Source organism: Dryobates pubescens, chromosome Z, assembly GCF_014839835.1.
Source record: "Dryobates pubescens isolate bDryPub1 chromosome Z, bDryPub1.pri, whole genome shotgun sequence".
NCBI lineage: Eukaryota > Metazoa > Chordata > Aves > Piciformes > Picidae > Dryobates > Dryobates pubescens.
This window is the reverse complement of record NC_071657.1, coordinates 134,981,154-135,269,511: the sequence shown is the minus strand read 5'-3', so window position 1 is coordinate 135,269,511 and position 288,358 is coordinate 134,981,154. Positions and strand designations below refer to the sequence as shown.

The window sequence follows — 288,358 nt, the reverse complement described above, 5'->3', positions numbered from 1 at the left end:
ATGTGTGCCACTTCTAGCCCATTTCCAACATGCCAGAACTCACTCCAAGTGGTTTTGCTTAGCAGTGAAGGGAAACAACTAAAGAGAAACCTCAAAGGATAATTAAGAAATAGCATAGGCTTTCTCTTAAGTTTTCCTTGACATATTTTCTTGACAAGTCTTTAATTAAGTTTTACTTTGAGTTTCTGAACCTGGAACAGTGGATTTTTTTTCCTTTGTAATATAAACTTTGCCCTGCAGATTGAGGGGGAAAAAAAAAAAAAGAAGAAAGAAAATCAGTCAGAGAGCTATAATCAGGAGATCATAGAAAGAAAAAAAAAAAAAAAGAGTTTTATACTGGCTAAAAAAAATCTTATTACCTTTTTAGGAGTTTCACATGTATGTATATATGAAATACCAAATTAATAGGGCCTTATTCCATTCATATTTGATGTTAGAAGAGTCATAAGTGAGCATATGAACCTCATGATCTTCAGACTAGCAGCATGTGGCAAAAGGACTAGGCCCAGCTTCAGTCTACTTTAATGTAAACTGTAGGTTTCACAGGTTGGAAAAGAGCCTCAGGATCACCAAATCCAACCCAGAATCCTGCTCTACAAGGTTCACCCCTAAACCATAGCCCCAAGCACCACATCCGAACCACTTTTAAACACAGCCAGGCTTGGGGACTCCACCACCTCCCTGGGCAGCACATTCCAATGCCTGACCACTCTTGCCCTGAAAAAAGGTTTCCTAATGTCCAGTTTAAACCAGCTGCAGCTTGGGCTGTTCCCTCTTGTTCTATCACTAATTACCTGGGAGAAGAGACCAGCACCAACCTCTCCACAATGTGCTTTCAGGTAGTTGTAGAGAGCCAGGAAGTCTCCCTTCAGCCTCCTCTGTTTCAAACCAACCATCCCCAGCTCCTTCAGTTGCTCTTCATCAGATTTATTCTCCAGGCCCTTCCCCAGCTTCCTTGCCCTCCTCTGCCCTGGCTCCATCACCTCCACATCTCTCTTGTATTGAGGTGCCCCAAACTGGACACAATACTCCAGGTGTGGCCTCCCCAGAGCTGAGTACAAGGGGGCAATCCCCTCCCTGCACCTGCTGGACACAACATTTCTAATCCCAGCCAGGATGCCATTGGCTTTCTTGGCCCCCTAGGCACACTGCTGGCTCATATTCAGCTGTTTGTGCAATAGAACTTCCAGGTCAGGTCCCCTTCTGCCAGACAGCTTTCCAGCCACACTTCCCCAAGCCTGTAGTGTTGCTTGGGGTTGTTTTAAGCCAAGGGCAGGACCTGGCATTCAGCCTTGATGAAGCTCATCCTATAAACACTGGCTCATGGATCCAATGCATTCAAGTCTGTAGAGCCTCCCTCCTACCTTTGTGCGGATCAACACTGCCACCTAACTTGGTGTCATCTTCAAACTCTGTGACTTCATCAAGGTCATCAATAAAGATGTTAAAGAGACGTGGTTCCAAGACTGAGCCCTGAGGAACACCACTTGTGACTGGCCACCAGCCCAGGAGATTTGACATATTCCTGAATAAGATGAATAAAATTCCACATCAAGTAGAACACCTTTTTTTCACTGAAATATATTGTCTTTCAATTCATTTATACCTCTCTGATACAAGCACTATCATCTGCAGTCTTTCAGCTGTAGAATAGTAAGGTCCACAGTGTTGCTCATTATAGACTTGTGTGCACGAGATGCAGTAGAAACAAGTAATCAGAGGGACACACTTCCTTGTATATTAAGCAGGCAAATCATTCTCATTTATGCTGGATGTGTGTCACATCCATGTTAAAGAAACTTTAGATGTGTGTCACACATGATAAAGAAACTTTAGATAATTGTGAAATGCATCACAGGATCAAAGGTTGGAAGGGACCTCCGAAGATCATTGAGTCCAACCCCCCCACCTGCCAGAGCAGGGCCATAGAATCCAGCACAGGTCACACAGGAACACATCCAGATGGGGCTGGAAAGTCTCCAGAGAAGGAGATTCCACAACCTGTCTGGGGAGCCTGTTCCTCTGTGACCCTCACAGTAAAGTTCCTCCTCATGTTGAGGTGGAACCTCCTGTGCTGTAGTTTATATCCATTGCCCCTTGTCCTACCACGGGGTGCAACTGAGCAGAGCTTGTCCCCTCCTGATCCCCAGCCCTCAGATATTTATAAACAGTTATTAAATCCCCTCTCAGTCTTCTCTCCTCCAGACTAAAAAGCCCCAGGGCTCTCAGCCTCTCCTCATAGGGCATGTGCACCTTGTTAAGCATTTCTACAGACTTTAATGTTTCTGAGTCACAGTAATATTCAGAACATGTTACTTCTTTGTTCTCACAAAGCAGGTCTGAGCTGCCAACAATTGCAGAGGATTCAGCCTAGGTATGAGAACCAGAGCCCAAAAGGTTTCATTGTCCAAAAGAATAATCTATCTTATGTTCCTCTGCTGAAAATGTAAATAAGGGACTATTTCACAGTACATGGCTAAGAAGCTCAAACTGAGCTTCTAGTTTCTGTGTTGCAGGTACTACAGATGGCTTTGCCATGTCATTTCCAGAACATCTAATATCCCAGTAGCATCCTGTTACTGAAACAAAGAAACAGGAACAGATATTGAGCATGCCACCAAAATTCAAAGCCAAACAACTAAACAGTTACATCCAGGGGTGCAGAAATGTGTGAGTCAACACTAAATTTATGGTTGGACTCAATGACCTTAAAGGTCTTTTCCAACCTCAGTGATTCTATGAAATTCCAAAGAATCTTTTTCTTTTCATTTCTGTAGCTGAGACTTACACCACATGCCCTATCAACTACAGTAAGAATAGAATAGAATAGCATCAATCAGGTTGGAAAAGACCTTGGAGATAAGTCCAACCTATCACCCAACACCATCCAAGCAACTAAACCATGGCACCAAGTGCCTCATCCAGTCTCCTTCTAAACACCTCCAGTGATGGTGACTCCACCACCTCCCTGGGCAGCACATTCCAGTGGCCAATCTCTCTTTCTATGAAGAACTTCTTCCTAACATCCAGCCTAAACCTCCCTTGGTGCAGCTTGAGACTGTGTCCTCTTGTTTTGGTGCTGGTTGCCTGAGAGAAAAGACCAACCCCCTCCTGGCTACAACCTCCCTTCAGGTAGTTGTAGACAACAATGAGGTCTCCCCTGAGACTCCTCCTCTCCAGGCTAAGCAACCCCAGCTCCCTCAGCCTCTCCTCACAGGGCTATGCTCCAGACCTCTCCCCAGCTTTGTTGCCCTTCTCTGTGAAGTTCAATGCTTGTTCTGGTGCTACCTCTGCTTAACAGTTAAACTGATCCTTCTCTTCATTCACTCTTCCTGTCTAGAACAACTTCCTTACATCACTGTCAAAACTTGCTCTGATCTAAACAGTAGAGTAAGCTTGGCATAAGCCACATTTTGAGTCAGGGAAGCATCTTGTTTTGATCAGTACAAGACAGTGACCACTTCTTACTTTTCCTCAGTTTGTATTTTGCCTTCAGAGTATTTTACTTTTTAAGGACACTTTAGAATCCACAGTTTCTAGACTTTGTTTGAAAGCACTTGCTTTCTAATTACAAGCTGCAGACACATTAGACTGAAGGAAAAATAGTCCTCTCTCTGTCAGTATGACTAAAGCCCTGAGCAGCATGTCTTTTTTTACAAGGTAATTTCCACTCCATATAACAAATGCCAGCAACATCTCTCACCACATTATATCAATATGTTTAACAAATGCCAAGCAAACATCAGGATGTGATAAATCAGCACTTTTTAATACATATTTCTTCACTGTAGCCTATCCTTACCTCTTGATAAAACATGAGGGCACAATACACTCTGCTGCATGCTCTTTGGCTTGATGAGGGCACCACGTGGAGCTGGGAAGCCACTAACACAGCTCCAAACAGGAGGAAATAGGAGGAAGAATTATTTCACTGTGAGGGTGACAGAACACTGGAACAGGGTGGCCAGAGTGTGTGTGGAGTCTCTCTCTCTGGAGATATTCAGGACCTGCCTGGATGAGTTCCTGTGTGGTCTGCTCTAGGTGCTCCTGCTCTGGCAATGGGAGTGGACTGGATGATCTCTCAAGGTCCCTTACAACCCCTAACATTCTGTGATTCCAAATGCCTCCTTGCCCACCTTCAGAATGCTACTGATCAGGTCCAGCTGGCTAAGTGGATCACAGGAATGCAAAAACCAGTTGTGTTTGGAGCAGGAGAAATGCTGCACTAGAGGAGGGAATAAATATGTTTGGCTACAGAGCTTGCCATTTTGGAGGCCTGAAGTCTATGACAGAAAATATTCCCTCATATGAATTCTTTCCTCTCTCTGAATTCTTCATTAGAACCTGACTAACTAAGCTCAGCTGTAGTGACAAGCAATCATTCCTATCTGTACATTTGGGAAGTCCTGGTGGGAAACAGAGCTATAAAGGTCATCATCTATCACAGAATCACAGGATCAATCAGGTTGGAAGTGACCTCCAAGATCATCAAGTCCAGCTGATAACCCAACCCTAACTAATCAGCAAGACCATGGCACTAAGTGCCTCATCCAGGCTTTTCTTAAGCACCTTCAGGGATGTCGAACCCACCACCTCCCTGGGCAGCACATTCCAATGGCCAATCATTCTTTCCGTGAATAACTTCTTCCCATACTGAGAAGAATTTCTTCCCATACTGAGGGAAAAAAAAACCCCTTCCTTCTAAGATCAAGTCTAAACCTCCCCCTGAGCAGCTTGAGACTGTGTCCTCTTGTTCTGGTGCTGGTTGCCTGGGATAAGAAACCAACCCCCACCTGGCTACAACCTCCCTTCAGGGAGTTGTAGACAGCAATAAGGTCTGCCCTAAGCCTCCTCTTCTCCAGGCTAAGCAACCCCAGCTCCTTCAGCCTCTCTTCATAGGGCTGTGCTCCAAATCCCTCACCAGCCTTTTTGTCCTTCTCTGGACACGTTCAAGCGTCTCAACGTCTTTCTTAAATTGAGGGGCCCAGAACTGGACACAGGACTCAAGGTGTGGCCTAACCAGTGCTGAGTACAGGGGCAGAATGACTCCCCTGCTCCTGCTGGCCACACTATCTAGGAAGTCTTTCCTCAGATTGAATTTAGCATCATTTTGAGATTTCTTTACAGTGCTTTGCTAGTGCTGTATCAAATTTACCTTCTTCTAGTTCAGGTGTATTTACAAATATTTCCAACGATTCCCTTGCTATAGTGGCTGTCTCTGGAAGATGTGAAGTAGAATCATAGAATTGTTAGGGTTGGAAGGGACCTCAAGGATCATCCAGTTCCAACCCCCCTGCCATGGGCAGGGACACCTCACACTACAGCAGGTTGCTCAGAGCCACATCCAGCCTGGCCTTCAAAACCTCCAGGGATGAGGCTTCCACCACCTTCCTGGGCAACCTGTGCCAGTGTCTCACCATCCTCATGATGAAGAACTTCTTCCTAACATCCAATCTGAATCTACCCATTTCTAGTTTAGCTCCATTCCCCCTAATCCTATCACTCCCTGACACCCTTAAAAACTCCCTCACCAAGTAAAGAAATGCTAAGCCATCTCTGAGTCACAGGAAGGTAAAAGAAACTATAAATACTGCAATTATAATGGACTTTTTATTACATGCTGTCTTGTAGAAAATACTGTGAGATTCTATTGAAGAGAAGCAATGGAAGTCTCAAAACTGATGGAGCCTGTGTAAAAAGGAGCAACACAGCCATGCATTTGAAACTTGCCTGCTGTACATTAGTCCTCTCTTCTTTTTGGCTGCTTTGGAAGTGCAAATTCTGGAAGAAGATTGATGTGCCTGAGAAGAGAACTTCATTTCTCTGCTGCTCAGAGCAGTTTATGCAAGTAATGTGGAAGTAATCTTGCAGGTACCTAATTTTACCCCAGAAACATTGCCATTTTGCCTGTTGTTGCAAATCAATTTTCCAGCAGCATGTGTTGATTGGTAAGGGGAGGCTCAGGAAAGATGAGTTGGAATTGAAGGAAAACAACAGAGCTCATTGTGCTCATATACTTGATAAATAGTAGGGTGTAAGACCCTAGACTTGGGGTTTTGTTTTTATTTTAATTAAGTACTTCACAATATACTTAGAAAAAGTCTGATTCTAGCTCTGCTTTTGGCTCAGACCCAGTCTGGGCTGAAGCAAAATGTCTGTTTTTCACTGACTCACTTCCCATCGTTCGCAAGTTCTGATCATTCAAGTTGAAAGATCACAGGATCACAGCAGGTTAGGGGTTGGAAGAGACCCAAAGAGATCATTGAGTCAACCCCCCTGCCAGAGCAGGACCACACAATCTAGCTCAGGTCACAGAGGAATGCATCCAGACAGGCCTTGAAAGGCTCCAGAGGAGGAGACTCCACAACCTCTCTGGGCAGCCTGTTCCAGCGCTCTGCGACCCTTCCAGTAAAGAAGTTCCCTCTTGTGTTGAGGTGGAACCTCCTGTGCTGCAGCTTACATCCATTGCTCCTTGTCCTATCACAGGCAGCAAGTGAGCAGAGCCTGTCCCTGCCTTCCTGAACCCCAGCCCTCAGATATTTATGAACTTTTATTAAATCCCCTCTGAGTCTTCTCTTTCCCAGACTAAGGACCCCCAGGTCCCTCAGCCTCTCCTCACAAGGCAGTGCTCCAGTCCCTTAATCATCCTCAGGAAAAGACCTCAAGAAAAACAAGCAAGCAAATAGCCAAACAGTTTCTTATTGTTGTAATCACTACATTCCAACCCAAAGATATAGTAGCTAAAATAATCACAATATCACAGTGTCACCAAGGTTAGAATAGAATAGAATAGAATAAACCAGGTTGGAAGAGACCTTCAAGATCATCGCGTCCAACCCCTCAACCAATCCAACACCGCCCAAACAACTAACCCACGGCACCAAGCACCCCATCAAGTCTTCTCCTGAAAACCTCCAGTGATGGCGACTCCACCATCTCCCCAGGCAGCCCATTCCAATGGGCAATCACTCTTTCTGTATAGAACTTTTTCCTAACATCCAACCTGAACCTCCCCTGGCACAGCCTGAGACTGTGTCCTCTTGTTCTGGTACTGCTTGCCTGGGAGAAGAGACCAACATCCGTCTGTCTACAACCCCCCTGTGTTGGACAGCACCCCTGTGTTGGAAGATACCTCAAAGATCATCAAGTCCAACCTGTCACCACAGACCTCATGACTAAACCATGGCACCGAGTGCCACATCCAATCCCCTCTTGAACACCTCCAGGAGCCCACTACTACTACTACTATTATCTTTACATTTCTGTTGATGGTGTGATTGAAATGTGGATTGCATTGCATGCATACATGGGCTGCCTTTGGCTATGAGCATTTTTCTGTAGAGGAAGCTAGAGCAGAGAGAGACATGTGAGCCAGATCCCCAGCTATGTGCCTCCTGTGTCAGTGCAGGCTTGCACCTGACTTGCTCTGAGTCAGGCAGTGCTCATTCATTCACATCAGTTTGCAAAAGATCCTGGAGATAACACTCCAAAATAAACACCAGGCATGTCAGCAGACATCAAAAAATAACACCCAAACAAACACAAGGCTTCTTTGGAGCTCAATCAAGTTTCATTGTATGCATGTGTGCATGTTAGGACAGCCTGTAGTCACTAATTGTCTGTATTTACTATTCAGTTTGATTTTGTTTCCATTTCTAAACAAGTCTGGGTCTCATTGGACTAGGCACGGGATGAACATGATTGATGAGAAAGTCTGTGGCCCTAAAAGCTTTTAGTCTGGAGGATAAGACATAAATACAAGACAAAACAATCAAATCAACTGGATAAACTTCAGAGAAAGCATGCTGAGAAGAAATAAATCCTTAGTTTAAAGTGTTCTGCATCACAGACACAAATGTTCCTTATGTTTCTGACTGATCAGGGGTCTGGAACACCTCTGCTGCAAGAACAGGCTGAGGGAGCTGGGGTTGTTCAGCCTGGAGAAGAGGGGGCTCTGGAGAGACCTAATAGCAGCATTCCAGTACCTAAAGGGGATCTACAAGAAGGCTGAAGAGGGACTGTTTCCAAAGGTCTGCAGTGATAGGACAGGGGGCAATGGTGTGAGAGCAGAGGAGATTTAGATTGGAGGTTAGGAACAAGTTCTTTACCATGAGGGTGGTGGAACATTGGAACAGTTTGCCCAGGGAGGTAGCTGAGGCCCCTGGAGATATTCAAGGTCAGGCTGGAGAAGGCTGTGAGCAATCTGATCTAGTGGAGGATACCCCTGCTCACTGCAGGGGGGTTGAACTTGATGACTTTTGGAGGTCCCTTCCAACCCAAACCATTCTATGAGAGGTACCATTTGCCCTATTACTGCTTTATTCAGTAAAATCTTATGTTCAAAAACAGCAAACCCAAGCCTGTTGTCTGTCTGTGGGGCGTTGGTGGAATGAGTACGAGTGAATACAACTCTTTGGAGTTTTCAGCCTTCCAAATACACCCAAAGGAAGTTAAATACAGTAAACATAGAATCATAGAATCATCCAGGCCAGCAGGGAACTCCCAGTCCAACCTCCCTGCAGTCAGCAGGGACATCCCCAACTGGATCAGGCTGCCCAGGGCATCGTCAAGCCTCACCTTGAATATCTCCAGGGATGGGGCCTCAACCACCTCCCTGGGCAACCTGTTCCAGTGTTCTACTACCCTCATACTAAAGAACTTCTTCCTAACATCCAATCTAAATCTGCTCTTCTCTACTTTGGAGCCATTGTTCCTTGTCCTGTCTCTGCAGGCCTTTGGAAACAATCCCTCTGCAGCCTTCTTGTAGATCCCTTTCAGGTACTGGAAGGCTGCTATCAGGTCTCCCCAGAGCCTCGTCTTCTTCAGGCTGAACACCCCCAGCTCTCTCAGACTATAACTTGAAGCAGAGGTGATCCAAACCCTTTATCATTTTTGTGGCCCTCCTCTGGACCCTCTCCATCAGGTCCAAGTCCTTCCTATATTGAGGGCTTCAGAGCTGTACACAGTACTCCAGGTGAGGTCTCACCAGAGCAAAGTAGCAGAATCACCTCTCTGGATCTGCTGGTCATTCATCTTTTGATGCAGCCCAGGATGTGATTTGCCTTCTGTGCTGCAAGCTCACACTGCCTGCTCATGTCCAGCTTCTCATCCATCAGCACCCCCAAGACCTTTTCATCAGGGCTGCTTTCTATCCCCTCCTCCCCCAGTCTGTACTGATAGTGAGGATTGTTCTTGCCCAGGTGCAGAACCCTGCACTTGCTCTTCTTGAACCTCATGAGATTGCTCACTGTCATATACTGTCAGTAGAACTGGTGGTTGCAGTAACAGGCAACTCAAAGAAACCATCTCAGTCCTTCACCCTTTCTGTGTGTAATCTCACCAAGGTCAAGAGCTGTACAGGACTGGATTCAACCACAAGATGCTTCCAATTGCAGTCATTTCAGGAAATGAATGTAAAGCAACTCAAGCAGAGAGTAAAGAGAGGTCTCTCTTTTGCTTCACTTTTCAGAGGCAGGAAAAATCCTCCTATTAAAAGGTGCCATCCAGCAAAGGTAAATCTAAGTAATTTTGCTTGGAATAGCTAAATGCATGTTACATTCACAACCCTTTTATCAATCCTTTAATGAATTGCCACATTTCATTGGTAGAAGCCAGAGACTTATGTCCATTGTAATTCTCATTTGCCATAATTCTGTTGACTTACAGAATTTTGTCCACAATTTCAAAGGGTACCAAGCTAATAGAAAAATTAAAGGCTTCATTTCTGCATTTACTCACCCTAGAAATACAAAAGTCAGCTTTTGATGTGGTCACTGATGAGGTGTTATTAAGCACCCTTTCATATCGAATATGCTGAAAACTATTGTTCTAATTCCTTGAGGTTTCATTTCTGGGCATTGTTCACTTTGGTTCAAGGTGTAGACAAAGCATATTCCATATTTGTCAAAATTCATTTGTGCCTTGAAATGTATCCATCTGTGTGGCCAGCAGGAGCAGGGAGGTCATTCTGCCCTGGACTTGGCACTGGTTAGGCCACACCTTGAGTCCTGTGTCCAGTTCTGGGCCCCTCAGTTTAGGAAAGATGTTGAGCTGCTGGAAGGTGTCCAGAGAAGGGCAACAAAGCTGGGGAGGGGTCTGGAGCACAGCCCTGTGAGGAGAGGCTGAGGGAGCTGGGGTTGCTTAGCCTGGAGAAGAGGAGGCTCAGGGGAGACCTTACTGCTGTCTACAATTACCTGAAAGGAGGTTGTAGCCAGGAGGGGGTTGGTCTCTTCTCCCAGGCAACCAGCACCAGAACAAGAGGACACAGTCTCAAGCTGCACCAGGGGAGGCTTAGGCTGGATGTTAGGAAGAAATTCTTCACAGAAAGAGAGATTGGCCATTGGAATGTGCTGCCCAGGGGAGGTGGTGGAGTCACCATTGCTGGAGGTGTGTAGGAAGAGACTTGATGGGGTGCTTGGTTGCATGGTTTAGTTGATTAGATGGTGTTGAATGATAGGTTGGACTTGATGATCTCAAAGGTCTTTTCCAACCTGGTTCATTCCATCCCATCCCATCCCGTCCCATCCCATCCCATCCCATCCCATCCCATCCCATCCCATCCCATCCCATCCCATCCCATTCTATTCTATTCTATTCTATTCTATTCTATTCTATTCTATTCTATTCTATTCTATTCTATTCTATTATATTCTATTCCATTCCATTCCATTCCATGCCATTCCATGCCATTCCATGCCATTCCATCTACCATCATTTCACTTCCTGCTTTTTAAGTAAGGATAAAGTTTGGTAGTCTAGATCATTTTCTATCTGAGATAAATCTTACATTTCAGGTCTATGTCCTGTCAAGTTTTACATCCTACACAGAATGAGATATTGGATCTTTATATGCAGTTTGGTTTGCTTTGTAAGCAACATCTGAAGGGTCATTCCTCATTGATTTTTGCTTCTGCCACATAGCTTAGTGATTATTTTTTTTCCTGCTGAAAATTGTCTGTCAGCTGTTCAGTTTGACCAGGTGACTTGTCAAAAACATAACTAAGGAGCAAGCCCTTCATCCTGTGTTGTGGATTTGAGAACCTCTAAAGCAGAGGCAGTGTCACATGCATCCGGGGCAAGTGGTGTTCACTAGGTGAGGCTGTGTCTATGAACAGCTGCCCTGTGACTCAGGTTGCTGCAGCTGAACATCTCCCTTTCCCTCAAGCAGGTCATGTAGAGGTGGTTCAAGATCCCCCATCACACCTTGTGACCCATAACACAGAATCATAGATTCACAGAATCATAGAATGCTCTGGGTTGGAAGGGACCTCAAGGATCACCTCGTTCCAACCTCCCTGCCATGGGCAGGGACCCCTCACACTAGATCAGGTTGCTCAGACCCACATCCAGCCTGACCTTAAAAACCTCCAGGGATGGTGGTTTTGCCATTTCCCTGGCAAATCCTGTTTGCAGGATCACAGGATCAACTAGATCAGGCTGCCCAGGGCCTCATTGAACCTTACCTTGAATATATCCAGGGATGTGGCCTCAATCACCTCCCTGGGCAACCTGTTCCAGTGTTCCACCACCCTCATACTAAAGAACTTCCTAACATCCAGTCTAAATCTGCCTTTCTCATTGCCCCTTGTCCTGTCACTGCAGGCCTCTGTAAACAGTTTCCATTCTTCTTGTAGCCCCCTTCAGGTACTGGCAGGCTGCTATTAGGTCTGCCTGGAGTCTCTTCTTCTCCAGGCTGAACATCCCCAGCTCCCTCAGCCTGTCCTCATAGTGGAGGTGCTCCAACCCCCTGATCATTTTGGTGGCCCTTCTCTGGACCCTCTCTACCAGGTCCATGTCCTTCCTATACTGAGGGCTCCAGACCTGTACACAGTACTGCAGGTGAGGTCTCACCAGAGCAAAATGGCAGAATCACCTCTCTGGATCTGCTGGCAGTGCATCTTTGGATGCAGCCCAGGATGTGATTTGTCTACTGTGCTTCAAGCTCACACTGCCTGCTCATGTCCAGCTTCTCATCCTATCAGCACCCCCAAGTTGTTTTCCACAGGGCTGCTTTCTATCACCTCCTCCCCCAGTCTGTATTTAGGGTGAGCATTGTTCCACCCCAGGTGTTACAGTGCATTGCACTATATTTAGGTATACTAATTTATCTCCATCTCAGAGGTCTGGGCTGCTTTCATGGTCCTTTCACAGGTGACAGGACAGATATAATCCCCTGCAGTAATTAATTGAAAAGCTATCATAAACTTTCTGGCTGCACTTTGAAGTGTCTTCACTTTTCCTTTCTCTTCTCTGCTATGATCAATATTCTTCTATTTGCCAGTCAGGCCATATCCTACTTGGCTGTTGATTTAGAAGCTTCCTGAAATAGAATTTTTCACCTTCACTTTTCTATTTAACACATTCCAAGCTTGACTTCTCAGGTAGCACAAAAGCTGTGTTGCTGTTGCTATCATCACAAGGAAAAAAAAAAATCAAATTTCTGGCTATTGGAAAAAATAAATCATTTTCAAAGGGTGGAAGGAGACTGCAGCATTTGGACTGGACTTTCTTGCTTTCTTTTGCTTGCTTGGGGTTCTGCATTTTTAGGGCTGTTTTGGAAGCCCCACAACTGAGTAAGACTCCTGCTGTTGAGACAAAGTCATTTTGAAAGATTAATTATAGAACAGAATCATAGTAGCAACCAGGTTAGAAAAGACCTCAGAGATCATCAAGTCCAACCTATTACCTAATACCTAACACCTCATGACTAAACCATGACACCCGATGCCACATCCAATCCCTTCTTGAACACCTCCAGGGAAGGTAACTCCACCACCTCCCTGGGCAGCACATCCCAATGGCCAATCTCTCTTTCTATGAAGAACTTTCTCCTCACATCAAGACTAAACTTCCCCTGGCACAGCTTGAGACTGTGTCCTCTTGTTCTAGTGCTGGTTGCCTGGGAGAAGAGACCAACCCCCACCTGGCTGCAGCCTCCATTCAGGGAGTTGTAGAGAGCAAGAAGGTCTCCCCAGAGCCTCCTCTTCTCCAGGCTAAGCAACCCCAGCTCCCTCAGCCTCTCCTCACAGGGCTGTGCTCCAGACCCCTCCCCAGCTTTGTTGCCCTTCTCTGGACACCTTCCAGCATCTCAACATCTTTCCTAAACTGAGGGGCCCAGAACTGGACACAGGAGTCAAGGTGTGGCCTAACCAGTGCTGAGTGCAGGACACAATGACCTCCCTGCTCCTGCTGGCCACACTATTCCTGATGGCAGGCCAGGATGCCATTGACTTTATTGGCTACCTGGGCACACTGCTGGCTCATGTTCAGGTGCTGTCAGCCAATACCCCCAGGTCCCTTTCTGCCTATAGAATCATAGAATCACAGAATCATAGAGTCATAGAAAGGTCTGGGTTGAAAGGGACCTCCAAAGGTCATTCAATCCAACCCCCTCTGCAGTAAGCAGGGGCATCCTCACCTAGATCAGGTTGCCCAGATATGTGAGGACTACACTCCCCCACAACAATACATAAGAGCACTGATTTGCTGCATCATTCCTGATGAAATATTTAGTAGAGTTGATAATGCTTGGTAACTGTGGTAGCTCAGTTTTCTGTGTCAGGCATAAGAATTAATATTTGATCAGCTATAAGCTGGAAAGAGACTGAAACATTGCTGCCAGTTACAGCTATTAACTTCCCTTCACAATATGGGATTGTTGTTTCTGGCTTTAGTGAACACTGCAGTGAAAGGGACATTATTTACTGTGTGCAGTGGTCCCATATATATTTTTAAAGAGGATTATGATTACTAGCAGGAAGAGAGAGTCCATTAAGTTTATATACAACAATTTAATGTCAAATACAATTCCACAATCCTTTGCCTTGAAAGAACATGTGAAACGTTTCAAACAACCTATATGAACTCCTTTTACTTACAGCTTGGTGTTGTTCAAAGTAGGATGTGACTTAAAGGCATAAATGGCTTCTTGTGGTGGGTTGAGATTTCCCCCCAACACTGCCTTTGCCAGCCCAGCTCAGCTGGAAGCAAATGGAAGCTGTATTTCCAGGCAAAACTAAAACCTACAATGGAATGCCATGAATATGGACAAAATATACAGGATTGACAATATTTACAGGGATTTACAATTAACAAACAACACCAGAACCAACCTGGTCAGAGACCAGGCAAGCTGTTCCTCCAGAGGTGGGCACAAGCCAACCTCATGAGGTTCAACAAGACCAAATGCAGGGTCTTGCATCTGGGTGGAGGCAATCCCAGGCACAAATCCAGGCTGGGCAGTGACTGGCTGGAAAGCAGCCCTGAGGAGAGAGACTTGGGGGTGCTGGTGGAGGAGAAGCTCAACAGGAGCTCTCAGTGTGCACTTGCAGCCTGGAAAGCCAATCAGATCCTGGGCTGCATCAAGAGAAGTGTGGCCAGCAGGTCAAGGGAGGTGATTCTCCCCCTCTGCTCAGCTCTGGTGAGACCCAGAATCACAGAATTGTCAGGGTTGGAAGGGACATCAAGGATCAGCTAGTTCCAACCCCCCTGCCATGGGCAGGGACACCTCACAGGTTGCTCAGAGCCCCATCCAGCCTGGCCTTCAAAACCTCCAGGGATGAGGCTTCCACCACCTCCCTGGGCAACCTGTGCCAGTGTCTCACCACCCTCATGGGGAACAACTTCTTCCTAACATCCAGCCTGAATCTACCCATTTCTAGTTTTGTTCCATTCCCCCCAGTCCTATCACTCCCTGACACCCTAAAAAGTCCCTCCCCAGCTTTCTTGTAGGCTCCCTTCAGATACTGGAAGGCTACAATAAGGTCTCTGCTCACTCCATCCTTCCTCTCTGCATGCTGTCATTTCTGCATCATATCTCAGATGGTCTCAGTGAGTTTCATACAGTGATTACCTGAACTAGTTGGTGATTGTAGACATCATTTTATTCTGTGATCTTTCACTTCAGCCTGCAACCTGCCCTAGAAAGGAGTCTGTGTTCAGTGAGCCACATGTGTAGTGCACATGGCAGTCCCTGAAAACACCTTCAAGTACAACTGAATCTGTGAGGAATTTTCAATCTCCTCCTCAGTCATGAAATACTTTTCAGGTTAAGGTAGTCATTGCTGGATTTTGTTTTAAATGATGCTTGTGACAGCCCTCACTTTCTAGAAGTCCCCAGGATTCTGCAGTTTTGAGCAGTTTATTAGAAAGGTAGCTGATTATTTAAAACTGATGAGCCATTAGCCAGTGAAAGTCAGGTGCCTTTGAAAACTTAAATCCATCTGTATTATTTGCTTTTAATAGCTTTGCATCTTGAGAAGTCAGGAGAGAAATAATAAGCATTCTCTGGCAGGCACTGTGTGAAGCAACCACTCTTTTGGCAGAGAGAAGCTTAGGCATGCATAATTTATTTACTTCCTATCTGTCACATGTGCCTTCCCCCCCCTCTACTCCCCCCTTTAATCCCACAACAACTACAGAGATCACTATGCTGCAGATAGCTGGATAGATCCTTTTAAAGGCTATTCCTGCTTGGTTTATTAACAAGCAGTCTACAAACCCTACAGGGTTTGGTTTTTATAGAGATAGGATGGGATAGGATAGGATAGGATAGGATAGGATAGGATAGGATAGGATAGGATAGGATAGGATAGGATAGGATAGGATAGGGTAGAGTAGAGTAGAGTAGAGTAGAGTAGAGTAGAGTAGAATAGAATAGAATAGAATAGAATGGAATGGAATGGAATGGAATGGAATGGAATGGAATGGAATGGAATGGAATAGAATAAACCAGGTTGGAAGAGACCTTCAAGATCACCGTGTCCAACTCATCACCCAACACCATCTAATCAACTAAACCATGCAACCAGGCATCCCATTAAGTCTCCTCCTAAACATTTCCAGTGATGGTGACTCCACCACCTCCCTAGGCAGCACATTCCAATGGTCAATCACTCTCTCTATGAAGAATTTCTTCCTAACATCCAGTCTAAACCTCCCCTGGCACAGCTTGAGACTGTGTCCTCTTGTTCTGGTGCTGGTTGCCTGGGAGGAGAGGCCAGTCCCCTCCTGTCTACCACCTCCCATCAGGTAGTTGTGGAGATGCACCTGATATTTGATTGTTGCAAAAGCACTGCTTTTGAATTAATTCTTTATTGACTCATTCATTTCACAGAATCACAGAAATGTTCATGTTGGATAAGACCCTCAGGATCACCAAGTCCAACCCAGCACCCTACTCTACAAGGCTCACCCCTAAACCATATCCCCAAGCACCACATCCAAACCACCTTTAATCACATCCAGGCTTGGGGACTCAACCATCTCCCTGGGCAGCACATTCCAATGCCTGACCACTCTTGCCCTGGAAAAATGTTTCCTAATGTCCAGTCTAAACCTCCCCAGTGGCAGCTTGAGGCCATTCCCTCTTGTTCTATCACTAATGACCTGTGAGAAGAGACCAGCACCAACCTCTCCACAATGTCCTTTCAGGTAGTTGTAGAGAGCCAGGTCTCCCCTCAGCCTCCTCTGTTCCAAAGTAACCATCCCCAGCTCCTTGAGTTGCTCTTCATCAGATTTATTCTCTAGGTCCTTCCCAGCTTCCTTGCCCTCCTCTGCACTGGCTCCAGCACATCCACATCTCTTCTGTATTGAGATGTCCCAAACTGGACACAATACTTAAGGTGTGGCTTCACCAGAGCTGAGCACAAGGGGACAATCCCCTCCCTGCTCATGCTTGACACAGCATTTCTAATCCCAGCCAGGATGTCATTGGCTTTCTTGGCCACCTGGGCAAACTGCTGGGTCCTTTTGTTTTGTGTATCCATAAAACATATATTGTGCTTGCCTATATTTTAACCATGTTTAGCTAAACATTACCACAAATACTATGTTGCATTTTATTCCAATATTTATTTATTTATGTGTAGTTTTCACACAAGCATGTTTCAAGACATGTCTTGTTTTCACCACCTGCCTGTCATAATAGAATAGAGTTGGAAAAGACCTTCAAGATCATCCAGTCCAACCTATCACCCAACACCATCTAATCAACTAAACCATGGCACCAAGCACCCCATCCAGTCTCTTCTTAAACACCTCCAGCAATGGTGACTCCACCACCTCCCTGGGCAGCACATTCCAATGGCCAATAACTCTTTCTATGAAGAACTTCTTCTTAACATACAGCCTAAACTTCCCCTGGCACAGCTTGAGACTGTGTCCTCTTGTTCTGGTGCTGGTTGCCTGGGAGAAGAGACCAACCCCCTCCTGGCTACAACCTCCCTTCAGGTAATTGTAGAGAGCAATAAGGTCTTCTTTGAGCCTAAAAAACCAACCCTGACCCTAACAGCTTTCAGGAGCATTTTCCATCACTATAAAACTAAGCAGCTCCTTTTAGACAGCTAAAATAATACAGGAGCTCAAAACAGAGGTTTTATGCCTGTAAAGGAGTGCTGAGAGAGCTCAGCGACAGCTATGGACCCCGAAGGCAAACACCACTGATGGGATGCTTTGCAGGTGAATTTGGTTGCAGCCTGGACACTGCCATCTGATTTGTTCTTTTGTAAACTCTTGAGAGACACAGGCAATTTTGAAGTGCAAGTCCCTTGACTTCAGGACAAGGTCAGCTCTTCCTGAGGTGCCCCAGTTTCTCCCCATCTGTTACAAGGGAGATATGGATGACTAGAGGAGATGTGCTGTGTGCATTCAGCAAGACCTTGGTGTCTATATTCATTTAACTATTAACTGAGGAGAGGAGGAGGCTCAGGGGTGACCTTATTGCTCTCTACAACTACCTGAAGGGAGGTTGTAGACAGGAAGAGGTTGGTCTCTTCTCCCAGGCAGCCAGCACCAGAACAAGAGGACACAGTCGCAGGCTGCACCAGGGGAGATTTAGGCTGGATGTTAGGAAGAAGTTCCATACAGAGAGAGTGATTGCCCATTGGAATGGGCTGCCTGGGGAGATGGTGGAGTCACCATCATTGGAGGTGTTCAGGAGGAGACTTGATGGGGTGCTTGGTGCCATGGTTTAATTGATTAGGTGGCTTGGATTGGTTGATAGGTTGGATGTGATGATCTTGAAGGTCTCTTCCAACCTGGTCTGGTCTGGTCTGGTCTGGTCTGGTCTGGTCTATTCTATTCTATTCTATTCTATTCTATTCTATTCTATTCCAATAACTTATTTTTTAGTTGCTGCATGGGTCACTTCACCACCCCTAAAAGTGATGTTCATTAGCAGGTGTTTTAAACTCATTCTGATCCCTCAAAGCCCTCAGAATCACCTTAGGATTGCCGTGCAACAATTCTACTACAGCATTTTTAATAGCCCACAGGGATCAGTGTGTTAATTGGAGGCACTTGCAGCCCAGAAAGCCAATCCCATCCTGGGCTGCATCAAGAGAAGCATAGCAGCAGGGTGAGGGAGGTGATTCTCCTCCTCTGCTCCACTCTCCTGAGATCCCACCTGGAGTTCTGTGTCCAGTTCTGGCGCCCCTAGTACAGGAAGGATCTGGAGGTGCTGAAATGTGTCCAGAGAAGGGCCATGAGGATGAGCAGAGGGCTGGAGCTGCTCTGCTATGAGGACAGACTGAGAGAGTTGGGGCTGTTCAGTCTGGAGAAGAGAAGGCTGCAAGGACATCTTATTGTGGCCTTCCAGTATCTGAAGGGGGCTACAAGAAAGCTGGGGAAGGACTTTTTAGGGTGTTGGGTAGTGAGAGGACTAGGGGGAATGGATCCAATCTAGAGGAAGGAAGATTTAGATTGGATGTTAGGAAGAAGTTCTTCCCCATGAGGGTGGTGAGACCCTGGCACAGGTTGCCCAGGGAGGTGGTGGAAGCCTCATCCCTGGAGGTTTTTAAGGCCAGGCTGGATGTGGCTGTGAGCAACCTGCTGTAGTGTGAGGTGTCCCTGCCCATGGCAGGGATGGTGGAACTGGATGATCCTTGAGGTCCCTTCCAATCCTAACAATTCTATGATTCCATGATTCTTCAGACATTTGCCTTGAACACCATCATTCTATGCTACACTAACTTGTGAGTGAGAAAAAACTGCATAGAGCAATTCTGCTTCAACTCCAGTTTCCTTAATCTCTCTTCCAGAATCCTAACTTCAGTTTCCTGTACAAGATGGCTTTAGGGCACCTTCTATCACCAAAAAAGAATTAAGAAAGGCAGGATTTGCATAAGCTGTTTTGTATGGTTGCCATGCCAAAAAACAAGGCCAAGAATGACATTCACTCTGTATAAATATAAAACACAAAATACTTAAACCAATTGAGAACAAAAAGCATGCAGCTGAAGATATGAAACTGGCATCTTTGAAGGGAAAAAGGGCTGTAATTTCATCTTTAAAAATTCATAGGGGGAATGTTTGTTTTCAAGGAATTGAATAAAGGTAACTGTACAGAGACTGAACAGAGATATGATCAGGATCTTTTCCTGGTTATTTTAGCTGTCTCAGCAGGATACCTTAGACTTTTCACTTCTTTGTCTGTTAGAAAAACGACTTTTCTGTGGCTCACCTTACTCCAGTTCTCACAGACTTTACCAGTATATAAGTTCATACAAATGGTTTGCTTGGTCTGTGTATCAGATTTCGCAGCATGACAGAATTGTCAGGGTTGGAAGGGACCTCAAGGATCATCCAGGTCCAACCTCCCTGACATGGACAGGGATGCCTCACACTACATCAGGTTGCTCACAGCCACATCCAGCCTGGCCTTAAAAACCTCCAGGGATGAGGCTTCCACCACCTCCCTGGGCAACCTGTGCCAGTGTCTCACCACCCTCATGTTGAAGAAGTTCTTCCTAACATCCAATCTGAATCTACCCACTTCTAGTTTTGTTCCATTCCCCCCAGTCCTATCACTCCCTGACACCCTAAAAAGTCCATCCCCAGCTTTCTTGTAGCCCCCTTCAGATCCTGGAAGCCCACAATAAGGTCTCCTCAGATTCTCTTCTCCAAGCTGCACAACCCCAACTCTCTCAGCCTGTCCTCATTTGCTGCAGTTCTTCCAGGACAGGGGTGCTTATATACCAAGACAACATTTGGTTCTAATTGAGGAGTGCCTTTGCCTGACGAGGACACAGGAAATCATAACCCCAAACAGTTTTACCCAGAGGATTTTAATTACCTTGCACTCTTATCTGCATGCTAACACTTGTCAATATTCATATGTAAATGCCATTTTAATTTCATCTTACATAACGGCAAAGTGTGTCTGAGTATTTTGAATGAGAACAGAACAAACATTGTCATCATTCATCCATGAAATGTTTATTCCTTTGTTATGTCTCTGTGACTCATGCTGGATTGTACATTACCCCTCAGTGAGCTCTGTGGGGGCCCTTTGGCAGTTTGTAGAAAGAAGCAATTTAAAGACACATGCAAAAAAAAGAGAGAGGTTTGAAATGTCTGCAGTTCTGATTTTCTTAAAGTTTCTACTGTCTTAAAGTCTCAAACTGGATGCTGGTTGCAAGCCATGAGGTGGAGCGGCCTGGCAAGGAATATGCCAGAATATTCTCTTAATTATAGGATCATAGAACTGTTAAGGGTTGGAAGGGACCTCAAGGATCATCTAGTTCCAACCCTCCTGCCATGGGCAGGGACACCTCACACTAGATCAGTCAGAATCATAGAATCAGTAAGGTTGGAAAAGACCTCAGAGATCATCAAGTCCAACCTATCACCCAAGACCTCATGACTGACTAAACCATGGCACCAAGCACCACGTCCAATCCCTTTTTGAACACCTCCAGGGACGGTGACTCCACCACCTCCCTGGGCAGCACATTCCAATGGCCAATTACGCTTTCTGGGAAGAACTTTCTCCTCACCTCCAGCCTAAACTTCCCCTGGCACAGCTTGAGACTGTGTCCTCTTGTTCTGGTGCTGGTTGCCTGGGAGACCAACCCACCCGGCTACAACCTCCCTTCATGTAGTTGTAGACAGCAATAAGGTCTCCCCTGAGCCTCCTCTTCTCCAGGCCAAGCAACCCCAGCTCCCTCAGCCTCTCACAGTATCACAGTATAACTAAGGTTGGAAGAGACCCCAAGGATCATCAAGTCCAACCTGTCCCAACAGACCTCACGACTAGACCATGGCACCAAGTGCCACGTCCAATCTCCCCTTGAACACCTGCAGGGACGTCGACTCCACCACCTCTCCTCACAGGGCTGTGCTCCAAACCCCTCTCCAGCTTTGTTGCCCTTATGAAGCAGTTCTGAGAGCAAAACTATGTTCAGGGAGCAAACTATGCTGGTGTCTACAGGACAATGGGAGGTGCAGGCACAGCTGGCTGAACTGAAAGGCATCATTATGCTTCCAAATAAGCAGCTACTGCATTTCACTTTGCCATTTTCCCCCTCAGTGCCATTTTTTCAAGAGTTTTAAATTCTTACTCTTTTGTGTTTTGGGGCAGAAGTATGAACCAAGGTAAGAGGAATTAGGCTTTTGTAACCTACTCACATATGGAAACCAACAAGCCCTGGCCAGGTTGATGCTCTCCTGGCGTGCAGCAGTACTCCACAGTGTCCACTTTCCAAAGGAGTGGGGAACAGCAGCAGGCAGCATGGCATGCTAGAGGCAGGTCAAAACAGGTAGCTCAGTGATTTCAGAATTTGGTTTAGCTTAACCTGTCTAAATTCCTCCTCATAATCCTGGGCTTGTTGAATCCTTTAATTATTGAGTCTACATTGAGAAGAGTCCGGTGCCAACATTTGTTACAGTAGCTGCAGTTTTGTCTGCCTTTATTGCTCTTTCCTTGCAGGAAATGCCCTGAATGCACTGCAATGTTCCTGTGCCACTCACTTGCCACAGAAGATGTCTACTTCATGTCTTCTCTGAAACATTTACACAGATAGGTGGCCTAACATGAGGATTAGAGGTACAAAAGATAGTGGTGATTAATTAGAATACATCGTTGCTGCATGAAGTTACCCGTTCAGAAAGGTTTGCCTGCCAAAAGAATTAAATACTTGTACTGTGATGCATTTCTAAATGAATATAATTTTCAATATCTTAATGTGTCTACAGCTCTTGACAAGCTGCAGCTGGACTTGCACGTCTAGCCCAGAAAAATACACCACTTTAGAACTAGCTCAGCGTTATGGTAGAAATCTCACTCCGTTGTCACATTCCTTGAGGTCAAGGTTGCAAGGGGTTGACCTTTTTTATTCCTAAATACTCTGAGTACCTTAAAAAACAGAAAGAAGGAAGAGAAGAGAAGGGAATAGAAGGGAAGAGAAGAGAAGGGAAGGGAAGAGAAGAGAAGGGAAGAGAGAAGAGAAGAGAAGAGAAGAGAAGAGAAGAGAAGAGAAGAGAAGAGAAGAGAAGAGAAGAGAAGAGAAGAGAAGAGAAGAGAAGAGAAGAGAAGAGAAGAGAAGAGAAGAGAAGAGAAGAGAAGAGAAGAGAAGAGAAGAGAAGAGAAGAGAAGAGAAGAGAAGAGAATTAACCAGGTTGGAAAAGACCTTTGAGATCATTGAGTTCAACCTGTCACCCAACACCATCTAAGCAACTAAACCATGGCACCAAGCACCCAGTCCACTCTCATCTTAAACACCTCCAGGGATGGTGACTCCACCACCTCCCTGGGCAGCACATTCCAATGGCCAATCTCTCTTTCTATGAAGAACTTCTTCCTAACATCCAGCCTAAACCTTCTTTCTATGAATCTCTGTCATCACACTTCCACTTAGAAAACATTAAATCCATCCAAGCACTGAAACAATTGAATGCAGGAGATGAGCTAGTCCTCTCAATGCAAACTTAAAAGATAATCTTATTTGGTGATCTGGTGAAGAAGAACACAGAACATTCAGGGATAAAAAAATTCCTTATTTAATTCCTTATTATGCTGATAGTCCATCAACAACCCCAGGCTGGGATCAGAGTGGCTGGAGAGTGTCCAGGCAGAAAGAGACCTGGGGGTGCTGGTTGATAGTGGGCTGAACATGAGCCCAGGCAGCCAAAAGCCAGTGGCATCCTGGCCTGGATCAGGAACAGTGTGGCCAGCAGGAGCAGGGAGGTCATTGTGCCCTGTGCTCAGCACTGGTTAGGCCACAGCTTGAGTCCTGTGTCCAGTTCTGGGCTCCTCAGTTTAGGAAAGATGTTGAGTTGCTAGAAGGTGTCCAGAGAAGGGCAACAAATCTGGGGAGGGGTCTGGAGTACAAACCCTATGAGAAGAGGCTGAGGGAGCTGGGGTTGCTTAGCCTGGAGAGGACGAGACTCAGAGGAGACCTTCTTGCTGTCTACAACTACCTGAAGGGAGGTTGTAGCCAGGTGGGAGTTGGTCTCTTCTCCCAGGCAGCCAGCACCAGAACAAGAGGACACAGTCTCCAGCTGCACCAGGGGAGGTTTAGGCTGGATGTTAGGAAGAAATTCTTCATGGAAAGAGAGACTGGCCATTGGACTGTGCTGCCCAGGGAGGTGGTGGAATCCCTGTCCCTGGAGGTGTTTAAGATGAGACTGGATGGGGTGCTTGGTGCCATGGTTTAGTTGATTAGATAGTGTTGGGTGTGCTCCTGTGCAATCTGTGCTAGATTCTATGCTCCTGCTCTGGCAGGGGGGTTGGCCTCGAAGATCTCCAGAGGTCCCTTCCAACTCCTAACATCCTGTGAACCAGTGATCTGTGAGCAGTCATGGTTTAAACAAGTTTTCAGTTGCACAGCTGATGTCATCTGGGGAATTGCTATAATTACAGCAGAAAAGGTGTGGGGTGTTTCGTTGCTACAGTATAGCTCTCATGTCTGTTCCACACATCACTGCATTTAATTGTATTATGCAGGCATAGATGATAAATTTAAGACTATACCTAGAGAGCTGCCCCAGTTAGGCAGCCTCAATGAAGCAGTTTCCCTCACAGTTTCAGTGGCTGTCCTACTATGGAATTGGTACCCTGAACAGCATATATGCACTGGAGGAGGAAACAGAAGAAACCCTCTGAAGTTCTCTGGAGGCAGATCACAGTATCACAGTATAACTAAGGTTGGAAGAGACCCCAAGGATCATCAAGTCCAACCTGTCCCAACAGACCTCACGACTAGACCATGGCACCAACTGCCACGTCCAATCTCCCCTTGAACACCTCCAGGGACGGCGACTCCACCACCTCCCTGGGCAGCACATTCCAATGACAAATGACTCGCTCAGTGAAGAACTTTTTCCTCACCTCGAGTCTAAACCTCCCCTGGCACAGCTTGATACTGTGTCCCCTTGTTCTGGTGCTGGTTGCCTGGGAGAAGAGACCAACCCCTTCCTGGCTACAACCACCTTTCAGGTAGTTGTAGAGGGCAATGAGGTCACCCCTGAGCCTTCTCTTCTCCAGGCTAAACAATCCCAGCTAAACAGGCTAAATGTCTTGCTATGCTTGGACACATGTGGCACTTTCAGGCTATGCCTTTGCAACACAGTTTGAGGGAACCACTGGAGGTAGCAGGACCTTTTAGGCAGTTGGGATCTCATTTGCCAGGAGAGAAGCACAGTGGGAGGCATATGGTAACTACATCTACCTTGTAGCTGCACAAGCAAGAAGTTGGATCACTACCTGGCTCACAGACCCCCCAAAACCTGAAACTGAATCAAGTGACACCTTCCACCTGGCAGATAATTCAGTAGTCCATGAGGTATCTCTGGTATGAATGCTCCAGGGCACTGTGCAGCTGGGTGTGTCAAGGGTGATGCTCCCCAACTAAGCAACAACAAGAGCAAGCTTCTCATTACTGAGCTGCTATCCTAATTCCCTGATCTTTCAGTCATCATCTGCACAATAAAAAAACCCCAAAACTCAAATTATCCTTTCTTGTCATTCCAAGCTCTTTAGCCACTATTGATTGGCTAGCTAAATTACTGGGGAAATAAAACCTATCATATACTAAAAATCTCCTGAGGAGCAGGATTAATATTCCACCCACACTGCACTCAGCTGCTGTATGGGTGCACTGCCAGCAGTGCCTCAGCCAGCCAGATTCAACCAGAGACCAGCCACACTTAGAGCAAACCTCTATGCTGTTTTCTTTCAAGGCTAGCCTGAAATACCTCAGCTGATGTTGCAGTCATGTAAAACCAGGTCTGTCTAGCACTGTGGCAGTTTTAGGTGAGGAAAATGTTCCAAGGATTGAGTAGGGAAGTGATAGAATATAAATAAGGGGAGGTTTAGGCTGGATGTTAGGAAGAAGTTCTTCCCAGAAAGAGAGATTGGCCATTGGGATGTACTGCCCAGGGAGGTGGTGGAGTCACCATCCCTGGAGGTGTTCAAAAAAGGATTGGATGTGGCACTTGGAGCCGTGGTTCAGGTGTCAGGAGGTGTTAGGTATTAGGTGATAGTTTGGACTTAATGATCTCTGAGGTCTTTTCCAACCTGGTTGTACAAAATATACAATATTTACATGTATGCACAATTTATGAACAACACAAGAACCCTTTCTAGCCCCTGAAATTCTGTGATACCTGTAGGTTGCCACTATTTGACACTGAAAGCAACAGTTGAAGGCAACATGAATGCCAGGTGGCATTCATGAGGCAACATGAATGCCAGCCAGGTAGGGGCTGGTCTCTTCTCCCAGGCAAGCAGCACCAGAACAAGAGGACACAGTCTCAAGCTCCACCAGGGGAGGTTTAGGCTGGATGTTAGGAAGAAGTTCTTCATAGAGAGATTGGCCATTGGACTGTGCTGCCCAGGGAGGTGGTGGAATCCCTGTCCCTGGAGGTGTTCAAAAAAGGCTTGGATGTAGTACTTGGAGCTGTGGTTTAGTTGTCAGGAGGTGTTAGGTACGAGGTGAAAGAGAGATTGGCTATTGGAATGTGCTGCCCAGGGAGGTGGTGGAGTCACCATCACTGGAGGTGTTTAGAAAGAGACTGGATGGGGTGCTTGGTGCCATGGTTTAGTTGATTAGATGGTGTTGGGTGATATGTTGAACTCAATGATCTCAAAGGTCTTTTCCAACCTGGTTGAATCTGTGGATATGCACAAAATATGCAATATTTACATGTATGCACACTTTATAACCAACACAAGAACACCCACACACACTCCCCCCTTTCTTTTGTAATACAAATTCACACCTTCTAAGGTCTTTTCAACTACCTCTTTTAAGAAGAGATTATCAGTTAGCGAGCATGAAATCCAGTTGTGTCACAAGGTTTATTCTTAATGCTTAGCTAACATAAACTATTTGTGTCAGGTTTCTTTGTACAGCCTGAGCAGCTCAGGCATAACTACAGGGAAAAAAAAGAAATCCCTTTTGGAGACTAATTTATAATCTGCTCTGGTGTGTTCATATGCATCTGTCAAAGGGTATTTGTCACCTGACTACCAGGTTTCTACTGTAGACTGAAAGTCAGGTTTTCAGCTCTGTCTTGAAGGTTCCAGGCCTGTTTATTTCTCAGCATTTTGTTAGTAACTGTCTAAATTATGAATTAAACCCCCAAACAAACCCCAAACATCAAGGCAGGAATAAATGCTGGCCTAATATTTAAAGGGAAGGTGATAAAACACCGAGTGATTTGGGCAGCAGCAATAGGCTTTCTAGCTAAGCAATCGCGTAGCGGCTTGGGAAATGGAATTTCATCCCTTCAGAAATGAGGGAACATGCTGGGGATGTTCATGCCATGGTAAGGTTTTGTAAAGGAAAGGTGGAAGGGCAGGAAGAGGAGCAGTTATGGATATGTTGCCCTTGGAAGCATGGGAAATTTAGACTGAATGACTACAGGGACTCTCCCTTCTCATCTCCAGCAGGTTTCTTTAACGATTTTCCATCACACTTCTTCCTTTCATAGCTGGAGTACTGCCTCCAGCTCTGGAGCCCTCAATACAGGAAGGAGAAGGACCTGATGGAGCAGGTTCAGAGGAGGGCCACAAAAATGATCAGGGGTTTGAAGCTCCTCTGCTATGAGGATAGGCTGAGGGAGCTGGGGGTGTTCAGCCTGGAGTAGAGAAGGCTCCAGGGAGAGCTAGCAGCAGATTTCCAGTATCTGAAGGGGGCTACAGGAAGGATGGAGAGAGAGAATAAAGGGTGCCAAGAGGATTCTGGGTTCTTCTGAGTGATGCCCAGTGACAGTGCAGGGGGCAATGGGTGGAAATTTGGGCATAGGAAGTTCTATGCAAACATGAGGAAAAAAATTTTTCCCTGTGAGAGTGACAGAACTTTGGAAGAGACTGCCCAGGGGGGTTGTGGAGTTTCCCTCTGGAGAGATTCAAAACCCACCTGGATGCATTCCTGTGTGATCTGCTCTAGGTGATCCTGCTCTGGCAGGGGGGGTGGACTGGATGAGCTTTTGAGGTCCCTTCCAGCCCCTAACATTCTGTGATTCTGTGGTTCTGTGATACCTGTAGGTTTCTACTAGTTGACACTGAAAGCACAGTTGAAGGCAAGCATGAATGTTTCTATCCCCAAACTCAACTATTAAGTGAATCCTCTTGAGTCAGCATGGATTCTTTCTTCTCTTCATTACCATTGTCAGAGCACATAAATGAAATCTGATGGAATCTTATATTCACAAGGGAATTAAGTTTTACTCTCAGATTTAAACTCTGAGTGTTCATATAAGTTAGGATCTGGGGGGGGGGAATGTTCTTTCATCCCCTGGCTATAGGATTTTCTTGAGAATCTGTGTCTTTCCTGTTAAAACATTCATAGGCAAGCCTCATTTTTCTTCTGTAAGTGGAAATAGCAGAAGCAATAATGAATAATAATCTGATCAGAGTCTGCCATGAAGCTTGGACTTCATGAGGCTTTCATAGAGATTAGGAATTCTGACTCTTTCCTTTGATCTCTAGCCTTGCCCTTGGCAGTTGAAACATTGCCAAATGGACCTTGACAACACTTCATGTCCACTCTGTGCTCATATGCTGAGGCTTCTGTGAAACTGTGCCATGATTAAATCTGGCTCAATCCATAGGAGATTTGCTTAGTCTGTGGGGTAGGATAAGACATTTCTGGCCTCTAGTCCATTGGCACATTCCAATGGCAAATTACTCTTTCTGGGAAGAAATTTCTCCTTACCTCGAGCCTAAACCTCTCCTGGCACAGCTTGAGACTGTGTCCTCTTGTTCTGGTGATGCTTGCCTGGGAGAAGAGACCAACCTCTACCTGGCTACAACCTCCCTTCAGGTAGTTGTTGAGAGCAATAAGGTTTCCCCTGAGCCTCCTCTTCTCCAGGCTAAACAACCCCAGCTCCCTCAGCCTCTCCTCACAGGGCTGTGCTCCAGACCTCTCACCAGCCTCCTCATTGCCCTTCTCTGGACAGAAGCATCTTGATAAGGAAATGGATTAACATCTGTAAAATCAAAGATAAGGAACTCTGAAAAGAAGCTAGATTTCTGACAATCCAAAGGTCATTGTGGGTGGTTAATTATGGGCATTGGACTTTGTACATCATGCTTTTTTCCATTGGAAGCTTGTGGAGTGAATTGCGACCATAATCAAGAGAGATGGCTTTCGTGTGCCTCGGCACGCAGCAGGGATGATTAAAAAGACACAGATTTAACCCACAGAGATTCTGTGGTTCGGATAGAGCAATGATTTTAATTGGTGCTGTTTGTTTGGTTGTTTTCCATATCTGGGTTATGGCTTTGTTTAGCGATTACACAACTATTGAACACTTTCCCACATTCATCTTGAAGCGAAAGAAAGGTCACCTCTCTCTTTTCTCTTAGAATCACAGAATTGTCAGGGTTGGAAGGGACCTCAAGGATCAGCCAGTTCCAACCCCCCTGCCATGGGCAGGGACACCTCACACTACAGCAGGTTGCCCACAGCCACATCCAGCCTGGCTGCAAAAAACCTCCAGGGATGAGGCTTCCACCACCTCCCTGGGCAACTTTTTCCAGTGTCTAACCACAGTCATGGTGAAAAACTTCTTCCTGACATCCAATCTTGCCCCTGGAATTCAGCTAGAGAAAGCAAAGGTGAGACATGTCTTCATAAAATGTGTGAAATGAGATGACTGTAACATTTCAGTGTGGAGAATAAGCCCTCTAATCTTCCTGCCACAGGCACAGGTATCCTAACCATTCTTACCTCTAGCCACAGAGAGACTCAACTGCATACTGACATTTCAGCCCAGGCAGTTTGAAAAGACAGAGGTCAATAATCCAGAGTGTGAAGGACTATTCTATGATGACTATTTTTATGATGACTTGATGGGATAAGCACCATTTCTGGAAAAGCAGGATTTCACAGTCAGAAATCCCCACACAGAATCACACAATATCAGGGGCTGGAAGGGCCAATCCAAACCCCCTGCCAGTGCAGTATCACCTAGAGCAGATCACACAGGCACACATCCAGGTGGGTTTTGAATATCTCCAGAGAGGGAGACTCCACAATCCCCCTGGACAGCCTGTTCCAGTGTCCTGTCACCATCACAGTGAAAGAATATTTCTTCCTCATGTTTCCATGGAGCTGCCTATGCCTCCACTTCCACTCATTGCCCTTTTTCCTGTCATTGGGCATCACTGAGCAGATCCTGACTGCATCCTCTTGGTACTCACCTTTTACATCTGTATAAACACGAATGAGGTCAGCTCTCTCTCTCTCCCTCTCTCCAAGCTAAAGAGTCCTCAGCTCCCTCAGTCTCTCCTCATAAGGAGAGACTTGGTGAGTTCCTGGGTCATAAGCACTGAACCATACAAATTTCAGTCCCACATCCAGGTGGGTTTTGAGTCTCTCTAGAGAGGGAGACTCCACAACTCCCCTGGGCAGCCTGTTCCAGTGCTCTGTCACCCTCACAGGGAAATACTTTTTCCTCAGGTTTGAATGGAATTTCCTGTGCTTATGTTTCTAGAAATTAGAGTAGAGGTAAAAATACTCAGGATTCATCCTCAAAAACCCCAAACCAACCAAACAAATCCCCCTCCACTCCAAGAAAAACAAGAACCAAAAGACAAACCCAAACCTACAGAAAAGAAATAAAAACAAACAAAAACCCAAACCCAAACCAACCCCACCCCAAAAAACCAAACAAATAACCCAACCCAAACGTCTGGTTCCTGCATTGTTTTGCAGCTTTCTATCATTCTGGGATCTCTGTTCAGGCTCCTCATTGAAACCCCACAAACCCAGCTACCAGCAGCCCCTACCATCCCCAGTCTGGGTTGGATCACCTGTTATATTTGGGGTCAGAGTGGCTGGAGAGCGGCCAGGCAGAGAGGGACCTGGGGGTACTGGTCAATGGTAGGCTGAACATGAGCCTGCAGTGTGCCCAGGCAGCCAAGAGGGCCAATGGCATCCTGGCCTGCATCAGGAACAGTGTGGCCAGCAGGAGCAGGGAGGTCATTCTCCCCCTGTACGCTGAACTGGTTAGGCTGCACTTCGAGTCCTGTGTCCAGTTCTGGGCCCCTCAGTTTAGGAAGGAGGTTGACTTGCTGGAACGAGTCCAGAGAAGAGCAACAAAGTTGGTGAGGGGTTTGGAACATAAGCCCTACGAGGAGAGGCTGAGGGAGCTGGGGTTGCTTGGCCTGGAGAAGAGAACTCAGGGGTGACCTTCTGCTCTCTATAACTACCTGAAGGGAGGCTGTAGCCAGGTGGGGGTTGGTCTCTTCTCCCAGGCACGCAGCAGCAGAACAAGAGGACACAGTCTCAGGCTGCGCCAGGGGAGATTTAGACTGGATGTTAGGAAGAAGTTCTACACAGAGAGTGTGATTGGCCATTGGAATGTGCTGCCCAGGGAGGTGGTGGAGTCACCATCACTGGAGGTGTTCAGGAGACTTGATAGGGTCCTTTGTTGCATGGTTTAGTTGATCAGGTGGGTTGGATGAGTTGATAGGTTGGATGCAATGATCTCGAAGGTCTCTTCCAACCTGGTTTATTCTATTCTATTTGCTGTAGGTTAGGAGAGCCATTTCACCTGGGACCAGCATACCTCTTTGAGTGGCAATAAATTTGCTGAAAGATGATGAACCTGAAGCTATTTTAAATGAAACTTTTCCAGTAAGACAGCATTAAAAAAAATAATGAAACCACCTTCTTCTCTTCAGAAAACCTTTAAGCAGCTGGAGCAGTAAAAATGTATTTATTGATACAGATCAAGTTCCTGGGTTTCTCCTTATGTCTTGGTGTAGAAAGCAAGAATGCAAACCTGAAAGATAGCTGTTTCTCCCCCCCCCCCCCAATGTTACTCACTGTAATTTTCATGGCAGTGACAGAAGTTCATTTTAAAACTGGGTCTTGTGTTTCTGCCAATGCACAGCATGCTTGACCTGCAATGCCCTTGCTATTCCAGTCCTAAGCCTCCCCTGAGCAAACCCTGACAGCCATGCAAACCAAGGCAGTGTGGATCTGCAGCCAGTTAGCAGGCAAGTAATGGGCAAGAAATTAATTTCCACTTGTGACCTGAAGCAATTTTCCAGATAAGACAGCTTAGAGATGCAGCCTCTGTGTTCCCCAACCTTTACCACCGTTGCCTGGTGTTCAGCTGGTGGTATTGGCTGTCATTTTGAAGTGAGTACTCCCAAAATGTAATCTGCTGACAAACCCAAATGTGAGATATTTTCTCCACCTGCATAAATAGTCAAAATAGGGCCATAAAGTTTAATTATCTGGTTAACCCTTCGTTTCAGGGGGAAAGTCAGGTGTTTGATGCTATGCAAGTCTGTTGCAGTAACAAAGAAAAAAACCCAACATTTATTTTAGTTTTGGCTGGCTCTAGAACAGACTTTAGAAGCCACCCCAAGCCACACCAAAGAATGGTCCATGTCCAAGTGGAGGGCAGCGATGACTGGAGTCCCTCAGGGATCAGTACTGGGACCAGTCTTGTTTAACATCTTTGTTGGCGACATGGACAGTGGCTTTGAGTGCACCCTCAGCAGGTTTGCTGCTGACACCAAGCTGTGGGACGCAGCAGACATGCTGGAGGGAAGGGATCCATCCAGAGGAACCTTTACAGGCTGGAGAGGTGAGCCCATGACAACCTCATGAGGTTCAACAAGACCCAGTGCAAGGTCCTGCATGCAGGTCAGGGCAATCCCAAGCACTGATATAGGCTGGGCAGTGGCTGGCTTGAGACCAGCCCTGAAGAAAAGGACTTCATAGTTCTTCCTAGAAAGAGAGATTGGCCATTGGAATGTGCTGCCCAGGGAGGTGGTGGAGTCACCATCACTGGAGGTGTTTAAGAGGAGTCTGGATGGGGGACTTGGTGCCATGGTTTGGTTGATTAGATGGTGTTGAGTGATGGGTTGGACTTGATGATCTTGAAGGTCTTTTCCAACCTGGTTTATTCTATTCTATTCTATTCTATTCTATTCTATTCTATTCTATTCTATTCTATTCTATTCTATTCTATTCCGTTCCATTCCGTTCCGTTCCGTTCCATCTTTCCATTAGGTGTAGTGGAAGACCTAAGCAGTACTTAGGGAGATTTGAGATGCCATAAAAGAGAACAAAAAATTCCCCTTCTACTCCCACTCAGTGGTGCTAACATTGAAGCCTGAAGGCTCTTAAGATCAGTTGGTTCCTCCCTGTTTAATTTTAAAGTTCTCCATAAACTTTTACCATTGTGTTTCAGTGCATGCCCAGGGCTTCCCCAGCCCCAGGTGATATTTATCTCTTGTCTAAGCCTGATTAAGACCCAGAAACGAAGTGTTTCTCTGCCAGGGCTCCTCCAGGGTCTGACACAGGCTGACAGGACCTCCCCTTTCCAATTTCAGCTGAGAAAGGAGATAGTAGCCACAGAGATTCAAGCATTCAACCAGGAAACAGGCAGTCTGGATTGAGTTCTCTACTTCACCTTGGGGGATTCAAGCATAGATCACCTGCATCCCAGGACAGTCATGTAGGAACGAAGTTGTAGGTTACTTGAGGGAACAGAAGCAGAGCAGTTACATGGAGGGCTGCATATTCTGCCTGTATTTTACCACTGCAGGTTGAAAGCAAAAGCCAGGTGGATTTATGGGTTCTTAGTGGGGCTTCCACCTGAACAGTTCTGGGCCCCTCAGTTTAGGAAGGATGTTGAGTTGATAGAAGGTGTCCAGAGAAGGGCAACAAAGCTGGGGACGGGTTTGGAACATAAGCCCTATGAGAAGAGGCTGAGGGATCTGGGGTTGCTTAGCCTGGAGAAGGGGAGACTCAGGGGAGACCTTCTTGGTCTCTACAACTACCTGAAGGGAGGTTGTAAACAGGCAGAGGTTGGTCTCTTCTCCCAGGCAGCCAGCATCAGAACAAGAGGACACAGTCTCAGGCTGTGCCAGGGGAGGTTTAGGCTGGAGGTTAGGAAGAAATTCTACAGAGAGAGAGAGATTGGCCATTGGAATATGCTGCCCAGGGAGGTGGTGGAGTCACCATCACTGGAGGTGTTCAGGAGGAGACTTGATGGGGTGCTTGGTTGCATGGTTTAGTTGATTAGGTGGTGTTGGATAATAGGTTGGGCACAATGATCTCGAAGGTCTCTTCCAGCCTGGTCTATTCTATTCTATTCTATTCTGTTCTGTTCTGTTCTGTTCTCCTTTCTGGATTCTCTATTGAAACAACTGATTCCCCTCTTTCTTTTTGTCAGAAGCATAACTGCCTCACTTAAATCTTACCTACCACCAGGAAAAGCATGTCTAAAACATAATTAAAGATATATATATATATATATATATTATATATATATATATATATATATATATATATTTATGCCTTACACATAATTCTTCATTAAATGCAGAGATTCAGGAAATGGAAAGAACCTGGCTCAATGCCAAAGCATTCAAAGTAAGTAATTAGAAAAAAACCCTAAAATATTATTTCATATCTAAGCTAAACATTTGTGATGTGAAGACCTTTACATTACTCCTTAAATTAGACAATCTCCTCATTAGGCTTGCTTTCTGGGTGCCATCATTACTGGAAATTATTTGTAAGAGAAATCTGGATCCTGCAGATCCAGCCAGTTACACACAAATAGCTGGTTAGAGTGAAAATGAGATGCCAGTTTCAAATTGAATGATGATAGCTTTTTAGCTCCACATCCACTCAATCCCAGTTATATTATGCAGTTTAGTTCTGAGAAACACAGAATCACTGAATAACTGTCAGGGTTGGAAGGGACCTCAGGGATCATCCAGTTTCAATCCCCCTGCCATGGGCCAGGACACCTCACACTAGAGAAGGTTGCTCACAGCCACATCCAGCCTGGCCTTCAAAACCTCCAGGGATGAGCCTTCCACCACCTCCCTGGGCAACCTGTGCCAGTGTCTCACCACCCTCATAGGGAAGAACTTCTTCCTGACATCCAATCTGAATCTACCCACTTCTAGTTTTGCCCCATTCCCCCTAGTCCTGTCACTCCCTGACAGCCTAAAAAGTCCCTCCCCAGCTTTCTTGTACCCCCTTCAGATACTGGAAGGCCACAATAAGATCTCCTTGAAGCCTTCTCTTCTCCAGGCTTCTGGAGCCTTCTCCAGACAGAACAACCCCAACTCTCTCAGTCTCTCCTCATAGCAGAGGAACTGCAGCTCTCTGCTCATCCTCATGGCCCTTCTCTGGACACATTCCAGCACCTCCAGATCCTTCCTGTAATAGGGGCTCCAGAACTGGACACAGTACTCCAGGTGGGATCTCACCAGAGCAGAGTAGAGGGGGAGAATCTCCTCCCTGGCCCTGCTGGCTATGCTTCTCTTGATGCAGCCCAGGATGGGATTGGCTTTCTGGGCTGCGAGTGCACACTGATGTCTCATGTTGAGCTTCTCATCCACCAGCACCCCCAAGTCCTTTTCTTCATATATCTCATATTAAGATTACTCTCTTCATTGTTTGCAGAGCAGAGATTTCAGAGCAGCAAAGGGAGAGTCTGAAGTAGTGCTTGTTTTAAATATACTATCACCACTTCTGTAGCATTTTGGCTGCTTCATGGTGTCATATAGTTAGAAAAGTCATCAAAGAAGGAAAAAAGGATCTAATTGTAAAAAAATCCAGTAGGTGTGATAGTTCTATATGGTTTAGCACCAAAAGGCTGAACTGGGGAATTGTGGCTGGAAAGCTATCTGGCAGAAAGGGACCTGGGAATTCTAATGGAACAGCAACTGATTATGAGTCAGCAGTGTGCCCAGGGGGCCAAGAAAGCCAATGTCATCCTGGCTGGGATTAGAAATGCTGTGTCCAGCAGGAGCAGGGAGGGGGAAGGCACATGTGTCACATCTCAATTGGTCATTTTCTACTGGCATGAGTGTAATTAAGGCATACAATAGGTCAAAAAAAACCAACGATATTTTAACACATCCAACTAAATTCTGCCTAGTTTCTCTCCAGTTACAAGGTGTTTACATTACCCTCAAAGACAAAACATAGCTTTCTCTAACTCAAGCTATGGCAAATCTTCCCTATAGTCTTCTAAAGCTATCTGAAAACAACCTCTTCCCACACCCTTGTACTCAGCTCTGGTGAGGCCACACCTGGAGTGTTGTGTTCAGTTTTGGGCACCTCAATCCAAGAGAGATGTGGAGGTGCTGGAGCCAGTGCAGAGGAGGGCAAGGAAGCTGGGGACGGGCCTGGAGAATAAATCTGATGGAGAGCAACTGAAGGAGCTGGGGATGGTTAGTTTGGAAAAGAGGAAGCTGAGGGGAGACCTCATTGCTCTCTACAGCTACCGGAAAGAAGGTGCTGGTCTCTTCTCACAGGTAATTAGAATACATAGAATACATAGAATAAACCAGGTTGGAAGAGACCTTCAAGATCACCGCGTCCAACCCATCAACCAATCAAACACCACCCAAACAACTAACGCACAGCACCAAGAGGGAATGGCCTCAAGCTGCCACTAAGTAGGTTTAGACTAGAGAGTAGGAAACATTTCTTTCAGGGCAAGAGTGGTCAGGCATTGGAATGTGCTGCCCAGGGAGGTGATGGGGTCCCCAAGCCTGGCTGTGTTTGAAGGTGGTTTGGCTGTGGTGCTTGGGGCTGTGGTTTAGGGGTGAGCCTTGTAGAGTAGGGTTCTGGGTTGGACTTGGTGATCCTGAGGGTGTTTTCCAACCTGAATGTTTCTGGGATTCTATGAATTAATTTCAATAGTACAATGTTACAATGGACTACACCGTGTGCATACTCATATACATACAAATATCAGCTATCTGAACACAGAACAAGTGCCTATTCCATGCAGAGAAATCAAGCAAAATACACTTGAATTTACTTGCCTCCTCCCCAGGGATTATAGAATCATAGAATTGTTAGGGTTGGAAGGGACCTCAAGGATCATTTCTAACCACCCTGCCATGGGCAGGGACACCTCACACTAGATCACTTTTCCCAGAGCCACATCCAGCCTGGCCTTAAAAACCTCCAGGGATGAGGCTTCCACCACTTCCCTGATGTTCAAGGTCAGGTTATATGAGGCCTTGAGCAGCTGAGTCTAGTTGAGAGGTGTCCCTGCCCATGGTGGGGAGGTTGGAGTACGTGATCTCTGAGGCCCCTTCCAACCTAAGCCATTCTATGATGATTCTGTGGTACATGACAGTTTCCTTTTTTCCTTCATGCACTTCTTGATTCTGTATCTTTATATCCTTAAGTAAAGCCTGCACAGTTAATTTCACATAGACAACATTTTGGTTAACCCCCAAACCCCTAATGAATCTTTACTTTTGGCTTACCTTGTGTACCTTTGGGTAATGCTTTCACTGATACATATTTAAAATGAATGAACAATAACCAAAGGCATTTGAGGAGTCTACTGCTAGGCAGAATGATATTGTTAGATCATCTATTATTTAGCCTTGTAGTAATTTACAAGGAGAAAACCTGAACATTCCCTGACATGCATTCTGAATTTGTTTCTCATAGCTTAGGAATGTTAAGCTGCAGGGGATCCTGGCCAAACAACATGATGATTTGTATTTATACACACAAAATGCAAGCTGGTAGATTTGAAGACCATAATCATAACAGCTGCACTCTAAGAGCAAGCCATGCCAACTGTTTGGAGGGACTTAAAATCTGGACTTATAGTCAAGTGTGGGTTAATAAAGACAAAGATTAAGAATTAGAAAAGAACAAGGCACCCAAAGTCATGATTTCTGTTCATTGCTTCTACTTCTTTAGATACACAAGTATCTGAAGGAGGCCTACAAGAAAGCTGGGGAGGGACTTTTTAGGGTGTCAGGGAGTGATAGGACTGGGGGGGATGGAGCAAAACTACAAATGGGTAGATTCAGATTGGATCTTAGGAAGAAGTTGTTCCCCATGAGGGTGGTGAGAGACTGGCACAGGTTGCCCAGGGAGGTGGTGGAAGCCTCATCCCTGGAGGTTTTTGCAGCCAGGCTGGATGTGGCTGTGAGCAACCTGCTGTAGTGTGAGGTGTCCCTGCCCATGTCAGAGGGGTTGGAACTGGATGATCCTTGAGGTCCCTTCCAACCCGAACAGTCCTATGATTCTTACTCTGTCCTCATAGGAGAGGAGCTGCAGCCTTCTGATCATCCTCGTGGCCCTTCTCTGGACACACTCCAGCACATCCATGATGGCCTTGGGCTAGGGCTTAGTATTTTAGCTGAATTCTTGCTTTTCTTATGTGTTTGTGCAATGGATTCTTTGGCATCTACCTAGGAGTAGAGCAGAGTCTGGGGAAGCTTTCCCCTGTGTGAGCTGTAGATTTTCAGAACACTTAGATTTCTATGAACATAACAGTTTAGAGGTTTCTGTTTCTCTTTCTTATTTGAGATCTCTGACTGGATTCCAAATATGCCAACACCAGCACTTGGGCATTTCTTGAGGATTGGAACCCCTATTCTCTCATTGTTTGGAGTGAGAAGAAACACTTCTAATTAAAAACTAAAACATTAACTAGATAGGTATATAGTTAAATATATCTTCCATTATCTGTTTTCAAAGCAGAGTTTATCCATAAATGCTGCCAGAAGTCAAATTGAAGTTTTCAGAGAGGTGTTATGTCTGATTAGAAATGTGTGCTGGAGAACAAGCTGATGTATTTAACTTTATGGATAACCTGGAGAGTGCACCTACTGAGAATCACTTCTCACAGTGCGAGAGCTGCAAATTGTATTTGAAATTAATATTGCTGACTAAAATTGGCACTTCTGAGCCTCCTGTTGACTAACCCCAGTGTGCCTAAGCGGTAACCTCCCTTCAGCTGAGGATTTCATATCAGCACAAGCACTGCCAGTTCTGCACTCACTCTTCGCTGTTTTGACAGGAATAACCTCAAACACTCATCCCAGACATAGCTACCAGGGTATGGAGGTGCTGTGGGTATTTTCCCTGCCATTTTTGCAACTGCTGTGCTGAAATAGTAGGCAGGGTAGGAGCTGAATATTTCTGCTTCCCTGTCAGTCGGTGTCTCTTACAGTCCTTCTGATCACCTGCTGTTCTACTACTGCCTTGTCATCGCTGGCCATCTGGACCTCCCAGTGCCAGCCCTACTGTTTTATCTTGTGACATCATTCTGATACATTTCTGCTTTTGCCCAGATGTTTAGGATAGGATAGGATAGGATAGGATAGGATAGGATAGGATAGGATAGGGTAGGATAGGATAGGATAGACTAGGAGTAGAATAGAATAGAATAGAATAGAACAGAACAGAACAGAATAGAATAGAATAGAATAGAATAGAATAGAATAGAGTAGAATAGAATAGAACAGAACAGAATTAGCCAGGTTGGAAGAGACCTTTGAGATCATTGAGTCCAACCTATCACCCAACACCATCTAATCAATTAAACTATGGCACCAAGAACCCCATCCAGTCTCTTCCTAAACACCTCCAGTGATGATGACACTACCACCTCCCTGGGCAGCAAATCACAATGGCCAATCTCTCTATGATGAATTTCTTCCTAACATCCAGCCTAAACCTCCCTTGGTGCAGCTTGAGACTGTGTCCTCTTGTTCTGGTGCTGGTTGCCTGGCAGAAGAGACCAACCCCCACCCGGCTACAACCTCCCTTCAGGGAGTTGTAGACAGCAAGGTCTCCCCTGAGCCTCCTCTTCTCCAGGCTAAGCAACCCCAGCTCCCTCAGCCTCTCCTCACAGGGCTGTGCTCCAGACCCCTCCCCAGCTTTGTTGCCCTTCTCTGGACACCTTCCAGCAACTCAACATCTTTCCTAAACTGAGGAGCCCAGAACTGGACACAGGACTCAAGGTGTGGCCTAGCCAGTGCTGAGTCCAGGGCACAATGACCTCCCTGCTCCTGCTGGCCACACTGTTCCTGATCCAGTCCAGGATGCCATTGGCCTTCTTGGCCCCCTGGGCACATTGCTGGCTCATGTTCAGCCTACTCTCAACCAGCACCCCTAGGTTATGTTGCAAGACACAGCAGCAGCAAGGCAGAGAGCCCAGCACAGTACTTTTCGTTCTGTGGATATAAACACATTTATAACCCAGACACAGCTGAATACTCAAAATCAGAACATAAAAATGAGAAGGCCTCCCCCACAACCCCCCAGAAAAAAAGAAAGAAAAAACAAAAAGGAAAATAAAGGGGGGAGGGCTGTGTTAATAAGCTTTTAATATTTTTTTTGGTTGCTTTTATTTTTTTCTTTTTTAAAAGTCTGAACAACTTCTGCCTCCAGCTTCGTAATGGTGATATTTTGACTGGGAAAAGGAACAGTTTTACATGTTCTATCTGTATTGGTAAATAGTATCATAGTAGCAGTCAGGGTTGGAAGGGACCACAAGGATCATCTAGTTCCAACCCCCCTGCCACAGGCAGGGACACCCCACACTAGATCAGCCTGGCCAGAGCCTCATCCAGCCTGGGCTTAAACACCTCCAGGGATGGCGCCTCAACCACCTCCCTGGACAACCCGTTCCAGGGCTTCACCACTCTCATCGTGAAGAACTTCTTCCTCACTTCCAGCCTGAATCTCCCCACCTCCAGCTTCATTCCATTCCCCCTAGTCCTATCACTACCTGATATCCTGAGAAGTCCCTCCCCAGCCTTCTTGTAGCCCCCTTCAGATACTGGATGGCCACAATTAGGTCACCTTGGAGCCTTCTCTTCTCCAGACTGAACAGCCCCAACTCCTTCAGTCTGTCCTCACAGGAGATGAGCTCCAGCCCTCTGCTCATCCTCGTGGCCCTTCTCTGGACATGCTCCAGCACCTCCATATCCCTCTTGTAATAGGGGCTCCAGAACTGGACACAGTACTCCAGGTGGGAGTAATAAATAAATCTAAATTATGTTCTGGGAAAGAAAAACATGCCTCATTCTCACACATGCTGGAAGTGATGATGATACCATACTGGGAGGCTTGGCTGAGACACCTGAAGGCTGTGCAGCCATTCAGCGACACTTGGACAGAGTGGGGACTGGGTAGAGAGGAACCTAATGAGGTTCAACAAGGAGAAGTGCAGAGTCCTGCCTCTGGGAAGGAATAATGAACTGCACCAGAAGAAGATCAGGAGGTGATGTGCTGGAGAGCAGCCCTGTGGAGAAGGAGCTGGGAGTCCTGGTGGCCAACAAGTTCTGCATGGGACAGCAATGTGCCCTGGGGGCCAAGAAGGCCAAAGGGATCCTGGGGTCCATTGAGAGGAGTGTGTCCAGCAGAGCCAGGGAGGTTCTCCTCCCCCTCTACTCTGCCCTAGTGAGACCTGACATGGAATATTGCATCCAGTTTTCCACTCCCCAGTTCAAGATGGACAGGGATCTACCAGAGAGAGTCCAACAGAGGGCTACCAGGATGATGAAGGGACTGTAGCACTGCCTGGTGAGGAGAGGCTGAGAGCCCTGGGGCTTTTTAGTCTGGAGAGGAGAAGACTGAGAGGGGATCTGATCAATGTCTATAAATATCTGAAGGCTGTGGGTCAGGAAGGAAGGGACAGGGACAGCCTCTGCTCACTTGTGCCCTGGGATAGGACAAGGGGCAGTGGATGGAAAATACAGCACAGGAAGTTCCACCTTGACACGAGAAGGAATTTCTTCACTGTAAGGGTCCCAGAGCACTGGAACAGGCTGCCCAGAGAGGTTGTGGAGTCTCCTTTTCTGGAGACTTCCCAGCCCCATCTGGATGTGTTCCTGTGTGACCTGTGCTAGATTCTATGCTCCTATTCTGGCAGGGGGGTTGGACTTGATGATCTTTGGAGGTCCCTTCCAAGCCCCCACATCCTGTGACTCTGTGATGTGATTAAGGCAAAGTATTGGGCACTAAAAGATCTGTGGTAAAAGCTGACATCTGCTGAAGTCAAAGAAAGCTTTACTACTGGTTTCTAGAGCTCAGGTTTTCACTGCAAAATATATCTGCTCTGCCAGAGCCTCCTGTTACAGACACATTTACATATTTGCTTAACTCTAAATGCATGAGAATTCTTCTTGGGCCTCCTGAATCTCCTTTTTCCTTATCTCTGTGATAAGTGTGAAAAACATTTGTCAAGGACATGGAGATGACTTGAAGCAAAATTAAATCTGCAGTCTGCATACAGAAAGCAGTCTGAAGCTTTATCATTGCAGTGTCTGCAAGGGATCTGTTTTGATGTCTAACAATGCTGGTCCTTCCATGTTAGAGACACAATGTCCAAGGCTAGTTTTTATAATGTGTGTTACTGTCAAGCTTGTATGACATCAGTGAAAATTAATCAGTCCAGATTTAACACATCTAACTGCCAGGTTATACACATTGGCCACAACAACCCCAGGCAGTGCTACAGGATGGGGTCAGAGTGGCTGAGAGCAGCCAGGCAGAAAGGGATCTGGGGGTACTGGGTGATAGTAGGTTGAACATGAGCCAGCAGTTTGCCCAGGTGGCACAGAAGGCCAATGGCATCCTGGTCTGTATCAGGAACAGTGTGGCCAGCAGGAGCAGGGAGGTCATTGTGCCCTGTACTCAGCACTGGTTAAGCCACACCTTGAGTCCTGTGTCCAGTTCTGGGCCCCTCAGTTTAAGAAGGACATTGAGACTCTTGAATGTGTCCAGAGAAGGGCAACGAGGCTGGGGAGAGGTCTGGAGCACAGCCCTGTGAAGAGAGGCTGAGGGAGCTGGGGTTGCTTAGCCTGGAGAAGAGGAGACTCTGGGGAGACCTTCTTGCTGTCTACAAATATCTGAAGGGTGGTTGTAGCCAGGAGGGGGTTGGTCTCTTCTGCCAGGCAACCAGCACCAGAACAAGAGGACACAGTTGCAAACTGCACCAGGGGAGGTTTAGGCTAGAGGTGAGGAGAAAGTTCTTCCCAGAAAGAGAGATTGGCCATTGGGATGTGCTGCCCAGGGAGGTGGTGGAGTCACCATCCCTGGAGGTGTTTAGGAAGAGACTGGATGGGGTGCTTGGTGCCATGGTTTAGTTAATGAGATGGCATTGGATGATAGGTTGGACTCAGTGATCTCAAAGGTCTCTTCCAACCTGGTTAATTCTATTCTGTTGTACAGGTGCAAGTTCTCAGCCCAATGCCAGGATTACAGTATCACAGCATCACCAAGCTTGGAAGAGACCTCAAAGATCATCAAGTCCAACCTGTCACCACAGAGCTCATGACTAGACCATGGCACCAAGTGCCATGTCCAAGCCCCTCTTGAACACATTTGGAGCCCCTTACAGTTCAGTCTCAAAAACACCACACAGGAAAGTGAAGTGGCCAAAGTTAGGAGACTGAGTGGCTAAGGTTTACATCTTATTTAACTTTGTCTGAATGCACTTTCTTCTTCTTGGGAGACAGAACTCCGAAATCCTTTCCTAAAGGTAGTTACCTCTGTCCTCCTTTCATAAATGGAGCAGAGATTGTTTCTCCCTCCCAAAATCCATCTGTAGATGGTGGTAATTCAGTGGTTAGAGCACTCACACCCACTTGCCTGAGGGCTGTCTTACAATCTACCAATCCTCCATCTGCGTCTGAGGCCCTGCGCACCACTCTTGAAGCTTCCAAGAGACTGTGTGAGAGGGCAAACTTCTCCTCTGCCTTTGGAATAGCGATGCTCTCAAAGAAAATAATGCCAGATTCAGTGGAGCACAAAGGGACAAGAAGTAGAAGCTCAAATTTCTCATCCAGTGACTGGGAAGTTCAGAAATGAGCTGGTTCCTAAATGGGCTGTTAAACCTGCTTATGTAACCACTGCTGCACCTGAAGGTGTTCAAACATCTTCACCTGAAAATGAAACTGATTGTCCTTTTTACTCTTCTCTTCCTCTACATGAATTCTGTTACTCTTGGCCTGCATGTCCCCCATGAAGACAGACTGAGAGCCCTGGGGCTATTTAGTCTTGAGAAGACTGAGCAGGGATCTGATCAATGTCTATCAATATCTGAGAGTGGGTGTCAAGTGGAGGGGGCCAAGCTCTTTTGGGTGGTGCACAGCAATAAGCCAAGGAACAATGAATGCGAACTTGAACACAGAAGGTTTCACCTCAGCGTGAGGAGAAACTTCTTTACACTGAGGGTGACAGAGCACTGGAACAGGCTGCCCAGAGAGGTTGTGGAGTTTCCTTCTCTGGAGACTTTCAAACCCCAGCTGGATGGATTCCTGTGTGTGGACTACCCTGGGTGATCCGGCTTTGGCAGGCGGGTTGGACTTGATGGTCCCTGAAGTCCCTTCCAACCTCTAATGTACTGTGATACCTATGACTTCAGTCTGAGGTTACTCCTTCTCTTCTCCTTCAGATCATAGAATCATAGAATCAACAAGGTCAGAAGAGACCTCAAAGATCATCAAGTCCAACCTGTCACCACAGACCTCACGACTACTAAACCATGGCACCAAGTGCCACATCCAATCTCCTCTTGAACACCTCCAGGGACAGTGACTCCACCACCTCCCTGGGCAACCCATTCCAATGACTAACAACTCTCTCTGTGAAGAACTTTGTCCTCACCTCAAGCCTAATGCAGGTCTGTCACAGTTAAAAGCAGATGTAAGATGGAAAAAGGAGAAATAATCCCCTGGCACAAAACATAGCCCTGACTCCCCTACTTTTCTCTGTCCCATTCTGCAGATCTCCAATCCCTGGTCCTGTCTACACCATACACACTTTGCAAGCACCCACAAGTCCTCCACGTGCCGAATGAGCATGCAGTTGCACCCACAGAATTGCTGGAGGTGGAACCCCACATGGTGAGCAAGCTCTGAGAACAGTGGCTGGGCTGAGCCCCTCAATGGGCAGCACCCAGCTGCTGAATGCTGATCAGGCTTGCCCGCAAGCAACGTTCTGACCTTTGGTTAGACACAGGGATCAACCTCATGAGATACAGTTAAAACAAAGTGGGGGAAATCTAGTGATTTTCCAGACCCCTGGCTTTTGTTTTCTGTGGCTTCTATGCTTGCCTGCTATTAATTGACCTTTTTCATTAGCTGATTGTCAGCTTTTTTTTTTTCCCATATCAACTTCAGTTAAGTACAGATTCTTTTATTTGCTTAAAAGTTGGCATTATGTTGTTATTTGTTAACCTGAGGGCACTCAGCTCATCCTGTAAGCTTGGTTATTGCCCAATCTGCTCAAAGAAAGAAGACTTTTCTTGTACTTGCAAGTGTTATCATTGTCAAATATTAAAGGATATGCTGAAGCATTGTGAAGCAGTGTGTCTCATGACACATCTCTTGAGTGAAGCACATTGAACTGGGTCAGTCTTAGTAGCTTTTACAAACAGACTGCATTTCCTACTCCTTTATAACCATAACTACTTGAATGACAATTAAGCCTCATCAAGCTACTACAAGCAGAGCTATGAAGAGGTTACACAATGCCATCTACAAAAGAGTAGAAAATGTACTGAGAAAACAAGATTTATGGTGTCATTTATTCTTTGGAGAACATGAATAAAATTGGCTAGGCAAGCTGTAAGCTCTCTCTTTCTCTTTGCAATCAAAGCTGATATTTATTGTAAACATCTCAATCAATTGGAAAGAAGTTGGTGGAGGAATTTAGGAGAGTAGGATAGGGGAGGACAAGGTGATTGTGGCTGTTTGGATGATTTTGTTTTTAGTTTTACTTCTCAGGATTTTTCTCCCTTAGACAGCATATTTTCTGGATTTTGACTTGTTTCAGTTCCATTTAAAGTTGATAGCTTTGCTGAAATCAAAAGCAGAACTCTCTCCTAAACAAGTATTGCTCTCTACAACTACCTGAAGGGAGGCTGTAGCCAGGTGGGGGTTGGTCTCTTCTCCCAGGCAACCAGCACCACAACAAGAGTTCACAGTCTCAAAGTGCACCAGGGGAAATTTAGGCTGGAGGTGAGGAGAAAGTTCTTCACAGAGAGACTTGTTAGCCATTTTAATGTGCTGCCCAGGGAGGTAGTGGAGTCACCATTCCTGGAGGTGTTCAAAAAGGGTTTGGATGTGGCACTTGGTGCCATGGTTTAGTTAGTCATGAGGTCTCGGGCGACAGGTTGGACTTGATGACCTTTGAGGTCTTTTCCAACCTTATTGATTCTATGATTCTATGAAGCTCCCTGCCTTGGGCAGGGATGCCTCTCAGCTAGACATGGTTGCTCAAGGCCTCATCCAAACTGGCCTTGAACACTTCCAGGGAGCAGACTTCCACAAAATCCCTGGGCAGTCTCACCACCCTTGTACTGAAGAACTTCTTCCTAAGATCCAGTCTAAACATACTCTGCCTCAGCTTAAAACCATTCCTCTCGGTCCTATTGCTAGACACTGCTATGAAAAGTCCCTCCTCAGCTTTCCTGTAGGAATCCTTCAGGTATTGGAAGGCAGCTCTAAGGTCCCCCCAGAGCCTTCTCTTCCCAAAGCTGAACAACCCCAGCACCCTCAGCCTGTCCTTATAGCGTGTGGGATATCAGGAAGTAAATGAAACTTGCCAGCTTAATGGCAGATTCTGAGACTAAAATCTTGCTTAATGTCAACAAATCTTTCCATCAGTCATTTCAAAATGTCAAGATCCAAGGGCCTTACCACACCACAGGATGGACGAGCCATATGCTCATGTTCAACAAAATGTAGCAGAGGAGAGATATAGAGCAAATTCACAGTACCACAGTACATTAGAGGTTGGAAGGGAAACTCCAGAGATCATCAAGTCCAACCTCCCTGCCAAAGCAAGATCACTCAGGGTAGTCCACACAGGAATGCATCCATGTGGGTTTTGAAAGTCTGCAGAGAAGGAGACTCCACAACCTCTCTGGGCAGCCTGTTCCAGGGCTCTGTCACCCTCACTGTAAAGAAGTTTCTCCTCATGTTGAGCTGAAACCTTCTCTGTTGAGATTTGTATCCATTGTTTCTTATTGCTGTGTACCACCAATAAGAGCTTGGCCCCCTCCACTTGACACCCACTTCTCAGATATTTACAGACATTGATCAGATTCCCCCTCAGCCTTCTCTTCTCAAGACTAAACAGCCCCAGGTCTCTCAGTCTCTCTTCACAGGGGAGATGCTCAAGTCCCCTAAGCATCCTCGTGGCTCTCTGTTAGATTCTCTCCATTTCAAATTAAGTTCAAAGTAATTTCTAGCAAAGCTTCAAATTATCAATGATGACTGTAATGGCAAAGAATCCAATAATACTGTGGCAAATCTGCCACATGAACAGAAATCATGGGGGAATTCTATACCACTGCATTAGTGACAGCAGAATCATAGAATCTATAAGGTTGGAAAAGACCTCAAAAATCATCAAGTCCAACCTGTCATCCAACACCTCATGACTCCTAAAACATGGCTTCAAGTCCCATGTCCTATCCCTTTTTGAACACCTCCAGGGATGGTGACTCTACCACCTCCCTGGGCAGCACTTTCCAATGGCTAACAACTCTCTCAGTGAAGAACTTTCTCCTCACCTCCAGCTTAAACTTCCCCTGGCGCAGCTTGAGACTGTGTCCTCTTGTTCTGGTGCTGGATGCCTGGGAGAAGAGACCAACCCCCACCTGGCTACAACCTCCCTTCAGGTAGTTGTAGAGAGCAAGAAGGTCTCCCCTGAGCCTCCTCTTCTCCAGGCTAAACAACCCCAGCTCCCTCAGCCCCTCATCATAGGGCTTGTGCTCAAGGCCGCTCACCAGCTGTGTCCTGACTGGAAGCCAGTGGAAACACAGAGATGCTTCTCTGTTAAGCATTTAGCTCAGGCTGAATGTGGATTATCTATTTCAGTGGGGCTGACCTTCTCATCTTAAGGTTTGGATTTATGTTGTGTGGGTTTTTTTCCCCCCTGTAGCTGCTGATGCAAGAAAAACGTTGGGAGCTGCTGTTAGTCAGCTGCCCTTAAGGCTAGCTCATAATTATGGAAGACAATTACAAGAGATGTTAAACTATTATGTGATGTTATTTGAACAGGTTAAAACTCATTAGAAACCACATAAAAACTTTCTTTCATTAATGCCATGAAACACTCCAATATGTCTTTTTGGGTGCTTTTTGTTTTTGGTCATAGGCAAATTTCACTGCAAGCACATCCTCTCCTGTCCTGCAATCATGGCCAAGGGGATTAAGAGTAAATTTAAAATCCTTAGATTGAGGCTATAATTCCTTCCACTGCCATTAAGATATAGGTTAGGGAACAACCTCTTAGAAAGGATGGCCTAAATCTCTCTTTTCGTTTCTTCACTCCCTGTTCAGACCTGCTTGCTCTGCTGCTGCTGCCACGTTGCTTGCTCTGCTCTGCCAGCTGCACAGGCTCTTGCATAATGTGTGCTTGTGGCCTGAGCCTCTGTGTGTGATCTGAGAGGAATCATTTACACTTTCTGAACAATAGCTCACAGTCATCAAGGAGCACAGGGAGAGTTGTTATTATGTTTATTTACCAACTCTCTGTAAGGCTGCTCTTTGTGGATGACTATTGAGTGCTTAGCTGGGTTGACCTTCCTCTGCAACTCAATAAACTGGTCCTGTTGATTTAGTGGCTGACTGCTGACTTTTCTCATGTTTAGAAAGTTGTTTCATACAGGTTTGACAGATGTTTCCTTCCAGTTTTCATGAAGGAAACGTCTGAGCATTCTAGACTTTCCTGGTTTCAGCTGGGAAAGAGTTTTCCTTCTAGTAGCGGGTACAGTGTAGTGCTTTGGATTTAGTGTGACGATCACGTTGAGAACACACTGATGATTCACTTCTTCCTAAGTAATGTTTACACTAAAAGGACTTTTCTCTTTCCCTTGCTGCCATTAGAATAGAACAGGACAGATCAGAACAGAATTGAATTGAATTGAACTGAATTGAATTGAATTGACCAGGTTGGAAAAGACCGTCAAGATCATCAAGTCCAACCTATCACCCAACACCATCTAATCAACTAAACCATGGCACCAAGTGACTCATCCAGGCTCTTCCTAAACACTTCCAGTGATGGTGACTCCACCACCTCCCTGGGCAGCACATTCTAGTGTCCAGTCTCTCTTTCTATGACGAACATCTTCCTATCATCCAGCCTAAACCTCCCCTGGCACAGCTTGAGACTGTGTCCTCTTGTTCTGTTGGTGGTTGCCTGGGAGAAGAGACCAACTCTCACCTGGATACAACCTCCCTTCAGGCAGTTGTAGACAGCAACTGCCAGTGAGGAAGTGCACAAGAAACTGGAAGGGAGTGCAGCCAGGACAGCTGGTGCAAAGTAGCCATTAGGACACCATACTGGGTAGAGTTGCTGGGATTGTTGGATCATGGACTGGCTGGGCAGTGGACTGCAGGTGATGAGCAATTGCATCATGCATCACTTGTGTTCTTGGGTTCTGTTTCTCTCTCTTTTTTATCTCCCTCTTCAGTATTATCATTATTTATTATCATTATCAGGTCCTGCACTTGGGCCAGAACAATCCTCACTATCAGTACAAACTGGGGGATGAGGTGATAGAAAGCAGCCCTGAGGAAATGGCTTGGGGGTGCTGATGGATGAGAAGCTGGACATGAGCAGGCAGTGTGAGCTTGCAGTACAGAAGGCAAATCATATCCTGGGCTGCATCAAAAGATGTGTGGCCAGCAGATCCAGAGAGGTGATTCTACTACTGTACTCTGCTCTGGTGAGACCTCACCTGCAGTACTGTACACAGGTCTGGAGCCCTCAATATAGGAAGGACATGGACCTGATGGAGAGGGTCCAGAGGAGGGCCACAGAAATGATCAGGGGATTGCAGCACCTCTGCTATGAGGACAGGCTGAGGGAGCTGGGGATGTTCAGCCTGGAGAAGAGAAGGCTCTGGGGAGACCTAATAGCAGCCTGCCAGTACCTGAAGGGGGCTACAAGAAGTATAGAGAGAGACTGTTTACAAAAGCCTGCAGTGACAGGACAAGGAACAATGGTTCCAAACTAGAGAAGAGCAGATTTAGATTGGATGTTAGTAAGAAGTTATTTAGTATGAGGGTGGTGGAACACTGGAACAGGTTTCCCAGGGAGGTGGCTGTGGCCCTTCCCTGGAGACATTCAAGGTGAGGCTCAACGAGGCCCTGGGCAGCCTGATCTAGTTGAGGATGTCCCTGCTGACTGCAGAGGGGCTTGGACTGGATGACCTTTGGAGGTCCCTTCCATCCTGGACCATTCTGTGACTATCATCATTATTAATTCTATGAAACAGCAAACCTAAGTGTCAAAAGACAAACCCCAAGATTTTTAGGTGTGAAAATTAAGAATCAATGTCTCCATTTCTTAAGTAGTAGTATTTAAAAACCATTAATAAAAAGCAACAATAGAAAACCTCTCATGACATGAATTGCAGTAAAGAACTTGAAACTACAGAGCTAGAAAATAGAATACTAACATACCTTTGATTTGGGAGGTATTTGTCCTGACTTGCTACTCAAGTAAAGGAGGCAAAAACTATGCCAGCTTGTAGCACTCCACATTGGGCTTGAGATTATAGCAATAAGCAGATTCCAACAGGAAAACTGCAATAGGATAAAAGGTCCTATTTCTCATACTTTGCTTGCTTTACCTTGGATCAGGTAAGTAGAGATAAAAAAAAAAGATGATGTGGTGGTGATTTCTGCCCCTGAAGTGGTAGAACTGAGCTGCAGATTTCCATCTGCTTTATGAAACAGGAGTAGAAGAGGAAAGTTGAAAAGTTAACTGTTGGTGTGAAGGTCCTTCTGAGACAATGTACTTCTCTGGCTGTGGAGAAAAAACATCTATGTAGAGTAGAGTAGAGTAGAGTAGAGTAGAGTAGAGTAGAGTAGAATAGAATAGAATAGAATAGACCAGATTGGAGGAGACCTTTGAGATCATCGTATCCAACCTATCAACCCCCCAGTTTAGGAAGGAGGTTGACTTGCTGGAACGAGTCCAGAGAAGGGCAACGAAGTTGGTGAGGGGTTTGGAGCACAAGCCCTATGAGGAGAGGCTGAGGGAGGTGGGGTTGCTTAGCCTGGAGAGAAGGAGACTCAGGGGTGACCTTATCACTCTCTACAAGTACCTGAAGGGAGGTTGTAGACAGACGGATGATGGTCTCTTCTCCCAGGCAGCCAGCACCAGAACAAGAGGACACAGTCTCAGGCTGTGCCAGGGGAGGTTTAGGTTGGATGTGAGGAAGAAGTTCTATACAGAGAGAGTGATTGCCCATTGGAATGGGCTGCCTGGGGAGGTGTTCAGGAGGAGACTTGATGGGGTGCTTGGTGCCATGGGTTAGTTGTTTAGGTGGGTTGGATTGGTTGAGGGGTTGGACATGATGATCTTGAAGGTCTCTTCCAACCTGTTCTGTTCTGTTCTGTTCTGTTCTGTTCTGTTCTATTCTATTCTATTCTATTCTATTCTATTCTATTCTATTCTATTCTATTCTATCATCCAGCACCACCTAATCAACTAAATCATGCATCCAAGCACCCCATCAGGTCTCCTCCTAAACACCTCCAATGATGGTGACTCCACCACCTCCCCGGGCAGCCCATTCCAATGGGCAATCACTCTTTCTGTGTAGAATTTTTTCCTAACCTCCAGCCTAAACCTCCCCTGGCTCCAGCTAAACTGAAAGATGGGGTCAAAACTTTTCTGGTTTGAACTGAACTTGTCCACTATAAATGGAATCATCCTAACAGCATTAGCTGATATATAAAAAGGATCACCTAGAGCAGTCTGCACAGGAATGGAACCAGGTGGGTTTTGTAAGTCTCCAGAGAAGGAGACTCCACAACCTCTCTGGGCAGCCTGTTCCAGAGTACTGTGACCCACAATTGTAAAGCAGTTTCTCCATAGATTGAGGTGGAACCTCCTGTGTACTATTCCTGTTGAGAAACACCACTAAGCATGGTGGCATTAGAACTAGGCAGTGAAAAAAATGGCCCTTCTCTGCTTGAAGAAGACTTCTTTGGCTTTTACAGCTATACAGGACACCATGAAATGTGTGCAATGCAAATAAGCCAGTAGCAGCATTATTTGAGAGAGAGAGAGAGAGATACTCATTTTGCACCTAAAATCAATATGCCTTGGAGGGGGAGAAAATTGAAAAGGTGCTAAATAAATATGGAGAAATATTCCAGTGGCCTTTCCCCCCTTCAGGTTTGCAGAGCAATGCCAACATTCTAAATGTGTTTGCTCTTAGATTTTTCATCTGGTTTTATTACTTCTGCAAAACATAATAAGGCTGTGTAGGAAAGCAAATGAAATCACTGCCTAGAGGTTTTGAGCTAGTGAAGAGAAGCTGTGCTCTTTAGCAGCAACATGACACAGCATACCAGTGACTCTGCTGTTTGCTTGTGAAATATTGAACTGCCTCTGTCACTTTTAGTTCAGTTTCTCTAAACCATAACTACTTTCTGACACATGGACCAGACCCTTAGCTGGTGTGAATTTATGGAGTCACAGAATCAACCAGGTTGGAAAAGACCTCAGAGATCATCGAGTCTAACCTATGACCTAATACCTAACACCTCCTGGCAACTAAACCATGGCTCCAAGTGCCACATCCAAGCCTTTTTTGGACACCTCCAGGGATGGTGACTCCACCACCTCCCTGGGCAGCACATTCCAGTGGCCAATTACTCACCATCCCTGGAGGTGTTCAAGAGGGGACTGGATGTGGCACTTGGTGCCATGGTTTAGCCATGGGGTGTCTATGATGACAGGTTGGACTTGATGATCTTTGAGGTCTCTTCCAACCTTGGTGACTTGGTGATTCTGTGAAGATGGTTGTGGAGTCTCCTTCTCTGGAGACTTTCAGGACCCATCTGGATGTGTTCCTGTGTGACCTGTGGTAGATTTTACAGTCCTGCTCTGGTAAGGGGGGTGGATTTGATAATCTCTGAGGTCCCTTCCAACCCCTAACATCCTGTGATCCTGTGATCATTTAAGGAGTCTCAGATTCTACTGATTTGTAAAGGGGCCCAGGGGAGGTGGGGGTGTGTGGAAATTGTGTCCTTTTCAGGCTATTGAAAGGCTTTATCTTCTTGATTTGGAGTAAAGCATTGTTTCTCTGTCTTTGGAAACTCTTTATTTAAGTCAATATTAAACAAATAGGGGAAAACTGAAAGACAAATATGTATCGTTTCTAAGGAAGAACACAGTATGGGAATGTAGTTGGGAAGCTTTGTTTCACAGAACATGAACTACACAGATCATTCTAATCATCTTATTGTCATAAGGAATAAACTCCATAAGCTCTGTGATCAAAGCATTGTGCAGGACTGGGCTGCTCAAGAGTGTTCTTTAGAGAGAGAAAGGTCACCTTTCATTCTGAAATATCATTAGATCACGGGGATCATATGATAATGTCACCACATCTGTTAAAGCAAAAAGGATATTATTTGGTGTACTCTTTTTGGATTTCCAAATATTTCTTTTCTTAAAGAATAAAGAACAGGAGCTAGACTACTGACTACCCAGGAATTCACTCTAACAACCAGATATTAGGAGGCTCAGGGGAGACCTTATTGCTCTCTACAACTACCTGAAGGGAGGTTGTAGACAGGCAGGGGCTGGTCTCTTCTCCCAGGCAACCAGCACCAAAACAAGAGGACACAGTCTCAAGCTGAGCCAGAGGAGGTTTAGGCTGGATGTCAGGAAGAAGTTCTTCCCAGGAAGAGAGATTGACCTTTGGAATGTGCTGCCCAGGGAGGTGGTGGAGTCACCATCCCTGGAGGTGTTTAGGAAGAGACTGGATGGGGTGCTTGGTGCCATGGTTTAGTTGTTTAGATGGTGTTGGATGACAGGTTGGACTCAATGATCTCAAAGGTCTCTTCCAACATGTTAATTCTATTCTATCCAAACCAACCAGCTGACATTCACACATGTGCTTTTCTAGGACTGGTTAGTCATGTAGAGAGGCATGTTTCATTTGTGCCTCCCTACCTTGTGCAAACATTTTCTGGGAGCTTCAGTCACTATGCAGTCTCAAAGTGCCTCTTTCTTAGTACAGGGAATCAAGCTGGTACCTGAAGCTCCACGAGAGTTCAAGTCTAAACTGAGCAGTGTCAGATATATTGAGAGCCACCTGGACTCTCTTAAGCCCAAACTTTTGTCACAACAAACATCATGACTATTTGATTGATTTAATACTGACAGTGAATCTATCCCCTTGTACTAATTAGTGTTATAATACTTAGAGAGCTGACTACAGAGGTAAGAAACATCATGTTTCAGTCTCATTCTTCTTACAGAAAAGAGCATGAAGTCATGAGACATTGCCAGTAAGAGAACTCAGTGTCCTTTTACTGAAGCTTAACCATTGTGCATCCAGGAACATAATGATCACAGAAGCACACAGAATCACAGAATCTCCAAGGTTGGAAGAGACCTCAAAGATCATCAAGTCCCACCTGTCACCACAGACCTCATGACTAAGCCATGGCACCAAGTGCCACATCCAAAGCCCTCTGGAACACCTCCAGGGATGGTGACTCCACCACCTCCCTGGGCAGCACATTCCAATGGCCAATCTCTCTTGCTGGGAAAGATTTCTCCCTAACATCCAGCCTAAATCTCCCCTGGCACAGCTTGAGATTGTGTCCTCTTGTTCTGGTGTTGCTTGTCTGGGAGAAGAGACCAACCCCCACCTGGCTACAGTCTCCCTTCAGGTAGTTGTAGACAGCAAGAAGGTCTCCCCTGAGCATCCTCTTCTCCAACTCTCTCAGTTTAGAGCCTAAACTTCCCCTGGTGCAGCTTGAGACTGTGTCCTCTTGTTCTGGTGCTGGTTGCCTGGGAGAAGAGCCCAACCTCCTCCTGGCTACAACCACCCTTCATGATGTGGGAGATACTAAGAAAGCAAAACAGTGCCTTATTTTCACGTAGCAGTTGGGGCACTCTCTATACAGAGAGGCAGGAAGAAAATGGTGTAGATACATGTTTTATACACTGGGCAAGTATTGACCCAAAACCTCAAAACAAACAGCCAAACAAAACAAATACCAAAGATAAACCAAACAACCAACCAGAAAACAAACCCCAAAGCAAACAAAAAACCCTCAACCAAATACCAGCACCACCACCCCCCCCAAAAAGAACCCCAAACACATAAAACCAAACAAAACAACCCCAAAACACTAAACATATAACTTTTTTGGGGGGTAGGATTATTTTTCAGACCTTTCAGGGCCTTGGAGCAGTTTCCTGCACAGCTGCATGCGTACTGGTGCCAGTTACCAGACAGGGATGGGGAACAAAGCTAAGAAGATGAAGAGAATGGGACCAGCAGACTGCTTTTAGGCCACATGAAAGCTACCTGAAAGCAGAGTCTGTTTTCTTCTCCACACTGATTTGTATAGGGAATTTATGCAGGTATGATTCCTGATTCCTGATTATGCAGGTATGATTCCTGCCTGAACTTTCACACCAACAATCCTTTTAGGAAGACCTCCTAGGTTTGGTGATACAACTTCTAAATTAGCTGAGCTGGATCCACTCATAACCTTACTGAGCTTTAATTCAGCTACTGTAAGCTCTTTCCCCTGCCATTCCTTTGAAGCACACCATCTCTGGACATCAGTTTCTCTGCCACTGGAGTGCCTCATGGCTATCACTTTCAGACTTAATGAATATGCTTTAAAATGTAGATATTGTATAAGGTAGGTGTGTGTGTTTTGGCTCTGGGGAGCCCTTATAGTGGCTTTCCAGTAACTGAAGAGAGCCTACAAGAAGGCTAGGAAGGGACTTCTTACAAGCCCTATGAGGAGAGGCTGAGGGAGTTGGGGTTGTTTAGCCTGGAGAAGAGGAGGCTCAAGGGAGACCTTATTGCTGTCCACAACTACCTGAAGGGAGGTTGTAGCCAGGTAGGGGTTGGTCTCTTCTCCCAGGCAATCAGTGACAGAACAAGAGGACACAGTCTCAAGCTGTGCCAGGGGAGGTTTAGGCTGGATCTTAGGAAGAAATTCTTCACAGAAAGAAATATTGGCCGTTGAAATGTGCTGCCCAGGAAGGTGGTGGAGTCACCATCACTGGAAGTATTTAAAAAGAGACTGGATGAGGCACTTAGTGCTAGGGTTTAGTTGCTTAGATGGTGTTGGAGGATGGGTTGGACTTGATGATCTCAAAGGGCGTTTCCGAACTGGTTGACTCTGTATTCTGTATTCTGTATGGGCTTGCAGTGATAGGATGAGAGGAAATTGATTGAATCTTGAGGAGGGCAGATTTAGACTGGATATTAGGAAGCAATTCTTTCCAGTGAGGATGGTGAGACACCGGAACAGGTTTCCCATGGAGATTGTGAATGCCTCCTCCCTGGAAGTGTTCAAGGCCAGGTTGGATGAGGCTTTGAGTGACCAGGTCTAGTGGAAGGTGTCCCTGCTCAAGGCAGAGGGGCTGGAACTCAACAAGCTTTCAGGTCCCTTCCAATCTAACCCATTCTGTGTTTCTGTATGGCATTCTGTGGAACCTGTTATTTTCTCTCAGTTCTGTCTTATTCCTAAGGTCCCTGTGTCCTCTAGTGTCTATCTATCAGAACTGCACCAACTGGCAAACGTAATTGCTTTCATTTTTTTACCTCAGAACATTATTTATTTTTTGAATAACATTCCATCCTTTTTCTTTACTGTTCAACATCTTCACCAGTGATGCTGATGAGGGGACACAGTGTCTTCTCAGCAAGTTTGCTGATGATACCAAACTGGGAGGCTTGCCTGAGGCACCTGAAAGCCATTCAGCGAGACTTGGACAGACTGAGAGCTGGGCACAGAGGAACCTAATGAGGTTCAACAAGGGCAAGTGCAGAGTCTTGCATCTGGGAAGGAAGAATAAACCTCACCAGTAGATCAGGAGGTGATCTGCTGGAGAGCAGCCCTGTGGAGAAGGAGCTGAGAGTCCTGGTGGACAAAAGTCATCCATGGATCAGAAATGTGCCCTGGTGGCCAAGAAGGCCTATGGTATCCTAGGGCACATTAAAAGCACTTATCAGAAGTGTTTAGTAAATGTCTTTTTCTCAACTGAACCTGATAAAGGGTTCCTTTTGGTTTGAAGTGCAGTGCACTGTGCAGTAATATTGAACAACACCCTGAACAACTTGTTCCAGAGACTCAGGAAACTAATGTTCAGCTTATCAGGAAATTTTATTAACCAGCTAGTAAATGGCATAGCACTTCACATTTTGCAGCATACCACCACACCCATAGCCAGGAATAATAAACAGACATAGCAAAGCCCAGCTATTAATAAGCTACTGATTACAGTATGTAGAGGCTGAATCAAATTTGGTGGAAGCAGTTGTGTTGACCGTCACTGGAACAGATCAGATAATTCTTACAACTCAAGAGTTGATGATTGATTTGGCCAAATGTTGTTCTTTCTGATGTTTCTAAGCAGCTGACTAGTTAGCTTGATCAAAAAGATCTGAGAAAGGGGAAAAAAAAGACTGAGTTAAACACAACAAAGATAGTGCTGGTACTCATTCATGACTGGGACAACCTGACTGCTAACCTCATTCCTCTGAACGACAACAAGGAGGAAGGATACAGAGGAGAATGATCAGGATATGTGCCTGAAGATACAAGCTGAATTCTCTGCTCTGGCACTGGCTTGCTGTGTGACCTCCAGCAAATCTCTTGGGCCCACCTCCACAGAAGCTCACATTATGGCACATAATTCAGCTAAGAGTTTCTGTGCCCTATGAATCCAAATATGGTTGGACTTGATGATCTTAAAGGTGTTTTCCAGTCTAAATGATTCCATGGATCTATGGCTCTGTGGTTTTTGGTTTTATCTTCTTTAATCAGGATAACAACTCTTTCCAATCTGACAGGAAGGTGCCAGGGATAGCATGCAGAATACAGAATTAACCACGTTGGAATAGACCTTTGAGAGCATCAAATCCAACTTATCACCCAACACCATCTAATCAACTAAACCATGGCACCAAGTGCCTCATTCAGTCTCTGTTTAAACACCTCCAGTGATGGTGACTCCAACACCTCCCTGGGCAGCCCATTCCAATGGCAAATCTCTCTTTCTGCCTGCCTGATAGTTCTCAAATGTTAGGCTGTCCATGGAGTAAACAATCAATTCTTGCTGCCCTAACCCATATTATTATATAGGCTAGGGTTGGAGTGGCTGGAGAGCAGCCAGGCAGAAAGGGACCTAGGGGTACTGGTTGACAGCCCTGTGAGGAGAGGCTGAGGGAGCTGAGGTTGCTTAACCTGGAGAAGAGGAGGCTCAGAGGAGACCTTCTTGCTGTCTACAACTCCCTGAAGGGAGGTTGTAGCCAGGTGGGGGTTGGTCTCTTCTCTCAGGCAACCAGCACCAGAACAAGAGGACACAGTCTCATGCTGCACCAGGGGAGGTTTTAGGCTGGTTTTTAGGAAGAAATTCTTCCCAGCAAGAGAGATTGGCCATTGGAATGTGCTGCCCAGGGAGGTGGTGGAGTCACCATCCCTGGAGGTGTTTAAAAAGAGTCTGGATGAGGCACTTGGTGCCATGGTTTAGTTGATGAGATGGTGTTAGGTAATAGGTTGGACTTGATGATCTCAAAGGTCTTTTCCAACCTGGTTAATGCTATTCTATGCTATGCTATGCTATGCTATGCTATGCTATGCTATGCTATGCTATGCTATGCTATGCTATTCTATGCTACTCCATTCCATTCCATTCCATTCCATTCCATTCCATTCCATTCCATTCCATTCCATTCCATTCCATTCCATCCATGTTGGATGATAGGTTGGACCCGATGGTCTTGAAGGTCTCTTCCAACCTGGTTTATTCTATTCTATTCTATTCTATTCTATTCTATTCTATTCTATTCTACTCTACTCTACTCTACTCTACTCTACTCTACTCTACTCTACCCTGCTCTACTCTGCTCTACTCTGCTTTATTCTATTCTGCTGTGGGTAAACACTGCTTGACCTTACTTCTAATTAAACTTGGTGGAAAGCTTTACCAAATTACGGCTTCCATGCCAGAGCCAAATGGGACTAAGCCCACTTTTCCTCCCCCCAGCAAAATACAAATATGTGGTGGATTTTTTTTTCTTGCTTAAAAGCAGCCTTACCTGTGTAACAGGCAGGCTGAGAGTAATTGCTGTCAAGATCACAACGTTGTTTTCAAACCATACCTTTAAATGTTCTTCGCATCCCTAAGCAAGGGCAGATGAACAGATTTCAAGAGTAAAAATCATTTCAGCTCCTGGTTTCAGCTTGCATCTCTGTGAGGAAATGCTTTAAAATATATCTGTGGAATTGTTTTGCAGGTTCTGATGGGTTCTGGTATTTACTTGCCAGAAAGTAAATGCATCTGTAATGTGCACCGCAGGGAGCTGCCCTTTTTTATGTTATTTGAACTAAACAGATGGTTCTGAAGTAAATCTGGTATTTTCTGTGTGGAAATGTTCCAGAGCTAGTGACTTCATCAAAAGGGAATTTGCTCCTCTGTGAGTATAAGTGAGATATTACCTTACAAGTAATCGCTGGGGTGCATTAAGAGGAGCGCGTCCAGCAGATCCGGGGAGGTTCTCCTCCCACTGTACTCTGCCCTAGTGAGACCTTACCTGGAATATTGCATCCAGTTTGGGGCTCCCCCATTCAGGAGGGAGAGGGATCTATGGGAGAGGGCTACAAGGATGATGAAAGGACTAGAGCATTGCCTGGTGTGGAAAGGCTGAGAGACCTGAGGCTGTTTAGTCTGGAGAGGAGAAAACTGAGAAGGGATTTAATAACAGTCTGAGGGAGCTGGGGTTGCTTAGGCTGGAGAAGAGGAGGCTCAGGGGAGACCTTCTTGCTCTCTACAACTACCTGAAGGGAGGTTGTAGTCAGGTGAGAGTTGGTCTCTTGTCCCAGGCAACCAGCAACAGAACAAGAGGACACAGTCTCAAGCTGTGCCAGGGGATGTTTAGGCTGGCAGTGAGGAGGAAGTTCTACACAGAAAGAAAGATTGGCCATTGGAATGTGCTGCCCAGGGAGGTGGTGGAGTCACCATTGCTGGAGGTGTTTAGGAAGAGACTGGATGGGGTGCTTGGTGCCATGGTTTAGTTGCTTAGATGGTGTTGTGTGATGGGTTGGACTCGATGATCTCAAAGGTATTTTCCAACCTGGTTAATTCTATTCTATTCTATTCTATTCTATTCTATTCTATTCTATTCTATTCTATTCTATTCTATTCTATTCTATTCTATTCCATTCCATTCCATTCCATTCCATTCCATTCCATTCCATTCCATTCCATTCCAAATATCTGAGGGCTGGGTGTCAAGAGGGAGAGGACAGGCTCTTCTCAGTTGCACCCCACGGTAGGACAAGGGGCAATGGATATAAACTACAGCACAGTAGGTTTCACCTCAATGTGAGGAGAAACTTCTTCACTGTGAGGGTCCCAGAGCACTGGCACAGGCTGCCCAGAGAGGTTGTGGTGTCTCCTTCTCTCGAGACTTTCCAGACCCATCTGGATGTGTTCCTGTGTGACCTGTGCTAGACTCCATGGTCCTGGTCTGGCAGGGAGGTTGGACTCGATGATCTCCAGAGGTCCCTTCCAACCCCTAACATGCTGTGCATATATTCAGGTTTTCACTGCTATTCAGGCATTATGCACCCTGCAATGGGTGCTCATATTTTCCAGATTACAATCTATGCTTATTGTATTGCCTCTTAAAATAAACTGCAAATCATTGCATAGCTTAAAACATATATAAATAAATATATATACATACATAATAAAGCATATAAATAAATGCTCTTGTAACAGTGGCAAGGGTTTGTAGATACAGGGAACAATTACAGACTGGTGAGAGAAGGAAGATAACACCAGATGCCATTTGAAAACCTTCCTACCCACTACAACTGTTCTGCATTGCCAAGAAAAAAACTCTTTGACTAGTGAATTTTTGTTCTCATTGGATAGCTCTATTACCTCTGGAGGGTTTATAGAGAGAGAAGGATAGGTATCACTTTGTTCCAGGTCAGGTGATGATATCCAATAATCTTATGCAAACTGGTTCCTTGATACTAAGACATGATGAATGCAAATGCTAACATGAAGTGGTCTCAGGAAACACATCACAGAATCACCATATCATAGTGCATTAGAGGTTGGAAGGGACCTCCAGAGATCATCCAGTCCAAGCCCCCTGCCAGAGCAGGATCACCCAGGGTAGTCTGCACAGGAATACATCCAGGTGGGTTTCTGAATGTGTCCAGAAAAGGAGACTCCACAACCTCTGTGGGCAGCCTGCTCCAGGGCCCTGTCACCCTCACTGTAAAGAAGTTTCTCCTCGTGTTGAGGTGAAACCTTCTGTGTTCTAGTGCACCACTGAAAAGAGATTGGCCCCCCTCAGATACTTATTGATCTCCTCTCAGTCTTCTATTCCCAGGGGAGATTCTCAAGTCCCCTAATTATCCTCATGGCTCTCTGTTGGACTCTCTGTAGCAGGTCTCTGTATCTCTTGAACTGGGGAGCCCAAAACTGGACACAGGATTGCAAGTGTGGTCTCACCAGGGCAGAGTTGAGGGGGAGAAGAACATTCCCTAGATCTGCTGGACACACTTTTCTTGATGCACCCCAGGATACTCTTGACTTTCATGGGCACACCTCTTATTTCAGTGCCTCTCTTATCCTGTGAATATTGGACATGCTCTGGAAACACATAATACAAACAAGTGGAGACACTGCTGGCATTCTGTAAGTGATGAATAGCAATTACAACTGGAAAATGTACCATATACGCTTTTTTCCTACACTGTCACTTTCCATTGTCATCATTGGTTTGCTACAGCATGGATTTCTGTATGGCATGGTGCTTGCTACTTCTTAAACCACTACTAAGTATCCTGCTGATATTGATCAGGCATGACTCCTGTCTGCTTGAAGTATCCTTAATTTAGAGCTGCCTACAAGACTGAGACCTAAGGAGTGAAAAACTAAGGCTTTAGAGTGACCAAGACAAAACAGTGAATATTATTAATACTCAGGCATTTGGCAGCCAATTTGCAGTGGAAGACATAGTCTGGATATTTTGTTCCAAATTACATTCAGTAGAAAAACTTCCAGACCTCAAGGTAGGTATTTTTTATTCCTTACCATAGTGTATGTTAAATCCCTTGGGACATCACAAAACCATTTCTTCAGCTGGGATCTTGTGCAGGAGCATGGGATCTGAGTACTGTTTTCCTTGTTTTTATTGCCTTCCCACTGTGTGACATTGTATCTTCCACAGCATTCCATCTAGAATACAGATGCTGCAATTGGTAAGTCCAACACCTGTCACACAGTGGAATTTTTACCCCAACAAGTGCTAGCTACTAGTTAGTTGATTACATTAGCTAAACAGGTTCTCTCTATATTCATAGAATCACAGAATCAACCAGGTTGGAAGAGACCTTAGAGATCATCCAGTCCAACCTATTACCTAATACCTAACACCTCATGACAACTAAACCATGGCTTCAAGTGCTGCATTCAATCCTTTTTTGGACACCTCCAGGGATGGTGACTCCACCACCTCCCTGGGCAGCACATTCCAATGGCCAATCTCTCTCTCTGGGAAGCATTTCTTCCTAACATCCAGCCTAAACCTCCCCTGACACAGCTTGAGATGTGGTGCTTGGTGCCATGGTTTAGTTGTTTAGATGGTGTTAGATGACAGGTTGGACTTGATGATCTCGAAGGTCTTTTCCAACCTGGTTAATTCAATTCAATTCAATTCAATTCTATTCTATTCTATTCTATTCTATTCTATTCTATTCTATTCTATTCTATTCTATTCTATTCTATTCTATTCTATTCTATTCCTGAGAGAGCCTCAGTGCAATAGCTGTTCAAATGCTCTCACACTAGGAACTTGGATTTGAGTTCAAAACATCTCTGCTTGTAAATGGTTCAGGTCAGTCTTAAGACCTAAGCAGACCAAGTGTTTTCTGATGTCTGGCAATGCCAAAGACATTAGGAAAACTATCATTTATTAAAGCTGCTGTAAACTTCACTGACCAGGACTGTCTGCCCTTGCACACATTGAGAAGTCCCTCAAAAGCCTAATTTCATCCATAATAAGCCACATAACAGCAAGGAACATGGCCACTCCCATCAGATATTAGCAGTGGACCTTGAAAAATTAACCTTTCACTAAAGGAGTTAGATTTTTAAGGCAAGTTCTGTTTGATGCAGTACTCTTGGTGGGGATATTTTGTGAGGTTTCTTCCTTACATTGTGCTGTACAGCATTCAGAATGTTCCACACAGGCTCCTGCTCAGCCAGACTCTCATTCCCATAGTCAGAAATAACTTCATCAATTCTGCTGTACCATTCGCTGTGGACCTGTCCATAAAGATTGATAGCAGCTGATACACGCAGGTTGAGAGAGTGTGGGTGGATAGTACAATCCTTGATCTTTTATTGACATGCAGGTTTCTTCAAAGGTTACTTGTGAGCAGCAGCATTCTAGCCAATATGCCAAACATGACCTGAGAGGTATCACAGCCATCACACTAATGGGAAAGTTGAAAGTAGAAGGGGAAGATAAAGAAGTGATCCCAATCACATACATAGCACAGGCAGGCAAGGTAATTAGTCCAAATGAAGCCAGAAGAGCCAGGGAACATAATCTGGATGAACCTGTTATGTCCTGAAGGACTACATCCTACCTCTCATACCTACTTTAATAAGCACAGAAACAAAACTGATTCTACAGTTAAGGTGACCCTGACTTGCATAAGCACCATATTTAGAATAGAATAGAACAGAATTAACCAGGCCCCTCAGTTTAGGAAGGAGGTTGACTTGCTGCAATGTGTCCAGAGAAGGGCAACAAACTTGGTGAGGGGCTTGGAACACAAGCCCTGTGAGGAGAGGCTGAGGGAGCTGGGGTTGCTTAGCCTGGAGAAGAGCAGACTCAGGGGGCACCTCATTGCTGTCTACAACTACCTGAAGGGAGGTTGTAGACAGGCAGAGGTTGGTCTCTTCTCCCAGGCAACCAGCACCAGAACAAGAGGACACAGTCTCAAGCTGCACCAGGGGAGGTTTAGGCTGGAGGTGAGGAAGAAGTTCTACACAGAGAGATTGGCCATTGGAATGTGCTGCCCGGGGAGGTGGTGCCTCATAGGGCTTGTGTTCCAAGCCCCTCACCAACTTTGTTGCCCTTCTCTGGACTCGCTCCAGCAAGTCAACCTCCTTCCTAAACTGAGGGGCCCAGAACTGGACACAGGACTCAAGGTGTGGCCAAACCAGTGCTGAGTGCAGGACACAATGACCTCCCTGCTCCTGCTGGCCACACTGTTCCTGATGCAGGCCAGGATGCCGTTGGCCCTCTTGGCTGCCTGAGTAGACACAGATTAGCATCTAATGCTTTCTCCTACCTCTCCTGTCCAGGAAAGAAAGACTTTTTAGGTTGTCCCTCAAAAGGAATAAAGTTGCCCCTTGATTCCATTCCTGAACAGGAAGAGTATATTTTCTTGCAGATGACAACTCCCTCTTACAACTAATGATCATGCTGAAACCCTCTAATTAGGTTTCCTACTGCACTGCCTGGGATAACTGTAGAATACTCAAATTCAACCAAAAGGTGATGCAGCATGCAGTAAGAACTGAGTGTTAGAAATGTTTGGTTAATTGCACAAAACTGGTTGGACATCTTCAACAGTCTCAACAAAAGATTAATTGACATACCTCTCCTTTCTTCACAAATATCAGCACTGATATTGCCATCTGGGTAACAAACACCAGGAGGTGAAAAGTCATATACTGGGGGGGAAAAAAACATTCCCAAATTATGTATAAGCATGGAAGGAGTGATCAAGCCAGCAAAAAATAGTTCCAGAAGCCCATGCATTCCTGACTACTCTTTAGAGTCATAGTGTCATAGTATCAGTCAGGGTTGGAAGGGACCACAAGGATCATCTAGTTCCAACCCCCCTGCCATGGGCAGGGACACCCCACACTAGATCAGCCTGGCCAGAGCCTCATCCAGCCTGGGCTTACACACCTGTGTGTGTGGCCAGCAGGAGCAGGGAGGTCATTGTGCCCCTGTACTCTGCCCTGGTTTGGTCACACCTTGAGTCCTGTGTCCAGTTCTGGGACCCTCAGTTTAAGAAGGACATTGAAACACTTGAACATGTCCAGAGAAGGGCAACAAGGCTGGGGAGAGGCCTTGAGCACAGCCCTGTGAGGAGAGGCTGAGGGAGCTGGGGTTGCTTAGCCTGGAGAACAGAAGGATCAGGGGTGACCTCATTGCCCTCTACAACTACCTGAAAGGTGGTTGTAGACAGGAAGGGGTTGGTCTCTTCTCCTAGGCAACCAGCACCAGAACAAGGGGACACAGTCTCAAGCTGTGCCAGGGGAGGTTTAGACTCGAAGTGAGGAAAAAGTTCTTCACTGAGCGAGTCATTCGTCATTGGAATGTGCTGCCCAGGGAGGTGGTGGAGTCACCGTCCCTGGAGGTGTTCAAGGGGAGATTGGACGTGGCACTTGGTACCATGGTCTAGTCGTGAGGTCTGTTGGGACAGGTTGGACTTGATGATCCTTGGGGTCTCTTCCAACCTTAGTTATACTGTGATATTGTGACACCTCCAGGGACGGGGCCTCAACCACCTCCCTGGATAACACATTCCAGGGCTTCACCACTCTCATGGGGAAGAACTTCCTCCTCACCTCCAGCCTGAATCTCCCCACCTCCAGCTTCATTCCATTCCCCCTAGTCCTATCACTCCCTGATATCCTGAGAAGTCCCTCCCCAGCCTTCTTGTAGCCCCCTTCAGATACTGGATGGCCACAATTAGGTCACCTTGGAGCCTTCTCTTCTCCAGACTGAACAGCCGTTCCAACAAAAGTAAGAAGTATTTTTTCCCTGGAAACCTTCAGAAAGGTTGGAAAAGACCTCAGAGATCAATCAGGTCCAACCTATTGCCTAATACCTAACACCTCATGACAACTAAACTATGGCTCCAAGTGCCACATCCAATCCTTTTTTGAACACCTCCAGGGATGGGGACTCCATCACCTCCCTGGGCAGCACATTCCAATGGCCAATCTCTCTTTCTGTGTAGAACTTCCTCCTCACTGCCAGCCTAAACCTCCCCTGGCACAGCTTGAGACTGTGTCCTCTTGTTCTGGTGCTGATTGCCTGGGAGAAGAGACCAACACCCTCCTGGCCACAACCTCCCTTCAGGTAGTTGTAGAGAGCAAGAAGATCTCCCCTGAGCCTCTTCTTCTCCAGGCTACACAACCCCAGCTCCCTCAGCCTCTCCTCGTAGGGCTGTGCTCCAGACCCCTTCCCAGCCTTGTTGCCCTTCTCTGTCCTTCTTAAACTGAGGAGCCCAGAACTGGACACATAGATTTTGATACTCTAGCTATACCTGTGCCTTCAATCTGTAGTAATTTGAGGCAGGGTTTTCTTTATTTTTTCAGCACATACTAAGAGAGAGTCACTCAGCATAATTTCAACACTAAATTAATTTTAAAGCCTGTAAGTCAATAAATGTGGCAGTTCAAATCTTTGCTGCATCAAACTGCAACCAGGTTGTCACTCAAAACATTCATGCAGTGATAATGAAGGATCCTCAGCTCCGTTCAGGTGTCACTGGAGCCAAGACTTGATGTGAAAATATCTTTCTAGCAGCAGATTTGTGAAGCACTCTGCGTGGAAATCACAACATCAAGACAGGATCACAGTCATCACGCACACAAAACTCTCATTTTGCAGCAAGGATGGAGTCAGATTCACACTTACTATAACCAGCAGACATTTGATTTCCCTAATGCTTCCAAGGCATCCCATGGCTGATACAAAAGTAATAACAGATCCAGTTCCAAGTAACATCCATGAAAGAGATGCCACAAGCCGGTTCTTGCCTGAAGAAACTGCAACACAGTGCATTCATGCTGTCACTTCTTTTTGTATTTACTTCTCAGAATTCCACTTAAATAACCTTATTCCACAAAACCCCCAACAATTACATCTATGCAATGCCATTACTGAAAGGATGGAAACAGTAGAATGATACAAAGGTATTATTATTAATGATGCTGTCTACAGTCACAGAAAGAAAAACAACTATGTATTTTCATAAGTTCAGAGAATGGTAACAACATACAAGAAAGTAATTGAACCCCTCACAATGAAATCAGAGAACAGTTCCAAGCTTGCAGATCTTTTCTGTTTGCCAAAAATTAGTAGCACATTTACAAATCTTGCATGGACATGGATTCAGTTCTCATCAAATCCAGGCTCACTTCCAACGCTATCCTCCCTCTTTGTCACTGACAACTTTCCCCTTTCCACCTTAACCAATTTTGCTTAGATATGGAAAGTAGCAGAGGCTTTGATTACTTCCAGAGGCTTTGATTACTTCCATCTCATATACTTCCTCCTTGAATTACTGTCTTGGACAGCTCCTATCCCATCAGCTGGGAACTGATACCCCTTGCCATAGCCAAGGCAGACAACTGTTTAAGATCACAGCTGTTGTGATATGACCTCAAACTTAACTTCTCTTTGAAACAATTTGATAGACAGTCTGGAAAAAAAGAGTATCTCTATGGACAGGCCCAAGCTCCAACTTGTGTTCATTCCTAAATGATCTACAGTCTTGTCAAATGCAGGCCAAATGCAGGCTGGTAAAATATGTAAGTGATCAATACAGCTGATTTATATCTCATCTAGAAGTCACAGATGGAGAGAAATAAATTGCACAAACTATAACTACAAATGGTAGATGTATTGATATCTTTCCCCCTGTTTTGATAATCATATTTTCCAAGCTGAACATAACCCTCTGTGAGGGTGACAGAGCCCTGGAACAGGCTGCCCAGAGAGGCTGTGGAGTCTCCTTCTCTGGAAACATTCAAAATCCTCCTGGATGCATTCATGTGTGACCTGCTCTAGGTGATCCTGCTCTGGCAGGGGGGTTGGACTTCGTGATCTTTCAACCCCTTCCAACCTCTCACATTCTGTTCTGTGTTATAAGGGAAAATATACACAACAGAAACGAAACAAAACATGATTAGATGGTGTGGGATGATAGGTTGTGCTCGATGATCTCAACGGTCTTTTCCAACCTGGCTAATCCTCTTCCAGTCTAAAACAAAACTATACTTTTCGATCCAATACTGCCACCTTGTGGAAGAAAAAAATACGACGCCCTGTTTGTTGATTTATCCCTGCAATCGGGTGAAACAAAAGACAATTTCTATTTATACTCACGTAACAGACTGAATAAATTGTTTCTGTCGAGTAAAAGCCACAGGCCAAATGTCAAAGTCATAAGACCCAGAGCCTGGGGCGGGGGGAAATAAACAGAAGGATTATTGGTCTGAGAAGAGAAGAGAAGAGAAGAGAAGAGAAGAGAAGAGAAGAGAAGAGAAGAGAAGAGAAGAGAAGAGAAGAGAAGAGAAGAGAAGAGAAGAGAAGAGAAGAGAAGAGAAGAGAAGAGAAGAGAAGAGAAGAGAAGAGAGAAAAGGAAAGAAGAGGAGAGGTTCGGAGAGGTTCAGAGAGGTTCGGTTCGGAGAGGTTCGGTTCGGAGAGGTTCGGAGAGGTTCGGAGAGGAGAGGACAGGAGAAGAGAGGAAAGGAGAGGTTCGGAGAGGAGAGGAGAGGTTCGGAGAGGAGAGGTTCGGAGAGGAGAGGTTCGGAGAGGTTCGGAGAGGAGAGGACAGGAGAAGAGAGGAAAGGAGAGGTTCGGAGAGGTTCGGAGAGGTTCAGAGAGGAGAGGAGAGGAGAGGAGAAGAGGAGGAGAAGAGAAGAGAAGAGGAGAGGAGGAGAAGAGAAGAGAAGAGAAGAGAAGAGAAGAGAAGAGAAGAGAAGAGAAGAGAAGAGAAGAGAAGAGAAGAGAAGAGAAGAGAAGAGAAGAGAAGAGAAGAGAAGAGAAGAGAAGAGAAGAGAAGAGAAGAGAAGAGAAGAGAAGAGAGAAGAGAGCTAAATAACAAACTCAGAACTTTTACCAGGAAAATTCCATTGAAGACATTTAAGTAGTACTTCTGCACTAGTATTTTATCTCTTATTTTCATTCTGTTTTCAGTTTTGCACCATAGCTGAAAAGCATAAAAGCATATATTAAGTTCAGTATAAAAGAGATATTGCCTGTAATTTAAAATGGACTTCAGTCATTCAGATAATGCTTTACAAATTTGAACAGTCACTTTATACACTAAACAAAACCCCAATATCATTAGAAGCGTCAGGAAGGATCTCCCCTATTACAGGAAGGATCTGGAGGTGTTGGAGTGTGTCCAGAGAAGGGCCATGAGGATGATTAGAGGGCTGGAGCTGCTCTGCTATGAGGACAGATTGAGTGAGTCGAGGTTGTTCAGTCTGCAGAAGAGAAGGCTCCAAGGAGATCTTCTTGTGGCCTTCCAGTATCTGAAGAGGGCTACAAGAAAGCTGGGGGGGGGGGGCTTTTTAGGGTGTCAGGAAGTGATAGGACAAGGGTCTGCCACCACAGACCTCATGACTAAACCATGGCACCAAGTGCCACATCCAGTCTCCTCTTGAACATATTTCTGAATGCTATGTATAGCCTCATAGAATGATTTGTGTTGGAAGGGAGCCATCAAAGGTCATCTAGTCCAACCCCCTTACAGTGAGCAGCCTGCAGAAGAGGAGGCTCAGGGGAGATCTTATTGCTCTCTACAACTACCTGAAGGGAGGTTGTAGACAGGCGGAGGTTGGTCTGTTCTCCCAGGTGACCAGCACCAGAACAAGAGGACACAGTCTCAAGCTGTGCCAGGGGAGGTTTAGACTGGATGTTAGGAAGAAATTCTTCATAGAGAGAGTGATTGCCCACTGGAATGGGCTGCCTGGGGAGGTGGTGGAGATGCCATCATTGGAGGTGTTTAGGAGGAGACTTGATGGGATGCTTGGTGCCATGGTTTAGTTGATGGTGTTGGATGATAGGTTGGACGTGATGATCTTGAAGGTCTTTTCCAACCAGGTTAATTCTACTCTACTCTATTCTATTCTAATTCTATTCTATTCTATTCTGAGGATAGTTTGGGTTTGAAGTGAGTCTCCCAGTCACCCTTACTTACTTTCTTCCTCTGCTTGTTTTGTGGAAGGCAACACAACGTGACAAGTTGAATCACTTTCAAATGAAGCTAAATAAAAAAATTCATTTCATCTGTCATCAGCAGCAAGTGGGTGTTTGGTCAATGGAAGGGCACAGAGACCTTGCCCCTGAAACACATGTCATGTGTCCATTAGCATCTGTGGTAGTTTTAGGCTATGCCTTTAAATTTTTTCCTAGATCTTGAGCAGAAAAGTAGCAAAATGTAAATAAATCACTACTGGGTGTAGAAAGGAAAACAAAGATAATTCTAAGCGATGCCATTGGAGAGATAAGGAACTTAAACTGGTTGTACCAAAACAGCCTCTCTTCTCTTCTTGCTTCTTGGCTCTGGGAGAGATACTAGCTGGCTTCTGCTTGACCTTGGCTGTATTGTTTTGGTATTAACTTCTCTGCTTCTGTCTCTTCTCCCTTTTGTACAGGGTGGGTAAGGGAGGGCAGAGAGGGAGAAGCTAGTAGCTTCCTTGTGCTGTTTATTAACTGTAAATACCTGTAAACGTTGTCAATCCTATATACTTTGTATATATTCATTGCATTCCATTGTAGATTATAGTTCTGCTTGTAAATACAGCTTTCATTTGCTTCCAACTGAGCTGGTCTGGCAAATTTAATGTCAGGAGGGAAATTCCAACCCACCTCAGAATCTGAGTATCTCAACCTTCTGCCCTTGCAAATGCTGAGGGGACTGCAGTGAAATTGCATGGGCATTGACATCTTGAGCTTGGTTTAATATATTTCAGTGCAAAAGACCCCTAGCAGTCTCTGATGGAGGGTTTCTTTATTATATGTTATCACTAATATCACCACTGTCGTGTACAGTACCTTCTGAGCCTATCAAGATTTTTATGCACAGTGAAACTCATTAATTTGTTCCCCCTCCTCGTGTTCACTTTAACCCAATTTGCCTGTTCTGGCATTTTGCTCTGCCTGGCTTTGTGGTGCAATCTGAGAGGAGTGCAAGAGCAGCAGGGTTAGAAGATGGTTCCTGCAACAGCAGCCAACTGCGGCTGTCCTCAGCTTCTCATGTGTAAAGCAGCAGGCACACAAACACGCACAGACACTAACCAGCATAGGCATACTCTTCCTAAAGTATTTTCTAATGCAGAAGGATTTGTTTGAAAGGCATTGTTCTTGTTGCCTGTCAGAATCACTACAGATTGATTACAATAAGAAGTTATGCCTTCTGTTATTTGTAAAACAGGGGGGGTGGGGGGGTGGAAGGACGAAGCTTCTGCGGTCAAAAAAAAATATCTTGTGTTAACAAGATATTTTACATACAAAACATATGTTACATATGCATCAAATTTGTTGATTAGAAGAAAAGATTGAGCAGACACAAGCTTTGCTTGCCCTGTCAGGATCCCCACTGCCTGGATTACAAAACTTCTGTTACTGAATCACAGAGGGAGGGAAGCTACGAGCTTCGTCACACCAGCTCTGCAGTGGATTTGGGTCGATAATGCACCACCTAAACTGATGGGTTCTAATTAGATAAATGGCTTTGCCTTTCCCTGAAGAAAATCCACTGCTATGAGGAGTAATTAAACAGAATTTTCAAACCCAGAATGCATTAAAACGCTGGTGCAGTGTGTTGCTCTTGGAAAAATCCCTGAGCAGTTACGTCTTCAACTTGGAAACAGGCATCTGCAATAATATTGTTGCTGCTGCAACTGTGTGGTTTCAATGCTTTCTTTTGAGCCAGTTCAATAATATCTCAGTTTCTCTTACATCTGAAATATTATTTTAGTGAAATGATGTACATTTTATAATACATTATTTCCCAAGAAAGTCCTTACCAGCTCTCAGTGTTTCCATCCTACCTTAAAGAGCACAGCCTCATAAAAATACATTTCTTCCTGGAGCCCAGCTTAACCACAACCTTACAACAGGGCAGTTTTGTTCTGTTGATCAGCCCTGGCTTCCTGGTTACAGGCAACAGGCCTACAGAAATGTCTTTTTTTATTGGCAAAGTTGTTTGCCAAATGCATGACACGGTGGCTGTGGTCTTCAGTCGCCACGATCACAGTGAAACTCACATTACACAACATGTCTCAAGTGCCCATTCAAATCAGCATTTCAGGACTTGGCCACACTGAAAAACTCAGGGTTACATGACTGGAAAGAGCAAAACATTGCAAGGTGGGTGTCAAATGGATGAGCTTCCCTTGGCTGAAGATTTAAATGTCTTATCCATAACACCAGTGAGAAAATATAAATAGTTGTCCTTGAGTCCAGTATTTCGCAGCAAGCATCTCTAAGGTACTCTGTTTATTTGAAAGACAGTGGGGGAAAAAAACCCTATTGTTCTTGGAAGATCCTTTTCCATTGCTTACAAAAGTGCTCAATTTCTGTGTAAAAACTGTATTTTACTTTTGCTCCTTTTCTTTTCTCTTCTCTTTTTCTTTTCTTTTTTCTTTTTTCTCTTTTCTTTTCTTTTCTTTTCTTTTCTTTTCTTTTCCTTTTTTTTCTTTTATTTTTCTTTTCTTTTCTCTCTTTTCTTTTCTTTTCTTTTCTTTTCTTTTCTTTTCTTTTCTTTTCTTTTCTTTTCTTTTCTTTTCTTTTCTTTTCTTTTCTTTCCTTTTCCTTTTTTCTTTTCTTTCCTTTTCTTTTCTTTTCTTTTCTTTTCTTTTCTTTTCTTTTCTTTTCTTTTCTTTTCTTTTCTTTTCTTTTCTTTTCTTTTCTTTTCTTTTCTTTTCTTTTTTCTTTTTTCTTTTCTTCCCTTCCCTTCCCTTCCCTTCCCTTCCCTTCCCTTCCCTTCCCTTCCCTTCCCTTCCCTTCCCTTCCCTTCCCTTCCCTTCCCTTCCCTTCCCTTCCCTTCCCTTCCCTTCCCTTCCCTTTCCTTCCCTTCCCTTCCCTTCCCTTCCCTTCCCTTTCTTTTCTTTTCTCTCTTCACTATCTTATACATGCCTTTGCACCTGAATATTCCTAATCAGACTTTAGGAACAGATACATTCCCCATAAATCATAGAATCAATAAGGTTGGAAAAGACCTCAAAGATCATCAAGTCCAACCTGTCACCCAACACCTCATGACTACAACGCAGCCACCTTCCGAAGGGCGCCACCACTCGCCACGACGACGCGAATCTCGCGAAGTTTGGATCCTCCCTCTTGCCGTCCGAGCCAGCGCTTCTCGTTGCCATGGTGATGCTCTCCGTTTAACAGCGTGGTGGAGCCGCGGTCCCCATCCCCGCGGAGAGTCTGTCCAGGGGCCGTTGAGGGCTGCGGGTTTCCAGGGCGGAGGGACAGTCGGTCTCCGGAAGGAGTCAGGAAGGAGGGGGCTCGGGTAGGAGTTCTCCTGAAGGAGAAGTGAGTAGCTATTCAGAGTAGATCGTAGAGATCGCCGGGTTTGAGCGCCTCCAGGGGCGGACTACACGTCCCAGCGCGCAGAGCGGTAGCTCCGCGGTCGTTCCGGGAAGCGACAGCGGGCGGCCGGCCTACCCAGCGCGCTGCCTTCTGGGGGGTGTAGTTTCTCATCGCGAGGCGTTGCTTCTAGCTTTCAGGGCTGAGATGCGCTCAGCGTGTCCTTCCTCCTGCTCCAGGAGCGGGTGAGGGGCGAGAAGCTGCTAACTGGGTTCGGAGTGCTTGCCCCTATTCCCTGTGTAGGGCTTAGCGGTGACGAAAGGGGTGGGGAAGGTGAGGGACCCCTGCCACTACTGCCTGAATCATTCTACAAGTCTTGTACTTCTGTGGGTTACGCCGTTTCTCGCTGCTTTCTCTGTATCAGTGCCAGTGTTTTCTGGAGTATTATCAATATTCTGTGTGGGTTTTGTTTGGGTTTTTTTGTCGGGTTTTTACATGCATTTATTGTTTGACGCGTTTGTTTGTTTGTTTCTGTTTGGTATTAGGGGTGGGGACAAGAAAAACCTTGCGAGGCTTTGGTTGTAGCACAGATACTGTCCACAAGGTTTGCAGAACAAGCAGAGGGTTTTGATACTCAAATTGTGTAACACTTGCAAAATATAGGGGGTCAAACTGAGATTCTCTTACCACTAATTTTGCTTATTTTTTTGCTTGCTGGTATGGAATAAGATGTTCAGAACAAGCTTCTGGTTTTCACATTTTAAGCCAACTGTTCAATAAATGCATCTGAATAAACTTAGATGAAATGACCACATGCAGTGCTGAAAGTTAATGTTTTCATTGTGTAGCTTTGAAACAGATTAGACACTGTGGAAGAAAGCAGAATGTCAGAAGACATTGCAGAAATTGAAAAGGAAATAGAAACTGAACTAAGCAGAATCAGTGTTTCTTCCTGTGAAGCAGATGATCCAGACACAGAGGTAGCAGACGAAGCTCTGAGTGACAGTGAAGCAGTAAGTATTCAGTGGGCTAAAAATGCATCTATTTCAGCTTTAAAGTAGTACAGGCATTGGGAATCTTACCTGATGAATGAACTTTTCCCTGACATACCTACCCTGAGGATTTCTTCTGAAAAGTAGTCTCAGTAGTATTGCTTCATAGAAAATGCAACATCCAGTGGTGACAATATAGAGAGATTAATGTCAGTATACTGCTTTAGTAAGAAAATCAAGGCTGTAGGTAATTATTTGGTATAGAATCCTCTGAAGATAGAACATTTTAATAAAGCTAATGAGGTAGATGAAATCTGAATGACTAAACCAATGATTCTTCCTTTTAATCTATTTAAATCTTACAGAAGACTGTCTTGTGTTTGAAGACTTCATAATCTTAATTTTATATAAACTGGTGTTTCAAGTCCTCTTTTTCTTTTTGGATGACTTCTTACTTTGGGGATAGATTTACCTCTGAAATCCGAAGTTATTTGGGTTCTTTTCACTTCACAGTATCACAGTATCACTGAGGTTGGAAGAGACGTCAAAGATCATCGAGTCCAACCAGTCACCACCGACCTCATGACTAGACCATGGCACCAAGTGCCATGTCCAACCTCTCTTGAAAGACTTCTTTCAGTCCTTCAGGCTTGTAGCAAAGGGATTGATCTATAGAATATTAGAGTAGATATTATTGATCATATGTGACTGCAAATCATGTTTGATAGGAAATAAAGACAAGCAAAGACATCAGTGATAAATGTGACTGTAAATCATGTTTGATAGGAAATAAGCAAAGTAAGTTTGCAGATGACACCAAGCTGGGAAGAGTGCAGGAACTGGGAACAGTTTTGTTCACAGCTGCTACTAAGTCTCCATCAGTGCTTTTTAAGTGAAGCCAAAACGAGTCTTTATTCTTGCATGTCTGCGTCCAGGTCTGGAGCATACTGCAGCCAGTTCTGGAGCCCCTATTACAAGAGGGATATGGACATGGTGGAATGTGTCCAGAGAAGGGCCACAAGGATGAGCAGAGGGCTGGAGCACCTCTCCTATGTGGATAGACTGAGGGAGTTGGGGCTGTTCAGTCTGGAGAAGAGAAGGCTCCGAGGTGACCTAATTGTGGCCTTCCAGTATCTGAAGGGGGCCTACAAGAAGGCTGGGGAGGGACTTCTCAGGATATCAGGTAGTGTTAGGACTAGGGGGAATGGAATGAAGCTGGAGGTGGGGAGATTCAGACTGGATGTGAGGAGGAAGTTCTTCACCGTGAGAGTGGTGAAGCCCTGGAATGGGTTGTCCAGGGAGGTGGTTGAGGCCCCATCCCTGGAGGTGTTTAAGACCAGGCTGATGAGGCTCTGGCCAGGCTGATCTAGTGTGGGGTGTCCCTGCCCATGGCAGGGGGGTTGGAACTAGATGATCTTTGTGGTCCCTTCCAACCCTGACTGATTCTATGATTCTATGTCAGGTATTGACCTCTGGTCATAGCTGTGAGATGAAAATGTAGAATTTATGTCAAATGTTGTGTTTTTTCTAGATTTCAGAAGACTTGCCAGAGTCAGTTCTCTCCTATTTAAACTTTATAAAGAGCAGAAGTCAAGATGCTGAAAGGCTTATATTTCAAGACTTAGAAGATGAAGAAACAGCAAGTAAGCAAGGATCACAGTTGAAATGTTTGTGTGCCTTACGTTGTCAAGTGGAAATTAGACTAGAACTAGAAATCCTCAGTAAAACAATGCAAACTTTTAAGCAGGGCAAGCAGCAAAATGAATTCATGCTGAAAATCTCTAGGAATAAAAGTGGATGAGGCCCTTAGTGCCATGGTTTAGTTGATGAGATGGTGTTGGGTGATAGGCTGGACTCGATGATCTCAAAGGTCTTTTCCAACCTGGTTACTTCTGTGTTCTGTATATACAATGCTGTCCTCTATGATTAACATCTGATTATGAATTGGATTTTCTCAAAATTCACCTGGTGGCTAAACCACAGGTCCAGACAAGTTGCAGGATCATTCTCTGAAACAGGACCTAGGCCAGACTTTTCATGAGAGTCTAAAATCAAGTCACTAGCCAGGGTTAAAAGTTCAAGGCAGAACTGAATGCCATAGGATGTATTTAAAGTCTGTCTTTAGAGATGTCCAAGCTAGCATTAAATGCAGTTGCTTTGTAGTTGGGAATGATATTGTTGTGCCAGCTGGGTGACTGAAGCAAGCTTATAATTTATATACCAGGGACCTGCCATTAGAATAGAATAGAATAGAATAGAATAGAATAGAATAGAATAGAATAGAATAGACCAGGTTGGAAGAGACCTTCGAGATCATCCCTGTTCCAGTCTAGTTTTTCACATCATTTGGGGGTTCATACTCATTTAGTGTAGCTGGCTTTGTGAACAAAGGTTTAATATTTTCTGTACACCTTGATGTTTGAGGAAGATGTCCTTTCTCACTATTTTTGTAGTGCTTTGTCAGCTTTTGGCTTATCTAAATAGAATCATAGAATCATGGAATCAATCAGGGTTGGAAGGGACCACAAGGATCATCTAGTTCCAACGCCCCTGCCATGGGCAGGGATACCTCACACTACAGCAGGCTGGCCAGAGCCTCATCCAGCCTGGTCTTAAACACCTCCAGGGATGGGGCTTCAACCACCTCCCTGGACAACCCATTCCTGGACTTCACCACATACAAGTTCTACAGTATCTTTCTACACAGAAGATGTTCTGCTGTGTTCTGTGCTGTGGAGTTCTCTTTCATATTTGCTGTCACTGAATTCTCACAATGTCATTGTGTACCACTTATGCATATTTGCTGCTTTTGATATAGAAACTGTTTCCCACATACAGGATGGGCTGGGTTGGAAGGGACTTCCAGAAGTCATCTAGCCCAACGCCCTCTGCAGTCAGCAGGGGCATCCCCAACAAGATCAGGTTGCCCAGAGCTCTGTGGAACCTCACCTTGAATATCTCCAGGGGTGGGGCTACAACCACCTCCTTGGGCAACCTCTTCCAGTACTCCACTACCCTCATGATAAAGAACTTGTTCCTAACATCCTATCTAAGTCTACTCTTCTCTGAACTTGAGTAAAACTGGGTGGGGGAAGTGTTAAGAGTTTTAAAGGGAAAATAAAACAACAAACCTTCATTTTTATTTAAGAAAATAAAGTAGCTGAGCAGCATAAAGCAGAACTGAGTTCTGTGATTCTGTGATTAGCAAGGGATTTTTCTCTATATATACTCAACTATATATTTGTTTCTCCCTTAGGTAATGTTTGTGGAGTAGCTTCTTGCTATGCTTCAGATTACTTGTCAGAATTGGCTTCTGAAGATAATGAAGATCCAGAGCAATTTAAAGAAAGGGTATGACCATAAGCCAGCAATGTGCTCTTGTGGCCAGGAAGGCAATGCCATTCTGGGGTGGATTGGAAGGGCTGTGACCAGTAGGTTGAGAGAGGTTCTCCCCCCCACCTCTACTCTGCACTGATGAGGGGGAATCTGGAATATTGTGTCCAGTTCTGGGCCCCTCAGTTCAAGAAAGACAGTGAGCTGCTTGAGAGAGTCCAGCACAGAGCTATGAGGATGATGAAGGGAGTGGACCATATTCCATTTGAGGAGAGACTGAGAGATCTGAGGGCTCTTTAGCTTGGAGAAGAGGATGCTGAGAGGTGACCTCATCAATGTTTATAAATATGTAAAGTGTGAGTGCCAAGAGGCTGGAGCCAGGCTCTGCTGGGTGGTGCCCAATGACAGCACAAGGGGCAGTGGGTGGAAGTTGAGGCATAGGAAGTTTCATGTAAATATCAGGGAAAATTTTTCACTGTGAGGGTGACAGAGCACTGGAACAGGCTGCCCAGGGGGGTTGTGGAGTCTCCCTCTCTGGAGATATTAAATATCTGCCTGGATGTGTTCCTGTGTAATCTGCTCTAGGTGCTCCTGCTCTGGCAGGGGGGTTGGACTGGATGATCTTTTGAGGTCCCTTCCAGCCCCTGAAATTCTGTCATTCTGATTCTTTACTTAAACAATATTCACAGTGAATAAAATTCTATTAAGTAATGTAGATCACTTCCAGTTGCTTTGTTGGCATCCTAAGGAGACCTATTTGTTTCCATTTGTTTCTCCCAGACTATCCAGAAGGCACTGAGATAAGTTTGCATATGCTGTTCTTTGAAACTGGCTTAGCAGCTGTAGTGTCTCTAAGTTTTAACATTTGGAATAAATTCTCTGTTTCAGTAGTTGAGATGCTGAGCACAAAAGTCCCAATCAAAGAATCCATTGTTGTTGAATTATTGGCAAAATATTATCTCAGTAGAATGGTGACATGTTTAAACTTCTCTGTCTTATCCTTTTAATGATGATCAGGAGGATGTGCTACTATTACTCTTACTCCTAATATATTCTATTATTGTATAGAAAATGTGAATATCATAATGTCTGTAACTTTCAAATCCGTAGGATTTGACTGAATAATTTAGAATCACAGACTCATAGAATCAACCAGGTTGGAAAAGACCTCAGAGATCATCAAATCCAAACTATTGCCTAATACCTAACACCGTATAACAACTAAACCATGGCTCCAAGTGCCACATCCAAGCCTTTTTTGAACACCTCCAGGGACAGGGACTCCACCACCTCCCTGGGCAGCACATTCCAATGGCAAATTACTCTTTCTGGGAAGAACTTTCTCCTCACCTCAAGCCTAAACTTCCCCTGGCACATCTTGAGACTGAGTCCTCTTGTTTTGATGCTGGTTGCCTGGGAGAAGAGACGAACTCCCACCTGGCTACAACATCCTTTCAGGTAGTTGTAGGTGCCAATAATGTCTGCCCTGAGCCTCTTCTTCTCCAGGCTAAGCAACCCCAGCTCCCTCAACCTCTCCTCACAGTGCTGTGCTCCAGACTCCTCCCCAGCCTTGTTGCCTTTCTCTGGATAAGTTCAAGAGTCTCAATGTCCTTCTTAAATTGAGGAGCACAGAACTGGACACAGGACTCAAGGTGTGGCCTGACCAGTGCTGTGTACAGGGTACAATGACTTCCCTGCTCCTGCTGGCCACACTATTCTTGATGCAGGCCAGGATGCCATTGGCCTTCTTGGCCTCCTGGGCACACAGCTGGCTCATGTTCAGCCAGCTGTCAACCAATACCCCCAGGTCCCTTTCTGCCTGGCTGCTCTCCAGCCACTCTGTCCCCAGCCTGTAGTATTGCATGGGGTTGTTGTGGCCAAAGTGCTGCACCTGGCACTTGGACTTGTTGAATGCCATCCTGTTCAACACTGCCCATCTGTCCAGCCTGTCAAGGTCCCTCTGGAGAGCTCTCCTACCCTCTAAGAGATCATCACCTGCCCCCAGCTTAGTGTCATCTGCAGACCTACTGATGGTGGACTCAATCCCCTCGTCCAGATCATCAATAAAGATATTGAATAGTACTGGGTCCAACACGGGGGGCTGAAGTTGTTAGGAAAATACAAACCTGTATTTAATTCAATAACATTGTTGCCTGGCTTTTATTAGTGAGCACTTTTGCAAAACATGGTTGGGTTTTGGGGTTTGCTTTTTTTTTTTGCTCTCAGAAGACATTGTTTAGAAGAGCACAATTACTTTGTGACTTCAGCTGCATTACAGATATTAATATATGCTCCAAGCATGTGATGAAGAGATGCTAAATGAGCAGGAATTCTTGCCAATAGAGAACAATGAAAGCAATATAGCAATCTTCATGCCCATTGCATTATGTTCAAACAGACTCAAGAGCTTACTGTGTAACTTGTCCTTCCCCTATGTGCATAACAGCATTAATGTACATAGTGCTTCGTTCTGCAGAATGTAGAACAACTCCCAAGTGCAACCCAGGCATTTTTTCCAAGGCAAAATGTAAAAGATATTAAATCCATAGACATTTTATGTGTTTGGGGAAATACTTCAGGATTCATTACACTAGAAAACATCCCTTTGACTGGTATGTTTGCATGATTCCATGTCTAAAGCTTCCAGTCAGTAGTAAGTTTTATGCTGATGTTGTATGATGAAAAAGTGATCTTTGTTCTGGAAGATTTTTTATGATGTTCTGCTTTAAAATGTTGTTTCCTGTTTTGTGATGCCAATATTAGGTACTGTTGGAAATTGAAAGCGAGGGCCTGCAGATTGCTACAGCACCTAGTTGTAATGGCAATGATAACGAGGTCACTGATAACCATTTTCTTACAGGTAAGTAAATACATTAGTCACTGGGTTGAGCTGATCTTTAACATCATAACCCTGCATCAGGGGAGGTTTAGGCTGGAGGTTAGGAGGAAGTTCTTCACAGAAAGGGAGATTGGCCTTTGGAATGGGCTGCCCAGGGAGGTGGTGGAGTCAGCATCGCTGGAGGTGTTTAGGAAGAGACTGGATGGGGTGCTTGGTGCCATGGTTTATTTGGTTAGATGGTGTTGGGTGATAGGTTGGACTCAATGATCTCGAAGGTCTTTTCCAACCTGGTTAATTCTATTCTATTCTATTCTATTCTATTCTACTCTACTCTACTCTACTCTACTCTACTCTACACTATTCTATTTAGTGCCATGGTTTAGCTGATGAGATGCTGTTGGGTGATAGGTTGGGCTCAAGGATCTCAAAGGTCTTTTCCAACCTGGTTAATTCTGTATTCTGTATTTTCTAATTTTCTGTTTTCATGAGCATCATGACAGTCTTTGTAAAGAGTTAGATGTTACAGTATGGAGTAGATTTTGACACTTCATGAAATAGACTTGAGTAAATACCTGTGCTTTTATCTCACTTCAGGCTCACAAAATTATCCTTGTATTTGATGTCGTGATAGAAATTTGTTTCAAAAGATACTACTCAAAAAGTGATTTAAATTGTCATGAGCACAAATGGAAGTCAGGTTGGTGGTACCAGGCAGGTTATGCTTTAAGCCTTTTTCAGTTGTGTAGGCTGGAAACATTTCCCTTTGCCATGGCCTTTCAGTGTTTTGAGATGGAGTATATCATTTATAAACCCCCTGCTGATAGCCACAGAAGAAAATTAATCCTGAAGCTGAAGTGTAAACCTGAAATGTTCATTGGTAGGACAAGCAGGATTGCAGCAGTCAGCAAATGTGCATCAAGATAATATGACATCTCTGATAGAAAGACTCACATTATAGTTCTCATTTTTTGGTGAATGTACTAGCACAGAATCCTTTTCTTGTCATTATTTTCACACTGTTTAATGTCTCCCAGTGCTCACAAGGAAATTAAAAGGTATGCTTGGTTGATTATAACTTTGTAGCTGGTGTTGGAATGAGCATAAGCCTTACCCATCGAGAAGTGGAGGAGAAGTCTAGACAAGAATTTGAGCAGTGGAAGAAAAGACAAAAGGAGCTGGAAGATGAGAAAAAGGAAAAGTGGAAAGCTGAGAGGGAAGCACAGGCAAGACAAAATGAAGAGGAGCATGCAAGAAGGGTGCAGCGTCAGGAGGAATTGGAGGCTGAAAGAATAAAGTTAGAGCTGCTTCGTAAGGTAATCAATGATATTGAAGCCAATCTCTTCCCATCTACACTATAAAAATTCAAGATCTAATGTGAAAAGAAGAGTACTATCCCAGACTGTCCTAAACTCTGTCTGCTTGTGATACCACATTGACTTGTAGCACATATTTAAGTACTGTCTATTGGTGTCTGTGCATTGACTGTTTTGACCAACAGTTCATGAATTTTCTATGCAAACATTAAATTATTCCTTTGGCTTTGCTGTTATGAAGTTTATTGTGATACCAGCTAAGGTTAGAGGGTAGGAGGGCACTGCAGAGGACCTTGACAGGCTGGACAGATGGGCAGACTCCAACAGGATGGCATTTAACAAGTCCAGGTGCTGGGTTCTGCACTTTGGCCACAGCAACTCCATGCAGTGCTACAGGCTGGGGTCAGAGTGGCTGGAGAGTGGCTAGGCAGAAAAAGAGCCTGGAGGTACTGGTTGACAGCAGGTGAACATGAACCAGCAGTGTGCCCAGGTGGCCAAGAAAGCCAATGGCATCCTGGCCTGCATCAGAAATAGTGTGGCCAGCAGGAGAAGGGAAGTCATTCTGTCCCTGGACTCAGTACTGGTCAGGCCACACCTTGAGTACTGTGTCCAGTTCCAGGCTCCTCAGTTCAAGAAAGGCATTGAGACACTTGAACATGTCCATAGAAGGGCAGCAAGGCTGGGGAGAGCACAAGCCCTGTGAGGAGAGTCTGAGGGAGCTGGAATTGTTTAGCCTGGAGAAGAGAAGGCTCAAGGGACACCTTTTTGCCTTCTACAACTACCTGAAGGGTGGTTGTACCCAGGTGGGGTTTTTTCTCTTCTCCCAGGCAACCAGCACCAGAACAAAAGGACACAGTCTCAAGCTGAACAATCCCAGCTTTCTCAGCCTGTCCTTGTAGCAGAGGTGTTCAAGCCCCCCATTAGCTGCACCAGGGGAAGTTTAGGAGATCTAGGAGAAAGTTCTTCACTGAGAGAGTCATTTGCCATTGGAATGTGCTGCCCAGGCTGGTGGTGGAGTCACCATCCCTGGAGGTGTTCAAGAGGGGATTGGACGTGGCACTTGGTGCCATGGTTTAATCATGAGGTCTGTGGTGACAGGTTGGACTTGATGATCTTTGAGGTCTCTTCCAACCTTGGTGATACTGTGATGCTGTGATCTTTAATAGTAGTAGTACAGAATTTGGAGAGGAAGGTAGCAGATGTTTGGGTCATTACTGAGATTCTGACCCTCTAAAGGTGTGGATTTTTCAGTATATGACCAAATCTGATGGATGTGTGCAGATGGTTATTTTGTTCCACACACAGTTGAGTCTCTCCTTTTAATTCAGATGTTCACAAAAGTGAACAGTTGGTAAGTCAAAGAGATGGAAAAGACTTGAGAGGAGGTGTTTTGTTATGTTCTAGGCTTTGTACAGTATTCACTTAAGTTAACTTGTTGTGCAGAAACACCAAGCATCAATAGAAGAGGAGTTACAGAAGGAGAAGAAAGCGTGGAGAGACAAAATGATGCAACATGAGGTAAGGTTGTACAGTGATCTTTTTGAGAACAGTTAATACAGCAGATTCTGTATGTTGATCATAAAATCACAGAATCATAGAATTGTTAGGGTTGGAAGGGACCCCAAGTATCATCTATCGTCTAGTTCCAACCCCTCTGCTATGGGCAGGGACCCCTCACACTACATCAGGTTGCTCACAGCCACATCCAGCCTGGCTTTAAAAACCTCCAGGGATGAGGCTTCCACCACTTCCCTGGGCAACTTGTGCCAGTCTCTCACCACCCTCATGAGGAAGAACTTCTTCCTAACATCCAATCTGAATCTACCCATTTCTAGTTTTTTCCATTTCCCCCAGTCCTATCACTCCCTGACACCCTAAAAAGTCCCTCCCCAAGTTTCTTGTAGCTCCCTTCAGATACTGGAAGGCCACAATTAGGTCTCCTTGGAGCCTTCTCTTCTGCAGACTAAACAACCACAACTCCCTCAGTCTGTCCTCATAGGAGAAGTGCTCCAGCTCTCTGGTCATCCTCATGGCCCTTCTCTGGACACCCTCCAGTAATGATAAGTATGTGACAACACCCATCCTATTTTAAAAGTAATTGAAGTCTATCCCAATTGTTCTGGCCTAGGAAGTGATCATGAAGCTGCAGCTGCAAATGGAAGAGGGAAAAAAGGCCTTGGAAGAGAAGAAAGCAAAAGAAAGACAACACCTGGCAGAACAACAAAGGACAGCAGCTGTGAAGATCCAAGCTACGTTTAGATCATTTTTGGTTCATAAAAAGTATGCTCCCATCTTAAAGGAATGGAAAGATGAAATAAAAAAGAAGCAGAAAATGCTGGAAGAGATAGAGAAAGAAATGAAAGAAAAAGAAGAAAAATTGAGGAGGCGAATGGAAGAAAATTGGCAACAGAAAGCAGAGTTAAAACAGAAACAAGAAGAATTTGAAAGACAGGAACATTTGGACCAGGTGAGGAGAGGTGAGGAATATGAGAAAAAGAAAGAAAGCCTGAGACCTGAACGAGAAAAACAGCTGCAAATAAGAGAAGAACAGAGGAAACTAGGAGAGAAAAGTGGGGAAGCTGTGGTGAGCAAAAGGGAAGAAAATAACCAAGAAAACACAAAAGAGGATGAGCTGATAGAAAGCCCAAAAGCAATAGAGCAGAAGAAGGAGCTAAACATGCAAGCAGAGGAACAAAGAGAGAAACAGGCTGAAATGATGGATGAAACAAATAGTTGGAGGCTTCCAGCAGGAAGAAATTTGACACCAACACCAAAAGAACCCGACTCTGAGAAGAAGGAACACGCTTCTCAAGTCAATGCCGAGAACATATACACGAATTCAGTAACACATGTAGAAGAAAATTACTTACAAACTAAGGACTTTAATAAAGCTCCAAATAGTCCTGCTTCAAAGGATGAAGCTGTTAATTTTGGAGCCAGTGACTTGGCAGTAAGTAAAGCAAACAATATGTGCAGCAGCCCCCCAAATACCCAGCCAGATGCTAGTTGTAGCGAAGTCACAGATCAATTTTCTCAGTCTGAAACAAGGAAGAGTGCTGTGTTTCTAGTGGAAGATGCTAATGAAGAAGTCAGAGAGACCTGGGACGTAACTCAAGATGTAGTGGAGTGTTCCAGTAGACTAATTCTTCCTGATATTGAAAAGAAGAGAATAAACTGGATGAACACATGTAAATCTTGGTCTAAAATACAGGAAGAAAACCAAAGCAAGCAAGTAACTAGAAAGAAGCAACCAAGGAAAAGGTCAGGACACAAGATGCCCCCATTAAGTACACAAAAGATAATTCATAGTGGCCCTTGGAGTACTCTGCAGCAGGTAACTATGCACTGAATCATGAAAACATTCAGGTTGGAAAAGATCCTCAGGATCACAAAGTCCAGCCAAGACCCCTGCTCTACAAAGTTCACCCCTAAACCATATCCCCAAGCACCACATCCAAACCACCTTGAAACACAGCCAAGCTTGGGGACTCAACCACCTCCCTGGGCAGCACATTCCAATGCCTGACCACTCTTGATGTGAATTTTTTTTTTTCCTAATGGCCAGTCTAAACCTACCCTGTTGTAGTTTGAGGCCATTCCCTCTTGTTTTATCACCCAGGAGAAGTGACCAGCACCAGCCTCGCCACAATGTCCTTTCAGGTAGTCGTAGACAGCAATGAGGTCTCCCCTCAGCTTTCTCTTTTCCAAACTAACCATCCCCAGCTCCTTCTGTTGCTCTTCACAAGATTTATTCTCCAGGCCCTTCACCAGCCTTGCACTCACACCAGCAGAAGATTTAGGATGTAATGTGAAGCCATACCATCACTTTTTCTTTTGAATTTGTTATGTCAGGAGAATGCTCTGTTGAAAGAGCTGGAGATTGTCACTGACAACACATGCTTACTGTGTGTGTTCTATGGAACTCAGTAAGAATTTCTCTGCACCAGTGCAGAGTAAGGGCAGTAAGAATGACTTCTGAATTCCTGGCAGCACTGTGGAGCAGGCTGGTGGGTTTATTAGTCTTCAGATGATTAGTAGTATCTTAAGCCTGTAAAAAGCAAGAGCTCCTAACTTCTATTTTCTGCTGAATTAACATGGTTTTGCCTTGGTTATCAGGATCCTCTTCTCAGTCCCTGCTCATCTAGTCACTTAGTTTTGAGAAGACCAGTCTCTTCCAGAACCAAGACATTGCTCATCAGCTTATAGATGGTGTTTTGCCATGAAGAACATCACTTGGCTTATGATAGTGTGATGGGAAGCAACTCAGATTATTGCTTCTTTTGCTTATTGTTAATCTTCCACCCTTTCAAATTCAGTGTCATTAGCACAGCAGCAGTTTTATTTCTTTTAGAGTGATTTTTAGAATCAAACAGATTTTTTTCACAATAAACTTCTCCCACATAACAGATGAAACTCACCATTGCCATCTGTTTCTAGAGGAAAGGATTAGGATCAGTTACTTGCATTTTCTCAAGCGTTAATAGTAGCTTTGCTCTCTTTGCTTTCCAAGAAGACCACAGTGTGCCATTATACAACAAATGTTCAAGACACAAGCAATGAATTTTATTTATCCACCAATGCCTTTAGGTGACAACACTCACACTTGAAGATTTGCCAGCTTGCAGTCTCTCAACATTGTCTCAGTGTTCAAGTCTTCAAGTTTTGACTCTGAGGCGCTGTGGACTTGTAGCACTGGAAGGACTGAGCAACTGCAAAGACCTGAAGTATATCAATGTGGAGGTATCAGGCATATATGATTTTCCTATTATAGCCTGGGGGTAGGGGGGAAATGCCAGTATTGCTGCTTAAGTGCTTATGCAGTTGTGTCCAACTGCATCAACAACTTTTAGTGTCTTGGGAGCAAAGGAATATCCAAAGGAAACCTGCATACGTCTCTGCCCACAGCTGCAGGCAGCACCTCAGTGTAGTCACTGTGTTAATTCATGAATAGGAATTAGACTCCTTGGCTTAAATGCTTTGTTAGAAAGATAGGGAATTTAATTTCTTATCTTTGAGTGCCTGCAGGTGGAAAACAGAAGAAAACAACAGTGGCAGCAAATAGTGAAATGAAAATCTGAGGAAGCATGATTAAAATGACCTGGGAAGGGGATGTTAAAAGGGCAGGATCACTTGGGCAGGAAATATGAGCTGGAGATAGTGCTTCTGAATGTTAATGTTTCTGAACAAAATATCTCTAAAATGTAGATTTTCATTGTTAGTAAATAGGATTCCAGCAAAGTCATAATTAGTGTCTGGTAAATATGATTTCTATGCATTTTTTTTCCAGTTCAGTCTCCCAGGATCTGGGAAGGTAGGAAAGCATATATGGAAAAGACTACTCTGTCCTTAACTTCTCCTTACACTTCTCATTTGAACTCCTGGATATTTTCAGAGCCAAAATGGGGTTCAAGATATATTTTTTGGTCTATCCCAGGTGAATAAAAGGCAGCTTCTATGACTCATCAATTTTCCTACTGGAAAGCAATAGAGATACCCTTACTCCTAGCTGGAAGTTTAGGAGTAGAACAAGCAATTGTTTCAATTACCATAATTTCACACTTAATTCTGCTATTCAATATTCTTATTGCAGGAAAACCACATTCAGATAATTAACTGTGACCATCTAGAAAATCTCTGTGTTCTGATTCTGAATAAAAACCACCTTACATCAGTTTATGGCTTAGATGACTGCATCAAGCTCCAAAATCTTGAACTTTCCTACAACAGAATCACTCACATTGGTAAGCAAATTAATGAAAAATTTATCCAATTTGTATACCAGTATTTGAGCTGTTTATATTCAGAACTCTACCTTCATTGGATTCAGGGCCAGCCAGCTGCTAACCTCAGGAATAGAATAGAATAGAATAGAATAGAATAGAATAGAATAGAATAGAATAGAATAGAATAAACCAGGTTGGAAGAGACCTTTGAGATCCTCCAGTCCAACCTATCACCCAACACCATCTGATCAACTAAACCATGGCACCAAGCACCCCATCCAGTCTCTTCCTAAACACCTCCGTTGATGGTGATTCCACCACCTCCCCAGGCAGCACATTCCAATAGTAAATTACTCTTTCTGGGAAGAATTTCTTCCTAACATCCAGCCTAAACCTCCCCTGGCACAGCTTGTGACTGTGTCCCCTTGTTCTGGCGCTGGTCACCTGGGAGAAGAGACCAACCCCCACCTGGCTACAACCTCCTTTCAGGTAATTGTAGACACCAATAAGGTCTCCCCTGAGCCTCCTCTTCTCCAGGCTAAGCAACCCCAGCTCCCTCAGCCTCTCCTCATAGGGCTGTGCTCCAGACCCCTCCCCAGCTTTGTTGCCCTTCTCTGGACACCTTCCAGCAACTCAACATCTTTCCTAAACTGAGGGGCCCAGAACTGGACACAGGACTCAAGGTATGGCTTAACCAGTGCTGAGTACAGGATCAGAATGACCTCCCTGCTCCTGCTGGCCACACTGTTCCTGATGCAGGCCAGGATGCCATTGGCCTTCTTGGCCACCAGGGCACACTGCTGGCTCATGTTCAGCCTACTATCAACCAGCATCCCCAGGTCCCTTTCTGCCTGGCTGCTCTCCAGCCACTCTGACCCAAGCCTGTAGCACTACATGGGGTTATTGTCTGGAAATTACATAGAATATGAAAGTAGCCTGAGTTCAGTTTATCCAAAGAAACAATTGCAGTTGCCTTGCAACTGCAGAGAATTTCAGTATGTTCCTGACTGACACGGTAAGTCATATAAGAATTGTATTACCTCTCTGAGGCTTTGAACCCTGCTAAACACTGGACTAAATTTTTTACTTTCTGCTAAAATGCTGCTCATTTTGGCTCCAAACTACTGTTCTGTATTTGCCTCCCTCTCTGGCTCATTGCTCCAAAGCTGGAAAAAAGTCTGTGGTAAAATCATGGAAATCATTTAGGCACAGCAAGTGGGCCAGCCTCTCTTACATTTATTTATGTTTGTTAGGGCCAACAACTGGCAGACAAGGGTACCTTTAGCATGCAGTTAACTACTAAGGATTTACATGCACCAAGATCACTCAACAGATGGATCAGTATAGAAAATCGTTCTGCCAGGTGATAGCTGTTTGCTGTTGGCCAGCCAGGGCTTTTTCATATCCTCTACTTGTACTGCCAGACTGTAAAGTCCTTAAGGGGTTATATTGTAACTCAGCTTCTGTCAAGCCAAAAATATTGTATTGAAAGCTTTGTGTTATGTAGATTTGATGAGGATCCAGAGGCTTTTCTGCTGACAGAAGGTTAGGGTAGTGTAGTGCAGTGAAAATAATCACGAGCTTTGCTGTGTCTAAGTGGAGAAATCAATTTTTTGTAGAGTGATGCATGGAAGGAAGGCCATTAATAGTCTCTCAAAAGTAACTAACAGCTGAGAAAAGGTAGTAGTAAATTGCTGGATCATTACTTGAAAGGGAGCTCTCAAGGCTTGAAAGCAGCAAATTTCCTTTAAGAAGGCAGCAGAGCAGATGGTAGAACAAAACTAGATTTAAAAGCCCCCCTTATACTCCAGGGACTTAGGTTTTAGTATATGACAAACTGTGAAAGGCCACCAAAATGCAGGTGATTGGAACTTCAGCATTAGCATAGATGAATCTTCAGGAATTTGTTCATTGAAATAAAATCTTATGGCCAAGAAAAAAAAAACATGTGGCTGTGAGGAAGTAATTAGTTTTGTATAAATTGAACCTGTCCAGAGAAGGGCAACAAGGCTGGGGAGAGGCCTCGAGCACGAGCCCTACGAGGAGAGGCTGAGGGAGCTGGGGTTGCTTAGCCTGGAGAAGAGGAGGCTCAGGGGAGACCTTATTGCTCTCTACAACTCCCTGAAGGGAGGTTGTAGCCAGGAGGGAGTTGATCTCTTCTCCCAGGCAACCAGCACCAGAACAAGAGGACACAGTCTCAAGCTGCACCAGGGGAAGTTTAGGCTCGAGGTAAGGAGGAAGTTCTTCACTGAGAGTCATACGCCATTGGAATGTGCTGTCCAGGAGGTGGAGGAGTCACTATCCCTGGAGGTGTTCAAGAGGGGACTGGATGTGGCACTTGGTGCCATGGTTTAGTTATGAGGTCTGTGGAGACAGGTTGGACTTGATGATCTTTGAGGTCTCTTCCAACCTTGGTGATTCTGTGAAACATGGAACCTGAGAAAGTGATTTTCTGTTTGTGTTCTTAGCCTGTGCTAGATGTGAAGGTGTTACTTGGAAAGATTGTAGAGCTGGGAATGGAAAAGACATAAGGAGACTTTGATTTGGATTTCATTTGTCTAGTGATTTAGACTCTTAAATTTCTTTATAGTATGTGGAGATACTTTTATTTTCCTGATGGACAGCAGGAAGATAAATATAGAACAATTACTAAGCTGATAGGTGGAATGAATTCACATAAGGCATTTATATATTGAAAGCATTTCCACTGTTAAAAACCAGCTTGAAATATATGAACATGGGTACTGGGATTCCATGAGAAATCAAAAGGGAATTTTTTTGCTCTTCTGAAGATTTGGAATATTAGTATTTGTAAACAAGTGCTTATAATGCCCGAGAATAAAGGTGCTGGAATGTTGATGCTGACTGTAAAACCATAGCAGTGCCCTAATGAGAAACAGTAAAATAAATTGCTTAAAGAAGGCCACATGAATAGCATGAATGTGGCCAGTAATGGTGGTGAAGTTAGAATAGAATAGAATAGAGTAGAGTAGAGTAGAATAGAATAAAATAGAATAGAATAGAATCAACAAGGTTGGAAAGACCTCAAAGATCATCAAGTCCAACCTGTCACTCAACACCTCATGACTACTAGACCATGGCACCAAGTGCCACATTCAGTCCCCTCTTGAACACCTCCAGGGATGGTGACTCCACCACCAATTACTCTTTCTGGGATGAACTTTCTCCTCACCTCCAGCCTAAACTTCCCCTGGTGGAGCTTGAGACTGTGTCCTCTCACTCTGGTGCTGGTTGCCTGGGAGAAGAGACCAAGCCCCTCCTGGCTACAACCTCCTTTCAGGTAGTTGTAGACAGCAAGAAGGTCTGCCCTGAGCCTCCTCTTCTCCAGGCTAAAAAATCCCAGCTCCCTCATCCTCTTTCAGTAACTTAATGTAGGAACTTTCAAGCATATTATGATTTTTTGATGAAGTTTTTTTTCTTCTTTCATTGAAATACAACATCAGTAGGGGAAAAGCTGGAATAGCCAGAAACCCCTTAAAAATAGCACTAAAAATATGAGCAATATGTCTTAATGATGCTTTCCCCCTTAAGAATGCACGCTCGCTCACAAAGTAAGTAATTGGATCAGTAATACCCTGGAGTTCAGTCTGTATGTTTGTATTTGGAGGATGAATGCTTTGGTTCAATCTTTTTGTCTGACACAGAATGCATCATTTTGACTTGAATTGTAGAAGATTCCTCTGTAGGGTGTCTGTTGCTGTTGTGTGTTGGCTAAAATCCTGGCAGTGCTGAGAATAGCAGTGCATGGCTGTGGCTAGTGGAAAATGTTTCTTTGAACCTGCTCATGTGAAGAAAGCACATACAAGGGTTTGGTTTTTTTAATCAGATACATTGCCATTTTGGAGGGGTTTTTTTCCAGTCTGTTGTTTTCATGTTCACTGTCAGCTTTCACACCTCTCTTATCGTTCCTCTTTGTCACACAGAGAAGGTACTGCAGAGCTTATGAGGAAAGGCTGAGAGCCCTGAGGCTCTTTAGTGTGGAGAGAAGACTACTGAGAGGAGATCTAATAAATGTGTATAAATATCTGAGGGCTGGGTGTCAGGAAGGAAAGCACAGCCTCTGCTCACTTGTGCCCTGGGAAAGGACAAGGGGCAATGGATGGAAACTCCTGCACAGGAAGTTCCACCTCAACATGAGTAAGAACTTTCTTACTGCAATGGTCACAGAGCACTGCAACAGACTGCTCAGAGAAGTTGTGGAGTCTCCTTTGGAGACTTTCCAGCCCCATCTGGATGTGTTCCTGTGTGACCTGTGCTAGATTCTATGGTCCTGCTCTGGCAGAGGGGTTGGACTAGAAGATCTCCAGAGGTCCCTTCCAACCCCTAACATCCTGTGATAGATAAGACACCTAACAGCTGGTAGACAACAGCCCCCAAGTGCACTTTGCGAATTGCTAAGAGCTACTTCCATAAAGATTCTCCACAAGCCTAGTTTTCAACAGGAGGCATTTTCCCATCTACTGCTGTAGCTGTTGCTGGTGACACTGTATGTGAAACACACAATACCTGGAAATGGGCAGAAGACTTTCATACTTATTTTTAATTCTGCATGTGTGCAGCAGCAGCAGCATTGAAATACCAGTTGTTTGTATTACATTATTCCCTCACTGTCTGTGTTTCTGTTGGACTGCATTTGATAGTTCCAGAATAGATTGTGATCCCATCATATGGAGTTTGGCATCTCTGTTCTGAATGACATTCACTCTCATTAAACAAGGCAGATGGGAAGGAGATGTAACAAAGGTGCTTTATGCAGCATGCAGGGCAGGACATTTCTAGATCCTGTATTATCACAGGATGTTAGGGGTTGGAAGGGACCTCTGGAGATCTTCTCATCCAATCCCCCTGCCAGAGCAGGGGCATAGAATCCAGCACAGGTCACACAGGAACACATCCAGACAGGTCTGGAAAGGCTCCAGAGAAGGAGACTCCACAACCTCTCTGGGCAGCCTGTTCCAGTGCTCTGTCACCCTTACAGTAAAGTTATTCCTTATGTTGAGATGGAACTTCCTGTGCTGCAGTTTCCATCCATTGCTCCTTGTCCTATCCCAGGGCACAAGTAAGAGGAGGCTGTCCCTTCCTTCCTGACACCCATCCCTCAGATATTAGATCCCTTCTCAGCCTTCTCCTCAGCAGACTAAACAGCCGCAGGTCTCTCAGCCTTTCCTCATAAGGCAGTGCTCAAGTCCTTAAATCATCCTTGCAGCCCTCTGTTGGACGCTCTCAAATATAGACCTCTAACTCCCTACTCCTTGCCTTTTCACACTCTGTGTACAGTCAGTCCTCTGTCCCTCTCCACAGTAAGGCAGTGCTTTTAAAATTTCCAGTACTGCTATGCTGATCACTTGAAAGTGGAGATTTCAGGCTCATGGGAAGGGAGGTGCTGGAAGCTGTTAATTGGCACGAATTTGTCTTGAGACCACTAGATGGTGCTGGTTCCTTTTTGATCTCTACCTAAGCCTGAAAGAAAATTGAGCCCTAACTCTTCCGACAGTCGGGATAGTATGGCATGGACGTGGTTGCAATTCTTTCAGAGTAATTAAATGTTCGTATCTTTATTTCCCAAAGCACAGTTTGGAAGTTACAGTATGGAACGTTTGGGACATTTGGGTTAGATGTAGGAGAGCTTTGTAAGATCAGGTGATTGTGTTATGCACTAGGTGCTTTCCATTTTTAAATTGCTATGGTGTGAAGGCTTACATTTGATTGGAGTCTTTAAAATGTACTGCTATTGGCATTTAAATTTTTTGGTTGTGTGGTTTGGGGTTGGTGGTGTTTGGGGTTTTGGTTTTTTTTTTTTTTTGCTTCTCTTTTCTCCTTATCATTCATTTTCTTTTTAAAATTCCTTTTCTGTATTCTCAGTAATCTCTGGTGCAAGCTGGCCTTTGATCTCACAGTATCACACAGTATCACAGTATCACCAAGGTGGGAAGAGACCTCAAAGATCATCAAGCCAAACCTGTCATCACAGACCTCGTGACTAGACCATGGCACCAAGTGCCACGTCCAATCCCCTCTTGAGCACCTCCAGGGATGGTGACTCCACCACCTCCCTGGGCAGCACATTCCAATGGCAAATTACTCCTTCTGGGAAGAATTTTTTCCTAAGATCCAGCCTAAACCTCCCCTGGCACAGCTTGAGACTGTATCCTCTTGTTCTGGTGCTGGTTGCCTGGGAGAAGAGACCAACTCCCCCCTGGCTACAACCTCCCTTCAGGTAGTTGGAGACAGCAAGAAGGTCTCCCCTGAGCCTTCTCTTCTCCAGGCTAAACAATCCCAGCTCCCTCAGCCTCTCCTTGTAGGGCTTGTGCTCAAGGCCTCTCCCCAGCCTCCTTGCCCTTCTCTGGACACGTTCAAGCATCTAGATGTCCTTAAATTGAGGGGCCCAGAACTGGACACAGTACTCAAGGTGTGGCCTAAGAAGTACACAACCCAGTTCATTCTCAGAGAACAACCATAAAGACTTTAACCTCTGTAAAGCTCACACAACTTCCTTTTGGGAACTTGGCAAGTTCTGCATGAAATAAGGAAAAGTATTACCTCAAATAACCCTACAAAGAATACATAAAAGAAAAGTAAATTATGGACATGGTTTAGTGTTGACTGGTAGTGCTGGGTTGAGGGTTGGACTAGATGATCTTTGAGGTCTTTTCCAGCCAGATAGATTCTGTGATTCAGCAGTGCCTTGTTTCAGCTATATTTCAGAAAGGGAGTCTGTCCCATCAAAAGTGTTTCAGTGCAAGTATACAGAAAACCTGTTTGGACTCCTCAGTGCTATTGCAGAGCATCTAACACGTGTAAGACTATGGAAAGGCAGTGTGAGTTTTGGTGTCCTAGGAGCGTGGTTGGGAAAAACTCTGTGAAAGACAAACATTGACAAGAAGCTTTCCCTTTGCATCTTATTGGGGTGGACATTATGCACATTCTTGCTCTGCAGCTGGCAGGAATAAGTTTGTTGAGTGTCTAATGGCTGTACAAGTGCAGTTTTAAACACTTAAAGGCATTAAATTCTCTTTCTACATTTCTTCATTAAAAATATTTTATTACACAATTCCTTAACCAAGGTGCACTTAAATAATAGAGGGGGTGCTGGCCTAAGTTTTTAGCACAATTTGTCCTCATTTTGCTAATATCTTGAAAAGAAGCCTTTTAAAAGTGAAATAATGAAAATTACATTTTCCACCTAAATACTCTTTCCGTTCTGAGGGGTCATTTGCAGAAGGCTGTTAACATTTCACAGAGCCCACAGGTTTTGAGTAGGGGTTGTATAAATGCTTTAAGCATAGTAAGTATAATTTATCACTGAAAGAAGGTTCTGTTCCCACAGCTCTAAGAGGGTTATGAATGGTTAAACAGAATCAGAGATCTGTGAACTGTACAGACTGTGTATTTTGTAGGGTCAAAATACAGCAGTTACTGATAAGCCTTACACAGAACTAATGCTAATTGTTATAAAAATTATTGGTAATAAAACATCTCATGTTGAAAGTTCAGCATTTTCACAGTACTTGAGAACCAACAGGTTTTTATTCCATTATGGCATAATTCAGCTGAAATCTTTAATTTTCAGGTGGCCTGGAGGCATTGAAGAATCTTCAGCAATTAATTTTGGACCACAATCAGTTAATCAGCACAAAAGGTCTTTGTGAGGCACCTACTCTCATTCACCTGGACTGCTCCTTCAATCTTCTCACCCAAGTTGAAGGCATTGAGAACTGTGGCCTGCTGCAGATCCTGAAGCTGCAAGGCAATAATCTGCAGGAGGTAAAAGCTGGGGGCTATTGTGCAGGCATCTTTGTTCACGTTCCCTACCTATTCTTGTCAGCACGCTGATCATCTGCTCTTTGATTGCTGTGGGATGTGTCATGCTCTTAGGTAGCCTAACCTTATTCTTCTCTTGTTAGAGGGAGGTTTCCCAATGATACAAACAGCTAGCAGGGAAGTATTTTCTTGCTCCTAAAGTCCTTGAGAAATTGGCCCCTCAGGAATATATTTCCCTCTTTTGTTTATCTACTCTTCTAGTTGTATTATATGACGCTGATTCTTTGTTTCAGATCTAGCAAAATATTATCATTGCAGATGAGTAATATTTCAGGCTGATTTGATGTGTGCTGAGCCTCCAAAAGCTAGTGTTTGGGCTGCAGCATTTAAAACAGAAAAGTAGGAAAGGTAGTTTGCTAACAACGTGTTGTCATGTCATGAGTCTTTCATGAATCCAAGAGTGGGAAACCATTCTCCATAAGCAGCAAATAACTTCATGACTAAAATAGTAAGATTGTGACTCTTGGGGCCTTGACTTCTTTCTTTCTTTCTTTCTTTTAAATCTTTTATCCAATTTATATTGAATAATCAAATTAGGTAGAAAAAATTAGGTTAAAAAAATACCACCTGATGTGCAGAGATTTTGTGTGACAGCTGTTACCTACAGAATAAGGAAATGCCACGTTTCTCCAAAATGGGTTTTGTTTGTATTTAGTAATAATTAATGAAAAGTGTCTGGTGAGCATTCCATTGTTGTTTCTCTGATTTATGTTCATTTTAAACAACCATCTCTTTTCTGTTCAGCTTCCAAGACTGGAAAATCACGTTCTCCTAAGAGAACTGTATTTGGATGACAACAGCATTTCTGCTGTCAGAATGCTTTCTTTGTATTGGCTGCCTCTGCTGCAGATTCTTTTGCTATCTCAAAATAGGTAAGCAGGAGACATTCTTCCATTTAGAAAACTGATACAGAAGAATTTCATAACACAGCATTTGCCTGCAGAGTAGAGTTCTCAGTGTGGTTAAAGCATCACTGTCTTTTCTTGACATTTTTTGGGAGCAAGTGGTTGGCAAGCAATGTCGTTGGCTACCTTTAGCTGAGAAAATTCGAAACAGCATTAACTAGGCAGAGTAATTTTTTTTCTATTAGCTGTTATGTGAACATAATTTTTTAAGCATTGTGGCATTATTAAAACCATGGTCCTTTTTTTGGGGTGGGTGGTGTTTTTTTTGGTTTTGTTTGTGTCTATAGCAATTGTTGCTAGAGTACGTCTGTCAAACTTCATATTTCGCAGCTAGCTTATTCAAAACAGACTCTGAGGGCTATGTTAAGTGCAACTGCTAGAGTTAAAAAGGAGAAATAAGGCTATTCTTTTTCATTTTTTTTATATGTATATATGTCAATTTCCTCCAAACAAAGCATGTTTCTTTGAGTTTATCATCCTTATGGCTCAGTTTGAAAAGGCTCGAGACACTCCAGCGCTCTGTAATTTAGCTTTCTGTTCATTTTCTGAGCTAGTCTGTACAGCTGTGAGGTTAGAATGACCAGACATTCAGGAGTTAATTTTTTTATTTCCTCACCCTCTTTTTCCTCAGTTTAAATTCTGCTTTAAAAAAAGAAGAAGAAGAAAAAAGCACAATTATTATAGTTTTACAATGAGAGAGGAGCAAAATTAATTTTAAACGGGTCTAAATTATTTTTCTACGCTGTCACCTTTTGAATGAGATTCACCTTAGCTGAACAAATAGAATATGCTCTCTTACCCTCAATATACACACTTCAAACCAATCACTCTGTTCCCCTGTTAGAGTATGCTATTTTTCTAACCATTTTCCTTGAGATTTATCCTACCCTACAAGTGCTTGCTCGTCTTCATTGACTGCTAGAGTCAAAATGACAGGCTCACATTTGCACAGACAAATCCCATCCTATGTGACATTTCATTCGTTGTGGCTGGGAACCTGGGGGAGGAAAAGATCTGTAATACTTCGTCCTGCTCTTGCAAGGAATGTCCTTCATGGAAAATTAATATTATTTGAGTGTCTGCAACCTGTATTTTTACATAACTTCTCATATTGTTTTCATATAATCTCTAATGAAGTTATATGGATGTAAACTCTTGGATGTAAATATAACAGCTCCATGTACAGAATCTAATCTTCAAGGTACTGGGCTTCTGGGGCTTTTCCTTTTTGGTTCTTTTATTAATTCTTCTGGAATTTGGAGAGAGTGCTTCCTGCCTGTGATTAACAGGAGCCTTTGAGGTCTCTTCCAACCTTATTGATTCTATGATTCTATGATTCTATGATTCTATTTGTTGAGTGTTAGATTCCGAATCACACAGGTTGATTTAATTCACATTCTTCACTTTGTTTTCTTTTTTTTTGTCTCTTGTCCTGTTCAGCTTTTGCTGGAACGTGCAATAATGTGGCTCTATCTTCTTACAGTTTTCTTCCTTTTCCTCCAGTTTGTTGTTTTGGTGTTTTTTTCCTGCAGCTATGCTGTGTGCAGTAAAATGATTGCAAAACTCCTTGAAGACCTCACGTGCTTGCTAGGGATAGAGCAAGCTGAGGACCACTGCACCAGGTGTAGCTTGAATGCAGCCTCTGCATCTATGTTGTGCTGGGCTGGCTGTGTAGATGTACCTGATGTCACTTGCCTGTCCTGTGATCTTACAGTTCTTAATGTCCATTGCAGTGCTTATTCCACTTTTCCAGTGGCCAAGCTGAGATGCAGTGTTTGGTCCGAACTGCACTGGGGGAAATTTAGGCTCATGGTGAGGATAAAGTTCTTCCCAGAGAGAGTTGTTAGCCATTGGAATGTGCTGCCCAGGGAGGTGGTGGAGTCACTGTCCCTGGAGGTGTTCAAAAAGGGATTGGACGTGGCACTTGGTGCCATAGTTTAGTAGTCATGAGTTCTTGGGTGACAGGTTGGACTTGATGATCTCTGAGGTCTTTTCCAACCTTATTGATTCTGTGATTCTGTGACTGGGAGAAAGCACTTCTCTTTCCATCATCAAACTGGATGCGCTGAAAATAATCACACCCCTCCTCTCCAGACAGTTCCCTTTCTCCCCTTGATAATACCTATAGCTTATCTCAAATATTTGTGACAAACAGGACAAGATAGCCTGAGATGCATATTAAAAGGCTCAGAATTCCTGGCATTTCAGTAGCCTGCCCTGTTACACTCACTTATAAGCAGCTCCATATGTGTGTGCTATACAGCGTAAGTAACTCGGTGCTCTGTGGAAACAGTGAATGTAATGGAGTAAGCTGTTGAAAGAAAAGCTGTTTCTTTACTTTTATCCCACAGCTAGTGCAATTTTCTACTTTCTTTTTTTTCCCCCCTTCAAGTGTGCACTGAGTGCCATTTCCTTTTTACTGATTGCAGGAAGCCCATATAATGCTAATGCTGTGAATCTCTATTCATTTCTGAAAGTTAGGTGCTGCAAAAACAACAAAATGAAAAGAAGCAAAAAAAAATTCTCACACTAATTTGCAGGTTTTATTATTATTATTATTCCTGAGATGTTTTGTCTGCATCATAAACCAGAAATTGCCAAAGATTAGACTCCCAAAATTGATTGGTTTAAACCTGAGGTCTAGCAGCAAGGAATTATAACGTAGCAGGTCGTGGTTAACGCCTTCAAGTATAAAAATGGCAGCGATTTCACCGCTGGTTTTATCAAGTGTTTTATTGTGGCTTTCACATGCATGTACCTGGTCAATGTGCTGTTGACCAAAGCCAGTGATGAATATCTTCTTGACTTGCTTGCTGCAGATTTAAGACTACATAAAAAAGGATCTGTGCTCTGTTTTATAGCAGCTGGAGAAAACAACTCTTCCGCTACGTTCAAAAAGGCACATTTGAGCTTTTGTTTGATGTCGTGGGTGAAGATTTCAGTGTAGGAGGGGTAAAAAAACACCTTGCTCCTGGGACTAAAATTAATACATGGTTAATACATGTTAAGAATTCATGTGGAAGTTACATTTACATGGCATCCCACCTAATTATGTAGCTTACTTGTTAATGTCTTCTTCAGTTAAACATTCAATTTATCTGATGTTCAGTAGCCAATACTTTCTTCTGTCTTTTCTTTCCTTTTACCCCCTTTTCTTTTTGTTTACAACTTCAAATTACATAAACCTACTAAATACATAAATCTACTCCTCTTAAAACTTTCTTTTAATACAGCAATAATATGACAAAGTTCTTTTTTTACTATTTCTTTCCCTTTTTTTTTCTTTCTTTTTATCTCCTTTTTTTGTTTGCAACTTCAAAGTACATAAACCTACTAAATACATAAATCTACTCCTCTTAGAATTTCTCCTTTATTACAGCAATAATATGACCAAGTTCTTCTTTTACTATTTCTTGGTTTTCCTTAAGAAAATCTTAGTGCAATAAATAAAAATCCATCTTTTCTCCTTTTTTCTTTTCCTTTCCTTTTTTTTCTGGTCCTTTTCCTTTCTCTTTTCTTTTTTTCCTTTCTCTTTTCTTTTCCTTTTTCTTTCATTTTTCTCTTTTCCTTTCTTTTTTCTTTTTCTTTTCCTTTTTCTTTTCCTTTTCCTTTCTCTTTTCTTTTTCTCCCCTCCTTTTCTCCCCTCCTTTTCTCCCCTCCTTTTCTCCCCTCCTTTTCTCCCCTCCTTTTCTCCCCTCCTTTTCTCCCCTCCTTTTCTCCCCTCCTTTTCTCCCCTCCTTTTCTCCCCTCCTTTTCTCCCCTCCTTTTCTCCCCTCCTTTTCTCCCCTCCTTTTCTCCCCTCCTTTTCTCCCCTCCTTTTCTCCCCTCCTTTTCTCCCCTCCTTTTCTCCCCTCCTTTTCTCCCCTCCTTTTCTCCCCTCCTTTTCTCCCCTCCTTTTCTCCCCTCCTTTTCTCCCCTCCTTTTCTCCCCTCCTTTTCTCCCCTCCTTTTCTCCCCTCCTTTTCTCCCCTCCTTTTCTCCCCTCCTTTTCTCCCCTCCTTTTCTCCCCTCCTTTTCTCCCCTCCTTTTCTCCCCTCCTTTTCTCCCCTCCTTTTCTCCCCTCCTTTTCTCCCCTCCTTTTCTCCCCTCCTTTTCTCCCCTCCTTTTCTCCCCTCCTTTTCTCCCCTCCTTTTCTCCCCTCCTTTTCTCCCCTCCTTTTCTCCCCTCCTTTTCTCCCCTCCTTTTCTCCCCTCCTTTTCTCCCCTCCTTTTCTCCCCTCCTTTTCTCCCCTTCCCAGAAAATGCTTTGACCACAATCAAATTCTTTCTGAACATGTTGCTTCCATGGTTTTACAACTAGATACATACTTTTCCTAAAAGGCTTATTAGCATGTATTTTTCTCCCTACTTTAATACATGTGGTATCCCTGTTTTTAACCTGGCTTCTCAGATGTAAAGGTCCAGCTCACTGTCATTTCAAGCCATCATATTGTGACAGTTTGCTTTTCTGGAGTTGTCATCATAAATCCATCACTGAATGTTGAACTAAGCCAGTCATGAGAAGCTATACTCACACATCATGGTTTCCCCCATCCCATCTTTACCAGTCTAGATCTTTTTTTGATTGCTTTCAGTAGTTCTTTGCTGGTGATAAGTTTATCTTTTAAGTATGTGGCACCATAATGCCTCCTAGGGTATTCATGAGATCAGTGGCTGACAGAGTTCCTTCACTGTATTTGGTTACTGCTTATAAATATAGTCAATATTGCAAACAAAAACATTGTTAGCTAGAAAGAATTAAGAAGAAATATGTGCCTTATTGAAAGATCTACATTAAGATGAAGTTTCATTCTTTTGCCTTCCTTCCTGCTAGCCTTTTGTTAATGTTAATTTTTCAGGGGGAAAGCAAATGTGCAGCAGGATTTGGACCATCCTGAGCAGGAACTGCTATTTGTGTTCTGCAAAGCGATCTTTATTTTCTCTGATGCCTACCTGCAATTCTTTTACTGCTTTAAATCTTGTTTTCTGACATAATTTCTGTGGCTATTTGTGTCCTGTCCTGCTCCAGCCTTAAATGGGAGCAGAAAGAGGAAGCTATAGCTTGCTTTTTTGTGAATGTCTCTTACTTTTGTGTCTTGTTTGTAATTTATATCTCTCTTATGCCCAGGGCTAATGTGACAAGGTCAAGTAGTATTAAGTTTTCAGTAATGTCCTTTGTCTTTCTGGTTTGAATTTTCGTAGGAAAAAAATTAACAAAGAATGTCAGTAAAAGGAAAGCTATAGAATGACAGGGAAACATTTTAACTCTCATAATGCCAACAGCAGGCAGGCACACTCCAGGAGACAATTTGTAACTCACCCCAGCATATACTGATAAAGATCCAGAGAGCTCACTCACTATACATTAAAAAATTCTGCATTGCCTTTCACCCCTGTGCAAAGTGTGAGGTTTCTTTTCCTGAATGTTTCTGGATATGTGATTCTATAATCTCAGTCCTGGATTTTGGTTTTCACAGCCATACTCTTAGCTACAAATATCTACAGAAGAGAATACAGAATACAGAATTAACCAAGTTGGAAAAGACCTTCGAGATCATCGAGTCCAACCTATCACCCAACACCATCTCATCAATTCAACCATGGCACCAAGTGCCTCATCCCGTCTCTTCTTAAACACTCCCAGTGATGGTGACTCCACCACCTCCGTGGGCAGCACATTCCCATGGCCAATCTCTCTTTCTGGGAAGAATTTCTTCCTAACATCCAGCCTAAACCTCCCCTGATGATATTTGTGAAAATAATCATTGGATCACAGAATGTAAGGAGTTGGAAGGTACCTCCACAGATCAGCCAGTCCAACCACGCTGCCACGGCAGGATCACTTGGAGTAAGTCACACAGGTACACATCTAGGCAGGCTTTGGAATGTCTCCAGAGGAGGAGACTCCACAAGCTCTCTGGGCAGCCTGTTCCAGTGCTCCAGGTTCATCACTCTCACTGAACCACAATAGGTTCACCTTTGCCCAACCCTTCAGCCTGTCCAGATCTTGCTGCATGGCCACACAGCCTTCTGGTGTATCAACCAATCCCCCCAGTTTGGTATCATCAGCTAATTTGCTGAGGGAGTGCTCTATCCCTTCATCCAGGATGTTGATGAAGATGTTGAATGAGACTGCACCTGGTACTGACTGCTAGGGAACACCGATAGTTACAGATCTGCAATTGGACTCTGCACCTTTGATCACATCAGAATCACAGAATTATTGAGGCTGGAATAGACCTCTGAGATCATCAAGTCCAGCTTATGGACTTGACCACCACATTGACCAGACCATGGCACTAAGTGCCACATCCAATCTTTCCTTAAACACCTCCAGGAACAGTGACTTCACCACCAGTCCATTCCAGTCTCTAATTCCCCTTCTCATGATTCTAACATCCAACCTAAACCTCGCCTGGCACAGCTTCAGACCATGCCCTCTGAGCTTGTCACAAGTTGCCTGGGAGAAGAGCCTGACATCTACCTGACTACAACTTCCCTTCAGGTGCTTGTGGAGTGTGATAAGGTCCCCCCTTTGAGCCTCCTCTTCTCCAGGCTGAACACCCCCAGCTCCCTCAGCCTTTCCTCATCAGACTTTCCCTCCAGTCCCATCCCCACTCTTTATTCTAGTTTTTTTTGTACCTTGATTGTATTTCTTCTCCCCTCTTTCATATTTACTATAAACCAAAATGAACTTCTTAATCTGAACGACAATAATTTGGAACTAGCATGGCACCTAACTAAACTCTTCAAGACTCACTATTAGTTGCACCAATGCAAGTTTGTGAGTAAAGAAACTTGAATAAGACTGGACAGACTGTCTAAAATCCTTTGTACAGATGAATATCAGCTCAGTTTCCTTACATTTACTCATTGCTACTGCTTGCTACCTTATTGCATGCAATTCCATAAGTGTTTATATATTAAGGGAGGTTGTAGACAGGCAGAGGTTGGTCTCTTCTCCCAGGCAACCAGCATCAGAACAAGAGGACACAGTCTCAGGTTGCACCAGGGGAGGTTTAGGGTGGAGGTTAGGAGGAAGTTCTACACAGAGAGAGTGATTGCCCATTGGAATGGGCTGTCTGGGGAGGTGGTGGAGTCACCATCACTGGAGGTGTTCAGGAGGAGACTTGATAGGGTGCTTGGTTGCATGGTTTAGTTGATTAGATGGTGTTGGATGATAGGTTGGACATGATGATCTTGAGGGTCTCTTCCAACCTGGTCAGGTCTATTCTATTCTATTCTATTCTATTCTATTCTATTCTATTCTATTCTATTCTATTCTATTCATTCTATTCTATTCCATTCCATTCTATATAACAGGCAGCTTTTTGACATAGTCTTGCAGAAGCAGACAGAGGAAGTACTAAAATGTATCACAGGATAGTGCAGCCTTGACCTGTTGAGAAATACAAACATAATCATAGAATCATAGAATCAACAAGGTTGGAAAAGACCTCAGAGATCACCAAGTCCAACCTAATACCTATCACCTCATGACTACTAAACCATGGCTTCAAGTGCCATGTCCAGTCCTTTTTTTACCACCTCCAAGGATGGGGACTCCACAACCTCCCTGGGCAGCACATTCCAATGGCCAATTACTCTTTCTGTGAAGAACTTCCTCCTCACCTCGAGCCTAATGTAAGAATGTGTGCCCAGGTGGACAAGAAGGCCAATTGCATCCTGGCATGCATCACGAATAGTGTGGCCAGCAAGAGAAGGGAAGTCATTGTGCCCCTGTGCTCAGCACTGGTTAGACCACACCTTGAGTACTGTGTCCAGTTCTGGGCCCCTCAGTTTAAGAAGGACATTGAGACATTTGAATGTGTCCAGAGAAGGACAACAAGGCTGGGGAGAGGCCTTGAGCATAAGCCCTGTGAGGAGAGGCTGAGGGAGCTGGGGTTGTTTAGCCTGGAGAAGAGGAGGCTCAGGGGAGACCTTCTTGCTCTCTACAACTACCTGAAGGGAGGTTGTAGCCAGATGGGGGTTGGTCTCTTCTCCCAGGCAACCAGTACCAGAACAAGAGGATACAGTCACAAGATGCACCAGGGGAATTTTAGGCTTGAGCTGAGGAGAAAGTTCTTCCTGGAGAGAGTTGTTCACCATTGGAATGTGCTGCGCAGAGAGGTGGTGGAGTCACCGTCCCTGGATGTGTTTCAGAGGGGATTGGACGTGGCACTTGGTGCCATGGTTTAGTAGTCATGAAGTGTTGGGTCACAGGTTGGACTTGACGATCTTTGAGGTCTCTTCCAACCTGGTTGATTCTATGATCTATGTGTTGAGTGGAGATGAGAAACAAACTGACAAGAAGCTTAAGCAGTGAGAAACGAAGAAAGAGGAAAAGCAAATTTTATTCCTCCTCCAGAATCAAGGCCTTCTGTTAGTTTCACTTGAGTTATGGTGCCTAATGAAAAGCCAGCTGAGTTGTGTAAATTTTACAAGGCTTCAAATCCTCAGAACTAAATGCCAGAAACAGAATGAAACATTTACCAGATGAAACAAAACATGGAGAAAATATTAAACACTGAGCTACTGAGAAGACTAAGAAATGCTTCTAAGTTACCATTTTGGTAATCAGTTCTAGCTCCTTGGATAGCTAAATGGGAATTTTCTTATGTAAACAAGTAAATTGTCGTGGCTAGAAAAGATTCTGGTGCCTTTCTGGGTTATGAACTACTGGTTTATTTCATTGCAAAAAGAATCCAACCCTCTCTTCTGTTTTGTTCCTAGATTGACTGAGCTGGTGCCTTTAAATTCTTTGATGTCTTTGGAAAAGCTGGATATTGAAAATAACTGCTTGGCAGGTGGGTGGTGTTAAAAGCAGAAAACCCCAATCCAAGCATTTTATTGAAATGATAAAATTCTTTGATTTCCCCCCCCCTTCCTCCCCCATTTAAGACCCATTTATACAGAAACCAGAAGTATTTTCCAAACATGGATGTAGTACTTAATGATTTTGGTACATTTTTACCTTCACACATCATTTAATGAGGACTAATACAGCTCTGCATTCAAATGTTCTTTCTTCCTACACTACAGACCTTAAAGGTGTCATTACATGGCTAAGAGGCTGTCATAAACTGAAGGAGTTGTCACTCAGAGGAAATCCTCTTCTCCAGGAAAGGAGTTGGAGGTGAGAAAATAAACTGATTTGCTAAATCAAAATAGGTGTGTGTGCATCTTCCACATCAGTCGGAATGGAATGGAATGGAGTGGAGTGGAATGGAATGGAATGGAATGGAGTGGAATGGAATGGAATGGAATAGAGTAGAATAGAGTAGAGTAGAGTAGAGTAGAGTAGAGTAGAGTAGAGTAGAATAGAATAGAATAGACCAGGCCAGAGTGGAAGAGACCTTCAAGATCATTGTATCCAACCCATCACCCAACACCATCTAATCAACTGAACCATGGCACCAAGCACCCCATCATCAGCCAAAACCTTGGTGTACATACATTAGCTAAATGGTACAAGTGAGGTAAATATCAACACTTCCACACATTGTAAGAGAATTATCTGACAATAACAAATGAAATTCAATTCTCTATCCTCACAGGTACTCAGTGATAGAACAAGAGGGAATGGCCTCACGCTGCCACTGGGGAGGTTTAAACTGGACATTAGGAAGAATTTTTTCAGGGCAAGAGTGGTCAGGCACTGGAATGTGCTGCCCAGGGAGGTGGTTGAATCACCAAGCATGGATGTGTTTAAAGGTAGTTTGGCTGTGGTGCTTGGGGATATAGTTTAGGGGTGAACCACGTAGAGTAGGGTTCTTGGTTGGACTTGGTGATCCTGAAGGTCTTTTCTAACCTGAATGTTTCAGTGATTCTGTGTTTAGATAATTCATGTTCACGTTTGCTGCATTAGATTGCCTACTACAACATCAGCAAAGTTTGGGTTCCCTGTGTTTTGGACTATGTGCTGTCTGAAGAGAAAAAAAAAACCATTTTAAAAGATAGCTGTACTGAATACATCCTTGGTTGCCTTGTTTGTTTTTTAAGAAGCAGACCTATCTGCACTCCCATCTTTTCTGCACATCATTTTGTGAATAGAATTCGATGACTGTGAAAATAGTTTGAATGTCCCATTTGCATTGTTTGAATTCCCACTCTTTTACTTAAGCTAACTGTTCTTTCACTTGTAACCTTGAGGAGGGGGAAAGCTTTCTGGATTCCAGTGTAACTGTAAGAGGTGACACTTTAGATTGCTTGACCCAATAGAGCTTTCCTGATTAAACAAGAGATTCATTTGTCTAAAGGATTTAAGGTATGGGGTACTATAAAATATGGATTTGCTGAATACAGCGTTGACCATAACTTCAGGCAATATGTTCCAGTGAACTTTACATAACCCCCTGATACCAACAGAGGAATTAGTTGTGAAATTTCCCAATTGGTTTTGTACTTTCATGTCCAGCCAGCGATAACACCAACAAAAGTGAAGTAGTAAGAAATTGCTTTTTAAAAATTAAACCCTGGGATCAGGCTGAGCACTCCTAGGGGAATGTGTTTCAATGCTGTACTGATTAATAGAGCCTCTTAAGTGACAGAATATTCACCAGGAAGTTTTCACTAAGTGAAATATTGACTCAGCCCTTCATCAGGAGAAAGCCAGCTGGAAAAACTAGTGTTGAGATCCCATAGCTCTGAGACACCATACTTCCAGCATCAATCAGCTTTGATATGGCACTTTTGAAAGGTCCCAACATCAGCTTTGGCCATTTCTCCCCGTGTGTTTAGGGACTTGTCTGTCTAAACCAATTCTTTTGTTCCAAATGTCTCTCAGACAGGATTATTCTCACATCCATGGGCAGGAGAGGAGGAAAGCTTTACATTTAAAAAGCCCTAATATGCTGTCTTATTGAACTGCATTTTGGACTATTCTAATTCAGTCCTAGAGACTCTCTCTGATTTGAAAATTGCTATATATTATCTGAGCTGCCTAATAGTCCTTTATTTCCCTGGGAATAGTTAAGGGAGCTCTAAAACAGGGCATTTTTTTAATTATAAGGGAATGCTGAGCCTACAAGTATTTTTTTCAAAGAGTTCTTAAGTATTAATTAAAACTATTACATATTATCTGAGCTGCCTAATGGTCCTTTACTTCACTGGGAATAGTTAAGGGAGTTCTGAAAGATGGTATTCTTTAATTATAAGGGAATGCTGAGCCTACAAGTACTTTTTCAAAGCGTTCTTAAGTGTTACTTAAACCTAAATTGTAATCAAATACAGAGTTTTGGTGTATTGATTGAAATAAATTTGCAGTCTTGAAACTTCCAACAAATTTGGTCTGGGATAAGAAACAGATGAAACAAAGTGGATGAGAAGCTCAACATGAGCCAGCAGTGTGCACTTGCAGCCCAGAAAGCCAATCCCATCCTGGGCTGCATCAAGAGAAGCAGAGCCAGCAGGGCAAGGGAGGTGATTCTCCCCCTCTACTCCACTCTGGTGTGACCCCACCTGGACTACTGCAACCAGTTCTGGAGCCCTTATTACAGGAAGGATCTGGAGGTGCTGGAATGTGTCCAGAGAAGGGCCACAAGGATCATCAGAGGGCTGGAGCTCCCCTCCTATGAAGACAGACTGAGAGAGTTGGGGCTGTTCAGTCTGGAGAAGAGAAGGCTCTGAGGAGACCTTATTGTGGGCTTCCAGGATCTGAAGGGGGCTACAAGAAAGCTGGGGAGGGACTTTTTAGGGTGTCAGGGAGTGATAGGAATGGGGAGAAAGGACCAAAACTAGAAATGGGTAGATTCAGATTGGATGTTAGGAAGAAGTTCTTCCCCATGAGGGTGGTGAGACACTGGCACTGGTAGTGGAAAACTCATCCCTGGAGGTTTATAAGGCCAGGCTGGATGTGGCTGTGAGCACACTGATGTAGTGTGAGGTGTCCCTGCCCATGGCAGGAGGGTTGGAACTGGATGATCCTTGAGGTCCCTTCCAACCCTAACAGCTCTACAATTCTAAGGTCACAGCACTAGATTATGTTTCACAATAGCCTAAAAGAGAAGGCACTGATGATACTGATTTATTTTTTTTAATTGGCAGACACATTTCTCATACAAATTTTTTTCTTACATCAGTGGCCCCAGCTGTCATAACAATGAAATGTCATCTCTGTGGTCATCTCTTTCACTGACCCAAATTCAATATTTCAGAAGTGGATTCCATTTTTTTTTCTCCTGTCAGTCATGTCAAATACCATATTGGTTTATCACTGAATCACAGAATCACAGAATTTCAGGGGCTATAAGGGACCTCAAAAGGTCATCCAGTCCAGCCCCCCTGCCAGAGCAGATTACATAGGAACACATCCAGGCGAGTTTTGAGTATCTCCAGAGAGGGAGACTCCACAACCCCCCTGGGCAGCCTGTTCCAGTGCTCTGTCACCCTCACAGGGAAAAAAATTTCTCCTCATATTCACGTGAAACTTCTATGCTTCAACATCCACCCACTGCCCCTTGTATTGTCAATGGGCACTACCCAGCAGAGCCTGGCTCCAGCCTCTCGGGAGGATGTGGTATATGGAAAGGGTAAAGGGAGGGAGACTGACAATGTTTAATATTCTGTGCAGCTTTTAAACAAAAGCAGTGTGATGTATTTTGCTCTCTACAACTACCTGAAGGGAGGTTGTAGACAGGCAGAGGTTGGTCTCTTCTCCCAGGCAACCAGCACCAGAACAAGAGGACACAGTCTCAGACTGCACCAGGGGAGGTTTATGCTGGATGTTAGGAAGAAATTCTTCCCAGAGAGAGAGATTGGCCATTGGAATGGGCTGCCCAGGGAGGTGGTGGAGTCACCATCATTGGAGGTGTTCAGGAGGAGACTTGATGTGGTGCTTGGTGCCATGGTTTGGTTGTTCAGGTGGGTTGGATTGGTTGATGGGTTGGATGTGATAATCTTGAAGGTCTCTTCCAACCTGGTTTATTCTAGTCTAGTCTAGTCTAGTCTATTAATCTTATCATTTATTTTTGCTCTGATGCAGTACAGGTGCCTATGCACAAGTGTGACAGATTTTCCTGTTGTCATTTAAGTAGGTAAAATCTTGGCACTGACTTCCCTGGTGTCAGTATTTCAGCAGGAGTCTTGATGCCACCAAAGCATTAAGAGATCTTGCTAAGTTCTGTAAGAACTGGTGGGTGTCAAGAGGGAGGGGACAGGCTCTTCTCAGTTGCACCCTGTGATAGGACAAGGGGCAATGGATAGAAACTACAGCACAGGAGGTTCCACCTCAACATGAGGAGGAACTTCTTCACTGTGAGGGTCACAGAGCACTGGAAGAGGCTGCCCAGAGAGGTTGTGGAGTCTCCTTCTCTGGAGACTTTCCAGACCCATCTGGATGCATTCTTGTGCGACCTGCACTAGATTCTATGGTCCTGCTCTGGCAGGGGGGCTTGAACTCAATGATCTCCAGAGGTCCCTTTGAACCTTAACATTCTGTGATCCTGTGAATAAAGTTTTAGTTATTATATTAACAGAAGTTGTAAGGCCAAATATCTGTAATTTGTCATCAATAAAATGAGTGTTTTAGCTTTTGGTTTTTTCCTCTTTTTTTTTCCCCCCTAAAACTAATTATAACCTTTTATTTTCCAAGGAGCTCTCTGTGTGAAGTCCTTCCTAATTTACAGTTTCTTGATGGTGAAATCTTAAACTCTCATACATTACCCACAACTGAAACAACTGAAGGATCAGAATCAAGAGCATTTCAGGAACTTTGTCGAGTTCAGATTGAAGAAACTGTTCAATTGAAGGAACAGGCTGCTGAACTGGGGTAGGTACTTAGGAGAATTGGATGGGTCTTATGTTCTGGATGCATTTGTGAGAGCCTGGAACACTGTCCTACAGCCTGAGAGAGCTGGGGTTGTTCAGCATGGAGAAGAGAAGACCCCAGGGAGAACTAATAGCAGCCTTCCAGTACCTGAAGGAGGCCTACAAGAAGGCTGCAGAGGGATTGTTTAGAACGGCCTGCGGTGATGGAATGAGAGGGAAAGGTTTGAAATAAGAGAAGATTTAGATTAGATGTTAGGAACAAGTTCTTTAGCATGAGGGTGGTAGAACACTGGAACAGCTTGCCCAGGGGTGTAGTTGAAGTCCCATCCCTGGAGATCTTCAAGGTCAGGCTGGACAAGGCTCTGAGCAACCTGATCTAGTGGAGGATTGGAATGGAATGGAATGGAATGGAATGGAATGGAATGGAATGGAATGGAATGGAATGGAATAGAATAGAATAGAATAGAATAGAATAGAATAGAATAGAATAGAATAGAATGGAATAGAATGGAATAGAATGGAATAGAATAGAATAGAATAGAATAGAATAGAATAGAATAGAATGGAATAGAATAGAATAGAATAGAATAGAATAGAATTGAATTAACCAGGTTGGAAAAGGCCTTCAAGTTCATCAAGCCCAACCTATCACCCAACACCATCTAATCAACTAAACCATGGCACCAAGCACCCTATCCAGTCTCTTTCTAAACACTTCCAGTGATGGTGACTCCACCACCTCCCTGGGCAGCACATTCCAGTGGGCAATCACTATTAATGGGAAGAACTTCTTCCTAACATCCAGCCTAAACTTCCCTGGCACAGCTTGAGACTGTGTCCTCTTGTTCTGGTGCTGGTTGCCTGGGAGAAGAGACCAACCCCCACCTGGCTACAACCTCCCTTCATGTAGTTGTAGAGAGCAATAAGGTCTCCCCTGAGGTTCCTCTTCTGCAGGCTGCTCACTGTAAGGGGGTTGGACTAGATGACCTTTGATGGCTCCCTTCCAACACAAATCATTCTATGAGGCTGTACATAGCATTCAGAAATATGTTCAAGAGGGGACTGGATGTGGCACTTGGTGCCATGGTTTAGTCATGGGGTCTGTGGTGACAGGTTGGACTTGATGATCTTTGAGGTCTCTTCCAACCTTGGTGATTCTGTGATTCTGTTAGTGCAGGTCTTGGTGTGCTGTGAATTTTACTGAGCTTTTTGCCTGAAAATGTAGTATGTTCAGAAATAAATTAGAATAGATTTCTTCCATGCAAAAGAGTATTTCAGGCAGATATTAAAACACGTGGGCCTTGACTTTTTGTTTCAGTCTGAGACAACAGGTGGTTGAAAACCTTTAGTTAGTGGTAGTAGAATGAATTCATAGACACACAATGTATTGCACTGCTCTGCAGGAATAGTAGCTGAAACCCTGAAAGTTGTATAATCATAAACATGATTTCCAGCTTTAGCTTAATCATACCCAGTTTATCTGTTAGTGCAATATGCTCTATTTTGGCCTGCATTTGTTTTCCATGTATGCATAATTTATGTTCTAAGGGATTTCAAAAGATTTTGACCTCTTTTCCAGCAGTGGATTAGATGGTTTTATTCACAGGTCTTGGATTTTATCATGCTTATTGCTTTCAGCATTGTTACCATGGTTGGTTGTCCAATGAATTCAGCTTAGACATTGCAAGTTGTAATTTATCATATCATTTGTTCTTGCTGTCTTTACATCACAATATCCAAGTCCCTCGAACTTCTCATGCTAATACTCACACTTGCTAATATTACATGTTTTCTTTCTCCATTCCTTTTCATTTCCTAGGAGGTTCCAAATATCTTTGTAATCCTTGTAGAGGAGAAGAGGAGGCTCAGGGGAGATCTTGTTGCTCTCTAAAGCTACCTAAAAGGAGGTTGTAGCCAGGTGGGGTTTGGTCTCTTCTCCCATGCAATCAATAGCAGAATGAGAGGAGACAGTCTCAAGTTGAGCCAGAGGAGTTTTAGGCTGGAGATGAGGAAGAAATTCTTTACAGAAAGAGAGACTGGCCACTAGAATGTGCTGCCCAGGGAGGTGGTGGAGTCACCATCCCTGGAAGTGTTTAAAATAATACTGGATGAGGCACTTGGTGCCATGGTTTAGTTGATTAGAAGGTATTGGGTAATAGGTTGGACTTGATGATCTTTTCCAACCTGGTTGATTGTGTTGTTCTGTAATAACCAACTTGTCTTGATCCCAGCCAGTACTGAATATTATCCCAGAGCAGGTGAAGCATGTGACATTTGACAATACTTTAGTCTGAACTTCTCCTTGAGTACTTTGCTGGTTCATGAAAAGCATCCACTTTTGTTTTTACAATCTATCTGGCTTTCATTTACATGTAAGCCTGTTTATCCATGGTGTCTTGTTACTACATAACACATTGCATCGGTGTATTACTTGCTGTTGCAAAGCCAGCAGGAGCCTTGTGAATTCAACAGACAATTGCAAAGTTCTTTACCTTTGCAGGAGTGACCCTTTGCAACAATACAGACTGGGATTAGTTGGCTGAGAAATTTCTATGCAGGAAAGGACCATTGGATCTGGATAGATAAAGTAACTGAAAGTGAGCCAGAAGTTTGCCCTGGTACCAGAGAAAGTTAAGAACATCATGGTCTGTATCTACAGCATCATAGCCAGTAGATTCAGAGTTATTATTTCACCATATTGCTGTCTACAGCTACCTGAAGGGAGGTTGTAGCCAGGTGGGGCTTGGTCTCTTCTTCCCAGGCAATCAGAACCAGAACAAGAGGACACAGTCTCAAGCTGTGCCAGGGGAGGTTTAGGCTGGATGTTAGGAAGAAGTTCTTCACAGAAAGGGTGATTTGCCATTGGATGATCTCAAAGGTCTTTTCCAGCCTGGTCTATTCCTATTTCTATTTCTATTTCTATTCCTATTCTATTTCTATTCCTATTCTATTCTATTCTATTCTATTCTATTCTATTCTATTCTATTCTATTCTACTCTACTCTACTCTACTCTACTCTACTCTACTCTACTCTACTCTTTCTACTCTATTCTATTCTATTCTATTCAAAGTGTGGTGCATGTCCCATAAGGTGATTGGGGCTTTAAGCATATGCTCAAGAAGACACAGCCAGACTGTTTGCAATGGTGCATGAGAGGAGGTTGAGCAGCAAGGGCCTAAGCTGAAGCAGGAAATGTTCAGACTAGTGTGGTGACTTGATTCCAGCCAGTAGGTAAGCACCCACCATCTGCTTGCTCACTGCTTCCCACATGAGCAGGATAAGAGAAAGAATCAGAAAAGCAGAAGCAAGAAAAACCTGTGGAACAATTTCATGACAGTTTAATGAGTGAAGAGGGGGAAAAGAAAACAAAAACACAATAAAGAAAGCAACCAAATGATGCAAAGCAATCACTCACCACCTCCCACCAGGAGACTGATTCCCAAGCATTCTCTGAGCAATGGTTACCTTAGAAAGACTTATACAGGTGTTATATGACATGGAAGATAGTTTTGGTCACTTCTCATCAACTGTATCCTTTCCCAGCTTCCTGCCCAATCCCAACCTCTTTGCTGAGTGGGACAGAGAAGGCCTTTGACTCTGTCCAAGCACTGTTCTGCAAAACATCAGTGTTTTATCAATCCAGTTTCAGTCTCCAGTATAAAACACAGCACCATATGGGCAGCTATAAGAGAATTAATTCCATCCCAGATAGACCCAATACAGAACTGCCTAGATTAGAAAAGACCTTTAAGAATATCAAGTCCAGTTATTAACCTAACACTGACAAGTCCTTAACTAAACTGTATCCCTGAACACTAAATCTACATGACTTTTAAATACCTCCAGAAATGGGGGATCCACCACTGCCTTGTGCAAGCCATTCCAATGCCTGATAACCTATTCAGTGAAGAAATTCTTCCTAATATCCAGTCTAAACTTCCATTGATGCAGCTTGAGGCTATTTCATCTTGCCTTATCACTTGTAACTTGTTTGAGCCTTCCTAAAACCTCGAGCCTTCCTAAAACCTCCTTTCAGGTAGTTGTATAGAGTGATAAGGTCTCCCCTGAACAGCTAGGCATAAGGGAAAACCTTTCACTATTAGGACAGTGATGAGTTGCAACAAGTTGCCCAGAGAGGTTGTGCAGCCTCTGTGCTTGGAGGTTTTCAAGACCTGTCCATATAAAGCTCTGAATGAAGGAAACTCTCCAGTACAAGGGTAGTGGGACTCTGGAAGAGGCTGCCCAAGAAGGTTGTGGATACCTCCTCCCTGGAGGTGTTCAGGACCAGGCTGGATGAGGCCTTGATCAGCCAAGTCTGGTTGAGAGGTGTCCCTGCCCATTGTGGGCAGGTTGGAGTATATCAGCTCTAAGGTGCCTTCCAACCTAAGCCATTCTAGGATCTCAGAGTTAACTGCTTCAAAGCAGGAGGTTTGATTAGAGACCTTCTAATGTTCCTTCAGCTGATAATTTTTCAATATTTCTGTGTCAGTTTTGTTTGAAAAATCTTGCAGATGTTTGAGAAGAACAAGAATGGGAAGAGGAAATATGCAAACTGTGTCTACGTACCAACAGGGAGGGTTGTGGTGTTTTGAAGGTTTTGAGAGTTCATTCAGAATCTTTATAGTTAGAATCATAGAATTGTTAGGGTTGGAAGGGACCTCAAGGATCAGCTAGTTCCAATCCCCCTGCCATAGGCAGGGACTCCTCACACTAGATCAGGTTGACCAAAGCCACATCCAGCCTGGCCTCCAAAACCCCCAGGGATGAGGATTCTACCACCTCCCTGGGCAACCTGTGCCAGAGTCTCACCACCCTCATGGGGAAGAACTTCTTCCTAACATCCAATCTGAATCTACCCATTTCTATTTTTTTTTCCATTCCCCCCAGTCCTATCACTCCCTGACACCCTCAAAAGTCCCTCCCCAGCTGTCTTGTAGTCCACTTCAGCTACTGGAAGGCCACATGTCAGAGGACACAGTCTCAGGCTGCACCAAGGGAGGTTTAGGCTGGATGTCAAGAGGAAGTTCTATACAGAGAGAGTGATTGCCCATTGGAATGGGCTGCCCAGGGAGGTGGTGGAGTCACCATCGTTGGAGGTGTTCAGGAGGAGACTTGATGGGGTGCTTGGTGCCATGGGTTAGTTGTTTAGGTGGGTTGGATTGGTTGATGGGTTGGACGCGATGATCTTGAAGGTCTCTTCCAACCTGGTCTATTCTATTCTATTCTATTCTATTCTATTCCATTCCATTCCATTCCATTCCATTCCATTCCATTCCATTCCATTCCATTCCATTCCGTCTCCTTGGAGCCTTTGACATAGCTGTATCAAATTTAGTTTTAAAATTAACTTCTGGTGTGTTAAAGCTATGTTTAATTTGACTGAAAAAATACTATTTATGGATGATTTGACAACTGTTGAAAACTACGCTTCTTAAAAGGAACTCCAAACAACTTCTTTGTCTATAAGCCTTAACAGCATGGCTATTGCATCTACATACTGCAATACTTTAAGTGAATTAATGTGACATGGCTGAAGAGCAGGCCAGCAACAGAGTAAACTTCTGTTTCACATTTTGCTAAGTTATGAGCCCCTGTAGGTGCGACCTCAAGTATGTAAGCTGCCAAAAGTAATCACTGCTTGCTTCCCTAATCCATGTTTCATGGACCACTGCTGCCCAGTTAAATTGTCTGTGCTGTTTCAGCATGAAACATCACTGTTCTTGCCATGCTTAAGAGTGAAATGTAATTTAAAATGAGATTAATCCCATGAATGCTTTCTGTCATATAATCTCTGGATGTAATCTTTAGATTCAACAAGGGTGCATGTAGAGTCCTGCACCTGGGAAGGAACAACTTCATGCACAAGTACAGGTGGGGGAACTGACCTGCTGGAGAGCAGTGAAGGGGAAAGGGACCTGGGGGTCCTGGTGGAGTGAAGGATGACCATGAGCTAGCAATGTGCTCTTGTGGCCAATGCCATTCTGGGGTAGATTAGAAGGGCTGTGACCAGTAGGTCAAGAGAGGTTCTCCTCCCCCTCTACTCTGCTCTGGTGAGGCTGCATCTGGAATATTGTGTCCAGTTCTGGGTCCCTCAGTTCAAGAAGAACCTCAGGGAACTGCTTGAGAGAGTCCAGCGCAGAGCCACGAGGATGATGAAGGGAGTGGAACATCTTCCTTATGAGGAGAGACTGAGGGAGCTGAGGGCTCTTTAGCTTGGAGAGGAGACTGAGAGATGACCTCATTCATGTTTGTAAATATACATAGAATACATAGAATAAATAGAATACATAGAATAAACCAGGTTGAAAGAGACCTTCAAGATCACTGCGTCCAACCCATCAACCAAACCAACACCACCCAAACAACTAACCCACGGCACCAAGCACCCCATCAAGTCTCCTCCTGAAAACCTCCAGTGATGGCGACTCCACCACCTCCCCAGGCAGCCCATTCCAATGGGCAATCACTCTTTCAATATGTAAATGGTGAGTGTGGAGAGGATGGATTCTTCTTGGTGGTGCCCAATGACAGCACAATGGGCAATGGTGGAAGTTGAGGCATAGGAAGTTTCATGTAAACATGAGGAAAAATATTTTTCCTCAAAAATTTGACAGAGCACTGGAACAGGCTGCCCAGGGAGGTTGTGGAGCCTCCCTCTCTGGAGATATTCAAAACTTGCCTGGATGTGTTCCTGTGTAATCTGTTGTAGGTGATCCTGCTCTGGCAGGGGGGGTTGGACTGGGTGATCTTTTAGCCCCTGGGTGATCCTTAACATGTGATTAACATTGCTTCAGTCTAGCACCTTCCCTTATATTGATAAAAACATCTTTACTTAAAAGTGTCTGTTTTCCCAAGTTCTCTCTAGGCATTGTGGTTTTGGGGTTTGTTTCTTTGCTGTAGTTCTAATCTAAATTTTTAAATTACTGTTATTTTTATATTAGCTTTCATAGTTTCCAGATAAAACTGGATTATTAAGGCTATTGCAGGATTTATAACAAAAATGCCTCAAATCCTCTAAATTTTTCAACCTTGTATGCCTCTAACCACACAGAAAAGTCACAGTGAAACGCATGCTGTGCTGTTTCGAACAGACAGAAGCGTTTTAAGGAAGATGGTGCCACATCCAGCTGGCAGCCAGTCACTAGTGGTGTGCCCCAGGGATCAGTGCTGGGCCCCATGCTCTTTAACATCTTTATTGATGATCTGGATGAGGACATCGAGTCCATCATCAGCAAATTTGCTGATGACACCAAGCTGAGGGCAGGAGTTGATCTGCTGGAGGGTAGAGAGGCTCTGCAGAGGGACCTCTACAGGCTGGACAGATGGGCAGAGTCCAAGGGCAGGAGATTGAACACATCCAAGTGCCGGGTTCTGCACATTGGCCACAGCAAACCCATGCAGTGCTACAGGCTGGGGTCAGAGTGGCTGGAGAGCGGCCAGGCAGAGAGGGACCTGGGGGTGCTGGTCGATGGTAGGCTGAACATGAGCCTGCAGTCTGCCCAGGCAGCCAGGAGGGCAAATGGCATCCTGGCCTGCATCAGGAACAGTGTGGCCAGCAGGAGCAGGGAGGTCATTCTGCCCCTGTACACTGCACTGGTTAGGCCACACCTTGAGTCCTGTGTCCAGTTCTGGGCCCCTCAGTTTAGAACAGATGTTGACTTGCTGGAAGGTGTCCAGAGAACGGCAACAAAGATGGTGAGGGGTTTGGAACACAAGCCCTATGAGGAGAGGCTGAGGGAGCTGGGATTGTTTAGCCTGGAGGAGACTCAGGGGTGACCTTATTGCTCTCTACAACTACCTGAAGGGGGATTGTAGACAGGCAGAGGTTGGTCTCTTTTCCCAGGCAACCAGCACCAGAACATGAGGACACAGTCTCAGGCTACGCCAGGGGAGGTTTAGGCTGGATGTTAGGAAAAAGTTCTACACAGAGAGAGTGATTGCCCATTGGAATGGGCTGCCCGAGGAGGTGGTGGAGTCACCATCACTGGATGTGTTCAGGAGGAGACTTGATGGGGTGCTTGGCTGCATGGTTTAGTTGATTAGGTGGTGTTGGATGATAGGTTGGACACGATGATCTTGAGGGTCTCTTCCAACCTGGTTTATTCTAATTTATTCTAAAACTCAGAGGCAAGCAAGCAATCTAATGTATATCAGCATATTTAAATACTGCTTTAAAAAAAAGAAGGAAAGAAAAATATAATTAAGATTTATAAATGCTGGAGCTGTTTTTCAATCAGAGTGATTGCTGTTCACTGTAGGAATATGGAAGTGTCTAAGGATCATTGGAAGTGGAAGGTAAAGTGGGAGGGAAAGCTCGGCCTTCTCTCTCAACCCACCACAATCAGAAAATAGTAGAGGGAATAGTTTTGAAGAGCATTTTTGCAGTCTTAAACACATGTAAAATTGGCTTGGGGTTTGGGTTTTTTTATTTGCCTTTTCTTTTTCAGGCTTGCCTCTTCTGTTGGTTCTGCAGAGGGACAATGCTGGTATTTGAATCAGTTGATGAGACTGAGTGTTAAACATCGCTACGAGCACGAGCACGGGGAACGGAGCATTACTGACAGAGATGGCCCAGAAGCACTGCAAAATCATTTAAAGCAAACATCCACTGGCTGCCTACAGGAAAATAACCTCTTTATCATGGGTGTGACAGAAAATAAACAAGTCTCGTTGGATCCTTCTGAAAGATGGATTACCGCTGGCCGTATTCAGGCCACATCCATTAACTCCTCCATACCTGTGCACCAAAAGGAAAATAAAGAAGACCAGAGAGTCAAGCAGAAGAGCACTGAATCGTGTATTAATTACAGTGGGGAGAGCAAAGGCAACAATAACTTGTCAGCCCAGCTCACGGTGCAACAGTCAGTGGTAGCAGCAAGGAATACAGGAAGGGATCTTCAGGATTTTGAGAGTGATACAGAAAGGGATCTTCAGGATTTTGAGAGTGATGCAGAAAGGTAAGAGAGATGTCAGATTGCTTTCAGGAAGGTTGTATGGACAGGCAGCAGCAGTGAGGGTTTCTTTCAGAAGTTGTAGTAAGAAGGCAATCTTTTTAAGCTCATTTAAGACAATAAATTGGTATTTTAAGGTGATGGACGCTAGATTTCCATGTTAACAATGCTCCTTTGCAATGTTCTGTCAGTTGATGTATTAGAATATATGTGTACTTAAAATCACTTTAAAATACTGCATAGGAAGAGCATTTTAAAACTCTCTCTTTTTTTTTTTGCAATGTATTTATGACACCAGTTTGGTGATAGTTAGAATGATAGGGCATATAAATGCTGGATGGTTCATAGGAGTTTTGTGGTAGTTTAAACTGCAAATTAACCTAAGGGGGTTTTGCTGTACTATTGACTAGACATTCAAGATTCATCTGTGTGGAGTTTATAGACAGTATCATTTAGAAGCCCAGAGAGAAAAATTGCTTAACTCTACCATCCTACTCCCTTGACCTCAGGCCAGTCTCCTGCTGTTGTGATGACTGAAGAGCTAGCAGCCTGCCCTGCCCTTGGTACTCCTCCAACATGCCTCAACCTGCTCCTTAAAAGTTGAGGCAGAGGTGAGGGGCCAGTTCAACTTGTTCTGTGCCCCCAAATACTCTCCTTCATGAAACAGACTGGTTTATTACCTCTTTGGAATGCACGTGCTTCTAGCTTATATGGTTCTGGATACACAATCAGGGAAAACTGATCGTGTATCAGAAGCTGATGTTTTTGCCTTAAAGGGATAAAAATGCAGTTATGATTCCATAAGAATTCAGTTTTTAAAATGCACATCTTGAGATCACTATGAAGAGCAAGCAGAGAAGATGTGCCTCTTCATACTGTTTAGGTAAATGGCAGTAGTACTTAGTAGGTACTTAAGACATTAATAATTTGTCATAAAATTTATTATTCAGGAAGAACACAGAATTCATCACTGCCTCTCAAGAAGTTGAAAGTAACAGTACAGTAGTCTATTATGGAAGGGGAATGCTTCAGAAAAATTATTTTGAAAGGGCTCATTTAGAGTTTTTTGGTTAATGTTTTAACTGTCAGTCGTTGGGCAGTTCTTTTCAACACAGAACACAAACTCAGTTACTGCTTTTTATAAACTCAAAGCTTAAAAATAAACCATGTTTAGGGGGTGATATACTTGATAAATGCATTTTAGGGTTAAAAAGGAAATCTGGTCTAATCTCTGGAGCTCCCTTCAGGTACTGGAAAGCCTCTATTAGGCCCTACCCAGAGCCTTTTCTTCTCCAGGCTGAACAACGCAAGCTCCCTCTGCCTGTCCTTATGGCAGGGGTGTTCCAGCCCCCTGATCATTTTTGTGGCCCTCCATCGGGTCCATGCCCTTCCCATGTTGAAGACTCCAGAGCTGGAGCCATGTGGTTGTAATTTTTCAGCTAGGATAATCATAGAATCATAGAATCAACCAGGTTGGAAGAGACTTCCAAGATCATCCATTCCAACCTATCACCCAGCCCAATCCAATCAACTAGACCATAGCACTGAGTGCCTCATCCAGGCTTTTCTTGAAGATCTCCAGGGACGGCAGCTCCACCACTTCCTTGGACAGCACATCCCAATGGCAAATCACTCTCTCTGGGAAGAACTGTGAAGAACTTCTTCCTAATATCCAGCCTGAACCTCCCCTGGCACAGCTTGAGACTGTGTCCCCTCATTCTGTTGTTGGTTGCCTGGGAAAAGAGACCAGCCCCCACCTGGCTACAACCTTCCTTCAGGTTGTTGTAGACAGCAATGAGGTCTCCCCCATGCCTCCACTTCTCCAGGCTAAGCAACCCCAGCTCACTCAACTTCTCCTCATAGGGCTTGTGTTGCAGGCCCCTCACCAGTCTTGTCACCCTTACATCCAGCCATACAGGTGAGCCTATGTCACTGATAAAAGTATTTATTTCTCTACAAGGCTGCCTATGGCAGCATCCATGACCCAGTCCCTTTGGCGGCAGTACCAGGCCAAGAGGAAAACTGACTCCGGCAAAACAGAGAATCCTTGGTTTATGGAAGCTCTGAGACGGAAGCATGAAGCTGCCACACTAATCCAGGTTGGTCTCAAGAAAAGAAATCGATCTTACTACTCTTCTGTACTTGTCATCTGCTCTCTCTTTTTAAACTATGTTATTAATAATGTACTTATTAAACATTTTAGCTAATCAGCACAATCTTTCTGTTTCTAAAAGAGAGCTTTTGTTCTGAAAAGTTATGTAGACTCATAAAGCATTTTCCCTTTATCTTTTTGGGTGCTTTTTTCCACCAAGAACTTCTGTGAATTAGTTTTGCTTGATTTACTTCTGATATTATATTCAAGATCTCTTTTGCCCATGTTCTTACTGGAGTGTGTTTGTGCTGTTGAACTCTCAGACTGGTACATCATGTTTGGTATTTATGCACCTCACTGCTCTTCCCATCTTATTCTATCCTACCTATCATAGAATCATAGAATTGTTAGGGTTGGAAGGGACATCAAGGATCAGCTAGTTCCAACCCCCCTGCCATGGGCAGGGACACTTCACACTACATCAGGTTGCCCAGAGCAACCAGCCTGGCCTTAAACCCTCCATCTCTTTCCCTCTCTCTTCATCTCCCAAACCCAGGATTGCCTCATCCATACTGCTATTGGGATAGACCATGGCCTAGACCATCCTCTGGTAGATACAGAGCTAAGAGTTAAACAGAACGGATTACCCTGTGCAAGAATGTATAGATGGTTTAGGTTGGAAGGGACCTTAAAAGATCATCTAGTTCCAACCCCACTGCCACAGGCAGGGACACTTTCCACTAGACTACGTCACTCAAGGCCTCATCCAGCCTGGCCTTGAACACTTCCAGAGAGGGGGGCATGCACAACCTCCATGAGCAACCTGTTCCAGTGTCTCGCCACCCTCACTGTAAAGAATTTCTTCCCAATCTCCAGCCTAAATCTACCCTCCATAATCATCAATCCATTCCCTATCATCCTATCACTACAAGCCCTTGTAAAAAGTCCCTTCCAGGCTTTCTTGTAGGCCACCTTCAGGTACTGGTAGGCTGCTCTAAGGTCTTGCCAGAGCCTTCTCTTCTCCACAATGAACAGCCCCAACTCTCTCAGCCTGTCCCCATAGAGGAGGTTCTGCAGCCCTCTGATCATATTTGCAGCCCTTCTCTGGTCCCACTACAGCAGCCAAATTTATCATGTCCCATTTATGCTGAGAGTGCCAGAACTGGACACAGTCCATGCCTTGGAGCTGTTTAGTTTGCTAACCATATGCAGTATTTACCTGCCAGGTTGCCAGGGTTCATGAGATAGTCTGTATTTTTCAGCAAATGGACCCTATATTGATCTCAAATTTCACTTTAACTTGAGGACATTCAGTCTTGTAAGTCTTCTCTAAAAAAGCTGACAGTGCCCAAGTGATTTAGGAGCCAAAGTTCCATTTGCAGACTGAAATTCTAAGTAATTCATTGCTATCTCACTCAGCAAATGGGCAGTAGCAAACTGTTTAGTCAATGTGCATATTAAGATGTAGGACAAGTACAGAATCATATTACAGCAGTCAATTATCTGGGAAGTTCACAGGGTGTTAGGGGCTGGAAGGGACCTCTGGAGATCTTCATGTCCAATCCCTCTGCCAGAGCAGGATCAGATTTTTCCAGAGTATATTGTGTAGCTAGTATGTTAAAAATTGTTCCCCATAAACTTATTTGATCCATTTTTGACTTCTATTCTATACTGAAGTGATGAGTTTCACCAAAGTGTGTAGTGATTCAAGTATGCTTCCTTTCATTTGTTTCACACCTGATCATTTCCAAAGTTAGCATGAAAATAATCTTTCATTATTTATCTTCTCTGCTTTTTTTTGGATGTTTGGGGTTTTTTTTAGATCCCTCTTGTATTTACTCTTTTGGAAAGAAAAGTTTTGCCCATTTAATCTCTTTTCACATTACTCTCTACTACTTTTCATCTGCTCCTCCCTCTCTGAACTTTTACCTCACCCTGTTCAACCTTTTTGAAGAAGTGGCTAGAGCTGAATTTCTTAGGCAGAGATACCATTAATGAGTACAATGAGGCAGTTTTAACCTCATATCTTAAGGGCTACTAACATAATTTCACTTTTTGATCATGACTGGGCACTGACCTGGTCCTTTCATAGTCCTGTGTTAACAGCTGCCTTACACTTCTCCTTCTGCATACACCATTAGGATGGCTTTTCTCCCTTGCATAAAAACTATCATTGTTGAATGGAATATATTTGTCACTGGATCACAGACTAGCATCAGGATGTTTTGTCTGGATGCTTGTGAACATCTGTAGGAAAATAACAACAATAGAATAGAATAGAATAGAATAGAATAGAATAGAATAGAATAGAATAGAATAGAATAGAATACAATACAATACAATACAATACAATACAATACAATACAATACAATACAATAAACTGGGTTGGAAGAGACCTTCAAGGTCATTGTGTCCAACCTGTCAACCAATCCAGCACCGCCTAAACAACTAACCCATGGCACCAAGCACCCCATCAAGTCTTCTCCTGAACACCTCCAATGACAGTGACTCCACCACCTCCCCAGGCAGCCCATTCCAATGGGCAACCACTCTCTCTGTATAGAACTTCGTCCAAACCTCCAGCCTAAACCTTCCCTGGCGCAGCCTGAGACTATGTCCTCTTGTTCTGGTACTGGCTGCCTGGGAGAAGAGACCAACATCCGTCTGTCTACAACCTCCCTTCAGGTAGTTGTAGAGAGTAGTAAGGTCACCCCTGAGTCTCCTTCTCTCCAGGCTAAGCAACCCCAGCTCCCTAAGTCTTTCCTCATAGGGCATGTGTTCCAAACCCCTCACCAACTTCGTTGCCCTTCTCTGGACTCATTCCAGCAAGTCAACATCCTTCCTAAACTGAGGGGCTCAGAACTATGAAATAATGAAGAAACAATGAAATAATGAAGAAATATTTAATAGATTATTTTTAGATTTTAATAGATATTTTAATATGTTAATAATTAAATAATCAAAGGATGTATATAATAATGAATAATAACTTATATACTAATAAATACTTTATTTAGAATACTAAATAATAATAATTTATATATAATAATAAAGAATAATTAAATAATTCAACATTTTACTATTTTAATAGATTATTTTATATTGCAATAATCAGGATTTGTGTGTCTAAACCCAGCAACACTTTCCATCACCTTTGAATTTAGCTAATCATTGCCTAAAAATTAATAAGCTAAACATCAAGCTAGAGTATGAGATTTGCCCTTCCTGTCTTAGTGCTTTCATTGCAATGCCATTAAATGTCAACAGCACTACATCTTTCAGAGCACTAGAAGTTTCTCCTGTGGTGTTTTAAATGCTTAAGGCATCTTGAACTCCAATAATGTCAAACCCTGATCTGGAGAAAAATTGCTCTCCCAAATTCAGTGCTCTTAATTCCAGCTATTTCATTTTGTCCTCTTCCTAGATCTGACTCTACAGCTTGGCATGCGTTCCTAACACCTGTTCCACTCTTCCTAGCACTGTAACTCCTAATGTGTTCCTTTTTTTTTTCCTAGATATGCTTATGCCTACTGGCAATATTTTACTAAAATAAAGATCTTAGTTAAGAAAGAGGAACTGACCTGGGTCAATTGCATGGGATGGCTCCAGGAATTGCTACTTGTAAAATCGAAGACATTTAGTACAAGTGTATTTTTACTCTCAGTAATTTGAAAGTTGACACTCAGATTTTTCTTATGGAGCCTTTCCTTTCAGTTTATAATAGTCCCTGAAGGAATTGTCAAGTAATTAATTAGTTGACCCAGGCTTGCAGTTGAGGGAGTTGCAGGATTCCTTTCTGCTTACTTGCGGAGAGCCTCTCGAGTACTCTAAGCTTTAGACATATGCTGGCATTTAATTTGTCTTGTAGTTTTAAATGTCACATAAAGTTCAAAAAACAGATCATTGAGCTATTAAACCAAGGCCCAAGATGTTTTATCTTCCTAATGGGATAACAGAGGGAATCTGGATTTGGGGGTTGATCTATGGCTTTGTTTAACATGCTTTAAATTTTTTTGTTTAGGCATTTTGGAAGGGTTGCCTTTTGCGAAAGAAACTGGCCAGGGCTCTCGCAGCTGTTAAAAGTGATGAAGTGGAGGATGACTATGAAGAAATAGAGGTGGATGAGTTTACCTTTTCTGAAGTAGGTACAGTAATTAGCACTGAAACTTATTTTGTGTAAGAAATAACTGTGGTTCTTCTTAAGCAGTCGTTCAGGTGTCAGCAAGAAAAGAAATTGGAAGGACTGCCACGGCTAGGCTGAACGTGTTGGATGTCCAGAAATAAGGAAGTGTTTGGTGCATATACATAGCTCATTTAAATGTGTAGGTCATGGATTAATTACTTACTTCTCCTTCATATAGTCTGGGAGTAACTGTGCTATTATTGTTGCACCCACTGTAGAACCCCCATGTAATAGAATCATGGAATCAGCCAGGTTGAAAAATACCTCAGAGATCCAACCTATTACCTAACACCTCATGACAACTAAGCCATGGATTCAAGTGCCACATTCAATCCTTTTTTGAACACCTCCAGGGATGGTGACTCCACCACCTCCCTGGGCATCCCATTCCAATGGCCATGTATGCTTCCTTTAATTTGTTTCAGACCTGGTTAGGCCACACCTGGAGTACTGTGTCCAGTTCTGGGCCCCTTAATTTAAGAAGGACATTGAAACGCTTGAATGTGTCCAGAGAAGGACAATGAGGGTGGGGGGAGGTCTGGAGCACAGCCCTATGAGGAGAGGCTGAGGGAGCTGGGGTTGACTTAGCCTGGAGAAGAGGAGGCTCAGGGGAGACCTTATTGCTGTCTACAACGACCTGAAGGGAGGTTGTAGCCAGATGGGGGTTGGTCTGTTCTCCCAGGCAACCAGTGACAGAACAAGAGGACACAGTCTCAAGCTCTGCCAGGGGAAGTTTAGGCTGGAGGTGAGGAGAAAGTTCTTCCCAGAAAGAGTAATTAGCCATTGGAATGTGCTACCTGGGGAGGTGGTGGAGTCCCCATCCCTGGACGTGTTCAGAAAGGGATTGGATGTGGCACTTGAAGCCATGGTTTAGTTAGTCATGAGGTGTTGGGTGATAGGTTGGACTTGATGATCTCTGAGGCCTTTTCCAACCATATTGATTCTGATTCTATGTTGTTAGTTGGAGCAGCACAGTTTCAGTTGATCAGTCTCTGGTCATCTGTGTATTGGCCTTCTTCTGCCATCCCTTTAGAAAATGGCTGGGCTCTGTATGAAATTATTACCAGTGTCCTGATGACTTGGAACACTTCAATTTAATTTTTTTCTTCTCCCTTTCAACAGCTATTTGAAGATCTATTTTCAGTATTACTGACTTATTGTAAGAGCAGGAAAAATATTTGAGGCAGGAGTCCCAGGCATCATTCGGTAGACAGGAAATGTGTGTGTGTAAACATAAGAGATCTGTCTCAAATTTTAGGGAATTTTTTTTTCTTTAATTTGAAATATATATACCAAAAAAAAAAAAAAGAAAAAGAGAACAGTCTCATTAGTTGATGTTCTCTGATCCCTGGCTTCTTTCAAAAATAATAAAAAGCAGAAAGTTGAAGGATTTGTTTCTTCACGCAGGAAGGAAGTATCTGTTCATATATTAAAGAAGGAAAATACCCTGGTTTGAATTATTCAGCAGTAGGCCAGAGTCTTGTATACTGTGATTCAGTTGAGCCACTCTCCTTCCACTCTGTCCGACCCAAATAATCCTGTGCAAACTGCATGGGCCACTCTGTTCCAGCTGTCTGCCAGAAAGGCAATTGATTTTGGGCAGGTGCTGCTAAGGCCAGAGAGAAAAGGGAAGGAGAGGGAAGACAAGGGTAATAAAAACCCCAAGCCAGCTCATTTCAGAGAAGTTTGCACTGCATCAGCTTCTGGAGTTGCCCCACATTATTTCTTCTCCACTCCCCACCCCCCTAAAATCTTTATTGAGTTTATTAGGAAAGAAAAAAAACATGGCTTTAGGAAGCAGTTCTCAAGGTGTTTAGCTTCAGATCCTGACAAGAGGACCATGAGGTGTCATTTTAATTTGCACAGCAGACTCAACAGCTGAACAAAGGATTGATGTTAACAAGTTATTCAACCTCTTTGCTTCTTTTCATCAAAAAAAGATATAAGAACATCTGTTTGCTACAGATCAGTGTCTGTGATAAATTTACAGTGCATACAACCCACTAAAAAGAGACATTAGAATAGAATAGAATAGAATAGAATAGAATAGAATAGAATAGAATAGAATAGAATAGAATAGAATAGACCAGACCAGGTTGGAAAAGACCTCAGAGATCATCAAGTCCAACCTGTCACCCAGCACCATCTAATCAACTAAACCATGGCACCAAGTGCCTCATCCAGGCTCTTCCTAAGCACCTCCAGTGATGGTGACTCTACCACCTTCCTGGGCAGCACGTTCCAATGGCCAATCTCTCTTTCTATGAAGAACTTCTTCCTAACATCCAGCCTAAACTTCCCCTGGTGCAGCTTGAGACTGTGTCCTCTTGTTCTGGTGCTGGTTGCCTGGGAGAAGAGACCAACCCCCACCTGGCTACAACCTCCTTTCAGGTAGCTGTAGAGAGCAAGAAGGTCTCCCCTGAGCCTCCTCTTCTCCAGGCTAAGCAACCCCAGCTCCCTCAGCCTCTCCTCACAGGGCTGTGCTCCAAACCCCTCCCCAACTTTGTTGCCCTTCTCTGGGCACCTTCCAGCAGCTCAACATCTTTCCTATACTGAGGGACCCTGAACTGGACACAGGACTCAAGGTGTGGCCTAAGCAGTGCTGAGTCCAGGGGCAGAATGACTTCCCTGCTCCTGCTGGCCACACTGTTCCTGAGACAGGCCAGGATGCTTCAGATCCTGACAGGAGGACCATGAGATACCATTTTAATTTGCACAGCAGACTCAAAGGCTGAGTAGAGGACTGATGTTGACAAGTTATTCAACCTCACTGCATCTTTTCATCCAAAAAAATATATATATAAGAACATCTGTTTGCTACAAATCAATGTCTGTGATAAATTTACAGTGTATACAATCCATGAAAAATAGGCATTGTTCAGTAAGTGAGCATTTTGGTGCTGAAGGTTGGTGACTGTAACTAGAATGATACCTTGAAGTAGTTCTCATATTTTTCCCTTTTTTTTTTTCCCTTCTTCCATTTTGCCAAGCAAACATCATCTCTGTGCAGTTTAATGGTGAGAAATAAGTGGTTTAATAGCTTCTGCCTAGTTCAGGCTAGCCATCCTCAGTATGTGGTTGCCTGGATCGGTGTTTCTTTTGCCCTTTCACACAGAATCACAGAATTACTGAGGCTGGAATAGACCTCTGAGATCATCAAGTCCAACCTATGACCTAACATCACCAGATCAACCAGACCATGGCACTAAGTGCCACATCCAATCTTGCCTTAAACACCTCCAGGGATGGTGACTCCACCACCTCCCTGGGCAGCCCATTCCAGTTGCTAATTCCCCTTTCCCTGAGGAAGTGCTTGCTAACATCCAACCTAAACCTCCCCTGGCACAGCTTCAGGCCATGCCCTCTCTGCCAAAGGCTGCCTGGCAGGAGAGCCTGATCCCCATCTTACTACAGCTTCCCTTCAGGTAGTTGCAGAGTGTGATAAGGTTCCCCCTGATTCTCCTCCAGGCTAAACAACCCCAGATCCCTCAGCCTCTCCCCATAAGATTTTCCCTCCTTCATTCTCTGAGCTGGGCAACACCAAATGACATGGACTTTTCACTTCTACAAAGACAAGCAACAGAAGACTTGTGACAGTCCAGAGCTCTGTTTCCTTGTTTCTAGAAACCCTTAGTGCTTTATAGCAGATTTCTGAAGCAGAGCCAGATAGTGACACATAGTGACACATGTGACAGCATGTGTGGGTATTTGTTGGGCCTCAAACAAGTGTGTAGGGGGGAGTACATACTGCTAGGCTAAGAGATCCCATTTGCTAGGGTGTGAAGGCAGAGAACAGTATCTGGACACCACTTTGTACTGCAGATTTCACTGCTGGATAGTGTGAGGGAAAGGAGAGAGAAGGGCAGAATATCCTTTCCTTGTTGCAAACCAATACTAAATCCTTGTCCAAAGGTTTTTGGAATGGTCCAGTACTTTATGGTGTAGTAATAGGGTTTTTTTTCATACCAGTATTATGATGTTTAGTCTGTGCCCAGTTGTATTCAGCATCTTTATTAATGACCTGGATGAGGGAACCAAGTCAACCATTAGTAAATTTGCAGATGACACCAAGTTGGGAGGCAGTGTGAATCTCCTGGAGGGTAGGAGGATGCTGCAGAGGGACCTGGCCAGGCTGGGTCAATGGGCTGAGGCCAGCAGTATGAGATTCCACAAGGCCAAGTGCAGGGTCCTGCACTTTGGCCACAACCCCATGCAGTGCTACAGCCTGGGGGATGAGTGTCTGGAGAGCAGCCTGGCAGAGAGGGACCTGGCAGTGCTGGGGGACAACAGCTGAACATGAGCCAGCAGTGTGCCCAGGGGGCACGGAAGGCCAGTGGCATCTTGGCTTGGATCAGGAATAGTGTGGCCAGCAGGGCTAGGGATGGAATTCTGCCCTGTGCTGGGCACTGGTGAGGCCTCACCTGGAGCACTGTGTGCAGCTCTGGACCCCTCACTGCAAGAGAGATCTTGAGGTGCTGGAGCAGGTCCAGAGGAGAGCAATGAGACTGGGGAAGGGACTGGAGGGAAAGTCTGATGAGGAAAGGGTGAGGGAACTGGGGTTGTATAGCCTGGAGAAGAGAAGACTCAGGGAGGACCTTATCACACTCTACAAGTACCTGAAGCAAAGTTGTAGTCGGGTGGGGGTCAGGCTCTTGTGCCAGGCAACTTGTGACAAGACAGAAGGGCATGGTATGGAGGGCAGGGGAGGTTTAGGTTGGATATTAGGAATCACTTCCTCACAGAAGGGCTGATTAGGCACTGGAATGTGCTGCCCAGGGAGGTGGTGGAGTCACCATCACTGGGGATCTTTAAGAAAAGATTGGATGTGTCACTTGGTGGCATGGTTTAGTTCATGTGGTGGTGTTAGGTCACAGGCTGGTCATAGGATGATCTTAGAGGTCTTTTCCAGCCTCCACAGTTCTGTGATTCTGTGATTTTATACAGTATTACCTAGCATTGTGCAGAATCACTGGTGTGCAAGGATCTACTGAAACCATTTGCAAATATGCAGTGAGATGTTAGGCACCAGCCTTCCTTACATTGCAGTTTAATATCTTAATTACAAACTCATGTACCCAGTACTCTGTGGAAGGTGAGACTGTGAAACAGCATAGGGAAAACCCCAGGCTCTGCCAAAAATCTGCTGGTAACTTCCTTCAGGCACATTGAGCCCTGGTGTATTTTTAGCACAAGTTTGAAAGCATGTCACATGACAAAATTAATTATGTGTGATTGACCTGGAGGAAGGGCCTTTGCCTTGCTCAGTGATTGGTAATCTTTTCACCTGAACAATTACTGATAGCTTCTTGTATTCCTATCAGCTCCTGTACGCTGCCAAAGACATTCAGAGGCAACTGATGGCAGTAGTGTTTTGTGTCTGTTGTATGTGCAATGTCAAACAGGCTACCCCAGATGAGATGAAAGATCTGGACAACAGATGTCTCAGAAAGTATGAGCCTGGTATTTTGTGATATTTTCCTGTCTTTCATGTGGACTTTGGAGAATTCCAGCCTATATGCTCCGGAGAGCTGATCTTAAGGCAACCTTTCATCAAGAGTCCATCCACGCAGCAAATGCTCTCTGCAAGGCAGAGCTCACTTTACCTCTGGTGGGCAAAGTCTGACAGCAGATTTGCATCACACAGCTCTTCCTTTATGTACCATCTAACCATGAGAGGCTGGGGAGGGGTCTGGAGCACAGCCCTGTGAGGAGAGGCTTAGGGAGCTGGGGTTGCTTAGCCTGGAGAAGAGGAGGAGGATCAGGGGAGGCTTAGGGGAAAGTCTCAAGCTGCGCCAGGGGAGGTTTAGGCTTGAGGTGAGGAGAGAGTTCTTCACTGAGAGAGTCATTTGCCATTGGAATGTGCTGCCCAGGGAGGTGGTGGAGTCACCATCCCTGGAGGTGTTCAAGAGGGGATTGGACATGACACTTGGTGCCATGGTCAAATCATGAGGTCTGTGGTGACAGGTTGGACTTAATTGTTCCAACCTTAGTGATACTGTGATACTGTGAGACCTTATTGTAGTCTACAGCTACCTGAAGGGAGGTTGTAGCCAGGTGGGGGTTGGTCTCTTCTCCCAGGCAACCAGCACCAGAACAAGAGGACACAGTCTCAAGCTGTGCCAGGGGAAGTTTAGGCTGGATGTGAGGAAGAAGTTCTTCCTGGAGAGACTGGCCATTGGAATGTGCTGCCCAGGGAGGTGGTGGAGTCACCATCCCTGGAGGTGTTTAGGAAGAGCCTGGATGAGGCACTTGGTGCCATGGTTTAGTTGCTTAGATGGTGTTGGGTGATAGGTTGGACTTGATGATCTCTGAGGTCTTTTCCAACCTGGTTAATTCAATTCAATTCCATTCAGTCAGCATCGTTGGAATAAAACATGAGTCAACTATAAAAGGGTTGAACTTGCTGGTGTGTCAGAAAACTAATCCAGTTGAAGAGGATCAGTTTAAAGACAACTCTTTCCTCCTAATCATGGCCATTGAATAAATTGTTTTCCTACACTGAGTAAGCCTATGGACAGAGGTTGCTTTTTGAATTGAGTTTAAATGAGAGCTAATCTGCTCATACTTTTTAGGAAAAGAAAACAACTTTGTAGGTTGCCACCAAGCTAAAAGGAAATCCAAATCCATCATTGCTTCTTTCATCAAAGGGGATAAATCTGTTGCCATGAGACATAGCATTGTTCTGCTTCTGAGCTCAATTATATAAAACTTTAAAATCCCTTTGAAATTACTGACCAGGAGCTTCCTTCATAGTTTGTTTTTACATAGCCACATTCAGATACATAGACAAGCCTTTTCTTTTTTCCCCTTGTCATCCATGGCAGCTATGTAGCCATTTTTTTGTTTGATTGTTGTTTTGGGAGGGTTGGGGAAAGTAAGGTGAAGAATAACCAGTACGGTTAGGGACTGCCCTGCTGGAAAGCAGCTCCATGGAGAAAGACCTCAGAGTCCTAGTGGACAGCAAACTCTGCATGTGACAGCAGTGTCCTTATGGCCAAGAAAGCAAATGGTATCCTGGGGTGCATCAGGAAAAGTGTGTCCAGCAGGTCTATGAAGGTTGTTCTCCCCCTCTATTCTGCCCTGGTGAGACCACACCTGGAATACTGCATCCAGTTTGGGGCTCCCCAGTTGAAGAGAGGCAGAGACCTGCTGGAGAAAGTCCAATGGATGAGGATGATTAGGGGACTTGAGCATATCCCCTATGTAGAGAGACAGATCCCTGAGGCTGTTTAGTCTTGAGAAGAGAAGACTGGGAGGGGATCTGATCAACATCTATCAATATCTGAGGGGTGGGTGTCAAGTGGAGGAGGACAAACTCTTTTTGGTGGTGTGCAGCAATGGATACAAACTTGAACATAAGAAGTTTCACCTCAACATGAGGAGAAACTTCTTCACAGTCAGGGTGATGGAGTCCTGGAACAGGCTGCCCAGAGAGGTTGTGGAGTTTCCTTCTCTGGAATCTTTCAAAACCCACCTGGATGCATTCCGGTGTGGACTACCCTGGCAGGTAGTCCCTCTGGCAGGGGGATTGGACTCAATGATCTCTAGAGGTCTCTCCAAACCTCTAATGTGCTGTGATACTGTGATAAAAACTACCTCATATACTCAAACTCTTCAAAGGTAAACTGCAATTAGAATGACAATTTATTTACATCTCCCATCTTTAGTATTCTTATCACGTTCAAGCTAGACACATAGAGTGTGTTTTATTTTCTTTGCAGATAATCCTTCATGTTGTGCTTCGTCTCAGGTTGTGAGCTTGTGACTTTGACCTTGTGACAGTGATTGGTGCCCTCAGAGTAGTGCCAGGAAGTGTGTGGCCTATGGCTTAGGACATCCCCACAACATTTGTTGTATCTTGATACTGCTACACATGGCTGGCTAATTAGGGAAATAGTTGAGTTGCTGGAATGTGTCCAGAGAAGGGCAACAAAACTGGGGAGGGGTTTGGAGCACAGCCCTGTGAGGAGAGGCTGAGGGAGATGGGGTTGCTTAGCCTGGAGAAGAGGAGGCTCAGGGGAGACCTTCTTGCTCTCTACAACTGCCTGAAGGGAGGTTGTAGCCAGATGGGGGTTGGTCTCTTCTCCCAGGCAACCAGCATCAGAACAAGAGGACACAGTCTCAAGCTGTGCCAGGGGAAGTTTAGGCTGGAGGTGAGGAGAAAGTTCTTCACTGAGAGAGCTGTTAGCCATTGGAATGTGCTGCCCAGGGAGATGGGGAATTCCCCATCCCTGGAGGTGTTACAAAATGGATTGGATGCAGCACTCGAAGCTATGGTTTAGTTGTCATAAGGCATTAGGTGATAGGTTGGACTCGATGATCTCTGAGGTCTTTTCCAACCTTGTAGATTCTGTGATTCTGTGATGCACACACACACACACATACATATATATTTAACATATGTACCCATGTGATTTCTCTAAACCCATATGGCTGAAATGATGGAAACAATTTCACAAGAGAAGAGCACACAGGGCCCTAGAAAGGACCCTAGAAGTTTTTGTTCACAAGAAATGTACACGTACAGAATTGGCTCTTCCAAAAGTCTGACTCTTATTGTAGCTCCTGTCAGTCATTCATGACCTGCGTGACCCAAACTTTTCTAGAACTGCATTTTTTGTCTTCAGCCTGACAGTGTTCAAAGGAAGCTCTGGGTCCTACACCTTTTTTTGAGTACAGGAATAAAAAATACAGATGGGTAAACGGTAACCTCAGCTTCAGAGGTTAGACAGGGTTCAAGTAAGCGTCAGAAATGCATGCTTCAAAAAATCTTTGCTCATGTACACTCCCACCCACCTCAATAAATATCAGGCTCCTGACACCTTCAGGCTACCCCTCAAAATGGATCCAAGACCCAGATGCAGCTTTCCCCATTAAGAAGATAAGAATCTTCAGATCTTCCCCCTTCTGCCTCTGCCACACTATGCACATTTTTAGCTGGTATGACCCTAAAACCTTTTTCCAAACCAACAAACACAGTATTCGAGAGGCAATGAATTGAAACCAACAATAAACAAAGCCAACCAAAGGACCCCTCATCCCCATCCTTCAAAAATACATGATTCTAAAGGAAGATAATCCAAAACAGTCACAGAATCCCAGAATTTCAGGGGCTGGAAGGGACCTGAAGGGAGGTTGTAGACAGACGGATGTTGGTCTCTTCTCCCAGGCAGCCAGTACCAGAACAAGAGGACACAGTCTCAGGCTGCGTCAGGGGAGGTTCAGGCTAGATGTTAGGAAAAAGTTCTATACAGAAAGAGTGATTGCACATTGGAATGGGCTGCCTGGGGAGGTGGTGGAGTCGCCATCACTGGAGGTTTTCAGGAGAAGACTTGATGGGGTGCTTGGTGCCGTGGGTTAGTTGTTTGGGTGGTGTTGGATTGGTTGATGGGTTGGACGCGATGATCTTGAAGGTCTCTTCCAAGCTGGTTTATTCTATGTATTCTATGTATTCTATCATCCAGTCCAACCCCCCTGCCAGAGCAGGATCACCTACAACAGATTACACAGGAACACATCCAAGCAAGTTTTGAATATCTCCAGAGAGGGAGACTCCACAATTCCCCTGGGCAGCCTGTTCCAGTGCTCTGTCACCCTCACAGGGAAAATATTTTTCCTCATATTTACATGAAACTTCCTGTGCCTTCAGCTTCCAACCATTGTCCCTTGTGCTCTCATTGGGCTTCACCTAGCAGAGCCTGGCTCCAGCCTCTTGGCACTCACCCTTTACATATTTATAAACAACTACAACTACCTGAAGGGAGATTGTAGACAGGTGGATGTTGGTCTCTTCTCCCAGGCAATCAGTACCAGGACAAGAGGACACAGTCTCAGACTGCACCAGGGGAGGTTTAGGCTGGATGTTAGGAAGAAATTCTATAGAGAGAGTGATTGCCCATTGGAATGGGCTGCCTGGGGAGGTGGTGGAGTCACTGTCATTGGAGGAGTTGAGGAGGAGACTTGATGGGGTGCTTGGTGCCTTGGGTTAGTTGTTTAGGTGGGTTGGATTGGCTGATGGGTTGGACATGATGATCTTGAAGGTCTCTTCCAACCTGGTCTATTCTATTCTGTTCTATTCTATTCTATTCTATTCTGTTCTGTTCTGTTCTGTTCTGTTCTGTTCTGTTCTGTTCTGTTCTGTTCTAACCAAAATGTTTAGACTGAGTACCAGGAGATGGTTTTAACACTCAGGATTCCTTAGCCAACTGCCTTGTTGGCTCATGTCCAATGACATTAGGCAGCTTGTTCAATCCTCTCTATTCCTTGGGACTCGTTTACACTGAGGTGAGTTAAGGTGTGCTGTGGTTGGATATGTCCTAAACTAAGAGGTTTAATAAGGAATAATATTGCCACTAATAGATAATTCACTTAAGGACCTTCATATTTGATGCTCTCTTCGCTTTGGAATTTAGTCAGAAAGTCTGAGTTTGAAGCAATATTCAGCATTCTAACATTGAGCTAAGCTTTATGCCTGTGGTGGGTTGAAATTAGCCCCCAACTAATTTGAGAGAATTACCCCTCAAAATAAAATTGCCAGACTAGTTCAGTTGGGGATGGAAGCAAATGAAGCTGTATTTACAAGCAAACTAAAATCTAAACATATGAAATGCAATGAATATCTACAAAATACACAATATTTGCATATCTTTGCAATTTATAAACAACACAAGAACCCCCCTGGACAAAACCAGGGGACTACCAGTATCTTACCCCTCTCCATCTCCTTCCCCACTGTACAAGGGAAAGGAGAAAGAGAAGAGCAGAGCGTAGCTTGTTAGTTACTTAACCACAACAAGAAAGCAGCCAAGTTCAGCAACAGCCAAGCAAAAGCTACCAGCTAGTATCTGCTAGAGCTGGAGCCAAGAAAGAGAGAGAAAATAGTTTATACAACTAACTTTATGTTAGTTATCAGACCAATGTGAGGGTGGTGGAACACTGGAACAGGCTGCCCAGGGAGGTTATGGAGTCTCCCTCTCTGGAGATACTCAAAACTCGCCTGGATGTGTTCCTGTGTAATCTGCTCTAGGTGATCCTGCTCTGGCAGGGGGGTTGGACTGGATGAGCTTTTGAGGTCCCTTCCAGCCCCTGAAATTCTGTGATTCTATAATGGGATTATTTAGACCTTATCATTATTTTCCCTTTACATCCAATGGTAATTTGTTTACATTCCACCACTTTTTACTCACACTCTGTGGAAAATTTCCTAGGCATCAGCCTGAAACTGCCCCAATGCATGAATTGAAGTTTGTCAGAAGTGCTGGCCTGTGAAGTAATCTGATTTGTAAAAAGGCTGGATGAAAGAAAAGGCTAAACACACAAAAGACATTCAGGTCTTCCATTGCAAAGGAAGTTTTCAATCACAGGCTATCATCAATATGTAAATGTGCATAGAAAAGTCATTTGGGCCTTCTGTATGAGCTATAAGAGCTAGAAGTTTGTGATTCCTTAAGAAGCTTGTCAGAACTTACTTAAGACTTTTAGAGAAGACATTTCTAGTGGAAACAAAAATACTTAGTCCTTGGCAGAAATGAATTTTAGCTTAAAAAAGGAAGGAAAGCTGTCCTGGAGTAGCACTATATTTGAGTGAAAAACTCCACAGAGTGAAATATGTTTGCCAGGAACCAAGAGAGAAAGTTACAGCTTTCTGCCAGATGAAAGTACAGCAGGGCTGGCTGTGGTATGCCCTTTTCTCTTGTGAGTGTCCACAGGGTTAACTTTCAGCATTCTGGTTTCTGCCTGACCATTCCCTCCTTTCACTCTGAGCCATTGTTTACCCTGCAGGATTTCTGACGCTGGGAAAAGTAGTTCTTCCTGTGGCACGTGTTGCCCCAACAGTATTCTATCAGCTTATTTGAAGTAGACATAGAATGCTGTTGAACTTTCTTCCTTGCATTCAAGTGCTGCCTTTTACTTGCCTTTTTGTTTTATTCTCTTGGAGTGAGCTAGACTTTGTTGAATACACTCAACTGAAAACTACAAAAGTGCAAATCAAGGATGTCACCAACCTTGAAGCACTTGATTTAAACTTGTATTCTCTAGAGAAAAAATGGTGAAAAGATTCACTCTGCTTGCTTGATTTATTACATATCATTCTTATTAAAAATGAGTTTGAATGTAGGGAGAGTAGCTGCTATAGTGTGGCCAGCAGGAGCTGGGAAGTTATTCTGCCCCTGTACTCAGCACTGGTTAGGTCACACCTTGAGTCCTGTGTCCAGTTCTGGGACCCTCAGTTTAGGAAAGAGGTTGAGTTGCTGGAATGTGTCCAGAGAAGGGCAACAAAGCTGGGGATGGGTTTGGAGCACAGCCCTCTGAGGAGAGGCTGAGGGAGCTGGGGTTGCTTAGCCTGGAGAAGAGGAGGCTCAGGGGAGACCTTATTTTACAACTACCTGAAGGGAGGTTGTAGGCAGGTGGGGGTTGGTCTCTTCTCCCAGGCAACCAGCACCAGAACAAGAGGACACAGTCTCAAGCTGTGCCAGGAGAGGTTTAGGCTGGAAATTCTTCCCAGAAAGAGTAGTTGGCCTTTGGAAGGTGCTGCCCATGGAAGTGGTGGAGTCACCATCGCTAGAAGCGTTTAAAAGGAGACTGGATGAGGCACTTGGTGCCATGGTTCAGCTGATTAGATGGTGTTGGGTGATAGGTTGGACTTGATGATCTCAAAGGTCTTTTCCAACCTGGTTAATTCTGATTCTAATTCTGATTCTACTTTGTAAAAATTCATTGAAGAAAGGCTATTTTGACTGAGAACACAATAGCCTGCTTCACTGAGGGGAGAAGAGGTCCTGACAAACAGGTTAGATGAAACCAAGTGGTTAATTGGAGGGTTCTTTGGGGGGTGGGTTGTTTGTTTGTTTTGTTGTTGAGGGGTGTTTTTGTGTTTTGTTGTTGTTGTTGTTATTGTTTTTTAAAGCAAATAATTCCAACACTCTTCCTGTCAAATTGTAATGAAGGAAATATTTACTCTCTTAATAAGACATCCTTATTGTTTTGCTCTGCCATTGTTGTAATGCTCAGGAGACAGTCATGATTAAGATTTCAGAGCAATTTTTGGATGTTAATTTTAATAGAATCATCAGAGAATCATAGAATGGCTTAGGTTGGAAAGGACCTTAGAGATCATCTACTCCAACCTGCCCACCAGGGGCAGGGATGCCTCACTATTAGACTTGGTTGCACAAGGTTTCATCCAGCCTGGCCTTGAACACCCCCAAGGGCAACCTGTTCCAGAGGTCCCCCACCCTCATACTGAAGAACTTCTTCCCAAGATCCATCATAAACCTACTCTCCTTCAGCTTCAAACCATTCCCTTTCGTCCCATTGTTAGACACCCTTATGAAAAGTCCCTCTCCAGCCTTCCTGTGAGATCCCTTCAGGTATTGGAAGGCAGCTTCAAAGTCTCCCCCAGAGTGTTTTGGCTTGTTTGCATTCTGTTGCTTATTTCTCCTATTTTTATCTTGAAACCATATAAATAAAAGCACTATATAAATATGAGGAGGGGAGATTTAGGCTGGATATTAAGGAGAAATTCTATACAGTGAGGGTGGTGAGACATTGGAATAGGTTGCCCAGGGAAGCAACCTCCAGGGAGGTTGTGAATGCCCCTTCCCAGGAGGTGTTCAAGGCCAGGCTGGATGAGGGCTTGGGCAGCCTGGTCTAGCGGAAGGTGTCCCTGCCTATGGCAAGGGTGTTGGGACTAGATGATCTTAAAGATCCCTTCCAACCTAAACCCTTCTGTGATCTCAGAGTTAATTGTTTAAAGCAGAAGGTTTGACTAGAGATTTCTAGTCTAGTTTCTGGCTAACCCATTTCTGTCCTTGAAATGGTGAATGACTCAATGAGGAAATAGAAGGAGGAGAGAGGCATAGAGAGTTAGTTCTTAATTTTCAAAAGAAGTTTCACAACTTTGGCAGATGGTAATTCATCTTAGGATTCTGAGGTCCATCAGCTTTGGAAACTTAGGTTAGCTTCAGCTCCCATAGCAGCTGAGTTAATCTACACCACTTCAGCAGTTACATGCTTTGAGTAATGTCAATGATTTGCATCCTTTTGGGTTTGTCTTAGAGATGACCTTACAAAACACGCAGGCTAGATGGTTTTATTTCTCATCAGAAGTTAGACTACAGGTTTCAGTTGAGGGATCTTTTCCTAGATGTTAACAGAAAGTCCTTAAACCACCAATTTCCAAAGTCTGAAAGAATATACCAAGGGAAGGGTTGTTCTCAATCTGTCCAGCTTCTTTCATTCTTCCCATGAGCATCTGCTGCTGAACACTTCTGGAAGCAGAGTGCTGATGTAGATAGATATGTGGTCTGACCCAGAACAGATTTGTAATGTATCAAATACTGGCCATTCTTTTTAGCCTGTATGTTAACATCTTCTTGCATCCTCTGCTTCTAACCATAGTGCATTTTTGGGGATTGGTTTGTTTTTTATTATACTCTTGTCATCCTCCTTGATCTCAGAAAGATAAAAGGCAGTATGTGGTAGCATTATTCACACTATGGACAGAAGTGATTCAAAGCTGAGTGTAGGTTTTACACTGTGTCCTGTGAGCTGGGTTTTGTTCATGGTTTAAATATGGGTCAGAACAGCCCAAATTACATCTATAGTGATTATAAAAGGTTATGTAGCTCCAGAAAGTAATGCAGAGCATACAGAATTAGATTAGAATAGATTGTATAAATAATGCTTGCACTAAAACTCTGCTTTTCAGTAACCCATTCAGTCCCCACTGAAGTTAGTAGAATGGTTCTCACTGACTTGGGTGGTTGCAGAGTTGGATTCTAGTTTTGAGACCACAGAGTTTTAATGTTCAATGATAAATAGTCATTACATTTTGAGAAGAAAAGGGTATTATAAGTATTGGAAGGGGGGGGAAAAAAGAAAAGAAAGGACTAACAAAATGGAAGATGTTAAATACAATTTTCCATGCAAATAAATATAGTATACCTGGAACTGCTTATCAAACATTAGCATTTTATTTGCTTTGAAATTTGGTTCAGATTGTTGTTTTTTTCTATCAGTGAACAGTGCCAGTAGAATGCACCTAAGTATTGATAGATCTGTCATAAACTTTGCATTAGTTATAGCTTAGGACTCTGGTCATGGGAAATGGTTTCTTGAACTTGGTGCTGCCAAAATCTCAGTTGGAACAGACCTTCAAGATCGTCGAGTCCAGCCTATCACCCAACACCATCTAATCAGTAAAACCATGGCACCAAGCACCCCATCCAGTCTCTTCCTAAACACCTCCAGTGATGGTGACTCCACCACCTCCCTGGGCAGCTCATTCCAATGGCCAATCTCTCTTTCTGTGCAGAACTTCTTCCTAACATCCAGCCTAATCCTCCCCTGGTGCAGCTTGAGACTGTGTCCTTTTGTTCTGGTGCTGGTTGCCTGGATAAAAATGATGGCAGAGCATATATATGAAAATCTCTTATGTGTTTATTTTTGCTGGCCAAAGCCAACAGCAGTGTGGTGTATTTTTATAGTAAGGTATGTGTTCATAGGATTGCCAAATATGCTTACTGATAAATCAGTTGTCTTTTGGCTTTGTCTTGCATGTTTATATAGAATCATAGAATCATGGAATGGTTTGGGTTAGAAGGAATCACTAAAGGTCATCTAGTCCAACCCCCCTGCAGTGAGCAGGGACATTCTCCACTAGATCAGGTTGCCCTGAGCCTTACTGAGCCTCATCCAGGCATGGTGCTTCAACTACCTCCCTGGGCAACCTGTTCCAGTGTTCCACCAACCTCGTAGTAAAGAACTTGTTCCTAACATCCAATCCAAACTTCCTCTCATTTCAAACCATTGCCCCTCATCCTATCACTGTAAGCAGTTGCTCTACAGCCTTCTTGTAGGCCCCCTTCAGGAACTGGAAAGCCACTCTTAGGTGTCTCGGGGGTCTTCTCTTCTCCATGCTGAACAACCCCAGCTCCCACGCTTTTATACTTTCATTCATATTTCTTATGAGTGCTTAAAACAATGAAAGACATTCTACAGGTTATGAAAGCAATACAAACACTGTGGAGCATATTAAATTAAGACATGGCAAACACTGAGCTAAAATAAATATTTATGAGGAAAGTTTCAACCTAAAAGTTAAGAGCAAGGCACTTTTATTGGGCTGTGGTACAACGGTGGAGCAAAAGGATTCAATCAGTGCACTGCTTAAGTGTTTCTTGTTCCTAAAAATTGACTACAGCTTCGGAGTGTTAGTTTTCATGTTTCACGATTTTATTGATTTCTGTCTCAAACAATTTCATCAGAGAGGTAATAATTCAAGTTGCTGGGGTGCAGGCTTGCCCTGAAATCTGGTCGTAGAGCTTGGATCTTTTCACTGCTAATGTGAGACGTTTGAGTGCTCGGGTAATCAATGGACACATTGTTGTACACAACACTTAAGTTGACAGACATTTCAGTTGTACAAGAGGTGGAAATATACCTCACTCCCAGCCATACTGATTGTTTTGCAGATAGAGGAGGGGAAATAAAAAATCTAAAATTTGAATACTGGCAAAGTTGAAGACACAGCTGTTGAAGACTTTGCCTCTAACTGGATTGCAAAGAAAAGCTCTCAATGGGAAAGACAGAAATAGAATCACAGAATCATAGAACTGTTAGGGTTGTATATATTATAATGCTGGTTCACAGTTACCTTATAAATAAAAAGAGTCATCTTAGAGTCACCAAATTATGCAACCAGTACCTGAAGTCACCTTTTTAAAGTGGAATGTGTGCCTTTTGTCTTACAATTTCCAAGGGCTTCTTAGAATCATAGAATTGTTAGGGTTGGAAGGGACCTCAAGGATCATCTAGTTCCAACCCCCCTGCCATGGGCAGGGACACCTCACACTACAGCAGGTTGCTCAGAGCCACATCCAGCCTGGCCTTCAAAACCTCCAGGGATGAGGCTTCCACCACCTCTCTGGGCATCCTGTTCCATTCTTGATTACCAGTCTAAGTCTGTGCAAAATCTTGTTTCCACAAACTACACAGCAAGGTATCCAAAGCTGGGATAATTTCTCAGGGTCAGAAATGAGAGAAATCTGAAATATTCTATGAATGAAAGAAAGAACAGTCTGAGTACTGTGTAAGTGAAGCCAAGTTCTTCAGAGGTATTTACTTACTGTGTAGGACTAATTTACTTCTCTCACTTGACAGAATATATTGAAAGAACATGTGACCAGAAAACTCAAGGATTTGTAAGAAAAAATAAGTCATATATAAGGGCTGAGTTGGAAACAAAATCTAAATTTTGGGTTTATGCAATAAAACTGACTTCCCCTTTGAAGTGCTGGAGACACCAGCACCAGTTAACACCTAATTCTGTCATCTCCTCATTCCAGGCTATGATTTCTGGGCCCCTCAGTTTAGGAAAGAGGTTGAGTTGCTGGAATGTGTCCAGAGAAGGGCAAAACAGCAGGGGAGGAGTTTGGAGCACAAGCCCTATGAGGAGAGGCTGAGGGAGCTGGGGTTGCTTAGCCTGCAGAAGAGGAGGCTCAGGGGAGACCTTACTGCTGTCTACAACTCCCTGAAGGGAGGTTGTAGCCAGGTGGGGGTTGGTCTCTTCTCTCAGGCAACCAGCACCAGGACAAGAGGACACAGTCTCAAGCTGTGCCAGGGAAGGTTTAGGCTGGATGTTAGGAAGAAGTTCTTCATAGAAAGAGTGATTGGCCATTGGAATGTGCTGGCCAGGGAGGTGGTGGAGTCACCATCCCTGGAGGTGTTTAGGAAGAGACTGGATGGGGTGCTTGGTGCCATGGTTTAGTTGATTAGATGGTGTTGGGTGATAGGTTGGACTGGGTATAAAATACTCATTCAAAAACAGTTCTTTAGGCCTTTAAGTACATTAGATCTGTGTTTTTTGAGAGTTTGGCAGCGTTTTTTTTCATAACTTGGTTTTACTAGCAGTGTTGGGATAAAATTAGAAGCATCTTATTAAAAGGAAAGAAAGAATGGAAACAAACCCCAATCCCCACAATCCACCAATACTGTTAGTCTCACTAGTTCAAAATAAAACTAGACAGCACAGCCTCTCCAAAGGTGCTTTAAGTGTGATTGCTCTGCAGGTGACATTCTGGTATATGACATCTCCCCTGTGAAGAGAGACTGGGAGCTCTGGGGCTGTTTCGTCTTGAGAGGAGAAGACTGAGAGGGAATCTGATCAATGCCTATCAATATCTGAGGGGTGGATGTCAAGTGGAGGGGGCCAAGCTCTTTTCAGTGGTGCACAGGAATAAGACAATGAACAATGGATACAAACTTGAACAGAGAAGGTTTCAGCTCAACATGAGGAGAAACTTCTTTCCAGTGAGGGTGACAGAGCCCTGGAGCAGGCTGCCCAGAGAGGTTGTGGAGTCTCCTTCTCCGGAGACTTTCCAAACCCACCTGGATGCATTCCTGTGCAGACTACCCTAAGTGATCCTGCTTTGGCAGCGGGGGGTTGGTCTCGATGATCTCTGGAGGTTCCCTTCCAACCTCTAATATACTGTGATACTGCGACAAAGTGGTTTGAAAACACCCAAAACAGTATGTAAGGCAATTTAAAAGACACTTTGCAAAAGTTATCAAAACTAAGCTGATTTTATCAGTGCACTGTCTGACTTGACTCATTCAGGCAGACTGCATTAGAGAAGGAATGGCTAACTCCAGGTCCCACCCGTTTCCCTTTGAAAACACTCCCGCTCTCAAACCAGCTGCTCTGGCCAAAGGTAACATGTCGCAGAACCTCCTCACTCTCCAGGCTTTATTCATTCCTGACGGATATGCTATTTTGGGGGTGATTAATACAACAATCTATTGACTCGAAAAACACGATCACTTTTAGAAGTCTCAGACTTCCTCCTCATCTCCAGATGCAATTTTTCTTTGAGATTTTCTTTCATTTGCTTCATGCCCTCCCCCTCCCCCCCCCTATTTCTTTATTTTGGATTTATTTCAGCATTCTACTTCACAGTAGCAGGGGAGAGGGAAAAAAAAAAAGATGATGTACTTCGTCTGCACATTTGGCAATGGATTAAAAATTGCTGGTTGACAGACTGCTTTAAAATACTGAGATCTGCATTATATGACAACAGCTGAATGTTTTCAGAACATCTAAAGGTCGTGGAACTGTAATGTCTGCTAGTTATTTGATAAACTTTGAAGTTGCAGCTTTTTTTTTCCCCTCCTTGTTTTGGTAGGGTTTTTCTCTTCTCGTTACAAGCATCGCAGTGCTGATGTTTTCATTTCCTACAATCACAAGAAAGGAGTCTTATGAATGTATAATTCATTGTATTTGGGAATGTTAAGTATAACTGAAGTCACCTTTTTTTGCCCTGTATAGTTTCGTTGAAGCTAAGGTCTGTAATGGGCGCTATGAGGAATCTTTTTCTGTTGCAGAATAGACTCTGCAAACCCTGGTCCAGGTTTACCTACACACTTTAAACTCAGACTTGCAAGAATCATCACCTACTTTTTTTTTTCTCCCTCTTTTTCTTTCTTTTTTTTCCCCCTCTTTTTCTTTCTCCCCTCCCCCCCCCCCCTTTTTTTCTTTCTTTCTTTCTTGTTTCTTTTCTCTTTTGAAGAAATATTCTGGGCCTTCAAATTGCAGTGAACATTCAAATAGCTTGCCATTGTCACCACAGCGTCTCAACAGACCACATTCAAGACAAAATATCCACTTTCACAGCAGGTAAGTTAAATAATAGAGCATTATTATTTTTTCCCCCCTTCATTGTGTTTAGTCCACTTGTATTTTACAAAAATCAAAAGGAGCAGAGCTTGAGGCTGCTTGCTGCTGCTTTTGCCACTTTTGTTTAACATGATGCTACTGTAGTTAAAATACACTTGGTAAAACCAAGCTTATTAAATTCAGTTTTGTGGGGTGGGTTTTTTTTTCCCCCTCCATGGCTACCAGAAATAAGAATCTAAGAACATATCAAAGAATATATAAGTGTGTTTTTATTTATCTAAGTTTGACTATAAATCATAAAACTGGTTTTCTTTTTGTACATCTATCATAACATAGATGTTGAAATGGAGATTTGTAAGACTAGATAAAGATTAAAAGGGATTTTGCTACACAGCTGCATTCTTTTTGGAGAGAAAAGGCTGAAATATGCTTCAAGTAATTGAAATGTAAACATTTCAAATTGATGGCAGACTTTTATTACTCTCCAAGATAAAGCCTTCCTGGAGTATTAAAATAGATATTTTGTGTTATTTCCAAGCTTCAAAAGTGCCTTTGAAAGGGACAAGCAATTTACAGAATAGCTACAAACAGTAAAGGCTGCAAAATAGTTACCCAAGACCCTTCCTGATTTACCTACATTTCGGTACTGCTCTGATACTTCGTTTTTCAGGTCAGAGGAGGCAACAATATCCCAGCTTTCCGACTGGAAGGAAAACAAGAAATCTTCATTCATAACTGAAAAAGAAGAGCAAATTTCAGAAGAATGGTATGTTCAACTATTTTTGCTTCCCTAGCAGCTTCCTGGGGTAGGTTCAGTGCAGTTGGTGGTTGTTGCTTGCTTTTTGGAAGCCCCAGCTTTCAAGAATCTCTACTTTCTAACCGATGTTACAATTACTGTAATTGCTTTTACAATTGTCTGCAATGCCAGGGTAATGAGCAGCAATAATGTAACCTTAAGATAAGCATTATGTACAATTCAGAAAGTTTCCTACCATACAGTTCTCCTCTTCTTGAAAAGTGCATTACACAATAATATGCAGCTGGTTGTAACATAATCCACGTGAAACCTCTACTAAGTTATTCTCTTCCCTTAGGGGCTTTAAGGAGATTTCTACTGCGCAGCTAATGCTGAAGAGGGCCCAGAAAATGAAGCCTAAAAGACATAGTAATAAAAATTCAAGTAAGTCAACAGTTAAAGAAATTGTTACCTTGATGGCATTTTTCTCTTCTCAAACAAAAAAAATCCCAGAACAGTGTCTCTCTTTTAAAAGCACTGATCTGAATAAATGTGGAGTGTCATCCAAAAGAAGCATTGCTGTTTCAATCAGTTTGTTCCATTGATAAAACATTCTTCTTCTACAAAATGCTCTGCTGGATTTTGAAGTTGACTATTTGACAGCTATCCTAAGCAAAATATTTCTTGTTGTTCCTCTTGTTGTTCATGTATTTTATTAATTATTTATTTTCCCCTAGGTGTGGAATTCGTATTTCTGCATTTGGTGTGCTTCTTGGAATTCATATTTCTGCATTTGGTGTGCTTCTTGGAATTCATATTTCTGCATTTGGTGTGCTTCTTGTGTTTTCCTCCTAGAGGAATCTCAGGTTAAAATCACTGACTTCTGCAAGAGCTGTTTATGAAAATGGCAGTTTGGCAGATATGAAATGACATAATATTGTTTGAACTAAATAGCCACTGTGCAAATAGATAATGCTTGTCCAGCTTCCCTCTAATTATCTTCTGATCCTTCCCAGATACTTCTTTTGTCAATGAACCTTTCTTAGAATCACTAACTGTTGGTAGGATATGCTAATCATAGTATCATAGTATCAGCCAGGGTTGGAAGGGACCACAAGGATCATCTAGTTCCAACCCCCCTGCCATGGGCAGGGACACCCCACACTAGATCAGGCTGGCCAGAGCCTAATAAAAGTGTTAATGGAATACCTTGATAACAATATTGATAAAACATTAGTGCTAGTATAAAAATCACTGAAATATTTAGGGTCCTGCTTGGCACAGGGGCTACATCTAAATGGGCTTTGAAAAGTTAAGACTTATTGACATTTAATTTTCCTTAACTGTATCCCAAGCTAGTTAACTTCCCTCTTTTGTAGGGCTTTGTAAATCTCTTCTGCATTGATGTGTTGAGCAGACTGATAGAACTTTTGCTTTTGGAAGGGGAAAAGATCAGCCCACAGATAAAGTTAAGAAATAGATTTCTCTGTATACTTTTCTACTTGAAATATCATGCCTAAGAAGAAATATGACAGAAAAAGATCTCTAGTTACAACAACAAAAAAAGAAAAGATAAAAAGAGGGGAGATGGAGAAAGTGATATGCAGTCATCCAACCATGCTTTAGTGCTATGGAAAGGAGAAACAAAAATGCTAAAGGCTGAAAGTTACTATATTTAAATGTTGATAGCTTCCCCTGATGTCCTACCTAAACCTTAAACAGTAAATACCTTAGATGCAGCTGATTTTTTCACATCTGTTCTGTTTGGTGGCCTCTGTATCATTCAGAGCTTGTTCAATTCTATCATCTTTTCTCCATATGCTCTCTGGTTTATGTTGGCAGTAATTAATTCAGACATAAATGTCTGATTAAACATATCAGATTTTCTAGCCTATTTCTCTTGCCATTCTAATTTTTGTTAAAAAATATGCTTATATTCAATTTGTTCTGATTATTCAGCATGGTCTACGTGTGCTGAGCTTTTTAATGTATCACTTGGAATATTCTCAAAGCATGTTACTAGTTTAAAATAAAAGAAAGGGGGGAAGAAGGAATAAAACTTTCACACAGTGTTTTCATAGGGTCAAATTTCCTCCTCTTGACACTACCTCATAGCGGAATTTTTTGTCTTTCTGACTATTACATCAAGCACAAACCCCCCCTGTATATACCATTTTCCTCTGCAGAGATCTCTGGCAGTCATTAAAATCTGAGGCTTTTCTTTCAGGTGAGCAGAGAGCATCAGTTCCAGAACCAGGAAATGTGACTGAAAATATTACAGACTCAATCCCTTCTCAGCACGAAGATCATCAAACCAACTATTCTTTTCCGTATAGGGTACTGACAAAGCCAGTCCTTCCTTTGTCACTAAGGACCAAATAAACATCAATTAAAACACGTACTTTTATCTTAAACTGAGGCTAAAACTCAGCTGCTACGCTAAATAATGATCCTGATGGAATATTCCCCATGTGAGAAGAGTCTCCAAGTATATAATTATGTTTTACATCAGCTATCTCCTCTGAAGTAATGAGAGCAAGTCAGGGTCTCGTTGAGGGTCTGTTTGAACACAGGGACTTCACAGCATTTAAATTAGAGTAGATACACCTTATCCTGAGGCTAGCCAGGAAACTGTAACCAGATCCATTAAGCTGCCTGTATCTTTCGTGGATCTCTGTGTGGCAGAGCTCATGCTAGAATACTTAGAGCAATTCCAGTACACCTAGGGAGAGAGTTCACAATCTTAGGCCATTGCTATTTCTTTAACCCTACTGAAGCAGGAATTCCATAAGAGAATTTATTCCTTCTAATATTTAAAAGTAGATTGAAATTCATCTCAATAAGCAGATGCTAATCATGGTCTTTTTCCTTTAAAATTAGCATCCTGTCACCTTCATCTCCCCAGAAGTGAGCTTCGTCCAGCATGTACTTACTGAAACTGCATGTGACATGTAGGATTTGTTCTTAGTATTATTATTTATGTTCATTATTTTGAACCTCCAGGTCCTCGGTGTTATAATTGAAGCTGTTTCCTTCTCAGCTTTCCAATTTAAAACAGTTGAAGACACGCTAGCTACAAGAAAATACTTTTATTAGTGATAAAGATTCCTACCCAGTAGAAAATAAGTAGCCAACATCTGCTTAAAATTGTGGATTACAAGGTATAACAAAAGCCATTTTCTGTGTCACATATATTTGCTACCACATGTTGGACTTAAAAGCAAAACTTTTCAAGTTCTGACACTAGGCAAAGCAGCAACATCTGAAGGTTCTAGATAGAAATAAATCAGAACCTATTCACAAATAAACCAATAGCTTTTGTGGTACCATTTCAGCATCATCCCTAACAGCTTTTATGTGATATTGATAGTTCCATGGTTTTGTGAGTTGCAGGGAATATTGTCACTGATGGATTTTCTGTAGGAACAAATGGCCTGTCAGAGCATGCTGTCTGCTTCCATATGCTATCAAACTTCTTTGCTTTAGGTCTGAGATTCACAAACTCAGTGTTAAATCAGCTTCCATTCAGAGACCTTTACAATTGCTCTTTAATATAGTCAAGATGTCAGCTGGCCTGGAATTTGGGTTGGACAGTCATGGACAGGTTTGACTCTTAACATCTTCAGGTGTGTGACTATGTTCCTGTTCATTTTTCATCTCAAGCATTTGTCTTCTCCTAGTGCTACAGTGATGGGATTCATTTGGTTAATTCTCAAAGCCCACATCAGAGCTAGTCACCTGCATTCTATTATGGAAAGAAATCAATGCACCTTAAGTGCTATTAATTTCCTCCTAAAACATAATTAGAAAACAGGCTACTTGAATCTGGCTGTAAAAGCACTTATAGTTCTCCGTTGCCTGCACACAGAACCTAGAGTGACTGGCTTGAAGTACAGAGTTAAACTGTAGATCTGTGGAAGTAACTGAGAAGTATCTTACCTCATATGTCTGGCCATGTACCTTCTCAGTAATGAAAAAAAAAAATTATGGAAAATACCATCAAGTGCACTGAATCCTGTGGTTTATATTACAAGGAAAGGCTTAAAGTAGCATAACCTTATAACAGGGAGTGATTCAGGCAGGGCTTTTATTGCAATAGACCAATCCCACCAACTAATGTCCTTAAGGCCTGTTATGCCCTAATCCACTGCAGCTATATATTCTTGTTTATGTAGTTAAATAAAGTTGTGGCCTGTGTTTTAATGATACCAAATGCAGGCTGTGTCTGATTCAACTATTTTGTACTCTGCAGTAAGATAATACAAAAAAGTGTGGGCAAGAAGCCAGAGATTTTGCAGCCAAGCAGAACTGGCATAGCGTCAGGAATATTTCTGTTTAGTGTGGGTGTACAAAACTCTGTTGAAATTGTAATTAAAAATCTAATTACAGCAAACATTAATGTACCTCACTGTGCTACGAAATTAAGCGTCCGAGACCCATAAGGATCTCAGCTTCCTGAAGATGTCTTGGCACAGCAGTAGAGAATTTCTTGCTTAACTTTGGATTTCCTTGATTCTGTGGATTTTATCTTTTTTTTTATTAGCTTCTGAAAGTTAACTTCTTTTTCTCTTAAGTTGGCTGGAAGCCTTGTCTTGCTTTCAGTTTGTCTCCCCTACACCGCCGTATTACTTCTCATTTAACTAGTTCCTGCCCAAAGGAAAGCTCTCTTATCACTGCCTGAGATGGCAATTCTGGCTTGCCACATAGGAAGAAAAGGAAAAAAGAAGGGGAAAAAAGAAAGAAAATATAGAATGCATGACTTCTACAATCAGAGCTAAAGATCTTTCACAGAGGTCAGCAAATATTTTTTGGTTCTAGTGGAGGATTTAAGGCAGCACTGCAATACGAATTCACGCAACCAAACAAAACTGAAACACCCCCCCAAAAATCTTGAACCAAAACACACAAAAAAACCCTCAAACCAACCCACCCCACAACCCCCCAAAAGGGCTGATTGATTTGTTGAGTTAAAAAATCTGGGGGGTATTATTATTCCATGTTACACTTTGCATGAATGCTCTTTGGTCATTTATGTAAACATGAATTCAAGCAACCAAACAAAAGCAAAATAAACCCCAAAAGCCTTGAACCAAAACACACAAAAAACCCCCAAATCACCCCACCCCACAACCCCAAAAGGGCTAATTGATTTGTTGAATTAACAAATCTGGGGGATATTATTTTTCCATGTTACACTCCACACAAATGATCATCGATCATTTATGTAAGTATGAATTCAAGCAAGCAAACAAAGCTGAAACCACCCCCAAAATAATTGATTATTGATCATTTATGTAACTATGAATTCAGGCAACCAACCAACCAAAACTGAAACCAACCCCCAAAAATCTTGAACCAAAACACACAAAACCTTCAAACCAACCCACCCCACAACCCCAGAAGGGCTGATTGATCTGCTGAATTAAGAAATCTGGGGGGTATTATTATTCCATATTACACTTCACATGAACAATCATTGGTCATTTATGTAAACATGAATTCAAGCAACCAAAAAAAAAGTGATATAAACCCCTAAAAACTTGAACCAAAACACACAAAAAAACCCAAACCAACCCACCCCACAACCCCAAAAGGGCTGACTGATCTGCTGAATTAACAAATCTGGGGGATATTATTATTCCATGTTACACTTCACATGAATGATCATTGCTCTGTATTTTCTTAGTCAGAGAAAGGAAAGCTACTGTTGTCATCTGGACATGGAGTTCTAATTGCTGTTCAATTATGGAGCAAAACGTGGTCTTTCTTCCAAGAGAATTTACAAATTGAATTACCCAACAGATAAGCATCTGTCACTATGTGCTACTTTGATTTACCAGATCTTCAAAGTTGGCAGAGAGATGTTTATGTTTTTCTAATTACAGATATTGCACAACAAAACTGACTGACCAGCATTAATTTTGTCGGGTTGTTTTTTTCTTCCAGTTTCACATATCGCTAAGAAGTTGTTTAGCAAACATGGTGCCAGATCAGGCAGTAACTATTCAGTCCATATTGTTTGTATAATACTTCTTGTGTTCATCCAACTTATCTTCTCTATTTGGAGTCAGTCGAGCAATGTGCATTAAATTACCTCCTCGGTTCCTAGATTACCAGCGTAGATCATTGCTTTATAAGCCACAGATAGCTGAGCGTGCCAGAATCCAGGAAGATATTTGTATGATTTTTGAACTGCTGGACTCTCTTTCGCAGTTCTCTGTGTGAAATCTAAAACATTTGATTGCTCATCATCAAAGCGTACGTGCAGTTCATTTCTCTCGCTTGCTCTGAGACGGAAAAGCACTAGCATTATGAAGTAATCTGTGTAATATTGCCTACACTTGGGACTAGATAAAGAGAAGGACTCATTTTTAATAACAAAAGAGCTGTAGGCAATAGTTGATGTGATCCAAGTAGGTACAAATTTAAGTAGTCTGGCACTGTGTTAAGTCCCTTTAGATGATTTAAGTTATTTTACAAGGACTCAAAGATAAATCTTCTGATAGAAGTCTCTCAGAAGAACAATTTCCACCATCTTCCTCTCTTCCCAGTTTATGGACCTTCTTTACTGTCGATATGCTTATAGACAAGAATAGACAAGAATAGACTAGACAAGAATAGACTAGACAAGAATAGAATAGACTAGACAAGAATAGAATAGAATAGAATAGAATAGAATAGAATAGATAGAAAAGAATAGACCAGGTTGGAAGAGACCTTCGAGATCATCATGTCCAACCTATCATCCAACACCACCCAATCAACTAAACCCTGCAACCAAGCATCCTGTCAAGCCTCGCCCTGAACACCCCCAGCGACGGCGACCCCACCACCTCCTCGGGCAGCCCATTCTGATGGGCAATCACTCTCTCTGTGTAAAACTTCCTCCTAACCTCCAGCCTAAACCTCCCCTGACGCAGCCTGAGACTGTGTCCTCTTGTTCTGGTACTGAGGCTTGAAGACACTGAAGCATCATTGGTATAATTTAGCTTTGGACTGGTTGGAGTTTTCACAGAATTGAGTGGAAGGCTGGGCTAAGGAAAGGTGACATCCTTAAGACATTTCTGAACTATTTCGATAGACCCACATAAGAAAAATGTGTGTTGTTGCAAGAATTAGTTTAAGTCAATTAAATGAAAGAGTTTGAAAATCCTCAATCACATTTTCCCTTGAGAGGTTTTAATCAGTTTTGTCACTTTGTCTTCGATCTTTTACTGAAGAAACACACTGGTTTTGTAACTAGGATAAAACCATAAGTAGCCAGGAATAATATCAACACTCTATTGCATCAACACTGGATGCTGGATGATGGAAAAAAATTGTAGTTATGTATATATATAAAAAAATATTCTGTGCATTTTTATTCATTTATAGTGCTTGTATTGACCTGATAAAGTGGATCCAGAGGATGGCCACAAAAATGATCAAAGGGCTGCAGCACCTCTGCTACAAGGACAGGCTGAGACAGCTGGGGTTGTTCAACCTGGACAACAATAGGCTCTGGGAAACCCTAATAATGACCTTCCAGTACCTGAAGCCTGCAGAGGGACTCTTGACAAAGGCCTGTAGTGATAGGACAAGGGGCAATGGTTTGAAATTAGAGAAGAGGAGACTGAGATTGGATGTTAGGAAGAAGTTCTTTATCATGAGGGTGGTGGAACACTGCAACAGGTTACTCAGGGAGGCAGTTGAGACCCAATCCCTGAAGAATTTCAAGGTCAGGCTGGACAAGGCTCTGAGCAACCTGATCTAGTGGAGGATGTCCCTGCTCACTGCAGGGGAGTTGGACTAAGTGACCTTTAGAGGTCCGTTCCAACCCAAACTGTTCTCTGATTCTATGGCTCTGTATCTTACAACTGTACAAAGCACAATATTTCACACTTCAAATATTTGTATAATGTCTAATACTTAGAGTTTCAGAGACAACTTCTAAAATCTAATGTATTCCAATATATTTTTTGTCACAAATCCTACGGTGATCTCCTACACCAAATGTTGCTATGGCAAAGAGCAGGAAGTTGCCACACATTTGGTTGTGTGTTTCAAAATTAGGCCTACTTTGTCCATCTATGAAAAGTTACTTTAAATCTGACATTCTTTAGGTTACTCTGGAACCTATAATCATCACACAATAAGGTGAGGAATATTGTTCTAGACAGTTTTCCATAGAAAGAGTGTGAGGTACTGCTGATTCTGCCTTGGTAGGAAGGCCTCGCCGAAATTACTTCCATTCATTTTTTTCCCCACGATTATTTCATTAGTCAGCTTTGCTTTATTGTGTGAGATTAGCACCACTACAAATATTCTGTCAACCAAATGCTTTTGCACTGTGGGCTGACCAAGAAAATCATGTTTTGAACTTCGCTCACAGTGCATTATTCAGTATTCAGTATCACTAATCTCTTAAAATATCCTCACCCCATTAGATATCTCCTCCAGGCTTATAAGGCAAAGGCACAGTAAGTCTGTGCCATCTTGCTTGTGTCAAGAAAGCAATCTCTGAGGAAAAAAAAAAGCAACTTTTAGATGCCTTTATGTTCCATTATTTGTAGCTGAAGCATCTACTGCAAATACAGATGTCTGGTGAAAACCAGCTCTATAAATCGCTGTTAAACTTCATAAGAAGTCGCCCATTGCCTTTAGAGGGCTTTGTGATCCTCTATTTCCCTAAATAAGGAAACCATAAAAGCAACCCTACTTCCTTTTCTGCAGTATTATAGATGCTGTTTCAAACTCTCTCAATAAATGCCAACAAGGTCATGTAACAAGCTCAAAATGAAACATCAGACGCAAATAGTCATGTAAATTTATTCTGTCTGAATGCTCTTTGAATCTTTCCATCTCCTCTGTCTGCTCTGGTGGTGTCTCACTAACTCATTTTTGCTGCACTTGCATACTTTGTGAAAATCCAGCTCCTTGCCTTGCCAAATCTGCTTTCTTGCTAATTTCTGATACTGTTTTCCCTCTCTATTTCTTACTAAATTCTACCCTTTTCTGACAGTTTCTAGTCACCTTCCTAGACAAACCTTTTCTGCCTCATTGTTTCTCGGACATTCTTGAGGAGCATATTTGTCTGCTTGTGCTATTTTCTTTTAGCTCTGTAAAACTTATTTCTTTGATATTTTTTTTCCCCCCTCTAGCTTTCTGTAACTCATGTTATGAAGTTCAGTGTCACAGCTAGAAAACCACGTGGATTTTCCTTGTCACTGACATATCTGCTTTTGCTTCTGGATTATTCTCAGCCAATTTAATTTTGCCATTAACGTATCTGCTTTTGTTTCTGGATTATTCCCAGCCATTTTAATTTTGCCATTAACATATCTGCTTTTGTTTCTGGATTATTCTCAGCCATTTTAATATATTTATTTTTTTAAATGACAGGTTTATCCTCTACTTCACAGAATAGCAGGGTTTCCACATTCCTTCTCGCCCCCTGTTTCCCTTAAACTCTTAATTCTCTTCTATGTCAAGCAAAGAGTTCATCCTTCACATACAAAGTAGTGCATGAAAATCACCTTTCCTGACTTGCGTGGGTTTGCCATAGCTTAGCTTTTGTTAATTAATGTTTGTATTTTATTTTCCAGTCTAGGAACATGTAGTATTTAGATTTATACACAGTCTTGTGCTCATCTTTGCTTATTTGCAAAGTTTTCCAAATAACAGCTCTGAAACTAATTAAGACTCCGTACTGTGGCACAGTCGATGAGTCCATAGAGTTTGGGAGTCGGTGGACTGAGTGATATTTTTGAGTTCAACTTTTAATTTCAATAAGGCTGGGGCATGGAAGAAGGTTAGCTTATTATCTGCAAGTTTAGCCTCAAAAAAAAAAGAAAATAAACTGCTTCCTGCTAACATTGATTTTAGGTGTAAATTAATTTAGCCAGGCGAATAATTCGGAACCAAAACTTTTAGAAGCAGTGCTTGTCACAGTTTTCTGTTGATGCTTCTGCTTCAGTGACAGATGTTTAAGATACTTGCTGTAAATAGATGTTTTAGAATTTATTTTCCCTTTGTATTTGCTGCAAATAAATGTTTTAGAATTTATTTGGAGTTTGGAGATGAGCTAGCTGAAAGACCAACGGTGTTAAAATCCTGCCAAACGCTGACTTTGATTCTCAGTTGCTCGCGTGTTTATGTTGCTTTATTTTAGAAAGTGGGATCCTCTGTGAATATGAGACTTACTTTTAAAGGTATTTTCATTTATTAAGTGGCTAAAAGGTGAAAAACTGCTTGAAGGAATGAATGAGCCGGGTCTGACCTTTGATTTTAACTTGTTCTTGTCATCTAGACCCAGCTGTGCGCCTGGCGTTGTTCAGAAACAGTGAAAATAAATATCTCCCTGTGAAACCACCAAGGAAGACACAGCCTATAAATGTTGGGTACTTTGAAGGTATGAACAAGTATTTGACTTTATCTCTATGCATGTAAGCATGTATATCTTCTAACATCTTTCAAGGAAGCCTACTTGAAATGTAAAATAATATGCAGAAATAGAAGGCGGCAGGAATTTAAGGTCCTTATCTGTTCCTGGATATCTCAAGTTACAGCAGTGAAACATTTCAATTTCAGTTCATTGGGGAGGGCAGAGGATGCTCCTAGAGATAAATTCATAATGAATTGGGGCTTAATTTTTTTAAATTATTTTTCTTTTTTTCTTTTTCTTTTTCCTTTTCTTTTTCTTTTTTACTTTTTCTTTTTTTTTTCTTTTTCTTTATCTTTTTCTTTTTCTTTTTTTTCTTTTTTCTTTTTTCTTTTTTTCTTTTTCTTTTTCTCTTTCTTTCTTTTTTCTTTTTCTTTTTCTTTTTCTTTCTCCTTTCCTTTCCTTTCCTTTCCTTTCCTTTCCTTTCCTTTCCTTTCCTTTCCTTTCCTTTCCTTTCCTTTCCTTTCCTTTCCTTTCCTTGCCTTGCCTTGCCTTGCCTTGCCTTGCCTTGCCTTTCCTTTCCTTGGCTTTCCTTTCCTTGCCTTGCCTTTCCTTGCCATGCCATGCCATGCCATGCCATGCCATGCCTTGCCTTGCCTTGCCTTTTTCTTCTTATTAATTATTATGGTCTTTTCTTCATAAAAGTAATTATCACAGCTTGTCACAGAAGTATTAAATACAAAGCACTAGAATACAATTTTATCAATGAAATATCACTTCATCTCATTGTCACCTTTTTGCAAGCTAAACATTCATTCCTGTCCTCGTTCCTTAATGTATAACAACTCCTAACAGTTATTAACTTGGGTTTGGAAGTTAATTTCATAGATATTGCCTAAAAACCCAGACAACAAAAGCATCTTTGGCATGTAAATATAAAATTGGCTTTCTAAAACCATTTAAGTACTGATGTAGCTTTTTTGCTGTTAGAATTCTTGTTAAAACTCTCCCCACTTTCAGTACAATAAGTAGAATAAGACCACGCATGTTTAAAACACCCTTGTTGTAAGAAACAGAGCATCTCTTCAGGCATTGTTTTTAGAGTGTTTTCTATCCTTTTTGCAACTCAAGAGTGTGCTCAGAAAGTTGCCACTTGTGTCTTTTAATCTTTTTTTTCAAAGATACAGCCTTATGCTCTCTGATTTATTCACAAGCCCACAAAGTAGAGTTAAAAATAACAATTAACATGCCCTGAATGGGGATAGAAATTAGAACCTGAAACAGGTGTGCAATCTGAGTATGCCTGAACTGAAAGTCCAGATTTGTGAGGCCATGCTCAAGTTTGGTTGGAAACAATTCTTGATGAATTCTGAGGAAAGATGTTTGCAGTATTATTTGCCCCCAATCCAACCATAATTTTACTTAGAATATAGAGCGCCTGTATCTACTGAGCCTGATTTAGCATTCCCATGTCTCATATCTGTTCATGTAGCATAAGCATCAGAATGCATCCTGTGCTGAAGAAATAGGGCGTGCAGACTGACTGCAAAACAACAGATGCCTGAAGCCTCTAAGCTGTAGTCTGAATGTTCAAAACCATGTCAAAGGCTCACTACCCTAAAATCAGTGTCATTTTAGCCTGTCTTTCCTGCTACCAGTTTATCTGTTCCTGCTTGGAGACATTCCCCTTACTGTTTTGGAAAGCCAACATATGAATTCTATATACTACTGAAATTACTTTTTAAATACATTTAAAGAAGGCACCATAGCAGATTAGATGTCAAAAGGCAAGTACTGGAGTGGCACTCCTGTTTATCATTCATTTCAAGGATCATTGTACTTCTTTGGCCAACTCATAAACAGATTTGTTTTCAGCAATGCTTTACTGGGTGCGTGCATGCAATCTGCTGAGCCTTCAAGAAGACAAACAATACCAAGTTATAAAACTGTCCTTCCACCTAGGCATTGCTCTGCTGTGGATTAGAACCCAGAGTGCAGGACAGAGCATTTATTTGTATCTGTGTGAGGATACCATCAGTCTGAACCAAGAGCTTCTAACTTTAGAATTTGGTAGCACTTTGCATGTTATCTACTACAAAGCAAAGCACCTGCACGATACTTCCACAGAGTTCTGTTGTCAGCCATTTCTTCCCTCACTCACAGAAAAGCTTGTTTCCCATTTCCCCTCTCTCACCTTTTGACCATTTCTTCCTCTTTTGCCTGGAATAGATCTCTGTGGGTCTGTTCTGCGGTGGGGGTTCTTTCTGTAACAAGAAGTGGAATGTTTTCACTCTGTATCCATAAATCTTGTGTGTGGACACCATATTTTAAATCAAGAGAGAACACAGACAAGTCCATTGCATGGGGGAAATATAATTCCTCCACTCAAGCCCTTTTACCTTCACAGGCTGGTAGTCAACGCTCTGGCAGAAAATTTGAGCTCCAGTCTATCTCCTCAAAAAAAAAAAAAAAGCCCTAAATAAATCTTTTAGAAAAGGCACATTCAAAATACTCCTGCTTTATTTCTTTAAATTGGGAAATGGGGGGTGGTGGGGGGAGAACCCTAGCATCAATAACAAGAACACATGTGTTATCTGTTAAATAACAGAATCACTACTTTTGAAAGGAGATGCCCTCGGAAGTGAAACAATTAGAACAGTTTCAGACTTTCAAACTGGAACACATCATGGCAGCAAATATTTGAGAGGTAATCTAGTTAAAATGTATGATGAATGTCTTTTCTCTTCATTATGTCTTTGGTTTACATTTGAAAATACAAATAAGACAAAAAGGAAGAGGAATGAGCCCAATATCTGATGCTTGTGTTTCTGAAGGTTATATTAGTCTGTCACAATTTGCTTTCTCATCTGGGCTACTGCATCATACTGACATGGTCATATCATATAAAGGAATATCCAAACATAGTGAGGACATATTGTTGGTGTAATATTTAACTGTTTTCCTGTGATAAAAGTAGTGATGAGTTGATAGGTAAGGAGTTGATATGCAATTTTGAAAGCTTGTCCACAACTTTAATCCTATGGGGCGATTCCCATGTCCAATTTCATTTAATAGCTTGTAGGAAAACACAGTTTCCAAACCTGAGTGACATCACGAAATTTTCTTGCATTTTAAGAGAGTTACCATGCTTTACTCACTGCTGTTATGAAGATTCCTGCAGGGGGGCCATTATTTGACATTCGTATCACAACAGCACACAGAAGTTAGTCAGGGAGAAGAAACCTCTCTGTATTCTATGCTTCATCAAGAGCATGAGGAAGCATTGTTCATGGTGACAGGCATTTAAATGTGCAGGAGCCATAGGAATGTAATTAAATGTGTGTTGCTGTACTGGGGGTTGTGGCTGTGTGTGTTAATACATACAATACATGTGTGTATGCACAGACCAGTGTATACGCATGCACCATAGGTAGGTATATGAATTCAGGAAGCCTACCATTTATATGTTTTCTACTTGTGTATTTTGCCAGGAAAGTAGAATTGTAGAATCATAGAATTGTTAGGGTTGGAAGGGACCTCAAGGATCAGCTAGTTTCAACCCCCCTGCCATGGGCAGGAACACCTCACATTACAGCAGGTTGCTCAGAGACACATCCAGCCTGGCCTTCAAAACCTCCAGGGATGAGGCTTCCACCACCTCCTTGGGCAACCTGTGCCAGTCTCTCACCACCCTGATGGTCACTAATATCCAATCTGAATCTACCCATTTCTAGTTTTGCTCCATTCCCCCTAGTCCTATCACTCCCTGACACCCTAAAAAGTCCCTCACCAATACTCTCTGGTGTAATTTGTAGTATCAGTGGTCATTTTGTAAAGCTGATGCTTTCTGCTGCAGTTCCTTTAACATATATTTATTGTATGATGTTGTTGTATAATACAGATTCATTTTTATTTAAATACATTATAGCTGCCTTCCCATACCTGAAGGGATCTACAGGAAGGCTGGAGAGGGACTGTCTAGCAACAGGACAATAGGGAATGGTGTGAAGCTGAGGGAGAGTAGGTTTAAACACATGCTAGGAAAGAGTTCTTCAGTATAGGGTGGTGAGATTCTAGGGGGTGTTTCAAGGCCAAGTTGGATGAGGCCTTGAGTAGCCAAATATTGTTGAGAGTCATCCCTGCCCATGGCAGGGAGATTAGAGTAGATGAGCTCTGAGATCCCTTCCAGGCTGAACCGTTCTGTGGTTCTGTGATAGTTATAATATATCATGACACTAACTTCAGTAAACTGTAAAGTAAGCCATAGAATATGCAAGTGTGGATATATTTATTGCCTCTCTATAGCCTGATCTAATGAAAGCCTGACTTGATGTACTTTCACTTCTGCTGATTTGCTGGATGTTTCCTGGGATTATGTATATTGCACTGCTCTTTTTGGTGTGCTGGGGTTATGCTTCCAGCACTGTTGCTGAGTTTGAGTTAGTGCTAGTTAGTTGAAACCCAGGATATGGCTGCTTGCTGTTTTAATGAATATTCTTGGAGACCTTTGTGTGTTTTTGTAGATTGTGACATTTCAAAGATCTGAAAGTTTTGGAAACTTTAGAAAGAATACAGATAGATTTCATCACTTCCTTGTTGTCTGGAGGCTGTTTCTGTTGTCTGAAAGTCTATTTCAGTTGTTGATTTAATGTAAAATACCCTTGAATATGTGGGATAATGCAGATCATGAATTGTAGGAAGAGCCTGTCCTTGACTATTTCTCCTTTCATGGGAAGTTCCAGTTAGTTCTGGCTCAATGTGTAACAGAGCATCTCTGCCAGCTGTGGTTCTGTAATTACAGGGTCTGCAATTTCACTTGCACAGAGGAAGGATACCTACTTTCCCAACCAACAATGGGAGCACTTTGTCCCAGTACAGCAGCTCAAAATTAATGAAGTAGCCCCAAGGCCTAGCACTTTGTTCTGCTACAAGCTTTGGGAACAGGATGTATCTTTTGGGGTCCTCAGTAATCCACCTACCACAACAATTTTGGTGTATTATCCAAACAATTTCTGTTCAGTGGAATGGGAAGTTGGATTCCCATCTGCAGAGCAAGTTGGAAGGATGTAGTCAATAAGCAGAGAGTCCAATCAAACTCTCCAAGTATTATTTCAATATGATTCACTTAGTTTCTCAGGATTTCACAGGCTCTGTACTAACTAATCATGGGGATGAGGTGATTTGTTGGGATGTATAGTGCGTTTACTTTTAGGCACATCCATGCCCATCAGTGGCACATCTGTGCCATACATTTCAAAGAGGTGGAAGCAATACAACTTGACTTCACTCAGGAATGTGCACAATGAGCAGTGCCAAGAAGTATAACTATTAAGAATGCATTGGGCTGTGTTGTCAAGATATGGTTTGCTGTGGCTTGGGAACCTGTATTTCTAACTGGCAGTGCTGTATTTCCTGTCATTTTATGCTCATTGGTGACTAAAGAAAACACAATGGGTGTAATGTTAAGACAGATTCCACCAATGCAAGCTTGATGAAGAGATTATGCTTTTTCAGGTGGCTTTTAATTATGGAAATATTTATTCATTTGTCTTTAAATTGCCAGCAGAAATAACATTTCTCTTTTTTTTCTTTTCATATTGGAAGAAGAATAAGAGGCAAAATGATCTTGTGATTATGTCTTCTGATTTAAAGATAAATATAAAAGAGCCATTTAAAGTTGTCTGGTTTCCAGCTTTCTGATCTTTGAATCATAGAATGGGTTGGGTTGGGAGGGACCTCCCAGAGGTCATCTAGTCCGACCTCCCCTTATGAAACTCCTCCTAGTCTCAAGTGAAAATTGTTGCAAAACACTCCTATGGATTATTAGTAGTAGTGCTAACTAAAAATGTGAATATGAGACTTTGCAGTGTTAATCTAAGCTTCAACCTGAGATCATTCTGCAAGCTCATTGAAATGTTACCTAATAATCAACTTGGTTTCTTAGATTTCCTCTGTTGTGCAAAAGGAACACACTGAAGAACAAGTACATGTGCTAATTAATGTTGCAAAACACTCCTATAGCGTGTTGTTATTACTAGTGCTAGCTAAAAATGTGAACATGAGACTTTGCAAGGCTAATTTAAGGTTCAACCTGAGATAACTCTGCGAGCTCATGAAAATGTTACCTAATAATCAACTTAGTCTCTTAGATTTTTCTCTGTTGTGCAACAGGAACACACTGAAGAAAAAGCGCCTGTGGCGATCAAACACCATTGTTAATTGATTCAAATCACTGATGCTTCTTAATACCTGCCTGAGAGTTAAAAGAAGGTACTGAGAGTGGGATGCTAGTATTAATCTTTTTTTTTTTTCCCCTTTATATATCTTGTCATTTGCTATTTTAGAGCATTGTAAAAGGCACCGAGCCGTAATTAGTGATTTGCGTTAGCTGTTTTCACTGGAAAACACGTAGGTGGCATCGACTCCCAGGAAGCACATTGTTTGTAAGCATACACCTCTTATTGGTGCTGTGGTCTGAAAAAAAAAAAGAGATTAATAGCTAACATTCTAAAGCAGGCCTGGCTGCAATTCTGCTAGCTGAATTTCCCATGTTTACAGCAAAAGGCAATTATTACTTGTATGCCAGGCTTTGAATTTGCATGCCAGAGCAAGGAAGAGGTTTCTGAACGGCACAGCCCTGACACACACACACACACAAAGAATGGAATAATGCATTTCCATAGAATGTAAGATCTGTCCTGAAATGGGATGAAAACATGTTACAGAAACCTGTATTGTGGAAGGGGGTCTATCTTTTAAAAACCTGAATTCTCTGGCTTTGTTCCTTATTATTTAGTTTTGAGCTCACACAACAGAACTTTCACATTGAAATATTTTCTCATTTTAAGGAATTAATGGCTCTCCACCAGCCCTTTAACATGTAAAATGAGTAGGTTACTTGTGTCCAGTACATCCAAAAAGAGCCAGGATAAAATAAACATAAGGAGTTGGATATCTTGGAAAAAATCTGTCATGGGTTTGGGTTAATCATCTCCAGAAGAAATTCAACTTAATGCCTGAAATGTAAGACTTCTTGGAGAACGCAGTAAAGCCTGAGGCAGTGTTGATCTGAAGGAGTGCTCTCCATGGGTCAGAGCTGCTCTGCTGGCAGAGTGCAAACCCAGTTCACAACAGCGGTACGCTGAGAAGTTGTAAAAGACTGCAGGGGCCTTACAGTGCACGCACTCAAGCTTCAGTTACATAGTTCTAGTGGCCCAGTTTCTTATTATAAAGTCAAACTAAAAAATAAATCTGTGCCTAATTTTCTAGCCTCCTGTCCATCAATGAGATACTGTAGGATTTTGCCAGCATTTGTGGAATGAAGCAATACTGAAATCATGGTGTATGTTTAAAAATAAATATCCAAACCGTCGGCTTTGTGCATTTCTGCAGTGCACTTCCATGGCTGAATATTTATAAATGATCCAGACATAGGAAAGTTTTATGAAGAGTTTTGCTTTTCATATTCCATTAAAAAAAAAAAAAAAGAGTAATAATCATTTTCTATTTGCTGCAAGTTCCTGAGCAGGAGCTATTTGCCATGGACACTTCAGATGAACTCTCGCTGTGGTGCTAGTCTTCAGGGTTCCTGTGTTCCTATGTGAAAGGTTTCTGACCAGGGTTCCTGTATTCACATGTTAAAGGTTTCACCTGCCTGTGTATTATCTCTCTGTTCCTGTCCCTTCTGTTTTGCAGGCTGATGTGATTTATGGTGGTATAAAGACTTTATTAGTGCTTATCGTACTTAAGTGTGGCCTCTAAGCTGAAGAGCATGTTTGTTTGTTCAACAATCTTCCTAAACTTGGATGTTATACAAGATTGCAGGATGAAGTAGAAATTGCAGTGCATTGTATGAAATTGCAGAACAAAGTGCAGACTGTCACCTGCACTTCAGCAGCATAGTAATTTACTAATCTTTAACACAAAAGGAACAGCATCTTTGGAGGGAAAGAAATAAATTACTGACTTTTTGCTAGTAATTGCCCAAATTTCACTCAAAATATCTTCAGAGGTTGAAAGCTATTTTTTCCTCACTGTTGAATGCAGTAACACTATAGTTTTGTTTGCATCCTCTGAGATTCTGCCTGGATTTTTTCCTCCCTTCCTTGGCATTTTGTGTCCAAAAGCTTGGTAGTGTAGATATCTGCATCTCAGCCAAGGCATGTACAAACACGTTGACTCCACATTCACAGCTTCTGATACTACATAAGGCAATCATTTTGGATGAATAGACCCCTGAGTATCGAAGCATTTCAAATCCTTTTTCGTTTGACCATTCAGTGACCTGATAACTATTTCCTGTCCCTAAGTAAGGTTGTGACCCAGGTCTTAGAGTGCAAAACGCAGATAATTTTAGCAACAAGTTAAATCCAAATGGATTTGGTTGAAGGGGGTAAAGGAGAATAGGTTTGGCTAAATTCCTCTAAAATAAAAGTGTTACAGGACTCGGATTTAGTACGTGCAGTTAAAAGTAATTGTCGAAGCTGTCGCCGTTAGTTTGGATGCCTGGGGACCGTAGTCAACATTAGGGTGGTTTATTTATTTGCTTTGCTTTGACTGAACAACAACAAATACTCTTTTCACACTTTGACAAACCCATTGCTAAGGAAGAGCTCATTAAAAGTGCATTTTCAGACCTATTCCAAGCATTTTTCAAAGCTGAGTCTTGCAAGCATGAAAATCACATCGATGAGCAAATTCTGCTTTAACATAGGCCGCAGAAAATGTGTGTTCGGTGTCCATAAAGGTACCATGAATGTTGCATTGTCATCTTAGAGTGGAATTTCCACCAGATACAGAGCTATGAGCAAGGAATGTAGTCTATCCTTAGAGGTATTTTATAGGTGGAAAACTTGTTCCAGTTGAATATGACGTGTTTTAAATCACAAATAAAAAAGTATTTGCTGCAGCTATACATTTTAATAGCAATGCCTCTCTGTAAACTTAAGTACTTCCAAGGGGTAAATTAAATTAAGACCTCCACCTCAGAGCTTTTCATTGATTTGAAAATAGAATTGCTGAAAGTTTCTAATAAAAGAATTCTTTCATCTTGTTCTGTAATGTGAACTATGGTTTTGTGGAGAATCAATAATATTAATGAGGTCAGTGATCTACAGCAATCATATTTTCATGTGCTTAAACTTGAGCACACGTTTAAGACTTTATGATAAGCAATAATATGTTGTGATTCAGCTACATAATCTATGATGGTAATGTGCAGCATTTTCCAAGCAAAATCTGAAGTCTTTGAAACCCAAATATCAGAAATTTTCTGCTATTGCATGCTCATTCTTACACCAAAGTCCTATACCTTTCATAAGCTTCATGGCTGATAGACCTAGATGATTTTAGAAGGAACTGCAAGCTACTCAGATATTTTATTAACAATTTCAGTTATTCAGTGATACCTGCACGTTATTTCTATAATGTACATCTTCCAACTTCATCACTTTATAGTTCAGTCCTTACCCTGCGCAGCACAGAAGCATTTGAGCACTTGTTTGGAATACATAAGTTTGTGCTATCTTGATGCACGCACCACGGATACTTTATCTGGTTTATGTGTATACAAAAAGTTAGAAGGTAATTTTTTCCCCCCTCTTCATATGCTTAAGAAAGGCAGCACACAGAGATGATACTTTTGAATAACATTTTGTTTCCATGCTAGTCTAGAATCGTTCTTTCTATGTAGGTTTATTGTCAGGTTAACTAATGAGCATGATTACAATTTCATAAATGGTTACACATAACCCAGTTCAGGTAACAAGATAAAGAAACTCAAGTAGCCAGACAAAAGAAAACTTTATTTGACTTGCACAATCATCATTAAACAAGCAGATTATTAATAGCTTTATATTTCTCTCTCTCTCTTTTTTTTTTAATGGTTTCTACATGCAGATTGAATATCAGGGTGACTGAGACATTGGCTGTGGAAAGTAATTTCCCTAAAGCTCTTGCATGCTTATCATTTTCCCAGCAAGCCCAGTAATTTTCAGTTCATGAAGAGACCAGAGATGTATCTTTTATTAGAGACAGGATTTCACTTCGCAGAAAGGAGAATTTAAACACCACTGCATATTTAAAAGTTAAATTTACTGAGAATTTGCTTTAGTAGCTGAGTGGTGAATGTGAAAAGAATAGTAGTGAATGTGAAAAAGAATGGTAGTGAAGGTAGAAAAGGATAGTGGTGAATGTAAAAAGAGTAGTAGTGAAGGTAAAAAAGAATAGTAGTGAATGTAAAAATAGTAGTGAAGGTAAAAAAGGATAGTGGTGAATGTAATAAGAGTAGTAGTGAAGGTGAAACAAGTAGTAATGAAGATAAAAAGAGTAGTAGTGAAGGTAAAATGAGTAGTAGTGAAGGTAAAATCAATAAATTAAGGGAAAAGTAGTGAATGTAAAAAGAAAGGAAGCTATGTGCTAGTGAGGCAGAAAGTTCTGATTTAACCTACCAATGACCTGGCTTTGTTTGTTCAGATGACAGTTCTAAAAGTGTGCAGAGAATATTCCCTTTTAATACAGTTATTTGCCGCAAGCCCTGACCTCACTGCCTGTCAGGGAGCAGGTCTGAATTGGCCCTTTCTCTGATATCGTGACATTGCTTCTGTTGCCTCGATTGTGACCTCTGATTGCATGATACCCCTGAGAGTTCAATTTAATAAGCGTGACTCCTGACTCTTAGCCAGGTCTGCCTTCTTAGGTTTTGTCAGACTCTGCTTCTAATCTGGTCTGCATATGCTAAAACACCGCATAGACTGTCATCATACTGTGTGAGTCGTGTGCACTATAGTCAAACTTCTCTTCCCAGCATCTTTCATTTGTTGCAAATGGAAGTATTTGTAAAAGCTGACTGAGAGTACATTTTTAAAGTTGCTTCTTCCACAGTTAGAGCTGTGCTTGGGATCAGGGAGGTTTATACCTTTGTATAGTTACTGTTTATTCCCTATCTTAGCAAGCACGTGTGTTGTCCGTGCATCATACTCATTCCTTACTTGGAAACTCGTTTTATTTCCCCTGAGAATGTGTTACATATTTCTATCCCTTCCCATCAACAATATGTTTGTCCATTATAAAAACAGCAGGGGCAAATCCCCTTTTGTTCATTGTGTAATTAAAACAGTTGCACAAGGAGACAGTACTGATGAGCACGCAGAGCACTGAGAGGTGCTCAGGACCTGTCAGGTGAAAGCTGAAGAATCTATTCGCAATCCAGGAGAAGGTGAGTAGGATTCAGACTTTTTAGGTGTCATTGAAAATTAGATATCTTGTATTTAGTGACTATTTCCCTTCATCTCTGCATTCTTTTTTTTTCCTGTTTTCTTCCTCTTCTAGCCAGAATCCTGAAGGAGTCTGATCTGAGACCTGGCTGCCATGGGAATGGTGACGCTATTCAGACTTTTATCCGATTGCAGGATCCTGAACTGGAATATGGAGAAGCTCAAAGATTTAAAAGAGAGTTTCAAGAACCATGGTGCAAGTTGCAGACAAATTTCTGTCTTTACTTACATGCATATTTTTTTTTTGTATTGTTGGTTTAGGTGCATTTACCTTTTGCAAGCCTCTGTATCATACTGCTTCTGTGGATTTGCCTTTTGAGAAAATCTCGCTGAACCAAATGATGTTTTCTGCTCGTTTTGGTAGATAGTTAAAAGAAACCCAAACACCAACAACTCTGTAAATGTTACCATTTCATATCTAGTTCTCCCTTTCTTCAACTGCTTTACAGAATGCTGTTTGCTTTTCCACACAGCTCACTTCATGTTAAAATCCTGTGTTGTACAAAAAGGAAACTGTATCAGAGTCTTTCTTACAAACCAAGATCTCAGATACAGGGCTAAAAATGGGTGTTTTCTTCCAACATTCAAACTTGGCAACGAAATGCTGTTCATTCTCCATGTTGGTGACTTTCACAGTGGAAGTAAAATTTTGGGTTGGCCAGTGAAACTGTATTATATTTTTTTTTTAAGCCTATAGTTAAATCCCCATGTAAGATAATACAATTTTAAGAGCCTAATTTAGTCTGTAAGGTTGTAAAAGTCATAATATTATCATCTGATCCCTTATCCAGGATTAAACAGTGTAAGGTTAGCTATTGAAGTTCCTTAATCTCAAATGGGAGTTTGCTTACCTAATTTTAATTGAGGGAGTTTCACTCCTTTCGGGGTCTGGTCTTTAGTGCTCTTTAAGTTCCTGTGCTGTTTGCTGGAGCTTAGATAATTGGCTGCAAACAAGCAAAGTTAGGACCGGGCAACTGGTTTACCTGCTGTCAGGCAACAGGTAAAACAAATTACAATTTTAAGTTAATTAGTTCTGCCTGTCTTGAAAGCTATTGCAAATATCAACAGAATGCACACGAGGCAAATTTCCCCATTCAGAATCTTCATGGCATATAAAGCATCTAACTTACTCCCCCTTTCTCAAACAATTTTCTACATGCATAGAAATATTTGTCAGTGATTTGGGGAGTTTGGTAGCAAGCCTAGCTGAAATGTTTACTAAAACACAGACTTACTCTAAGAAGAAAATGGTTACAGCCAGGCTTAAGGAAGATTAAATTCCATTCAGTAGTAGCACTCATTTGGGCTTTTTGTTAATTTTCTCATTCAAAATAAATTTGACTAAAGGTCTAAACAAAATTCTGTAAAAGAGCAAGACGGGTCAGGGATCATTTAGTCCTTTTCCAACTCGAGTTTCTTCATTCACTAAGGTAAATGGTTCAGACTTTCTCTGCATGGGTAGAAAAAAAACCCCCACTGTGCCAGCGTGACTATAACTGATCCAAATCAATTGTGACTTAATTCCTGTGGGGCTGAAGGCTTTTGAAGGTGTTGGTTTCTCTAAAATGATACACAGCCTTTTAATGATTGCCTTTGTCATGTCTTTACAAGCTGAAAATTCTAGTCCAATTAATCAGAAGTCTGTAAAGATACCACAGCTCTTTGAGCCACAGCAATTACAAATTAACCTGGGGCTACTTGTAAGCAAATTGTGGTTTTGTTTTGAGTTTTGTTTTTTTTTACCTGTCCTTCTTTACAAATGGAATTCCACACACCCCCCTCCACCCCTCCATTCTCCTTTTTTTTCCCCCTGGAATTTCATCCTTTTTATTTCCTGCCGTGATGTATCAACCATTCAAGCACAGCTTAATAAGAGGAATTACTACTTTTATTTCTGCATTTATTTATAGTCACTCATAAGCTTACTATTTGGGGTTATTTTTAAGCTAGGTATAAATAAATAAGAGCTATACATGCTGGAAGATTAACTCACTTTAGATGCAGGGTCTTAAGAAATACAACCATGCCTATCCGAGACTTCTTTCCATTGTAATTCAACGAGCATTAAATCAAGCCGTGTTTATCCGACGCTTGGCATGATGACAGGCCTGATCTTCAGTGTTCTGCTCTGAAGTAAATCAAACAGCAGCCTTGCATTTAGCATTTGTGTAGAATTTGCGTGCCCTTTTTGACAGTGTGGAGTAGTTCTGTTCTTGTGCATTATTGCACTGGCAAAGCTGCGAATTGTTGTCACGGGACCTTCATCAAATTTCAACGGGCGTTTTGTGTCAGCATCAGAAAGGCAGCCAGAAAGAATTTCACTCACACAACATAAAGCACTTTCAAACTGAAATTCTGTAGCTACATAGTAGATGACCAACTCATAAGTGTTTATAACTGAACTGCATCTTGATACTCATGGAATCATAGAAATGTTAGGGTTGGAAGGGACCTCAAGGATCAGCTAGTTCCAAACCCTCTGCCATGGGCAGGGACACCTCACACTAGATGAGGTTGCTCAGAACCACATCCAAACTACACTTAAAAATCTCCAGGGATGAGGCTTCCACTACCAGTGCCAGTGTCTCACCATCCTCATGCTGAATAACTTCTTCCTAACATCCAATCTGAATCTACCCATTTCTAGTTTTTTTCCATTCCCCCTAGTCCTACAATTGAGTTCCCTCAAAGGAACTTAATTTTTTTTTCCCTTTGAGTATTCTTCATTGATAGGTACCAATCACATGGTACTTGTGTACATCATGTGTGTTGATGAACATGAGTTCTTAAAAACAAGTTCATACATTACCCAGGAAACTATCTAGAAAAAAAATGTTCATTCTGAAGACTGAACATAGCAAAGCCTCTAACATACATTCCCAAGCTGTGATACAAAATTCCATATTTCAGTTATTTAGTCATTAATGTGATGATACAGTTATTAAAGTGGTATATGTCAACTTTTGTGACTTCCTCCTGATTCTAATGATTATTTTTAACACTTCCATAGTGTCCCTGCCCATGGCAGGGGGGTTGGAACTAGATGAAGCTTGAGGTCCCTTCCACCCCTAACAATTCTATGATTCTATGATTCCATAGGTATCTTCTTGTCCTTACATTTTTATATTGAACAAATCTCTCATTAAGTTTGGATTCTTTGCCCCTTTCTTGTACTTCTAAATCCTGGACGTGAGGCAGAAGTTCTTCACCATGAGAGTGGTGAAGCCCTGGAATGGGTTGTCCAGGGAGGTGGTCGAGGCCCCGTCCCTGGAGGTGTTTAAGACCAGGCTGGATGAGGCTCTGGCCAGCCTGATCTAGTGTGAGGTGTCCCTGCCCATGGCAGGGGGGTTGGAACTAGACAATCCTATACTACCTACCTTAATGAATGTCACACTCAGTAGAATTTGACAGTATCACTAAGGTTGGAAGAGACCTCGAGGATCATCGAGTCCAACCTGTCTCCACAGACCTCATGACTAGACCATGGCACCAAGTGCCACGTCCAATCTCCTCTTGAACACCTCCACCACCTCTCTGGGCAGCACATTCCAATGACGAACGACTCACTCGGTGAAGAACTTTCTTAAATCACCCACACCTTCATGATGAGTATTCAGTATCACTAAGGTTGGAAGAGACCTCAAAGATCATCGAGTCCAACCTGTCACCACAGACCTCATGACTAGAGTAGGGAGGACACTACTGCCCACTGCAGGCTTGAACTCACGACCTTCCCATTAAGGGTCTTATGCACTATCAACTGAGCCACTTTTCATTATTCTCCTCACTTCGAGTCTAAACTATTTCTTGTGTTTTGGATTTTATTTGCCCTCTTGATAGGGGACAACATCCTGCACTATTAGTTAGACATCCTGGTTTTTTGTTTGCTTGTTTGTTTATAATTCCCTTGGAAAATCTGATGTCTTAAATAATTTTGCTTGCTTTATTGAATTTAAAGAAAGGTATTCCTCTGGCTTGGACTTCATAGAGAGGCTGACAAACATTTCTTGCTCAAGGAAGACTGTTTCATTACTGAGCAACTGAACACCTCCACTCAAATTCCTGTCAGTTAGAAACAATCTTAATAATCTTAAGAAAGAACTGGACCTGTCTAAAATGAAAATCTATCAAGAGATTCTGTAAACAACAATTGTTGCTGTTATGCATGTCTTCATTTTCTCCTGGCCAAGATGAAATACATTCCTCTTTTCACAAGAGAAAGTCTGTTGTGAAGGGATTAATAATAATAATAATAATAATAATAATAATAATAATAATAATAATAACCCAAACAAAAAAAAAAGGGGCCCATACTAGGAAGATTTGGAGGAATGAGCTGATAGAAATTCTGTGAGAGTGTAGGTGGTAAGAATAAACAAAATAGGCTCAATCTACTTCAATCTTATTTACTCCTTGCATTTACTAATGGAGAATGAAGCATGGAGGTGCTGAACACGTTGTTTCCAAATATTCTTTCACACCTCCCTGATTTCTTTGTTTCTTCCAGGGCCTTGTCTAGCCCAAAGGTCTCTGGGTTTCTCTTGGCTGTACTCCAGATTTACTTCTCAGCAGTGCTGACGATGAATTTTGTCCATCCTGCAGGGCCGAATCAAGCAGGACACAGACTACAGAATCAAGCAGTACATAGACTACAGAATCAAGCAGTACATAGATTACAGAACACCCTGTTCATAGAAAGACCATACCAAAGAATAATGAGAAAGTGCACCATAATGCTGTAAGGGTTTTGATGTAGTTTTTGAACTTGTAAAAGACTGAGTGGATCTTGAAGAGGGTGGAATGCAGGAAAGAGCAGTTTACACCAGGCATTCTTTGTGTGTATTGGGGTAGAATATCCTCCCTGTCATTTCTCCATTTCTTTTTGGAGTTTGGGTTTGGTTTTAAGGTTTGGTTTGTTTTTAAGAAAGAACCAACTTACTTTTTCAAATATGAAGTTATTTCCTGTTATTGCCCAGCCTACACATAAAACAAGTCTGCCTTTTGGAAGCTGGACTGAGGAATGTTAGTCTGTTCTTTGTAGTTGGAGTGCTCATCAGTATTGTCTCCTTGTGCAACTGTATTGTACTATTGCCACAATATAAGAGTCCAGAACACTGGGGATGAGAGTTTGATGCTTGGATACCTTCAGTAGTAAAACAAAAAATACCCAGAAGCAGCTGATAATATTTCAAGTGAGTGGAGTGAGTCACTGTACAGCATTTAATCAAAACCTTAATACATTCAAAATCATAGACTCTAGTCACCAGAGCTTGATATTTGTATTCCCAAACTTGAAAAGTTTCAGAAAAATCATGAGGCTGGTGAGACACTGGCACAGGTTGCCCAGGGAGGTGGTGGAAGCCTCATCCCTGAAAGTTTTTATGGCCAGGCTGGATGTGGCTCTGAGCAGCCTGCTCTAGTGTGAGATGTCCCTGCCCATGGCAGGGGGGGTTGGAACTAGATGATCCTTCTGGTGCCTTCCAACCCTAACAATCCTATGATTCTATGATCTTAATAAACAAATGTTTGTTTAGGTTACTGTCCTGCCTTTTTTCCCCCTCTCATTATTTTCCTGCTTTCCTGTGGTGAAAAATTCACATGAGCTTTGTCATCCACTGAGGTTAGAATAAATAACCATAACCATGGCTTATTCCCATGTTAAACAACTGCTGGAGCATTCGGAAGAAATAAACATATTTTGCATCAATTGCAAATCAATCATCACTTGCATCAGTTTCCTTGATGTGAATGTATTTGAACTGCAGTTCACATAAATCTGAAGGTAGTGGTTTGAATGGTACAAAAGCGATCAGTTGAATCAAATGGTTGGGTATTGGTTTGGTGAATCAAATGGGGGAACAGTGGTTTGAATGGTACAAAAGTGACCAGTTGAATCAAATGGTTGGACATTGGTTTGGTTGAATCAAATGGGAGAACAGTGGTTTGAATGGTGCAAAAGTGACCAGTTGAATCAAATGGTTGGGTATTGGTTTGGTTGAATCAAATGGGGGAACAGTGGTTTAAATGGTACAAAAGCAAACAGCTGAATCAAATGGTTGGGTATTGGTTTGGTTGAATCAAATGGGAGAACAGTGGTTTAAATGGTACAAAAGTGACCAGTTGAATCAAATGGTTGGGTATTGGTTTGGTTGAATCAAATGGGAGACCAGTGGTTTAAATGGTGCAAAAGTGACCAGTTGAATCAAATGGTTGGGTATTGGTTTGGTTGAATCAAATGGGAGAACAGTGGTTTAAATGATGCAAAAGTGACCAGCTGAATCAAATGGTTGGGTATTGGTCTGGTTGAATCAAATGGGAGAACAGTGGTTTAAATGGTACAAAAGTGACCAGCTGAATCAAATGGTTGGGTATTGGTTTGGTTGAATCAAATGGGAGAACAGTGGTTTAAATGGTACAAAAGTGACCAGCTGAATCAAATGGTTGGACATTGTTTTGGTTGAATCAAATGGGAGACCAGTGGTTTAAATGGTACAAAAGTGACCAGCTGAATCAAATGGTTGGACATTGTTTTGGTTGAATCAAATGGGAGACCAGTGGTTTAAATGGTACAAAAGTGACCAGCTGAATCAAATGGTTGGGTATTGGTCTGGTTGAATCAAATGGGAGAACAGTGGTTTAAATGGTACAAAAGTGACCAGCTGAATCAAATGGTTGGGTATTGGTTCGGTTGAATCAAATGGGAGAACAGTGGTTTAAATGGTGCAAAAGCAAAAAGCTGAATCAAATGGTGGGATATTGGTTTGGTTTCTGGCTTATGTTTTTAAGGCAATAATGACTTCTTTGGAGGACAATCTATTAGAGAGTGTGGACCTGCTTTAAACCAGTGCACTACTGTTCTTTTTCTTTTTTCTTTTCTTATTACTAATTGACTCTTTGTATTAGCCCTCATAGAATCATAGAATCAATAAGGTTGCAAAAGACCTCAAAGATCATTGAGTCCAACCTGTCACCACAGACCTCATGACCACTAGACCATGGCTCCAAGTGCCATGTCCAATCCCCTCTTGAACACCTCCAGGGATGGTGACTCCACCACCTCCCTGGGCAGCACATTCCAATGGCTAATCTCTCTTTCTGGGAAAAACTTTCTCCTCACCTCCAGCCTAAACTTCCCTTGGCACAGCTTGACACTGTGTCTTCTTGTTCTGGTGCTGGTTGCCTGGGGAAGAGACCAACCCCCTCCTGGCTACAACCTCCCTTCAGGTAGTTGTAGAGAGCAATAAGGTCTCCCCTGAGCCTTCTCTTCCCCAGGCTAAAAAATCCCAGCTCCCTCAGCCCCTCCTCATAGAGCTTGTGTTGCAGGCCTCTCCCTAGCCTCATTGACCTTCTCTGGACATGTTTAAGAGTCTCAATGTCCTTCTTAAACTGGGAGGCCCAGAACTGGACACAGGACTCCAGGTGTGGCCTAACCACTGCTGAGTACAGAGCACAATGACTTCCTTGCTCCTGCTGTCCACATTATTCCTGATGCAGGCCAGGATGCCATTGGCCTTCTTGGCCAGCTGGGCACACTGCTGGCTCGTGTTCAGCCAGCTGTCATTCAGTACCCTCCAGGTCCCTTTCTGCCTGGCTGCTCTCCAGCCACTCCAACCCCAGCCTGTAGCACCGCATGGGGTTGTTGTGGCCAAAGTGCAGCACCCGGCACATGGACTTGTTGAATGCCATCAGGTTGAACTCTGCCCATGATCATCAAGTCCAACCTGTCACCCAAGACCTCATGCAATCCCAATATCTTTCCCCAAACAGAATTTCCATTTCTTATCCCAAGATTGCCTGATCAGAATAGCCACAAATTAGCAAAAGGGGGAAAAAACCATAAATAAATCAAATCAGCAATTGCCTGTGTGGCAGCTTCCTGTAGACACCTTAGGAATGTGCTGCCCAGGGAGATGGTGGAGTCACCATCATTGGAGGTGTTTAGGAGGAGACTTGATAGGGTGCTTGGTGCCATGGTTCAGTTGATTAGGTGGTGTTGGATGATAGGTTGGATGCGATGATCTTGAAGGTCTCTTCCAACCTTCTCTTCTCTTCTCTTCTCTTCTCTTCTCTTCTCTTCTCTTCTCTTCTCTTCTCTTCTCTTCTCTTCTCTTCTCTTCTCTTCTCTTCTCTCCTCTTCTCTCCTCTTCTCTCCTCTTCTCTTCTCTCCTCTTCTCTTCCTCTTCTCTCCTCTTCTCTTCTCTTCTCTCCTCTTCTCTCCTCTTCTCTTCTCTCCTCTTCTCTCCTCTTCTCTCCTCTTCTCTCCTCTTCTCTCCTCTTCTCTCCTCTTCTCTTCTCTTCTCTTCTCTTCTCTTCTCTTCTCTTCTCTTCTCTTCTCTTCTCTTCTCTTCTCTTCTCTTCTCTTCTCTTCTCTTCTCTTCTCTTCTCTCTTTAGGTTTATACACAAAATCAGAGAGGTGGTTTATATCTTAGGAAATATCACAATATGAAACTGATATTGTTATGTAGGAAGTTATAAGATAAATGAGAAGTTGTGTTTAAAGTGCATGAAGGGGTAGAGAAAGTGATGACAGCCCATAAAAGTTGTGAAAGTTGGATAAATTGAAACAGTGTTTAATGCTGCCTTGAAGGCAGTGCCAGGAAAGTGAAGCTTATAAAGCAATTGAAAGGGAAATGTACCATGTTCACAAGAAGAGTAAAAGACATCAGCAGTGTAATATGGAGTGGTAGCTTGCAACTTATTTGTGGGATCAGAGGGTTTGAATGAAAGGAATTAAATAATCAGGAGATGCCAGGAAAAGTTTGTCAACAGTGTTGTGATGTGAATAGAAGGAAACCATTTTAAATGAGGTGGCTGAAAAGTACACTGTTGAAGATTAAGTGAGACTTGGATTTGCCTCCATGTGGGGAAAGGAACAAATTGAACCTAAACAATAAGATAGGGATAAATGCTGATTGCTGCTACTGAGTAGAGGAGGTGGGGTGTTTCTGCAGAGGCAGGAAGAACAAACAAAATAGAAACTTGTGGGAAGGACCAAATATGAAATCCTGTTGCCCTTGAATTCTGGAGCTGACATTTGTAGTTTCAGTGGTTGAGGAATCTCGGTGATATCTCAGCTTCTGCATAATTAATAACAGGATGTGAAAGACGCCACACAGAAAGCAGAGGCTGAAATCTAACCAGTGATGAAGCACGGACTAAATGAGTGAAACTTCGTTAATTTTGTTAAAACATTCAGAAACAGAGCAAAGTGTTAAAGACAGCAAAAAAAAAAAATAGGTATGAACACAGGGAGAAAAAGGACAGCCAAAATAAAAACTATGGTCTTAACTGAGGGTGTCATGAACCCCTGGATTTGAAGAAGGAGGAAAGGTATGAGAGTGAGGTCAAGAAGAGTCATATGAGAAAAAGGACATTGTTACAAAGCACATTAAGAGATTAGAGAAGAGAAGGAGGTTTGCAGATAGTATCATACTAGACCTCATTCATAATCTGGAAAAAAACTATAGTGCCTAGTACTATGCTAAAGATCACTGAAAATAACATTAACCCCATGCAGTGCTACAGGCTGGGGTTGGAGTGGCTGGAGAGCAGCCAGGCAGAAAGGGACCTGGAGGGTACTGATTGACAGCTGGCTGAACATGAGCCAGCAGTGTGCCCAGCTGGCCAAGAAGGCCAATGGCATCCTGGCCTGCATCAAGAATAGTGTAGCCAGCAGGAGCAGGGAAGTCATTCTGCCCCTGTACTCAGCACTGGTTGGGCCACACCTGGAGTCCTGTGTCTAGTTCTGGGCTCCTCAATTTAAGAAGGACATCAAGACACTTGAACATGTCCAGAGGAGGGCAATGAGTCTGGGGAGAGGTATCTAGTACAAGCCCTATGAGGAGAGGCTGAGGGAGCTGGGGTTGTTTAGCCTGGAAAAGAGGCAGCTCAGAGGAGACCTTATTGCTCTCTACAACTACCTGAATGGAAGTTGTAGCCAGGTGGGGTTGGTCTCTGCTCCCAGGCAACCTGTGGCAGAACAAGAGAACAGTCTCAAGCTGTGCCAGGGGAAAGTTCAGGCTGGAGGTGAGGAGAAAGTTCTTCCCAGAAAGAGAGATTGGCCATTGGAATGTGCTGCCCAAGGAGGTGGTGGAGTCACCATCACTGGAGGTGTTAAACAATGGCTTAGATGTGGCTTAGTGGATTAGTGGATTAGTTGTCATGAGGTGTTAGGTGTTAGGTAATAGGTTTGGACTTGATGATCTCTGAGGTCTTTTCCAACCTTGCTGATTCTATGATTCTTTTGCCACAACCCAGTATTTTGGGCATGTAGTGATTGTCTGTAATGCTTAGGAGTGTTTAGTGACTTCTGAGAAAGTAAATTTCTGACAAATGTGTCAAATGTTTTGTGGAAGAGAATTCCACTCATTTCTCTTACATTTTACTCTAAGTTTCTGGATGGTTTCAGGGCTGGATATGGGGGAAAGGGTTTTTTAGTATTGTTATTTTCCTGACTGTTTCCAAAATCTTCCATTTATTGCCTTGGTATCAGTGTTGCTCTTATGTTGTTCTTACTTTCTGTTCTGTGTGTATTATAGAATCATAGAATTGTTAGAGTTAGAAGGGACCTCAAGGATCATCCAGTTCAACCCACCCTGAGATGGGCAGGGAACTCACACCAGATCAGCTTGCTCACAGCCATGTCCAGCCTGGCATTGAAAACCTCCAGGGATGAGGCTTCCACCACCTCCCTGGGCAACCTGTGCCAGTGTCTCACCACCCTCATGGGGAAGAGTTTCTTCCTAACATCCAATCTGAATCTACCCATTGCTGTTTTTTTCCCCATTCTCCCTAGTCCTATCACTCCTTGACACCTAAAAAGTCCCTGTGTATTCTATAGATTGTGACAGAAATAATGCCTTTTTTTTTTTTTTTTGCTGATCAATTTATGGAGAAAATGAGCTTTGAAGTTGTATTTTAGGTTTAGGATTTCAAGATGATTTATTAATGTGTGTTGGGATTTCAGGATGATTTTTTAATGTGTATTACAACTATAGGAGGAGGAGATGAAATTATCAACATCTTCACAAGGTATATATATACCTATATATATATATATATATAAACACATACACCTATATATATATACACACCTCTCTCTATATATAAATATATAGCTTTAATTTTCATTCAGAATAATATTTGTATAAAGGATGTGCACTCAAACACAGGCTCTTAATATATATTGTGCAATGTGTACCATAATACTGACAGATAAGGCAAACATTCAACTTATTATTAACAGCATAGACATTAATTTTATACTGCTTGATTCCTGCATTAAGAGCACCATTCTCCAAGTACATATTGAGAAAATTAACTCTGGTCACAGGTTTTTTATATTAAGAGAGGAAAACTAGAATGCTGAAGAAATTCCAGGCCCTTCTTTTCACATTGTAGGTCTTAGTTTCCTTAGTCTCTTGCTTTATTTGCATTGCCCTCTGTACGCAAGCAAGTTTTGAAGTGAATTAAATCACCCTCTAAACAGAAAATTCAACTGTAGAAGGTTGGATACAATGCAGACTTCTCTCCACATTTCTCTCTTTCAAGAAACATATGACATATTAAAGTTAGACCTTTTATCTTCCCATCATCAACAAACAGATTTGGTTTGGGGTGGGCAGTGGGGGGAGGAATCACACTGTGTTGAATCAGATTGTTCAGCATCCTCTTACATATAAATTAACAAGGAGTCGAGCAGCTAACGGGTTTGCAACAACCAGGGTCGATGTTTTCTGAGTATAGAAGCTGAAAATTAAAATGCAGGCTGTAAAAGACCATGCTGAATGTAGACTTTGGGTACCCATCTTGCTTCTTCTTGTGTACTGCTGTGTTGTTAAGCACATTTGCCCCGAGCACTCGGGAGCGTGGGTAGAAGGTAGTCCTTAGGCAGCGGGAAGCATAGGTTTAGATACTCCACAGCCTGGTGGTGTTTGAGTCCTCATCTCTCACATGCCAAGCTGATCACTTTGGGTAGTTTTCCAGTCCTCTTTGTAAAGCTGACTGCCATGACTGAGGGCGCAAAATGCATCAGTCTTGTAGAACAACATAGGAGAGGAAAACTCACTCTGCCTAGAATTTAGGACACTTCACCAGAAGTAGTTCACAGATTCTTAGCCCCTCCTTTAACTCACTTAATGTGTTGTCTAGAGATAGTCTGATTTAAAGTACATAAGCAGCATCCATACTTCAAACTGAACATGAGTCATTCTGATTTAAAGTACAGTCAGTCTGATTTGAACTCCATAAGCAGCATCCATACTGCAAACTGAACACGAGACATTCTGTCTCAAGGAATCAAAGAATCAACCAAGTTGGGAAAGACCTCAGAGATCAGAGCATGACAGTTGGACACCATGACCATAGAGGTCTTTTCCAACTGAAACAATTCAGTGATTCTATGCCCAAAAAACCAATTGGACTGATGGAGGGTGACATTTTTCTTGCATCCTTGTTCAGGTTCTTATGGGTTTGCACATTGATTTAGGGCCCTATAAAAATGTGATATTTCTTTTAATGTTCAGCTCCAAGGATGTTTCAGGTTCCCAGGCCCATGTGAGCAAATTCTCTCTTCCTTTAGGAAGGAAGCATCTACTTAAGGTGCCCAAATTCCGTAGGAAAATAGAATAGAATAAACCAGGTTGGAAGAGACCTTCAAGATCATCGTGTCCAACCTATCATCCAACACCACCTAATCAACTGAACCATGCAACCAAGCATCCTGTCAAGCCTCGCCCTGAACACCCCCAGCGACGGCGACCCCACCACCTCCTCAGGGAGCCCATTCCAGTGGGCAATCACTCTCTCTGTGTAAAACTTCCTCCTAACCTCCAGCCTAAACCTCCCCTGACGCAGCCTGAGACTGTGTCCTCTTGTTCTGGTACTGGTTGCCTGGGAGAAGAGACCAACCTCTGCCTCACTACAATCCCCCTTCAGGTAGTTGTAGAGAGCAATAAGGTCTCCCCTGAGTCTCCTCCTCTCCAGGCTAAGCAACCCCAGCTCCCTCAGCCTCTCCTCATAGGGAGTAGGTATCCCTGAAAGCTGCACTGGATCAGGCCTATGTGCATAGTGTGTGAGTGGATGATTAATTGGCAACACCTACAATTCTTTACTGTATTAATACCAAATGTAAGACTATTCCCATCTTAAATTATTAATGTGTGTGTGTCATTATATGTTAAAAAGGGGGGGGGCGGGGGGTGGTAATAAAAGAAAGAATAAATCAGAATGATTGGAAGCTTAGAAGTGATAATCTAATGCTTGTATGATACAGTACATACCTCTGAGATTAATTTGGGTTGTGCCGCCTTTGATGCGTTCCTTTCTCCTTTGAAATTCTAAGAGTTGTCTGGGCTTAACAATTAAAGATTAGAGGTCTGATCTATTTCAAAGATGCAGAATGCTTACTGGTCCTGGGAACTTCAGTGGAATTTGTGAGTGTTAGTACTGCTGCAAAATCAGGTCCAGGTTTAAAAAAAAACCCCAAACAACCCAGAGCTCTAATTTAAGAAAGCCACCAAGCAAATGTGTGTTAAATGCTACTGATACACCAGATCCTCAAGCACATGATGTTCATAAGTAGACTAGAAAAAAATGATAGTGCTGTCCTTTCATATTTTAATATGTTTTGGTAAGAATCCAAAAGAGATGTTACTATAAAAAAAAGTAAAAGTAAAGATATATTCCAAATATTAACTGAAATATTGGTGCTAGAGAGAGAGAGAGTGCAGAGGAAGGCAAGGAAGCTAGGGAAGGGCCTGGAGAATAAATCTGATGAAGAGCAACTGAAGGAGCTGGGGATGGTTAGTTTGGAAAAGAGGAGGCTGAAGGGAGACCTCATTACTGTCTACAACTACCTGGAAGGAGACTGGGGAGAGGCTGGTGCTGGTCTCTTCTTCCAGGTAATCAGTGATAGAACAAGAGGGAATGGCCTCAAGCTGCCACTGGGGAGGTTTAGACTGGACATTAGGAAATATTTTTTCATGGCAAGAGTGGTCAGGCATTGGGATGTGCTGCCCAGGGAGGTGGTGGAGTGCCCAAGCCTGACTGTGTTTCAAGGTGGTTTGGATGTGATGCTTCGGGATATGGCTTAGGGGTGAACTTTGTTTTAGGTTGGACTTGGTGATCCTGAGAGTCTCTTCCAACCTGAATGCTTCTGTGATTCTGTGAAATTATTGAGCAGTGTCTGCCTATTTGAGAAACAAAAAACAACACCACAAGTAGCACTAATATGGAACAAGAACACTTTGTTTAATAGCCAATATGATTTTAATCTAAAAAACAACAAAACCAAAATGAAGGAGTTGGGGCTCTTCAGTCTGGAGAAGAGAAGGCTCTGAGGAGACCTCATTGTGGCCTTCCAGTATCTGAAGGGGGCTACAAGAAGGCTGGGGAGGGACTTCTCAGGATATCAGGTAATGATAGGACTATGGGGAATGGAATGAAGCTGAAGGTGGGGAGATTCAGGCTGGATGTGAGGAGGAAGTTCTTCACCATGAGAGTGGTGAAGTCCTGGAATGGGTTGTCCAGGGAGGTGGTTGGGGCCCCATCCCTGGAGGTGTTTAAGACCAGGCTGGATGAGGCTCTGGCCAGGCTGATCTAGTGTGGGGTGTCCCTGCCCATGGCAGGGGGGTTGGAACTAGATGATCCTTGTGGTCCCTTCCAACCCTGACTGATACTATGATAATCATAAAAACCAACCAGCCAAACAAAAAAGAACCCAAAAAATGAGCTATTGTGTACCATTTTACCTTGTCTCAATAATGTTTCTGTAATTAACATGCAAAGTTAAATGTAAATAAATAAATGTATAAAATGAAGCCAATTCTGCTTCCAACATAATTCCATCAAAAATTCAAACTGCTACTGAGAGCACATTAGTCACAATTATTCTGGGAAAATAACCTGACAAGTTAAAAGGGTTTTGGTTTTGGTTTTGTTGGGCTGGTTGTTTGTTGTTTTGTTGGGTTTTTTTTTTGTATCATAGCTTATTGTACATGCATCTTGTTTTGTCCATCACAGACACAGAAACTCAGACATGAACCTCTAATACTGGTTTTAACCCACTAGCTAGAGACCCTTTTTAATAGAGGAAAAGGTTACAAGCATTTTGGTAAATACATGAATCACACAGAATCATAGCATCCATAAGGTTGGAAAAGACCTCAGAGATCATCAAGTCCAACCTATTACCTAATGCATAACACTTCCTAACAACTAAACCATGGCTCCAAGTGCCACATCCAAGCCTTTTTTGAACACCTCAAGTAATGGTGACTCCACCACCTCCCTGGGCAGCACATTCCAATGGCAAATTACTCTTTCTGGGAAGAACTTTCTCCTCACCTCCAGCCTAAACCTCCCCTAGTGCAGCTTGAGATTGTGTCCTCTTGTTCTGGTGCTGGTTGCCTGGGAGAAGAGATGAACTCCCACCTGTCTACAACCTCCTTTCAGGAAGCTGTAGGGAGCAATAAGGCCTCCCCTGAGCCTCCTCTAATAATATTGATCCGTTCAATGAAGAAGGAATTCTTCCTTCTTAGGAAAAATGAACTGTCCTGATATTAGTGGTAATACTAGACTAAATTTTCTGTAAATACAGCTAAGAAAAAGGCTAAAGATAATTTCTTGGGAAATTACTCCTCATTGGAGAACATATGCTATAAAAGCAGAAGGTTCAGTCCTCCAGGTCTGCGCTTACAGAGTTGTGCAGTATGTTTCTTATTCCTATTATAAGTCAGGATCTTCTTCATCTGAAGAGCTGTAGGGGTGCTGGTGTAGTTACAGACTTGAAACCCATTCATTCCCAAAATCTAAAGGTCAGAAAGCTATACTCCTGAGCCAGGAACAGGGGAAGACAATATCACAAACTTAGGAAAGAAATGGCTCCCACTTAAATCAAGGAAGCTGACGAACTCTGTAATATTTGCACTGATTGAGTGGTTGACTTTTGTTCATCCCTGACAAACTCATTTGGGTCCATAGAGTGTGTGTATCCAAGCTTTTCATTTTCTGTCTTCCTAAGAAAGTTAAGTGAGAGTTCTTTACATCAGCTGAGGAGAAATTGTTCTGCCAAACTTCTAGTCTGTGGCTCACTAGCAAGATACCGAATACAGCATTAACCAGGTTGGAAAAGGCCATTGAGTCCAGCCACCCAACACCATCTAATCAACTAAACTATGGCACCAAGTACCCCATCCAGTCTCTTCCTAAACACCTCCAGTGATGGTGACTCCACCACCTCCCTGGGCAGCACATTCCAATGGCCAATCTCCCTTTCTGTGAAGAATTTCCTCCTAACATATGACTTCATAGTCTCAGCCTGGAACTTGCCTAATTTTAATAGACTGATTATAGGTTTGGCAGTTGAACACATTCAGCCTAAGAAATGGATTTGATTTAAATAAAGGCTCTCTATACCAAGGCAAATGGAGAGCACAACCAAAAGATGTTTGTGTTTCAAACTATGAAACAAGAAGCTATGACAGTTTAATAATATTCCCTTAGAGCTAAAAGATGAAAGCAATGAGCTCACTGCAAGGTCAGGTAAAATGCAAGAGAGTAACTACATTTTGCAGCTTAGGCAAAACTGTAATTTTTACAGAAGGAGAAGCACCTCTGCCATAAGAATAGGCTGAGGGAGCTGGGCTTGTTCAGCCTGGAGAAGACCCCAAAGGGGACCTTAGAGCTGCCTTCCAGTACCTGAAGGGATCTTGCAGGAAGGCTGCAGAGGGTCTTTTCCTGAGGGTGTCTGGAGACAGGACAAGGAAGAATGGTTTGAAGCTGAGGGAGAGCCAGGCTAGAGTGGCTCTGAGGAAGTTCTTCAGTATGAGGGTGCTGAGACTCTGGAGCAAGTTGCCCAGAGAGGTCATGTATGCCTCCTTCCTGGGGGGTGTTCAAGGCCAGATTGGATGAGGCTTTGAGCAACCAAGCCTATTTGAGAGGTGTCCCTGCTCATAGTGGGGAGGGTGGAGTAGATGATCTCTAAGGTCCCTTCCTACCTAAACCATTCTGTGATAAGTTTAAAAAATGCTACACATAATGTAGCCAACCTCTTAAATGGTTAAAAGGTTGATGAACAGCCTGGGAGTGTAGATAATGTTGCCAAAACACTAATAAAAACTAAGGCTTAAAATAAGAAATATGATGAAACCATTTATCTCAAAGTTAGCTCTGACATCTTCACCACCACCCCACCACCCCCTTTAGAGTTATTGTTAGTGAAATCATTCACAGTGGGCAAAACCAACACAATGCAAAGGGAGATGAACTATGTCCTTTGCTGGTTCAAGTGCAAAAGGAGAGGTATGTTCCTACATACATGAAAGGGACCTCAAGAGTCCAACCCCTCTGCCAAAGCAGGATCACTGAGGGTAGCCATAAAATAATATAAATAAAAGAAATCTATTCTAAAATAATAATGGAAGGCAGGAATATCTTTTCTTTTCCTTTTTTTTTTTCCCTCTCCAGGTGAAAAAGAAGAATTTTCTCAGCTGGATATTACTTTAGAGGAGAAATTACAGAGAAGAAATGACTTTACATACCAATGGCTTCATACACAGCTTTTGGATTATGAAACAACCAGTTCCAAGGATGTGAAGAGGTGAGGTCATTGCCTTTGAATTAGATTTTATTATTATTATTATTTTAAATTTATCTTGTAAAGTGATCCCCTAGGTTAATAGTTCTAAACCAAACATGGCTTTGTAGCTAGCAGGCTGTGCACTGTATTTCCAGGTCCCCAACCACAGTACCAGGCAACCAGCACCAGAACAAGAGGACACAGTCTCAAGCTGCACCAGGGGAGGTTTAGGCTGGATGTTAGGAAGAAATTCTTCACAGAAAGAGAGATTGGCCATTGGAATGTGCTGCCCAGGGAGGTGGTGGAGTCACCATCACTGGAGGTGTTTAGGAAGAGACTTGATGGGGTTCTTGGTTGCATGGTTTAGTTATTAGATGGTGTTGGGTGATAGGTTGGACTCAATGATCTCAAAGGTCTTTTCCAACCTGGTTAATTCTATTCTATTCTATTCTATTCTATTCTATTCTATTCTATTCTATTCTATCTATTCTATGCTATGCTATGCTATGCTATGCTATGCTATGCTATTCTGTTCTATCATTGCAATTGGGTTTGTAGTGATTGTGCTGATGCTTCTTCCACAGTGATAATGACATGATAAACAGTTCAGCATCTACATGGCTCTGTGCTAGCAATGCCCTGTTGTAGAGTCTGGGTGGAAAAAAATATCAAAGTGCTCACTCATCATATATTTTATAACTTTATTGGTATATATTATGGTTTTATGTAATTAGATCAGCTGTAACATTATCTATACTGTTAAATTCGATTAAGAAAGCAAAACCCCCCTCAGTTGAACTAGATAGTGTGTATTTATATTTTGTTTTCAAAACATAAACCAAGCTTTCAGATCTCCATGGCATGCTTTAGTAAAATGTTGCAAACATGCTCCTTCTATATTTAATTTTGGTTATTAACCAGGTAAAATTTCCATACATTTAAGGGAAAGGTTAATCTCATTTCCTAAACTAACATGAGGATACAGTAAGTATATTTTTTGGTCATAAATTCAATATAAGCCATTGGTATCTTAATGAAGTCATTAGTAGACACAATGCCAAGCATCTCTAATAAAACCAAACAATGTGTCTGTAGGCAGGCAATGAATTTAATGTAGGCATTTTAGCTTTAAATATTTATGTTAAAATACTAAACAAAATGGGCTGCATATTGTTATGTTTTGTATGGAAATTAGAATAGAGTAGAATAGAATAGAATAGAATAGAATAGAATAGAATAGAATAGAATAGAATAGAATAGAATAGAATAGAATAGAATAGAATAGAATAGAAGTAGAGTGGAATAGACCAGGTTGGAAAAGACCATTGAGATCAAGTCCAACCTATCACCCAACACCATCTAATCAACTAAACCATGGCACCAAGTGCCTCATCCAGTCTCCTCTTAAACACCTCCAGTGATGGTGACTCCACCACCTGCCTGGGCAGCACATTCCAATGGCCAATCTCCCTTTCTATGAAGAACTTCTTCCTAACATCCAGCCTAAACCTCCCCTGGCACAGCTTGAGACTGTGTCCTCTTGTTCTGGTGCTGGTTGTCTGGGAAAAGTGACCATCCCCTGCCTGGCTACAACCTTCTTTCAGGTAGTTGTGGACAGCAGTAAGGTCTCCCCTGAGCCTCCTCTTCTGCAGGCTAAGCAACCCCAGCTCCCTCAGCCTCTCCTCACAGGGCTGTGCTCCAGACCCCTCCCCAGCTTTGTTGCTGAGAAATTTGCAAAACAGGTTTTTTTTCTGTCATGTTGTGATGTTAATTCTGGGTGTGTGTTATGCACTAGTGTTTGTCCTGAAACCGTTTTCTTTTATGATCCCATTTTGAATATGGCAAAAGTCCCACTGGTCTGCATTTGAACATCACTGGTACCCCTTTTTAGAACTGCTGATAGATTTATGTCACTGAAAGCAATTTTAGTCCTAAATAATCTGGCAACTGATTTAGCTATCCTTTATGGCACAACATGCAAAAATCCATGTATGGTTGCATTTATTGACATTTACAGTTTTGATTAGTATTCTGTCATTGGAATAAACAAGTGGGGAGGGACTTTTAGGATGTCATGTAGTTATAGGACTAGGAGGAATGGAGCAAAACTAGAAGTGGGTAGATTCAGATTGGATATTAGGAAAAATTTCTTCACCATGGGGGTGGGAGGATGCTGGAACTGGTTGCCCAGGGACATGGTGGAAGCCCTGTCCCTGGAAGTTTCTAATGCCATGTGCCCAGATGCCACATGGCCTTCACACCTAACAAGGCCAGGCTGGATATGGGTCTGAGCAACCTGATCTAGTATGAGGTGTTCCTAGCCATGGCAGGAGGGTTGGAACTATATGATCCCTGAAGTCCCTTCCAACCCTGACAATTATTCTATGATTACTTGTTAATGATTTCTTTAGGCACAAAAAAATGTTAATATTAATTACTCTAATGCTTTATCAGTTAATGTTAATCACTCTGGGGCTTCTTAACTATGAAATTATATTAAATAGTATCATTTCTACTTGAGGAGAAGTATTTCAGTGAAAAGATTCTGTGCAGGTATTTTAGCAAGGCCAGTCCATAAATCTCTGTTCTGTTTGGGTTTATTTTGTTTTGTTTATTCCCAGCAGTCGTTTTTTGCCTGAGTTAGATCCTGCGATACGTGACAGTAGACAAGTACAACTTGTGGTAAGAACTTGTTTCCTTGTGGGATTTTGCAGGATTCAGCTACGCCTGGGTGGTGTTTCCAAATGCATACTTGGTGTAAAAACAGCCAGGAGATGTTTTTTTATTATTATTAATTTTTTTATGGAGCAATTAAAATTCTTTAATGCTGTCTGTGTTTGGCAATCACTGATGGAGATCAGAAGGAAACGTTTGAACACAAGAACCCATGCGTGTGTGTGTAGGTTTCCAATGTCAGAATCTGACACTGGTTTGGGTTTTTAAGACATCAAATGCTGCTGTGTGCTTTTGAAGCTTCCAAATCAAACTTTTAAAAGAAAAAGGTTACAATAAGATTTCATACAGTTCTTAACCACTTACATTATTGACTTAAAATGTGTCTGCTTATCAATCAGGCAAGTCTAAATGTTATAGAATAGAATAGGATAGACTAGACTAGACTAGACTAGACTAGAATAGAATAGAATAGAATAGAATTAGAGTGCAATGGAATGGGATGGAATGGAATAGAATAGAATAGAATAGAATAGAATAGAATAGAATAGAATAGAATAGAATAGAATAGAATAGAATTTGAATTAGATTAGAATAGAATAGAATAGACCAGGAAAAGACCTTTGAGATCGAGTCCAACCTATCACCCAACACCATCTCATCAACTAAACCATGGCACCAAGCACCCCATCCAGTCTCTTCCTAAACACCTCCAGTGATGGTGACTCCACCACCTCCCTGGGCAGCCCATTCCAATGGCCAATCTCTCTTTCTCTGAAGAACTTCTTCTCAACATCCAGCCTAAACTTCCCCTGATACAACTTGAGACTGTGTCCTCTTGCTCCAGTGCTGGTTGCCTGGGAGAAGAGACCAACCCCCAGCTGGCTACAACCTCCCTTCAGGCAGTTGTAGACAGCAATAAGGGCTTCCCTGAGCCTCCTCCTCTCCAGGCTAAGCAACCCTAACTCCCTCAGCCTCTCCTCATAGGGCTTGTGCTCTAAACCCCTCACCAGCTTTATTGCCCTTCTCTGGACACGTTCCAGCAATTATATAAGTCACATACCTAAATCACAGAATCACAGTATCATAATATCACCAAGGTTGGAAGAGACCTCAAGGTTCATCGAGTCCAACCTGTCACCACAGACCTCATGACTAGAATCAACCAGATTAGAAGAGAACTCTAATATCATTAAGTCCAACCAATCACTTGGTGGCCCTGAGGGTCTCTTCCAACCTGAAGGTTTCTGTGATTCTGTGATAGTTGAGGATGTCCCTGCTCACTGCAGAGGGAGTTGGACTAGATGGCCTTTGGAGGTCCCTTCCAACTCAGACCATTCTGTGATTCTGTGAGCTGTAATTGTTCTAAGCTGAGCAAATAATAATCTGATAGTGTTCTCTAAATCACACATGAGGTAATTGTCAGTAAGCATATGTGCACCTAGGTAGATTGTATCTTATTTACAGCAGGCAGTTCTGTCCACAAAATGCTGCTGCACTCCCACAATGATATTATGTGGTGTGCCCACATAACTGGCAGTGTTATGGGATTGTCACAGCCTGTGCCACATAATTACATAGCTGTTCCACATGAATGAAATGCAGACAAAAAATGTAATAGAAGGCCAAAAAATAGAAGAAGGAATAAAACCTATCTCTAATACAGACAGCAGTACTTTGCAGGCAATGAAATAATGATATGTTCTGTACACAGAGACAGTTAGGGAATTATGGGTTTAAAATTTATGTGAGTTCTCTTAACTCTTCCAGCTTGAAACGTGAACTCACTCCTAATGCTTTTGCAGAGTAACCCAGGGAACAGCTATGAAGGCATGACACAAAAATGAAGTTAACCTATAGCTGCAATCATCAAAAAACTAAGAATAACATTCTTGCAAACTGAAAGAAAGAGGAAAAGATAGAATTCAACTATATATATGTATATGTGTATATATGTATATAAGAGGAAAGCATTCCTAAGCATTTCCATTAGTTTATTCATATTTCATGTGCTCATTCATCATTTCCTGGTGTGTAGGAGGTTTCTAATTGATCTTTATGCACATTCCAGGAATTTAAGACATTCTTCATGGACACAAAACAGCATCACACTGACTCTAATTGGGTGCAAACTCTTTACTTGAAAGAAAATAAGAAATATTTTACATTAGAGACCCAGGCAGCCCTATTAAAATCCAGCATATAACACTGAATACTGAACACAAGAAGATGAAGCCCTGAGTTTTGTGATGATAAGATTTGGATAATGAAAGTTTAATTACTTAAAATACTGTTGCTTCCTGGGTCTTGGGAATTGGGACGTTAGGAAACTTCTGCTGTGTGTTGAAACAGGTTAGATGAAAGCAAGAATAATCAATCCCGTTGGTTTGAATCTCTCTTAACATCAGAGTGATTGCCTTGTTTCTACTAAGGAAAGGCTTAAAATTGCAGTATTTCAATTGTTGCATCCTAACAGTAAAGCCATAGAATAGAATAGAATAGAATAGAATAGAATAGAATAGAATAGAATAGAATAGAATAGAATAGAATAGAATAGAATAGAATAGAATAGAATTAACCAGATTGGAGAAGACCTTTGAGATCATCAAGTCCAACCTATCACCCAACACCATCTCATCAACTAAACCATGGCACCAAGTGCCTCATCCAGTCTCTTCCTAAACACCTCCAGTGATGATGACTTCACCACCTCCCTGGGCAGCACATTCCAATGGCCAATCTCTCTTTCTCTGAAGACCTTCTTCCTAACATGCAGCCTAAACCTCCCCTGGCACAGCTTGAGACTGTGTCCTCTTGTTCTGGTGCTGGTTGCCTGGGAGAAGAGACCAGCCCCTAAGACCTTATGATGTTAATCTTGATCATTTTGATGATGATTTTGCTTACTGCTACTGCTTAAGTGCTTAGGTAGGAAGATATCCTGCCTCACATTTTTGACTGGGCACTTGAAATGTATATAATGTGAGGCCTCATCAATGTTTATAAATACATAAAGGGTGAGTCCCAAGAGGATGGAGCCAGGCTCTGCTGGGTGGTGCCCACTGATAGCACAAGGGGCAGTAGGTGGAAGCTGAGGCATTGGGAGTTTCATATAAATATGAGGAAAAATTTTTGCACTGTGAGGGTGATAGAGCACTGGAACAGGCTGCCCAGGGAGGTTGTGGAGTCTTCCTCTCTCAAGATGTTCCAAACTCACCTGGATGCATTCCTGTGCAATCTGGTGTAGGTGATGCTGCTCTGGCAGGGGGGTTGGTCGGGGTGATATTTCAGAGTCACTTCCTGCCCCTGAAATTCTGTGATTCTGTGATGATTTTGTTGAATGACAATTAGGGTAGCCTTTCTGATTCATATTTATGTGTATTTTTATTTAACCTACACGGTAAACTGCTTCGCAATTAATCATGAGGAGAAAGTTCTTCCCAGAGAGAGTTGTTAGCCATTGGAATGTGCTGCCCAGGGAGGTGGTGGAGTCACCATCCCTGGAGGTGTTCAGGAGGGGATTGGACATGGCACTTGGTGCAATGGTTTAGTCATGAGGTGTTGGGTGACAGGTTGGACTTGATGATATTTGAGGTCTCTTCCAACCTTGGTGATTCTGTGATTCTGTGATACAACTTTAATTTAAAAGTGTTTTGTACCTCAGAATATCTTGATAATTTAACATAAGGTCAGACAAAAGATTGAGATGCAGAGCAGAGCTGTAGTCAAGGCAAAAGTTCCTCCTGATTGAGATTAATTTCTGATTAATTGGGAAAGAAAAAAACCAACCAGCTTTTTAGTACTGAAACTAATGGCCAAAAGTCTGAAGACTTCAATGTGGTGATTACTGCAGATCAAAGTCTAGTACTGCATGCTGTGAAGAAGTGTACCAGTGTGGTAAATTTCTTCCAAATTTTTGGCTCTAAGCTATAAATGTGAAAGGGAAGGTTTTAATTAGCTTCAGAAGACTTTCAATCAGGTTCCTTACAAACCTGAAATTAAGTTTGCTCCAGTGATTAATACAACCTTAAATATTACACTGACTCTAATTGGGTGCAAACTCTTATCTTTATTTGAAAGAAAATAGCTAATATTTTACATCAGAGAGCCAGGCAGCCCTATTAAAATCCAGCATTTAACATTGAATACTGTTGACCACAAGAAGATGGAGCCTCGAGTTTCGTGATGATAGGATTTGGATAATGAAAGTTTAATTGTTTAAAATACTGTTGCCTCCTGGGTCTTGGGAATTGGGGACATTAGGAAACTTCTGCTGTGTCTTGAAACAGGTTAGATGAAAGCAAGAATAATCAATCCCATTGGTCTGAATCTCTCTTAACATCACAATGATTGCCTTATTTCTACTAAGGGAGGGCTTAAAAGCATTCTATTTAAAGGTTTGGGGCATACAGAGCTCTCACAAACTCAAAGTGACTGTAAATATTACGAGTTGGCAGGGTAAAACTGCTGCTCTTTTCAAAGTTTCTTGACACTGCTGGGGAAAAGAAAAATCAAATGTTGATGCTAACAGCAATATTACAGCCTGCCACCTATGCAAAGAGAAACTTTAACGTCGTGGTCAATAAGCGTACGCAAGTCAAGCATCGGAAGACAAGGGATAAACTTCTTTTGTTCCAACACAAAGGGCAGGCGAGCACTGAAGGAAGAGCCTAAAAATCTCTGTATCTTTAGGGCTGTTGATTGGGAAATGCATGAATTTTTTAATGAATTTTTACATTAAACAGTGACTGGGTAAAGACAAGGAAATGAAACAGGTCTCCATTTCACATGAATTCTCTAAGTTAGAGTGGACTACAAAGCCTGTCTGCATTGGTGCAGTGCGGCTCTTGGTACAGTGAGCTGGTTTGAACAGGAAGTCTGGAGATCGTCTCCTCCAGAGTAGCCTACAACTTTATAGTAACGGCATTTTCCTGAGCAAAAGGGAGCTGCAGGCTTCAACCCCCAGAGGAAGGAGTTGAGACCCAGTCTCTCTATTCCTGAGTGAGCAGTCCAAGCTGCTAAATTATGCAAAAGTTTCATGCCCTTCCCGCTAGCGTGCTTTCCTTTTTCGGTGCGTGCTGATTTTCCTGAGGAATGGTCTCTGCTCAGATACTTAGCTTCTGAAAGAATCTGGGGCTTCTCAGCCCGGAGGGAGGAAGGACTTAATCTTCCTTCTGGATTCCACTTCTGAAGGTCCTGAGACTAGATGTCTTTGTGTTACAGTCCTTGAAGTTGACTGACGCTACACCGGGGATTTTGTAGATCGCTCTTGAGCGGAGTCTTAATTTTTCTCTGTCGTTGTTAGTGACCCCCAGTATCTAGTCAGCGAGAGGGCTGCTTTTGGTGTTGAATAGCTTTTCATTTTGAGGAGGGGGGGCTTCTTGTTGAGTGAATGCAAAGCCATTTTCTGCACAACTAACAATCTGCCCTTTATGGTGGGTGCTATCTGCTAGGTCAGTATTTTTAACCTTTGCCCCACGTGCTTTCAAGGCAAGGACCCGCTGCTAAAATGCAGCCATGATCTCCATTTCTGTTTTCTCAACATTTATGTGCGCCAGGAACACGCCCAAATGTACCAACACGGGATGTTACCTTTCATATAATGCTCCTGCCCAAAGTATAATTAAAATGCTGTCTGATGGTTAAGTTTAATTAGCAAAAAAAAACCAACCACCCTACAAGATTAAATTACTTGCTAGGCCCTGGCCTGATTGAACTGATACGTGTCCTGGATAAAGCATAAATATTGCAGAAAATAATCCAAGACGACATCTGTGACATTCAACTATAACTTAAATTATAGACTGGTCAGTAAATGATCTTAAGCTGTTTAAGGTTTCATCAGGCATCTGCAAGATTGATTTTCTCCAAAATTACTGTACTAAAATGTTTTCTTTTGTTGTTGCACTGACTCAGATCGCAAACCACAATTTTGAGATCGGCTCTTATTTACGAAAATGCTTTGACATAGTACATTTGTTCAGCCTAGGCAACAATAAAGGATTGTGGTATCATTTTGAAGAAGGTTGTTTGACAGATCCTGTTTGTTTATTTGGGGTAATGTGAGCTGCATTCAGAAAATGTTATATTTTGTTTCATGATTGTGTACATTCTCTCCCGCTGCTTCCAGGCAAGCCCTGTAAGCAGAGAAGACACGGATTTAGACCTTGTTTCCATGGCCAGTGGAAGTGCTTTGACTGAGAACAGAGAAAAAAATAAGCAGCCACACAGACACTCAGCGAGATCTTCAAGTAAGTGATGTTTTTATTCAATAATCAATTTAAAAGATCCTTTTGAGAAATGCTAAGTGGAACTGAGCACGCTTGGAATCCCTAATAAAACACGGGGCTTATCTTCTGGTTGCTCTCTGATGTAAGACCTTTTCCCATGTTTTTCTACAGCTCTGTCTGAAAACGGTGTCATTAATGTCAGTGGGCTTTCCAACTCATGTTCCCTGTGATATAGGCTAGGTCTTCTGCAGATCTGGTTCTTAGAAGATTTTGTTTGCTCTAAATTATGAAGCAGGGTAGGGGTTTTTCTTTTTAATGCCTTCCTTCCTTTTTTTTTTCCCCCCTTTTATTTTTTTCTTCCTTTTCTTTATCCAGAGAGGGATTGAAAAATGCATGGTTTGTTAACTGAATACCACAACGCAGATCCTAATCAAGCCACAGATTTCTGTCGTGTTGTTTACCAACGCTGCTGTAGCATATCCATCCCGCTGAACCTAGTCTGTAGCTCAGCGGAGGGTTTTCAAAGCCTTATGGTTTTTGCCACGCTGATACCATACAGATGAATAAAAGAATCTGTAGACAGGGGGTGGGAAAAATAATAATGATATTTTTAAGTCATAAAATGATAGCATTTCAAGTCATGTTAATTTCTGTGCAGTGTCAGTGAAGAAAACGTTCATCTATTACTGCTAATATACCACACCACGCATTGTCATTTGTGTGCAATGCCTTTGCCAAAGAAATAAAGCTCTAGGTCCCACCCCCCACCCCCCCAAAATGCTAATTTCTGTTAATTTCTGTGTAGTGTAAATGAAGAAAATGTTTATTACTACTAATATGCCACACCATGCATTGTCATTTGTGTGCTATGCTCTTGCCAAAGAAATAATGCTCCAGCCCCCCCCAAAAATGTTAATTTCTGTTAATTTCTGTGTAGTGTAAATGAAGAAAATGTTTATTACTACTAATATGCCACACCATGCATTGTCATTTGTGTGCAATGCCTTTGCCAAAGAAATAAAGTTCCAAGTCCCCCCCCCCAAAATGCTAATTTCTGTTAATTTCTGTGTAGTGTGAGTGGAAAAATGTTCATCTATTACTGCTAGTATGCCACACCATGCATTGTCATTTGTGTGCAATGCCTTTGCCAAAGAAATAATGCTCCAATCCCCCCCCAGAAAATGTTAATTTCTGTTAATTTCTGTGTAGTGTAAATGAAGAAAATGTTTATTATTACTAATATGCCACACCATGCATTGTCATTTGTCTACAGTGCCTTTGCCAAAGAAATAATGCTCCAACCCCCCCCCAAAAAATGTTAATTTCTGTTAATTTCTGTGTAGTGTAAATGAAGAAAATGTTTATTATTACTAATATGCCACACCATGCATTGTCATTTGTCTGCAGTGCCTTTGCCAAAGAAATAAAGCTCCAACCTCCCCCCAAAAAAATGCATCTTTCAGCAAATATAAGCAGTATTAAATAACTTGGGCACAATTATTGAAATTCCTCCAAGTGTTTAATTTGTGACATTTCCTGAAGCTCTGCATGCCAAATAGAAATCAGGCTGTTTCATGGCTTAGATGTCACTGCTGGATTTGAGGGGGGGGAGGCTATTGTTTTCATACACGCTGACTTCTCACTGTTAAAGGGAAGCAAATGCGAATTCACGGCGAACAAGTAAAAATACTTCATAGCTCTTTTTTTCTGACATCCTTGGTAAATAGTACAAAATAAAGACTCACTTGCATTCTATTAGTCCACCCCAGGCAGAAAAAAAAAAATTAACAGTGAGTACAATTTATTCTTCACTGATTCACTTGATTTATGATTCTAAGTCCTAGTCTAAGTTAGTTCCATCCATAGAGAAAACAAATGCGTGTTTTTCTCTCTGACTGCCATCTTAGAAAAGAATTGTGTCCAGAGTTTTCCTGTCTCTCTCCATTGGCTAGTGATGAAGCCCTGACACTTAAATTAGATGAGATTCCAACCTCCTAAAATCCTGAATTGAGGTGAGCCATGTCTGAGCTAGTGTTGTCAATGGCAAAATTATCATTCCATTATGATCTTCAGAATTGAATGTGTGTATATATATATATATATATATAGTGAATAATTGACTTAGATAGTCTACATTGCACCCATGTTAATGTGCATCTCCTGTCTAGTTTGCAACCTACACCAGAGAAATTAATATAAGCTATCTCAATGAAGTTAGGCACGTAGAACTTGCCTTGGTTAGGAGCTTGGGAACAATACAGAAAGAAGTGTCTTTGTATTATACCTTCAAAGAGACTAGGAAAGGAGCAGGAGAGGACCATCAACTAGTGGAGTCATGAGAAACAGAGAGACAGTTTGCAGTGTCTGGCAATATATATTTTCATGAAATACACACATACTACAGCACAATTACACATTCACTCTCCTTTCAGGAATTAAAAGGCTAAAAAGGCCCAGGTCTTCTATCTTTCTCTCTACATTTGTGAACACACATCTATCTATACTTTTTCCCCATGGATTTGTAATGCATGCTGTATATAATACCAGATATTACTGTCATCCCTGTACACATTTATATGCAGTACATAAAAAGTTCATTATATTAGTTCAGTTTGCCAAAGACTCTTCCTTTTCAATGACCAAAAATGAATTCTTAGCCCTGTGGTGTCCTTCATCTGAAAACATTAGCAGTTTGCCTTTGTTTGTAATGTCTTCATTACAAAATACTTTCCTGTTGTACTGTGTATCTTGGTTTCTGAAATATTTAATGAGGAAGCCTAGAAACTACTTGAGTCATTCAGTAGATGTAAGCCTGCACTTCGACTGCAGAAGGACTTAGAAAAGATACTGTGAGCTTAGAGGTGCTGCCACTTGAATAAATTGTACCACCTTTTTTTTTCCCCAGTAGAGTTCAGTCTCAGTGGTGTGATACCTTTAATTAATAGAATATCACTAAGTGCATTTTGCAACATCCACAATCCTGGCTGGTGCCTCAGAATCCTTTATACTTATTGATAGGAAGCCTTCAGCATGCTGTGGCATACAGCTGAGAGCAAAGGTAGTATCTATCAGAGATACTAGTTTGGGTTCTGATAGATGTTTCTTACATACAATTTGTAATTCAGTAGTTGTATCAATAAATTACTGAGATCCTCCAGACTGAAAAGTGAGATCTAAAACTGTAGGATAAATGGATTTTAGAGACTGTTTACTAATAAATAAATACAATACAATACAATACAATACAATACAATACAATACAATACAGTACAGTACAATACAATACAATACAATACACAAATAAATCAAATGAATATGATACTGAAATAAAATGCATTTTACATGAATGTAAATGACTGTACATGAATGGTCCTAATTTTTGTGAAGGCAAAACACCCAATGCATAGAAATCCTTATCTTTTCATTCAGGCGTTTTCAGAAACATTTTCAGAAACATTTGAGGGACCTGCAGGACGTTGCTGTGCTTTTTGTAGGTCTTGCTTTCCAAAAGTAGCTTCTTAGAATTCCTGGTTAAAGAATTTTAAGGTTTTCCTTCACCCAAATTTACTATTATATTTAAATTATTATTTTTTTAATTGAAAAGCTGGATGAGGTAGATTAATCCTAAACTAACTTGAATTCTGCTCCTTGACAGAACAAAATAAATTGGGGAATAAAAGAGATGCTGTGGACATCGTATCTAAGTTTAAGTAAAGGGCTTGGGCTGCCCGGGGAGGTGATAGAGTCACTGTCCCTGGATATGTTCAAAAATAGACTGGATGAGGCACATAGTGCCATGGTTTAGTTAATTAGAAGGTGTTGGGTGATAGGTTGGTCTTGATGATCTCAAAAGTCTTTTCCAACCTGGTAAATTCTGTGTGATTCTGTGTTTGTGCACGTAAAGCATTTGACGTGGTTCCATGTTACATAGTCAATGGGCAAACCGACTGTGCCTTAAATTCTCCTAGTGTTTTAAACCAAAACCAAACCAGACAAAGACAGAAAGACAGAAAGGAAGGCAGACAGAAAGACAGAAAGGAAAGAAAGGAAAGGAAGGAAGAAGGGCAGAAAAAAGGGACAAAAGGAGAGGGAGGGAGGGAGGGAGGGAGGGAGGAAGGAAAGAAGGAAGGAAGGAAGGAAGAAAGGAAGGAAGGAAGGAAGGAAGGAAGGAAGGGAAAAGAAGGGAAGGGAAAAGGCAAGGCAAGGCAAGGCAAGGCAAGGAAAAAAAGAAAAGAAAAAAGAAAAGAAATGAAAAAAGAAAAGAAAAGAAAAGAAAAGAAAAGAAAAGAAAAGAAAAGAAAAGAAAAGAAAAGAAAAGAAAAGAAAAGAAAAGAAAAGAAAAGAAAAGAAAAGAAAAGAAAAGAAAAGAAAAGAAAAGAAAAGATAAAAGTAAAGAAAAGAAAAGAAAAGAGAAAATATAAAGAAAGAAAATAAAAAAGAGAAGGAAAGGAAGAAAGGAAGAAAAGAAGAAAAGAAAGAAAAAGAAAGAAAGAGAAAACCTGAAGGAATAGTAGTGATTGCTCAGATATCTGATTTAGGACCTTGCCTCTATTATGGCAAATTCATTATGGTCTCAAATATACTGCTTTACATTCCTTCCACAAATCTTAGCTATTTCTTTACAATCACTGATAACTGATTTTTATTTTCTATTTCTCGAGGTGAGGTGTTTTGGGGTTTTTTTGGTCCACTTCTTACCTGACCATTGCTAAGATCTTAATCTCTGTGGTACCTAATGCCTTTAAGTTGCAAAAGTAGGTGTGTTAGTATGACCTTTTCACTGATTATATTTTCTTGCTTTCAGTTTCACATACCTTGCTTTTGTAAAAAAGCACAGGAAAAAAATAACCCAAAAAGAAAAGGGAGTTCTTTTTGTCCCTGATGTATAGTTTCCCTGTAATCCACATACATAAGCCATGATGGTTAGTGGTTTACAGTCAGAGCTGTGCAAAATTCAGGTGTTTTTATTACCTCCAGAAATATTGCTGTGAATTACTGGTTATATTTTTTTAGTATCACAGTATTGCCAAGGTTGGAAGAGACCTCGAGGATCATCGAGTCCAACCTGTCACCACAAACCTCATGACTAGACCATGGCACCAAGTGCCACGTCCAATCTCCTCTTGAACACCTCGAGGGATGATGACTCCACCACCTCCCTGGGCAGCCCATTCCAATGGTACTTCTGTGAACACAGTTGGTGTAGTCAGCACTAAGTTGCAAAATGAGCATGAAAGCAAGAATGGGAAGTTAAGTAATTGTGGGGTACTTTTAATACTTAGTTCAACAGGATGATTTTTTTATTGCACTAATGTCCTGTTAGTGACTAGGCTATGACAATCAGCAGCTCCATTCTATCATCCTCATCTGGCTCTGCCCAACCAGTGTTGGACCTTTAGATGAGTCTCCTGCACTGTCTAGCTGTCATCACAATTTTGGGCTTTTCTTTTCTCTTCAAATTTCAAACCTAAAACTTTTATTTTCATTGCACACTCCTTGGGAGATGCAATTTATTGATGCATCTTGTGAGCTGCTACAACAATCAGCAGCTCCATTCTATCATCCTCATCTGGCTCTGCCCAGCCAGTGTTGGACCTTTAGTTGAGTCTCCTACACTGTCTAGCTGTCATCACAATTTTGGGCTTTTCTTTTCAAATTTCAAATCTAAAGCTTTACTTTCTTTGCACACTCCTTGGGAGCTGCAATCTTTTGGCAGGGGTTTCCAGGAGCATCAGAATTTAAAGCAGAATGCAGTGAGAGCTGCGCCTCTCGCTGTTACTTAAAACACCACCCAGAATTCTTAATTCTTCTCTTCCCTGAATTGTAGTCTTTCAAGGAGCCTCTGATATCAGTAAAACACTGCTTTCCTGTGGAACAAAATAATAAAAATAAAAATTAAAGGTTGCCCATGGAGATGGTAGAAGCCTCATCCCTGGAGGTTTTTAAGGCCTGGCTGGATGTGGCTGTGAGCAACCTGATCCTAGTGTGAAGTGTCCCTGCCCATGTCGCGGGGGTTGGATCTAGCTGATCCTTGCGGTCCCTTCCAACCCTAACAGTGCTATGACTCTGAACATTTGCAACTGAATCTTACCATTCTTGAGTCACCTTTCATTCAAAAAATGCCCTACAAATGCTATCCCCACTATGAAACATTTATCACTTTAATTTCTCAGATCAATTAAAACTTCACCATTCTGTTTGTCAGTTAAGTTAAACTAATGCAATTCAATGATGTCTTTCTTACTGTGGAAGGCTTTCAAACTCAGCGAAAAACATCCAAACACAGCAACTTCTTTTTCCCTTTCCTCTTCACATCTTTGCCTCAATTATTCCTCTTCCTCTTGACAGAACCCTCACATTGATTTCTTTGCCTTCCTTTCTTTGACAGGCCTTTGAAAGTCATCAGCTTTGTTTTAAGCAGTGTATGGTACAGCTTCACTTCTTAAAAACATTCCTATTTTCCTGCTCCTTCCTCCTTAGCTTTGGTATTGTCTATATATTCTTGTTCTGTAACTGCTGTCTTTCATTTAGGATTTGTAAACTCCCTGTGTGCAGTAAACATCTCTTTTTAAAACTCTCTCCTCATGCCTTTACTCATATTTTACTGGGGGGGTTGGGGTGGCCTTTTTTCTTTCATTTTTTTCTTCAATTTTTTTCCTTCCCCCCCCCCCCTTTTTTTCTTTCCATTTTTTCTTTCCTTTTTTCTTTCCTTTTCTTTCCCTTTTTCTTTCCTTTCCCCCCCTTTTTTCCTTCCTTTTCTCTTTCCCTTTCTCCTTCCTTTTTTCTTTCCTTTTTTCCTTCCTTTTTTCTTTCTTTTTTCCTTCCTTTTTCTTTCCTTTTCTTTCTCTTTTTCTTTCCTTTTCTCTTTCCCTTTTTCTTTCCTTTTCTCTTTCCCTTTTTCTTTCCTTTTCTCTTTCCCTTTTTCTTTCCTTTTCCCCCCCTTTTTTCCTTCCTTTTTTCTTTCCCTTTCTCCTTCCTTTTTTCTTTCCTTTTTTCTTTCTTCTTTTCCTTCCTTTTTCTTTCCTTTTTTCTTTCCTTTTTTCCTTCCTTTTTTCTTTCCTTTTTTCTTTCCCTTTCTCCTTCCTTTTTTCTTTCCTTTTTTCTTCCTTTCCTTTTTCCTTCCTTTTTCTTTCCTTTTTTTCTTTCCTTTTTTCTTTCCTTTTTCCTTCCTTTTTCCTTCCTTTTTCTTTCCTTTTTTCTTTCTTTTTTTTTCCTTTTTCCTTTCTTTTTCTTTCCTTTTTTTCTTTCCTTTTTTCTTTCCTTTTTTCTTTCCTTTTTCTTTCCTTTTTTCCTTCCTTTTTCTTTCTTTTTTTCTTTCTTTTTTTCTTCCTTTTTTTTTATTTTTCTTTCCATTTTTTCATTTACTTTTTTCCTTTCATTTCTTTCCCTTTACTTTTTTCCTTTCCTTTTTTCTTTCCTTTTTAAATTCCTTTTTCTTTCCTTTTTTTCTCTTTTTTTTTCCTTCTTTTTGTTTTTCCTTCTTTTTTTTTCTTTTTTTTTGCCTCTGGAAGTTTGCCATGTTACAGAAACTGAATGAGAAACATCTAAGAAGCATGACATCAATAATGGGGGGAATCATGGAGTATTTATTTAGTAGTCCTTCCAGTCTCATTCCTTTACCTGCTTAGTAGACTTCCTAGGAAATAATGTCCTGGAAAATGCAGAGAAGTGCTGTAAATTTACAGCAAATAGTTACTGATGATCAGCAGCAAAATGCTGAACCTCATTTATTTTTGAGCTCACAGTGATATAATGGAGGAGAAAGGGTTCTGCAGTTCTGGAGGAATTAAAATTTACCAAACTTTGACACCTCACAGAAAGTCCCTAATGTTGTTTTGAACATCCTTTGAATGGCAATGGTTCGGCTATGAGGAAATTTTCCTCTGCAAGCATTGAGCGTGATGGATGTTGCCACGAACTCTTCACATTAGAAAAAGGTCATGAAATATATAATGGGTAAAGGAAGCCTCCTGTTGGCATCAGTTAGCTTTTAATGGCTTTGAATGTTACAGGAAACTTGCAGAATATGGGTCAAGAAGCTTCCACTTCAGGGGGCATTTCTCCAGTCGCTTTTCTTGCTCTAGTGATACACTCAAAGCAATTGTAAACAAAATTGTGTGGCTACATCTCTGACAAAGCATCAGAGTATCTCAGAAAGAGGTCTTGATATCTAATGATCAGATTCCATCAGTCTCTGGATTGATGTGCTTCTTTCTGGTGATGCCTTGGGCAAAACAACTGAAATGCTTCAAGCACTGGGAATATGTGGAGGATGGGATGTGAACTGTGGGGCAGATTTTTGCTTCAATTACCTGGGGAGTGGAAAGTGTAAGGAGAGGGCTTGAAAATCCAAGCATGGACATAAAGAAAACGCCATCTTTCCCATGCAAATACCTCTGTACATCTTGCCAGAACACAAAATATGCCTCAGGAAAAGAGCTGCTGAACCACCATACATCAAAACACAGCATGGTCAGAGGAAAACAGTTAGGAACTGTGTTATAGGCTGAAGGAATGTCTTAGTCTGGGAACCCTTAGGTGTGTTAGAATACAAGGAGCAGAGAAATGGGGACATTTTGACAGTGGCAGAGCCCTATGTGAATTTGAAATTCTTTAATGACTTCCAAACAAGATCTTGCTCATCCTGCAAACTTACAGTGCAGTTACTTGAAGCTCATAGTACTAATATTGTGTCACATCCAAAATTTTCATCTGACTGATGTTTTCTTTTTAATAATCAATCAGTGAACAAAAAGGCAGGCTGGGCACCAATTGAATATGTGGTGAGTTTGCACCAGTTGAATATGTGGTGGGTTTACACCACACAGGCTGTGGAATTTGCCTCAAGAAGTAAATTGCCACACTTACTCAGAATTTGGAAGTAAAATGAAATTAGTATTGACAAAGAAAAAAAAAAAACCAAACTAAATACAATAGCATAAAAGGTAATAAACATATGGCAAAATATATTTGCATATAAAACTAGACAACAGCCCAGCTACAATCCCCTTCTACAGACCCAGACCCTGCTGGACCAAAGTCCAGAGGGCTGTATGTGGCTAACACATTATCATAGAATCATAGAATCAGTCAGGGTTGGAAGGGACCACAAGGATCATCTAGTTCCAGCCCCCCTGCCATGGGTAGGGACACCTCACACTAGATCAGCCTGGCCAGAGCCTCATCCAGCCTGGTCTTAAACACCTCCAGGGATGGGGCCTCAACCACCTCCCTGGACAACCCATTCCAGGGCTTCACCACTCTCATGGGGAAGAACTTCCTCCTCACGTCCAGCCTGAATCTCCCCACCTCCAGCTTCATTCCATTCCCCCTAGTCCTATCACTAGCTGATATCCTGAGAAGTCCCTCCCCAGCTTTCTTGTAGGCCCCCTTCAGATACTGGAAGGCCACAATAAGGTCAGACCCTTCTCTTCTCCAGACTGAACAGCCCCAACTCCTTCGGTCTGTCCTTGTAGGAGAGGTGCTCCAGCCCTCTGCTCATCCTCGTGGCCCTTCTCTGGACACCTTCCAGCATTAGTAGAAATTAATAAATCAATGCCATGCTTTTCATTATATTTTAAAAGATTCTTCAGTATGATGAAGTTTACTTGGTGTCCTCCATGTGAAAATGCACAGCACAGTGGAACTTACTCATCTGTAGACTGATACTAAAAGCTACTTTGCTGGGTATGGTGCTGATAGGATTCATCATCCACAGGAGAGAAAGTATTTGCAGATCCAAGAGTTTTGTCTTTATCCAGTTCTGTCACTAACTTGTTAGTTGATATTAGGAATGTAATTTTCCATCAGTTTTCCTATCTGCAGAAAGAATAGTCATGGTATGTCTCATCCTTGTTTATGTGTCTGGTGATAGTGGAGTAATAGCCTCATGACATTTACCTGTTGTGGAAAGGAGGGGGACTCCTCATCTGTGAATTGAATAAACTGATTGGAAGCTGTCATGTGAACCAGGGAGTAGTGCTATAGATGGATATGCACAGGTATAGACATGCAAACAACAAACTAGTTACAGTAAGGTGAAAAAATCAAGTGGTGGAATAATTAACTCACAAAATAAAGGTAACTATAATTAGAAAGACTCCTCAGCGATTCACAGATTGCATTGGGTTAGAAGGGACCCTCAAAGGTTGTCTCGTCCAACCTCCCTACAGTGAGCAGGGATACTTCCAACTAGATGAGGCTGCCCAGGGCCACATGGAGCCTGTTGCAAGTGATCTTAAAGATCATCTAATTCCAACCCTCCTGACATGAGAAAGGACACCTCCATTTAGATGAAGTTGCTCAAAATCCCCATCCAAACTGATCTTGAATGTTTCCAGGGAGGGGACATCCCCATCCTCTCTGGGCAGTAAAGAATTTCTTCCTAATAGCTAACCTAAATCTACACTCTTTCCATTTAAAACTGTTACCTCTCCTCCTATCACTACTCCCTGATAGAGTCCTTCCTCACCTCTCTTGTAGGCCCACTTTAAGTACAGAAGGCTGCCATAAGGTCTCTCCAGAGTCTTCTCTGGCAGGAGGGTTGGTTTTGATGGTCTCTTTGGGTCCCTTCCAACCTCTGACACCCTGTGATCCTGTGATTCTCTAGACTAAACAACCTCATCTCTCTCAGCCTATCCTCATACAGGAGACACTACAGCCTCCTGATGATCTCCATGGCCCTCCTCTGGACCCACTTGAGCAGATCCATGTCTTTCTTAAATGGGGGGCTGCAGAACTGAACACGGTACTCCAGTACTCCAACCTATCATCCAACACTATCTAATCAACTAAACCATGGCACCAAGCACCCCATGCAGTCTCTCTATATTATCTCTTAATATTATCTGCCTGAGAAGGCTTCTGTCAAGCACAAAATTGTGAGGGTAAAAGTGAATTTCTGAGGTGAAATCCTGGCTTAATCAAAGCCAGCAAGCCAGATTTCAGTATGGCACATGCCTCTAAGACACAATGCAAAAATACTTCCTTGGTTTTTTTTTTACAGGACTTTTTTTTCCTCTTCCCAGGTAGAACATGAGAGTATTACCCTGTTCTTGCAGGATGCAGTCTTTGCAATCTTAATAACTTTTTTTTTCTCTTCTTCTTTTTCTAAATATAAATAAAAACACACACATATGTGCCTGGCTCATCAATGTAATTCTTCTCATTTCCATGCCAAGTGTTTTAAAACTTTGAGAATAGGATAGGATAGGATAGGATAGGATAGGATAGGATAGGATAGGATAGGATAGGATAGGATAGGATAGACCTTTGAGATCATCAAGTCCAACCTATCACCCAACACCATCTAATAAATTAAATCATGGCACCAAGCACCCCATCCAGTCTCTTCTTAAACACCTCCAGTGATGGTGACTCCACCACCTCCCTGGGCAGCACATTCCAATGGCCAATCTCTCTTTCTGGGAAGAATTTCTTCCTAACATCCAGCCTAAACCTCCCCTGGCACAGCTTGAGACTGTATCCTCTTGTTCTGGTGCTGGTTGCCTGGGAGAAGAGACCAACCCCCACATGGCCACAACCTCCCTTCAGGTAGTTGTAGACAGCAAGAAGGTCTCCCCTGAGCCTTCTCTTCTCCAGGCTAAGCAACCCCAGCTCCCTCAGCCTCTCCTCACAGGGCTGTGCTCCAGACCCCTCCCCAGCTCTGTTGCCCTTCTCTGGACACCTTCCAGCAACTCAACATCTTTCCTAAACTGAGGGGCCCAGAACTTGTGCTGAGTCTGATTACAAAGAACAAAATGTGAGCCAGGAAAGTACTTCTGTATAATTTTGTGTAATGAGGATGCTCATGCATGCAATTTTAACATGTTCTGTGGGATGGTACTGCACCTCTTATTCCACTGGTGGCAGGGGAGTTGGATTTGATGATCTCCAGAGTTCCCTTCCAACCCCCAGAATTCTGTGATTCTAGGATATGTGGTGGACACCGTCTTTTTACTATAATAAATAGCAAATTTAGTCCTAATTACAGTTTCACATACCAGCTGTGGGCCCTGTCTGATACCCTGATGCCCCATTCTCCAAAAGCTACTGATGGGGCTTGAGGACTTGGAACATGAGAGGCACTGCAAACTGGCTGAAGAGTTAAGCGGACCTGGTTTAATGGCTGTGGTAGTCTTAGGCTGATGGTTGGACTTGATGATCTTAGAGGTCTTTTCCAACTGAATTCTAGGATTCTGTGAAATACAGCTGAAAGATGCTGATTTACCAACAATTGGAAATTATCATGGAGATGCTTATATGCTTTTATAGATCACAGAATCACAGGAACATTCAGGTTGGAAAAGACTCTCAGGATCACCAAGTCCAACCCAGAATCCTACTCTGCAAGGTTCATCCCTAAACCATAGCCCCAAGCACCACATCCAAACCACCTTGCAACACAGCCAGGCTTGGGGACTCCACCACCTCCCTGGGCAGCACATTCCAATGCCTGACCACTCTCTCCCTGAAAAAATGTTTCCTAATGTCCAGTCTAAATCTGTCCAGTGGCAGCTTGAGGCCATTCCCTCTTGTTCTATCACTCATTAGCTGCAAGACCAGCACCAGCCTCTCTGCAATGTCTTTTCAGGTAGTTAATGGAGAGCCTTGAAGTCTCCCCTCAGCCTCCTCTGTTTCAAACTAACCATCCCCAGCTCTTTCAGTTGCTCTTCATCAGATTTATTCTCCAGGCCTTTCCCCAGCTTCCTTGCCCTCCTCTGTGCTGGCTCCGGCACCTCCACCTCTCTCTTGGATTGAGGTGCCCAAAACTGGACACAAAATAGGTATATTAGCTAACTATCAAGCAGCACATATCTAGTCTTTTTGAACAGGCTACAGAGCCACAATTTATAAGATGCTCCTTAATTCACTTTGATTTTCCTTATTGTAAAAACCACCTAAATGCAAAATTTCAAAGGCTCTTAGAACTTGCTTTCATTAAAGTTAGCAGGCCAGAGAGGATAAAATGATGCAATTATCTCTTGTAACTTCATCATCTGTGCTTTGAGGTATGAAAATGATTCAAGAGCTACGTAGAACAGAGACACAGAGGCATTTCCTATATTTTAAGTGCTTCATTTTACAGCCTGATCATCTTTTAGTAGGGTTTGGGGGTTCTTAAGGCAGAGGGAGAGTGGTGGTGGTGGGGAGAGCATTTTTTAAAGAGAAAGCAGGTCAAAAAAAAGAAAAAAAAGAAAGAGAGAGAGAGAAAATACATTCCCAGACCTTGACTTACATGTAACAGATACCCACTTGGAACCTTGGAACCATTAGACCCACCACAAAGATTTCTGTCATACGATAGCAGTAAATAATAACAACGTTAAGTTTCCTTTGCTGTGGGATCTTTGTGAAGGAGCTTCAAAAGTGCTTCTCAAGTCAGTGCACAGAAAGGCTCAGTAATTAATGCTGAGCTACTGCAGAGCTGTTGCACTGGATGGCAAAGACATTTCTGTGGATTTTTTTCTTCCCCATGACAAGCTTCGGGGTTTTCCTTCTGTCTCTTTTTCATTGCTGATGTTTCCACCTTGTGTTCCATCAGCCTTTCTTTTACTATGAAAACTTCTGGTTTCTGTCCCTCCAACTTCTTCCAGCATAAGCTTCTACTCCCTTCCACTCACCTTTTCCACAGTCTCCAGCAAGTCTTGTGTTTGTTTCCACAGAACCCTCTCTGATTGCCTTTTTCCTCTCTCTCTGTTTCCCCTTTTGTATCCAGATATTCCTTGCCAGTGTTACTCAGCTTCATCCTCTAATTTAAGTCTCTTCCAAATCTGGCCAAATCAGGCAGATCCTCAGTCCAGATTCTTTATGTGTATGTTCATTGGATCTTTTCTTATAATCACCACTAATTTTACTTCTTCTAATTATGTGTGTTCTAAGAGTGAGGGCACATCTAGCTCCCCTTAACCCATCTTCTTTATTCTTACTCAGATGCCCTTTGCTAGTTTCCTCACACTTTCTCTCTACTGTGCCAGCTACATCAGGATACTGTTTGCCAAGTTAGCCTTTGATGGGGTGATTGGTGCCATGGTTTAGTTGATTAGATGGAGTTGGACGATGGGTTGGACATGATGATTTCGAAGGTCTCTTCCAACCTAATTCTAATTCTATTCCATTCCATTCCATTCCATTCCATTCCATTCCATTCCATTCCATTCCATTCCATTCTATTCTATTCTATTCTATTCTATTCTTAGTCTCTCACCTTCAATCCCATTCAGTCTCCTTTCTCTTTCAGGTTTTAATTCCAGCCCTATGCTGCTTCTTTCAGTCTCCTGTGGTGGGTTGAAAATTCCCTCCCTCCCCCCCTTCCCTATAACAACCACATCTGCCTACTGCAGGAGACTGGTTTTCTTATCCTCTTCACATTTCCTGTATCTAGACTCTACCTGCCACAAAGGGCAACAAGCAGGCTCCTAAGTTCCCTGATGCAGCATGAGCTTTGACATTATTTTTAGGAATAGAATGGAATGGAATGGAATGGAATGGAATAGAACAGAATAGAATAGAATAGAATAGAATAGAATAGAATAGAATAGAAGCATCTTGTAGATGCTTAACTATCTGAATTCCTTCATATCAGTGAGTCCCATTCTAGAGTTCAGATTATTGAAGTAGGTAGTTGTCAGCATGATCTGGTTAGAGTGTCATTAATGTTGATTTGTTTGGGTTTTTTTAAATTAAATTAATTTGTTGCTCTAAAATGTTTAATTAATCTCCAGTCCTGGTAACTTGAAGTCAAGGAGATTTACAGACAAAATTAATCCTCTGCTTACCAAAAAAAAAAAGTGTTTAAAAATTAATCATGAGTATGACTTACCTTCACATCTCTAGAGCTGATATAATCTTTAGATATTACATATATATAATATTATTATAGGTATATTCTCTTTTATCTTATCATATCTTAAATATATTTTATGTAGACATAAAGAGATAGGGACAGAGGTAGAGAGATAGAGGTAGAGGTAAAGGTAGAGATAAGGGAGAGAGAGAGAGAGAAAGAGAGAGATAGAGGGATAGGGATAGAGAGAGAGAGGGAGAGGGAAAGAGAGGGAGGGAGATGGAGAGAGTGATGGAGAGGCAGAGGTAGAGAGAGAGAGAGAGATAGAGATAGAGATAGAGATAGAGATAGGGATAGGGATAGAGAGAGAGAGGGAGAGGGAAAGAGAGGGAGGGAGACGGAGAGAGTGATGGAGAGGCAGAGGTAGAGAGAGACAGAGATAGAGGTAGAGATAGAGATAGAGAGAGAGGGAGAGGGAAAGAGAGGGAGGGAGATGGAGAGAATGATGGAGAGGCAGAGGGAGAGAGAGAGAGAGAGAGATAGAGATAGGGATAGGGATAGAGACAGAGAGGGAGAGGGAAAGAGAGGGAGGGAGACGGAGAGAGTGATGGAGAGGCAGAGGTAGAGAGAGACAGAGATAGAGGTAGAGATAGAGATAGAGATAGAGATAGAGATAGAGATAGAGATAGAGATAGAGATAGAGATAGAGATAGAGATAGAGATAGAGATAGAGATAGAGATGAGAGAGAGAGAGATAGAGAGAGAGAGAGAGATAGGGAGAGGGAGGGGGAGAGGGAGAGAAAGCACGGTAGATACAGAGAGAGAGATAGAGATAGAGATAGAGATAGAGATAGAGATAGAGATAGAGATAGAGATAGAGATAGAGATAGAGATAGAGATAGAGAGAGATAGAGATAGGGGGAGAGGGAGAGGGAGGGGGAGAGGGAGAGAAAGGTAGATACAGAGAGATAGAGATAGAGATAGGGAGAGGGAGAGGGAGAGGGAGGGAGAGAGAGAGCGTGGTAGAGAGAGAGAGAGAGAGGTAGAGACAGAGGTGGAGGTAGAGGTAGAGAGAGAGAGAGATCCGAGAGAGGGAGAGAGAGGGAGAGGGAGAGAGAGATATGAGATAGAGAGAGAGGGAGAGAGAGAGGTAGCGCTAGAGATGAGATAGAGATAGAGAGACAGATTATGTGGGATTTCTTATAAGATGTTCCATGGCTTCTCAACGCTTCAAACATAAGCGTGAAACACAAAAACGCGCTGTCAGATTGCATGTGATAATTACATATATAATTGCATATAATAAATACATTTTGGGGTTGATGTCAGCAATGCAATTAAAAAACAAAAATAAATGAAATTAAATTGGCCTGACTTCAATATAGCCATAAGTAGCATCATTTAAAAGTGTCTTTTCTGAGATTGTTAGCATTTACCTTTTTTCACAAACCTGCTGAACCTACCTCCTCAACCGGAGCTCAAATTGATGTAAACGCTTTGCTGCTAATGATTTGTTCTGGTCACTCTCATTAAGATGTTGGCTTTTTTTTTCCCTCCGTGCCTTCTTACGCTGTATTTGCTCTTAAGTGGTACAATATGGTAAGGACTTTGAAATACATTCTATCTCCAGACACACAGCGTTAGGTGGATCGATAAGTGCCCTATGACGTCTACTCTACATCACAAAACTTCTATCATAACCTGTTTAACAAAGCTTTTCTTCTTGGACACCGAGAACTGCATTCAAAGCATTTTACATATTGCATTACTTATCAAAACAGAGGATATGTAAACCTTGACATTTGTTAAAAGCCCCAGACTTTAACCAAAAAAGACCAGAACAAATCAATAGCAGAAAACAGATTAAACAGCAGAAAAGTGACTGCTCAGAAATAGAAGCATGTGAACTTAACTCAAGACAAGCTTTCAGCACATGCTCCAAAAGAAACGGTTATTCGATATATACAGGCACCTGAAAGCCTCTCAGACTGTACTGGGGCTTCATATAGTCAAAGCCTACAATTTTAAAATGAAAGTGGATTAAAGAATGGTTAATGAGATTTTTACTTTTAAATGAAAGAATTGTTAATGAAGTTTTTCTTTTTAAACCAAAGAATTGTTCATGGAATTTTTCTTTTTAAACTAAAGAATTGTTAATGATTTTTTCTTTTACTTTTAAATGAAAGTAAAGAATTGTTAATGAGCTTTTTATTCTTACATGAAAGTAAAGAATTGTTGCAGCCTCTTACAAAACCTAGTTTGGGACAGGAGAAATTAAATGGGATTTCTGTTTTTGGCTAAGATTTTGTTCCTCGGTGAGTAAGTAACTGTATGTCATGTTCAGTTATGCTTGCTGCACATGACAGAGTCTAGTTAATTCTAGTATTAATAATGAGAATTGTCATTATAATTATAAGGATAGTTATAATGAGAGTGAGAATGGGAAGAAAAGAAGGAGGAGGAGAAGGGGGAGGAGGAGAAGGAGAAGGAGGAGGAGGAGGAGGAGGAGAAGGAGGAGGAGGAGGAGAAGGAGGAGGAGGAGAAGGAGAAGGAGAAGGAGAAGGAGAAGGAGAAGGAGAAGGAGAAGGAGAAGGAGAAGGAGAAGGAGAAGGAGAAGGAGAAGGAGAAGGAGAAGTAGAAGGAGAAGGAGAAGGAGAAGGAGAAGGAGAAGGAGAAGGAGAAGGAGGAGAGGGAGGAGAAGGAGAAGGAGAAGGAGGAGGAGGAGAAGGAGAAGGAGGAGGAGGAGAAGGAGAAGGAGGAGGAGGAGGAGAAGGAGAAGGAGAAGGAGAAGGAGAAGGAGAAGGAGAAGGAGAAGGAGAAGGAGAAGGAGAAGGAGAAGGAGAAGGAGAAGGAGAAGGAGAAGGAGAAGGAGAAGGAGAAGGAGAAGGAGAAGGAGAAGGAGAAGGAGAAGGAGAAGGAGAAGGAGAGAAGAAAAGAAGAAAAGAACAAGAAAAGGAAAAGAAGAAGAAAAGAAGAAAAGAAGAAGAAAAGAAGAAATAATAAGAAGAAAGGATGGAGAAAAACAAGAAGAAGAACAAGAAGTAAAAATATCAGTCCTTTCAAAAGGAAACCCACAGTAATAATTCTAATTTATAGTTAGTAAAGGGGGTATAAAGTAAAGCTCTCAAAGTAATTCATAAAGAACAGTTAAAGGATCTCATGGAGATTTTTACTATTTTAATAACACCTGACCTTGAAGTTCTTCAGATGTATGCTTGGTAAAATGCGTTAAAAAATGCAAAATGCTTTTGTGCCGGTGTGACTCATAACTGTATTTGAGAATTCTTCTTCAGGCTGTTGGATCTCCATGCCAGTTCTGTCTTTCAAGACTCCAGTTAGACCAGTAACAGGAACAGCAATGCTGATTATAATAGACATTTCTTTAGGATAGGATAGGATAGGATAGGATAGGATAGGATAGGATAGGATAGGATAGGATAGGATAGGATAGGATAGGATAGGATAGGACAGGACAGGACAGGACAGGACAGAATAGAATAGAATAGAATAGAATAGAATAGAATAGAATAGAATAGAATAGAATAGGATTGGATTGGTTTGGATTGGATTTCATTTGATTTCATTAGATTGGATTTCATTGGATTGGATTGGATTAAACAGGTTGGAAAAGACCTTTGAGATCAAGTCCAACCTATCATCCAACACCATCTAGGCAACTAAACCATGGCACCATTGCTATTCAGTAGGTATGAAAAGTGCTTTATCAGTGCATTATTATTCCCATTTCAAAGATGGGAAATACAAAACTAGTGATTTGCAGATATATGCAACAAGCTGGACTTGTCAATGTTTCATTCTGAATTAGCTGGTCATTGTCCACAATGGATTTATTTTATTGGGCTGAAAGTGCTGAGAACTGTGTGAAGGATGGAAAGGAAAAATACAGAGTCATCTATGCCTTGATTCAGTTTGCCTAGATCACTCCTGTATGGCAGAGTTAAAAATAGACCCTAGGAAATCTATGCAGCACTTCAGGGTATATAAAGAAAAAGATAGCTGTTACCATTAGACTCTGAGATAGCCTCCAATTTATTAAGCCTACATTCAATGGAGCAGAGAGTTTACACATTCAGAGGACCTGGGATTTTGACAAAATGTATTCAGGCTGAGGAAGTTATCCTGCTCTTGTCAGCAAGAGTCCAAATCCTGAGCTATGAGTCTGACAGGCATCTGAAGTGTTGCTTTAGACCTCTAGTACTCACTCAGGATCAGTAAGTTGCTACATTTTACTCACAGAATGTTTACTACATTTTACTCACAAAATATTTGACTGTGCTGCTCTCTAAATAATGCATAAATCAGTCAACCTTAGCAACAAAAGAAACATTGGTGAATTTTTGACTGAAGTTTGGACCAACACAGTCCATGCTACGACAGCCACGCTGGTACTCTGCCAAAATAAAAAGATACAGTAGTGATTTCAACCCCCAGGGCAGGGGGGCTGGAACTAGATGATCCTTGGGGTCCCTTCCAACCCTGACAATTCTGTGACTCTGTGACTTTTCACAAGTTGCTTGTAGCAAATTACAGCAAGTCTTTGTAATAATGCAGGCTTCATACTGATGGAAAGGCAGTGTAGCCCTTACAAGGAGTTGCATGTAAGCAGAAAGCCACAAACGCTGCATTTACAGGTTCCTGATGTCCACTGTGAAAATGGTATTTAACAATAGAGACAGGTTCATGAACAGGTGAGGTTGTTAGTCCAGAAATAATTCAGATAAGGCAGCTAGGATGTGATTCCTCAGACTTTTTTTCTACATAGATCCTATTACTCTTAAATTAATATTCAAATTCATTGTTGATGGGTTTGTTCTGATGTTTGTGTTTATTCTCTGTTTAAAAAAATGCACTGGGGGGGGTTGTTGTGTTTGGTTTGGTTGCTTTCTTTGGTTTGGGTTTGGTTTGGGGGGGGGGGATTTGGGGGGGAGAGGGGAGACTGGTCAAAATACAGTAATAAATACCTGGCATATCTAGTTTATCTTTATTATTAATACAGCCTCCTAAGCACCAAGCAACCAAATATGAGCAAGCAGAATGCCCAGGTGGCCAAGAAAGCAAATGGCATCCTGGCTGGGATTAGAAATGCTGTGTCCAGCAGGAGTGAGGAGGTGATTGTCCCCTTGTAGTCAGCTCTGGTGAGGCCACACCTGGAGGATTGTGCTCAGTTTGGGGCACCTCAGTACAAGATAGATGTGGAGGTGCTGGAGCCAGTTCAGAGGGGAAGGAAGCTGGAGAAGGGCCTGGAGAATAAATCTGATGAAGAGCAACTGAAGGAGCTGGGGATGGTTAGTTTGGAAAAGAGGAGGCTGAAGGGAGACCTCATTACTGTCTACAACTACCTGGAAGGAGACTGGGGAGAGGCTGGTGCTGGTCTCTTCTTCCAGGTAATCAGTGATAGAACAAGAGGGAATGGCCTCAAGCTGCCACTGGGTAAGTTTAGAGTGGACATTAGGAAGCATTTTTTTAGGGCAAGAGTGGTCAGGCATTGGAATGTGCTGCCCAGGGAGGTGGTGGAGTCCCGAAGCTTGGCTGTGTTTCAAGGTGGTTTGGAAGTGGGTGTTTGGATGGGTTAGGGGTGACCCTTGTAGAGTAGGGTTCTGAGCTGGACTTGGTGGTCCTGAGGGTCTTTTCCAAGCTGAATGTTTCCATGATTCTGTGAGTGCATAGGAAAGTCAATCTCCAGCGTAAGTTGGCCCCAAACTTCTTTTCCAGGCTAAACATGCAATTGCTATTTTATTATTTCTTTTTAACAAAGAACATACTCCAGCCTTAATTATTTTTGCTGTTTAACAATGTTTGCAGCTTCAGAAAATGTCTCTTTAAATTAGAGATGCAATTTAAAAGATATTATTAACAGGTTAGAGCTATTTTGAAATTTCCCTAATTAACCACTGAATTTGCTACTTTGAGGCTTTCAGCCTCCAGTTGGATATGTTACGCTTCCCAGCCAAAAGAATTAATGGAAAGTTTACTGGCTGATTAAATAGCTTCATTCTTTGCTCTCTAGTAAAAGCCTTTCTGCACTTGGGGATGTCTGCTACCATTTGAGATGTTAAATAGAAAGATCCAGATGCAAGGAAATGGGGAAATCCTGTAAGACTTAAGGCAAGACTTAAGCCTTCAGCAGATTGACCAAGAGTAAATTATATATTTTGGGGGTGGGGGAAACACCAAAACAAAACAAACAACAACAACAAAACCACCACAAAACAAACAAAAACCACAACAAACCAACAACGACATAAACCCAACTGACTATATTTGTAGAGCCAGAAGAAAATGAACGGAGGTCATGTTAAAAATCACAGTGTCACAGTATAACTAAGGTTGGAAGTGACCTCGAGGATCATCGAGTCCAACCTGTCTCCACAGACCTCATGACTAGACCATGGCACCAAGTGCCACATCCAATCTCCTCTTGAACACCTCCAGGGATGGTGACTCCACCACCTCCCTGGGCAGCACATTCCAATGACGAACAACTCGCTCAGTGAAGAACTTTCTCCTCACCTCGAGTCTAAACCTCCCCTGGTGCAGCTTTAGACTGTGTCCCCTAAGCTGCTTGAAAGCTCTTGATTTCAAAAAGAGAGAAGTACTTAGTAAGATGCATTCAATGTCATTTAAAAAGAGGGCTGAAGGCTGGGCAAAGCTCCTGACTTTTACACCTGGCACACTACAAGGAAGCATCCCCAAGAAAACAAAGTTCTTACTGTTTGCTTTATAGCTGTGTTGTATAGAGGAGCAGACAGACTTCATTCAGCCGTCTGATTTGAGTTTTGCTTTGTTCTTCCCCAGATGCTTGCTTCTTTACAGATAGCCAGGAAAGATATTTCCATCTGTAAAGGGCTGATTTGTGCAAAAATAAATACCACAGCTTTGATTAGGTCTAAAGATTGTTTCATTTAAATATTCTGTAGAAACAATTGTCTAAAGCACTCACGTGTCTGCGTGCATGAGAATGAAAGTGAGCTTTTTGTGTCTCTCTATATGTGCTTAAATTTGCTGTGTAGCCCCATTCAGCACCAAACTGAGTATTCCTGGGCTTTGTGAAATGAGGTCTCTGTTGTTTGGTCTAATACAGTAAAAGAATAACTTGTTAATTAGCTAGAACTCCCAAACTACTTCTCCATCCACTTGAAGGACGGCGGTGCTGGTTCCTGTATCAAAAACACTATGTTTCTCTACATATGTTTTAAAATCATTCCAAAGGGGCAGATTGCAGCAGTTTTAAAGACACAATTTTATCATGTAGTGATTTTACTCTCTGTTTTGATAAGGAGTTTGGTCTTTAAGCAGCACTGCCTGGTGAAAACGCTTTTAAACCAGTCAGCAATACATCGTTACGAAAGCTGCGTGTTATGGAGATAAACCTCTTCATGCATATTACCCTAAAACCAGAACCTGAAGCAGTGAAATGCAGAGGGTTTGGGGTTTGTTTTTTTTTTGGCTGGGTTTTAATTTCACATCTCTGTATATGTTGTTTATTGTTTAGACAAGAACATATCCACTCCAGAGAACTCAGGCTTGGGTCCGCCTCGTAAAGAACGGATTTCATTTCGAGACCATCCAGTGCAGCTCAGCGGAGGATGGGGAGCAGGCAAAAAAAAAGGCAAAAGTGTTAAAAAATATTAGCTTGAATATTGGACTTCATTTAATCAGTTGAGAAAAAAAAAAGGCAAAAGTGTAAAAAAATATTAGCTTGAATATTTGGACATAATTTGACCAGTTGATTTAGCCAAATACGGATGCTGCAGTTTGAAGGGGGAACTTTAAGCCTAGTTGCTTTTCTCCTTAAGCATGCGAGTATCAGGTTTTGGCTTCTCATTTATTACCAATATAAACCATTTCAATTAGCTGCATTTGGCTTGTTATGCATAGTTAAAGTGGTTTGATTTGGGTTGGCTTGTTTGTTTCTTTTAATCAAAGTATCCCATACTTCTCAGTAAGGTATCCCAGTTTGTGTTTTCGGTACCTTCTGTGTTCCTGTGGCGTGGACCGCGGGACTGCTGGGCTCTCCAAGGAGTGTTGTACAGCGGGGGGAAAGTGTAAGCTTGCCTTTAAAAGCTCATGGGGATGTACAAGTGTAATAATGGGTCACAACGCTCGTGTGGTGTGTGTCACAGATCAAACCAGTGAGCCCTCATTTTCTCACTAATAAAAATGCTTGCTTGCAAACTGTGTTGAGAGCTTATAACAGCCAGCAGTGCCATGCACTGCATATTTCACTGAAGCAGCAAAAAATTCTCAGCAGCCTGTGGGGTTGCACTTGTCTTTTAAATTTATTTTTTAGTGATAGGAGAAGTCCTCTAGAACTTCCATCAGAACTTATAGTCACAATATGATAAAGCAGCCTCCCGTAGTTTTGTGCTTTTAAAGCTTTCTAACATTTTCCCAGAGGGTTAAAGGGAAAAAAAACCACAATAAAATAAATGAATTTACTAAGTTCTCATTTTGTTCTGGGGTAATGTGATATTGCATCTACACAACACTGTTAACCCGATTCTGTGTGTTCATGCAGCCACACTCCTTCAGACCCATGTGTAAAAGGTTTGTGGTGCAAGGAAATCTGGAGAAAGAGACACAATGCTGCCTCAACTGTTTATGGTTACCTAACTCGTTGCTCCTAGTGAATGCTTTGTCTGTCAACACAGAGGACAAGAATTGTTCCTTGATTTCAAAGTCTTAACATAATTTTAATGTTTTCCACTTGGAGGGTAGAAGTTGCTAATTGGATCTAGAGAAGTCTGTCTTTGGTATTTCCTCATCTGGTTTTGTCCAGTATTATGAAGCCTCAACTCCCTACAGCCGAGAAAGGGGTGGGAAGAGTAATGGGGCTTGAAACTTCAGTCAGTAAAGGACATAAAATCTCATGTTGTGGCTGGTTTAAAAAATGTATGCTTAAATTACACATGACATTATGTTGTGAGGTGCTTTTTGTGCTGACATCCTCATACGACTCTGGATTGAAAGCTGTTACCTTTATTTTTTTCTCAATACTCTCATTCACTTTCAGATCTCCTGGAAAACCTTCAGTAAATACCCTTGCTCATGTGAGTCTGTGTGTTGGGTGTGTTATCATCTTACTTTTCAAAAGTCAGTGCATCCTACCTCAGAAAATACCTCTTTACCTTTCTGAGGAATTGGATAACACTAACTGTAGCAAACACCATGTTGATGACCTTGGTCCCACTCCTGTAAGAACACACCAGGGACCTGTGTCTAGCTCTGGAGCCCCCAGCACAAGGACACTGAAGTGTTAAGAGCATGGACATGGATCCAGATGAGGCCACAAAAATCTGGAGAACTTCTCCTCTGAGAATAGGCTGAGATGGGATTGTTGCCTGGAGAAGGCTCTGGGGACACCTTAGAGAAGCCTTCCAGGATTTGAAGGGGGCCACAGGAGAGCTGGAGAGGGACTTGTGACAAAGGCCATGGAGTGACAGGGCAAAGGGTAATGGCTTCAGACTGGAAGAAGCTGAATTGAGACTGAACTTTAGGAAGAAACTCCTCCCCATGAGGATTGGTCAGAGAAGCTGTAAAGGCTCCAAGGCTGGAAGCGTTCAAAGGCTGGTTGGATGGGTCTTGAGCAACCTGGTCTAGTGCAAGTTGTCCCTGCCCATTGCATTGTTGGAACTAGGTGATCTATAAGGTCCCTTCCAACCCAAACCATTCTGTGATTCTCTGTGAAATGATAATCAGTGGAGATTGCTTGGCCTGACTATAGAAATGCTGTGGTCATCCACAGAGTATAAAATATCTTTAGATGCTTAAGTTACCTAGTTAGTTCCCCAATATATGTAATAAATGCTCAGCTGAATTTCCAGATCTACTGTACAATGGCCTTTAAATATGCCCAGAAGGTGTAGCTTCTGTGATTTCAGTTGTATCACTGAGGATATAAGTTTTGTTGGAAAAACTTGGATGGTTAAGAACATCTGCCACTATATGTGGCAGTGTGGTCAGTGAATAGATAGACCACTGTTAAGGGTGTTAACTGGAGATCAAAGTGAAAGGAATCAAGCAGATGACAGTTTAATGCTTCTTGCAGATGATTCCCTCTGTTTAGAGCATCCATAATATACTGCACCTCACCACATAGGGGATAATTGTGTTTCTATTTGAATCATAGAATCATAGAATCAATAAGGTTGGAAAAGACCTCAGAGATCATCAAGTCCAACCTATCACCCAACACCTCATGAATAACTAAACCATAGCTTCAAGTGCCACATCCAATCCCTCTTTGAAGACCTCCAGGGCCGGTGACTCCACCACCTCCCTGGGCAGCACATTCCAATGGCAAATTACTCTTTCTATGAAGAACTTTCTCCTCACCTTGAGCCTGAACTTCCCCTGGTGCAGCCTGAGACTGTGTCCTCTTGTTCTGGTGCTGGTTGCCTGGGAGAAGAGACCAACCCCCTCCTGACTACAACCTCCCTTCAGGTAGTTGTAGGCAGCAATAAGGTCTCCCCTGAGCCTCCTCTTCTCCAGGCTAAGCAACCCCAGTTCCCTCAGCCTCTCCTCACAGGGCTGTGCTCCAGACCTCTCCTCAGCCTCATTGCACTTCTCTGGACACATTCAAGTGTCTCAATGTCCTTCTTAAATTGAGGGGCCCAGAAAGGGACACAGTACTCAAGGAATAAACCTTTCAATACCTATATCATCTATGTCTATATCATCTATGTCTGCTGGATAAAAGTCATCGTACCTGATCTCTTTTGCTTTCCAGGTCCTTCTGAATGAGAAATACCTTCAAGCCTAAATACTTTTTTTTTTTGTCTCTTCGAAGGAGTTTTATTTTGCAAACAGAAAGTAGCAGCTTTTTAACGTGCAATTTACCAAATTACAAACTGGAGAGGCAATATTCCCTTGCCATGCCTTTTCAGGCTTGTAATATGCTTAGTCTGCTGTTCCATGAGCTGATGTTATCGTGCATAGGTTGTGTAGGCAACAGAAATTGAGTTATAATGTGGCTGATTTCATTGCACAGCATCGTGTTGTGTAATAGGGTTGTGCCTTATTTTTGTGTCCAACACAGCTTTCTAACAACTGTGTTGTTGAAGCCTGGTCAAACAGCAATAAATGTGGAAGATGCAGCTTCAGTTCAAGCTAGCAGAAAGACCTTTATTACTTTCAGGACCGAGGTAAAAGAACTCTAAACCTGGGCAAGTGCTTGCTGTTTGTAGTCACATCTTACAGTGCACAAGGTAACAGTGGTAGAATGAGTTCTGCACATGGTGAAATATCTATGACAGCAATTCTTCAAGTCCTATTTTGGACAGCAGAAAGCTCTTCTGTGTTTCCTCTGCATCTTTCTTGGATTATCTTTCTTGGATTTTCTTTCTTTCTTTCTTTCTTTTCTTTTCTTTCTTTTCTTTCTTTCTTTTCTCTTTCTTTCTTTTCTTTCTTTCTTTCTTTTCTTTCTTTCTTTTTCTTTCTTTCTTTTTCTTTCTTTTCTTTCTTTCTTTCTTTTCTTTCTTTCTTTTTCTTTCTTTCTTTTCTTTCTTTCTTTCTTTCTTTCTTTCTTTCTTTCTTTCTTTCTTTCTTTCTTTCTTTTTCTTTCTTTTCTTTCTTTTCTTTCTTTCTTTCTTTTCTTTCTTTCTTTTCTTCTTTCTTTCTTTTCTTCTTTCTTTCTTTCTTTCTTTCTTTCTTTCTTTCTTTCTTTCTTTCTTTCTTTCTCTTTCCTTTCTTTCTTTTTCATTCTTTCTTTTCTTTCATTCTTTTTTCTTTCTTTTCTTTCTCTCTTTCTTTCTATTTTTCATTCATTTTTATGTTTTTAGTCTTTCTCCTTTCTTTTTTCTTTTCTTTCTTTTTCATTCTTTCCTTTCTTTCTTCTTTTTTCTTTTTTTTCTTTTTTCTTTTTCTTTTTTTTCTTTTTTTTTCTTTTTCTTTTTTTTTTTTTCTTTTTCTTTTTCCTTTCATTTTCCTTTTCTTTTTCCTTTTCCTTTTTCTTTTTCATTATTTCATTTTTCTTTTTCTTTTCTCCACCCCCCACCTCCCAGCAAAGCAATTCCCATTTAGGACAAGATGATCTGTGAGAACCCATTCTTATTTCAGAGCAGCAGTGAGTCAACAGTGACAGCCCAGCATTGCCCCACAAATTGCCAAAAGTTCATTTTTCTGCATGTGCTACTGTGGTGCTCCAGACCTCTCTGCAGCTCACTACCATCCTCTCCTTGGCACTTTTTTCCTGTTCCCTGTAGATACTTTAACACGAAGGAGGGACTTCATGTGAATAAGCTCTTTAAAAAGAAACAAAAACCTGCCTCGGGTGTGTAAAGCTCGAGTCCTAGAATTGTATCAAAATATTCATTCAAAATTAAGAATGAAACAACCAAGGTGCATTTTAGGCATTCATCCTTCGATGGGTGACGTTTGCCAAACGTAACTGTAAAGCTTTCTTTGAGTTCTCTTGAACGGATCCCTGGAGTGGCTTTCCCTGCGCAGCTTGCCTGAAGGTCTGCAGGGTAGTTCTCTAAACCCTCTGTCGTTTGAACTGTGGCATCGAGAGCATCATTACCTGCTGCAACAGAAAAAAGGGCTTCACAAGCGCTTACTCTGAGGAACGAGGTGTTAATAGTACTCAGATAACCCACATCTGAATAACAAAACAGTGTAGGGAGCTGTTACTGACTTAGGGGTAGATTTTCCTACTTACGTGCTAAGGCATTCTTGCTCAAGTAGATGTTTTAGCAGATCTGTGAATAGAATGTGTCTGTAGCATAGGCATGGTGTCACATTTTTACTTAGTAAATCGTTATTAAGAGCCCTGATACTCAAATGTGCACTAAAGGAGCATCCACTGTAAAATTTAATTTAGCTGATGCCCAAATCTGGCCTCAGACCCCCGGGTGCAAAACTTCCACTTGGTCTCCCACTTATAACTGTTGTATGCACTATGAGGAAGATACTGATTAATATCCTTTTTATTTTAGTGTCAAATCATGATAATGGCAACGTATATCTATCATTGGTTGATATATTATCATTGATTGTATATTTATCATTGATGCATGCTGCAATTACTCCTATTAACATCAGTGAAAGCAGTGAAAGCCAGGCTAATACTCTGGGACTCTGTGGTGTTTCAGCATGCTGTCCTTTAATGAGAAAAACATATATGAAAAGTAGCTATTACTGCATGGCCCTAAAAAGGCAGGAAGGGAGTTCAACCATATCATAAAGAGCTGAGATCCAAGCTGCTTGTGCTGAGATGTACCAGCACGGGGGGGGGGGGAAGGGGGGGAGGGGGTGAGGCGGGAGGGGGAATAAATGCCAGCAAATACATGCCAGCAAACTTTTATTTCCTTTTACAGTCATCACTGAAAAGCAAATTAACTCATTTTATTTTTACAGGAGTTGTGAAAAGCATAGGAGCTTTGACCAGTAGTCTGTGGAAAGCAGGCAAATGACAGTCATTGCTGATTTCGTCAGCATTGCATAAGGTCTAAGAGAATGGAAATCTTGTCTCACAGTGAACTACTGCAGCACTTGTTAGAAGCTGTGTGGTATCCATGTTTACATGGATAGGTAGGTAGAAGAAGGAAAGAAAGAAAGGAAAGAAAGAAGGAAAGAAAGAAAGAAGGAAAGAAGGAAAGAAAGAAAGAAGGAAAGAAGGAAAGAAAGAAGGAAAGAAGGAAAGAAGGAAAGAAGGAAGGAAAGAAAGAAAGAAAGAAAGAAAGAAAGAAAGAAAGAAAGAAAGAAAGAAAGAAAGAAAGAAAGAAAGAAAGAAAGAAAGAAAGAAAGAAAGAAAGAAAGAAAGAAAGAAAGAAAGAAAGAAAGAAAGAAAGAAAGAAAGAAAGAAAGAAAGAAAGAAAGAAAGAAAGAAAGAAAGAAAGAAAGAAAGAAAGAAAGAAAGAAGGAAAGGAAGGAAGGAAGGAAGGAAGGAAGGAAGGAAGGAAGGAAGGAAGGAAGGAAGGAAGGAAGGAAGGAAGGAAGGAAGGAAGGAAGGAAGGAAGGAAGGAAGGAAGGAAGGAAGGAAGGAAGGAAGGAAGGAAGGAAGGAAGGAAGGAAGGAAGGAAGGAAGGAAGGAAGGAAGGAAGGAAGGAAGGAAGGAAGGAAGGAAGGAAGGGAGGGAAGATAGATCTCTGAAAGTGGGATGCCAGCTGGTCATGGATGTAGCTGTAGTGAAGTAGGAATGGGACACTTCATTCTTCTCACAGAGGCAGAAAAATGTGTCTCGAGTAGGGAAAGAGACATAGATATGGCCTGCAGCTAACAAAAGATCAGTCAAAAGCAGATTAGTTTTACAAGGTAGAGGGTGGAGATGAAAGTGCTGACCACATGCCCTTGGATCCATCCTCAAGGCAGCTTTGGGGTGCAAAGTAGTACTGAGGGATTGTTAGCAATTAAAACCCTACTGGAGAGATGTTCCTTAAGTTCCATGCTGACCAGTGGATGGGGACTGGGTTTTCCATGACATTTTTGGTGGGAATACCATGTAACTGCCCCAGACTGGCCATCCTTACAAGGACCAGAAATTGGAAGGAATGACATTATGAACTACAGTGTTATTTGCAGAGCAAATGGCTTATTCTTCACGAGCATAGATTGACTTCCTCCATTATTTCGGTGACATAGGTGACACCCTGGATTAACACATACCTAGATGCCAAGGACTGTTATTTGTTCCTCTCCCTGTCTTCACTTGAATAATAGACTTGTTTGGGAGCTGACAACCTTTTCTTAGTTTCCTAGCTGATTGATTGCCTTTAATAAGGTTAGGGGTTTTTTGGGTGATTTTTTTCTTCTAACACTAAAGAAGCCCAAAAGCCCCAGGTAGATGCAAAATTACAGTGTGACTAAAGCCATCTCTTTAGCAGTAAGCAGGTAAGAGCATCTTATATTGGTAGCAGCCAATGCCAATGATTTCACCAGGTTAAGATGTGACTGAAATAAATGTTTGTTAATAGCTGGGATTTGGAGTTACTGTGTTCTTTTATTCCGTGCTAATTTCCCTTAGATAAAGAAACTAGAGGGTAGCACTTCTTTTATCGTGAGGTTTTGCTTCAAGTCTGAACGCAGATAAGCACCACCGATGGGCTGAGCCACAACCAACATGCACGATGGATACTCACAGGTACAAGATAGGGTTTCTTTTTCTTTCTTTCTTTCTTTCTCTCTTTCTTTCTCTTTCTTTCTTTCTTTCTCTTTCTTTCTTTCTTTCTTTCTTTCTTTCTTTCTTTCTTTCTTTCTTTCTTTCTTTCTTTCTTTCTTTCTTTCTTTCTTTCTTTCTTTCTTTCTTTCTTTCTTTCTTTCTTTCTCTCTTTCTCTCTTTCTTTCTTTCTTTCTTTCTTTCTTTCTTTCTCTCTTTCTCTCTCTCTTTCTCCTTTTGATCCTTTCTTTCTTTCTTATCCCCTGAGAAATCGCTATAGCTATTTTAGTTTAAATTCTCACAAAGGAGAAATGCCTGTGGTTCAGGTCAGCTCAATTCTCTATGCTTGGATTTCTCCACTCTGTGAAAAAGGAGAAATAAAATAAAATAAATAAAATAAAATAAAATAAAATAAAATAAAATAAAATAAAATAAAATAAAATAAAATACAAACAGCTTTATTTCCCTTTTACATTCCAGTCAGTAGATGAGAGATGTTCCGTCAAAACTGGGTGTTTTATGCCACCATCACCACGTGTACGAGGTTCGAGAGGTTATTCATAGCAAGAACATAAGTCAGCCTTAAGCTTGACTCTGGCTTGCCTAATGTGCCTCTATTTAACACCGTTCTGCAGCAATTTCCCTTCAAGCGGCGATACCCTTAACGTGAGAAAAGAAGGCTTGCCGCGGGAAAAAGCACAGCGAGGCGAGTCTCTCCAAGTTGTAATTTCTCGTGGTCAGTTTATTCTTAATTTACGGCTTCTGTGAAAACTACCGAAGGGACGAGCGAGGAGACTTCGTGCCGCTGGAGCCAGCGTCGGGCCGGGGAGCTGCAGGGCTGCGGCCCCGCTCCGGAGGAGCACGGAGCCACCTCTGTGTCTCTGTGACCGTTTCCCATTCTACGAGCAACGACTTCGTTTTTCGTTGCGGGTCCAGCCCCATTGATTTCGGTGAGACTTTTGCCTGAAAAACACAAACAACAGAATCAAAAAACCCAGAAAACAAAAACCCCCAAACAAAACATCAATCCCCAGCCGTGAACAGCTGCGTTTTATGCAGCTCTTCATCTCGATGCCGTTTTAATTCGCTTCTAATTGCAGGTAATGGCTCGGGAGGTTGTTGCAGCTCGGCCGTGTGCCAGGTTAAACTCGACCAGGGCAGTGCAAGAAGGACTTGTCCCTGGTCTGGAGGGATGCTCTGGCTGTGATGCCCACTGGCCCAGGGGGGCGACCCGCTTTCTCTTCTCGGGTTCCTCTTGCCCTGCGAGCAGGGGGCCAGGTAAGGCTTCATGCACCCCCCACCTCCTCTTTACGGGATTGCTTGGTAACGTTTCCCAGTGCCCCAGCACCGAAATAAGTGCTGAATAAGCAGCAGTAATAAGCAGTAGAAATAAGTGACTTTTCTGCTGGGATCATGTCCCCTCCCCACTGCCCATCGCTGCCTGATAGCCTCTAGAAAAAGCCGTCACACAGACGGGCTAGGGAAAAAGTTCTCTCGCGGTGACATATGACAGGTACGATGTTTGTCAGGCAAAGTGAAATATTCCGAAGCAATTTGTAACACAGTGGATGAATTTTGATTGCCCGGGGTAGAAACAAAAAGAAGACTGTCTCTGACCATAGGCTGGGGGATGACTTTATTCGCCAATATCAATATTTGTGTGGAAAGCTTAAAATATGTTGTTTTTCCAAGAGCTGAAGTTTTAAAAGGGGAGGAGGAGGCCCATGGATGAAATATTAGCAGCATATCGGTTAACCACTAAGTCCTTTTCTGTATTCATCTAGCCGTTTCTGGTAAGGAGGGTAGAGACTCAGAAGACTCGGGGATAGATGCTCCTTAATGCTCGCTAGCGTTTGAAGTGATATAGGACAAAATAAGGCTGAGACTGTACAGAGCTGGGTGCTGAAAGAGCGGAATAAAATTGCTCTGTGGCTTTCAGCATCGCTGAATTACACGTTTTTAATCGGATCTAGCACACATCGCATTGAAGGGGGGGGGGGGGGGGAAAGCAACGGTTCTTTCAAAAGACATATCCTTGAAAGCCAACAGTCCCTGTCAAAAGCAGCTCAATGCATCCGTTTGTTAGTGCCCGCAACTTAAACAGGGATCTATTTCTTTAGCCCCCTCTCCCTCTGTCTCACACCTTCTTTTAGCTTCGTGCTTAGAAACCAGAATGTCGAGCCATATTTCATGCCTTAGAAGAAATCAATTCATCTGAGAATGACAAGGCAGCCCCTCACACACTCTCCAGGCCCCTTGATACATTCAGAGCCTCGGGGTCGCTCCGGTAATGTAGACCTTATATTTTCGGAATTGTCCCTATATTAATCAAACTGCCAGCAGGCAGGACCGCCTAACTTGGCAGAGAAGGCTTTCTCTGTCGGTTTGCAGAGGTGCGCTGGTGCTCCGTGCTCTCAGCAGGCGCTCGTTTGATTCGCAATAGAACGAGAAGGGGTCGTTGGCGGGGGGTGAGTGGGAATTAAAAAAACAAATAAAAAAAGAAGGCTAAACAAAACAAATAGCTTTATTTAGTTAGACTTCCACACTTAAACCTCTTAATCAGCTCCTCTGGGGAGCACCCCTTCCTTGGAAATTAATTCCCGGGGAGTTGGGGAGGGAGAAGCAAACATTCACCTCTAGCGTACTGCATAACCTAGTAGTGAGCTTTTCCAGGTTTGGAGTTTTTCCCCTAAGACGCCTATTTCTTTGATATGGAAAGCGATGTTTGGTTTGTTTGTTTGTTTTTGGTTGTTGGGGGTTTTTTTGCCTTGCGTGTATCTCTGTAATTTGTTGGAAAGCGGGATGGAGCGGGCGGGGGTAGGATTTGGCTTTCACAGAGCAGATCCAGCCACTCGGCTAGTTCTGGCAGCAGGTTTGTCCCCTCGGAAGGACGGATGGGACAGACGTCTCCCCCAGCAGCCGTGCCCATCTCCGGCTGCAGGCGGAGAAAGGCTGTGCCTGCCTTTCCGACGATCCCGAGTGGAAAGCCGGATCCTACTCTTATTCGAAGTGCGGAGCAGAAAAGTCGGATCCGAGCAGCATGTATAGGAGCAGATCACTTCCACCCGATAGTGCCAGAGTGCACGGGGCTCTAGTCCCACGGCCCAACTTTCAAATCCTTTCTAAACTTGAGAAAGAGCTACAATAGCAGCCCGATAAAGCATAGATTAAATTCTTGTAGGATTTGTTTTTATAGCACATATGTAAGTGGGATTCATTACAATTTGAACTAGATCAAGATAAGAGATTAATGCTTTCATAGAGCATCTCTGCTGAGATTTCCTACGGGGCTACGATTAAATCCACACACTAAATATTATCTCGTTCCATTTTGTGTTGAAAGAAACGTTAGACGGTCTAAGAAGAGTAATTACGTGTTGCAAGACGAAAACTGTGGAGGTTCGTGCATCTCAGACAGCAATACCGCTTTCCTAACAGGCGGAGAGAGACGAGGGAACCTTCCCGTTCAGCAGTTGCTTGTCTTGCTCCTGAATATGCCTTTGAGGGACATGAAATCTTCATTTTGTCTGTGCAGGTGTCATACAGGAAACCTCCCAAACAGCTGAGGTACTGTCACAGTGCCAAACTGCTGGAACCGTGAAATAGTTGCTGTCGTTAGTTGGCTGTTTGTGGACAAAGTCTGGGAGCGTCTGAACCTCGAGTCTGGCTGGGAAAGGCTCCAGGCTCGGGCCCGGCATAATGAGAAACGACACATCACCTTCTCTGTGCGAGGTAAGCGGGGCTCGGCGGTCTCCTCCGCCCACGCAGAATTAACGTTCAATTACCAAGCAGAAGAGTAGTCGATTTGTTCCTGCTCTTTCACTTAACTCTGAAAAGATCGATCCCAGGTTTTTTGGTTGTTGTTGTTGTTGTTTTTTGGTGTTTTGTTTTTATTGGTTTTGGGATTCTTTTTTTTTTTTTTCCCGTAAAGTCACCCCAGACAATGTCAATTAAACACTTCCCTTCCGAGCGTAAAATCTGAAGGCTACCCACCTACACCAGAACCGATTTTTGTTTGTTTTCTTAGGTGAACAAAAAACCTGCCCTTTAGCAAGAAAGTTCGTTAAACGGGGCTCGGATCGGGACCTTTTTGCAGCTGGGCTGCAGAGCCGCGAAGCACACACACTCCTTGAGGCATTTGGGTAGTGATGCTTAACATACTTTTAAAAAGAAAGAAAGAAAAAGTATTTTAACAGCCTCCAAACCTCGATTTCTTTCAGTGTTCATTGAGATGCAGTGCCTTTTGGGTTTGGTTGGGTGGGTTTTTTTTTCTTCCCCCCTGTTTTTTTTTTTTTTCCTGGCAGTAAGAATACTTCACATGATTCTTCTCACAAACAGGATGTCTGGAAAATTATAACTCAGCCAAGCTCGATTTTGAATCTGTAATTTGCAGTTTGCCACATTCCGCTGGGAGGGAGATGTGGAGCGAGTCGCGGGTGTCTTTTTATACCTTCTTTCGCCTTCCACAGGTCAGATCTGTCCCTCCCAGCGTCGAACGAAGGAGATCGGGCGCTCGTCAGTCAGAGGGTCTCTCTGCAGCCTAACTCCTCAACCGACCTAATGCAATAAATTCTCTGGGTCTGAACATGAGATGACCAGCTCGGTAATTAAAACGGAAGGCTTATGAAAATCTCGAACCATTTGAGCACCTGCTTTTCGAGATAACCAGTTATCTTCGTATTTCACAGTCCCTCCTTCCCCTCGCGGCTGTGGCTACCCTTCTTGCCCTACTTCCAGCCCTCAGCCGACCCTCACTGCGGGGGACATTCCCCCACGGGAACACCCAACTCTCATCTTCATAGCGTCCCATTCCATCTTCCCAGATAATTGCAGGGTGCGTATGTGTGAGCAAGCGAATACTACACACCAAATTCGTTTAGCCTAGTCCCAGGTAGAGCCGATTTCTTCTCATTCACTCTTTAAGTACACTTCGTGTCGTAACTTTTCTGGAGGGAAGAGGACTGTTCGTGTGAAATAGATTTTAAAATATATTTTTTTAAAAAAAGGTATCTTCTCTGTGTCGTGACATCCCCAATTGAAAACTAGTGTTAGAAATGAGATGGGGAGACGGGAGGATGAGATTTCTCGGGCATTTAGAAGGAATATTCTCGCGCGTACTGATGCCGTTCTCACTTTATTTAAACACAAGTATGTGAAGAGAACTGTCGAGGAGATCCCTCAGACATGCAGTAGCACTGTTTCGGCTGGAAACTGCAACCAGAGCAGGAGCGGCAGCATCAGCTGAAAACCCAGTATCGGCCACCCTGCCCAGGGCGGGCTGTCTCGAACCGTGCGGGTCCGGCACTGGGCTCACACTTCCCTTTTCCTAAATCCGTTCACTTTTCGACAGCGAGTCGCTTGCGATTTTTTCGCAGGATCCTCATTCTTACGCTTGGGTCTGTAACTTGTGATCTCAGGAAGGGGAGGAATGCGAGGGCGCAGGGGGGGGGGGGAAGGTAGCCCGCCTTCCCCGCAGGAGAGACCCGCGGGTGCCGAGGCGGGCATCCCCCCGCCGTGTGCTCGCCCGGCTTATCGCAGGGGACAAGCTTCCCCCCAGGAGTTCCTACGCACCGCAGGGGCGAGCTCCTTCACACCACCTCTGGCCACGAAATGTCTCTCCATCACACATAACACCCTTTCACAGAAGGTTTAGGAGATACTCCATCTCTGGAAACACAGCGGCACATCTGCACGCAGCTCTTAATAACCGGGCTGCCTGGCGGAGGGAGCCAGTCCCCGAAGAAAGATGCTTTTCAAAGCCATCTCACCTCATCACAGGATTTCTTTTCTTTTTTTTCTTTCTTTTTTTTTTTTTTTCCTTTTGCCGCCTTCTCCCCTGGGATCTGTCCAACCCCTTTTAAATGGTTTTAGCTCGCTGAAGTCAGCTTTCAGTTTTCAAGCTTTTAAGGAGAACGAATGCCATGCGTGGCGCCAATTCTCCCCTAGGTTACATCTCTCCATGCCTTTGAAGTCAGCTGGGTTGCACAGAAGTAAACGAGAGCAGAATTTGGCCCCTGGAGCTAACAGTGATATGTAACCGCTCTGATTATTTAGTTATTTATTTATATATTTATTTATTTATTTTTCCGGAGGAGGAGGGGTAGATGGATTTTAAGATCCGGTTGTAATTTGCGTCGCTCTCTATCGTTAATACGCACATACTGTAAGCTCAGCTCGTATAGAAATCACGGCGCTAACGTCGTCGGACAACGCTTTGCAACGAGACAGGGCGAGAAGCGAGCGGAGTCACCGCCGGGGTGAAGATGCTGCGAGAGGCGTCTTTTATTGTCAGCGGAGTGGTGGGAGCGGGGGGAAGAGCACAGGGGACGCGGCAGCCTGTCCTGAGTCTGGTCCTCAGCTGAGGCCAGCGGGTTAGCTGCAGCGGTCAGGGTGGCCAGGTCCTCCCGGGAGGAAGGGAGGGAAAGGAGGGCGGGAGGAGAGCCGCGGCGCTGTCGGGGTGCGCGGCCGCCCGGGGCCGCCCGGCGGGGAGCCAGAACCGTCGCCGCAGAGGCGGCTCCTTGCCGCCGGCAGGACACGCGTGTCCCCGCGGGCGGGCACCCGCGCTGCCTACAGCCTCTCTAGAGAAAGCTCTGCTGCTCCTGCTTTGGCTGGGAGCTCTTGTGTTGTTGTTATTTTTTTTTTTACGGGCACATGAGATGCTCCTTGTCCTCTGCTCCCCTGGAGTTTAATAGCTGCCTTTAAAGAGGGACATTTATTGGGATAAAAGTGGATTGCAGGCTGCACAACAACGTTGCATGTGTCTTTCATTTAAAAGACACCGAGAGGCCTTTTTTTTTTTTCCCTCCCCCCTTCCTTTCTCTCTCTTTTCGCTCCCCCAAGGCATTTAGTGCTTTTAAGGCATAGTTATAAACAAGCTGCCGAAACGCCAGCACACGGAGATGCCGGCGTCAGGGAGCTGGGACACGATCTATTTCCCCGCTTCTGGAGAAGGCGTTTGCTCCAAAAGGTGCAACGTGCCGCTTCTTCAACAAAAATCCAGGGGCTGGAGAGGCTCCAGGGGGCAGGGTGCTGCCCCTCTCTCGGGTGAAGCAGCGGTCTGACCCTTTTGGCTGCGCACCACGAGCACCTCTCGTCCTCCGCGCCCCTTTCCCTTCTCCTTTTCCTCTTCCGTCTTCCCTTACTCCCGGGAGCTTAGAGGAACCATTTCCACCTCTCCCTCGCCACAGGCGAAAAAAAGATAATTCCCTTCCCATAAAACACCCGAGCGCCACTTTTGCCCTCTCTCCCGGCGGGACCGGCCCTGGGAAGCAGCGGGGGCCGGCCGGGCAGCCTTCCCGGGTGCCGCGCCTCCCGCAGCTCCAGGCCGATGTCAGAAGCAGGTAACGCTGGAAAACGGGCTGGAGGTGCAAAGGTGGCAGCGCTGCTTTGAGGGATGGCAGGGAAGGGCAGGTCGTGCGTGTGTCGGGTGACGGCTGGAGCTACTCGGTTGTGGCTGAAGCAAGTATCCCTCACTTAGCTTTCTCTGGGAAAATGTCAAACTAGAGAACAGCTGAAGAAGGAGGGGAGCTGCTCGCCGGGAAATACGTTGGATCTGAACTGGCCTTCTTTTCACATTTGGCTGAGTTCACAGGAAAGTTTTCTAGGATGTTCAGCAGCCCTGGCTGGCCGTTACGTGTACTTCAAATGCTCATTAAAGCTTCATTTCTTTTGCCCCTACATGCGGGAAGAACCTTCTGAACTGACTTCTAAAACAGCCTTAATTTAACAGGCAAGCTCGGGCCCACGAAGCTGAAGTACTCATTTGAAGCGATTGCAGGACTCAGTTTTGCTTTACTCCAATGAGCGATCCTTTCACCAGGAAGCAGGGAGCAGCTCTTTTCCACAACGTGGGCCTTTCCCAAAGAGTTCCCTATCTCTCCCTTGCCTGTGTTTTAAATCCTGTCTATGTGTGAAATGACCAAGGAATTCAGCACTTCAAAGCTCACACTTTGGGTGAAAAACCACCCGCTTTTCCAATATCCATAGGAATGCATGCAGGCATGGCTCATTTCGCTTTCTTTTTATTACCTGAGAATATGTTTTAATACTTTCGCTTAGAAATTGCATTTCATTTTCAAGTGGCTAGCGATAATATTTCAGGAGATTTAAAATAAAGGACCCATTTTTTAACCGCTTTGCACACATGCACGGAGGCAGACTGGAGGTCTGCTCAATTGCAGCCAAAATCTCTTTTAGGCTGGGTTTCTGATGTGAGAGATTTCTAGATCTAAGTTCCCCTGTTTTCCATTCCCTTTACACAAACGGCCACCTATAATTTTTTCATTCTCTCCTTAATTCTAGGACCAGACTTCTGAGCTGTTTAATAAAGAAGGAACACCAGTTCTTAATTTCACAGCTTCAGAGATCAGGACTGCAGCTATGAAGGTATTAGTCAAACTGATTAAAGAAGATCTTTTACTTGAGAGTATGTGCCCCTGGAATTTTCTTGCTCTACACTTATCAGGGAGCTGGAGGGGAGGGAGAGGGGGAAGCAAGGGATTACCCTCTTTCCAGTATCCCTGGAGAAATGTGAATAGGTTGCAGAGGGGAAATGCCCTTTTCATGTGTCCTTGTTTCCTTCCCTCCCTGTCTCACTTCACCCTTCTCGCATGTCTCTGTGTGTGTGTCTGTCTGAAACGAATCTGTCTGTCGAAAATGGGCCTGGAACTCCCTCCTGTGTTGGGATTAGGTCTTGAGGGACCTGGGGTGGAGTTACACTGCTCGCCTATTTTCATATTCATTAGAAATGGGAGGTTGCATAAGGAGCCCTGCTGAGCTTCAAGATATAAGAGCAACTTTGGGTTCCCCCTTTCAAGACAAGACAAATCAAAGGCTGGGAGGCAAAACAGCTCCCTGAGCTCCGAACGTCTTCCCCTCCCTCCTTCCTTCCCTCCCATCTACTCACCCATTCTCCCTCCCTCGCCTGTTCACAGTCCAGCCTCTGTCTAGGGAAGAGGCTCTCAAGCAGCCTTAGATGATTATGGATTTTCTGAGCGAGAAGTTTGCCCTGAAGAGCCAGCCGAGCAAGAACAGTGACTTTTACATGGGAGCAGGAGGCACTTTGGAGCACGTTATGGAAACTTTGGACAATGAGTCCTTTTATAGCAAAACGTCAGGCAGCAAATGCGTGCAGGCCTTCAACCCTTTGCAAAGGGCTGAGCATCATGTGAGGCTGGAGAGGACATCACCCTGCCAGGACAATAACGGTGAGTCGCCGTCCCATGGCTATTCCCGCTCTTGCGCTTTGCCCGCCCGGGAGATGCGCAGGAGGGGCCAGAGCTTCTCCTGCCCTGGGGAGACCAAAGGCAGCTGCGCAGCCTCTGGGTGCTGGCATGCGAGGGATTGCCAGGCAGTGAACAATAATTGATAAATAATAATTATAGCAATGATAATAACCGGGAAGGGCGATCTCCTACTTCGATACATTCTTTTCCTTTTAGCGCTGCCTCTCCGGCTGCTGCTTTCCCTGCCATTCCGGGCCAGCGCTAGCCCCGGCAGCAGCGGGGGTGAGCGGAAAGCGCAGCTCCGAGCACGCAGGAACAGCCCGCCCGGCCCGGGGGCGCCCGGGGGCCCGATAGGGCCGGCGTGGAAGAAAATGGGCGAGGAGGAGCCGCGGCGGCTGCCGACGGGGCCCGCTACCGGTCGCTCCCCGGCCGCCCCCTGTGTCGCCGAAGCTCGGGGCCGGCGTGTGTCGTCCCCCACACCCTCTGCGGTGTTTTCACCCTGTAAACCCCTCAGAAAGTCCGGCCGCGGGGTGCCGGTGGCGACGGCACAGCCGGGCATGTACGGCTCTCGGCCGGCGAGGAACGGAAGGTCACTTGGGCATGTTGGGTTCTTTCAGATAACGCTCCGAGGATAGCGTTTTGGGGTTTGTTTGGGTTTTGGGGTTTTTTTTCGGCTTTACTGAATAATGTGTAATCACGATTCTTCATTCTCCGTATAACCGAGAACGACTTCAGTAATTCAAACAACGTTAAATATTTTTATTCATTTCCTCCCCTCCCGTCCTCCCACCCCCAGCTGATCGGCAAGGAGAATGTGGAAGGTTTTATTTTTGGAGCATGTAAATTTTTCTCTATTATTCCAACAGGATGCAAACCCCATATTATTATTATTATTATTATTATTATTATTATTATTATTATTATTATTATTAAATTTTTTTGCTAGCAGAGTGGGAAAAAGTGGTTAAGATCACCTGTAATAATGAGACTAACAGTATCTTACATTTTCTTTCCCCCCTTTTTAACTTCACGTAGATATGGAAGTGTTTCCCCCCCCCCCCCCTTTTCTTTTTAATATGAGAAAGTTTGTAAGAAATAACAACAGAGTTCTGCAAGTGCGACTTAAAAAGCCCAACCGACCCACAGAAAAAAAAATATTAAATTGATTTATACATCGAAGTTTTTCTTTCATAGCTCATTTAATGTGTGCCTTGGGGGCGTTGGGTCGTTTCCTATCTATGTATGTGTTGACGGCGAGTATCTAAACATCGTATTTGGTTAAAATCAGCTCGGGCTGAAAGAAAAGAAATTGCTGAGAATGTGAGAAAGTCCCAAAGCAAGCTTCTTATCGTAGGTTACAGTCACCCTTGCAGATTTTAATTTCAATAGACGTTTAAACGTTTTTTTTTTTGCCTGTTTCTGAGAAGAGAGGCGGGGAAGAAAAAAAAAAAGAGAGAGAATTAAAAAAGAAAAGGAAAAAAAAAGCAAAACCATTTTTGTGAATCCTGTAACTTATTGCACGGCTTTTCCAGTGATTTGTGAAAACAGAAAACACAGGAAATGTTCGCATTTCTTATTAAGAAGCTACAGAGGAATCTTTCTTTTCTCTGCCACTCAGATTTTACCTGAGGACAAATAGTTCCTGCAGTCCTCTTTACAAACTACACCAACCGATCTGTTCTAATAAGTTAACGTTTTGCAGAAACTCTCTGCATTTCGTAACCATAACAAACCTAATTGGAAACAACTCCACTTTACAAATCTCAGGGAAGGTGTATGGAATCCATTGAGTTTGTGAAGTGAAGTTAATTTTCAGTTTCATTTGCTTCTTGGTTTGCCAGTTTACAGCTCCGTAATTCACAGTTGTTTTGTGCTTTCAGACAAATACAGTTGTGTGGGGGTTTGGGGGGGGGTGGTGGTGGTATTTTTTACATCTGCTTCCAAGTTTAAAGGCACATTTGTCCATAGCTTTATGCCAGTTATATGAAAATCTGGTTTTGGGATAAGATTCCTTATCTGGGCAACTCTCGTTGAAGCTGATTTCATGGATTATTAGCTACTTATAGTAGCAGAATAAAAATACTCTGCTACTTCCAGGCAGTCTCCTTACACTGAAAGGTTTTACATGGTATTTTCAGATATGACTCTCAGTTAAAATTCAGTGGGATTTAGCACTTCCACTCTGTCTTAATTTTAATATTATAAACTCCTCTTCCAAGACCTGGTATAGAAATATGCAGCCGCATAGAACCTGGCTCCTTGTGAAGCCCTTTTAGAAGAACGCTTGAATTTAAAGCCTCCACTTTTAAAGCCTCCCCTTTTCACCCGTAATCTCTCTTCCCCACCTTGTGTACAGTGAACTATGGGATTACTAAAGTGGAAGGACAGCCTCTTCACACAGAGCTCAGCAGGCCCATGGACAATTGCAACAACCTCAGGATGTCTCCCGTGAAAGGGATGCAGGAGAAGGGGGAGCTGGATGAACTTGGCGATAAGTGCGACAGCAACGTCTCCAGTAGTAAGAAGAGGAGACACCGAACAACTTTCACCAGTTTGCAGCTGGAGGAACTGGAGAAAGTATTCCAGAAAACTCACTACCCTGATGTCTACGTAAGAGAACAGCTAGCTCTGAGAACAGAGCTCACTGAGGCCAGAGTCCAGGTAAGGAACCTAATTTCATCATTTCCATGACAAGTTGTGCATTGTAGGAACTGCTAAATGACGCTCTTGGGGGTTGTACAAAAGCCCATAAAGCAGAGTAAATAGCTCTTTTTGCTTTATTTCTTTATGGATACGAGCTGTTATGCTGCAGCACTAAAATCACTTGTTATTTATTTTTTTAAAATAGCCTGTGTTGCTGCTCTAGAAACTTGTTTAAAGGATGAGGATAAAAAAACCCCACTATCAATAGTAAATCAGCCTCGGTCTCTAGTAGTTCTGTTTTATAGTGAGAAATGCAGGCAGTGAATACCTCAAGTGTTACATATAAAGATCCCATTAAAGAGATGTGCTGCATGCAGTTCAGACTGGTGAGGGTGCAGAACTTGGGTGCAGAGGATTCTCTGTGGGTTACAGCATGAAAAGTACAATTATATACCTCCCCCCACCCCCCAATCCTACAAATTTCTTGTTCCTGTCAAAGAATCTCCACACATATATATACACACACACATATACACACACATATATACACATACACACATATATACACATACACACATATATATACACATACACACATATATACACATACACACATATATATACACACACACACACATATATATACATATATGCACACATATATATATAGAGCCACAAATACACATATATTTCTTTCTGTCTGTGTAGAGCAAGCAGGTAGTCTTCTAATCTCTGTTGCATGAAGCTCAAAAAAAATCACAAAACTTGGAATATATGTTTGCTGTGTTTTTAAGCTTGCACAACTGATGCAGAATGGTGTTCTAATTGTTGGAACTGGACATGCTGCTGACCAATTAGTGCAGCGTTTGAGTACCTTCGCTGCCTGCAAAGTTGATTTATTCAGTGTATGCTAGTACAGCAATCAACCAAATTTATGGGTTTGGATGTGTAAGGGTGAGAAAAGAAGATAACAATCCAGGAAATGGAGCCCTTCCTCTGTTTAAAGATCTTCCCTTTCAAAAAGGCTGGGCGCTGCATTTTGTGAGTTTGTCCTAATTTTCGAGACCTTCCCGTTCTGGCAACGCTCAGCGTTGCAGTTCAGAGAATCACAGTCTTGTTGACTCTGACAGACTGGGGATGAATTTGTGTCGTTTTTAAAAAAGATTTTTCTCATTTAGTAACGTGAATATGATAACAACTTCACAACTTGTAATTAAACACACGCTCACAGATGCAGAGAAAGGAATAGATGTCAGGGCGCGCTGCGTGCAACCCAAACTACGCCAGAATTACTTTCAGAAACAAACTCAGCTAATTCATCGTATGAAAGAAGTGTTCTTTTCGTGTCTGTTCAACCAGGCAGCATATCCACTCTTGTCATCAGAAAACAGAGTCCAAACTTGTGGGCCGGTTACGCTGATAGGCTATCAGTGATGCTGATGGTATTTAGTTCGGCGGCTTTGAACTCTTCGGGCTCTATGCAATCCCTCTCCCTCTGAATCCGGTACAGTTCTCCCTGCATGAGTTCCATTCATTAGGATTTAGCCTGGCCTGGGGAATAAAAAAAAACCAAACCAAACAAACAAACTTGCATAATGATAAAAATTATCTTTACAATTGCATCATTCTGGCATAAAGAACTACACCGAGAATCCATTGTCAAAATGTGGGGGAGAAAATTGGTCTAAAATATGTTACATAAATTGTTACCATTTCCCCCCCCTCATTTTTAGAGGACACCTATGCAGCAGATTTTCACAGAACACCTATTTCTAGTTTATTTCAACATGCAGGATACCTATTTCTATTTTATTTAAATATGTTCTTCCTTTCTTCAAAGATAATTGATCTTTGCTTATTTTCTTTCCTCCTCCCCCCACCCCCCCCATATGCTAAATATGAAAGGAAATGGTGATCATTTTTATCCAGAGTAGCAACAGGATTCCATCACAAGATTAAGTAATTTAAAAGGCCTTACATCATTAGGGGCAAGCATCTGGCAGTTTGAGGATAACAAGCAGCAGATTTTTACATTGCTTTGTGGAGGCAAATGGTTACTTTATCTCTGCCAAGAGCCAGTTTCTAGTAAAGTGATGTAAACAGAACCATTTTGGGGGACTGTCAAAGGAAGGGGGAAAAAAAAAAGGAAGTGTGCCTTTTTGTTTTTTTTTTTTTTGGTGCAGTCACTATAAATTCAAGCAAATTGTTTGATTTAGTTTAGCAGAGCGATCAGCTGGATGCCTTACCCACATTCCCCTTCACCGCCATTTCATCAACATCCCGTTTCGTATCTGTCTGGCACACACTCAGAGACAGCCAACCCGAACCTAATTTATCTAAGTTGTTCCCTTCCTTGCTGCATGTCAGTGAAGTAATTGGCACCCATTTTAAGGAGATTGTCAAGGTCTTTTTTCCAATGAGACTCATGGCTCATTACTCCCTTAGTGCATTCTTGATGCCTCCTGTGGAGAAAGGAGAATTTACTTTTCCTTTTTTGATTTTTTCTTTCCTTTTATTTTTATTTCTCCCCCCTCCCCCCTGAACTTTAGGCATCATAAGTAATATAAATTTGTCAATAAGGTCCCCAACAATATTTGTTCAACAGATATATGCATGGACGTTGCTTTGGTTGCTGAGTACCTTTTGAAAAGATCACATATATTAAATTTGCAGCGAGTTCTTGGGAATTAAAAGGGGCAAGATTATGTCCTGTCTGTTTAAGCATCATAAAAGGACACTTGGCCTCTCTAAAGATTGAGGCAAAAACTGGATTATAAACTCTTGTTGTTTTAAACTTGCCACCATCAGGCATCATCAAATAAGCCTCAAAATGGATCACAGGCAGAGTCTCTCTCTCTTTCTCTTTGTCTCTCTGTCTCTCTCTTTGTCTCTCTGTCTCTCTGTTTCTTTTTCTCTCTCTGTATATTACATCTATCTCTATCATCTCTATGTCTATGTCTATGTCTATGTCTATGTCTATCTCTATCTCTATCTCTATCTCTATCTCTATCTCTACCTCTATCATATCTCTATCTCTATCTCTATCTCTATCTCTATCTCTATCTCTATCTCTATCTCTATCTCTACTTCTATCATATCTCTGTCTCTATCTCTATCTCTGCCTCTATCCCTCTACCTCTACCTCTACCTCTCTCTATTTCTATATCTATCTATATCATCTATATCTATGTATCATATATATCATATATCTACCTATCTATCTCTATATGTACATCTGTATCTCCATCTCCAAATGGATTCATGGACCATTGAGCAGGAAGATTAACCAATGACATTATTTTAATAATGATAATGATAATGATAATAACATCATCAATAACGACAATAACAACAATAATAATAATATCTGTTCTGTTAGCAGTGTGACTTCTTTAAAAGTACAGGAATGAAAGTGTCAGAGCTGAAAAATACAGACTTGGCTGGATAATATTGCTTTTCTGCAGGAAAAGTTGCTTTTCTTAGCTATCTCTCAAATTCATCAGGATGAGTCTTAGCCAGTCCAAACTGAACTGCTTGAAGGAAAAAAAACAATATTTTGGAGATCACAGGACAATGACAGATATCAATCACAGCAAGAAACACAAATATAATAGGTTCTGAGATAACATCTGTCCCTCAGAATATTACAGAGCGGTCCAAGTTTATTGAAGTGGAAAGAAAATAACTTTTGGCTGACAAGAATGCATTGGTTCAGGTTTAAATTACCTCATAGTCTAAACATAATGTGCCATTCTTTAGTTTTCTATTGTCAGAAACAGGGATCCCCTCACACCAATGTGAGAACAGTGTCACAGTCATTTTAAAACTGGGAGTTCATAATTTTTTTCCCATTATTTTCTTGCCCTGGTAGCCTTCCTTCTAGAAACTTTTCCTACAGTGCAGGCTACTGTCCTGGTGCCAGCTTTTCCTGCCTTTCCATTACTGCGCTTGGTAAAGATTATGTGTACCTCTAGGAAGCAGATCACAGGCAGTCGTAGAAAGTCAGTGGGCATGTGAAGCTAAGAGAAAGCTTGTTTATCATCTGACTCGCTACTGCCTGCTGATTTTCCTCTACACAACTGAATTCTGCCAAAATTAGCACTGCTTGTCAGTGCTTCTTTTCTTATAAGACACTAGAAAGAAAATAATATCTAGAATTAACCAGGTATACCTCTAAACCAGCCAGGAACGACTTAAGCAGGTCTGACCTTGAGAAGATTGAAACTGCAGTCCTCAGGTGGAGAATTTCCTTGTCTTTATAAACTAAAATTTTCAAAACTACTGTCCAAAATGTGTTGCTTTTTTATTTATTGGATTTTTTTTTTCTTCCTAGAAGTCTTTGCACAATATGTAAGTGAGTTTACCTTGATGTGTATTTCATCATCTGCTATAGGTTTGGTTCCAGAATCGAAGAGCAAAATGGAGGAAGAGAGAACGCTACGGTCAGATCCAGCAAGCTAAGAGCCATTTTGCTGCCACCTATGATATATCTGTTCTTCCAAGGACTGACAGCTACCCTCAGGTATGGTAAAGACCAAGGGAAACTTTGGTTCTGCATTTGCCTTTTCTTCCATCATTAGACACGTACATAGAAGATGCATAGAGGCTCTCCTGTGTTTAACTTTAGACTTGTCAACAAGTCCTGCCACTGTGAACAACAATTCTGACACCCAGTTTAACAATACAAGTATTTGAAGAATCTTGGAAGCTGCAGAGTTCTGCATAAATTCTGTACTGGGAGTGGCAGGCAATATGCTTGGGCAGCTAAGTCTTCCCTGCACATAAAATTATGTGGGGGTTTGAACCATTAGGTCCATAGATGAATTCCGGATGAAGTTTCGACCCATTGAGACTGACAGGAATGAAGCAATTTGCCTGCAATAAGATCAGGATTTCCATTCTGGAATATTTGTGTTCACAGACACAACTGTCTGAACAACTCTAGTCTTGCACATTTGGGTGACATAAGGCATAAACTATATGTCTTGTGTGGTGGGTTGCATGAAGCCATAGGAATTGAATGTGTGTGTCTGGGAGAGAGAGGCAGAGAGACAAGATAGCTCTCAGGAAAGGTAGTACTAGTTCAGTTAATTTTCACTTCAACATGAGGAGAAACTTCTCTACAGTGAGGGTGACAGAGCACTGGAGCAGGCTGCCCAGAGAGGTTGTGGAGTCTCCTTCTCTGGAGACTTTCCAAACCCTCCTGGATGCATTCCTGTGTGGGCTACCCTGGGTGATCCTGCTTTGGCAGGGGGGGTTGAGCTCGATGATTTCTGGAGGTCCCTTCCAACCTCTCATGAGCTGTGACACTGTGATACTCTGATATTTTTATTTTCTTTTTCAGTCCTTTATTAGTCTATAGTAAGGCATATGGTAAGATGCCTTAGATATGCGAGATCGTAATCTTCTGGCTGTGTTCTCCATTCCTTTGGTTCACTGCCTTGCCTTGCTCTCTGCTATTGTTTTTCTGCTTGCTTCTTTCAGTACACTGAATACTTTTATTATGAAGCCATTGTTTCTAGCTTCCCATTATTTTTACCACATCATTAAAAAAAAAAAAAAAAAGAAAAGGAAGAAGAAGCAGCAGCAAGCAGCACACAAAGGAAAAATCTCATGGATCTCTGTGGTACTGTTGGTATCCTGCTGCTCTTCTAGTTCATGATTAGAGGGCTGGAGCACCTCTCCTATGAGGACAGACTGAGGGAGCTGGGGTTCTTCAGTCTGGAGAAGAGAAGGCTCCAAGGAGAACTAATCTGAAGGGGGGCTACAAGAAAGCTGGGGAGGAACTTTTTAGGGTGTCAGGTAGTGATAGGACTGGGGGTAATGGAACAAAACTAGAAGTGGGTAGGTTCAGATTGGATGTTAGGAAGAAATTCTTCCTCATGTGGGTGGTGAGGGTGGCACAGGTTGCCCAGGGAGGTGATGGAAGCCTCATCCCTGGAGGTTTTTAAGTCCAGGCTGGCTGTGGCTCTGAGCAACCTGCTCTAGTGTGAGGTGTCCCTGCCCATGGCAGGAGGGATGGAACTAGATGATCCTTGATGTCCCTTCCAATGCTAACAATTCTATAATTCTATGATTCATTAGATAACAGAGCCTTTGCTAGCCTTAGGAATATACTTATATTCTGTGTGATCTTTGTTTTGCCATGCTCTGCATTGGCTGAGTGTGAAGAGCTTTTACTCAAGGGCCTTGAGTGTCATCTACCCATCTAAAAGTGCTTTACTTCTGAGGAGGTTGCATGTTGTTCTCTTTGGTGCCTGATTTGTGTCCCAGCAGTTCAGAACATGAGCACAACCATTCCAGATCCAGTGGCACTTAAAAGTCTACTTGTTTTTGGTTTGTAATGTAAGAACACAGTAGCTCACATTGCCTCAGAAACCACTGCATGATACACTCTGTGTTCAAGTAAATGGACACAACACTTGTTTGAGATCTACCTAGGTGGGGGTGTGCAAACACATCTTATAGAATCATAGAATGGTCTGGGTTGGGAAGGACCCCCAAAGGTCATCTAGCCCAATTCCCCCTGCAGTCATTAGGGACGTTCTCCGCTAAATCAGGTTGCCCAGAGCCCTCTCGAGCCTCACCTTGAATATCTGCAAGGATGGTGCCCCAACTATCTCCCTGGGCAATCTGTTCCAGTGTTCCACTACCCTTGTGGTAAAGAGCTTCTTCCTAACATGCAATCTAAATCTGCTCTTCTCTAGTTTGAAGCCATTGCCCCTCATTCTGTCACTGTAGTCCTCTTATCATAGAAACACAGGATCAACAAGGTTGGAAAAGACCTCAGAGATCATCAAGTCCAAACTATCACCCAACACCTCATGACTCTTAAGCACTTCTAGGCAGATTCACAAAGGCACAGATGGACAGTCACTCATGGAACTCTCTCAATGTGTTCAAGCATCTCTTGAAGGCATTTCTGCCTTATCTGTGTTTGAGTCTGGTAGTCTGAACAAGAAAGTTGTGTTGTACTCTACTGTATGTAATTCATGAACAGCAACACATTGCTAAATGAAGGTGTGAGACCACTCTACACTGGCTTGTTCAGCTGAGTGCTTGCTTGCATAGTTTGGCTACATGATATAGAAAATATATATATATATATATATATATATAAATAAATATATATATATATTTATATATATATATAAAAATATATATATATATATTATATATATATATATATATATAAAAAAATATATATTTTACTCCTCAGAGGGGAAGGTGGCTGCTGTGTTTTGTCACACAATATGAACAGATGTCCATGCAGTTATCACAGAACAGTCAATGCAAGTTCATGTTCTTGCTAACCTGGTGGTAATTCTTCATAGTTTCACATTATCAAACCATCACCTTCAGTAATTCGTGCAATGTATTCATTGCATGATACAGCAATGTCTGTATCATGCACACAACATTTCCAATGAGAATGCTTGAGACAGTAGCATTCCATATTAAAAACACAATGACCTCTCCTCTCCTCTCCCTCTCCTCTCCCTCTCCTCTCCCTCTCCTCTCCCTCTCCTCTCCTCTCCCTCTCCTCTCCTCTCCCTCTCCTCTCCTCTCCCTCTCCTCTCCCTCTCCTCTCCCTCTCCTCTCCCTCTCCTCTCCCTCTCCTCTCCCTCTCCTCTCCTCTCCCTCTCCTCTCCTCTCCTCTCCCTCTCCTCTCCTCTCCTCTCCCTCTCCTCTCCTCTCCCTCTCCTCTCCTCTCCCTCTCCTCTCCTCTCCTCTCCCTCTCCTCTCCTCTCCTCTCCTCTCCTCTCCTCTCCTCTCCTCTCCTTTCCTCTCCTCTCCTCTCCTCTCCTCTCCTCTCCTCTCCTCTCCTCTGCCACAGTGTTAAATAGTTTTCCTGGGGATTGTGGAACATAGATCACTGGAGCTTATTTACAAAGTCCTTATTAAAATGGGGGGGAACAGATCTCTGTAGTTTGGAAAAAAATAAAGTGGCGTGAATGTCTAAAAAGAATGAAATCAAGCTGAGATAGAAAAGACCATCGAGACCATTAAGTCCAACCCATCACCCAACACCATCTCATCAACTAAACCATGGCACCAAGTGCCTCATCCAGACTCTTAAACACCTCCAGTGATGGTGACTCCACCACCTCCCTGGGCAGCACATTCCAAAGGCCAATCTCTCTTTCTGTGAAGAACTTCCTAACATCCAGCCTAAACCTCCCCTGGCACAGCTTGTTCACTGTGGCAGAAGGAACAGGAACTAAGGTGGATTTCTGTGTGTGCATTGCATGAATTCACAGTCTGATGGTTTCTCTTGTGACCCATGGTGGTGTTCACAAAACAGACATCCTACTCGTTTTCCAGTAGGAATAGCAGTTTCTTTTGCAGTCAGCAGAAGGTGTGGAGGCTCCTACTTGAGACTCTTCAGCAGTTATCTTAATCATATGTAAATGAAGAACATGATGCTGCAACTATATAAACCTGAAAGGTTTCCCTGAGAGCTGATTTTAGATGAAAGATTGGCTCTGAATCAGAGAACGGTTGAGGTTGGAAGGGACTTCTAGAGGTGGTCTGGTCCAAATTCGATTTCCATAATCAAGTCTAATTTTGTGATTAAATTACACATCTTTATCTTCAAAATACTAATAAACAACTTCCCCCACCCCCCCCAGATTATAGTTGTTTGCTTTGTTAATTCAGTCCAGTGTTAAATATTATTACAGGATATTGACTTCAGGTGTTGTTTATTGTGCAAAACAGTTGCTGCCAAAAGAAGAGTTCAGTATCTCCTAAACTGCCCAAGCTCTGCACACATGCATCTTCCATTAATTATACTGGCAACACCTGGATTGCAGAGGAGGACAGCTGATACAATATTCTAGGGCAATTGGGAGCAGATGTTGATCTGTTAGAGGGTAGAAGGGCTCTGCAGAGGGACCTCAACCGATTGGACAGATGGACAGAGTCCAACAGGATGACATTTAACAAATCCAAGTGCCATGTGCTGCACTTTGGCCACAACAACCCTGTGCAGAGCTACAGGCTGGGGTCAGAGTGGCTGGAGAGCAGCCAGGCAGAAAGGGACCTGGGGGTACTGGTTGATAGTTGGTGGAACATGAGCCAGTAGTGTGCCCAGGTGGCCAAGAAGGCCAATGGCATCCTGGCCTGCATCAGGAATAGTGTGGCCAGCAGGAGCAGGGAAGTCATTCTGCCCTGGACTCAGCACTGGTTAGGACACACCTTGAGTCCTGTGTCCAGTTCTGCACCCCCCAGTTTAGGAAATATGTTGAGATGCTGGAATGTGTCCAGAGAGGGGCAACAAAGCTGGGGAGGGGTCTGGAGCACAGCCCTGTGAGGAGAGGCTGAGGGAGTTGTTAGCCATTGGAATGTGCTGCCCAGGGAGGTGGTGGAGTCACCGTCCTTGGAGGTGCTCAAGAGGCGATTGAACCTGGCACTTGGTGCCATGGTCTAGTCATGAGGACGGTGGTGACAGGTTGGACTTGATGATCTTTGAGGTCTCTTCCAACCTTGGTGATTCTGTGATTCTGTTATTAATTAATTTATTCCTCCCCCCCGCCCCGCCAGCTCCAGGCTTTAACATTAAAACTACCACAGGATTGCTAAGTTTCCTCTCAGAGAAAATGACTTTGACAACATTATGCTGCAAATCAAGTTTTTTTATTCCAGGAAAGTGCCATGCACAGTATTTTTAATTCATTTTAGTAGAGGGTTTCAGTAGTTTCAATATTTCAGCTTCAAGTTTCTCTTGCAGATGCAGCATATTGTGGTCTAAGTCATCTTAAGTGCCCTCAGGAAACAGTTCATTCTTAGCCCAGACAATTTAAGCCTCATTAACTAGCAATATTCTGCTGATGGTATGAAAGCTAAGAGGCAGCATTTTAACTTCAGTGGGGCAATGAATGTAGCTTCACTTTAGGGAGATGTTTACTTCAACTCATCTGAATAAATATTACTAAACAAGTAGTAGAATCATAGAATTGTCAGGGTTGGAAAGGACATAAAGGATCAGCTAGTTCCAACCACCCTGCCATGGGCAGGGACACCTCACACTACATCAGGCTGCTCAGAGCCACATCCAGCCTGGCCTTCAAAACCTCCAGGGATGAGGCTTCCACCACCTCCCTGGGCAACCTGTGCCAGTGTCTCACCACCCTCGTGGTAAAGAACTTCTTCCTAACAGCCAATCTCAATCTACCCATTTCTAGTTTTGTTCCATTCCCCCTAGTCCTCCATCTGACACCCTAAAAAGTCCCTTCCTAGCTTTCTTGTAGCCCCCTTAAGATACTGGAAGGCCACAATTAGGTCTCCTCAGAGCCTTCTCTTCTCCAGACTGAACAGCCCCAACTCCCTCAGTCTGTCCTCATAGCAGAGGAGCTCCAGCCCTCTGATCATCCTAGTACAATCTCTAGCACACGATTCTGTCACCTAAATTCAGTGTCTAGTGTAATTAAAGATGTCTTGGGATGGCTGTGTAGTGCTGTTACAATGCTGATAAATGAGACTTAACAAGAAGGATGCACACTTCAGGGGAATTAGCTGGAGGTCGGATAAATAAGAGACATTTTAGTTTAGGAACCTTTGCTGAAGGGCCTTTCATGCCAGAAATGGGCTCACTTTAAAGTTACTGAAAAATCTGGTCAACAAAGTTTTCTCTTTCTAATGTATGAGGTACAAAAGAGACAAGACAGTCTCTAAAAGTGTATTTTTTCTCCCCTCTCATCTGCTTTGGCTGCAGACATCTCTAGTTATCTTATCTGGATCTATATATTATGTGTTGGGAGAGGAACAATAAAAAAGGTTGCTTAACCTTGCTCTTCTTTTACCTTGTTGGTCTTGACTACTTTTGCTGTCCTGTGTTTATTGAGAAGTGCTTTATTTCTGAGGAGGTTGCATGTTGCTCTCTTTGGTGCCTGGTTTGTGTCCTAGCAGTTCAGAACATGAGCACAACCATTCCAGATCTAGTGGCACTTAAAAGTCTACTTGTTTTTGGTTTGTAATGTAAGAACACAGTAGCTCACATTACCTCAGAAACCACTGCATGATACACTCTGTGTTCAAGTAAATGGACACAACACTTGTTTGAGATCTACCTAGGTGGGGTTGTGCAAACACATCTTATAGAATCATAGAATGATCTGGGTTGGGAAGGACCCCCAAAGGTCATGTAGCCCAACCCCCCCTGCAGTCATCAGGGACATCCTCCACTAGACCAAGTTGCCCAGAGCCCTCTCGAGCCTCACCTTGAATATCTGCAAGGATGGTGCCTCAACTACCTCCCTGGGCAACCTGTTCCAGTGTTCCACTATGCTCGTGGTAAATAGCTTCTTAACATCCAATCTAAATCTGCTCTTGTCTAATTTGAAGCCATTGCCCCTCATTCTGTCACTGCAGGCTTCTTGAGCACTCCTAGGCAGATTCATAAAGGTGTAGATGGACAGTCACTCATGGATCTCTCTCAATGTGTTCAAGTATCTCTTGAAGGCCTTTCTAGTGTGAAGGCTGATGTTACCCAAGGTACTTGCCCTTGTCAGATTGAATGTTAAAGACTGAGAAGCAGCAGGGGGACCAAAAACCTGTGTCAAAATTTTGTTTGTGTCCCTTTGTTATTCATACACATGAGTGAAATTTGGTCAAAAGTCTACACCACTGTCACACAGACCTCCAGATTGCCCTGTGTGAGTTAAATATTAAAGATGCTGTCTTTACAAGTGTGATGGGTTAACACCCATCCTGGAAGCAGTGGGGGGAGGGCTTGCAAGAGCACTGCCCTCCCTGCAGAGGGTTTTTCCCCTGGGAAACTAAATTAGTCTGTTCCACTCCCCTCCCTGCCCAACAAGGCTATAGAAGGGAGGATGCTGCAGCCATTAGCTGTCTTGGGCTCTGCCTTTGCTTGGACAAGGACTACTGGTGGCTTCCTGCTCTTATGCCACGTGGTTGGACCTGATCCTTCTCCCTGCTGCCTCTGTGCCTCTTCAGAGAAACTGGTTTTGTATTCTTGGGGTTTTTTTCTTCCCTTCCATCTATCCTTGTTCCTTGCCCTTGTGGACCTTACCTGTTATATTTATACACACACACACACACACACACACACAAATATATATTGTTTAAAGAAAATTCTTTACATTTCTACTTCCAAGCTGACTCCAAATTATTTCTTGGTGGATTTGCTCCTTCCCTTTCTTTTTTCTCCCTCTCTGTTGGGAAGGAGGAGGTGGGGAGCGGGGGAAGGATTCTCAGCCTTGCCCCCATCTGAGCTCTTAAGTCCCAGTTAAGGCTCAAACCACCACAAGAAGTGTGAGTGCATCATCGTATAAAGAAAGTTTATCCTTGCAAAACCAATATAGGGAGTAACAATTTGCCCCAGTCCAGCTTCTTTCCATACTTTCCATCTTTTCTTCTTGTAGAATCACAGAATTGTCAGGATTGGAAGGGACCTCAAGGATCATCTAGTTCTAAGTCCCCTGCCATGGGCAGGGACACCTCACACTACATCAGGTTGCTCAGAACCACATCCAGCCTGGCCTTAAAAACCTCCAGGGATGAGGCCTCCACCACCTCCCTGGGCAACTTGTTCTTGTTTGTTCTTCAAGTCTAGTTCATTTGTTGTCATTATTCTCAGTTCTAATGAGTTTGCCTTGTCACACTATGATCTTTTCCCTCTTATTATCACTTATGAAATGCACTATTTGCTTCTGTTATCTACTTGAAAATGCAGGAAAGAGTTGCATAGGAATTAACTCATTTTTTATCTTTATTTTTTAAATTATTTGTGTGTGTGTGTGTGTAAAAACCCAGCTTAGTGCAGGTGAGAATCTCAAGGAGACAAAAACATTTCAAAGGTATGACAACTGGAGTAATGCAGAAGTTGTAAAAAAGGGGGCCTACAAAAAAGCTGGGGAGGGACTTTTGAGGGTGTCAGGTAATGATAGGACTAGGGGGAATGGAGCTAAAATAGGAATGGGTGGATTCAGATTGGATGTTAGGAAGAAATTCTTCACCCTGAGGATGGTGAGAGACTGGAACAGGTTGTCCAGGGAGGTGGTGGAAGCCTCATCCCTGGAGGTTTTTGAGCCCATGCTGGATGTGGCTCTGAGCAACCTGATGTAGTGCAAGGTGTCCCTGCCCACGGCAGGGGGGTTGGAACTAGCTGATCTTTGAGGCCCCTTCCAACCCTGACAATTCTATGATTCCATAACAGAGAACATTGAAATCTCAGAAAGAGAAGGAAGAGGCAGAAGGATGCATTTCATCCACCAGACTGAATGAGATACATTGAACAGGAGGGCGTCACAAGATCTTTTTTGTTTGGCAGCCAAAGAGTGTAGAAGTGGTATCAGTGTACATGTGTTATGGACTAAGTCCCTGGATCATCATTGCAGTTTTGTGCTAGCCTTAGTGCACATGGGTAATTCTCATTAACAATAATCAAAGTTACATGCTCCAATTAAATCTTTCATATGGCACGGATTAGACACCACATGTTACACGACCGAAAAAGCTTCTTTCAACTGTACCAGGCCTATAAATGACAGTTAATCACAATAGTTCATTAAGGTTCTGGGGAATGCTGATTAAGTAGGAGTCGATGTGGTAGACATATCTGAGCTAGCTTCAAAGAAGCTTTGTCCTATCCTCATGCTGTCTAGCTGTGACAGCGTGGAGCTCAGGCTGGGCCACCACGTGCACGGGGTGCTGTTTGCTGCATATGTGCTGGCTGTTGCACTGCTGTGGCTGATCTTCCAACAAGAGCAGCACTTCTAATCTTTTTGGGTGGTGTCAGTTCTGCACAAAGTAGTCTGTGCACTGGATATTATTTTGCCTGGGTTCCAAACCATCACTGTATGTGGTCTTCCTTGCAGCCTCAACATTCAGTTTGGTGCCTTTTTATTTTTGGTTAAATGTATGTATGTATTTTTAAGTGTATGAATGGCTTTAACTGGGGCTTGTAAGGCAAACCCCTTGCCTTGTAAGGCATTTTGCAAAGTGTGAAGTTTGTACAGAATCACAGAATGTTAAGGGTTCAAAGGGACCTCGAGAGCTCATCCAGATGAACCCCCCTGCCAAAGCAGGAGCACCTAGGGCAGATCACACAGGAACACATCCAGGTGGGTTTCGAATATCTCCAGAGAAGGAGACTCCACAACCTGCCCTGGGCAGCCTGTTCCAGTGTTCCATCACCCTCACAGGGTAAAAAATGTTTCTTCCTGTTTCCATGGAACTTCCTATGCCTCCGCTTCACCCATTGCCCCTTGTGCTGTCATTGGGCATCACCCAGCAGAGCCTGGCTCCAGCCTCTTGGCACTCACCCTTTACATCTTTATAAACATGAATGAGGTCACCCCTTAGTCTCCCCCCCCTCCAAGCCACAGAGCTCTCAGTTCCCTCAGTCTCTCCTCATAAGGAAGATGTTCCACTCCCTTCATCATTTTCATGGCTCTGTGCTGCACTCTCTCAAGCAGTTCCCTGAGGTCCTCCTTGAACTGAGGGGCCCTGAACTGGGCACAATATTTCAGATGCAGCCTTATCAGGGCAGAGTAGAGGGGGAGGAGAACCTCTCTGACCTATTAGCCACAGCCCTTCTAATGCACCCCAGAACAGTGTTGGCCTTCTTGGCCACAAGAGCACATTTTGTCTTTGTATCATAGTCATGAACATTCATATTGTAACTGCCCCTGAGACTGCAGAATGGGGAAGTTAACAGTTTACCTACAAAACATCCTACACAAGGATGAAATCTTGATGACTTTCTGAATCCTGAATTGTTTTGCACCTTAGGAAAACATGGTAACTCAGAGGAGAACAGATTTTTGTGTTGTTTACTATATGTGAGGCCTAAATGTGGAACAAATGGGTCTCTTCTCCCAGGCAACCAGCACCAGAACAAGAGGACACAGTCTCAAGCTGTGCCAGGGGAGGTTTAGGCTGCATGTTAGGAAGAAGTTCTTCACAGAAAGAGAGATTGGCTGTTGGAATGTGCTGCCCAGGGAGGTGGCGGAGTCACCATCACTAGAAGTGTTTAAGAAGAGACTGGATGAGGCACTTGGTGCCATGGTTTAGTTGCTTAGATGGTGTTGGGTGACAGGTTGGACTCGATGATCTTGAAGGTCTTTTCCAACCTGGTCAATTCAATTCAATTCAGTTCTATTCTATTCTATTCTATTCTATTCTATTCTATTCTATTCTATTCTATTCTATTCTATTCTGTATTTCAGAGCTGCTACATTAAGCCTTTCACTACCAAGGGCTAACTTGCATTTTATTAGACATATTTGCAAATGGTTTGCAGCAGCTCTTTCATATGTGCCTGAATTCAGTCCAAACCAGGTGATCTTCCCATGTTCTTTAGGTCCAATGGTTCTTATATAATGGTCAAAAATTACACCAAGTATTACACAGTATCAGAGTACATTAGAGGGACCTCCAGAGATCATTTGGTCCAACCCCCCCGCCAAAAGTAGGATCTCCTAGGGTAGTCCAAACAGTATTCTGCAGAGGAACAGGCTGGACAGATGGGCAGAGTCCAAGGGCATGAGATTTAACACATCTAAGTTCCAGGTTCTGCACATTGGCCACAACAACCCCATGCAGTGCTACAGGCTGGGGTCACAGTGGCAGGAGAGCTGCCAGGCAGAAAGGGACCTGGGGGTAGTGGTTGATAGGAGGCTGAACATGAGCCAGCAATGTTCACCATGCCATCAATGGCATCCTGGCTTGTATCAGGAATAGTGTGGCCAGCAGGAGCAGGGAAGTCATTGTGCCCCTGGACTCAGCACTGGTCAGGCCACACCTTGAGTCCTGTGTCCAGTTATGGGCTCCTCAGTTTAGGAAAGATGTTGAGATGTTGGAATATGTCTAGAGAAGGGCAACAAAGCTGGGGAGGGGTTTGGAGCACAGCCCTGTGAGGAGAGGCTGAGGGAGCTGGGGTAGCTTAGCCTGGAGAAGAGGAGGCTCAGAGGAGACCTTCTTGCTGTCTGCAACTACCTGAAGGGAGGTTGTAGCCAGGTGGGAGCTGGTCTCTTCTACCAAGCAACCAGCACCAGAACAAGAGGACACAGTCTCAAGCTGTGCCAGGGGAGGTTTAGGCTGGATGTTAGGAAGAAGTTCTTCACAGAAGGAGAGACTGGCCATTGGAATGTGCTGCCTGGGGAGGTGGTGGATTCACCGTCAGTGGAGGTGTTTAGGAAGAGACTGGATGGGGTGCTTGGTGCCATGGTTTAGTTGATGAGATGGTGTTGGGTGATGGGTTGGACTCGATGGTCTCGAAGGTCTTTTCCCAGTTGGTTAATTAAAAAATTCAAATTCAAAATTCTGTCTAGATATGATGGGAAAAAAAACATACAAGGAGAGCAGAGAAGTCTTGCAACAAGTTGCCTATAGAATTTATTGATCTCTGGAGCTACTCAAAACTTAAAGGATAAAGCTTGAGTAACTTGATCTAAACCCAAACTCCAAACCTTAGCTGTGAGAAAAGGTTTGGAATAATAATCCCAAAGGTCTTTTTAGGTGTAAGTTAATCTGATAATTTATGAATCTGCACATTTGGTAACTGCAGGCAAATCTCTGCCCATACTTTGGGTGCTCTTAAAGCCCCTCCCCAGGAAAAAAAACCAACCACTGTGTCAAATGATAGGCCAAGTAAAGTTTGCTGATGGACTAGGAACAGCCAATGCAGCATGAGTTGTAAACTAGCAGTTTTAAGCAGATTAACAGCTACTGAATTTAATCTGCCTTAAATAGCTTCTTGGGAAAACACATTTCACGTTCTCTGGCTGTGTCAAGATTGTTTGTTGCTTCACCCAACGAGAGGAGTGACAAAAATTTAGCAAATCACTCTTTTTTTGACATTCATGCTTGCTATAATCAGGCAAACTCTTAACTGTTTGGTTAGTGCCACTGTTGTCTCCCTTGCAATGCCCAGGAACATCCTGACAACAGAGTTAATGTGCAGCTTCCAGTGATTTACTAGAGTAATTATAATCTCAGTATCACAGTGCAGAATCACAGAACATTAGAGGTTGGAAGGGACCTCCAGAGATCATCCAGTCCAACCCAGCCAAAGCAGGATCACCCAGGGTAGTCCACTCAGGAATGCATCCAGGTGGGTTCGTAAAGTCTCCAGGGAAGGAGCCTCCACAACCTCTCTGGGCAGCCTGCTCCAGTGCTCCGTCACCCTCACTGTAAAGCAGTTTCTCCTCATGTTGAGGTGAAATCTTCTGTGTTCAAGCTTGTACCTGTTGTTCCTTGTCTTATTACTGTGCAGCACTGAAAAAAACTTGGCCCCCTCTACTTGACACCCACCCTTCAGATATTGATAGATATTGATCAGATCCCCTCTCAGCCTTCTCTTCTCCAGACTAAACATCTCTCAGGCTCTCAGTCTCTCTTCATAGGGGAGATGCTCAGGTCCCCTAATCATCCTTGTGGCGCTCCCTTGGACTCTGTCCAGCAGGTCCTTGTCTCTCTTGAACTGGGGAGCACAAAACTGGACACAGTAGCATGTAGCATAATGTAGCATGGTGTTTATTATGTAATATAATAAGAACAGCAAAAATAACTTATTACTTCATATCTAGAGGTCTTGAAAGAGTTAAGCTTTTTATTTCCCATTTGAAGTACAAAACCTGTACATCCACTCAAATAGAAGCTGTGCGTGCTCATATGTGTGTCTGCTGGAAACAAGGCTCCAGTCTGGAGAGGCCGGTGACTCAAATAGTGTCAGTTAAGGCATTTGGGAATAGAATAGAATAGAATAGAATAGAATAGAATAGAATAGAATAGAATAGAATAGAATAGAATAGACCAGGTTGGAAGAGACCTTCAAGATCATTGCGTCTAACCTATCAACCAATCCAACCCACCTAAACAACTAAACCATGGCACCAAGCACCCCATCAAGTCTCCTCCTGAACACCTCCAATGATGGTGACTCCACCACCCCCCTGGGCAGCCCATTCCAATGGGCAATCACTCTCTCTGTATAGAACTTCTTCCTAACATCCAGCCTAAACCTCCCCTGGCACAGCTTGAGACTGTGTCCTCTTGTTCTGGTGTTGGTTGCCTGGGAGAAGAGACGAACATCCACCTGTCTACAACCTCCCTTCAGGTAGTTGTAGAGAGCAAGAAGGTCACCCCTGAGTCTCCTCTTCTCCAGGCTAAGCAACCCCAGCTCCCTCAGCTTCTCCTCATAGGGCTTGTGTTCCAAACCCCTCACCAACTTTGTTGCCCTTCTCTGGACATGCTCCAGCAAGTCAACCTCCTTCCTAAACTGAGGGGCCCAGAACTGGGCACAGGAGTCAAGGTGTGGCCTAAATGAGAGATCCAAAGCTTTGTGATAGTAAAACTGCCAGAAAATTCGAGTTTATGTGATTTCTCCAGGTGCTCTTTTAAGAAGGCTAAAACTCCAGAAGTTGAAATTTTAGGAGTAAACAAACAAAAAAATAATACTCAAAACCCCAATGACACCAAGTGGGATGACCAATTACCTCAGCTAATTTTCCTCTGCAGTGTCAAGCAGAAGGTCATATGCCTAGGAAATGATATCATAACCTTGTTAACAGCCATAACTCTCTAGTTATGGTCTTGTCCAAGCTATGAAATTCTGCTTTTTATGATTTTATTTTATTTTTTCTATTGGGAAGGCTCTCTCTCTCTCTCTGTGTGTGTGTGTGTGTGTATAAAACATACAGTAGGTAAATATATTGAAGGGCTCTGGTAATTTCACGGTAACCACAAGAGCAGAGCTCAAGTTGTTTGTGATGTTAACAGAAACCAGAGATGTGCTGCATGTATAGCCTCATTCACAGCCTCTGAATTACCTTTTATATAGTTCATGGATCACACAAGAGTTTAAGAGGAAAAATATTTTCTTTAAATTCATGTACATAATGTCCCTTTTCCTTCCAACATACCAGAAGGCAGCCTGATAATTTTGCCTTATTGTGAGACATTACGGTATTTATTTTGAGCACAGGCATATATTCTGCCCCTGTATTTCACTACAAGGTATTTGTGTGGCTAAGAAAAGAAAAGCTGCTGTCAAAAGGGTGAAGTCACCTCCACCAGCTAAGATGAATGGAGAAGAGATATGATTGAAACACCCTTTGAAAAGCATAACTGTCTCACGAGGGATGAGGCAAAACCGTCCTTGCATCTTGAGGCATTTCTGAAGTTGAGTTTGCTAATTTGGATTCCTTCCTCTCAGGAAGAAACCCAGGACATCCCTTTAAAAATTACAGGAGTGAATAGCTTGCTCACATGTTTCTTTAGCACAACATTGGCATGAATTCTCTTCTCATTTGCACCTGTGAAATCTCACTGAAGTTAAATTGAGAGAGATTTGCCTGGGATAAAAATATCAGGAAAATTGCTGGTGCTAAGCTTAGTTTAATGCAAAGCAAACTGCTAGAAATAGGGAAAAGCGATTTGCTGATACCTCCAAACCACACAGGTTATTGGGCTCTTTCAAGCTGAGGCTCTGAACCTGTAGAAGTCCTCCCATCATGACTGTATTAAAGGCAAAGTCGTGTGTGTTCCTAGTGAAACAGATTTCTTTTTCCTGTTGTGAAAGTTCTGGGTCTAAAAAGTTGGCCTGGAAATACTATAAAAAATAATGATGTTCTCTCTATCTCTATCTCTATCCCTATCCCTATCTCTATCTCTGTCTCTGTTTCTATCTCCATCTATCTCTGTGTCTATCTCTATTTTTCTATCTTTATCTCTCTAGCTCTAACTCTAACTCTATCTCTCTCTGTATCATCTCTCCCTATCCCTATCCCTATCCCTATCCCTATCCCTATCCCTATCCCTATCTCTATGTCTATCTCATTCTCTATCCCATTCTCTATGTCTATGTCTATATGTCTATGTCTATGTCTATCTCTGTCTCTATCTCTATCTCTGTGTCTCTCTAGCTCTAACTCTATCTCTCTCTCTATCATCTCTCCCTATCCCTATCCCTATCCCTATCCCTATCCCTATCCCTATCTCTATGTCTATCTCATTCTCTATCCCATTCTCTATGTCTATGTCTATATGTCTGTCTATGTCTATCTCTGTCTCTATCTCTATCTCTGTGTCTCTCTAGCTCTAACTCTATCTCTCTCTCTATCATCTCTCCCTATCCCTATCCCTATCCCTATCCCTATCCCTATCCCTATCTCTATCTCTATCTCTGTCTCTATCTCATTTCTCTATCTTTATCTCTCTAGCTCTAACTCTATCTCTCTCTGTATCATCTCTCCCTATCTCTATCTCTATCTCTATCTCTATCTCTATCTCTATCTCTATCTCTATCTCTATCTCTATCTCTACCTCTATCTCTATCTCTCATTCTCTATCTCTATCTCTATCTCTACCTCTAGCTCTATGTCACCTCTTTGTCATTCTAACTCTCACACTCTCTCTCTCTAGCTCTATCTCTAGATCATCTATATCTATATCTATATCTCGATATCATCTATATCTTTATCATCTGTGTTCTGGTTTCTTCTTTAGTTGTATCAACTCCTTGTTTCTACTCAGTAAAGGAGTGATACAAGCAAAACAAACCGAAACGCAGCACGGTGGAAATGGGAATGAATGACTTGTTTTGTAGAAAGAAAGGGAAAGAAAACCCCAACAATTGCTTAATCTGTCATCTCTGCTGGAGGAAACTTGTATGTAACTAGGAAATGAGATGAGGTGCAATTAGGAGTTTCTAGCATTCCTGAACAAAATAAAAAGACAGTGATTTTTGTATGGGTGACTGGGTTTCTGATTTTTCCCAGCTCATGACTGAAACAGAATGTGTACAACTTCAACTTCAGCTTCAAAAGTGGGGATATTATCTGAACCTCACAGACTTTCAGCTGCTGTGTTTACTGCGCTCCTCTTTACTCTAATCACATGCTATGGGACTCCAAACTCATTAAGTCTGAGAAGTCAGGAAGCCTCATGGGTCTTAGTGGATGACTTAGCCCACCATACTTTCCAGCTCTTTCAGGGCCTCTTGTTTCCTTCTTTTCCCATTCTGTAAATCTGTACTAGAATGTGAGAAACCTTCCAGACAATAGAACACTCAGAAATCCCTGAATCCTGAGCCATAAGAGAGGTACTGCTCTCTTTGGGAAGGTTCTTCTCTCTATTCTGGAATGTTCTGTGCAGCTGAATGCCACAAAATTTGGTAATCAAGTAAGTGATTCAGATAGGTTCAGATAAGTATCATAGTATCAGTCAGGGTTGGAAGGGACCACAAGGATCATCTAGTTCCAACCCCCAAGTAATGTCTTCTAATTCCCAGAAAAACAAAAAACACCACCACACCTGTTTTCTGAAGATTAAAAAAATAGTTTGTCTGATTATAAGTCAAAACTGGCTCAAGTGGGTTAATTATGACTTAATAAGGCATCTGAGGATCATGTCAAGGCACAGAGGGTCTTTCATGGGCTGATGTTTGAGAGTCTTCTGAAAACTGCTGAAGGGAGGAGGGGAAGGATATGGACTGGAAAGTTCTGAAACTCTCACTGGAGTCTCTTTCCTCCTGTAGATCTCAGGAGGTCCACAAGAAGGAGGGAAAATCCTCGATATCCTTCCTCAGGCACCCTATTCACTCCATTACCTCTCAGCAGACCACCTAAGATATGCAGGAGCAGATACCTGAGGTGTGCCCAACCAGCTGTGCGTATGCATGTGTGCTGCGAGGCAAGCTGCATTCCCATGAGTGGCTCTGGAAGTGTGTGTGCATGTTGTACATATGCATGTCTGTGTGAGCAAGGAGTTGGGCAGACCAAGAGCCTGGGGACATGTGTTGCTAATGTGGCTTTCACAGAATCACAGAATCAACCAGGTTGGAAAAGACCTCAGAGATAATCAAGTCCAACCTATTGCCTAATACCCAACACCTCCTGACAACTAAACCATGGCTCCAAGTGCCACATCCAATCCCTTTCTGAACACCTCCAGGGATGGTGACTCCACCACCTCCCTGGGCAGCACATTCCAATGGCCAATTACTCTTTCTGTGAAGAAATTTCTCTTCGCCTTGAGCCTGAACCTCCCCTGGTGCAGCTTGAGACAGAACAAGAGGACACAGTCTCAAGCTGCACCAGGGGAGGTTTAGGCTGGATGTTAGGAAGAAGTTCTTCATAGAAAGAGAGACTGGCCATTGCATTGTGCTGCCCAGGGAGGTGGTGGAGTCACCATCATTGGAAGTGTTTAGGAAGAGACTGGATGGGGTGCTTGGTGCCATGGTTTAGTTGATTAGATGATGTTGGCTGATAGGTTGGACTTAATGATCTTGAAGGTCTTTTCCAACCTGGTTAATTCTATTCTATTCTATTCTATTCTATTCTAGTCTAGTCTAGTCTAGTCTAGTCTTTCTCTTGTTCTGTTGCTGGTTGCCTGGGAGAAGAGACCAACCACCACCTGGCTACAACCTCCCTTCAGGGAGTTGTAGACAGCCATAAGGTCTCCCCTGAGCCTCCTCTTCTCCAGGCAAAACACCCCCAGCTCCCTCAGCCTCTCCTCAAAGGGCTTGTGCTTGAGACTCCTCCCCAGCCTCATTGCCCTTCTCTGGAGACATTCAAGAGTCTCAATGTCCTTCTTAAATTGAGGGGCTCAGAAATGGACACAGAACTCAAAATATGGCCTAACCAGTGCTGAGTCCAGAGGCAGAATGACTTCCTTGCTCCTGCTGACCACACTATTTCTCATGCAGGCCAGGATGGCATTTGCCTCCTTGGCCTTCTGCAGGCAACCAAAATGGACCATTTATTGCTTCTATTTTTTTTTTTCTTTCTTTTCTTGATGCTGCTGTAATTTGGGCCAAGGAGTCCAAATTAGTCTGTCAGCTCTTGATGCTCTCTGCTAATGCAGCTGTTCAAAATGTTAACTTTCAAAATGAGACTCCTTATCTGCACTCAGCTAGTTGAGTTCAGTGAACCATAATTTATCTCTTTAGCTTGCTGGTGGTTTGGTGGGTGTGTGTTGTTGCAAAGTGATAGGACAGTGGGAAAAGAAAAGAAAAACAACTCAGCATAAGAAACATGTTTTGGTTCTCTGTGTGTGTGCATGTATGTCTGTGGCTGTCATAATTCACTACTTCCCCTGACCTCTACTTGGGAAGGAAAAAAACCCATCATTCACTCAGAGAGATAGTCTGCCTATCTTAAAGCCAAAATTCCTTTGTCTGTGGATTTGGAATGTGAAGGAAAAATTAAGTTTGAAGTGGGAATTCACTTTGCAGTGCTAACTGAAGAGTAATTTGATTGCTCCAAGGTATAGCAGAGAACAAAGACATGTGGACTCAATCCCAGTGCATCAGAGCAGTGATATACTGAGCAGACGACAGAGTTTTCAGGATGAAGTCAAATTTAGCAGAGGAAAACACAAAGAAAATGGATATAGTTACTGACTAAGAAGTTCTGTACTGTGAATGAGGGCTATAAATATCTTGTATCATGATACTTGTGTGTGTGTGTGTGTATATTTAATCAGCATTCAGAACAGAGATATAAGTGAAGGAGAAATATAAAGCTGTGTATTGTATAATGGTGAGTGCAAGTGCGAAGTGACTTGAGAAAGTTAGACTGTCAGAAATTATATCCACACAGTCCTGATAGAGAGAGTTTAAAAAGACAGGAGGACAGCTGCTGAGTGTGAGGTTTGATTAAAGCAGAGTGAATAGAGGAGGAACGAAAGAATGCACAGCCCGAGATAATGGCAGGAGCTGACTTCTGGTAGGCCTTGAAAATCGCTCTGTCTGTTCAGCTGGTAACAAAGGAGTGAAAAATGCCTGTCCACGAATAGCATCTATACATAGATGGTAGGAGAAGGCCCAAGACTCAGAATGAAGCTTTAAGTGACTGCCAAGCACAGAGGGCATTGCACAGCAAAGCTTGACTACGTGGTTACTCCAGATCTTCCGCAGACATTGCTGGCAACCACAAAATTTGTCTCCTAGTCTGTCATGTAACATTTTCCAGGGGTTGCACAGTGCAGCCAGCTAAGGCTGAGAGCGGAAAGAGAAATACCCTCAAGCATAATTTGGTACAAAACAAGCCATGAAAAGAATTTCTGTCTTCAAATCATCCTTGGAACACCTTTAGAGCAAACTCTTGGATGTGTTATCAGCCACTTAAAATCATCTTTGTAACACCTTTAGAGAAAACTCTTGGGTGCATTATCAGCCACGTTTGTCTTTGATGGATGTGTTTTAATGCAGTTATGCTTCTCAGTATTTAATTTGGCAAATACTTGTTGGGCTTTGCTGCTTGAGAAATCTTGGTTTGTTTTGTCTGCCCTTTTATTCTGTTTCCTGCCCTTACAGTGAGAAAGAACGCTGATGGAGAGAATCTTTTATGGTGTAAACCAGCTGTGATACTGCACGCACTTTCAACACCTTTTTTTTTTCCAAGCCACTTGTGTGCTTCCACTAATTTTACTGACTGGCTGGGCTGATGGTGCCCTGAGGGTCAATGCTAAACACTCAGAGCCACGGAGCAAATGGATGACAGAGCAAGGAATATGATTCAGCAAGCCTTGCTCTGAAGTGAACGATCTGCTCTTTTGACTCACGGAGCATCCTTGAGATTGCAGGGAGCTTAGTGAAGTGCTTGTTGCTTGTTTTAGAGGAGAACTGAATCATAGAATCATAGATACTGTTTTAGAGGAGAGCTGAATCATAGAATCATAGATATTGTTTTAGAGGAGAACTGAATCATAGAATCATAGACATTGTTTTAGAGGAGAACTGAATCATAGAATCATAGATATTGTTTTAGAGGAGAACCGAATCATAGAATCACAGATAGAATAATGGATCTTGTTAAGTAAAGCAAACCAAACACTGCAGAAGAGAAAAGATGAACTATCTAAATGTAAACTTATTTATTTATTTATTTATTTACTAGATATTTATGTTGCCTTTTCCAGATTCAGAACAATCTGTGGGCAGGGAACGCGGCGAGCGGTTCTGTGGTTACTTCGTGCATGCTGCCACGGGAGACGTCCTCCTGCATGACGCCTTATTCCCACTCCCCTCGGACAGATTCTGGCTACACAGGCTTTTCAAACCACCAGAATCAGTTCAGCCACGTGCCCCTCAACAATTTTTTCACTGACTCTTTGCTTTCTGGGGCGACCAATGGACATGCTTTTGAAACCAAGCCGGAGTTTGAGAGGAGGTCCTCCAGCATTGCAGTTCTACGGATGAAAGCCAAAGAGCATGCTGCCAATATTTCCTGGGCCATGTAAATATAGCAGTTCTCTGTCTTCATTTCCTCCTTTTTGTTGGTTTTGATTTTTTTTATTATTATTATTATTTTTTTTAAATAGCAAACTGAAAACATTTTTATTTCCCATATTTAAAGGACACAACAGTAAGCTGCTACGTGTGGAATGCTAGAAATCACAATATACACCATGTCTGCTTAAACAAATGCAGTATAATATTTAACAATAAACCAATAAGAAACCAAATAGATTTTACCATGCATCGAGCTCATAAAGCCCTCTTTGTTATGTTTTTTTTTTGTTGTTGTTGTTTATTTGGTTTTGGTGTTTTTTTTATATATATATATATTAAAAAAAATATGTTTTGTTGTACCAGTTGGTGAAATACAGTTATAGAACCTGCAAAAAAGAATAAAACTATCAAGCAAATCCGTCTGCTCCATTGATTTTTAAGCAGTGCTCTGTATAAAAAAAGCAGGGCCTTACAAATGAGTGCTTCAGGAGGGAGCAACTCTGTAAAGGGAAATAAATTTATTATGCTAAAACGATGAAGTAAATCTCTAAGCAAACTTCACAGAAGAGGAAAAAAGATAAATATATGATTGTTCATGCTGTAGGTGGAATTGGCAGAGCTAACTCTCTCAGCAATGTGCTGCTGCTCTAAACCGGCCCTGTTTTGCTAAATGTATGCTGAGCCTGTTGGAGTCACAGCACTGCACAACCAACCTAATGAGAATAGAAGTTATTCCTTTATTTTATGGAGCTGAGTGAGTTCCTATTAAAGATAATGAGGAGGGGTTTTTTGGCCAAGCATTTCACTAAAAGCAGGATCCCCAGTGTTTCTAGTTTTCAGACATGCACAGGGTATGTAAGTCAACCAGTATTTAAATTTAAAGGGTGACCTCATTCACGTTTATAAAGATGTAAAGGGTGAGTGCCAAGAGGCTGGAGCCAGGCTCTGCTGGGTGATGCCCAATGACAGGACAAGGGGCAATGGGTGGAAGTTGAGGCATAGGAGGTTCCATGGAAACAGGAGGAAACATTTTTTCCCTGTGAGGGTGATGGAACACTGGAACAGGCTGCCCAGGGGGTTTGTGGTGTCTCCTTCTCTGGAGATATTCAAAACCTGCCTGGATATGCTCCTGTGTGATCTGCCCTAGGTGATCCTGGTTTGGCAGGGGAGTTGGACTAGATGATTTTTTGAGGTCCCTTCCACCTCCTAACGTTCTGTGATTCCATCTTTAAGGTGGTAGATAGCATATCTTGAAACTTAGGTGTCTAGAAGAGAGCATGGAATAGAGCTGCAAAAATTTCAGCAGAATCCAGATTCATTGAAAAATGCAACAGCCAAGTCTTGCTTCCAATGCAGTCTTACTAATTGCTTTTGTTACACCGGTGAAATTAAAAGAAGTCCAGCAAAGGTTAATGGTTTCAATCTGTAACTGATCTCAAGGTGTTATAAGAGTGCATTTAATTTAGTTTTAATCACAATTTGTTAATACTTGGCTTATTTGTTTGTTGGAGTTTTTCCCCCCTTTATTTTCCTTCCCTTTTCTTCCTCCCCCCTCCCCGAGTGTGAGACTGGTTTGGTCACTTTAAAGTTGATAGGAATTTTCTTTTTTCATCTGCAGTGGCAGCAGGATTTGGCTCTCAGCTCCCAGCCTATCACAAAGGAATTAAAATGTCAGCAGACTTTCTGACATTTCTGGTGGAAAAAAAAAAATAGAGGAGAAGAAAAATACTTTACATCTGGAGAATTGCTATCTGCTTTGATTTACTTCTCCTCCCTTTCCCCTGTCACATTCCAAGCTCCTTCAGATGAGTGAAATGTCAGCCTCTTTGAAAGCAACAGTCAGTCTTTCAGGTTCATAAAGGCAAAATAAATTAATTGAAATAAAGAAGGACTTGCATGGCTGTGATTAGAACAGGATACAAGTCTCTGGGCACCCTCTGCTCCTTTTTGCTTTTCTCTCTGGCCATTAGTTAGGAGCAGAGAGCAGATGTGGGGAGAAGGCAAGATCAGGGAAGCACATATTCATCACAGCAACTGCACAACTAGCAGCACTCTCAAAAACAAGTCCACAGGAACCCCCAAACTGCCTCTTTCCCACTCAGGAGGCTAAACCTGAATACAAAAATAGGAGATGGGGCCTGTTCCGTAATCTTTCAGCAGGAAAAAAACCCAAACAACTTTGAAACCATTGGGAGCAGCTGAAAATGGGAATTTTACAGCAGATTCCAGCTGATTGAAAGGAAGGTTGCCTTATTTGCCTCTAGTAATAAACTCAGAGTTTAACACATGCATATGCTCCAGTTTGTGGTTTCCTAATTTTATTCTCCTTCTGCAAATTAACTTCAACTTTGGCCGAAGGAGCTGGGCAAGGGTATCCCAGCTCAAATGTATCTTTTCCTCTTTTTATAGTCTGTTTAAGCAGCAGTAAAATGAGACTTATGATTTAAAGGGAAGAAAAAAGAAAAGAGAGTTTTATTAGTACAAGTAAAGGTAGTAGTTTCATACAGGCATCTGTGCCACATGTAAAAGGATGAAGGTGGTGGAAATGCAAGTTTTGTGTGTTTTGTTTTCCAGCAGGTCAAGCTGTTTTCAGTTCTCAAATATATTTTCCCAGGTCATTTTGTTGTTGGTGTTGTTTTTCAGTTTCTACATAATCTTAATTATTTTTTTTTTCCCTTTTCATGGATATAGCATTTAGAAGGTGCCAAAGCATTTTAGTCTTTTCCAGCCAATTTATTTTTCAGACTAGCAGTGGATACAGAAGCAAAAGGTTATCCGGCAAACTTTAAGCCGCTTTTATTGTTGCCTCTCTTTCAGTTTACTTATTTATTGTCACAGCAGAGTTTTGTCCTGTGAAATCCAGGGGGAAAAAAGAGTTTTGGTTTATTTTTTTTTAAGAGGCTTTTTATGTCAAGAGTAAAAATCAAACAACTCCTAGGAAGTTTATTGCCGTGACAGAATACCTGGGGAGACTAAACAGCTATTCCTAAAACACTGCAACATTTTCAGGCCCTTGAGGCTTTCAAAATCAGAGTTAAACAAATGCTATGCCATCCTTCTGTTGATTTTAAGTAAAAGGGAAACGATTCTAACAAAATCTTTATTTCCACCCCCACCCCCCCCTCAGCTTTAGCAATGGAATTTGTTTGTTAAACGCTGCTGGCATAATTTTATGCATTAGACAAGCAGGTATTCAACCCTTCATTAAACCTGAGGTGTGATAAGTTGCAGGCCTGCATTAAGCTTGTCATGCTCTTGCATCAGCCTCCTCTCAAAGGATGAATGATAGCCTGTTGCTTGCAGTGTTTCATTTAGCTAATGAAAAAGTATCTTCGTGTTAGATGTCAAGTACTACAACAGGGTCACATTCTGCCACTTCTATTTAGTAGTGCTTTACTCCATGAGTAGATGCATTGAGGCGAGTGAGGCTACTCACACAGAGCAAATTGTGAATCACTTGTAAATGTTTATTCACAATGGCCTCATTCATGCAAAGAGCTGCTCAGCACAACATGAATAATCGGTTCATAATCAGGCCCAGCTTAAAGTACTATTCAGCTCTGGTGGGGATGGCAGAATCTGGCCCAGGCTGGCTTAAGGCCAGGCTCAGGTTTTTTAAGCAAGATGAGTAGCTCCTTATTCCACAAGTAGTGCAAACAGAGCCAACAGGGCTATTTGTAGGCTTCCCTTTTTGAAAGAAAATGCTAGCAGAGAGGCATTTTCAGTCTATGCAAATAGTCTGAGTAAGTTTCTATTCAAGGCAAATGATTCTGTTTTCCACTGGACCGTACTCCCACGTTTGACAGGGCTTGTGGTCTTGTACTTTGATTTCACCCCTTTAATGATTTCTTAACACGGGCAACTAATCTTTCCACTGCTTCTTCAACATGTGGCAAACGCACTAAAAACAAGGGGAGGTGATTTACATGGCTTTCCTGCCAAGTACTTTAACTAATGTTTGAGATATGTGATCATCATGCAATGCTGAGAAGTGAATTTATTGAACTTCTGGGCAAAGAGTCCCCAACCTGCTAAAAGAGAAAGTGAAATATCGCTGTAATTATTGCTGTGAAGAATTTCTGATGACATAACACTGCCCTGGGTTTTTCTCCTATGATTGATTCATCAACAATTTAAAAACATTAAGCCTGTATTGGAAGGAGTATTTTTTTTTTTCTGAATGGATGTGAAACTCTCTAGGAAAGCTCAAAGTCCTCTGTGAGGTTTGTATCAAGAATAGTGTGGCCAGCAGGAGCAGGGAAGTCACTGTGACCCTGTACTCAGCCCTGGTTAGGCTACACCTTGAGTACTGTGTCCATTTCTGGGCCCCTCAGTTTAAGAAGGACATTGAGACTCTTGAATGTGTCCAGAGAAGGGCAACAAAGCTGGGGAGGGGTTTGGAGCACAGCCCTGTGAGGAGAGGCTGAGGGAGCTGGGGTTGCTTAGCCTGGAGAAGAGGAGGCTCAGGGGAGACCTTCTTGCTGTCTACAACTACCTGAAGGGAGGTTGTAGCCAGGAGGGAGTTGGTCTCTTCTCCCAGGCAACCAGCACCAGAACAAGAGGACACAGTCTCAAGCTGTGCTAGGGGAAGTTTAGGCTTGAGGTGAGGAGAAAGTTCTTCACTGTGAGAGTTGTTAGCCCTTGGAATGTGCTGCCCAGGGAGGTGGTGGAGTGACCATCCCTGGAGGTGTTCAAGAGGGGATTGGATGTGGTGCTTGGTGCCATAGTTTAGTCAGGAGGTCTATGGTGACAGGTTGGACTTGATGGTCATTGAGGTCTCTTCCAACCTTGGTGATTCTGTGCTTCTGTGACTTACATGAACCATGGACATTTAGCATTTAGTATTAGATGCATTCAGCAGCTAAATACCCAAACTCTTTACTGGAAAGATGATCAGAAGCTGGTTTCTACCTGCAGTTTAATCTGCAGTGCTGCATACTGCTGGAATGCATCAATGAAGGCATCTTTTCATGCTGAGAATGATGTGAAATGAACTCTGTTTCTCACATCATATAACTGTCATAACATTTTGCTCTGTTATGCATTGAAAAGTGCAGTTTAATATGTTAGAAGCATTCTGTTTTGACTGTGGACTTAATGATAAGGCAGTGAAGTATGTAACTTAACAAATAATCAGTGCTCTGCATTTAATGTTGAGATAATTCCAGCATTATAAAAGTAAACTTTTTGCAAGTAATAAAATGTTGCTGTGTTTTCAAAAAGACATGATGATTTAATATTTCAGGGGTTAAATTCATTACACAGTATCACAGAACATCAAAGGTTGGAAGGGACCTCCAGAGATCATCCAGTCCAACCCTGCCAAAGCAGGATCACCCAGGGTGCTCCACACAGGAATGCATCCAGGTGGGTTTTGAATGTGTCCAGAGAAGGAGCCTCCACAACCTGCCTGGGCAGCCTGTTCCAGTGCTCTGTCACCCTCACTGTAAAGAAGTTTCTCCTCATGTTTCAGGTGGAATCAGAAACTAGAAATTAGATTAATTATTAATATTTTCAAACACTTCTACTGATTAAATTCAGAATGTTTCTTTTTTCTGTGACAAGACACTGTTTCCACCCACCCCAGCACTTCTGCACCCAATTAACAAGTGGCTATCCCTGGAGGTGTTCAAGAGGGGATTGGATGTGGCTCTTGGTGCCATGGTTTAGTCATGAGGTCTGTGGTGACAGGTTGGACTCGATGATCTTTGAAGTCTCTTCCAGCCTTGGTGATTCTGTGATTCTGTGACTAGTTATCATCTTGCCTCCAGAAGGCAGCCTTCTTATCCCTCTGCAATGCTCTTGTTAGATTTTGTTAGCATCAGAATGATAGTAAGACATTGCGAGTTACCTAAAGCTCACCCATTTATTTTTCACAGCCCAAAGAAGATAAAGTGTGTATCTGTCACTGGGTTTCCAGCTGCTTTGTACTGCCAGTGCAACACAAACCAACTGTGCTACACTGGTGCATTATCATATGAAGAATGACACAGAATCACAGAAACAACCAGGTTGGAAGAGACCTCCAAGATCATCAAGTCCAACTGATCACCCACCCCCAACTAATCAGCTAGACCATAACACTAAGTGCCTCATCCAGTCTCTTCTTAAACACCTGCAAGGCTGTTGACCCCACTACTTCCCTGGGCATATTGATGGTATAAGCATATTTGTTAACATTATTGAGTAAACATCTAGAATGTAAAGTTGTGGTAGTTTAAGGAACATATTTTAGGTTTTAATTGTGTCAAATAGGCCAGAAGCTGGGCTAGCACTGAGTGTGAAATGTGAGTATGAGAGGAGTGTGCAGGGAGTATGGGAGGAGAGCTAAGGTGCAGCGTTGGAGTAAGAAGGAAACCTAAACCCAAAGCATCCCTTCCTTATCTCTCTTGCCTGAATTCTCCCATCTTAATCTCACTAGGACTTAAGAATTATATATTGCTACCTCTCCTATTTCTATTTGCAAGAGCAGTATGAGCTAAAGGAGTGATATAAAGATCCCCAAATGCATGTCTTAAAGGGGCAGAACTGGTAGGTAGCTATCACTGTGAAAAAAACCAAACCATTGGGAAACTAAAATGTAATTCTGAAGGGAAGCATAAAGTCTCTGCATTCTCTAATCATGAATTTCAGGTTTTCTTTCCCTGTATTAAGGCAACATCAGGACAGAGGGTTCCATGTACAACACAGTCTCAAGCTGCGCCAGGGTGGGAGTTGGTCTCTTCTCCCAGGCAACCAGCACCAGAACAAGAGGACACAGTCTCAAGCTGCACCAGGGGAGGTTTAGGCTGGATGTTAGGAAGAAGTTCTTCCCAGAAAGAGAGATTGGCCATTGGAATGTGCTGCCCAGGGAGGGTGGTGGAGTCACCATCACTGGAAGTGCTTAAAAAGAGCCTGGATGAGGCAATTAATGCCATAGTTTAGTTGCCTAGGTGGTGTTGGGTGATAGGTTGGACTTGATGATCTTGAAGGTCTTTTCCTGGTTAATTCTGGTTTCTGTAATTGGACCAGTAAGGTGGTGGAGGTGTTTAGGAGGAGACTTGATAGGGTGCTTGGTTGCATGGTTTAGTCAATTAGGTGGTGTTGGGTGATGGGTTGGATGCGATGATCTTGAAGTTCTCTTCCAACCTGGTTTATTCTATTCTATTCTATTCTATTCTATTCTATTCTATTCTATTCTATTCTATTCTATTCTATTCTATTCTATTCTATTCTATTCTATTCTATTCTATTCCTGAGGCATGGCCATTTCTTCTTCATACTACAAACTGTCACTGGTGTAGCCAGTTGAATCTAATGATCAGTATTCAACACTGCACTGACATCATGCCAGCTCTAAAACAAAAGTGCAGGCTGGAGCAAAATGTCATGGAGAATGTAGCCCAGATTGTGACTTGAGAGGCTTTCTGTTTGGGGTTGCTGCTTCCAGTTTATGGTTTTGGAGTGTTAGCTGTTTAGTTTGGAAAAGAGGAGGTTGAGGGGGGACCTCGTTGCTCTCTACAAGGATGTTATAGAGAGGCTGGTGCTGGTCTCTTCTCACAGGTAATTAGTGATAGAACAAGAGGGAATGGCCTCAAGCTGCCACTGGGTAGGTTTAGACTGGACATTAGGAAACATTTGTTCAGGGCAAGAGTGGTCAGGCATTGGAATGTGCTGCCCAGGGAGGTGGTGGAGTCCCCAATCCTGACTGTGTTTCAAGGTGGTTTGGATGTGATACTTGGGGATATGGATTAGGGATGAACCTTGTAGAGTAGGGTTCTGGGTTGGACTTGGTGATCCTGAGGGTGTTTTCCAAACTGAATGATTCTGTGATTCTATGATTTCTGTGATTCTGTCTTTTCCTCTGGACTGGCTGTGGGCTAAAGTGTGGGGGAGTCATTTTATACCTGATTTCTGCTGCTGCCCCTGCTTTTGCTGTGCTTTTCTATGAAATAGGCTACAGTAAGTGTACATCATCTCATGAAACACTTCTTATCCCAACCCATTTTTTGGCGTTATTTTCCTTCCTGTCTGTGTGTGAGGGGCTTGCTCCTGAGAGAGGGCTGTCTTAAACCAGGACAGTCTGTTTTGGTGCCCAACATGGGGCACAAAAAGGGTTGAGATAATGAGAATATTTAATTAAGGCTTGTTTAAAGAAATTTCTGTAGCTTTTTGCTTTTGCTTTCTCCATAGTATGTTTGCCATGTTGATGTATTTGCTTTCTGGGAGTGGCTGGGGCCAATGTGCTGGGGCCCAGCTCTGCTTGCCTTACACAACTTGTGCACATGTACCTTCTGTGGTCACTGGTGGTGCTCATCAAATCAAGGGAAAGGATAAGAGCTAATGTGGCTGTACTGGATACTGAAGCCCTGGAATGGGTTGTCCAAGGAGGTGGTTGGGGCGCTGTCCCTGGAGGTGTTTAAGACCAGGCTGGATGAGGCTCTGGCCAGCCTGATCTAGTGTGGGGTATCCCTGCCCATGGCAGGGGGGTTGGAACTAGATGATCCTTGTGGTCCCTTCCAACCCTGACTGATACTATGATACTAAATGATACTATGATACTATTATTATGGTGTGGTTACTCCACTAGCTGCTTGGTACAGGCTGAGAGTACGCCACCTCCCTGGGCAGTCCATTTCAGTGCCTAATCACTCTCCCTGTCAGGAAGTGCTTCCTAATATCTAACTCTAACTCAGCAGGTCACAACTTCATTTTTCCTCATGCTGCCCACATTCATAGCAATGATTAACAGGTTGCCTAGGGAGGTGGTGGAAGGCTTTTAAGGCCAGGCTGGATGTGGCTCTTGCAGCCTGATGTAGTGTGAGGTGTCCCTGCCTATGTCAGAAGGGACTAGATGATCCTTGCGGTCCCTTCCACCCCTAACAATTATCTGATTCTGTGATTATTGCCATAGGAATAAGCAGACCAGACAACTCCATCTAGCATAGGCAACACTATTGATCATAGTTAAAAAAGTGTGAAAAAGATCATTTGGAAGCCTATAGATTATAGGATTTGGACTGTAATCATACACTCACACTGGATTTATGCAGTGGAACTTCATGGCTCACAGAATACCCTTACATGGGCTGCTGTTGCACGCTCTGATTCTAATCACAGCAACCATCCATAGCTTAACAGCTGGACACTCCATCTCTCTGATGCCAAGGCAATGATGGCCCCTGCATCCTTTAACTATCAAGAGAAGAACTGAAATAGGCTTGATCCTCCCTGCCTCGTGACAATATCCATATGCAAATGCCAGTCACAGTTTGGTACAGTCCCATTATCAGTATAGCTGGGCCAAATATTCCAGCAGCCACAAAAATGTCAGAGTGCTGCACCCAAAATTGTTCTGTGATGGAGCAATTTATTGATATGGAGTGGGATGAATAAAAATCATAGAATCACAGAACTGTCAGGCTTGGAAGGGACCACAAGGATCAGCTAGTTCCAACCCCCCCTGCCATGGGCAGGGACACCCCACACTAGATCAGCCTGGCCAGAGCCTCATCCAGCCTGGTCTTAAACACCTCCAGGGATGGGGCTTCAACCACCTCCCTGGACAACCCGTTCCAGGGCTTCACCACTCCTCTCATGGTGAAGATTTTTTAAGTCAAAATCTTAAGACCCTCTTTTATTATTTTTTTTTTTTTACTTTTTCATTTTTATTTAATTGAATCAACTCTCTTTGTGACTACCAAACTGCTTGCAGGTGGGAAAAGTTCCCAGTTAACACTTTCAGGATTCTTTTTGCCCTTCCGAGAAAGGAGAAGGGTACAGTGAAATTGAAAGTGGTTTTTTCTTTTAAAGAAAACCTTAAAAAACAAACAAACAACAACAAAAAAACCCCAAACAAGTGTCCTCGAAAAAGAACTCTCTGACTCTGTGTAAGGCTATATTTACTCAGGTGTATTTACTCAAATTATTTTGTTTGAATCATTAGGAATGGAAAGCAGCTGAGATCTTTAACTGTGAAAATGACAGGACACAACATGTTCATGCCATTTCCCTTTCAAAGCCATATTAAGGGTCCAGCTCAGCTTCTAGGGCCCTGAGAGTGATTTTCTCATTAGGCTTCATAAACATTTTAATCCATAATGAAACTCATATTTAGGCATGGAAAAAGCTATCAGACGTCACCCGGCCGCGTAAAGAAAATGCTGAATGCTTTGGGAAGGCTTTTAGAAAGGGGTCTGGAATAGAGATCTGAGTTGGTGAGTATTATTTAGCAAATGCTGAAGTAATATATACAATGAGAAAAGGGGAAAATCCACTCATTGGCTGGGGAGTGTATTGAATATTGAGAGCCAGAAAACCCGGTGCTGGCAGAGAGAAGAAATTTCCTGAGCTCAAAAAACCTCCCTATGATCAAACCCCAATTGAAGTTCATGGGAATCCTGCCAGTGACCTTACTAGTAAATACATAATAGATTTACTATGCTGGATCAGATTGTCCAGGAACCATTACTTAGTTGATAGCAATTTATTTTCTTCCCCTTAGGTAGCCCATTCTGCTATTTTACAAGCACTGGACTTTGTTGAATCGGTGGTTTACACCTAAGTCCCTCCAGCATTTCCCATGTTCATGTTTGTTGTTATTTTTTCCTTTTCTTTGGAGGATCAGAGGGGCAAGGATGACTTGAGCAACGTGGGGTTTTGTTTGGTTGGTTGGTTGGTTGTTGAGGGTTTTTGTTTGTTTGTTTGGGGTGTTGTTATGTTGTTGGGGTTTTTTTTTTAAGACCTGTTCTATCGCAGGAGTGTTAATTTTAGTTTAAAAACCCAGCTCCACACATGTGCTGAACTGCTAGTCCAGAGGCAGAGCACTATCCCTTACATAAACTAATTGGGCTAATTCTCTGCTGGAATTCAGGCAAATAACATAACTGAGATAAACAGAGAGCTGCTTATATGTCCACGTTTATCTACACTTCCTATTTATACTGCTAAATGCTTAAAACAACATTGGCCCATAAATTTGCCTTTTGGTTCTCGTTCTTTTGGCAGTGTTTCCTACGTGCTGCACTTTTAAGAGTGCAGTTTGGTCTCCTCTCAAATAAATAAGAGCCATGGAAGGAAAAAACTGCAGCTACAAAGTAGTTCTAACCCATTAAATGCAGATGGCCCACAGGGGGTTTAATCATAAGAGAGAGAACACACATCATGCTGAAATATAGAGCTGTTTTCTATCACTTGTTACCATTTGAATGTCTGTCCCAGGAAAGTGAATTCAATATATCTTCCTGGCCATCAGTTGCCCTCTGAATACTCCTTCTCTCTCTGATGTAGCTAGATTTCCCTTTAGAACATACAGAGATGAATGAGCTCTTACCACACGTAGAAGTGAAAGAAAACATTTCTTTCTGCACCAGAACAGATGAGATTCATCATTAAGAGAATGGATTTGACCTTGTCAAGTGGACCAAAGCAATTTATAAACAAACTCCTACAGGGGAGGCTACTTTTGGCCAAGTACTATATTAGCAGTGTTTTACTTATGCCCACTGCTACCTTACAATAACTTCACAAACAGGCTGACTTCCTGAAATATAGGGTGCTGAGAGACATCACAGATGTACCTAAAAACACTGGGACAGCATAGGGTTACTTCCCTCCCTAGAGGCTGTCCAGAAATATATCCACCCACTTTGCTGTCTTGCTCTTGGCAAAACTTGCTGATCACTACCCAAATTGAAACTCCATTTGATGCTTAACATGTGTATCAAAGAGCACATTCATACCTCAAGTAGCCATTATAGTATCTGTGTAAGCAGCACCCATACAGAAGATAGTGTCCAGTATGAAATGGAATGGCATTTACCTGGTTTATTTCCAATGTTAGAAAGGAATATGAAGAGGCAGTGGCTTACTACTGGACATTAGGAAACATTTTTTACTGGACAGCAGGAAACATTTGTTCAGGGCAAGAGTGGTCAGGCATTGGAATGTGCTGCCCAGGGAGGTGGTGGAGTCAGCAACCTTGGATGTGTTCAAAGGATATTTGGATGTTGTGTTTGGGGACATGGTTTAGGGGTGAGCCTTGTAGAGTTATTGGTTGGACTTGGTGATGCTGAGGGTCTTTTCCAACCTGAATGTTTCTGTGATTCTACTACAAAATTGTTCAGACCTGATGGGAGCTGATATCCCCATTTTTAATGATGAATTTTCTTCCTTTAATAGAATCACAGAATCACCAAGGTTGGAAGAGACCTCAAAGATCATCAAGTCCAACCTGTCACCACAGACCTCATGACTAAACCATGGCACCAAGTGCCACGTCCAATCCCCTCTTGAATACCTCCAGGGACGGTGACTCCACCACCTCCCTGGGCAGCACATTCCAATGGCAACAACTTTCTCCTCACCTCGAGCCTAAACTTCCCCTGGTGCAGCTTGAGACTGTGTCCTCTTGTTCTGGTGCTTTTTGCCTGGAAACTCTTCTTCCTTTTTAACTCTCCTTCTCCCAAGCTGTGTTTCAATGGGTACAAAAGCACAATGGCTTGTACCTTTTTGGTCATGAGAAAGACAGAGAAATTAAGGGTATTTGGTATCTCAAAACCAACCCTGTTGTGTGGAAAGAGAAGATTATGTGCCAGCCAAAGAGGGCGGCTACAGAGTAACGTGGAGGAAAGACTCACTGGTTGTGTAAGTTACTTATCATTGAGAAGAAAGCTTTTACTGTGACTTTTAGGATATACCTCCCAATCTGGATCAGTCTTAGTGGTGCTAGCAGTGCCAACAGTGTTATAAGCTTCTATCTGTCTTCAAAAAGGGAATCATGGAAAGCTTGAAGAAGGGCACTGCCCAAAATAGTCACCATTCCCTTAGATTCATTTTTCTTATGGCATCTCTCCAAAGAGGTGAGGTTAGTACTTAACAGCAGAATAATAGAATCATCGAATTGCTAGGGTTGGAAGGGACCTCAAAGATCATCTAGTTCCAACCCCCCTGACATGGGCAGGGACACCTCACACTACAGCAGGTTGCTCACAGCCACATCCAACCTGGCCTTAAAAAACTCCAGAGATGAGGCTTCCACACCCCCCTGGGCAGCCTGTTCCAGTGTCTCACCACCCTCATGGTGAAGAGCTTCTTCCTAACATCCAATCTGCATCTACCCATTTCTAGTTTTTTTTTCCATTCCCCCTAGTCCTATCATTACCTGACACCCTACAAAGTCCCTCCCCAGCTTTCTTGTAGGCCCCCTTTTGATACTAGAGATAGGCCTGTGCATAGCAATAACATTTTATTGCAATTTTTGCTGATGCTGCTTTAAGAAATCACAGTTAAAGCTGATGACTGTGAGAAAGAGCTCGCTCTTATAATCCTCAGAAACTTGAACAGTGAAGTCCTTAGAGCTATGAAGTTTTCCAAGGCTTTCAGAAAGCATGGAGCCTCCATCATTTATGGGTGTTATGTGAATGGCCAAGAGCTTGATTCATATTTCAGCTCAGGAGAAATCTGTGTTGTCCATAGAAGCTCTTTAATGTTCAAACAGCAAGACAACAGTCGGCTATGTTTCATTGCCAGGAGATAAGAATACTGACCCTCTTGAGGTCAGAACAATGAAAAGAATTTCCCAAGTCCTCAGAAGGCACTATACTGCATATATTCATAGCTGCTTAGCAGATTTATGCCTTATTCATCCATCAGTAGGTCAAGTTCTCAAGGTCTTCTGCTATGAGGCTGAGAAAAACAGAAAGGCCACTCGCCTGCTTCTTGTAGATATTCTTCATTGTTCATGCACCTCTCTCAGTGTGTGCTGGGTCCCAGCTGCAGGTGGGGGACTCAGTTCTGAAGCCAGTGTCCCCAGATTTAGAATTACAGCTCCATTCGAGTTTCCAGAGGTGTAAGGAAGAACACAGTCAGGAGCCTGGGCCCTGGACCCAGCTTACCCACAAGAAAAATAAACAAGCTGCAGAAAAGGGAAAGTATCACAGCAAAGCACAAGTGATTGAGTACCACAGTGTGACTTATTTATCCTAACTCGTGGTTTTTTGGTAAGTACACATCTGTTTACACTCTTTAAGAGGAAGATCAAAGTTCGCAGAGAATTTTTATTACCCTGGGAAGAAATTTATCTATTTTTAATATCTTCTTTTCTTTTCTTTTCTTTTCTTTTCTTTTCTTTTCCTTTTCTTTTCTTTTCTTTTCTTTTCTTTTCTTTTCTTTTCTTTTCTTTTCTTTTCTTTTCTTTTCTTTTCTTTTCTTTTCTTTTCTTTTCTTTTCTTTTCTTTTCTTTTCTTTTCTTTTCTTTTCTTTTCTTTTCTTTTCTTTTCTTTTCTTTTCTTTTCTTTTCTTTTCTTCTCTTTTCTTTTCTTTTCTTCTCTTTTCTTTTATTGTCTTCTCTTTTCTTTTATTGTCTTCTCTTTTCTTTTATTGTCTTCTCTTTTCTTTTTTCTTTTATTTTCTTTTTTTCTTTTCTTTTTTCTTCTTTTCTTCTCTTTTCTTCTCTTCTCTTTTCTTTTCTTTTCTTGCCTTTCCTTGCCTTTCCTTGCCTTCTTCTCTTCTCTTCTCTTCTCTTCTCTTCTCTTCTCTTCTCTTCTCTTCTCTTCTCTTCTCTTCTCTTCTCTTCTCTTCTCTTCTCTTCTCTTCTCTTCTCTTCTCTTCTCTTCTCTTCTCTTCTCTTCTCTTCTCTTCTCTTCTCTTCTCTTCTCTTCTCTTCTCTTCTCTTCTCCTTTCTCTTCTTCTTTCTCTCCTCTTCTGTTCTCAACAAAAAGCCCATTCCAAAGGCTAACAACTCTCTCTGGGAAGAACTTTCTCCTCACCTCCAGCCTAAACTTCCCCTGGTGCAGCTTGAGACTTTGTCCTCTTGTTCTGGTGCTGGTTGCCGGGGAGAAGAGACCAACCCCCTCCTGGCTACAACCTCCCTTCAGGTAGTTGGAGAGAGCAAGAAGGTCTCCCCTGAGCCTCCTCTTCTCCAAGCTAAGCAACCCCAGCTCCCTCAGCCTCTCCATCACAGGGCTGTGCTTGAGACCTCTCCCCAGCCTTGTTGCCCTTCTTTGGACATATTCAAGTGTCTCAATATCCTTCTTAAACTGAGGGGCCCAGAACTAGACACAGTACTCAAGGAATGGTCTAACCAGTGCTGAGTCCAAGGAAAGAATGACCTCCCTGCCCCTGCTGGCCATACTATTTCTGATGAATAAAAGATTTTTACAGCCATCCTCCTTCTCCGCTGCTCACAGCAGCACCAGCAGCACCACCACCTCACTGCCTACCTTGTCCATCAGATAAACAAGTCTGTAGTGTCTTCCCACCCTTTCTAATTAAACAAAACAAGTAAGGATTTATAAGGCAGAAATTGAAATGATCCCCTCTAGAGCTGACTCCTTTTTATTCTTTCTTCCCTAAGAATTTGCCCAACGAATTTTACTTTGCCTGGATCATAGGAAGTGAGAAGTGGCTTTCCAGCTCCTGGCACAAGACTCAAATGGAATCTGAAGCACAGGAATCTTTCTTTAAAGCATGATTTGGGGATATGGCAGAACTATCACTCAGCTCAAGGCCATCAAAGGGAATTCCACTACATGAGACATTTCAAGACTCCAGTTTTGCTCCTATGAATACTTAGTGGCAGAATCTGGCAAATAATGATGGAACAGGAGTAATAGACTAGACTAGACTAGACTAGACTAGACTAGACTAGAATTAACCAGGTTGGAAAAGACCATTGAGAACTTTTTCAGATGAGAGCCTACTTACTAGATGATAAAGTCATAGAATCATAGAATCATAGCATTGTTAGGATTCTAAAGGACATCAAGGATCACGCAGTTCCAACCCCCTTGCCATGGGCAGGGACACCTCACACTAGATCAGGTTGCTCACAGCCACATCCAGCCTGGCCTTAATAACCTCCAGGGAGGAGGATTCCACCACCTCCCTGGGCAACCTGTTCCAGTGTCTCACCACCCTCATGAAGAAGAACTTCTTCCTAACATCCAATCTAAGTCTACCCATACCCATTTCTATTTTTATTCCTTTCCTCCTAGTGCTTTCCCTACCTGACACCCTAAAAGTTCCTCCTCAGCTTTCTTGTAGACCCCTTCAGATACTGGAAGGCCACAATTAGGTCTCCTCAGAGCTTTCTCTTGTCCAGACTAAACAGCTCCAACTCTATCAGTCTGTCCTCATAGGAGAGGAGCTCCAGTCCTCTGATAATCCTTGTGGCCCTTCTCTGGACACATTCCAGCAGCTCCACTACTCTTCCTGTAGTAGAAACTCCAGAACTGGACACAATACTGCAGGTGGGGTCTCACCAGAGTGGAGTAGAGGGGGAGAATCACCTCCCTCGACCTGCTGGCCACACTTCTCTTGCTGCAGCCCAGGCTCTGGTTGGCTTTCTGGGCTGCAAGTGCACACTGCTGGCTCCTGTTGAGCTTCACATCCACTAGCACCCTTAAGGTTCACAATTTCCAAAGCAGAAATGACCGTGCCTCAAAAAGTCTATATCTTCCATATGTCCATGAGAGAAGTTTGAATATTTATCACCGCATTCACAAACCCACCTTGCCATGATTAAGCATATCCAGGCTGCATTGTTATGCTTCAGCACTCAAAGACAGCATGACACAAAATGTTGTTGACATACTCCAAACACACAGGCAAATATTTGAACTGTCATAAAATGTTTATGTTTAAGTCTCTCTATGTATATCTTCAACGGTATGGCAAATTCCCTGCAGAAAGTTTTAGGAAAGATATGAAACCACAGACATTGAAACTATGTGGCTCTTTTTTCTTTCTTTCTTTCTTTCTTTCTTTCTTTCTTTCTTTCTTTCTTTCTTTCTTTCTTTCTTTCTTTCTTTCTTTCTTTCTTTCTTTCTTTCTTTCTTTCTTTCTTTCTTTCTTTCTTTCTTTCTTTCTTTCTTTCTTTCTTTCTTTCTTTCTTTCTTTCTTTCTTTCTTTCTTTCTTTCTTTCTTTCTTTCTTTCTTTCTTTCTTTCTTTCTTTCTTTCTTTCTTCCTTCCTTCCTTCCTTCCTTCCTTCCTTCCTTCCTTCCTTCCTTCCTTCCTTCCTTCCTTCCTTCCTTTCTTCCTTCCTTCCTTCCTTCCTTCCTTCCTTCCTTTCTTCCTTCCTTTCTTCTTCTTTCTTTCTTTCTTTCTTTCTTTCTTTCTTTCTCTCTTTCTTTCTTTCTTTCTTTCTTTCTTTCTTTCTTTCTTTCTTTCTTTCTTTCTTTCTTTCTTTCTTTCTTTCTTTCTTTCTTTCTTTCTTACTTGCTTTCTTTCTTCCTTTCTTTCTTCCTTTCTTCCTTCCTTTCTTTCTTTCTTTCTTCCTTTCTTCCTTTCTTCCTTCCTTTCTTCCTTCCTTCCTTCCTTCCTTCCTTCCTTCCTTCCTTCCTTCCTTCCTTCCTTCCTTCCTTCTTTCCTTCCTTCCTTCCTTCCTTCCTTCCTTCCTTCCTTCCTTCCTTCCTTCCTTCCTTCCTTCCTTCCTTCCTTCCTTCCTTCCTTCCTTCCTTCCTTCCTTCCTTCCTTCCTTCCTTCCTTCCTTCCTTCCTTTCTTTCTTCCTTCCTTTCTTCCTTTCTAAACCATGGCACCAAACACCCCATCCAGTCTCTTCCTAAACACCTCCAGTGATGGTGACTCCACCACCTCCCTGGGCAGCTCATTCCAATGGCCAGTCTCTCTTTCTATGAAGAACTTCTTCCTAACATCCAGCCTAAACCTCCCCTGGTGCAGCTTGAGACTGTGTCCTCTTGTTCTGGTGCTGGTTGCCTGGGAGAAGAGACCAACCTGAAATGTTGACCAGTCAAAACCACTTGAATCTGCAATATGTGCATATCTTAAAGTGCAACTTGCTTCCAATTTCAGAAAGTAATCTTAATTTCTAACTTTGTCTTCCATAAAATATCAGGTTTATTTTTTTTTCAGATTTCTGAAGAGGCTACAGATAAATGATGTGTCCAATTTTGGGCTCCCCAGTTCAACAGAGGCAGGGATCTGCTGGAGATAATCCAATGGAGAGACATGAGGATGCTTAGGGGACTTGAGCATCTCACCTGTGAAGAGAGACTGAGAGCCCTGGGGCTGTTGAGTCTGGAGAAGAGAAGGCTGAGAGGAGATCTGATCAATGTCTATTGATATCTGAGGGGGTGGGTGTCAAGTGGAGGGGGCCAAGCTCTTTTCATTGGTGTGAAATAATAAGCCAAGGAACAATGGATACAAACTTGATCATAGAAGCTTTCAATTCAACATGAAGAGAAACTTTACAGTGAGGGTGACAGAGCCCTGGAGCAGGCTGCCCAGAGAGGTTGTAGAGTCTCCTTCTCTGGAAACTTTCAAAACCTGCCTGGATGCATTCCTGTGCAGACTACCCTGGTTGATGCTGCTTTGGCAGAGGAGTTGGATTTGATGTTCTCTGGAGGTCCCTACCAAACTCTAATGTACTGTGATTCTGTGAAAGATCCACAGATATTAATGTCTCATCTGTCTGATTTGGCAAACTTGAGCAGTGTGGGCTAGTGGAAGGCGTCACTGCCCATGGCAGGAGGGTTGGAACTAGATGATCTTTAAGGTCCCTTTCAACATAAACCATTCTATGAATCTTGGGAAGCTCATTTCACAGTTTTATTCTTTCACCTTTGCAGTGTATGTCAAAGCACTGACAACAGCTGTATTTACATTGTAAAAGACATGCAGTGAGAACTTACACTGATCTCAAAAGGTACAAGTGTGAGAAAGATAAGAATATTGCTGATCCAAGTCTTAGACAAATAGACTGTGCTACTTTAGACATCTTATTAGCCAGTAATAGAAGTACAGTATTACCTCAGGAGCAGCTGAAATAAGAAAAGCCAAGTAAATATTTTAAAGAGCAAAAAAATAAAGAAGGGAGTACCAAGAACTATCCCTTCTGGAGATCCTTCTTTTGGTCCTGCTTTCACCTGCTAAATATTTTCTGTACGTCCTAACTGCTTATTTTTGTGTGTGAGAACACATATGAAGGATGTATCCTATTCCTTTCTTATATGGGTCATACAACAACAAGCTTATGTCTTTCAGCCTTGTCTTTGAAACAAGAATATTCATACACTCATTACTGGCCATGTCTGTTTAGAAACTGAGAGTTATTTTCTTCTTTCTTATGAATTAAGTGGTGAAATTATCTTTGAGTTCTCTGAAGTGTGCACTTGAAGCCAATCCCATCCTGGGCTGCATCAAGAGAAGTGTGGCCAGCAGGTCGAGGGAGGTGATTCTCCCCCTCTACTCAGCTCTGGTGAGACCCCACCTGGAGTACTGTGTCCAGTTCTGGAGTTTCTACTACAGGAAAGATCTGGAGGTGCTGGAATGTGTCCAGAGAAGGGCCGCAAGGATATCTGATCAGAGGGCTGGAGCTCCTCTCCTATGAGGACAGATTGAGAGAGTTGGAGCTGTTAAATTTGGAGAGGTGAAGGCTCCAGGGAGACCCTATTGTGGCCTTCCGGTATCTGAAGGGGGCTACAAGAAAGCTGAGGAGGAACTTTTAGGGTGTCAGGTAGGGAAAGCACTAGGAGGAAAGGAATAAAAATAGAAATGGGTATGGGTAGACTTAGATTGGATGTTAGGAAGAAGTTCTTCCCCATGAGGGTGGTGAGACACTGGCACAGGTTGCCCAGGGAGGTGGTGGAAGCCTCCTCCCTGGAGGTTATTAAGGCCAGGCTGGATGTGGCTGTGAGCAACCTGATCTAGTGTGAGGTGTCCCTGCCCTTGGCAGAGGGTTTTGAACTAGCTGATCCTTGAGGTGCCTTCCAACCCTGACAATTCTATGATTCTCTGTTTCCCTGATACATTCCAAAGTGCAAAGGGTGAAAGGTGAATTACATGATGCTTTCCAGTGGCTGTGATGGCAAGTCCACGCAGATGTGCCAATATACTGCTGCTAACTTTTTCTGCTAGAAAGAAACTTGACAAGACAAGGAAACAACAATATTCTATAATAATTAAAATAACCCCTCACCAAACCCCAAAGCATTCTGCTCAGCAAACTTCCATGTTAATGAAAGAAACAGCCTCCTAAGTTACTAAAGGCAGCTGCTAATCAATATTTCTCACTTCATTGGCTGCACAGGAAGCCTAGGATAGATGGTCTTGCCTGTCTGAACTTAATTTTTGTGAGCACTTTGTGAAAGTAATGGTTTAATTAAAGCCTTCCCACTGGCTTACCAGGCAGAAGGGACATATATCATTCTAGCTTTAAGGGAAGGGAATGAAAGGTGATTGCAAGAATGAACTGCTGGTATAAATCAAAGCATTCCTGCATGTACAGTGCTTTACTGCAGCCTATCCCAAAATGATTATGGACACTTAAGGAAAACACAACATGAAAACCTCTTTCTGAGCGCTCGGTCATTGCCCACGTTGGGGCTGGTTACTCTGTGTCGTTGCCAGCAGTCAGAGCAAGTCTGGCTCTACTCACCCTGCATGAATCTGCCTCCTCTGGATCTCTCTTTTATAGTGCTGCTCTCTCTGTTTTGTGGAGCCACACTGAAAGATTGAGATGAGAAGCAAGGAGGGAAACAAGAAGACGACCGTTTTTAAGGAACAGCACGCAGAAGTCTGCGCACAGACAACACATCTCACAGGACTTAGATGGCAAAAGACCCTAAAAGTCATTGTGTTCTCCTGTGACAAGAAAGTTCTCTTCCCCTTGTCCTCCAAGGGGAAAGGAAGCCCCTCTGGAGAGGTCACCCATGATGTGCACCATCTCTGAAATGCAACTATTTTATAAATCAGGTTCAAACAATGTGCAGTACACAAATGTATGCAAACCTCTGAGGGCAAGTATGTGGAAAGGTTCCTCCCTCTTCCTACTTCCTTCTCCCTCCCCACAAGCAAGGCTTGCAGATGTTTTCTCCTGCTCTTTCTTCTTTTGTTCCTGTTTGGCTGTGACCCTTACTCCCAACTGATTCTTTTTTGTCAAACTTTGTTTTTTTCCTGAGCCTTTGATCCTGTACTTTGACTCTTGCAATAAGGAACACAACACTTCTTATGTTGCTAGATTCCTTTTACGATTCCTTACCTTTCAGGGTTCCCATGCACAATATGCACCACTTCTTTTGGCAGTGTCTGGCAGAAAAAAAGAGAGGCTCACAAAATAAAAGCACCCCTTTGCCTAAGAACAGGTGAAATAACCTTACATACTTAGGGTTATGCATTAGCACTTTAGTTTTGATGATCCACCCTGGCTTTGTTCATATTTCTTCAGTTTCTCAGATAGAGGAAACAAGAAAGAGGTGAAAAAAAACATGCTTACAGAGTCAAGTTGAGAAGACACATAGCAGACAATAGGCTGGAGCTCCAGTACTGGGTCAGGAACAGTTCTGTGCTCTCAGAAAGAAATATTTGCTCATATCAAAACTGTACAGACCCTTAGGTCTTCTGATGCTTTTGTTGTTTTAGTTTCTATTCTGATTTCTCTGCCCTGGGCATCTCAGACTAACTGAGAAAACTGTGTCAAGGAGAATCTCTGCTTCAATGAAGGCTGCCCACACAGAAAACAGTGCAGTTGTTGTAGCTGTGTATCACTCATACAATACATGACATATGCTGTGAGAGTTGAGGCTGTTCAGGCTGGAGAAAAGGAGGCTCTGGGGAAACCTTATAGTGACATCCCAGTACCTGAAGGGGGCCCGCAAGAAAGCCAGGAAGGGATTTTTCAACAAGGGCTTGTAATGATAGGATGAGAGGGAATGGATTGAAGCTCAAGGAGGGCAGATTTAGACTGGAGATTAGGAAGGAATTCTTTCCAGTGAGGGTGGTGAGACAGTGGAACAGGTTGCCCAGGGCAGTTGTGAATGCCACCTCCCTGGATGTGTTAAAAGCCAGGTTGGATAAGGCCTTGAGAAACCTGGACTAGTGGAAGGTATCTCTGCCCATAGCAAGAGAGTTGTAACTAAATGATCTTTAAGGTCCCTTCCAAACTAAAAACGTTCTGTGAGTCTATGACTTCTGTAAACTGTGAATCTGGACCAACCAATCCAGAGCATACTAGCAAACTAGGAAGGTTCTCCTCCATGAAACTGTGATTCAGATACATCATATGTTGAGTAGCACACACGTGTAAGCAATAATTATAGGAAGTACAGCTTGAGGGAAACCACAAGCATGATTTTTCATACACCTCCTTTCAACTGCTCCAGTGATTTACTACAATCTTAAAGTTGGTGATTTGTCTTTGAAGCAGGGTGACTCTACAGTCAACACAAAGCTGATCAAGGAGGTAGCCTCTCCTTTGCAACAACAGTGGAGGAAGTTATTTAAGGTTACTCTTGCCAGCTGCACGCAGATCTTCAGACTATTTTAATTTATGTCATAGGCAGGCCCCTAACTGTGCTCAGCTGATCAGAAGCAGCAGTAATAACTTGAAAACAATGTTGTTTTGGGTGTTTCTTTTTTTTTTTGCCAGGTTTATGTGTTAAGTACAACTCATCCAGAGGAGAGGAAATCAAATGCAACATTCGTAGCTTCATTAAGTGAAATGAGCGATGTGTGTGAAGAGAGGCAAGTGAAATGATAGTGGCTTGGACAGTAAATCACTGACCAAAGGGTTCTTTTCCTCCATTTGGGTCTCCACATTCTTCCTGGCAACAGTTCTTACCTGTGTGGCCACCATGCTGGGTCTTCTTCAGTCTGCAGAAGAGAAGGCTTCGAGGAGATCCCCTTCCAGTATCTGAAGTGGGCTACAAGAAAGCTGGGGAAGGACTTTTTAGGGTGTCAGGGAGCGATAGGACTAGGGGAAATGGGGAAAAAAAAATGGAAATGGATAGATTCAGATTAGATGTTAGGAAGAAGTTCTTCCCCATGTGGTGGTGAGACACTGGCACAGGTTGCCCAGGGAGGTGGTGGAAGCCTCATTCCTGGAGGTTGTTAAGGCCAGGCTGGATGTGGCTGTGAGCAACCTGCTGTAGTGTGAGGTGTCCCTGCCCATGGCAGGGGGGTTGGAACTGGATGCTCCTCGAGGTCCCTTCCAACCCTAACAATTCTATGATTCTATGATTCTAAGGGACCAGTTACAACCAACTGAGCTCACCTCTGAGCTTGGTGGGCAGCAAGCTTTAGTGAATTGCTATTTCAGATATAAACTAAAACTGTAGCTCCTGATCAGCATAAAGCAGGAGATGATAAAGTAAAGCAATCACAAAACATCACTCTGGACAGACTTGGCTGGCCCTATCAAGCAGCAGATGGCAGCACCTCTAACTTGACTTGGTCAAACTTGGTCTGAGGGAGAGAGCTATGTCTGAAAATGAGAAGATGATTTTATTATGATTATTTATTGTTATTATATCTGAATCTAGCCCTTAAGCAATGAGATTGTCTTCTATATGAATAGACTAGACTAGACAAGACTAGACTAGAATAGAATAGAATAGACCAGGTTGGAAGAGACCTTCAAGATCATCATGTCCAACCCCTCATCCAACACCATCTAATCAACTAAACCATGCAACCAAGCACCCCATCCAGTCTCTTCCTAAACACCTCCAGTGATGGTGACTCCACCACCCCCCTGGGCAGCACATTCCAATGGGCAATCACTCTCTCTATGAAGAATTTCTTCCTAACATCCAGCCTAAACCTCCCCGGCACAGCTTGAGACTGTGTCCTCTTGTTCTGGTGCTGGTTGCCTGAGAGAAGAGACCAACCCCCACCTGGCTGCAACCTCCCTTCAGGTAGTTGTAGAGAGCAAAAAGGTCTCCCCTGAGCCTCCTCTTCTCCAGGCTAAGCAACCCCAGCTCCCTCAGCCTCTCCTCACAGGGCTGTGCTCCAAACCCCTCCCCAGCTTTGTTGCCATCCTCTGGACATGTTCCAGCAAATCAACATTTTTCCTAAACTGAGGGGCAAAGCAAACCAGATTATATGGAGACAGAAACTGTTTTGTTAGGAACAGTTAAGAATGATAAGTTTTCTTAACCCCCCTGGAGGTGTTTCAGAAAAGCCTGGATGAGGCACTTAGTGCCATGGTCTAGTTGATTAGATGGAGTTGGGTGATCAACTGGACTTGATGATCTTGGAGGTCTCTTCCAACCTGGCTGATTCTGTGATTCCATGTGAAGGAGAATTTCTTGTACCTAGGATGACACCTGAAACAGAGCCCCTGTGGTGAGTATGAAGCTGTGTTATTCCAGAATGAATCTCCAGTTTCTCTGCACTGTAGCACATGCAAATGTTAGCATTTCTGCTCTAATGCATTCTGGAAGATGAGAGAAATCATCACATTCACTCCTGGAACGTGCTGTTGGAGAGACACTGTCGCTTCAGCTCTGGCTCAGCCACTTCATGAAAGGCAAAAGGCTGTGCCACTCAGGCTACGTTTTGAATTCTTGCTGTATCGGAGTGGAGCGTGATGGATGAGCTGTGTGCAAGAGATGACATAAACACCTCTTTAAAAAATCACAGCTGCAGTTACATCAGTCTTAAAAGGCAAACCAAGAGAGGATAAACCATGCAAAACTGGAGGAAAAAAAGAAAAAAAAAGAAAAGAAAAGCAAAAAGAAAAGGAAACCATTTTAAAGCATGTACTGAATGTTAAGGTAAAGATAGGTTAGGGGAAGTCTTCTCATTTTGCACTATTTCTGAAGGCTCTCAACCTCACAGTCTCACTGTGACCTTACTCCTGCTCTGAATGGATTTCCTATATGGATTTCTATGGAAGGATGAATCTGGGATCAGGATTCTTTTCTCCTTGACCCCACTTGAACAAGTTATCATAGGATCAGAATTGTTAGGGTTGGAAAGGACCTCGAGGATCATCTAGTTCCAAACCCCCTGCCACGGTAAGGGACACCTCACACTACAGCAGGTTGCTCACAGCCACATCCAGCCTGGCTTTAAAAACCTCCAGGAATGAGGCTTCCACCACCTCCCTGGGCAACCTGTGCCAGTCTCTCACCACCCTCATGGGGAAGAACCTCTTCCTAACATGCAATCTGAATCTCCCCATTTCTAGCTTTGATCCATTCCCTCCAGCCCTATCACACCCTGACACCTTAAAAAGTCCCTCCCCAGCTGTCTTATAGACCCCTTCAGATACTGGAAGGCCACAATAAGGTCTCCTCAGAGCCTTCTCTTCTCCAGACTGAACAGTCCCAACTCTCTCAGTCTGTGTCCATAGGAGACGTGGTCCAGCCCTCTAATCATCCTCATGGAGGATGTTCTAAATCCTTTATGCTCGAAGTGCTTAATCTTGCAACTGGTATTGTGCAAGCCAAGTGATGTTACTGTTGATGACAGTATCACAATTTCAGGTATCATGCTTTTTTTACTGACACCCATAAAACTCCATGGCTTGAAGCACATTGGGAACTGCAGCCAATGTGCTTCAACTGCAGCCATTACTTCACACTAGCTGGAAATAAACCAGAAGACAAACAGCAGCTGGAACAACTTGTTTAGGGATGTGATGGATTCTGCACTCTTGAAAGCTGCTGTGACTCAAGAGGTTACAGGCTTAGGACAAGCTAGCAGATGTGAATAGAATAGAAAGAATGGAATGGAATAGAATAGAATAGAATAGAATAGAATAGAATAGAATAGAATAGAATAGAATAGAATAGAATAGAATAGACCAGGTTGGAAGAGACCTGCAAGATCATCAAGTCCAACCTATCATCCAACACTATCTAATCAACTAAACCATGGCACCAAGCAGCCCATCAAAATGAGTTTTTACTGTCTGTCAGTTTTGGAGTGATACAAATCACCACAGGGGACACCTGTCTTTAAGATGCATGGTTAGTAAAAGACAAAGTGAAAGTAGCAGTAGTATTTCAGAAGTTTAATGCATTAATAATTATGCATGTGTTTCTAAATAGTTATAAATTTCAAAGCTGTTACACAAAATCAAGCAATAATTTGACACTTTTAGTTGTTCTCTTGCCAAGGAGCTGTTTCTAGGAGTGAAATCATGTGTGTGTACATATATTATTTTTATTTATTTTAAATATATGATTCTTTTTGTCCAAAATACATGGCTACTCAAATATCCTTAATAAGGATATTGAGGCACTTGAACGTGTCCAGAGAAGGGCAAGGAGGCTGGGGAGAGGTCTCGAGCACAGCCCTGTGAGGAGAGGCTGAGGGAGCTGGGGTTGCTTAGCCTGGAGAAGAGGAGGCTCAGGGGAGACCTTCTTGCTGTCTACAACTACCTGAAGGGAGGTTGTAGCCAGGTGAGGGTTGGTCTCTTCTCCCATGCAACCAGCACCAGAAAAAGAAGACACAGTCTCAAGCTGCAGCAGGGGAGGTTTAGGCTGGAGGTGAGGAGAAAGTTCTTCCCAGAGAGAGTTGTTGGCCTTTGTAATGTGCTGCCCAGGGAGGTGGTGGAGTCACCATCCCTCGAGGTGTTCAAGAGGAGATTAGATGTCACTTGGTGCCATGGTTTAGTAGTCATGAAGTGTTGGGTGACAGGTTGGACTTGATGACCTTTGAGGTCTTTTCCAACCTTCTTGATTCTATGATTTTATGATTCTATGTTCAATGAGTTTCTTCTGCGGGATATTTCGTTTGCTTAGTTTGAATTAATTGCCTTTGAACTCCTTGTTTCTGCACTGAGAGTTGAGGTACACCTACCCCCACCCAAATACACAAAGACAGAAGCTTTCATCTATTTTCCTTCTTGTAATGCAGAAACATCCATCTTCCTAGCTGTGAAAGGGAAAGGCAGGGAAATCTCCCAGGAGCTCTTTCCAAGTGCAATGTCAAGTTTACAATAAACAGAGTAATTACACTGTTTACAAGGTTTATTTTATGACTATCCTGGTGATTGCTGCACTTGTAAATAAACGTGCTTCTTGCCACGAATTTATTATTGTTTTCCAGGGAAAAAAAAAAAGGAAAGTAGGACAGACTGTCTTCCTTTCCTTGCAATTACAACAGTGGGCAAGAGAAGTTAGCCTTCAGGTTTGTTTAGTCAATGTAAGCCAGCCTGCCAGGCAGCTGTTGATCTTGAAGGATTATCAGAAAACAAGTTCCCTTGGATTTAGATTGCAATTCATCATTCCAGACAAAATGCTGATTGGGCTTTTAAAACACATGGCAGTTTTAAAATTAAAATGATGTACTCTTCTGTGAGGAGCAGCACCAGGCTCTGGGGATCACATTTAGTTTAGTTTAGTTTAGTTGGTTGGGTGGTGTTGGATGATAGGTTGGACACAATGATCTTGAAGGTCTCTTCCAACCTGGTTTATTCTATTATTCTATTATTTGAACACTTAGGCTGTCAATCTAAACTCAGCCATCCAGCAATTGAACACAAAAGATCAGAATGGGCTGACAGGAGTCATAGAATTGTTAGGGTTGGAAGGGACCTCAAGGATCATCTAGTTCCTAACCCACTGCCATGGGCAGGGACACCTCACGCTAGAGCAGGTGGCTCACAGCCACATCCAGCCTGGCTTTAAAAACCTCCAGGGATGAGGCTTCCACCACCTCCTTGGGAAACATGTTCCAGTGCCTCACCACACTCATGGGGAAGAACTTCTTCCTAACATCCAATCTGAGTCCACCCATTTCTGGTTTTTTTTTCCCCATCCCCCCCCAGTCCTATCACTCCCTGACACCCTAAAAAGTCCCACCCCAGCTTTCTTGTAGCGCCCTTCAGATACTGGAAGGCCACAATAAAGTCTCCTCAAAGCCTTCTCTTCTCCAGACTGAACAACCCCAACTCCCTCAGTCTGTCCTCACAGGAGAGGAGCTCCAGCAAATTTTCTCCTGGAGCTTCTGGTTGCCATACAAATCGGTTGTGCACTCATCATTCATTCCCCATATAATGCTTGACCAATCTCCACAGCAGCACCCCTGGTGGCTTTTATTTGTCTAGGAGTCTGATTCAAATATGAATTCACCTAATTAACCTGGACATGTGCCAACAATGTGAATGTGCAGCCCAGAATGTCAATTGCATCCTGTGCTGCATCAAAAGAAGTGTGGCCAGCAGATCGAGAGAGGTGATTCTGCTCTGGTCAGACCTCACCTGGAGTACTGTGTTCAGGTCTGGAGCCCTCAACATAGGAAGGACATGGACCTGATGGAGCAGGTCCAGAGGTGGGCCACAAAGATCATCAGAGGGCTGGAACACCTCTGCTACAAGGACAGGCTGAGGGAGTTGGGCTTGTTCAGCCTGGAGAAGAGATGGCTCTGGGGTAGAGCAGCCTTCCAGGACCTGAAGGGGACCTCCAAGAAGGCTGCAGAAGGACCGTTTACAAATGCCTGTATTGATAGGAGAAGGGAAAATGGTTTGAAATTAGAGAAGAGGAGATTTAGATTGGATGTTAGGAACAAATTCTTTACTGTGAGGGTGGTGTAACACTGGAACAGGTTGTTCAGGGAGGCAGTTGAGTGTCCATCCCTGGAGATATTCAAGGTCAGGCTGGACAAGGCTATGAGCAAGCTGATCCAGTGGAGGATGTCACTGCTCACTGCAGGAGGGTTGGACTAGCTGACTTTTGGAGGTCACTTCCAATCTAAACCATTCTATGAATTTATGAAGCTATGATTTTCAAGTAAGGAACAGGTAGAAAAGGCTCAGATCAGTTCACTGCAAGCACAAAGGTGTCATGACACGGCAGTGGTTTGTCCAAGCCTGAGGA

At 42.9% G+C, this 288,358-nt stretch overlaps 3 protein-coding genes across 3 annotated transcripts; 2 read left to right on the top strand and 1 right to left on the bottom strand.

The window, feature by feature from the left end:
* Positions 1-56,363: 56,363 nt before the first annotated feature.
* Positions 56,364-68,050, bottom strand: TSPAN19 (tetraspanin 19). Its single transcript, XM_054177872.1, has 8 exons — positions 67,976-68,050; positions 67,240-67,312; positions 65,767-65,897; positions 63,708-63,782; positions 62,250-62,360; positions 61,128-61,271; positions 58,111-58,194; positions 56,364-56,453 (listed from the first exon to the last, which is right to left on the bottom strand). Exons 1-8 carry the CDS (start codon positions 68,039-68,041, stop codon positions 56,364-56,366), a joined length of 774 nt encoding a protein of 257 aa, XP_054033847.1. The 5' UTR covers positions 68,042-68,050.
* Positions 68,051-73,280: 5,230 nt separating this feature from the next.
* Positions 73,281-215,279, top strand: LRRIQ1 (leucine rich repeats and IQ motif containing 1). The gene is made up of 26 exons (XM_054177871.1): positions 73,281-73,412; positions 74,923-75,034; positions 76,648-76,742; positions 79,488-79,584; positions 80,647-80,876; positions 82,320-82,394; positions 83,005-84,210; positions 85,464-85,616; positions 86,467-86,617; positions 94,191-94,384; positions 95,186-95,313; positions 104,057-104,130; positions 104,366-104,459; positions 108,915-109,091; positions 117,539-118,048; positions 120,003-120,141; positions 124,157-124,276; positions 142,942-143,031; positions 143,887-143,993; positions 144,664-144,759; positions 145,088-145,173; positions 155,018-155,119; positions 183,830-183,962; positions 186,563-186,623; positions 192,742-192,862; positions 215,140-215,279. Exons 1-26 carry the CDS (start codon positions 73,284-73,286, stop codon positions 215,277-215,279), a joined length of 4,620 nt encoding a protein of 1,539 aa, XP_054033846.1. The 5' UTR covers positions 73,281-73,283.
* Positions 215,280-231,715: 16,436 nt separating this feature from the next.
* Positions 231,716-259,820, top strand: ALX1 (ALX homeobox 1). The gene is made up of 4 exons (XM_009901455.2): positions 231,716-231,947; positions 234,322-234,626; positions 239,002-239,130; positions 259,500-259,820. Exons 1-4 carry the CDS (start codon positions 231,716-231,718, stop codon positions 259,818-259,820), a joined length of 987 nt encoding a protein of 328 aa, XP_009899757.1.
* The last annotated feature ends 28,538 nt before the right edge of the window (positions 259,821-288,358 follow it).

What these genes read in the sequence shown, in the direction of transcription:
- TSPAN19 (XM_054177872.1), bottom strand. Translation starts at nt 68,041, where the DNA reads ATGAAAATAAGAGATAAAATACTAGTGCAGAAGTACTACTTAAATGTC. An exon ending in TCTTCAATGGAATTTTCCTG is followed by an intron (nt 67,313 to 67,975) that starts GTAAAAGTTCTG and finishes CCCCCGCCCCAG; the next exon opens with GCTCTGGGTCTTATGACTTT. An exon ending in TCAAATGTCTGCTGGTTATA is followed by an intron (nt 63,783 to 65,766) that starts GTAAGTGTGAAT and finishes TTTCCCCCCCAG; the next exon opens with TATATGACTTTTCACCTCCT.
- LRRIQ1 (XM_054177871.1), top strand. Translation starts at nt 73,284, where the DNA reads ATGTCAGAAGACATTGCAGAAATTGAAAAGGAAATAGAAACTGAACTA. An exon ending in AGTTAGAGCTGCTTCGTAAG is followed by an intron (nt 80,877 to 82,319) that starts GTAATCAATGAT and finishes CTTGTTGTGCAG; the next exon opens with AAACACCAAGCATCAATAGA. An exon ending in ACCAGCTGCTCTGGCCAAAG is followed by an intron (nt 143,032 to 143,886) that starts GTAACATGTCGC and finishes TCTCTTTTGAAG; the next exon opens with AAATATTCTGGGCCTTCAAA.
- ALX1 (XM_009901455.2), top strand. Translation starts at nt 231,716, where the DNA reads ATGATTATGGATTTTCTGAGCGAGAAGTTTGCCCTGAAGAGCCAGCCG. An exon ending in TCACTGAGGCCAGAGTCCAG is followed by an intron (nt 234,627 to 239,001) that starts GTAAGGAACCTA and finishes CATCTGCTATAG; the next exon opens with GTTTGGTTCCAGAATCGAAG. An exon ending in GGACTGACAGCTACCCTCAG is followed by an intron (nt 239,131 to 259,499) that starts GTATGGTAAAGA and finishes TGCCTTTTCCAG; the next exon opens with ATTCAGAACAATCTGTGGGC.